At 45.9% G+C, this 261223-nt stretch overlaps 8 protein-coding genes across 8 annotated transcripts; 2 read left to right on the forward strand and 6 right to left on the reverse strand.

The window, feature by feature from the left end:
• Positions 1-3926: 3926 nt before the first annotated feature.
• On the forward strand, positions 3927-4865 carry LOC311515961 (olfactory receptor 52P1-like; the record flags this gene model as incomplete). The annotated part of the gene is made up of 1 exon (XM_084619515.1): positions 3927-4865. One exon carries the CDS (start codon positions 3927-3929, stop codon positions 4863-4865), a length of 939 nt encoding a protein of 312 aa, XP_084475641.1.
• Positions 4866-59078: 54213 nt separating this feature from the next.
• LOC311515999 (olfactory receptor 52P1-like) lies at positions 59079-220020 on the forward strand (the record flags this gene model as incomplete). The annotated part of the gene is made up of 2 exons (XM_084619584.1): positions 59079-59148; positions 219134-220020. 2 exons carry the CDS (start codon positions 59079-59081, stop codon positions 220018-220020), a joined length of 957 nt encoding a protein of 318 aa, XP_084475710.1.
• LOC311516039 (olfactory receptor 52K2-like) lies at positions 76872-78314 on the reverse strand (the record flags this gene model as incomplete). Its single annotated transcript, XM_084619660.1, has 2 exons — positions 78282-78314; positions 76872-77864 (listed from the first exon to the last, which is right to left on the reverse strand). Exon 2 carries the CDS (start codon positions 77808-77810, stop codon positions 76872-76874), a length of 939 nt encoding a protein of 312 aa, XP_084475786.1. The 5' UTR covers positions 77811-77864; positions 78282-78314.
• Positions 107345-108283, reverse strand: LOC311515956 (olfactory receptor 52P1-like; the record flags this gene model as incomplete). The annotated part of the gene is made up of 1 exon (XM_084619503.1): positions 107345-108283. One exon carries the CDS (start codon positions 108281-108283, stop codon positions 107345-107347), a length of 939 nt encoding a protein of 312 aa, XP_084475629.1.
• LOC311515992 (olfactory receptor 52P1-like) lies at positions 119229-120167 on the reverse strand (the record flags this gene model as incomplete). The annotated part of the gene is made up of 1 exon (XM_084619570.1): positions 119229-120167. The coding sequence occupies one exon, from the start codon at positions 120165-120167 to the stop codon at positions 119229-119231; it is 939 nt and encodes a 312-aa protein (XP_084475696.1).
• On the reverse strand, positions 150116-151054 carry LOC311515950 (olfactory receptor 52P1-like; the record flags this gene model as incomplete). Its single annotated transcript, XM_084619486.1, has 1 exon — positions 150116-151054. The coding sequence occupies one exon, from the start codon at positions 151052-151054 to the stop codon at positions 150116-150118; it is 939 nt and encodes a 312-aa protein (XP_084475612.1).
• On the reverse strand, positions 175218-176156 carry LOC311515974 (olfactory receptor 52E2-like; the record flags this gene model as incomplete). Its single annotated transcript, XM_084619537.1, has 1 exon — positions 175218-176156. One exon carries the CDS (start codon positions 176154-176156, stop codon positions 175218-175220), a length of 939 nt encoding a protein of 312 aa, XP_084475663.1.
• Positions 196004-196942, reverse strand: LOC311515943 (olfactory receptor 52N4-like; the record flags this gene model as incomplete). Its single annotated transcript, XM_084619476.1, has 1 exon — positions 196004-196942. The coding sequence occupies one exon, from the start codon at positions 196940-196942 to the stop codon at positions 196004-196006; it is 939 nt and encodes a 312-aa protein (XP_084475602.1).
• Positions 220021-261223: the final 41203 nt, after the last annotated feature.

Raw genomic sequence — 261223 nt, forward strand, 5'->3', positions numbered from 1 at the left:
AGAGCTGGATGTGTCCCAGGCATGTCTATTGGGGCCTCAAGACTGCAAACTCTGGAAAACCCACACATGGTTCATCAATAATTAGAAGAAAGCCTCTTGCTTGCCCCTTGGAACTGCTTGCTTAACAATTTTTCCTTAAGGGACATGTCATTCTATCACTAATGGATAAATAAGGGGGGAAAGTTTGAGGTAGTTGGACTCTTTTTGGACTCTCCCTCTGGATACATCTTGCAGTCCCCACTGGCAGACAGAAGATTTGGCCACCGGAAGCCTGCCGCTGTTTCACTCGAGAGCCACACTCAGCTTTGGTAATTATCAAGGGTTGGGGGTGTTTTACTAACCTGATGCGGACATGTGTAAGTGCTTGAGACTAAGTAAAATTTAGCTTTAAGTGAAAGCACTCTTGTGTCGTCCTGTTTGTGACAGCCATCGATCGGTCAGACGGCCGTGTCTCCCCTGATTTATTTCCTGACACGACCTCGTAAAGAGTAAACGCTACCAAGAGTTTTGGGTTGAAAGAAACCCGGGTAAAGTGACACTAATATTTTTTTACCAATTTGTTTTTTTCCAAACTGTTATCTTCTTTGCTGCCATTTCTTTCTGGTTGTTACCTGAGTGTTGGCAAGGTGAGGGAAGGAGGGGGAAGCAGGGGAAAGTCGGGGAGAGGGTTCAGAGGTGCACAGCTGCCCACCACAGTCTCACATTGCATGCCGGGGATTTAGTCACAGAGTGTTGTGGTTCTTTTAGGGATTGGCTTCTTCTGGCCTTGTTTTGAAATGGGATTAGCTTGATTTTTGACTTATTGTGAAAGTTGGGGTGCTTATATACAGTTTGAAAGTTGGCAATGCTTAACACATATTGTTTGCTTTGACTCAGGTTACCAACCAATCCAGAGTGACCAACAAATCTGTGACCCATCCTCTTCATTATTTACGGTCACCCAATTTTTGTGTCATCTGCATATTTTACCAATATTCAGGCATGAGAAGGGTAAGCAGCTCTGTCGCTGACACATGTCACTGCTTATACTTCTCAGTTAACAACTAACTTATTGTGATGGGATCCCCGGAGTGCAGCCTGGGACTGTGGGATGGCTGTGCCCCCTTAAGTCCCCAGCCTGGGCCGTGTCTCACAATGCCTTGCGAGTGAAGAGCAGGAAACCCCTCCAGGTGCTGTTATCAGAAGCAAAACCAAATGTGGAGCTCCACACCTAGCTAGATTGCATGAATGCTTCCAGAGCCACTTATGAATTGCACAGGCTGGGAGCTGGGGGATTTGGCTGATGCCTTTTCCTTTTATCTCAGGAATAAGCCATCTTGCTCTGCTCAAGACGAGCAGTGCATATTTATTAATTGTTTCACCACATCATCAATGGAAAGTGGATATACACCAGCCTTTGCAAACTTGAACAGATTTACCAAACACTTCAGGAAAGCTCACTGGTAAAGATCAACAATAAAACAAGGTTATTGACTACAAAAGATAGATTTTAAGTGATTATAAGCAATAGGAAAAACGTTAGTTACCATATATATATATATAAGTACGCAGTCTAAACTCTCAACCCTATCAGACTGGACAACATCTAGATTACACAGCTTATATTGCAGTTAATCATATAGTGTTTTCACCTTTAAACATCCCCCAGACTCCTCTGTTGGAGTCTTCAATCTTCTGAGCATCCTTGTTGCTGGCTGCATAGGTGGGGAGAAGAGAAAAGGCCAAGCATGGGGCCCCTGTGTTCTTTTTTATACCCTTAGTTCATGTACTTGGAGAACACAAGTCCAGCATATCTGGTGGGCATTGCATAAACCAAGGCTGAGCAATTCTCCTGGTGTGGCATTATTCAGGTGAGTCATTGCACTGTAACTCCCTTGCTGGACAGTGGCTGCTGATGGTTGTTCGACACCTGCCCAGGCTTTGGAAACATTTCCTTGCTGTTGTCTCTGGGGAGCTGCTGATTCCCAACTTACAGCATGATTTAGTGACAATCATGCAACCTGATCTCCTAATGTCAGTTGCACTAATGATATCCATATTTAGCTAGAACAATGACTTTCAGCAGATCAGAGCCTTTCCCCTGATATCTCACATGGCATGCTTTATATGCAATATCACAATTATACATACATGAGGAATATGGGGTTACAGAGTGCTCCCCTGAGGTATAGAGTGTCACACTGATGTCTCAGATGAAGATGGGCTCCTGCACGAAAGTCTCTAACCAAAAAAAAAAAAAAAAAAAGGATGGAACAGAAGTGCAGGCCTGTCAGGGCAGTTTCTACGTGGTTGCAAATCCCGGGACAACCCTCCCCCAAATCCACCACAGAACCCAACCCCACTCCACTCCTTCCCCCAAACCCCTGCCTCTTCCCGTCCTTGCTCCACTCCATTTCACCCCAACCCCTAAGCCCTCTTCCGGTATCCCACCCCGAGTGATGCCAGGAGCTGGTGGGTCAGAGAAGGGCCGAGCCAGTAGAGCTGCTGCCATCCCCTGGCCCTGCATCTCCCTGGCCCCTACCCATCCCCTAATGTGGGGGTGGGGCAGAGAAGCTGGGGTTGGCCAGGCCAGGCCAGTAGCACTGCTGCCCAGCCCCCTGCCACCCTGACCCTGAAGCGTCCCCATGAAGTGGGGGCAGGGTGGAGGAGCTGTGGATGGGACAGCTCTGAGGCCTGTGGCCTTAAATACCAAGACACTTATGGCCGTCATGCCCATTCTGTTGAGAACAAAGTCAAAGCCCAGCAGGATAATGTCTGTTTCCATGGGGAAAAGTTGGTTGTTTTCCTACATAGGAATTGCATCATGGATCAGATTTATGGTCCATCTAATCCAGTGTCCACCCTCTGACAGTGACAGCCCTAAATGCTGCAGAAGAAGGTATAAGAAACGCAGCAGCAGGTGGATGCAGAGATGACCTGACCATCCTGAGCGGGTCACCTAATTCCTAACAGCTAGAGATTGGCTTGTGCCCTGAAACACGTGACCATATAGGCTTTCCAAAATATTTATTTATCTGAAATGATTGAAACTGGATAGTCTCATCATAATTTCAACCTCGTATGGAAATGAGTTTCTCAGCCTAATTCCCCTTTTTACTTCATTTGAATTTGCCACATTTCAGTTTAATTGAATGACCTCTTGATATTATGTTATGAGACAGGGAAATACATTCTCCATCTGCTCTCTACCAGTCATTAATTTATAGACTTTTCTCATGTCCCCTCTTATTCAACTCCTTTGTAAGATAACAATCCCAGTCTTTTCAACCTCTCTCCTTGATCCATATGAGAGTTTCCCCAAGCCCTTGATCATTCTCATTGCCCTTCCCTGAACCCCTCTAGTTCTGCAATATCCCATGTGAGAAGGGTGCCCAGTGCTACACAGGGGAGTCCAGAGGAGGGTGAAACACTGACTGACTGATCTCATGGCACTGTATTTTTTGTAAGATTCCCCATTCCACTGTTCCTGGATCCCAATGTTTTTCTCAGTTTTTGTCTGGATTTGAAGTGTAAGGAGGATTTCACAGAACTGTACACCATGACGCCAAGTTCTCTGTCCTGAGCTCATGCAGTTAAATTAGAACCTCGATAGGCATTTGAGGAGTTCAAGCTTTTCCCTCCAATGGGAATACATATCGCAGTTACTGACATCAAAGTTCATCTGCCATCATATTACCCATTCACCTGGTTTGGTTAGTGCTATCTGAGGCCTTCTCTGGACTTGACTATGATCTAAATATTCTGGTGCCATCTGTAAATGTTGGCAATGCACTGCTCACCCCGTTTATAACTATAATATATATATATAAACTATAAAACATTTACTATACTAATTGTTATAAAGAAGGTAACCCCTCTCATTCTGCTCTTCTCCCTTCACAGGCAGCTTGACCTTTTATGAACCCGATCAACGCATCAACCACCTCATGGCAGCTTTCAACCTCACCCCTTCTGACTCTTCAATATTCATCCTAGCGGGCATCCCTGGCCTGGAAGCTGCTCACATCTGGATGTCCCTCCCTTTTTTTACCTTTTACATTATCTGCCTGTTGGGAAATTTCATGGTTCTATTTGTTGTAGGCAAAGAGCAGACCCTGCACAAGCCAATGTACCTGCTGATCTGCATGCTGGCGCTCACAGACATTGGCATGTCTACCTCTGTAGTGCCTAAAGCACTGCTTATATTTTGGTTCAATTTGAAAGGAATTACAATGGATGGCTGTCTCACCCAGTTGTTCTTCCTTCACGCAATTGCTGTTATGCACTCAGCCATTCTTGTGACAATGGCTTTTGATCGCTACATTGCCATATGTGATCCTCTGAGATACGCCACCATCCTTACCAATTCACGAATAGCTAAGATAGGACTTGTGGGTTTGACAAGAGCTGTTCTCTTCATCCTGCCTGAGCCCCTGTTCTTGAGGAAGCTGCCATTCTGTGCCAGCCATATTGTCCCCCACACGTACTGTACGCACATGACTGTGGCAAAGATGTCGTGTGGGGACATCACAGTCAACAGGACGTACAGCTCAGTGACAGCGTTTGTAGTCATCGGGTTAGACCTGACGCTTATTGCCTTATCCTACGGTCTGATTGTCAGGGCCATCCTCAGAATCTCCTCCAAGAAAGCCCACCTGAAAGCCCTCAAAACCTGCACAGCACACATCTGTGTGATGGTGATGTCTTATACTCCCTCCCTCTTCTCCACTCTGACACAGCGGTTTGGTCAGGACATTGCTCCCCATGTTCACATCATCTTGGCCAACTTCTATTTCTTCATCCCCCCCATGCTCAACCCTATCATTTACGGGGTCAAAACCAAAGAGCTTCGTGACAAAGTGGGCAAATACACCTGCAGAATGTGATCACTAGGTGCCACTGACTTTAAACCTGCATGACAAAAGGAGGAAGGATATCTCCTCATCAGTTAAGGGTAATATGTTCCAGTTTGGTTGAGATCAACATTGTGGGAGTTCACAGTCTGAGAACTTCCTCACACCTATCTTATATCTCCATGATCAAGCACTGTTTTGTCCATTGCTAAGTTCCCTCTCTCTGACCATCACCTGATTCCTTTCAGCATCACCCATCAGCCCCCGCTCCACACACCCTGCTACTTGGCCTTTCCATGACTTCCAGATCACTAAAAGATACTGAAACTTTCTTACACACGGTGGCTTTCCATTAGTCCCTGTGTGAACAGGGCTCTGGATCAGTTCTGGCAAACAGAAGCTATGTTTTCTGATAGCCAAAGTCAAAGAAAAAAACTACAAGGCTGAACTTCTTTATCATACGTGCACAAAATGTACCTAATTTTTCCATATCCAATCCTTCAGGAAGCCTGGATGATAAACCAATTGTTTAATTTGGGAAGTGCTAATACAAGAATCTGCTGCACGAATTGAGAACATTCTACTGGAGTTTGTTGTTGAGAGTTTTGAAACTGTGTTTTTGAGAACGGGACTGCTGTGTTAAACTATGATATCGCCTTTGAGACAAATAACTTAGAATCATAGAATCATAGAATATTAGGGTTGGAGGAGACCTCAGAAGGCCATCTACTGCAACCCTCTGCTGAAAGCAAGACCAACCCCAACTAAACCATTCCCAAATCTTACCCAACTAAATCAAAACGCACCACCTTGCACAGATGATTTTGGAGTTGCTTTTCAGATGGAATTTTTACAATACACACTGGCCATTTCTGTGGTCAAAGAAACCAAAAATAGGTGTTGAGATTTCATGATGGAGTTTGTGGAACAGGACAAGCGAGTTATGCAGCTCTGAGTTGAAGATCTTGAACACACGGATGCCACTGAGGAGAAAGACTTTAGTGAACTTGGCTTGTTTTCTCTTTCTTTGCTGTCACAACCTTTTGGCAGTGGGGAAGCAGAAAGATTGTTTTCTCAGATGAACTCCATAGTGGGGTGGTTGCCCCACTCCTGAAGAACAGGAGATAAAAGCAGCCCTGGAGACAGCTGTGGCTGAGGAAAAGCAGTTAGAACACCTGAGTAAGTAGCTGACCACAGGTGTGGCCAGCTCAATCAGGGCCCAGCTGTCCCTAATAAGAGGGCTGTGGGCCAGAAGCTGAGGAGTCTCTCTCTAGCAGTGGAGAGAGAAGGACCTATCTGCCTGGGAGCAGTGTACCAGAGGTAGAGAAGTGCTGGAGAAAGGCAAGAAGAGCTGGGAAGCTCCAGCCTGGCATCTCCCCAGGCTGCATGCCTTTTGCAAGGCCTAAAGCGCTGCAGGGAAAGGCAGCAGGCCCAAAACCTCCTTGCCAGTGATGGGTGGTTTACAGACTGCGGTCTGCCCCATTGAGCGGGGGCTAGATGGTGAGTGGCAGTAGCCACTGAGGCCAGGTGGGAATAGAGGGTTGGGGGTTCCCCTGGGCAAGGAGAACCAGAGTGTGGGGGCAGTGCCAGGGGGCAGCGCCCCAAGGTAAAGTGCTACCAGGGTCTGGGAGGGATATGGGAGCCTGAGGCAGGCGAACCACTGGCAGGAGGCACTCCATATACCGGAGAGATAATTCCCAGGATGACCAGCAGGAGTCTCGGCACTGCTGAGTCCTCAACTTCGCTACAAACCAGATAAAAAGAAAAGTTCACAACAAGATGCAAAAGGAACTTTAAAAAACATTCTTCATGTCAGGGCGTAGATGCAATAGTACAAAATCTGTTGTGAAGAGTTTACATCAATGAAAGAAATGATTGCACGTGTCACTACTGATGTATAACTAGCAGGAGAAATATTCTACTTCTGACGAAGACGGCAGAGATGAAATGTTGCCTGTTGGAGGCTAACAGAAACAAACTAATTCAACTCAAAATATGGACATTGGCGACCATGATTCAATGCCTTAGAAATAAATAATCTCGTACTGTTACGGTTACAATACTCTCGTACGTATTGTTGTTTTTGCACTACATAAGTTTTGGGCTACATCTCGGTTATTTTTAACACTGTCATTCACCATTTTTGGTTTCAAACATCTCAGTCAGGAGACAAGTACCAGTACTAGGGTTTTGAATGATAATTTGATTTTCATCTCACTTTGTTGCTAATGTGAGTGAACTCCTGCTGGGGCTTGTGGGGATTTTTGGTTGTTTGTTTGTTTTTTGAAAATCAGATCTCTACTATCTATGAAAGAAAAAATTCATTTGCTACTTGATGTATAGACTACTGTGTTAATATAAAAAACCACCCCTTTGTTTCAGTAAATAGATTGGGCTTCTTTAGGGTTAGTTTTTAAGTGAGTTTGGGCCATTAATGCAGTAGAAATCTGGCAACCACAAGCCCAGAGATATGCCAGAGGCAGCAGAGGAGCACTGAGGCAGAGGTGGGGGGCTGAAGCAGACCAGAGGCAGGAGCTGGGGCAGCACAGGAGTAGCTTCCTGTGGGGAATCAGGGCTGAGCTACAGCACGCAGCTGCGGGGCCAGAGTCAGGACAGTGGGTGTCGGCCCTGGCACAAGTAACACAGCAGCCGAGGGTGATGAGTGGGTGGGGGAAGCAAGGTGGGGCCTTCGGAAGAGGGCCCAGCACAGGGAGAGATTGCTAGACAGGAGTGCTTTGAAGGCTGGACTCAGAGAGGGGGCTGTGAACCCGATGCAGGGGGAGGGTGATGCTGTGGGGAAGGTGCCTGCCACCTAGACCTTTAGGGCCTCTGGCCACCCACAGAGCAAGTGTTTTACCCATGGTATCAGCACAGCACATCCAGGGCTGGGAGAGAGGCCTGGGATGTGTGAGAAACAGACTGAACTTTTCTTGCATCCCAGAGATGTGTGGTTTTGATGTTTCCCGTGCCCATAGAGTGAGATCCTTGTTTCCCTGAACATTTTCCATTTGTTCCTTATTTTTCTTACCATTGCTGTTTAATAAATGAATGTCATGAAGTGATCAGCAGGTCAGGGAAGTGCTGGTGCAGAGAGAGTGCCCCAGAGTGTGGGCCCCCTAGCCCTTTATAGAATCATAGAATCTCATGGTTGGAATGGACCTCAGGAGGTCATCTAGTCCAACCCCCTGCCCAGAGCAGGACCAACCCCAACTACATCATCCCAGCCAGGGCTTTGTCAAGCCTGACCTTAAAAACTTCTAAGGAAGGGGATTCCACCACCTCCCTAGGTAACCCATTCCAGTGTTTCACCACCCTCCTAGTGAAAAAGTTTTTCCTAATATCCAACCTAAACCTCCCCCACTGCAACTTGAGACCATTACTCCTTGTCCTGTCATCTGCTATCACTGAGAATAGTCTAGATCCATCCTCTTTGGATCCACCTTTCAGGTAGTTAAAAGCAGCTATCAAATCCCCCCTCACTCTTCTCTTCTGTAGACTAAACAATCCCAGTTCCCTCAGCCTCTCCTCATAAGTCATGTGTCCAGACCCCTAATCATTTCTGTTGCCCTTCGCTGGACGCTCTCCAATTTCTCCACTTCTTTCTTGTAGTGTGGGGCCCAAAACTGGTCATAATACTCCAGATGAGGCCTCACCAATGTCGAATAGAGGGGAAAGATCACGTCCCTCGATCTGCTGGCAATGCCCCTACTTATACACCCCAAAATGCCATTGGCCTTCTTGGCAACAAGGCACACTGTTGACTCATATCCAGCTTTTCATCCACTGTCACCCCTAGGTCCTTCTCTGCAGAACTGCTGCCTAGCCATTTGGTCCCTAGTCTGTAGCGGTGCATGGGATTCTTCCGTCCTAAGTGCAGGACTCTGCACTTGTCCTTGTTGAACCTCATCAGATTTCTTTTGGCCCCAATCCTCCAATTTGTCTAGGTCCCTCTGTATCCTATCCCTACCCTCCAGCGTATCTACCATTCCTCCCAGTTTAGTGTCTTCCGCAAACTTGCTGAGGGTGCAATCCACACCATCCTCCAGATCATTAATGAAGATATTGAACAAAACCAGACCCAGGACCGACCCTTGGGGCACTCCGCTAGATACAGGCTTCCAACTAGACATGGAGCCATTGATCACTACCCACTGAGCCCGACAATCTAGCCAACTTTCTACCCACCTTCTAGTGCATCCATCCAGCCCATACTTCTTTAACTTGCTAACAAGAATACTGTGGGAGACTGTGTCAAAAGCTTTGCTAAATTCGAGGAATAACACATCCACTGCTTTCCCTTCATCCACAGAACCAGTTATCTCGGCATAGAAGGCCATTAAATTAGTCAGGCATGACTTTCACCTTGGTGAATCCATGCTGGCTATTCCTGATCACTTTCCTCTCATCTAAGTGCTTCAGAATTGATTCCTTGAGGACCTGCTCCTTGATTTTTCTGGGGACTGAGGTAAGGCTGACCTGCCCGTAGTTCCCAGGATCATTCTTCTTCCCCTTTTTAAAGATGGGCACTACTTTAGCCTTTTTCCAGTCTTCCGGGACTTCCCCCGATCGCCATGAGTTTTTAAAGATAATGGCTAATGGCTCTGAAATCACATCCGCCAATTCCTTTAGCACTCTCGGATGCAACGCATCCGGCCCCATGGACTTGTGTACGTCCAGTTTTTCTAAATAGTCCCAAACCACTTCTTCCTTCACAGAGGGCTGGCTACCTCCTCCTCATGCTGTGCTGCCCAGTGCAGTCCTAAGAGATCACAGTGAGACTGGGGGTCAAACGCAATGTGTGTCATGGACAGTCCAGGTGAAGACCCAGGGTGACGTCCTAAAGGGGGCACTGTTTGATACCTCCCACCTGATCTGATCCGCCAACCAAGAGCCAGCTGGGCTTACAGAGGCAGGCAGGCAGGCAGCCAGACAATAGACATGCAGCACTGGAAATAGTGAACCCATGCGGCAGCTTGAGCAGGCAGACACTCATCCAGGTAACTCCTCCAATGGAAGCAGGGGTGCACAGGGCTCCCAACTCTCCCAGGACAGAGGGCCCACTGCATTACAGTCATGCCTGGAGTGGGGCTGGGCTGGAAGAGGCTCCCAATCAGATCTCTTGGATGGGTGGCTGAGGTTGGTGGGGGGAAGGATGAGGGGTGCACGTTCCAGCAGGTCTATGTGTCCTAGCGAGCACTTGGAGCCTCCCGGCTATCTAGGTTGCAGTGGGGTTGGGCCTGCACTATTGTCCCCTAAGAGCCCCACACTTGCCCAGGAAAGGGCTTGCTCTTTCTCCCCGGCAGTGATGGTAGGTAGGGGAGCACACACCTGGCTCCATACAGGTTAGCACCTGTGATAAATGACGGGGGGAGGGTAGCTCCCTTTTATGATCACCCAACCATTCAGTTAGCTACAGAATCCTCCTTAGCAGCTGTACCCTGATTGCCTTGCCTGTAAAGAGTTAAAAAGTCTCACCGCTATGAAGTGAGTGGGCACCTGGCCAAAAGAGCCAATGGGAAGGCCAGAACTTTTTTTAAAATTGTGAATCCCCCCCCCTCGCTTTGTCTGATTATTGTTCTCTCGGCTAGAAAGAAACAGGCAGCAGCTACACTGTAAGAGACTTGAGGCCAGGTATGAAAAATCATCAGTATCATACCTAGAAAATACTCATTTAAAACCACAGATATGTAAGTAGATAAGGAAATGTCTAAGCCCTGGTCTACACTAGGACTTTAGGTCGAATTTAGCAACGTTAAATTGATTTAAACCTGCACCCGTCCACACAGTGAAGCCCTTTATTTCGACTTAAAGGGCTCTTAAAATCGATTTCCTTACTCCACCCCTGACAAGTGGATTAGCGCTTAAATCGACGTTCCCGACTCGAATTTGGGGTACTGTGGACACAATTCGATGGTATTGGCCTCCGGGAGCTATCCCAGAGTGCTCCATTCTGACCGCTCTGGACAGCACTCTCAACTCAGATGCACTGGCCAGGTAGACAGGAAAAGAACCGCAAACTTTTGAATCTCATTTCCTGTTTGGCCAGCGTGGCAAGCTGCAGGTGACCATGCAGAGCTCATCAGCACAGGTGACCATGATGGAGTCCAAGAATCGCAGAAGAGCTCCAGCATGGACCGAACGGGAGGTATGGGATCGGATCGCTGTTTGGGGAGAGGAATCCGTGCTATCAGAACTCGGTTCCAGTTTTCGAAATGCCAAAACCTTTGTGAAAATCTCCCAGGGCGTGAGGGACAGAGGCCATAACAGGGACCCGAAGCAGTGCCGCGTGAAACTGAAGGAGCTGAGGCAAGCCTACCAGAAAACCAGAGAGGCGAACAGCCGCTCCGGGTCAGAGCCCCAAACATGCCGCTTCTATGATGAGCTGCATGCCATTTTAGGGGGTTCAGCCACCATTACCCCAGCCGTGTTGTTTGACTCCTTCAATGGAGATGGAGGCAATACGGAAGCAGGTTTTGGGGACGAAGAAGATGATGATGAGGAGGAGGTTGTAGATAGCTCACAGCAAGCAAGCGGAGAAACCGGTTTTCCCGACAGCCAGGAACTGTTTCTCACCCTAGACCTGGAGCCAGTACCCACCGAACCCACCCAAGGCTGCCTCCTGGACCCAGCAGGCGGAGAAGGGACCTCTGCTGAGTGTACCTTTTAAAATGCTATACATGGTTTAAAAGCAAGCATGTGAAAGGATTACTTTGCCCTGGCATTTGCGGTTCTCCTAGATGTAGTCCTAAAGCCTTTGCAAAAGGTTTCTGGGGAGGGCAGCCTTATTTTGTCCTTCATGGTAGGACACTTTACCACTCCAGGCCAGTAACACGTACTCGGGAATCACTGTAGAACAAAGCATTGCAGTGTATGTTTGCTGGCATTCAACCAAAATCCGTTCTTTATCTCTCTGTGTTATCCTCAGGAGAGTGAGATATAATTCATGGTCACCTGGTTGAAATAGAGCGCTTTTCTTCAGGGACACTCAGAGGTGCCCATTCCTGCTGGGCTGTTTGCCTGTGGCTGAACAGAAATGTTCCCCGCTGTTAGCCACAGGGAGGGGGGAAGGTTGAGGGGGTAGTCACGCGGTGGGAGGAGGCAAAATGCGACCTTGTAACGAAAGCACATGTGCTATGTATGTAATGTTAACAGCAAGGTTTACCCTGAAAGAGTGTAGTGACTGTTTTATAAAATGTGTCTTTTTAAACACCGCTGTCCCTTTTTTTTTTCTCCACCAGCTGCATGTGTTTCAATGATCACAGGATCTTCTCCTTCCCAGAGGCTAGTGAAGCTTAGAAAGAAAAAAAAACGCACTTGCGATGAAATGTTCTCCGAGCTCATGCTGTCCTCCCACACTGACAGAGCACAGACGAATGCGTGGAGGCAAATAATGTCAGAGTGCAGGAAAGCACAAAATGACCGGGAGGAGAGGTGGAGGGCTGAAGAGAGTAAGTGGCGGGCTGAAGAGAGTAAGTGGCGGGCTGAAGACAGGGCTGAAGCTCAAATGTGGCGGCAGCGTGATGAGAGGAGGCAGGATTCAATGCTGAGGCTGCTGCAGGACCAAACCAGAATGCTCCAGTGTATGGTTGAGCTGCAGCAAAGGCAGCTGGAGCACAGACTGCCACTGCTGCCCCTCTGTAACCAACCGCCCTCCTCCCCAAGTTCCATCGCCTCCACACCCAGACGCCCAAGAACGCGGTGGAGGGGCCTCCGGCCAACCAGCCACTCCACCAAAGAGGATTGCCCAAAAAAAAGAAGGCTGTCATTCAATAAATTTTAAAGTTGTAAACTTTTAAAGTGCTGTGCTTAAAGTGCTGTGTGGCATTTTCCTTCCCTCCTCCACCACCCCTCCTGGGATACCTTGGTAGTCATCTCCCTATTTGTGTGATGAATGAATAACGAATGCATGACTGTGAAGCAGCAATGACTTTATTGCCTCTGCAAGCGGTGATTAAATGGAGGAGGGGAGGGTGGTTAGCTTACAGGGAAGTAGAGTGAACCAAGGGGCGGGGGGTTTCATCAAGGAGAAACAAACAGAACTTTCACACCGTAGCCTGGCCAGTCATGAAACTGGTTTTCAAAGCTTCTCTGATGCGTACCGCGCCCTCCTGTGCTCTTCTAACCACCCTGGTGTCTGGCTGCGCGTAACCAGCAGCTAGGCGATTTGCCTCAGCCTCCCACCCCGCCATAAACGTCTCCCCCTTACTCTCACAGATATTGTAGAGCACACAGCAAGCAGTAATAACAGTGGGAATATTGGTTTCGCTGAGGTCTAAGCGAGTCAGTAAACTGCGCCAGCGCGCCTTTAAACGTCCAAATGCACATTCTACCACCATTCTGCACTTGCTCAGCCTGTAGTTGAACAGCTCCTGACAACTCTCCAGGCTGCCTGTGTACGGCTTCATGAGCCATGGCATTAAGGGGTAGGCTGGGTCCCCAAGGATACATATAGGCATTTCAACATTCCCAACAGTTATTTTCTGGTCTGGGAATAAAGTCCCTTCCTGCAGCTTTTGAAACAGACCAGAGTTCCTGAAGATGCGAGCGTCATGCACCTTTCCCGGCCATCCCACATTGATGTTGGTGAAACGTCCCTTGTGATCCACCAGAGCTTGCAGCACTATCGAAAAGTACCCCTTGCGGTTTATGTACTCAGCGGCTTGGTGCTCCGGTGCCAAGATAGGGATATGGGTTCCGTCTATGGCCCCCCCACAGTTAGGGAATCCCATTGCAGCAAAGCCATCCACTATGACCTGCACATTTCCCAGGGTCACTACCCTTGATATCAGCAGATCTTTGATTGCGTGGGCTACTTGCATCACAGCAGCCCCAACAGTAGATTTGCCCACTCCAAATTGATTCCCAACTGACCGGTAGCTGTCTGGCGTTGCAAGCTTCCACAGGGCTATCGGCACTCGCTTCTCAACTGTGAGGGCTGCTCTCATCCTGGTATTCATGCGCTTCAGGGCAGGGGAAAGCAAGTCACAAAGTTCCATGAAAGTGCCCTTACGCATGCGAAAGTTTCGCAGCCACTGGGAATCGTCCCAGACCTGCAACACTATGCGGTCCCACCAGTCTGTGCTTGTTTCCCGAGCCCAGAATCGGCGTTCCACAGCATGAACCTGCCCCATTAGCACCATGATGCATGCATTGTCAGGGCCCATGCTTTCAGAGAAATCTGTGTCCATGTCCTGATCACTCACGGGACCGCGCTGACGTCGCCTCCTCGCCCGGTATCGCGTTGCCATGTTCTGGTGCTGCATATACTGCTGGATAATGCGTGTGGTGGTTGATGTGCTCCTAATTGCCAAAATGAGCTCAGCGGCCTCCATGCTTGCCTTGGTATGGCGTCCGCACAGAAAAAAGGCGCGGAACGATTGTCTGCCGTTGCTCTGACGGAGGGAGGGGCGACTGACGACACGGCTTACAGGGTTGGCTTCAGGGAGCTAAAATCAACAAAGGGTGTGCCTGTACATCAAGGAGTATTTCAGGCAGGACTGCACGGAGGGTTCCACTAAGAAATGGTGCACCAAAGTTATCGTTGTTATTGGAACAAGGAGGTTAGCCTGGCCTCTGATTGATACATGGCTAGATTTACCTCGCTGCGCCTTCTCTGTGAGTGACTGCAGTGTGATCTAGACAGAGGAGGAGGAAAATGAGTACAAAACAAATCTGGTCTATTTCTTGTTCTGACCCACTCCATCTATCTTTTACATCTTTGGCTGGCAGCAGATGGTGCAGAAGGACTGCATGCCATCCACATCTCATGGCTGCTTGGCAGAAGATCATAGAATCATAGAATCATAGAATATCAGGGTTGGAAGGGACCCCAGAAGGTCATCTAGTCCAACCCCCTGCTCAAAGCAGGACCAATTCCCAGTTAAATCATCCCAGCCAGGGCTTTGTCAAGCCTGACCTTAAAAACCTCTAAGGAAGGAGATTCTACCACCTCCCTAGGTAACGCATTCCAGTGTTTCACCACCCTCTTAGTGAAAAAGTTTTTCCTAATATCCAATCTAAACCTCCCCCACTGCAACTTGAGACCATTACTCCTCGTTCTGTCATCTGCTACCATTGAGAACAGTCTAGAGCCATCCTCTTTGGAACCCCCTTTCAGGTAGTTGAAAGCAGCTATCAAATCCCCCCTCATTCTTCTCTTCTGCAGGCTAAACAATCCCAATTCCCTCAGCCTCTCCTCATAACTCATGTGTTCCAGTCCCCTAATCATTTTTGTTGCCCTTCGCTGGACTCTCTCCAATTTATCCACATCCTTCTTGAAGTGTGGGGCCCAAAACTGGACACAGTACTCCAGAGGAGGCCTCACCAATGTCGAATAGAGGGGAACGATCACGTCCCTCGATCTGCTCGCTATGCCCCTATTTATACATCCCAAAATGCCATTGGCCTTCTTGGCAACAAGGGCACACTGCTGACTCATATCCAGCTTCTCGTCCACTGTCACCCCTAGGTCCTTTTCTGCAGAACTGCTGCCTAGCCATTCGGTCCCTAGTCTGTAGCTGTGCATTGGGTTCTTCCGTCCTAAGTGCAGGACCCTGCACTTATCCTTATTGAACCTCATCAGATTCCTTTTGGCCCAATCTTCCAATTGGTCTAGGTCCTTCTGTATCCTATCCCTCCCCTCCAGCGTATCTACCACTCCTCCCAGTTTAGTATCATCCGCAAATTTGCTGAGAGTGCAATCCACACCATCCTCCAGATCATTTATGAAGATATTGAATAAAACCGGCCCCAGGACCGACCCTTGGGGCACTCCACTTGATACCGGCTGCCAACTAGACATGGAGCCATTGATCACTACCCGTTGAGCCCGACAATTTAGCCAGCTTTCTACCCACCTTATAGTGCATTCATCCAGCCCATACTTCCTTAACTTGCTGACAAGAATACTATGGGAGACCGTGTCAAAAGCTTTGCTAAAGTCAAGATACAATACATCCACTGCTTTCCCTTCATCCACAGAACCAGTAATCTCATCATAAAAGGCGATTAGATTAGTCAGGCATGACCTTCCCTTGGTGAATCCATGCTGGCTGTTCCTGATCACTTTCCTCTCATGCAAGTGCTTCAGGATTGATTCTTTGAGGACCTGCTCCATGATTTTTCCAGGGACTGAGGTGAGGCTGACTGGCCTGTAGTTCCCAGGATCTTCCTTCTTCCTATTTTTAAAGATTGGCACTACATTAGCCTTTTTCCAGTCATCCGGGACTTCCCCGGTTCGCCACGAGTTTTCAAACTCAGTACAGTACGACTGCTAGCCATCTTCATCTCTTGCCTGCCTGGCATAAGATGGTACAATACGACTGCTAGCAATCCTCATCTCTTGCCTGCCTGGCAGAAGATGGTACAGTACGACTGCTAGCAGTCCGTATCGCCTGCCCGCTCACCATAAGACGGTTCAATAGGACTGCAGGACTAAAGAGAATGACCTGGTCAAGTCACTCCAAATTTAGTCCCTGCGCCCATGTCTGCCCAGGCGCTCCCAGCCGACGTGGCCAGGAGCACCTCGGACACAACGAGGACGACTACCAATCGTATTGCACCGTCTGCTGCCAGAAGGCAATGGGTTGCTGCTACTGTGCAGCAAAGCCGTACCGCGTCTGCCAGCACCCAGGAGACATAGGGTGACGGTTACCTGAGCTGGCTCCATGCTTGCCGTGGTATGGTGTCTGCACAGGTAACTCATGAAAAAAGGCGTGAAACGATTGTCTGCCCTCGCTTTCACGGAGGGAGGGAGGGAACGGGGGCCTGACGACACGTACCCAGAACCACCCGCGACAATGTTTTAGCCCCATCAGAGTGCTCCATTGTGAGTGCTCTGGACAGCACTCTCAGATGCCCGATTGTTTGCCATTGCTCTGACGCTGGGAGGGGCGCTTACAGGGTTGGCTTCAGGGAGCTAAAATCAACAAAGGGGGTGGCTTTACATCAAGGAGTATTTCAGGCAGGACTTCACGGAGGGTTCCATTAAGAAATGGTGCACCTAAGTGATTCTTCTTATTGGAACAAGGAGGTTAGCCTGGCCTCTGATTGATACATGGCTAGATTTACCTCGCTGCACCTTCTCTGTAAGTGACTGCAGTGTGATCTAGAAGAATGAGTCCCCTAGACAGGGGAGGGGGGGAAGCAAATCTGGTCTATTTCTTGTTTTGATCCACTCCATCTATCTTTTACATCTTTGGCTGGCAGCAGACGGTACAGAAGGACTGCATGCCATCCACATCTCATGGCTGCTCGGCAGAAGATGGTACAGTACGACTGCTAGCAGTCCGTATCGCCTGCCCGCTCACCATAAGACGGTTCAATAGGACTGACTGCAGGACTAAAGAGAATGACCTGCTCAAGTCACTCCAAATTTAGTCCCTGCGCCCATGTCTGCCCAGGCGCTCCTGATCAACCTCACAGAGGCGACCAGGAGCACCTCAGACATGACGATGACGGCTACCAGTCGTACTGTACCGTCTGCTGCCACAAGGCAAGGGGTTGCTGCTACTGTGTAGCAATGCCGTACCGCGTCTGCCAGCATCCAGGAGACATAGGGTGACGGTTACCTGAGCGGGCTCCATGCTTGCCGTGGTATGGCGTCTGCACAGGTAACTCAGGAAAAAAGGCGCGAAATGATTGTCTGCCCTTGCTTTCACGGGGGGAGGGAGGGTGGGAACGGGGGCCTGATGATATGTACCCAGAACCACCCGCGACAATGTTTTAGCCCCATCAGTCATTGGGATATCAACCCAGAATTCCAATGGACAGCGGAGACTGCGGGAACTGTGGGATAGCTACCCACAGTGCAACGCTCCGGAAGTCGACGCTTGCCTCGGTACTGTGGAAGCGCTCCGCCGAGTTAATGCACTTAATGCACTTAGAGCATTTTCTGTGGGGACACACACACTCGAATATATAAAACCGATTTAAAAAAAAAAACGACTTCTATAAATTCGACCTAATTTCGTAGTGTAGACATACCCTAAGAAGATGCAATTAGGTTTATCACTTTTTATTTCTTTATGGCTTGTGGATTCCTCTTTGCTAAACCCAGGTGTTTTTGTTTTCCTTGGTAACCTTTAAGCTGGACCTCAAGAAAGCTATTCTCGGTGTTTCACCACCCTCCTAGTGAAATAGTGTTTCCTAATATCCAACCTTAACCTTCCCCACTGCAACTTGAGACCATTACTCCTCATCTGCCACCACAGAGAACAGTCTAGATCCATCCTCTTTGGAACCCCCCTTTCAGGTAGTTGAAAGCAGCTATCAAATCCCCCCTCATTCTTCTCTTCCGCAGACTAAACAATCCCAATTCCCTCAGCCTCTCCTCATAAGTCATGTGCTCCAGTCCCCTAATCATTTTTGTTGCTCTCTGCTGGACTCTTTCCCATTTTTCCACATCCTTCTTGTAGTGTGGGGCCCAAAACTGGACACAGTACTGCAGATGAAGCCTCACCACTGAGGAATAGAGGGGAAAGATCCCGTCCCTCGATCTGCTCGCTATGCCCCTACTTATACATCCCGAAATGCCATTGGCCTTCTTGGCAACAAGGGCACACTGCTGAGTCATATCCAGCTTCTCGTCCACTGTCACCCCTAGGTCCGTTTCTGCAGAACTGCTGCCGAGCCATTCAGTCCCTAGCTGTGGCGGTGCATGGGATTCTTCTGTCCTAAGTGCAGGACTCTGCACTTGTCCTTGTTGAACCTCATCAGATTTCTTTTGGCCCAATCCTCCAATTCTTCTAGGCCACTCTGCACCCCATCCCAACCCTCCAGCGTATCTACCTCACCCACGAGCTTAGTGTCATCTGTGAACTTGCAGAGGGTGCAATCCATCCCATCATCCAGATCATTAATAAAGATGTTGAACAAAAATGGACTGACCCCTTGGGCACTACGCTTGATACCGGCTGCCAACTAGACATCGAGCCTTTGATCACTACCCTTTGAGCCTGATAATCTAGCCAGGTTTCTATCTACCTTATAGTCCATTCATCTAATCCATACCTCTTTAACTTGTATTGGTAGTATTTGTATGTGTAGAGGCTTGTAGGGGCTTTGTGCTGGGAGAGAAGCTGAGCCCTGATTAGGGGGCGGGGCTTCACTGACTAGGGGTCCTATAAAGGTAGCAGCCAGTCAGGCAGCAGCACAGACAGCTGCAGCAGCACAGGAGCTAGCAAACAGAGCTGTAAACAGGGGAGTTTGAGTGGGAGTTTGTCTTTTGGTGCTTGTGTGGGGTTTGGTTTTGCTGTGGGTGGTGGTGTTTTGGTGTGGTTTGTGTTTCCCAGATTAACAGGATTTAGGTGGGAAGGCTATGACAGATTCAGAGGTGGCAGTGGGAGTGACCCATGTAGCAGATGACACAATGAAGATGACTGGATGTGGAAGCTGTGGTATGTACATGATCCTGGAGGGGGCACCTGGTAAGAGTTTTGTCTGCATGAAATGCCGTCTGATAGAGCTGATGGAGGAAAAGATCAGAGGTTTGGAGATGCAGGTGGAAAGTCTGGTAGAGTTTAGGAAGGGGTTTGAGCAGATTATGGAGCAAAGACATGAGGTATCTGAAGGGAAAAGCTCAGACTTGCAGATGGAAGCAGGACTAGGGAATTCTGAGGGGAGACTGGGTGAGGAAAGTGGTCAGTGGAAGCATGTGACTAAAAGAACTAGGCAGAGGAAAAGACGGGCTAGTGAAGGAGAAATAGAGCTTCAGAATAGGTTTGCAGAGTTGGAAAATGAAGAAGGGGCTCAGCAGGTAGTCACTGAAGGTGACAGGGCAAGGAAGAAGAGAAGAGCGGTTAGTCCTATAGGAAAAGGGGAAGAGTTAATGGAGATTACACCAAATATGAGCCCCAGGAGGATACAGGATGGGTTAAAAAGGATTACAAGGGAGAATGGGAATGGAAAAAACTTGCAGCCAGAGGGAACAGGGGATAGACTGGAGAATAGCACCGTCACTAGGAAAAGGCAGGTCTATGTGATTGGGGACTCTTTATTGAGAAGAATAGATAGGCCTGTAACCAGAGCTGATCCAGAAAATAGGAGGGTGTGCTGTCTTCCAGGTGCTAAGATACGGGATGTAGACCTGAGGTTAAAAAGGATTCTAAAGGGAGCGGGAAAGAATCCCCTAATTATCCTTCATGTGGGAACAAATGATACGGCTAGATTCTCACTGGAAAGTATTAAGGGAGACTATGTTAGGCTGGGGAGGACGCTTAAGGAAATTGAGGCTCAGGTGATCTTTAGTGGGATTCTGCCTGTTCCTAGAGAAGGGCAACAAAGGTGTGACAAGATTATGACTATCAATAGATGGCTTAGGCAGTGGTGCTATAAGGAGGGCTTTGGGATGTATGGCCATTGGGAGGCATTCATGGATAGAGGACAGTTCTCTCGGGATGGACTTCATCTGAGTAGGGAAGGAAATAGACTTCTAGGATGGAGGCTGGCACAACTGATTAAGAGAGCTTTAAACTAGGAATTTGGGGGAGATGGTTGGGAGATGTCCAGGTAATCTCCACGCCAGAATTTAGCATAGAGTGGAAAGAAAATGAAGTAAGAGTGGATACAGCTGTAGGTAGGAGGAAGGGCAGTGTAGATACAAGTCTAATAGGTTATACTGGTAGTAAAATAACCGTGCCTAATAGGGTACAGAATGTGAGTGAGGCCAAACAGCAAAAATTAAGATGTTTGTACACTAATGCAAGGAGCCTAGGTAACAAAATGGAGGAACTAGAGTTACTGGTGCAGGAAGTGAAACCAGATATTATAGGTATAACAGAGACCTGGTGGAATAGTAGTCATGACTGGGCTACAGGTATTGAAGGGTATGTGCTGTTTAGGAAAGACCGAAATAAAGGTAAAGGTGGTGGAGTAGCACTGTATATCAATGATGAGATAGAATGTAAAGAAATAAGAAGCGATGAAATGGATATGACTGAGTCTGTCTGGGCAATAATTAAATTGGGGAAGAAAACTATTAGAGCCTCCCCTGGGATAGTGCTTGGGGTGTGCTATAGACCGCCGGGATCTAATTTGGATATGGATAGAGCCCTTTTTAATGTTTTTAATAAAGTAAATACTAATGGAAACTGTGTGATCATGGGAGACTTTAACTTCCCAGATATAGACTGGAGGATGAGTGCTAGTAATAATAATAGGGCTCAGATTTTCCTAGATGCGATAGCTGATGGATTCCTTCAACAAGTAGTTGCTGAACCGACTAGAGGGGATGCCATTTTAGATTTGGTCTTGGCGAGTAATGAGGATCTCATAGAGGAAATGGTTGTAGGGGATAATCTTGGCTCAAGTGATCATGAGCTAATTCAGTTCAAACTGAATGGAAGGATTAACAAAAATAAATCTGCAACTAGGGTTTTTGATTTCAAAAGGGCTGACCTTCAAAAATTAAGGAAATTAGTTAGGGAAGTGGATTGGACTGAAGAATTTATGGGTTTAAAGGTAGAGGAGGCCTGGGATTATTTTAAATTGAAGCTGCAGAAGCTATCGGAAGCCTGCATCCCAAGAAAGGGGAAAAATTCATAGGCAGGAGTTGTAGACCAAGCTGGATGAGCAAGCATCTTAGAGAGGTAATTAAGAAAAAGCAGAAAGCATATAGGGAGTGGAAGAAGGGAGGGATCAGTAAGGAAAGCTACCTTATTGAGGTCAGAATATGTAGGGATAAAGTGAGACAGGCTAAAAGTCAAGTAGAGTTGGACCTTGCAAAGGGAATTAAAACCAATAGTAAAAGGTTCTATAGTCATATAAATAGGAAGAAAACAAAGAAAGAAGAAGTGGGACCGCTAAAAACTGAGGATGGAGTGGAGGTCAAGGATAATCTAGGCATGGCCCAATATCTAAACAAATACTTTGCCTCAGTCTTTAATAAGACTAAAGAGGATCTTAGGGATAATGGTAGCATGATAAATGGGAATGAGGATATGGAGGTAGACATCACCATATCTGAGGTAGAAGCGAAACTCAAACAGCTTAATGGGGCTAAATCGGGGGGCCCAGATAATCTTCATCCAAGAATATTAAAAGAATTGGCACAAGAAATTGCAAGCCCATTAGCAAGAATTTTTAATGAATCTGTAAATTCAGGGGTTGTACCATATGATTGGAGAATTGCTAACATAGTTCCTATTTTTAAGAAAGGGAAAAAAAGTGATCCAAGTAATTATAGGCCTGTTAGTTTGACATCTGTAGTATGCAAGGTCTTGGAAAAATTTTTGAAGGAGAAGGTAGTTAAGGACATTGAAGTCAATGGTAAATGGGACAAAATACAACATGGTTTTACAAAAGGTAGATCGTGCCAAACCAACCTGATTTCCTTCTTTGAGAGAGTAACAGATTTTTTAGATAAAGGAAACGCAGTGGATCTAATTTATTTAGATTTTAGTAAGGCGTTTGATACTGTGCCACATGGGGAATTATTAGTTAAATTGGATAAGATGGGCATCAATAGGAAAATTGAAAGGTGGATAGGGAATTGGTTAAAGGGGAGACTACAACGGGTCCTACTGAAAGGTGAACTGTCAAGTTGGAGGGAGGTTACCAGTGGAGTTCCTCAAGGATCAGTTTTGGGACCAATCTTATTTAATCTTTTTATTACTGACCTGGGCACAAAAAGTGGGAGTGTGCTAATAAAGTTTGCAGATGATACAAAGCTGGGAGGTATTGCAAATTTAGAGAAGGACAGGGATACCCTACAGGAGGATCTGGATGACCTTGTAAACTGGAGTAATAGGAATAGGATGAAATTTAATAGTGAGAAGTGTAAGGTCATGCATTTAGGGATTAATAACAAGAATTTTAGTTATAAGCTAGGGACGCATCAACTAGAAGTAACGGAGGAGGAAAAGGACCTTGGAGTATTGGTTGATCATAGGTTGACTATGAGCTGCCAATGTGATATGGCTGTGAAAAAAGCTAATGTCGTCTTGGGATGCATCAGGAGAGGTATTTCCAGTAGGGATAAGGAGGTTTTAGTACCGTTATATAAGGCACTGGTGAGACCTCACTTGGAATACTGTGTGCAGTTCTGGTCTCCCATGTTTAAGAAGGATGAATTCAAACTGGAACAGGTACAGAGAAGGGCTACTAGGATGATCCGAGGAATGGAAAACTTGTCTTATGAAAGGAGACTCAGGGAGCTTGGCTTGTTTAGCCTAACTAAAAGAAGGTTGAGGGGAGATATGATTGCTCTCTATAAATATATCAGAGGGATAAATACCAGAGAGGGAGAGGAATTATTTAAACTCAATACCAATGTGGACACAAGAACAAATGGATATAAACTGGCCACTAGGAAATTTAGATTAGAAATTAGACGAAGGTTTCTAACCATCAGAGGAGTGAAGTTTTGGAATAGCCTTCCGAGGGAAGTAGTGGGGGCAAAAGATCTATCTTGCTTTAAGATTAAACTTGATAAGTTTATGGAGGAGATGGTATGATGGGATAACATGGTTTTGGTAATTAAATATTCATGGTAAATAGGCCCAATGGCCTGTGATGGGTTTTTAGATGGGGTAAGATCCAAGTTACCCGGGAAAGAATTTTCTGTAGTATCTGGCTGATGAATCTTGCCCATATGCTCAGGGTTTAGCTGATCGCCATATTTGGGGTCGGGAAGGAATTTTCCTCCAGGGCAGATTGGAAGGCCCTGGAGGTTTTTCGCCTTCCTCTGTAGCATGGGGCACGGGTCACTTGCTGGAGGATTCTCTGCTCCTTGAGGTCTTCAAACTACAATTTGAGGACTTCAATAGCACAGATATAGGTGTGAGGTCTTTTTTAGGAGTGGTGGGTGAAATTCTGTGGCCTGCATTGTGCAGGAGGTCAGACTAGATGATCATAATGGTCCCTTCTGACCTAAATATCTATGAATCTATGAAACTTGTTGCCAAGAATACTGTGGGAGACTGCATCAAAGGCTTTGCTAAAGTCAAGATAACTTGCTTTTCAAAATCTCCAATGATGGAGATTCCAGAGCCTCCCTAGCAATTTATTTCAGTGCCTAACCAGTTAGGAAGTTTTATCTAATGTGAGCAACCTAAATCTCCCTCGCTACAATTTAAGCCTGTTGCTTCTTGTCCTATCCTCAGAGGTTAAGAACAATTTTTCCCTTTCTTCCTTGGACCAATCTCTTATGTACTTGAAAACTGTTATCATGTCCCCTCTCAGTCTTCTCTTTTCCAGACTGAACAAACCCAATTCTTTGATTCTTCCCTCATAGGTCATGTTTTCTAGACCTTTAATCATTTTTGTTGCTCTTTCTGGACTTTTTCCAATTTGTCCACATATTTCCTGAAATGTGGCACCCAGAACTGGACACAATACTCTAGATGAGGCCTGATCAGTGCAGAGTTGAGTTGAAAAATTACTTCTCATGCCTTGCTTTCAACATTCCTGCTAATACATCTCAGAATGATGATTGCTTTTTTTTGCAACACCGTTACACTATTGACTCATATTTAGCTTGTGGTCCACTATGACCCCCAGATCCCTTTCCTCAGTACTCCTTCATAGGCAGTTATTTCCCATTCTGTATGTTTGCATCTGATTGTTCCTTCAGAAGCGGAGCAATTTGCATGCGTCCTTATTGAATTTCATCCTATTTATTTCAAACCATTTTTTCTAATTTGTCCAGATCATTTTGAATTTTCATCCTATCCTCCAAAGCACTTGCAACCCCTCCCAGCTTGGTATCATCCACAAACTTTGTAAGTGTACTCTCTATGCCAGACCTACAACTGATACATGAGGGACCCCACTTGTTATGCCCTTCCAGAATGACTGTGAGCCACTAATAACTATTCTCTTTCAATGATTTTCCAACCAGTTATATAACCACCTTACAGTAGTTCCATGTAGGTTGCATTTAAGAGTGACCAGGGCTCTGGTTTTCAACTGGAACACCTGGTTGAAAAGGGACCCTGGAGGCTCTGGTCAGCACTGGCAATTGGATTATTAAATGTCCCATCAGTGGTGCTGCAGAACCAAGGTAAACTAATTTCTACCTCTTCCAGCCCCACCCTGCACTGCACCGCGGTAGCAGCCAGCAGGTCTGGCTTCTACCTATGGGGGCCAGGGAGCTTCATGTGCTGCCCCCTCCCTGAGCATTGGCTCTACACTCCAATTGGCCAGGAACCAGCCAATGGGACCTGGGGGTGGTGCCTGCAGGTGAGAGAAGCAGGCCGAGCCTCCCCCAGAAGCTAGACCTGTTGGCTGCTTGCAGCCCGGGGAGCAGTACGGAGCCAGGACAGGAAGGTAAACCCATGCCCCAGCCCCAACCCAGAGACCTCCCAAACCAGCAGCCCCCTCCGACACCCCAAACTCCTTATCCCTGGCACCACCCCAGAACTTGCACCCCCAGCCCAGAGCCCTGACCTCCTCCCACACCCCAACCTCGTGTCAGAAGATTTGGAAAAAGCGAATGTACTCAATGGTTTTTTTGCTTCTGTCTTCACGAACAAGGTCAGCTCCCTGACTGCTGCACTGGGCAGCACAGCATGGGGAGGAGGTGACCAGCCCTCTGTGGAGAAAGAAGTGGTTCAGGACTATTTAGAAAAGCTGGATGAGTACAAGTCCATGGGGGCCGGATGTGCTGCATCCAACGGTGCTAAAGGAGTTGGTGGATGTGATTGCAGAGCCATTGGCCATTATCTTTGAAAACTCATGGCGATTGGGGGAGGTCCCGGATGACTGGAAAAAGGCTAATGTAGGGCCCATCTTTAAAAAAGGGAAGGAGGAGGATCTGGGGAACTACAGGCCAGTCAGCCTCACCTCAGTCCCTGGAAAAATCATGGAGCAGGTCTTCAAGGAATCAATTTTGAATCACTTAGAAGAGAGGAAAGTGATCAGGAACAGTCAGCATGGATTCACCAAGGGCAAGTCATCCCTGACTAACCTAATTGCCTTCTATGATGAGATAACTGGCTCTATGGATGAGGGGAAAACAGTGGACATGTTATTCCTTAATACTGGGTTGTATTAGTAGGAGCATTGCAAGCAGAAGGAGGGAAGTGATTATTCCCTCTTATTCGGCACTGGTGAGGCCACACCTGGAGTACTGTGTCCAGTTTGGGGCCCCCCATTACAAAAGGGATGCAAACAAATTGGAGAGAGTCCAGTGGTGGGCAACAAAAATGATAAGGAGGCTGGGCACATGACTTATGAGGCAAGGCTGAGGGAACAGGGGTTATTTAGTCTGCAGAAGAGAAGAGTGAGGGGGGATTTGATAGCAGCCTTCAGCTACCTGAAGGGGGGGTTCCAAAGAGGATGGAGCTTGGCTGTTCTCAGTGGTGGCAGATGACAGAACGAGGAGTAATGGTCTCAAGCTGCAGTGGGGGAGGTTTAGGTTGGATATTAGGAAACACTATTTCACTAGGAGGGTGGTGAAACACTGGAATGGGTTACCTAGGGAGGTGGCGAAATCTCCATCCTTAGAGGTTTTTAAGTCCCAACTTGACAAAGCCCTGGCTGGGATGATTTAGTTGGTGTTGGTCCTGCTTTGAGCAGGGGATTGGACTAGATGACCTCCTGAGGTCTCTTCCACCCTAATATTCTAGGATTCTAAATTCGCTGTTCTGGGGTTTTCTGTCATGCACCTTCTGCCGGCAGCTCACCAGACAGAGACAGGACCCCATATCCTGTGTTTGTACTTTGTTAGACATGAGCCCTGTCTGGTAAACTGTAACTCATTTCCTCATTTGGCTCACAGCTACGGTGATAAGAATATGTCTAAAAGGTAATAAAGCTGGTTGGGTGACTTTGTCACGGAAACGTTCTGGTGGGTTTTTTTAATGAATAACATCAAGGTCTGCTGAATTAGCAGGTTGCCTTACCTGTGAATACTGATAACACAGGAGCCCCAAGGACAGAAGTACTGAGCAGCCCGAACAGCGTTACCAAAACAACAACATTCCAGCCTTCAGCACTTAACAACAGCCAGCTGACACTCTGAGCCCAGGGTTGGGTTGCACACTCCTGACTTATATCCAGCTTCTTGTCCACTGTAATCCCCATGTGCTTTTCTTCAGAACTGCCGCTTAGCTAATCAGTCTCCAGCCTGTAGCAGTGCCTGGTATTTTTCCATCCTATGTGTGGTGTGCCCTTTTTCCCAAGAAGGCTAATGGCATATTGGTCTGCATTAGTATGAGAATTGCCAGCAGAGTGAGGGAAGTGATTATTCCACTCTATAGGGCACTGGTGAGGCCACATCTGGAGTATTGCATCCACTTTTGGATTTAGGAGGGAGTCCATGACCACCAACTGCCAACTCTTCTTGGGAGTGGTGTTCATGGAACCCACATCCCTACAACAATGCATCTCATGCCTTCCGGTCGATGGGGTCTACTTCTGATCCCTTCCCACAGATGGCTCCTCTAAACTGTCCTTAATGTTCGTTGAGAGTGCTGACAGATGTTGGGCTGTGTGTGTACCCCTGCCTGTATGCTGTCTCAGTTTCTGCAGGTAACTGAGACAACACTCCATGATCGAAGAAATTGACACAACCACAGTTTAACTGAGCAACAAAGGCACCCAAGCACTGGTTTATTGTCGTGAAGCACAATGAGAAGCATCCTATATCTTAGAGGACCCTTCAAATTTGAGCACTCTGATACAATGGAACAGCTGGAACACTGAGTGGACTTGTCAGCATCCCCTGGGACGAACAAGTTGTTTTATAGTTCACTGTTATTTACACCATACTGGGAGTAGGGATTGTACTGCCCCCCGGACGCTTGTGCTCCTCACCCTCTGACAAGGTCATGTATCACCCTGTGATGTCACCGAAGCCTACCCATCTCCATGTCTGGGGTGGTATAACCAAAATATCTCTGTTCATTGCGTAATGATACCTTGGTGGTCAGAAGGTTCTAGTTATCTCTCTGGTGTCAGGATGTCTCAGTGCTTCATGTCCCGGGGCTCCTAATGCTAGGCACAGGAGTCTATGATTCTATCCTAGATGTGTTTATTTTTCAGCCTCAGCTCTTTTCCTGCCAGTGGCTGGACTTTTCCACACACAGTCTGACCGAGAGGCTGGCTGAGCTATGCTGCACCTGTGAGCGGTGCTTGCTTTGAGCTACAACTCTTGCTCAGGGTGAAGGCCTGATACTGGGCCTCTAGTTCAGGGTCTTATTTCAGACTCTCTTTCTACTGTACAAACTGTTCTCTGCCAGAGTACCTGTGCAGAGAACCTGAAAACGGTTTCTGACCTCTATGGGCATTGCGGGTACAAGGGTTCTCCTCTTTCTTCTACTGGACGTCACATGCTGCCAATTTTCTTCCCCCTTCTGCGCTGCCCTCTCTGATTCTTCAGTATGCTGTGCCTGCAGAACCAACTGAAGAAAGTCTTCATTTTCTCCGATGCAATGCAGGGTTGATACTTGGGTCTCTAGTCCTTTAACCTTCTCTTCCGATATGGAGACCAGCTTGCACTTTATACAGACAAAGTCGCTTCTGTCCTCTGGGAGAAGGACAAACATGGCACATCCTTTGCAGGTCACAACAGCTGATCACTCACAATCCATATTGTCTTCCTTCTAAAAGCCTCTTCAAATGTTGTATTTACTGCTCACAGAAACCTGAAAGGCAAAAAACTCTGTGGTAACTCCCCCCAGGCAAATTCCCTGTGTTTGTCTCTCTTCTGATTGCCACTTCAGATAGCCTTTGGATAATGGTTGCTTTCACTCAGCAGGACATGTGACCAGAGCACATGACATGGAACTCCATTATGGGTAGGTGTATTTTTCCAGAAACTAGAAGTGGAATTTTTTTTGGGGGGAACAAAGGATTTCCCCCATATGTTAAAGATATATAAGGTTGGGTGTGACATCATCTAGAGCCCTCACTCCCCACGCAAGAGAACTCCTGGAAACACCCGAGAAAGACAATAAGGAGTCCAGTGGCACCTTAAAGATTAACAAATGTACTTGGGCATAAACTTTTGTGGGTAAAAAAACCACTTCTTGAGATGCATGTTGCATCTGAAGAAGTGGATTTTTTACCCACAAGAGCTTATGCCCAATTAAATCTGAAGAAGTGGAGTTTTCTACCCACAAAAGCTTATGCCCAAATAAATCTGTTTATCTGTATCCACAAACAAGGAGGAGTCCAGTGGCACCTGAAAGACTAACATGGCTACCCCTCTGACACTTGTCTCCCGAGAAAAAAAGACTGAACTGGGGGAAGTGCTGGTCCCAGGCTGAAAGCATTTCTAGCCTGTGTATGGAAACCCAGTGGACTGCTTGTATCACCAGCTAGGATGAAAAACTGCTAATTCATATCCAATCTATCTAGTATTTTAGGCTTAGTTTGGGGTTTTTTTTTATTTGCTAGGTAATCTGCTTTGACCTGGTTAGGATCATTTTTAATTGGTTAAAATCCATTGTTTTTTAGTTACACTTTTTTATTTAAATCTAAATCAGTGTGCCCTTGAGTGTCTGGAGAAAATCTCAGCTTGATTAACGTGGACTTGTTGCATATCCTTCCCACAACAAGGGGAGGGCAAACTCTATTAATGAGCTCCATTGTACAAATCCCTGTGCAGTGCAAGACAGTATAAATGTGGGTTTATACTGCATTGGGGGTTGGGAGCCTCAGGAGTTGGGAAATCGGCTGATGTCCATTGTCTGCACTTCGGTGGCTTAGGTAAGCCCTCAGGTAGCTCCGTTTGGGTGTGTTGTCACCCTCTGCTGTCATGCTGGGTGATAACAGGACCTGCAGACACTGAATTACGAGCAAAACAGTGTGAACAAGGATCAGCTCAGTTGGGTGATTAGAGGGGCACAGCAGTTTGCACGGCTCCCAGACTGCTCCCAGGAGGTGACATCCCCTAACACTCATACCGTCTGAAATGCAAATTAGTCACTCAGGCATCTGTGATGCAAGTATGGGAGAGGGAATGTAGCCAGAAGAAAAGATCCAGACATAACATAAAATAATAAAATAAAAATGGCCCCTGGACAACAGATTTGGGAATCTCAGTGAATTCCAGGTGATTCTGGACTTCGGAGTGGTGAAGGAATCACACAGTGAGTGGAGAAGCCCCATTGTATTAGTTCTCACAGAGGTTAGTACAACCCATTTCTGCATGGATTTCTGAAAGATCAACACAGTATTGAAATACTTACCTGCTGCAAAGAGTAGATGAACACTGGGAGCTGCCAGATATATATTCAATTTAAGATCTCACAAAGGGACACTGGCAAATACTCTTGATGCCAGAATCCTGAGAGAAGAAAGCCTTTTCCAGCCCCTTCAGCTTGTATCAATTCAGGATCATGTCATCTCACAGTGTGGCAGTGACTTTGTAGAGGCTACACACAGAAAAGAAAGCCATCACCAATTGCTAAAATGAACAGTCTGTGAGATTCAGTTTGCCCTGGTAATCTGAGCTCCTGGTGTTTGCAAATCATCTCTTCACTCCCTGGGGAGGCTTTCAGGATGAATTTTTCTAGGGTCTATTTTCCGTTCTTCACGGAATTCAGGGAATTCTCCAGGAGTTCTGGCCAACCAGAGAGTCCTCAGGGACAGTACAGGAGACACAAAGGATACTGTCCAGCATGCCGAGTGGGAGATGTGAAATTCCTACACCGATTCTCAGGGCTCTGCCTTCCTGTCACTGGAAGGAGATTTCCGCTCTCTGCTGATCAGGATTTTGATGAGTTTCTTGTTTCTGCATTAAAGTTAGTGCTCAGGGCTCAGTCAGAGACAAGGAACTGATCTTAAAATGAGAATTTGTCTAGATGATTTCTAGTCCATTTGTAGTTCCAATTTACCAGGTAAATCCCTTGGTCTTTCTGACAATACTAAACCTTCAGGTTGCCGTGGTGGTGAATTTCTACTCAGACGGTTCTTGACTTGAACCTCGGAACCCTTCCTGAGTCCTTCTCTCTGTCTCATTCGCTGCCTTTTGGGGGCTGTCTGGTTTTTCCTCTGGTTCGCTCAAGTTTTCTAATTCAGCGACTCCACTGCACTGTTGGGAAATGCAGCCAAAGCCTCTGCAGTGGGTATTTGTGTTATCACAGAGTTCACAACAAGAATGGGTCACACACTGGGCAGATTCTGCTCTCACATTCTGCCCTCAGTCGGTCACTCCCATTTGACACTGTCCTCCCTGAGAGCAAATTCAGGGCTCACATGTTTGAAATCCTCATCTTTCATACCCGGTCTCAGAATGCCATATAAACTGGGGATTTCCTTCAGACTCTTTGAGCACCATGACCCTAACCCTAACCCTAACAGAATAGCACTCTCTGGAGCAGGACCTGAAGCCGTGATTTTCACATCTCAGAGCCGAAAGTTAAACAGTAAAGGAGAAACTGCTTTCACTGATTTCAATGGCAAAACTCTCAACAGGAATTCACTCTAAATTCACATGTGGGGACTTAAATAAATGCCCTGATTTACACCGGCCATGAGCCTCCAGTGACTTCAACTGGAGTCGTTCTGTGGCCTCGAAGAATGGGTGAGCTTGTTTGGCCTGAAGAAAAACTGAGAAGAGAACTGTTGAAATCTCAAACTCACAGGTTTACAGTTTCAGAACAATGAGGATAGTAAATTTTTCAGCGAGCAGGAGGGCTCTACTTTCTCTGTGCCCCTGCATCTCTGGTTCTGGAGAGGACAAGAAACACCAAAAAGCAGTAAAAAGAAAAGCATGTTTCTGGCACGGAGGAAACCAGGCAGGGTTGGAAATCTCAGCAGAGAAGGTCCAGGAATGCACAGTGTGTGTGTGGGCGGGAGGAGAAGTGTACTATCCATAGCAACTCTGATGCAATAAACAGTGATAATGGAGTGAATGGTCCTGACTCCCGAGTCAAACCTTCCCGTTCTCTCAATTTCTACCTCCAACACCCTGCATAGGCTGAGCAGCTGCTGGGGTTCCCTTCGCCTCCAGAGAGGCTGTTCATTCTGATCTCCCCTGTTTCACCGGTGCAGGCAGACACTGAGTTTAACCTTGTCTGAGAAGGTATTTCTGTGAGCTGTCGCTATCGGGTCTGGCACCTGGTTTTGGTCCTGGGTGAGGGGTGTCACTGTGTGGCAGGGCTGGAAGTTGTAAGTGTGGAGGCCCCACATGGAGAGGCAAGCGATGCTCAGGGCTGTGGGGGCAGGCAGGGGGCAGGTGCACACACAAGCAGGCAGCACTGAGGGTTGTTGGGGCATGCAGGTGGTACATGGAAAAGTGGGCAGTGCTGGGGCTTGTGGGGAGGCAGGGGGTGCATGGACAGGCAGGCAGCGCTGTTGGTTGTGGGGGCAAGTAGCGTAGTCAACACAGAGAAGCAGCAGCTCTGGGAGTTGTGGAGCAATCAGGGTGTATACACAGACAGATAGGCAGTGCTGGGGGATGTGGGGAAAGGCAGGGGGTCTACAAGGACAGGTGGGCATTTCTGGACCTTGCAGAGTTAGGCATGGGGTGTATATGGAGGGGTAGGCAGTGCTGGGTGTTGTTTGGGAAAGCAGTGGGTACACAGACAATCAGGCAAGTGCTGGAGTATGTGGGGAGGCAGGGTTATGTAGATGGCGAGGTGGGGAGCACTGGGGGTTATAGGGCAGACAGAAGGTGTACACAGAGAGGTGGGCAGCAATGCTGAAATTCATATATTCAGACATCAAGAATGGTAACATTAAAAAATGATTCAATCTCCCTGGACACTCAGTAACAGACTGAAAAGTGGCCACTCTTCACCAAAACAGACTTCAATGAGAAACTGCAGAGCTGGGATTAATTTGCAAATGTGACATTATCAGACTGTGTCTGAACAGAGACTGGGAATGGCTGGCTCACTACAAAAAGTAATTTCCCCCACTCTTTGATATTCACACCTTCTCGTCAACTGTTGGGAGTGGGCCACATCCACCTTGATTGAATTGGCCTCGTTAGCACTGGTCCTCCACTTGGTAAAGTAATTCCCAAATTTTCATGTGTTAGTATATTTATACCAGCCGACTGTAATTTCCACTCCATGCATCTGACAAAGTGGGTTATAGCCCAAGAAAGTTTATGCCCAAATAAATGTCTTTAAGGTGCCACTGGACTCCTCATTGTTTTTTCAGCCTAATTCCACATTTTTCATGTTTTGAATATGCTACATTTCAGTTTAATTGAATGTCCTCTTTATCTTGTGTTATGAGACAGGGGAAACACATTCTCGATATATTCTCTGCCAGTCAGTAATTTACAGACTTTTCTCGTGCCCCCTCTTGTTCATCTTCTTTCTAAGGCAAAAATCAGTATTTTCAACCTCTCTTCATATGAGAGTTTCCCCAGGGCCTTGATCATTCTCATTGCCCTTCCCTGATCCCCCTCTAGTTCTGTAATGTACTGTCTCAGAAGGGTGCCCAGTATGACACAGAGGAGTCCAGAGGAGGGTGAAACATTGACTGCTCTCATGGAATTGTATTTTGTGTATGATTGTCAACCCTATTGCTCCTGGACTGCAGTGTTTTGCTTCATTTCTGTCCAGAGTTCATACAGTTAAATTAGAACCTTATTAGGTGTTTGAGGAGTTCAAGCTTTTCCCTCCAATGGGCATACACATCACAGTTTATTGACATCGAAATTCATCTGCCATCATGCTGCCCATTCACTGGCATGGTTAGCTCCATCTGACATCTCCTTTGGACTTGACTGTGATCTAAGTACTCTGGTGTCATTTGCAAATGTTGGCAACTTTCCAGATTTTTAATAACTACAAAATATTAACCATAGTATTTGTTAAAAAGCCTGTAACCTCCCTCACTCTGCTTTTCTCCCTTCACAGTCATCTTGACTTTTTCTGAGCCCAATCGATGCATCAGTCAACTGATGGCAGCTTTCAACTTCACCCCTTCATTATTCATCCTAATGGGTATCCCTGGCCTGGAAGCTGTTCTGTGTCATGCTGACATCATATACTCCCATCCACTTCTCCATTCTGACACACCAGTTTGGTCAGGGCATTGCTCCGCATGTTCACATCATCTTGGCCAACCTCTGTTTCATCGTACCACCCACGCTCAACCCTATCATGTACAGGGTCAAAACCAAAGAGCTTTGTGACAAGTGGGCAAATGCACCTGCAGAAGGTGATCGCTGGGGGCCACTGACTTTAAACCTGCATGACAAGAGGAGGAAGGATATATCCTCATCAGTCAAGGATGCTCTTTTTCATTTTGGCTGAGCTCAACGTTGTGTGAGTTTACAATCTGAGAACTTCCTCACACCTATGGTCTTTTCATTCCATGATCAAACACTGTTCTCTCTGTTGCTGAGTTTCTTCTCTCTGACCATCACCTGTTTTCTATCAGCATCACCCATCCTTCCCCACTCCCACACATCCTGTTACTCAGCCTTTCTATTACTTCCAGAACACCAAAAGAAAACTGCAGCTTTTTGACACAAAGTGGCTTTCCATTAGTCCCTGTGTGAACAGGCTTCTGGATCTGTTCAGACAAACAGAAGCTATGCTTTCAGATTGCCAAAGTCAAAGAAAGAAACTACAAGGCTGAACTTCTTTATCAAATATGCAGTGATCCAGTTAACAAAATTTACCTGATCTTTCTATGTCTAATCCTTCAGGAAGCCTGGAAGATAAACCAAATGTTTCATTTGGAAAGTGCTAATACAGGAAAGCTGCTGCAGGAATTGAGGACATTCTAGGAGAGCTTCTTGTTGACAGTTATGAAACGGTGTGTTTTTGAGAACATGACTGCTGTGTTAAACTATGATATCGCCTTTGAGTCAAATAACTTAGAATCTTAGAAGATTACGGTTGGAAGAGACCTCAAGAAGCTATCTAGTCCAACCCCCTGCTCAAAGCAAGACCAACCCCAACTAAATCATTCCCAAATCCTACCCAACTAAATCACAACTTACTGACTTACACACATGATTTTGGAGTTTTGTTTCAGATGGAAATTTTACAATACACACTGGCTATTTCTGTGGTCAAAGACACCAAAAATAGGTGTTGAGATTTCATGTTGGAGTTTGTGAAACAGGACAACCAAGTTTAGCAGTTTGGGGTTGAAGATCTTGAACTTATGACCACCCCTGAACTGATCCATCCCTGGTTGCTCATTCCCAGCTTCTGGCAAACAGAATCTAGAGACACCATCCCAGGAAATAACTATTGATGGACCTATCCTCCATGAATTTATCTAGTTCTTTTTTAAATCTTGTTAAACTCTTGGCCTTCGTAACATCCTCTGGCAAGGAGTTCCATGGGTTGACTGTATGTTGTGTGAAGAAAGACTTCCTTTTATTTGTTTTAAACCTGCTGCCTATTAAGGATCATCTTCGATGATCTAAAAATTGAAAAAGAGTCCTACAAAAAGTGGAAACTAGGTCAAATTATAAAGGATGAATATAAACAAATAATAGAAGCATGTAGAGACAAAATTAGAATAGCCAAGGCACACAAAAAAATCAAACCATATAGAGACATAAAGGGCAACACAAAAACATTTTACAATTACATTGGAAGCAAGAGGAAGATCAAGGACAGGGTAGGCCCATTACTCAATGTGGTGGTGGTGGGGAAACAATAACAGAAAATGTGGAAGTGGCAGAAGTCCTTAATGACATCTTTGTTTCAGTTTTCACCAAAAAGGTTGTGGTGAATGCCAGTGAAAATGAGTTGGGATCAGAAGCTAAAATAGGGAAAGAACAAGTTAAAAATTACTTAGACAAGATAGGTGTCTTCAAGTCACCAGGGCCTGATGATATGCACCCTAAAATACTAAGGAAGCTGACTGAGGAGATATCTGAGTCATTAACGATTAACTTTGAAAAGTCATGAAAGACGGGAGAGATTCCAGAAGATTGGAAAATGGCAAATATAGCACTGATCTATAAAGGGGGAAATAAGGACAACCTGGGAATAACAGATGAGCCAGCTTAATATCAGTACCCGGAAAAATAATGGATCAAATAATTAAGCAATCCATTGGCAAACATAAGGTGATAAGTAACAATCAGCATGGATTAATGAAAAACAATTCATGTGTAAAAGGGGGGGGGGGGGTTTCCCCACCGCCTAGCAGAGGGATGAGCCCCTATAAACACCAGAGTGGGCAGACTCAGAGAGCTCCAAACGCACCCCTCAGAGGGTCAGGCGCAGGACAGGAAGTATAAAAGCCCAGCCACAGAGCTCACTCATGGAGCAGCCGCCGGAGAGGCCAGATGCCTCTGGTCTAGCTTCCGGCTGGGAGAACCTGTGGCAGAACCGAGGACTGGCCTGACCTGCCAATGCCTGATGCTGACCAGAGCCAGGAGGAGCTGCCCAGCCTGCCCCTCGCCAGTTACCCGGAGGACCCCATGGTGCTTGACTCCCCAGAGGATACCGTCTTGACCCAGGTACCTCCAGAGGGGGAGTTCGGAAGTAGCCCGGGGGCAGCCGACCCTAGCCTGGATGCAGCATGCCCAGAGCCCATGTCAGTGTGTTGTGGCCAGGATCCCCGCTGAGGCAGCAGTGGGTCTTCTCCCGTGGCTTGGGCCCCGGGCTGGGATGCAGTGGCGCGGGAGGGCCTCCCCCCCCCCAACCTGTGGGTGGCAGTCTCCCCTCTCCCAGGCCCTTCTGAGCCAAGAGCCTGGGCTTGCTATTTACCTGCCTCTGCTCAGCCCCTGCTTGAGGGCCTAAGCCACTGACTCTTTCTTGCCCCGACCTGACCCAGGGCTATAATAGATGGTTGCTCCACCCCTGCCAGAGGGCCTGAGCCATTGACTCATTGGTACCTGCCGACCACCGGCTGGGCACGAATCACTGTTGGTGTTGCCCCTACCTCCACCATGGCGAGAAACTCCCATGGCAGACTGACTCCCCACCAGCAACTGTGAGGACAGAAGGAGGTGGTGTGGTTCCCCGCTGCCCCCGAGAGGGATGAGCCCCGGCCAAACCCCTCTCCATCATGTCAAACCAACCTGGTAGCTTTCTTTGACAGGGTAACAAGCCTTTTGGAGGGGGGCAAGCGGTAGACGTGGTGTATTTTGTCTTTAGTAAAGCTTCTGATACTATCTTGCATGACCTTCTCATAAGCAAACTAGGGAAATGTAATAGGGTTTCCAACTTTCTATTGGCACAAAACCGAACACCCGAGCCCTCACCTTCCCCAAGGACCTGCCCACTACATTCCCCCTCCCTTGGTGGCTCACTGTCCCCCACCCTCACTCATTTTCACTGGGCTGGTGAAGGAGGTTGAGGTATAGGAGTGGGTGAGGGCTCTAAATGGGGGTGCAGGCTCCAGGGTGGGGCCAGGAATGAAGAGTTCTGGGTGTGGGAGGGGGCTCCAGGCTGGGGCAGGCTCTGGTGTGCGGCTGGGGATGAGGGATTTGGAGTGTGGGAGGGGGCTGTGGACTGGGGCAGGGGGTTGGGGTGCAGGAGGTGGTGAGAGCCCTGGGATGGGGTGGGTGTGAGCGGTTCAGGGTGTGGGAGGGTGCTCTGGGCTGGGGCACAGAATTGGGGTGTGGGAGGGGTGAATTCTCTGGGTTGGAGGTGTGGGTCTGGGGTGCAGGGGGTCGGGGTGCAGGAGGGGGTACAGTTTCTGGGTATGGGTTCTGGGATTGTGCAGGGATGAGGAGTTTGGGGTGCAGGAGGGGGCTCCAGGTTGAGGGGGGCTCAGGATTGGGGCACGGGCTTACTTGCTTGTCCTGGCTCTGTGCTGCACCCCGGGCCAGAAGCGACCAGCAGGTCCGGCTCCGGGGGGAGGCTTCGCCTGCTGCTCTCACCTGCAAGTACTGCCCCCGCCCCCAGGTCCCATTGGCTGGTTCCCGGCCAATTGGAGAGCGGAGCCAGTGCTCAGGTCGGGGGCAACACGCGGAGCCCCATGGCCCACACGGGTAGGAGCCGGAACTGCTGGCCGCTTCGGGGGCACAGCGCGGGGCAGGGCTGGAACATGTGGGGAGTAGCTTGCCTTGGCTGCACAGCACCACCGAGCAGACTTTAGCGGCCCAGTCAGCAGTGCTGATTGCAGCTCCCAGGGTCCCTTTTCGGCCCGGTGTTCCAGTCAAAAACCGGACACCTGGTCACCCTAAAATGTAACCTAGATACAGCTACTATAAAGTGGGTGCATAACTGGTTGGAAAACCATTCCCAGAGAGTAGTTATCAGTGTTTCACAGTCATGCTGGAAGGTCATAATGGGTGGGGTCCCGCAGGGATCAGTTACAAGTCTGGTTCTGTTAAATATCTTCATCAGTGATTTAGACAGTGGCAAAGAAAGTAAACTTACAATGGTTGCGGATGATACCAAGCTGGGAGGGGCTGCAAGTGCTTTGGAAGATGAGATTAAAATTCAAAATGATCTGGACAAATTAGAGAAATGGTTTGAAGTAAATAGAATGAAATTCAATAAGGACCCATGCAAAGTACTCCACTTAGGAAGGAACAATCAGTTGCACACACACAAAATGGGAAATGTCTGCCTAGGAAGGAGTACTGCGGGAAAGGACCTGGGGGTCATAGCGGACCACAAGTTACATATGAGTCAACAATATAACACTGTTTCCAAAAAAGCGAACATCATTCTGGGATGTATTTGCAGGAGTGTTGAAAGCAAGACAAGAGAAGTAATTCTTCCGCTCTACTCCGTGCTGATCAAGCCTCAACTGGAGTCTTGTGTCCAGTTCTGGGTGCTACAGTTCAGAAAAGATGTGGACAAATTGGAGAAAGTGCAGAGAACAGTAACAAAAATATTTAAAGGTCTAGAATACATGACCTATGAGGGAAGTTTGAAAGAATTGGGTTTCTTTAGTCTGGAAAAGAGAAGACTGGGGGGGGGGGGGGAGGACATGATAACAGTTTTCAAGTACCTGAAAGGTTGTTACAAGGAGAGAGACAAAAAATATTCCCCTTAACCTCTGAGGACAGGACAATAAGCAATGGGCTTAAATTGCCGCAAGGGAGGTTTAGGTTGGACATTAGGAAAAACTTCCTAACTGTCAGGGTGATTAGGCTCTGAGATAAATTGTCTAGGGTGGTTGTGGAATCTCCATCATTGGAGGTTTTTAAAAGCAGGTTAGACAAACACCTGTCATGAATAGTCTAGATAATACTTAGTCCTGTGATGAGAGCAGGGGACTGGACTAGACGAGCTCTCAATGTCCCTTCCTGGCCTAGGTTCTACGGGTGTATGCAGGGTCACATAACCCTCCATTTTTCTGCAAGGGTTTGGCTACTGCCCTCTCCTACCTCCCTGTGTGGTACTTTCAGGATTTGCCTACAGAATGCCTCTCCCCAACCTGCAGCACTTGCTGGAGTCAGGGACCGAAAGGGGGAAAACAAAGAGCATATGCACCAAATAGCTGGGAGCTGCAGGGAGAGGCAGCCGCTTTCTCATAGGGGAACTGAGGGTAAGGGGGAGGTTGCTGGCAGGGGGGGGATATTAGAAGGCATTTTTATTTCTAGGGTACAGCAAGCAGGGAGATGCAGTTTTCTGCTTTCCTTGCAGACTGTTTTCAGTGAATGCAGGGTCTCTCAAACCCCTGGAAAACTAAGTAAGAGACTGAATGTTTCTGAAGCTTTTTTCTTATATTTTTCCACTCTGCCATTCACAAGCAGTGATCTAAAAGGTGGCATTTTTTCAAACAGTCAAAAGAAGTGGGCTCTATAGTGGTACACTTGTCAAATTCTCACAAGCTGGCGTCACATGAAAACAGAGTACGCTGCAAGAATCACCAGGGTACTGCTTTACCTGGCTAACCAAGGAATTGCACTGTGGGGGCAGGAGGAGAGAGAAGAATCAGCAAACGGTGGAAATTTTCTGGAATTATGCAATTTGTTTTCACACTGTGATGAAATATTAGCAAAAAACTAACAACCAAAAACAAAACAAATAAAACCTGAGTGGTACTTTCAATCTCACACACCACTCAACTCAAAACAAGCTTTTACAAAATCCTGCTGATATTGCGAAAAGCAGAATCATTCCAAAAGTTCAGGAGAAGGGGTTTTGTACTGTTCTTGTTAACGAAGCACACAGTTTTAAACAAGAAGAAAAGACAGGCTGTGTGAGATACCCAGAAAATCTGGACATAAAGGAATGATTTCTAGGATTTGCTGATTGCTCTGAGCATGGGGATCCTGGCACCATCTATCCCAACATTAAGCAATTTTTACAAGCATCGGAGACTGCAGACTTGCTGGCCGTAGCCCAGTGTGATGATGGGGCTGCAGGTTGCATACATGGAGTAAAGCAAAAATTGCTGCAGGGTCACCCCACTGATACACAGACACACACAGACACACACTGCATGGCTCCTCAGTTACAGCTGGTTTTATTTGAGGCCTGCAAAATAAACTGGACAGCAACAGGATGTGTTTTACACTCTAGAGGGCTTCTTTACCTTCTTTGCACAGCCTGGCACACATCATGCTTGGAGTGCACCCCACTGGGAGTGCAACTGGAATTGTCTAGTTTATGGGACTTGAGATGGGGCTCTAGATGGAAAAATGCATCTGCTGTAAAAAAAAAAACAACAACAAAAAAACCCTCCATGAAAGCACTTCTCAGCAGTGGGCGTGTGAAAATTATTTCACTAGGAGGGGGGTGAAGCACTGGAATGCATTACCTAGGGAGGTGTTTGTGTCTCCTTCCTTAGAGGTTTTTAAGGCCCAGCTTGACAAAGCCCTGGCCGGGATGAATTAGTTGGGATTGGTCCAGCTTTCAGCAGGGGGTTGGACTAGATGAGCTCCTGAGGTCACTTCCAACACCAAGACTCACAGGAGCAATACCCTGGTCTCGAATTTTTTAGCAGGCCAAATGAATCCTTCAAAAAACAGGTTATCTCTGCTGAGCAAAATTAAGTTTACCGCACATTAGTCCATTAACACTGCTATTGCTTGAGTGACTGTGAACTTAAACTGGCCCCTACCTTGTATTGTTACCCGGGGTTCTTTCAACCCAAAGCTCTTTTCCACTGTGTGAGGTGGTGTCAGGAAATAAATCAGGGGAGACATGGCCGTCCGTCCGATAGATGGCGGCACAAACAGGACAACACAAGGCTGGTTTCACTTGACTTGACTTAGACTCAAGCACTAACACACGTCCGCAAAAGGTTAGTAAAACACCCCCAACCCTTGATAATTACCAAAGCTGAGTGTGGCTCTCGAGTGAAACAGCGGCAGGCTTCCGGTGGCCAAATCTTCCGTCTGCCAGTGGGGACTGCAAGATGTATCCAGGGGGAGAGTCCAAAAAGTGTCCCCCACTACCTCAAACTTTCCCCCCTTCTTCATACATTAGTAATAGAATGACATGTCCCTTAAGGAAAACTTATTAAGCAAGCAGTTTCAATGGTCAAGCAAGAGGTTTCTTCTGATTATTGATTAACCAGGTGTGGGTTTTTCCAGAGTTGCAGCCTTCAGGCCCCAATAGACATTCCTGGGGCACATCCTGCTCTTTGAAAATGCATGTATCAGCCACTTGAACACAATTCTTATCAGGAAGGACGCGGGGTCAAGCTGCCCTTTCTGTGGCACCCCAATCCCCCCCACCCCCCACTCCTGCCTTGGTCAAACTGAGAGTGCTGCATGGCCAATTTACAGCTTGCTGACTTGGCTGCTTTTAGCAATAAGCCGTAGTGGTTTTAGGCACTTTACTGGTTTGCCGAAATCTCCCCATACATTATCCAGATTCAACGATTGTGAAGCACATCAACTGTGGCCAGACTAAAACAGAGGCATTGATCGAAAATATGCTGTCGCTACTCTCGATAGAATTTTCAAAAGACCTCAGCAAGCCAGATGGTCCCTATGTCTCCGTTGCCACAGACGCCTCTAACAAGGGCAATGAGAAAACTTGCCCTTTATCACTGAGCTACTGCACACCTGAACATGGGGTCCGAGATAAACTGTTAGACTTCTATGAGCAAAGCGAAGAGACTGCAGAGAGAAAAAGGGACACCTTACTTGAAAAACTTGCAACACACAAACTAGACCTCAGCAAAGTGTCTTCCTACTGCACTCAGAATGCAAACATGAATTATGGAAAATGACAATCCGTGTACCAGAATTTTTAAAAAATGAAAATATCTTGCCTGCAAACAGCCCTGCCTGTATTCTGCATCTTGTGCACAATGCTGTGAAACACGCTAGCAGTACCCTGCAAACTGACAGCGAGACTCTGGTGATTAAGACGTTCAGTCATTTCAGCAGTTCTGCTGAAAGAGTAGCAGCACTGAAACTATGTCTGACTTTGAACCAGTGTGTGGATATACAGCACGCCACTTTACTGGCCACGTTCTGACACGCGGGTTGAGTCTTTTCCCAGCTGTAAACAAGCTTCTAAATATGTGGCAGGGTGTTAGGAGCTACTTTGTTTCTATTAGCGGTGAAGGGTGTCCAAAACTTCTATGGATGCTTTTCTCTGACATGGAAAATGGTGAACATGCTGAGGGGCCTAGCAAAGTTGAGGCTCATCTGTTTTTCTCCCAGAATGTCCTGAAAGTCTTCAATGATGCTGTGCTCTGTTTGGAAAATGAGAGTGTGACAGTCGGTAAAGTGTATGCCATAATGAATAATCTGAGAATTAAATTTCAGCAACAGAAGAATGATAAATTCTTTGGCTTTGAAGTTGAAAATGTATTAACTAAAATGCTGCCTCTTGTTGCTAAATATCTCCTGAAAGACTTCATGAAATTTTACAGTGTGTCAGTCCAATATCTGAAGAAATGGTTCAGTTTTTCGACAACTGGCTGTTTGTTCAATCCCCAGTGCTTGAACATCAAAGTTATTAAGGAATTCGAATAACAGGGATCTGCCTGTGGCCATGACAGCTGTAAATCTACAGAAAACAATGGGTCTTCATCAGCTTTACGATGAGTACTGTATCTCAAAGACATCAGCCCCAAGATGGGGCCTGGCAAATACTCAATTGGGGAACTCTGGTCTCAAGTGCTGAGAAACAAGGACAATAGCACTGAATTACTGAACATGACAAAGCTGGTTCAATATGTGCTCTGTATACCAGTCAACAACGCATACACAGAGCGTGTGATTTGCAATCCTAAAAGGTGCATGGACTAATGTCCGGAATTGGAGGAACATAGATTTGGTGCGGTGTGCAGCCCTTGTCAAAATGAATTTCCAGATGAGTTGCAAGGACTTCTACAGCTTTGTGATTTGATCAGAAGCAAATGTTGACTATGGCAAAGTCATCAAAGAAGTATGAGACTGCTGGCATGTCTGACATGTGTGCAAATTGTGAAGTTGATTTATTGACTGAACTAAAAAAATGCTCCCTTTACCTGTGTTATTTGTTTACTGTACAAACAAATCTGAATGTTTAAATATGGATTATAACTACTCAGTATCAATTACCATTTTAGATGAGTTTTAATGTGTAATTATGCCTTGGTGCGTTATCAGATGAAAATGAGATAATAAGGATAAGAAGATCAAACCGGTTTTTAATGAATACTGTGGATTAATTATAAATGTATGTCTACAATATATTGTGTTAGTGATGTTCTATTGTAATTCTTGAGGTTATGGATATACCATTACTATTAATATCAATTTGTTTTCTACGTATTTATGTATGATATGATATATCACCCCCCCCCATGTGTCCCGATATTTTAGATCTGATCACCCTAAATTGGACTGGGTGCTGTGAGCTGCTCCCAGCACAGAGACTGCAGTCCTGCATGACTAGCTCCTGAGTCAGGATGGTATGCTTATGTAGGCACCTTCTACTAGAGAGGCCTCTGAACTTAGTTGGGGGTGTTCTAGTTGGGAAGATCCTGAGTGCCGCGATCCAGCCTTGGAGACTGCATCTCCCATGATGCCTTGGGAAAGAGAGAGAGTTCCACTCCAGGGGATGCAGGGAGAGCATACGGTAGTCTGCACCTTGGAGGGGAGCTGGGATCCCACTCGGGGAATGGAGATTGCTTTGTGGAGCTCTGTCCAAGCCAGGAACTGCTGCTGAGAGCCTGCTGGGGCTTTGACCAAGCTGGGAGCCACGGAGACTATTACCGGGCTTCATTGCACCCATGATAGAGACTATTGCTGAGCTCAGAGTTTACCATTTAAACAGAATCCAGGGTTATAACCACTCCCATCTTCAGAGGGGCTGTGCAGTGTGAAGTGTCCCCCGCTGATTTAAATTGGTTGTGACATTTTAATTAATCTCAACAATTTAAGAAAACATGAAAGAACAGATTAAGTCAAGGTGTGCTAACTCTAAGCCAAAAGTATATTGGGTGAATATTGTTTTAATGGTACATTTCAGTTAGACCAGGAGCCAGTGAACCAAGTCAGCTCATTCCTGACCAAGAGGACGGTACACAAACACACAGATCTTTCAAGTATCTATGTAAACATATTCTAAAGAGATGGTACAGGAACACACCAACACCTCATGAGATAAAGAGAGAATGACGAAATAATGGATGAGGATGTTTTGTTCTACCAGGTACAAGGATAAGGATGGTAACTGACAACATCTGGAGTGTGCTGCACAACTTGTTCGTATCAAGGTATAAAAGGGGAAGCCACAGGACAGGTATGTTTGTGCTGGCCAAGGGGACAGGATACTGCTGTTCTGACAGTGCTGTCTTAGTGATTACAGATACACCACCACACATATGCCCATTAAAATAGTACTAGCTCAAATACCCTGCTTCATAAGAACATAAGAATGGCCATAATGGGTCAGACCAAAGGTCCATCTAGCCCAGGGTCCTGTCTTCTGACAGTGGCCAATGCCAGGTTCCCTAGAAGGAATGAACAGAACAGGTAATCATCAAGTGATCCATCTCCTGTCACTCATTCACCGCTTCTGGCAAACAGAGGCTAGGGACACCACCCCTGCCCATCCTGCCTAATAACCATTGGTGAACCATTCCTCCATGAATTTACCTAGTTCTTTTTGGAACCCTGTTATAATCTTGGCCTTCACAACATCCTCTGTCAAGGAGTTCCACAGGCTGACTGTGCATTGTGGGAAGAAATACTTCATTTTATTTGTTTTAAACCTGCTGCCTATTAATTTCATTTGGTGACCTCTAGTTCTTGTGTTATGAGAAGTAGTAAAAAACACTTCCTTATCTACTTTCTCTACACCAGTCATGATTTTATAGACCTCAATCATATCTCCCCTTAACCGTCTCTTTTCCAAGCTGAAAAGCCCCAGTCTTATTAATCTCTCCTCATATGAAAGCAGTTCCACACCCCTAATAATTTTTGTTGCCCTTTTCTGAATGTTTTCCAATTCCAATATATCTTTTTTGAGATGGGGCGACCACATCTGCACACAGGATTCAAGATGTGGGCGTACCATGGATTTACATGGATGCAATATGACATTTTCTGTCCTATTATCTATCCCTTTCTTAATGATTCCCAGCATTCTGTTCACTTTTTTGACTGCCACTGCACGTTGAGAGGATGTTTACAGAGAACTATCCACAATGACTTCAAGATCTCATTCTTGAGTGGTAAAAGCTAATTTATACCCCATCATTTTGTATGTATAGTTGGGATTATGCTTTCCGATGTGCTTTACTTTCCATTTATCAACATTATATTTCATCTGCCATTTTGTTGCCCAGTCACCAAGTTTTGAGAGATCCTTTTATATCTCTTCCCAGTCTGCATGGGTCTTAGCTATCTTGAGTAATTTTGTACCATCTACAAATTTTGCTACCTCACTGTTTGCCCCTTTTTTTAGATCATTTGTGAGTATGTTGAATAGGACTGGTCACAGGACAGATCCCTGGGGGACACCACCATTTACATTTCTCCATTCTGAAAACTGACCATTTATATCTACCCTTTGTTTCCTATCTTTTAACCAGTTACCAGTCCATGAGAGCACCTTCCCTTTTATCCCACGGCAGCTTACTTTGCTTAATAGCCTTTGGTGAGGGACCTGGTCAAAGGCTTTCTGAAAATCTAAGTACCCTATATCCACTGGATCCCCTTTGTCCACAAGCTTGTTGACCCCCCTCAAAGAATTCTAGTAGATTGGTGAGGCATGATTTCCCTTTACTAAAACCATGTTGACTCTTCCCCAGCAAATTATGTTCATCTATATCTATATTACATCTATATCTCATCTACATATATATCTAAAGCATGTGCATCTGACAATATTGTTCTTTACTATAGTATCAACAAGTTTGCCCAGTACTGAAGGCAGGCTTACAGGCCTGTAATTGCCGGGATCACCTCTGGAGCCCTTTCTAAAAATTGGAGTCACATTAGCTATCCTCCAGTCGTCTGGTACAGAAGCTGATTTAAATGATAGGTTACAGACTACAGTTGGTATTCGCCCAGGAGTTCCGAAGGAACTCAAATGTGAAATTGCAGAACTACTATCTGGTCCTGTTGGCTTATTGCTGTTTAGTTTATCATTTTGTTCCAAAACCTCCTCTGACAATAGCTCAATCTAGGACAGTTCCTCAGATCTGTCACCTGAAAAGAATGGCTCAGGGTTGGGAATCTCCCTCACGTCCTCAGCTGTGAATACTGATGCAAAGAATTCATTTAGTTTCTCCGCAATGGCCTTATTGTTCTTGAGTGCTCCTTTAGCACCTCGATCGTCCAGTGGCCCCACTGGTTATTTAGCCGGCTTCCTGCTTCTGATGTACTCACTAGGATTTTACTTCCACTTTTTAAAGGATGCCTTTTTGCCTCTCACTGCTTCTTTTACTTTGTTGTTTAGCCATGATGGCTCTTTTTTGGTTCTTTTACTATGTTTTTTTTTTTTTTTTAATTTGGGGTATACATTCAAGTTGAGCCTCTATTATGGTGTCTGTAAAAAGTTTCCATGCACCTTGCAGAAATTTCACTTTTGGCGCTGTACCCTTTAATTTCTGTTTAACTAACCTCCCCATTTTTGTGTAGTTCCCCTTTGAAATTAAATGCAACCATGTTGGGCCACTCTGGTGTTTTCCCTGCCAAGCGGTCCAGCTATATTCACCTCTTGGACCAGATCCGATGCTCCAATTAGGATTAAATCAAGAATTGCCTCTCCTCTTGTGGGTTCCAGGACCAGCTGCTCCAAGAAGCAGTCATTTGAGGTGTCAAGAAACTTTATCTCTCCATCCCGTCCTGAGGTGACATATCCCCAGTCAATATGGAAATAATTGAAATCCCTCATTATTAATGAGTTTTTTTTATTTAAATAGCATTTCACAGTCACTATCACCATCCTGGTCAGGTGGTCGGTAATAGATCCCTTCCGCTATAGTCTTATTATTAGAGCATGGAATTTCCATCCATAGAGATTCTATGGTGCAGTTTGAGTCATTTTGGATTTTTACTTCATTTGATTCTTTTATTTCTTTCACATATAGTGCCACTCCCCCACCAGCACGACCTGTTCTGTCCTTCCCATATATTTTGTACCCTGGTATTACTGTATCCCATTGATTATCCTCATTCCACCAAGTTTCTGTGATGCCTCTTATATCAATATCTTCATTTAATACTAGGCACTCTGGTTCACCCCTTTTATTATTTAGACTTCTAGCATTGGTATATAAGCACTTTAAAAACTTGTCTCCTTTTAGCTGTCTGCTATTACATCATGTGATTGAATGGGACTCCTTTTTTATTTGACTGTTTCTGATCAGATCCTGCCTGTATTTTATCATTTTCCATCCTCTCGCACTTTCTAGGACATAGAGATGCTCTATTAACAGATCCGCCCCTTAGGGATCTCCGAACCACATGCTTGTTCGCACCTGTTCGCTTTCCCCCAACCCTTAACTTTAAAAAGGTCATAGACTGGTTTTTAAACTAAGTGCTAGCAATCTGTTTCCATTTTGGTTCATCTACAGTAAACCTGGCCAACTACCTTCGCCTCTGAACTGAGCCTTTGGTCTGTCTTTAGGAGTAACATCGAAGTCTGCTGAATTGGCAAGCTGCGTCCTCTGCTCAGGCAGCTAACACTGGAGCTCCAAGAAGCAGTACAAAGCAGCTGTAACAAATCAGAAGCCTTAACAACTCTCCACAGCACTGACAACAAAGGTAAGAAGGAAGGTAAAAAATTACATACTTTCCATTGAGTTCATTTACCCTTCACTCGTTAGTTTCACTGAAGGACAAAGAATTCTTTTTGGTTTCAGTATATATAGGGCAACAAATATGTAGATTCTGAAAATAAAAAGGCTTTTGGTTAGTAACTTTTTATGATTTTTGTATGGTAAGCTCTCGTACTTCTTCTAGATACTAATACAGCTCAGCTGGGCAGAGAAAAGGAACCAGGAGTCTGGGAGACCAGACACTCGACAGGTGTGGGAGAAGGAAAAGGACAAAATGCTGCAGCACAGTGTGGCCAAGGCAGAGGAACAGCTGGAGCTCCAGAGAGAGACAGAGGGAGGAGAGGCAGCTGCAGAGGATGAGGGAGGTAGCCCAGCTGGAGGAGAGAATGGGGGCATGGTTCCTGGAACATGGCTGGAAGTTGAGGGAGGAGGACAGAGCACAGCAGAAGGACTTCTTGGCAGGGGGTTATACTAGATGACCCTTGCAGTCCCTTCTAACCCTTTGATTTTATGACTTTTTTGAGAGGCTGGCCACCAAGGGACAGGCCCCAGCTATAGGTCCATGGGATGATTCAGTCTGGCCCGCAAACGATTTTCAGCTCTCTGCAGTCCCTGCTCCCCATGGTGGCTGCCCGCTGTGAGGCTGCTGCCAGCATCTCCTCCCGAAGAGCACGGTTTTGGAGCTGCTGTAGTCGATGCAGCGGCATGGATTTTGCAGGTCTGATGAAGACACGCTCAATCAATGGGAGACAGCTCTCCTGCCAATCTCTGGACTCCACGTCCCCGAGAAGCATAAGGTAAGTCAAAGCAGGGTGTAGTTCCACAGTAATTGTGAGCAGAGCTCTGCATTGTGTTTATTGTGGCGTGTCCTTTCTGGATTTTAATCCTGTCACACTAAAATGTGGTGCAACAGTGATCTAAATGAAAGGTTCAAGTACCAGCAAGTGGGAAGAAAGTTATGCGTTCACTGGTCGTAATGGACAACGACAGGACCTGGTGTGCCTACGATCGCTGTGTGGAAGGAGTACAATAACAGCTGAAATTACCCCACAATCCACACAGCAAAATACAAGCAGCACTCCAGAGAGTCATGTGTCGCTCTAGTTAAGGGCTGGAAAATAAACTTCAAAGCAGAGAAACATACTGATGAAACTAGCAACTGCACGAACTGCAAGACTGGCTGCATCTTACAAGGCCTCCCTTGAGCTAGTGCAATGTCAAAAGGCTTTTGGGGATGGGGTTAAAAGGTGTCCACTCAGTGGCTCAGGCATTTGGTGATGAAAAAATGGCAACCGATTTTGAAAGTGTGTGTGTGATGGGGCAGATAACGCCGGACCAGCATGGCAGGAGTTGAGGAGCTGCTTTGGACTGGAGGAGCCCTGACCCACCCCATGCACAAATCACGCCAGAAATGGAGGAAGAGTTAAAAGGAGGGAACTCCATTCAGATGGGGCCAACTCTGGGAAAGGGGCGGCTCTTTAGCTTCCCAGCTCCCAGACAGAGGCCAGGTGGCCAGCAGAGCCTCTGTCCTTGCAGAAATAGGACACGGATCAGCAGTAATGCCTGGTGCAACAAACGCTGTCCTTTCTCCGGTCTCCAGGGGCAGTGGGGAATCTGACAGTGAGACTTCAAATCCCACTTTGATCCTGGAAAACTCTTTAAGATGGGCACTGGTGATGACCGTGAGGTGTTCCTTACCACCTTTGAGCAGATGGTGGTAGCAGTGCAGTGTCCCCCTGTCTTGTTCACCGCCATCCTGACTAGAGCAGCCCAGGCCAGCAACCGGGGGCTCAACCTGATGGCTGCTCAGGATTAGCCCCAGGGTCAGCATTAGGGGATATCAAGAGGGGGCGCTGCAAATCTGTGTTACATCATATCCACTGAATGCATCCAATGAAGTGAGCTGTAGCTCACGAAAGCTTATGATCAAATAAATTGGTTAGTCTCTAAGGTGCCGCAAGTCCTCCTGTTCTTTTTGCGTATACAGACGAACACGGCTGCTCCTCTGAAAACTGTGCATATAGTAATGCGGGTATTACAGTAATTTAACATCTAAAAGTGGAAATACACCACACTAAAGCAGAGGTTTTCAAACTGTGACTGCACGGAGGAATGTTTCGGGGGCAGTGAGAGGCTATGTCAGGCAGCTCAGGCTTCAGCCCCAGGCAACAGGGCTGAAACTTTGGCCCTGGGCGGTGGGCTCACACCTTAGATTCTGACCTGGGCCCCAGCAAATCTATTACTGGTCCTGATAACCACAGATTTAAGGCCACCATCCTTGATGATTGGGATGTCATGAAAAGGCACACTTGTGTTGCGTTCATGAACAGAAATATCTACTGTGGGCCTGGCACCAGGTGGTAGCGTTCAGGCTTACACCTGAGTTCAGCACGTGCCACCACCATGGCTGGCAATTTTGGGGACCATGTTCCCTACAGTGGCTGACAGCTCTCGGGCCCCTGCCAACTCACAGCTCTGGATCTACCACCCCAAGGCTGAAGTTAGAAACTGGATGGTTATAAACTGTTCAGGAAGGACAGGCAGGGCAGAAAAGGTGGGGGAGTAGCACTGTATGTAAGGGAGCAGTATGACTGCTCAGAGCTCCGGTACGATACTGCAGAAAAACCTGAGTGTCTATGGATTAAGTTTAGAAGTGTGAGCAACAGGAGTGATGTAGTGGTGGGAGTCTGCTATAGACCACCGGACCAGGGGGATGAGGTGGATGAGGCTTTCTTCTGGCAGCTCGCGGAAACTACTAGATCGCATGCCCTGGTTCTCATGGGTGATTTTAATTTTCCTGATTTCTGCTAGGAGAGCAGTACAGCGGTGCATAGACAATCCAGGAAGTTTTTGGAAAGCGTAGGGGACAATTTCCTGGTGCAAGTGCTAGAGGAGACAACTGGGGGCGGGGAGCATTTCTTGACCTGCTGCTCACAAACTGGGAAGAATTAGTAGGGGAAGCAAAAGTGGATGGGAATCTGGGCGGCAGTGACCATGAGTTGGTTGAGTTCAGGATCCTGACACAGGGAAGAAAGGTAAGCAGCAGGATATGGACCCCGGACTTCAGGAAAGCAGACTTCAACTCCCTCAGGGAATGGATGGGTAGGATCCCCTGGGGGACTAACATGAAGGGGAAAGGAGTCCAGGAGAGCTGGCTGTATTTCAAGGAATCCTTGCTGAGGTTACAGGGACAAACCATCCCGATGTGTCGAAAGAATAGTAAATATGTCAGGCGACCAGCTCGGCTTAACGGTGAAATCCTAGCAGACCTTAAACATAAAAAAGAAGCTTACAAGAAGTGGAAGGTTGGACATATGACCAGGGAAGAGTATAAAAATATTGCTCGGGCATGTAGGAATGAAATTAGGAGGGCCAAATCGCACCTGGAGCTGCAGCTAGCGAGATATGTTAAGAGTAACAAGAAGGGTTTCTTCAGGTATGTTGGCAACAAGAAGAAAGCCAAGGAAAGTGTGGGCCCCTTAATGAATGAGGGAGGCAACCTAGTGACGGAGGATGTGGAAAAAGCTAATGTGCTCAATGCTTTTTTTGCCTCTGTCTTCACGAACAAGGTCAGCTCCCAGACTGCTGCGCTGGGCATCACAACATGGGGAATAGATGGCCAGCCCTCTGTGGAGAAAGAGGTGGTTAGGGACTACTTAGAAAAACTGGACGTGTACAAGTCCATGGGGCCGGATGAGTTGCATCCGAGAGTGCTAAAGGAACTGGCGGCTGTGATTGCAGAGCCATTGGCCATTATCTTTGAAAACTCGTGGCGAATGGGGGAAGTCCCGGATGACTGGAAAAAGTCTAATGTAGTTCCAATCTTTAAAAAAGGGAAGAAGGAGGATCCTGGGAACTACAGGCAGTTCAGCCTCACTTCAGTCCCCGGAAAAATCATGGAGCAGGTCCTCAAAGAATCAATTCTGAAGCACTTACATGAGAGGAAAGTGATCAGGAACAGTCAGCATGGATTCACCAAGGGAAGGTCATGCCTGACTAATCTAATCGCCTTCTCTGATGAGATTACTGGTTCTGTGGATGAAGGGAAAGCAGTGGATGTATTGTTTCTTGACTTTTGCAAAGCTTTTGACACGGTCTCCCACAGTATTCTTGTCAGCAAGTTAAGGAAGTATGGGCTGGATGAATGCACTAGAAGGTGGGTAGAAAGTTGGCTAGATTGTCGGGCTCAACGGGTAGTGATCAATGGCTCCATGTCTAGTTGGCAGCCGGTGTCAAGTGGAGTGCCCCAGGGGTCGGTCCTGGGGCTGGTTTTGTTCAATATCTTCATAAATGATCTGGAGGATGGTGTGGATTGCACTCTCAGCAAATTTGCAGATGATACTAAACTGGGAGGAGTGGTAGATACGCTGGAGGGCAGGGATAGGATACAGAGGGCCCTAGACAAATTGGAGGATTGGGCCAAAAGAAATCTGATGAGATTCAATAAGGATAAGTGCAGGGTCCTGCACTTAGGACGGAAAAACCCAATGCACAGCTACAGATTAGGGACCGAATGGCTAGGCAGCAGTTCTGCGGAAAAGGACCTAGGGGTGACAGTGGACGAGAAGCTGGATATGAGCCAGCAGTGTGCCCTTGTTGCCAAGAAGGCCAATGGCATTTTGGGATGTATAAGTAGGGGCATAGCGAGCAGATCGAGGGATGTGATCGTCCCCCTCTATTCGACATTGGTGAGGCCTCATCGGGAGTACTGTGTCCAGTTTTGGGCCCCACACTACAAGAAGGATGTGGATAAATTGGAGAGAGTCCAGCGAAGGGCAACAAAAATTATTAGGGGTCTGGAACACATGAGTTATGAGGAGAGGCTGAGGGAATTGGGATTGTTTAGTCTGCAGAAGATAAGAATGAGGGGGGATTTGATAGCTGCTTTCAACTACCTGAGACGTAGTTCCAGAGCGGATGGTTCTAGACTATTCTCAGTGGTGGAAGAGGACAGGACAAGGAGTAATGGTCTCAAGTTGCAGTGGGGGAGGTTTAGTTTGGATATTAGGAAAAACTTTTTTCACTAGGAGGGTGGTGAAACACTGGAATGCGTTACCTAGGGAGGTGGTAGAATCTCCTTCCTTAGAAGTTTTTAAGGTCAGGCTTGACAAAGCCCAGGCTGGGATGATTTAATTGGGGATTGGTCCTGCTTTTGAGCAGGGGGTTGGACTAGATGACCTGCTGAGGTCCCTTCCAACCCTGATATTCTATGACTCTATGATTCTAAGTGGAAAATGTCACGGAAGTCACTGAAAGTCATGGATTCTGTGATCTCCGTGACAGAATCTTATCCTTAGCCGTGCCAGTGAGCAGCTTGCTGTGGTGACTGGGGAAGTGGTGGAACACAGTGACTCAGACAGTGGCCAGTTGAGCCCAGGCGTGAACAGCTCCACTTTCTCGAGCAAGTCGGTGACTGTTGTGCTCCTGCCCAGAGGCAGCTGGCCGTTGTTAAATGCTGAAGGCTGGAATGTCATTGCCACAGTAAGGCTCTTTAGGCTGCTCACTACTTCTGTCCTTGGCGCTCTAGTGTTATCGGTATTAGCAGAGAAGGCAGCCTGCTCATTCAGCAGACCTCAGTGTTACTCATAAAGAATGACCACAGGCACAGTGACAAAAGCACTCGGCCAGGATTATAGTTCTGAAGGCATAGCCCAAGGGCCCTTCCTCCATGTTTAAAGGTATACTAACATGAGTGCCAAGTGGTTCAGTCAGCAGCAGGAGTCTCTGCTGTCCCCTAGGCCACACAAAGGGTTAAGGTGAGGTCCTCTGACTTTTGTAGACTGGACAATGAACTGGTGAACAGCTGCTCTAATACCTGCCTCTTTTTCAGGCCCGGGATCTTGCACCAGGCCCCATGCTAAAGGCTCTCTCTCTCACTACTACACTATCCAGTCTTAAGGGACTATGTAAGGCCCCTCTCATTCTGTTCCCCCATGTTGATCACCAATTTGAAATGATAAGCGTGGACTTTGTGGGGCACCTAGAGAGAAGTACTATGAGATATCAACATATCCTCATTATCCTTGACTACACAATACATACTCCAAAGCCATCCCTTTATGCTCCTCCAATGCACCTGCAGCCCAAGGTCCAGTGTGCTTCAACAGCAGCCTTGGGAACTACAAGCTATGAACTACAAACTGTGGCATGTTGGGAGAACTTCCCGGTCCCTGCCAGGATGTACTCTCTGCCCTCCCATCGGGGGGTCTCAGCCCTGACTGAGCCGGGAACATGTAGCAGGCAAGCAGAGAGGAGGCTGCAGGACTGTATTCCAGTTCCATGTTCTTTACAGAATAAAGCCTTGTTCCTGTGATTTGTCTGAGCGGGTCTGGTCTGAGGTAAGCACACACTGACACACAGTACAGAGCACACAAAGAAGGCTCAGGCCCAGTTTCCCAAAGTTATGTAAAATGTCTCAAATCAGGCTTCCTATATCTTGAACAACCTCATACTGGGCCAGTGAACAGGAGCGGGGACTACACACTTACCATCACAAATGAGCTTATGAAATTCTTCTCCCAGGTGGCAATACCCTGAGAAATCCTTAGTGATCAAGGACCTAACTTTACTTTACAACTAATGAAAGAACTGTGCAATCTACTGAGGGTAATGACACTCAGCACATCGACTTACCATCCCTAAACTGATGGGTTGGTTTCACAGAACTTTCATGGTGATGTTAATGAAGTTTGTAGCATGGGATCCCAAACACAAACACTGGGACCAACTCTTCCCCAGCCTCCTTCTTGCTGTAAGGAAAAGCCCACAAAAAAGGAGTCCAGCTGTGTGTGTTCACACTGGGTGATTGCGTGTTATTGTTACTACCAAGTTGCATTTCCTAATACTGGTTCCATGGCAGGGACCATTTGAGGTAGAGAGGCACGTGGGGCCCATTGATTATGAGGTGCAGCACCCAGAGAAGAAAAAGGAGACTTAGATAAGAACATAAGACTGACTACTTTGGATCAGACCAATGGTCTATCTAGTCCAATATCCTGTCTTCTGACAGTGTCCAAGAGCTTCAGCGGGAAAGAATAGAACAGGGCAATTATTGAGGGATCAATATCAAGTCCCATCATCTGGCGATCAGAGGCTAGGACACCCAGAGCATGAGGTTGTGTCCCTGAACAAACTAGCTAATAGACACTGATGCACCTTGTTGCCAAGAAGGCCAATGGCTTATTGGGCTGTATTACTAGGAGTATTGCCAGCAGATTGAGGGAAGTGATTATTCCCCTCCATTCAGCACTGGTGAGGCCACATCTGGAGTATTGTATCTGGTTTTGGGGCTCCCACTTCAGAAAGGATGTGGACAAATTTGAGAGAGTCCAGTGGACAGCAATGAAAATGATTAGGGGGCTGGGGCACATGATTTATGAGGAGAGACTGAGGGAACTGGGCTTATTTAGTCTGCAGAAGAGAAGAGTGAGGGGGGATTTGATAGCAGCCTTCAACTACCTGATGGGTGGTTCCAAAGAGGATGGAGCTTGGCTGTTCTTAGTGGTGGCAGATGACAGAACAAGGAGTAATGGTCCCACATTGCAGTGAGGGAGGTCTAGGCTGAATATTAGGAAACACTATTTCACTAGGAGGGGGGTGAAGCACTAGGGAGGTGGTGGAATCTCCATCCTTAGAGGTTTTTAAGGCCTGGCTTGTCAAAGCCCTGGCTGGGATGATTTAGCTGAGCAGGGGTGTAGCCAGACAGCCAGCCCACCCCCGCTCAGACCAGCATTGAGGGAAACACAGGAGGAAGCCGGAACAGGGCACTTAACATCAATTCCAGCACAGCCTTTGAAGCGGTGAGAAGCACAGGTGTGCTGCTCCAGTGTGCCTCTGGGAACAGATACAAGGATTAGGCTCACAGCAGGCAGAGGCCCTGTGACAGACATGGCTCTTAGCCCCTACTAAATAGCGTGATGCACACACACCAACATCCTAGGTGGGAAAATATTTACCCTGATAAAAGAAATGTCCAGTAGTTGACACTTATTGTTTCTCTCCCTTGCAAGTGTAAACTACTCTTGCGAAAGCTGGCGTCTCCCAGACAGACCAGCCTCAATTTGGCATAAGAAAGGAGAAAGAGAATAAAGGAGTACAGAGGTATAAGTAGGGGACCTACAGCACCATGATTTTTGAGTGCTTTTCACTATCTATCTGCTGGTCAGATAAGTGACAGCCTCCCAAGGCTTCTGCAGCTAAGAGGGTCCCTAAGCCTTGTCCCTTATTCGTCTTTCCGCGGAATTGAGTGACCGATCCTGGCTTGGCACCGCTGGAATCGAGAGATGCAAGGAGGGTAAGAAGCACCCACACCTGATCTCCTATCTTTAGTGTACACATATTTTGAAATAGAGCTCTATACTTTGTTTTCTTTCTTTGGGATTGTGGCTTCAGTTTTGTAACTTGTTTGTGTGTGTAACATCTCTACATTTAAATAAGTAGGGACTAGCAATTTTGTAACCACATGATTAGAATCTAGTGTAATAAATTTTGGTAACCATTTGTGCATAAGCCTGACTTGTTTTCTCTGGTTTACTGTAAAGCAGCCAACACAATTAAAGAACCTCAGCCGTTTTGGCTCTAAAGCCTGGCCATTAGGTGAGAGTACTAAGAGCCTAGCGTTGAGTTGTGCCGCCTCCACGGGGCAAACTCTTGGGGCACCTGTCAGTCAATCCTGGCTGCCCGCTGCGAAAGAGCTCTGAGCTCTAGCAGTTAAAGTCACGGGTGTGGAGAGGCTCTTAGTGCTGCCATTGGGGCACCTGTCAGTCAGTATTGATTGCCCACTGCGAAGGAGCTCTGAGCTCTAGCAGTTAAAGTCACGGGTGGTTAGGACCTTGGGGCATCCGTCAGCCTAGTCTGGGCTGCCCGCCGCGAAGGGACAGTGCGTCCTAGCGGTTAAAGTCACGGATGGTATAAACGGGCATAGCTGGCACCTCACCAAACATCCTTGGTCTTCGGCTAACAAGGGGGTTGGACTAGATGACCTCCTGAGGTCTCTTTCAACCCTAATCTTCCATGAATCTATGACCTATTCTCCATTAACTTAGCTAATTCTTTTGTGAACCCTACTACAGTCTTGGCCTTCACAACATTCTCTGGCAAAGAGTTCCACAGGTTGACTGAAGAAATGTTTCCTTTTGTTTGTTTTAAACCTGCTGTCTATCTATTACTACAAGAACTAGAGAGCACCAAATGAAATTATGTGAAGGAGTAAACAACACTTCTGTATTCAATTTCTCCACACCAGTCAGTTTTATAGATCGATATAATATCCTGTCTTAGTCATAAGAATGGCCAGACTGGGTCAGACTGAAAGTCCATCGAGCTCAGTATCCTGTCTTCCAACAGTGGCCAATGCCAGGTGCTTCAGAGGGAATGAACAGAACAGGGAATCATCAAGTGATCCATCCCTGTCACCCACTCCCAGCTTCTGGCAAGCAGAGGCTAGGGACACCGTCCCTGCTCATCCTGGCTAATAGCCATTGATGGCCTCTTTACCAGAGGATGTTGGTGAGACCAAGACTGTAATTGTTACCTACTGCCTTTGTGCCTTAAGAACATGAGTCCCATTGAATGTGGATGGAGACTGGGCACCTAACCCACATCTGTGCCTCTGAACATCTCCCTCCACCCTCGCTATCCTAATTATAGCTGGTGTGGTTACTCTAGCAGTCCACAGGCTTCAGGGCACATGCTGATCACTGAAGGCACTCAGGAAGCTGTTTCTGCCCATGGCACGATATTGCCCTACTGGGGATTTATGACATACCCTCTGTCTGACCGAGGGCAGCACAGATTGCCCCTGCTATCAGATGGGAGGGGTTATTACTCTGGGTTTAAAACAAGGATGTGCGAGAGCAGTTCCATTGCATGTCACATTCTTGGGGATTTGAAGCATGGTTTGTTAGACAGGAGGGGAGGAGAAGATGTTCAGATTCTATGGCCATGAGCAGCAGCCCAGAAATGCTGATAGACAAATGAGTTTGTGTAAGCTTTGGCTCTTTCTTTTCTCTCCAGTGTTATAGTAATGCCAGATCACTATATCAAGTATGCAAGATTCAATTTGCCCTGACAATCTGAGTGTCTATTATTGACAAATGATAATCACTATTTCCCTTAGGGAAACTTTGATCCTTTCCAATACACGAATGGCACTGTGGACTAGACCTATGGTCCATCTAGTCCAGTGTCCTCTCTCTAACACTGACAGCCCTAGGAGCTGCAGAAGAAGGTGTAAGAAACCCAGCAGTAAGTGGATGGGGGGGGATGACCTGACAATCCTGAGAGCCTCACCCGAATGCCTAACAGCTAGAGACTGGCTTGTGCCCTGAAACACAGGGGTGTATAGCCTTTCCAAAATGTTTATTTAGCTGTAACTATTCTAACTGGATAATCTCACTATGTAAATGTCCAAACTCTTCTTGATTCTTCCTTAGCTTACGGTCTGAACAACCTCTTGTGGCAATACGTTCCTCAGTCACATTGGGCACTGAGTGAAGAATGCATTCTATTTTTATCTATTTTGAATGGGCCATGTTTCAGTGTAATGTCATGAGACAGGGAGAACATATCATCGATCAGCTCTTTACCAGTGAATATTTTATAGACTTTTCTCATGTCCCCTCTTATTCATCTCCTTTGTAAGGTAACAATCCCAGTCTTTTCAACCTATCTTCATATGAGTCCCCCCCCCCCCAGGCCCTTAATCATTCTTGTTGCCCTTTCCTAAACCTCTCTGGTCCTGCAATATCCTGTACGAGAAGGGTGCTTGGTACTACACAGAGGAGTCCAGAGGATGGTGAAACATTGACTGACTGATATCATGGCATTGTATTTTCTGTATGATTTTGTACCCCACTCCTCCTGCATCCCGATATTTTGCTCAGTTTCTGTCCCTGCTTGCACTGTGAGCAGGGTTTCACAGAGCTGTATACCATGATGTCCAGGCCCCTGTAAGGATTTTGAGGAGTTCAAGTTTTTACCTCCAGTGGGCATAAACACTGCAGTTACTGACATTGAAATTCATCTGCCAGCATGCTGCCCATTCCCCTGGCTTTGTTAGCTCCCTCTGAGGACTTCTCTAGACTGGACTATGACTGAAATATTCTGGTGCCATCTGTAAATGTTGGCAACTTACTGCTCAACCCTCTTTCTACATTGGTAATAACTATAAAATATTTACTGTAATAATTGATCGAAAGTGTCTAACCCACCTCGCTGTGTTTCTCTCCCTTCACAGGCAACTGGAGCATTTCTGAGCATGATCGAACGATCAACCATCTCATGGCAGTTTTCAACCTCACCCCCTCTGATCCTTCAGTGTTCATTCTAATGGGCATCCCTGGCCTGGAAGCTGCCCACCTTTAGATTTCCATCCCTTTCTCTATGTTCTACATTATTGGCCAGATGGGAAATTTCATGATTCTCTTTGTTGTCAGCAAAGAGCAGACCCTGTACAAGCCTATGTACCTGCTTCTCTGCATGCTGGCAGTCACAGACATTGGCATGTCTACATCCGCCGTGCCGAATGCACTGTGTATATTTTGGTTCAATTTGAAGGGCATGACTGTGGGTGGATGCCTCACCCAGACTTTCTTCCTTCACACTGTTTATACGATGCACTCAGCTGTCCTTGTAACAATGGCCTTCGATCGATACGTTGCCATGTTTAACCCTCTGAGATACTCCACCATCCTCACCAACACATGCATAGCTAATCTAGGACTCCTGGGTTTGATAAGAGCTGTTCTCTTCATTCTGCCCATGCCCCTGCTCCTGAGGAGGCTGCCATTCTGTGCCAACCGCATTATCGCCCACACGTACTGCGACCACATAGCTGTGGCAAAGACGTCGTGTGGGGACATCACAGTCAACAGGATGTATGGCTTGGTGATAGTGGTTTTAGTCTTTGGGTTAGACCTGGCACTCATTGTCCTGTCATATGGCCTGATTATCAGGGCTGTCCTCAGAATCTCCTCCAAGAAAGCCCATCAAAAAGCCCTCAACATCTGCACAGCCCACATCTGTGTAATGCTGATTTCTTATACTTCTGTCCTCTTAACCACTCTGATTCACCGGTTTGGAAAGGGCGTTGCTCCCCATGTTCACATCATCTTGGCCAACCTCTATGTCCTCCTCCTGCCCGTGCTCAACCCTATCATTTATGGGGTCAGAATCAAAGAACTCCATGACAAAGTGGGCAAATACACCTGCAGAATATGATAGCTGGGGACCAATGACTTTAAACCTGTGTGACAAGAGGGCGAAAGGAGATCTCCTTGTTAATTATGGGTGCTCTCTCCTAGTTTGGTTGAACACAAGATTGTGGAAGTTCGCAATCTGAAAAATTCCTTAGACCTAATTTCTTATGACTCAATGACCAAGCACTGCTCTTTCTCTTGCTGAGTTCCCTCTCTCTGACCATCACCTGATCTTTCAGTGTCACCCATCAGCTTCCATCCTCTCTCCTGCTGCCACTCGGCCTCTCTATGGCTGTCAGACTACCAGAAGATACTGCACCTTTCTGAAGCAGGGTGGCTTCCCTATGTGAATTGGGTCCTTGTCCATTTGACAAGATTAAACCACATTTTCTGATAGCCAAAGACAAATAAAGCAACTACAGTGCTGCATTTCTTTATCATATGTACAGTGATCTGGTGAACAAAATTTACCTGATTTTCTACATCCAGTCCCTAAAGAATCCTGGAGGGGAAACCAAATGTTTCTGTTGGAAAGTGCTAATACAGGAAAGCTGCTGCAGGGATTGAGGACATTCTACTAGAGTTAATTAGCGAGAGTTGTGAAATTGTGTGTTTTTGAGAACTGGACTGTGGTTCCCTGAATTGCAGGGAACCACCATATGATGTGCACTCAGCCAGTATGAACTAATAAAATAGAACACCTAATAGTTATGGGTTAATTGGAAAGCAAGCTTTTAGATGCAAAGTCAAAATCTAGGTGGCAGTTTCTGTGAATCATAATGGGAGGAAGGGAAAGGCAAGTAAACAAGTGAGAATGAAAGAAGATAAATGGATGAAATCCTTGAGTCTAGATGCCTCTGATAATAGATGTTTATTGAAAGTTAAGAAAAGTGATGATCCGGTAGGGGTCATTATGTCCTACATGTGTTGTACAAGGTATAAAAGATTAGCTGTTAAACTGTACTTTGGAGCAGCCTTCTGAAGCCACCTTGAAGACATTTTTCCTCACACCATTTCTCACCAGCACGTTAACAACTGGCCTCTGTCAAGCTGTTGTTAATTACTCAATACCATTCCAGATGTTAGACATAGGTAAATAGCTGGACTGTTCTAAACTTATTGCTTAAGTGTTGTTAGTATATAGGCCAATTTGTCAGGCTGAGAGAGAATTTGGGGTTTCAATTTTTGATACTCTCATATCTTACATTAATATGTGTGAAGAAGAATGAATAAAGACTCTGTGTTTTCCTCTTCTCACAACCAAATAGGGCTTTTAACACAGTGAGAAAAGATAAGGGTAGAGCTAAAGTGCTACAGGGTATGGGGGGAGTATAATACATGAGCATACACTGGAGGGCTGCCTGGCTCTTCTCTTGAGGCAAGGTCAAACTCTAAAAGGCCAAAGAAATGTCTTTTTCTGACCATAGCACAACCTGATTCCTTACCCTTCCCATGGAACACAAAAGACGTGGGATGAAGACCCTAAATTCATGATCTTCCAAAACAGAACATGACCAGAAGTTGCCAAGGGTGTGCCTTGCAGGTAAATTTGGAGCTGCTAAGGAGGAGGAGATGGGAAATGGGAATGGAGAACGGGGACACAGGGCAAGGCTCTGCAGCATAAGAGCTGGGAATGGGACAGTGGGAAGCAAGGCTCTGTGGTATACATTCTTGCTGGAAACTAACCCCAACATAATATTGTCTGCATTTTGGACTTCTGGTCTTCTGCTTTCTGTGACAAGAACCAGGGGAGGGAGTGAAGGGAAAGCCCTCTACCATGTGTGCTTAAATCTAATACATTGCAGTGTTAGAGCTGAATGGGTCTAATATTTATTTAATTTTCTTTCTTTTATAGAAATTAGATACAGTGCTCCTGACAGCTAAAACTAACATGTTCTGACATCTTCTGTCAAATCACTTAACGGACACTGGTTAGGTTTAAATTTTAATGCTAATTCTTTGTTACTAACTCTTGAATACAACAATAGAAAGCAATCTAGATTTTTCTACCATTGTTTCAATCACTGTTTTGCAGTTCACAAAGCTTGGAATAGATCATTTAATGTTTGGAAACATCCTACTAGGGCAAGGCTACATGAGTTTATACTGCATCTGCCAGGGGCTCTAGAGGTTTTACTCCACTACAAATAGACTATAAACAGGAGTGAAACTGACACTTTCAGTTCGGTTTCAAGTCACTTTCATGGTATTGCCAACCCCAAATATTCAAAAATCATGAATCAGGCTTACCAAAAGTCATGAGATTACATAAAAACAGTAAATGTGGTGATCTTTTTATTTGCCTTCTGCTTTTGGAGCCTTGAGGTTGCACTGGGGTCACATTTTGAAGCTTTCTCCACAGTCACGAGGGCTAGAAATTTTTCTTTAAGAAAAAAGGCTGAAATAATCACATATCGACTTGACTGTAGGAGCTTTGGCTTTAAGGAAAACTACAATTATCATGAGACTTGTCATAAAATCATGATAGCTGGAAACACGGGCCATTCTTATGTTCTTAAACAAAAAGCAAAGGTCCATCTAGCCCAGTACCCTGTCTTCCGACAGTGTCCAGTGCCAGGTGCCCCAGGGGGAATGAACAGAACAGAGAATCATCAAGTGGTCCATCCCCTGTCGCTCATTCCCCGCTTCTGGCAAACAGAAGCTAGGGACACCATCCCTGCCCATCCTGGCTAATAGCTGAAGGGTTAAAATCCATTTTTAATGTAATAACCTGGTATATGGATTTGTGTATAGGCCCAAAGTCCACAGTTTGGTCAAGAGGTCAGAAGCCTAGCAACAGTTAAAATAAAGCAGAATAACCAAAGATAACCTTGCTTTTGCTAAGATATGCCTGGTCAGCAAAATGCCAGATGTTGGGGGCAATAATTGTGTCTTATTCAAAGTTGCAAATAAAACAAAGAAGCCCTGTTTCTGTTGTGTTAGTTTCTTCTGTAGGGAGATGTTCTTCCCACACATCCAACCTTGAGTTTATGAAAAGGTTGGAACATGTTAGTATAAGATATGGTCTCCTCCCACCTCCCTTTCCCGGGAACCAATGCCTGCCTTAAAACACAAATAAGCAACTTGAAAGACAATCTTTATTGCCATATACTTTCACTGTTTCTTTGCTTTTACCCCTAGATATGTATCTGTTGGACAATCAAAGGAGCTACTTCATTCCTATGGACCCCAAATTGAATCCAATATATATTCTATACTAATACATTTATTAAAGTACTAATTAAATGCTACATGTTAATTTGTCAACTTGAGACCATGGGCAGAGACATTATGTAAACTTTGACCACTGGCTACTGTGCTATCATGTCTTGCTGCTAGACCTATCCGGGAGTGTGGGACTGCCTACCCCGTCACTTTTCCCCGCCCATGGAAAATCCATACATTCCATTGTAATCAATTGATTGGCAGTGTCTCTGAGCTAATAAGCGAGGTGACATTCTGTCAGCACTGTACGTGATAAACTCCTATGCTTGACCTCTACACCGTGTGGGTTGATGTCCTTCATAGCCATTGATGGACCTATCCTCCATGAACTTTAAGGCTAGTTACTTTACAGAAGGCCCTTCTATACACTTCATACTTCAATATCTGAGCCATCTTATCCACGGCTAAAGATCTTGAACACACTGGGACAGGGATAACATTTTCTGGCATATTCTGAACAGCGCTGAGCACAGAGATGCTGCACAGCAGCAAAACTGACGGGCAGAACCTGCCATCTCTCGGGGGTTAAGAGAGCTCCTCTCATCCGACTCTCATGCTCTCTCTTTCTTCGTCCTTCCTGACCTTTGTGCTGCTTTTTATGCTGCCAACCACGACATCCTTCCCAATTGCCTGGGACCATTTGCTGGAGTCTCAGAGAGCTGCCTTCTTGGTTTGGCTCCCATCTATCTGAGTCCTCTTTTTTGCAGCATGCAGCAAAGAGATAGGCTGGTCCAGTGGATAGTGAGCTAGCCCTGAGTTCTAGGAACATTTGAAACCCCCCCCCTAAATACCTTTGAAAATCTGGCCCTTGGTCTGTGTGCCCCTCAGTGCCCCACCTGTACAATGGGCAGAACAGCACTGCTTTACCTCAGAGAGGTTGTCAGGAGAAATAGACTGGTGATACTCTGCCCGCAGCTCGAAAGCTACATGGGGCTCTTTGAAATGTAGCCTGTGGCTCTTCAGGCTCCCCCTCGGAGGACCGGGCACAGCTGCTTTGCAGCGCTTCAGGAGGGAGGGAGCCCCTGCTCCTCCCCCGCCCTCCTGGAGCACCGCGAATCAGCTGATTGGAGGAACAGGGCTAGTTGAGCTCAGAGACAGAGCAAGCTCCAGGAAGGAGGGAGAAGAGCTCAGTGGTTTGAGCATTGGCTTGCTAAACCCAGGGTTGTGAGTTCAATCCTTAAGGGGGCCATTTAGGGATCTGGGGCAAAAATTGGGGATCGGTCCTGCTTTAAGCAGGGGGTTTGACTAAATGACCTCCTGAAATTCCTTCCAACCCTGAGATTCTATGAAGGAAGCCCTCGTATCCTCAGCCCTTGTGCCAGGGCCAACAAGGAGAAACATTGTAAATAGCACTGCTGCATGGAATGGTAAAGGTGTGGATGGAGGGAAGAAGAAAAAACAGCCTAGTGTACCCGTGGAGTCTGAGCCGCCTTCTGTAACTGCTAACACTAGGACCCCAGTTAAAAAACAATTAAAATTCTGTGAAAAATCATGTGTATTCCTCTTGTGTATGTTAGTACTCCCTGCTATGGGCACACTACTACACATGGTGACAGCAACGAAAAAAAGCAAGTCCCTGACAAAAAGGAGCTTGAGAAAGAGGTGAAAAAACTTCAGCTATCTGATTCAACAGTGTTGAGTAGGACATTGGCTATCTCAGAACACACTGAAAATATCCTCAAGGAAAGGTTGCCTTCTTCAGAGTTTGTTAGCCTTGCTATGGATGAAAGCCTGGATATCAATGACATCCCACAGTTACTGCTATTTGTCAGAGCTACAACTGCTGATCTTGATGTGATGGATTAATTATTAGACATGGTTCCCCTGCAAAACGGAATGATCGGAGAGAAAATTAAAATCACCATATTGGACACCTTGAAAAAGTTCAACATACAATCACAAGAAATTACAGCTACAACACCCGACAGCACTCCTGCTATGCTTGGTAAGAAAAACGAGGTGGTAGCTTTTCTGAAACAGGCACTGAAAACAGATGAGAATGACTTTTTTTGTATTATTGCATTGTGCATCAGCAAGCATTATTTGCAAAATTTCATTCTCTAAATGCTGTGATGATGGACATAGTTCAATTGATTAATTATGTCAGGGCCCGCGCTAGGAACCACCAGCAATTTTGGCTTTTCTGTGAGGAATTTGACACCCAGTATGGGGATTTTGTTTTGCACACTGAGCTAAGATGGCTTTTGCGAGGGCACATGCTAGCACATTGTGGATGTTTTGGAATCATTCAAACTTTTCATTGTTGGGCAGGGAGAAACCAATCAATTTTCTGCTCACAACTTGGAGATGCAGGTTTGTTGATGGAGTTTGTGGAATTGAAGAGCTCTGATGAATCGGCATGCCAATTCCGCCAAAATACAGATGTGAACTTCTGGAAATCAGTAAGCCATCTTCCAAAAATCTCAAAATTAGCCAGAAGGTTTATTTCAATATTTCCCTCAACTTTGAGAGTAACAAGATTTTGCCTCTTGCTTTCAATCTTTGAAAGTGCAGAGAAGGATGCTTCACATTGCTAATGCACAAAAGAGTCCCTTTAAATTGCTGTTTCAAGCCTAGAACAGAGCTTGTGTCTCAGAGGGGTAGCCATACATCAAACAGACAGCCAGGCAACTAAATACATGCAATACGTAAGTCAGCTAAACTTAGTTTTTGTTGTATTGAAAATTTATTTGAAAATTTTAGAGTATTTGGTTATATTTAGAGGTATATATTTAATATTATTGTATGTGTGTGTTTGGTGGCGTGGTGTGCAGGGCATACAGTAGTCATGTGGCTCTTTTGGTTAATGGTGGTTGCAAACGTGGCTCCGGAATCACAAAACTGACTACCACTGGGTTAGACATTGTGAGGTGTTCAGGTACTATGGTGATAGGGCCGCATAAGTACCACAGATAGAGTGGGAAGTTCTCTGTACCATGGCTAGCTCTTCCCTGGGTTTTGGCCCCTTCTTTTCACCTATTTCCCTCATGTCTCCCTCCTTTTTGAATGCCGTTGGCTGTATTTCTTCTGAGTCCCCAGGATTCTATCGTCTAGTCCCCCTCTCTCCAACTCCAGTGGAGGGATTCCTGTTTTACAGTTTCATCTAAGGACTTCCATATCCTTAATTTAATTACCAGTCCTTTCTTATCTTTATGACCCTGCCCCTGTTAGTAAACAAAATATTGACGCCTGCTCCAGGGGCACAAGCTGGGAGAAGCACCTCTCTGCAGAACTCACATTCCACACGAATACCACGCAGGTAAGAGCTCTGCCGGGGAGCACACCTCTTGTAGGAAAGCTAGGGGACAGGCAGGAGTCCATCCCTGCCCCTCCCACATGGTGCTCCTGGTTTAGACGTCAGAGAATCCACATGGGAGAGTCCCAGGGGAGTGTGAAAAGTAACTGTGGGTCCTGGATGTGAAGGGAGGTGAAGGGACCTGGATGAACTGTGTTTGGTCCGATTGTGTCACTGAGGGCCAGGTGGCTGGGACACTTGGGTCTCTCAGAGCAGGCGTGTGAAGGGATTTGAAGGGTTAATCCCTCCTCGCTAGAACCGACCTTGGAGCTGCTGATCTTCTACCTGGACCTGGAAACTGCCAGTAGTTGAGACCTCCTCTTCCAGGCCTTACTGCCCCACCCCCATCTCCCTGCCCTGGCAGCAGAGGGCCCCTCGCCGGAGGTCAGTCCTAGCTGGTGCCAGTCTGAGACCTTCTGGACACTGGGTACCAGGACTGGGAGCACAGCAGTGCTTCTCCCACATCCATGGCCCCATTGTAGAGTGAGATAACTCTGTCCTTTGACCTTGTGCAGAGACCATAGCGAGCGAGACAGCGCAGCCCTGCCATGCACAGAGTTCATAGACAATGGCCATGCGTAGTAGGTGGTTACCATTGTTTATTGGTGGGAAAATAATAGAAAATTGCTCAGAGACAGGTTTATTTTCAAGTTTGTAAATACGCAGGGGGTTGTTTGCCTTGAAGCGTAGAGGGCAGGAGAGAGAGAGAGGGGAGCTGGTTTGTTCCTCAGACACAGAAGGACAGCAAGTAAGCAACCCCCAGCCTTGTGATCCAGAGGGCTCCTGGTAGCAAGAACAGAGCTAGGACTACGGTAAACCACATAGAACAGGTTTTTACTATTGTCTATGTATGCTACCGTATCTCTCAATAAACAACGCGTGTTTTATAGAGCGGGTCTCTTAGTCTCTTAACCAAAGGCCCTCAGTGCAGAACCCCACCCTCACCAGCAGGGTAACACCATGAAGTCACGAGTCTTCATCAGACTCTCCTTGGCACTGGCCAAAAAAGCCATCAATCGATTATTGCCCGCAACCAGTCTGTGGCTTGTACTAAAAATATCTGTGACAAAGTCTGAAACTTCAGCATGACTGACCATCTGGTCTCCCCATAGTTCCTGAAAAAAATTATATGACAGGCCAGGATCACCACTCCCCAGGTGAATGCATTCTGGAAGATGTCGAGGGCTGTGGTCATTGCAGGCCACTGACCTGGCTGGAAGCTTCCTCCACAGCATCAGCTTTTCCTCCCCTTTTCCTACCAGCTCTGCCGGTTCTACACAGACACTTCCTGGGGTGTCAGCCTCCATCTTCCGAGCTGGTCACTCCCCACATTCCTTCACGACTTCATCAAAGTTATACCAGTCCCTCCCCAATATGACCAGAAAGCCCAGATATTGGAAATAATTTCCCTCACACATTTATCAAGGTTTAGAACAACCAAGTTTCCACACAAGCATTTCTTTATGAGTCCAAGGGGAAACTGGGTTTGATTACATCCAAAATATAATTACAAGCAGAAACACACTTATGTGTTATATCCTAGGAACAGGTTTCAGAGTAACAGCCGTGTTAGTCTGTATTCGCAAAAAGAAAAGGAGGACTTGTGGCACCTTAGAGACTAACCAATTTATTAGAGCATGAGCTTTCGTGAGCCACAGCTCACTTCCTCAGATGCATATCGTGGAAACTGCAGCAGGCTTTATATATACACAGAGAATATGAAACAATACCTATTCCCACCCCACTGTCCTGCTGGTAATAGCTTATCTAAAGTGATTTCCAGCACAAATCCAGGTTTTCTCACCCTCCACCCCCCCACACAAATTCACTCTCCTGCTGGTGATAGCCCATCCAAAGTGACAACTCTTTACACAATGTGCATGACAATCAAGCTGGGCTATTTCCTGCATAAATCCAGGTTCTCACATCCCCCCCACCCCCATACACACACAAACTCACTCTCCTGCTGGTAATAGCTCATCCAAACTGACCACTCTCCAAGTTTAAATCCAAGTTAAACCAGAACATCTGGGGGGGGGGTAGGAAAAAACAAGAGGAAACAGGCTACCTTGCATAATGACTTAGCCACTCCAAGTCTCTATTTAAGCCTAAATTAATAGTATCCAATTTGCAAATGAATTCCAATTCAGCAGTTTCTCGCTGGAGTCTGGATTTGAAGTTTTTTTGTTTTAAGATAGCGACCTTCATGTCTGTGATCGCGTGACCAGAGAGATTGAAGTGTTCTCCGACTGGTTTATGAATGTTATAATTCTTGACATCTGATTTGTGTCCATTTATTCTTTTACGTAGAGACTGTCCAGTTTGACCAATGTACATGGCAGAGGGGCATTGCTGGCACATGATGGCATATATCACATTGGTGGATGTGCAAGTGAACGAGCCTCTGATAGTGTGGCTGATGTTATTAGGCCCTGTGATGGTGTCCCCTGAATAGATATGTGGGCACAGTTGGCAACGGGCTTTGTTGCAAGGATAAGTTCCTGGGTTAGTGGTTCTGTTGTGTGGTATGTGGTTGTTGGTGAGTATTTGCTTCAGGTTGCGGGGCTGTCTGTAGGCAAGGACTGGCCTGTCTCCCAAGATTTGTGAGAGTGTTGGGTCATCCTTTAGGATAGGTTGTAGATCCTTAATAATGCGTTGGAGGGGTTTTAGTTGGGGGCTGAAGGTGACGGCTAGTGGCGTTCTGTTATTTTCTTTGTTAGGCCTGTCCTGTAGTAGGTAACTTCTGGGAACTCTTCTGGCTCTATCAATCTGTTTCTTTACTTCTGCAGGTGGGTATTGTAGTTGTAAGAAAGCTTGACAGAGATCTTGTAGGTGTTTGTCTCTGTCTGAGGGGTTGGAGCAAATGCGGTTGTATCGCAGAGCTTGGCTGTAGACGATGGATCGTGTGGTGTGGTCAGGGTGAAAGCTGGAGGCATGCAGGTAGGAATAGCGGTCAGTAGGTTTCCGGTATAGGGTGGTGTTTATGTGACCATTGTTTATTAGCACTGTAGTGTCCAGGAAGTGGATCTCTTGTGTGGACTGGACCAGGCTGAGGTTGGTGGTGGGATGGAAATTGTTGAAATCATGGTGGAATTCCTCAAGGGCTTCTTTTCCATGGGTCCAGATGATGAAGATGTCATCAATATAGCGCAAGTAGAGTAGGGGCTTTAGGGGACAAGAGCTGAGGAAGCGTTGTTCTAAATCAGCCATAAAAATGTTGGCATACTGTGGGGCCATGCGGGTACCCATAGCAGTGCCGCTGATCTGAAGGTATACATTGTCCCCAAATGTGAAGTAGTTATGGGTAAGGACAAAGTCACAAAGTTCAGCCACCAGGTTAGCCGTGACATTATCGGGGATAGTGTTCTTGATGGCTTGTAGTCCATCTTTGTGTGGAATGTTGGTGTAGAGGGCTTCTACATCCATAGTGGCCAGGATGGTGTTATCAGGAACAATACTTTTATATGCATTAGCTAAATATTCACCACAGGATCAGGCTTGGGAAGTACCTTCCCATCATGGTGTGACTCCAAAGCGGTAGGGAAAACCCAGACAAAGGAACCCCTGAATATTTTGCTCTTTATAAGAACATAAAAACAGCCATTCTTAGTCAGATAAATGATCCCTCTAGCCCAGTATCCTGTCCTGTGATGGTAGCCAATGCCAGGTGCTTCAGAGAGAATGAACAGAACAGGGAATCATCAAATGATCCATCCCCTGTCGCCCCTTCCCAGCTTCTGGCAGACAGAGGATAGGGACACTTCACATCATGGTTGAAATCCCTGCTCATCCTGGCTAATAGCCACTGATGGACCAATCCTACATGAACTTATCTAGTTATTTTTCAGACCCTGTTCTAGTCTTGGCCTTCACAACATCCTCTGGCAAAGAGTTTGAAAAGTTGTCTGTGTGTTGTGTGAAGAAATACTTCCTTTCCTTTCTTTTAAACCTGCTGCCTATTAATTTCCCCGAGAAATTATGTTCATCTACGTGTCTGACAACTTTGTTCTTTCCTATAGTATTAAGTTTGCAAATTAATTCCATTTCTTCATTGAAGTCTGTTTTTGGAGTTTTTTTGTTGAAGAATGGCCAGTTTTAAGTCTGTTATTGAGTGTTCAGGGAGATTGAAGAAACGGCAGAACTGGAATTAATTTGCAAACTTAACACCATCAAATTAGGCCTGAATAAAGACTGGGAGTGGCTGGGTCACTACAAAAATAATTTCCCCTCTGTTGATAGTCACACCGTCTTGTCAGCTGTTGGGAATGGGCCACATCCACCATGATTCCTTGTTAGCACTACAAAAAGTAATTTTCCCTCTGTTGATATTAATCCCTTCTTGTCTACTGTTGGATATGGGCCACATCCATCTTAATTGAAATGGCCTTGTTAGCTCTGACCCCCCCCCCCCGGCTCGGTAAAGGCAACTCCCATCTTTTCATGTTCTGTGTATTTATACCTGCCTACTGTATTTTCCACTCCATGCATCTGAGAAAGTGGGTTATAACCCACGAAAGCTTATGCCCACATACATTTGTTAGTCTCTAAGGTGCCACAAGGACTCCTCATTGTTCTTTTTTTTTGGTCAGTTTGTAACTCTGAGGTTCTACTATTATTGGAAGACTCATCTATATGAATTGAATAATACTGGCTCTGACAAACACTTTCTAGGAACTGCTCTTTTGCATCAGTGGCCATCTCCACAATACGGTGCATAACTGTGTCGTTAGAAAGTGGAATCACATCTAGCCATGATGCTGCTTTCTCTCCTAGCATCACCAGGACGTATACTTTGCAGCTGGAAGCAGTAGTTTCTCACCTGTGTTGTGCGGTTTACCAGCTTTAGCAGTGCACAAAGTCACACAGTAAGAAGCCTCAGTAGTCTTCATGTTAACAGTGCTGTACACTTCAGAAACCTTTTTTTCTCCTGTTAATTCATGATGCTTCCTGTGAAAAAACTCAACGTGTTTGAAATAAGCACCATCATATTTTTAGCTTCTGCTTTTTGCTGGAACCTCTGCTGCCTCCCTCACTGCAGTTTGTGTCGTAGGCTTTTCTCCCTTTGTCACAAAATGAACCATTTCTCATATAAGCTTTTTCTCACTGTAAGCGTGCTGTTGCTCATGGTTTTAGGTTTGTTTTTAAGTACTTGGGGGGGGAACAACACATCAGACATCTGATGTGTGACAGTTGCTAAGAGAGCCCTGCGCGGGACGAGTGTGAAGCCCTACAAAGCCCCGTGTGGCTGCGGCTCCCGCTGTCACCCCATGGTAGCTCTGGCTCAAGCTGTCCCCTTTATCCCCTCCCCTGGGTGTACACGACCTTTCTGCACAACCTCCAGCTGCCTGGGGCTGACAGCCAGAGGTCTAAAAATAAAACCAAACCAAACCACACAGCTTGTGCCTCCCTTTACACATTCCCGTGCCTCCCATAGTTTGAGAATCGCGGCTCTAAACAGATGTGAATGAAAGCAACTGGCCGAGAAAAGCACGAGAAATGTCTCTTGGAATGATTGGCCAGCTTTTCGGCTCCTTCATACTGATCCTCAGCACTTGCAGAATTAAGCCAGTTTGTCTGAATGGTGCTGAATTGATCAGCACTCACTGCAAGCTTTGAAAGCCATTGGAAAGTTGTTCATTTATTAAATCGAGACACCTGTAAAACGTGTTAACTTTGGAAAAGTGTTCTGAGCCGGCAAGTCTTTCACCTCGTGACGCTCATTGCTCAGGATTGGTTGGCAGGGGAGTGCCACCTACTGGTCAGGACTTCGGCCTGTAATGTGCAGGGGGGTTGTTGGTAGGGGATCCCGGGCCCTCCCACTCCACTGGGCTTTGACCCCTGGCTCCCTGGGGTCTGTCAGTGCTCTGACAGCTGGGGATAATAAGACGTTATGGGAGCTGTATGGCTGCAGCAAATGGGGAGACTGGCCGGAGGGCCAGAAGCTCCCCGATGGCCAGACTGTGGCCCCAGCCCCTGCTCCATCCCCCTTCCTCCATTTCCCTGCCACACACTGAGTCCCTCCTCTCCTCCACCCTCCTCCTCTGTAGCTCCCCGACGGCTCCCCCACCTGCTGTACCCCGAGTCCCTCCATTGCCCCCTCCCGTGATCCCCATCGCCCACTGAGTCTTTCCATCTATGTGCGACCAAGTGTCGAATTGATTGAAAGGGAACTTGCATGTTTACTGAGCAGCCCATCAGTGCCCCCTGGATCACATTTGAACCCTGCATCTCCACTTTAAGCTATTTCCATTGACTGGGATGAAAACCTGCCATTCCATTCACCTAACAGTGTGTCAAACACAGGACTACAGCTGTCTTCCCCATTTTCCTTTAGCTCTCTCGTTTTTGTCTGGCTGATATTCTCTTTGTCCACGTGTGCCTGTAACAACTGAACAGTCAAGGAAGGCTCCTTTTTCACAGGTCATTTGTGAGCGTACGCTTCCTCTGTGCCAGGGGTAACAGGGACATGATGCAGCTCACAGAGCTGTTGAGCGCCAACTACAGCTCTCCAGCTCTGCCTCAGCAAGTCTGCTCTGCCTGGCCCAACGCTGCCTCTTCTGGCTGAGTGCTGCTTCTCTGGCTCCAGCCCCGCTTGGCCTTCTGGGCTGCTTCTCCCGTCCTTCTGTTTCTGGCTGCTCCTGCTCTGTCTCCAGCTCAGCTTGAGGTAGTTTCCCAGATTTCGACTGCATTAATATCTCAAAATCACTTAAAAATTAACCTAAAAATGGCCCAATCTATTTTTTAAAACAATTGTTTTTAACACAATGGTCTACATCAAGTAACACATGAAAGCTTTCGTTAGAGACCTAGTACAGTTCTGATTAAAAAATAAAGCTACAAGGCCCAGCAGGAGTTTGTCCACATTAGCAACAAAGCTATGAGATGACAATCAAAATCAAACCCCCAATACTGGTACCAATACCGTATTCAATGTCTGTATTTTGAGTTGAATTCGTTTGTTACTGTTAGTCTCTAAAAGGCAACATTTCCTCCTCCTGCTCTTTGCTGAAACTAGAATGCTTCTAATATTGGCCATAGACAGCAGCAGTGACCAGTGCAATGATAAATTTCTCTGGTGCAAAATGTTCGCAGAATGTTTTGTGTCCTTGCGTCGATGCCTAAAATGAAGCATTTTTCTAAATTCCCCTCTTGCATCTTGTTGCACAATTTTTTTTTCTCAAGTTCATCTGGGAAAACAATATTTCAACTGCAGTGTTGCTAAAAGATACTGACAGCAACAACAGAGCAAATAGGCCAAGTTCACTAAAGACTTCGTCCCCAGCGTCGTCCATGTATTTGAGACCTTCAACACAAACCTGCTCAAACCGGTTGTCCTCAGTATGAGGCCAGTGAACCACTGGCAACACTCCCCACTGCTGCTCTAGCTGTCCAAGGTCTCCAAAAAAAAATGGCAAAAATGGGGTATCAGCAAATCCAGGTCGGGCAGGGCTGAGCGTAGTAGAAGGACTCAGTACTGCAAGCAATTTAGTCACCTGGACGCTTGGTGGCCATCTCTTTTTCACAGACTCCAACCTCAAATCTCAACACCAACTTTTGATATCTTCGACAACGGGAATGGTTGCTGTGTATTTTGAAAGGTCCACACAGTAAACAATTTCATAGAAGCATAGAGTATCAGGGTTGGAAGGGACCTCAGAAGGTCATCTAGTCCAACCACCTGTTCAAAGCAGGACCAATCCCCAACTAAATCACCCCAGAAGGGCTTTGTCAAGCCTGACCTTAAAAACTTCTAAGGAAGAAGATTCCACCACCTCCCTAGGTAATGCATTCCAGTGTTTCACCACCCTCCTAGTGAAAAAGATTTTCCTAATATCCAATCTAAACCTCCCCCACTGCAACTTCAGACCATTACTCCTTGTTCTGTCATCTGCTACCACTGAGAATAGTCTAGAACCATCCTCTATGGAACCCCCTTTCAGGTAGTTGAAAACAGCTATCAAATCCCCTCTCATTCTTCTCTTCTGCAGACTAAAAAACCCAAGTTCCCTCAGCCTCTACTCATAAGTCATGTCTTCCAGTCGCCTAATCATTTTTGTTGCCCTCTGATGGACTCTTTCCATTTTTTCCACATCCTTCTTGTAGTTTGGGACCCAAAACTGGACACAGTACTCCAGATGAGGTCTCACCAAGGTTGAATAGAGGGGAACAATCACATCCCTCGATCTGCTGGCAATGCCCCTACTTATACATCGCAAAATGCCATTGGCCTTCTTGGCAACAAGGGCACACTGTTGACTCATATCCAGCTTCTCATCCACTTTAACTCCTAGGTCCTTGTCTGCAGAGCTGCTGCCGAGCCATTCGGTCCCTAGTCTGTAGCGATGCATGGGATTCTTCCATCCTAAGTGCAGGACTCTGCACTTGTCTTTGTTGAACCTCATCAGATTTCTTTTGGGCCAATCCTCTAATTTGTCTAGGGCACACTGTATCCTATCCCTACCCTCCAGCATATCTACCTCTCCTCCCAGTTTAGTATCACCTGAAAACTTCCTCAGGGTGCAATCCACACCATCCTCCAGATCATTTATGAAGATATTGAACAAATCCGGCCCGAGGACCAACCCTTGGGGCACTGCCAACTAGACATGAAGCCATTGATTACTAACCATTGAGCCTGACAATGTAGCCAGCTTTCTACCCACCTCATAGTCCATTCATCCAGCCCATACTTCTTTCACTTGCTGGCAAGAATACTGTGGGAGACCGTGTCCAAAGCTTTGCTAAAGACAAGGAACAACACATCCACTGCTTTCCCCTCATCCACAGAGCCAGTTATCTCATCATAGAAGGCAATTAGATTAGTCAGGCATGACTTGCCCTTGGTGAATCCATGCTGACTGTTCCTGATCACTTTCCTCTCCTCTAAGTGCTTCAGAATTGATTTCTTGAGGACATGCTCCATGATTTTTCCGGGGACTGAAGTGAGGCTGACTGGCCTGTAGTTCCCCGGATCCTCCTTCTTCCCTTTTTAAAAAATGGGCCCAAAATTAAATTAGCCTTTTTCCAGTCGTCCGGGACTTCCCCTGCTCACCACGATTTTTCAAAGATAATGGCCAATGGCTCTGCAATCACATTCGCCAACTCCTTTAGCACTCTCAGATGCAGCGCATCCGGCCCCATGGACTTGTGCTCATCCAGCTTTTCTAAATAATCCCAAACCACTTCTTTCTCCACAGAGGGCTGGTCACTTTCTCCCCATGCTGTGCTGCACAGTGCAGTAGTCTGGGAGCTGACCTTGTTCGCGAAGACAAAAAAAGCATTGAGTACATTAGCTTTTTCCACATCCTCTGTCACTAGGTTGCCTCCCTCATTCAGTAAGGGGCCCACACTTTCTTTGACTCTCTTCTTGTTGCTAACATACCTGAAGAAACCCTTCTTGTTAATCTTAATATCTCTTGCTAGCTGTAACTCCAGGTGTCATTTGGCCTTCCTGATTTCACTCCTGCATGCCCAAGCAATATTTTTATACTCTTCCCTGGTCATTTGTCCAATTTTCAACTTCTTGTAAGCTTCTTTTTTGTGTTTAAGATCAGCAAGGATTTCACTGTTAAGTCAAGCTAGTCACCTGCCAGATTTACTATTCTTTCTACACATCATGATGGTATTTAGTCCCTATAACCTCAATAAGGATTCTTTAAAATACAGCCAGCTCTTCTGGACTCCTTTCCCCCTCATGTTATTCTCCATGTTAATTCACTTAAAGATGATGTCATAGTTCAACAAAGTAGTTCAGTTCTCAAAAACACATGGTTTCACAACTCTAACCAACAAGCTTGAGTAGAATGTCCTCAAATTCTACAGGAGCTTTCCTGTATTTGCACTTTCCAACTGAAACCTTTGGTTTATCCTCCAGGCCTCCTGAAGGATTGGATGTAGACAAATCAGATAAATTTTGTTCATCGGATCACTTCACATCTGCTAAAGAAGTTTTGCATTGTAGTTGTTTCATTTCTCTTTGGCTATCTGAAAGCAGTTTCTGTTTTTTAAACTGATCAAGAACCCTGTTCACACAGGGTCCAATGGAAAGCCACCTTGTATCAGAAATCTGCAGCATTTTATGATGATCTGGAAGTCACAGAAAGTCCGAATGACAGGATGTGAGGACTGACAGAGGAGGCTGAAAGAGATCAGGTGATGGTCAGAGAGAGGAAACTCATCTCTCCCTGACCGAGCACTGCTCTCTCCATTCCTAAGATATTCGGTGTGAGGAACTTCTCAGAATGTGAACTTCCACAGTTCTGAGCTAAGCCAAAATTGGACACAGCACCCTTGATTAATGAGGAAATAACCTTTCCCCTCTTGTCATGCAGGTTTAAAGTCAATGGCTGCGGGTGATCACATTCTGCAGGTGTACTTGCCCACTTTGTCATGAAGCTCTTTCGTTTTGATTCCATAAATGATAGGGTTGAGCGTGGCAGCAAGGAGGAAATAGAGGTTGGCCAAGATGATGTGAACATGCGGAGCAATGTGCTGACTAAACCGGTGTGTCAGGGAGGAGAAGAGGGAGGGAGTATAAGAAACCAGTATCACACCGATATGGGCTGTGCAGGTGTTGAGGGCTTTCTGGTGGGCTTTCTTGGAGGACATTCTGAGGACAGTCCTGATGATCAGAATGTAGGACAGGGCAATGAGCGTCAGGTCTAACACAATGACTAAAAAAGCTATCACCAACCCGTACGTCCTGTTGACTGTAATGTTGCCACATGACATCTTCACCACAGCCATGTGGTCACAGTACATATGAGGGATAATGCGGTTGGCACAGAATGGCTGCCTGCTCAGGAGCAGGGGCAGGGGCAGAATGAAGAGAACAGCTCTTGCCAAACCCATTAGCCCTAGCTTAGCTATTCGTGCCTTGGTGAGGATGGTGGCGTATCTCAGAGGGTTACATATGGCAATGTAGCGATCAAAGGCCATTGTGACGAGGATGGCTGAGTGCATCACAGAAGCTGCATGAAGAAAGAACATCTGGGTGAGGCAGCCACTCACAGTAATGCCTTTGAAATTGAACCAAAATATACACAGTGCCTTCGGAACAATGGAGGTAGGCATGCTGATGTCTGTAAGCGCCAGCATGCAGATCAGCAGGTACATTGGCTTGTGCAGGGTCTGCTCTTTCCATACAACAAACAAAAGTGTGAAATTTCCTAGCAGGCCGATTATGTAGAACACAGAGAAAGGGATGGAAATCAGGAAGTGGGCAGCTTCCAGACCAGGGATTCCCATTAGGATGAATGTTGATGGGTCAGTAGGGGTGATGTTGAAAGATGCCATGAGGTAGCTGAAGCATCGATCGGGCTCAGAATTGCTCAAGGTGCCTGTGAGAGGAGGGAAGCACAGTGAGGGGGATTACACACTTAATAATAATTAGTACGTAAATACTAGAAAGGGGGGTGAACAGTGAGGTGGCAACATTGATAGATGGCACCAGATTATTACGGTCATAGTCAAGTCCAGAGAATCCTCAGAGGGAGCTAACCAAGTAAGGTGAATGGGCAGCGTGATGGCAGATGAACTTCAATGTCAAAAATTGCAACATGTATGCAATTGGAGGGAAAAGCTTGAACTGCTCAGATGCATTGAAAGGTTCTAATTTAACAGTGTGAACTCAGGACAGCTCTGTGAAACCCTGCTCACAGTGCAAGCACGGAGAGAAACTTAGCAAAACATTGGTATCCAGGAGGAGGGGGATGGGGAATCATGCAGAAAATACAATGCAGTGAGATCAGCCAATTAATATTTCACCCTCCTCTGTGTAGTACTGGGCACCCTTCTCACACAGGATATTTCAGAACGAGAGGGGTTCAGGCACAGGCAATGAGAATTATCAAAGGCCCATGGAAACAGCCGGTATCAAGAGGAGTGCCCCAGGGGTCTGTCCTGGGGCAAGTTTTGTTCAACATCTTTATTCATGATCTGGATGATGGCATGAATTCCACCTTCAGGAAGTTCACGGATGACTATAAAATGAGGGGAGAGGTAAATATGCTGGAGGGTAGGGATAGGGTCGAGAGTAACTGAGACCAATTGTAGGATTGGGCCAAAAGAAATCTGATCAGGTTCAACAAAGACAAGTGCAAAGTCCTGATTGAGGGAGGAAGAATCCCATGAACCGCTACAGGCAGGGGATCGATTGGCTAAGTAGCAGTTCTGCAGAAAAGGTCCTGAGGGTTACAGTGGACGAGAAGCTGGATATGAGTCAACAGTGTGCCCTTCTTGCCAAGAAGGCCAACAACATACTGGGCTGCATTAGTAGGAGCATTGCCAGCAGATTGAATGAAGTGATTATTCCCCTCTATTTGGCTCTGGTGAGGCCACATCTGGATTACTGCACCCAGTTTTGGGGCCCCCCAGTACAGAAAGGATGTGGACAAATTGGAAAGAGTCCAGCAGAAGGCAATGAAAATAATCAGGGGTACGGGGCACATGACTTACAAGGAGAGGCTGAGGGAATGGGGCTTATTTTATCTGCAGAAGAGAAGAGTGAGAGGGTTAGATAGCAGCCTTCAACTACCTGAAAGGGGGTTCGAAAGAGGGTGGAGCTCGGCTGTTCTCAGTGGTGGCAGATGACAGAACAATAAGCAATGGTCTCAAGTTGCAGTGGGGGAGGTTTAGGTTGGATATTAGGAAACACTATTTCACTAGGAGGGTGGTGAAGCACTGGAAAGGGTTACCTAGGGAGGTGGTGGAATCTCCTTCCTTAGAGGTTTTTAAGGCCCAGCTTGACAAAGCCCTGGCTGGGAAGATTTAGTTGGGGTTTGTCCTGTTTGGGACAGGGGATCGGACTAGATGACCTCCTGAGGTCTCTTCTAACCCAAAGCTTCTATGATTCTATGATTCTAACTCTCATACAGAGAAAGGTTTAAAAGACTGTAATTGTTACCTTAGAAAGGTGATGAATAAGAGGGGATATGAATATTATAACATAAAATACTGACTAGTAGAGAGTAGATCGCGAATGTGTTCTCCCTGTCTCATAACACAAGATCAAGAGGACATTCAGTTAATCTGAAACATAGCAAATTCAAATCAGATAAAAAAGGAATGCTTTCTTCACTCAAATCCTACTTAGACTGAGGAACTCATTGCTACAAGAAGTAGTTGAGGCCATGAGCTAAGCAAGAATCAGGAAGGGTTTGGACATTTCCATGGATACTGAGCCGATCCAGGTACAATAGTTACAGCTAAATAAATATTTTGGAAAGCCTATAAACCCACGTGTTTCAAGGCACAAGCCAATCTCTATCTTTTAGGAATTAGGATGACACAATCATGGTGGTCAAGTCACGCCCCCCCATCCACCTACTGCTGGTTTTCTTACACCTTCTGCAGCATGTCCCTGTACACACCCCTGCCTACCCCCACAACACCCACCCCTGCCCACCTGTCCGTGTGCAGACCCCTGCCTGCTCCACGACCCCAACCCTGCCTGCCTGTCCTCATACACCACCTTCCCTGCCCCACAACCCCCAGTGCTGCCAGTCTGTCCAGTAAACCACCCTCCCTGCCCCCACAATGACCAGCACTGACCACCTGTCCATGTACATCCCGCTCACTACCCCCATTAAACCCCAGTGCTCGCCGCTTGTCCATGTAGGCCTCCACCCCGGCAACTTCTAGGCCTGCTAGCCAGTGATACCCTTCAACTGGACCGAAACCAGGTGCCAGACCCCACAGCGACAGCTCACAGAAGTATCTCCTCAGACTAGGCTAAATTCAGTGTTTGCCTGCACTGGGGAAAAGCGGGAGATCATCCTGAACTGCCTTTTGGTGGGCGATGGGAACCTGAGCAGCAGCTCAGCCTGTGCCGGGAAGGAGAGAGTGACAGACCCGGTCGAAAGGAGTGAGGTTGTGGAGGCAGGAGTAGGATTGCTCACAGGAGGAGGGACGGCTGAGATGGGGGAAGGTGTGAATGAATCTGCCACAGTGTGATCCACATTAGGTTACCATCTGCGACACACCCCTGCCACAGGAGGACTCATTACGCCTCTTTGGTCTGTGCATTAGGCAGGATGTCCATATGTTTTTTCACCCAGGTTCAGGACCTTGTGCCACTCTGATCTGGATATTACACGTCCAGCCCCTCCCTCCTTCCCCCCCCACACACAAACTGTGCGTTCCTGGACCTCCCTCAATGACATATCCAACACCACCGGGTTTCCTCTAAGCCAGAAACATGCTTTTCGTTTTACTGCCTTTTGGTGCCTCTCTTCCTCCCCAGAACCAGAAATGCAGGGACAAAGAGAGAGCAGACCCCTCTCCATCTCTGAAACAAATTGTTATCCTGATAGTTTTGAACCTCTAAGCCTGTGAGTCTGAGATTTCAGCAACTCTCCTGTCAGTTCCTCTTTGGTCCAAACAAGCTCACAGGTCCTTAGAGGCCACAGGACGACTCCAGTTGAAGTCACTGGAGTCTCATGGCCGGTGTAAATGAGGGCATTTATTTAAGTCCCTCCATGTGGATTGAGGGTGAAATCTTGGCCATGTTGGGAGTTCTGCCATTGAAGTCAATAGGACCAAGATTTCACCCTTAGTGTTGAACTTCTGGCTCCCAGCTATGAAAATCACGCCTTCTTGTCCTGCTGCAGAGAGCACTATTCTGTCAGGGTGCTGAAAGAGTCTGAATAAAACCCCCAGTTTATGTGGCGTTCTGAAACTGCGTATGAAGGACAGAGATTTCAAAACACAGGCACCCTGATTTTGCTCTCAGGGAGGCCAGTGTCAATCTGGAGTGACTCACTCAAGGCAGAATGTGAGAGCAGAATCTGGCCAGTTTGTGACCTATTCTAGTTGTGAATCCTGGGCTGGATTCACGTGGGCTGGATGAAAGGACTAAAAGGTGGGTAGAAAGTTGGCTAGATTGTTGGGTTCAACAGGTAGTAATGAGTGGCTCCATGTCTCGTTGGCAGCCGGTATCAAGTGGAGTGCCCCAAGGGTCGGTCCTCGGGCCGGTTTTGTTCAATATTTTCATTAATGATCTGGAGGATGGCGTAGATTGTACCCTCAGCAAGTTCATAGATTACACTAAACTGGAAGGAGAGGTACATAAGCTGGAGGGTAGAAATAGGATACAGAGGGCCCTAGACAAATTAGAGGATTGGGCCAAAAGAAATCTGATGAGGTTCAACAAAGACAAGTGCAGAGTCCTGCACTTAGGATGGAAGAATCCCATGCACCCTACAGACTAGGGACCGAATGGCTCAGCAGCAGTTCTGCAGAAAAGGACCTAGGGGTTACAGTGGACGAGAAGCCAGATATGAGTCAACAGTGTGCCATTGTTGCCAAGAAGGCCAATGGCATTTTGGGATGTATAAGTAGGGGCATTGCCAGCAGATCGAGGGACGTGATAGTCCCCCTCTATTCGACAGTGGTGAGGCCTCATCTGGATTACTGTGTCCAGTTTTGGGCCCCACACTACAAGAAGGATTTGGAAAAAAATGGAAAGAGTCCATCAGAGGGCAACAAAAATCATTAGGGGTCTGGAACACATGACTTCTGAGGAGAGGCTGAGGGAACTGGGATTGTTTAGTCTGCGGAAGAGAAGAATGAGGGGGGATTTGTTAGCTGCTTTCAACTACCGAAAACGGGATTCCAAAGAGGAGGGATTATAGACTATTCTCAGTGGTAGCAGATGACAGAACAAGGAGTAATGGTCTCAAGTTGTCATGCGGGAGTTTTAGGTTGGATATTAGGAAAAACTTTTTCACTAGAAGGGTGGTGAAGCACTGGAATGCGTTACCGAGGGAGTTGGTGGAATCTCCTTCCTTAGAAGTTTTTAAGGTCAAGCTTGACAAAGCCCTTGCTGGGATGATTTAGTTGGGGACTGGTCCTGCTTTGAACAGGGGGTTGGACTAGATGACCTCCTGAGGTCCCTTCCAACCCTGATATTTTATGATTATATGATTCAGAGGCTTTGGCTGCATTTCTTAATAAGGCAGTGAAGTTGCTAAACTGGAAAATTTGAGAGAACCAGAGGAAAAATCACACACCTCCCAAAAAATAAATCCACTGAGACAGATAGAAGGACACAGTAAGAGAGAAGGTATTGACCTTAAAAACAAATATTTAGTCTAACCGATTTACAATTATTTTGTAGTGCCAGTTTTACCAGATAAACCTCTTGGTGTTTCTGACAATACTAAACAGTTCAAGCTGCCGTGCTGGTGAATTCCTGCCCAGATGTTTTTTGATGTGAACCCTGGAAACCTTCCTGAGCCCTTAGCACTAGCTTTAATGCAGAAACAGGCAACTCACCAAAATCCCACTGAGGAGAGAGAGGAAATCTCCTTACAGCATCAGGAAGGCAGAGCCCCAAGAATCAGTGTATGAATCTCACGTTTGACACTTGGTGTGCTGGACTGTGACCTTTATGATTCCCCTGTACAGTCCCTATGGACTTTCAGGTTGGCCAGGATTCCCGGACAATTCCCTTGGCTCTGTGAGCAGCAGGAGAAGCAGAAAATAGATCCTGGAGAACTTCAGCCTGAGAGCCTCCCCTGGGAGTGAAGAAATGATTCGCTGATAACAGTGGCTCAGATTGTCAGGGCACAATGAGTCTTGCAGACTTGATAGCGTTGTCCAACACTACTGAAACCCCAGAGAGAAAAGGAAGTGCCAAGCCTTAGATGTATTCATTTCTTGATCAGCATTTCTGTGCCCATCGTCATAGAATCTGGGAATCTTCTTATTCTTTCCCAGCTGACGAGCGCTGTGCTGAACCCCTGAGAACATGACTTGTAAAGGAAAGGCTCTCACACATCCTGTTTCAAACACAGAGTAATAGCCCATCCCATCTGAGAGCCTATCTCTGACAGAGCGCAGCACAGATTGCCCCTGCTTTGTCATAAATCCCCCATAGGGCAATATCGTGCCATGGGCAGGAGCAGCTTCCTGAGCCCCTTCAGTGATCAGCATCTGCCCTGAAGCCTGGGGACTGCTAGACTCACTGCACATGCTGTAATAAGGAGAGGGAGGGTGGAGGGAGAGATTCAGAGGCACAGATGTGAATTAGGTGCCCAATGTCCAGCAACATTCAGTGGGACTCAGGTTGTTAAAGGCACAAAGGCAGTAGGCACCAATTATAGTTTTGGCCTTCACAACATCCTCTGGCATAGAGTTACACAGGGTAGGTCCATCAATGGCTATTGGCAGGGATGATGTCGTCGCCTCTGTTTGCCAGAAGCTGGGAGTGGGCGGCAGGGGACAGATCACTTGTGATGACCTGTTCTCTTCACTCCCTCTGAAGCACCTGGCTTTAGCCACTGTCAGAGGACAAGATACTGGGCTAGATGGACCTTTGGTCTGACCCAGTGTTGTCGTTCTTGCAACTAAAAGGGGACATGATATCACTCTATAAATCTATGACTGGTCTGGAGAAAATGAAACCAGAAATATTGTTTACTCCTTCACATACGACAAGAACTAGGGGGCAACAAATAAAATGAATAGGCAGCAGGTTTAAAACAAACCAAAGGAGGTGTTTCTTCGCACAACACACAGTTAACCTGTGGACCTCTTTGCCAGGGGATGTGGCGAAGGCCAAGACTGTAACAGGGTTCAAAAGAGAGTTAGAGAAGTCCAAGGAGGATAGGTGCATCAATGTCTGTTAGCTAAGTTGATCAGGGACACAGCCTCATGCTCTGGGTGTCCTAGCCTCTGACCGCCAGATGCTGGAACTGGACGACAGAAGATGGATTCCTTGATAATTACCCTGCTCTCTCCTTTCCCTCTGAAGCACCTGGCCACTGTCAGAAGACAGGATGCTGGACTAGATGGACCATTGGCCTGATCCAGTGGGGCCAGTCTTATGTTCTTAGCCGAGTCTCCTTTTCTCTTCTCTGAGTGCTGGACCTCATAGTCGATGGGGCCCACATGCCTCAGTACCTCAAACAGTACCTGCCATCAGACCAATAATTTGATCTGCAAGCTTGGTGGTAACAATAACACGCAATCACCCAGTTTGAACACTCACAGCTGGACTCCTTTGTTTTAGCACTTTCCTTGTACTTTTTGTGCATTTAGCAAATTCTTCCATCAAACACTCACAAAGTCTTGAGGCGATTTCTTAATTGAAGAATGGGTTGGACTATGCTCATCGTCTGGGGTCTTTGCTCTCCATGTTTCTGCAGGCAGGTCTGGAAAGCCTCGAGGCCACTTCCCAGACAGCAGTTCAAAGGGCGAAAACTTGGAGGCTTGAGGCCGTTTCCTGACAGCAAAAAGGAAGCGGGGGAAGAGTTGGTCCCAGTGTTTGGGATCCGAGGCTACAAACTTCTTTGACATTACCATCAAATTCTGTGAATTTGCTCTACCAATCCATCCGTTTGGGGATGGTATTTCGAAGTGCTGAATGTGGTTACCCTCAGTAGAGGGCACAGTTTTTCATGAGTTGTAAAGTCAAGTTAGGTCCTTGATCAGTGAGGATTCCTCGGGGTATTAGCAACTGCAAGAGTGATTTCATAAGCTCATTTCTGTTGGTAGGTGTGTAGCCCCTCTCCCGTTCACTGGCTTCGTCTGCGGTTGTTCAAGATAGCCAAACCTGCCTTGTGAATTTTTACACAACTTTGAGAAACTGGGCCTGAGGCACCTTTCAGGGCTCTGTGTTGTGCTATGTGCCCCCGGCCCAGCCAGTGCTGAGACCTCCGGCTGGAAAGGCAGAGGGTTTATCATGGCAGGAACCAGGAAGTTCACCCCACAAGCCACAGTTGATAGTCTAAGTTCCTGGTAAGCTGCGCGGGTAAATTGCAGCCTACTTAGCACCGTGCAGACACTCAGGGAACCCGCCCAGGGACCAGCGCCCCTCGCCCAGCCCCCACCTAGCCTGGCCCCCAACCTGCCACGGATGGGGTGCCCCTCCTCCAGCCCCAAGTCAGCGAGATTGAAGCCGCCCTGCCCCGCCTGGACCCAGGCCCAACCCGGGCGACCTTCCCCTGGCTCAGACCCAGGCATGGCTGGGGCGGCCCTCCCCTCGGCCAGACATGCTAGGGCTGGGGGAGGGGCACCTATCCTGCAGCCCCAGCCCCAGAGCTTCTGCGGCAGGGCAAGGCTCCTCCTTCACTCCAAAACCCTCATCCCCGGCCCCACCCCAGAGCCTGCACCCCCAGCCGGAGCCCTCACACCCTGCACCCCAACCCTCTGCCCCAGCCCGGAGTGACCTCCCACACTCCAAACCCCTCGGCTCTACTCCCACCACATGAATTTTGTTATCTGCACCTATATGGAGGTGATGTGTCACACAACTAAATTCATTCTACACATGGGTGGGAAAAATTAGAGGGAACACTCTTTGTAGTCCACAACTTGTAGATCCCACAGCTGCTGTTGAAGCACGCTGGACTTTGGGCCACAGGTGCATTGGCAAAGCAGAAGGGGATGGCTTTGGGGTATGTAGTGTGTAGTCAAGGATAAAGAGGGTATGTTGACACCTCATAGTGTTCCTCTCTAGGCGCCTCATAAACTCTATGAATATCCTTTCAAATACAAGATAAACATGGGGGAACAGGATGAGACGGGTTTTAGGTATTCCCCTAGGTCTGGCCAGTGTAGTAGAGTGAGCCTGGTGCAGATCTGAGACCTGGACCCGAGGCTGTGAATCAAAGTCAGGCCATTTATTGAAGCAGTGCATGAACTTGGCAAAGTTGTTTCCAGTGTACTAGGCATTAGATATTTACCTAAATGTATTCCAGCTAGTGCACATTGATCCCAATCTTGTACAAGATAATATGTGTGACAAAATAATGAATAGGGATGTTTTGTCTAAGATATCAGGAACAAGGGGAAGTAACAAACAGGTGTCATGAAACACAAATGATGGTATGTATGTTGTTTATCCCAGTTGTTTCTCTCAGTCTATAAACCATAGAATCATAGGACTGGAAGGGACCTGGAGAGGTCATCTAGTCCAGTCCCCTGCACTCATGGCAGGACCAAGCATTATCTAGACCATTCCTGACAGGTGTTTGTCCAACCTGCTCTTGAAAATCTCCAATCACGGAGGTTCCACAACCTTCCTAGGCAATTAATTCCAGTGCCTAACTACCCTGACAGTTAGGAAGTTTTTCCTAATGGCCAACCTAAACCTCCCTCGCTGCAATTTAAGCCCATTGCTTCTTGTCCTATTCTCACAGGTTAAGAAAAACAATCTTTCTTTCTCCTCATTGTAACCACCTTTTACATACTTGCAAACAGTTATCACGTCCCCTCTCAGTCTTCTTTTCTCCAGACTAGACAAACACAATTTTTTTTCAATCTTCCATCATATGTCATGTTTTCTAACCCTTTCATCAGTTTTGTTCCTGGAATTTCTCCAATTTGTCCACATCTTTCCTGAATACTCCTGTTGAGTCTTATTAGTGCTGAGTAGAGTGGAAGAATTATTTCTTGTGTTGTGCTTACAACACTCCTGCTAATACATCCCAGAATCATCTTTGCTTTATTTGCAACAGTATTACCTTATTGATTCCTATTTAGTTAGTGATCAGTTGCACCCCGCCCCCCCGGGTCCTTTCCTTAGGAGCATTCTAAAAATCTAAAACTTGAATGACGTGCATCTACATTATCCCCAGTCAATGTTTTCTGCTTATCTGATACAAACTGAAAGCTGTTCTGTCTTAAAAGACCTGGCCTCATCTACAGTTATAGCAAAAAACAAAACAAAAAACAACTGTCTCATTCGCTGCCTGTACAATTTCTTTGCAAACCAAATCTGTAGCACTTTTTGAAATTCAGAGCTTGGTAATTAAAATAACTCACCTGTATTTTCTAGAAAGTTTCATCATACTTTGAAAAGAAATCTCAAAATTCATGGAAATTCCCTTTCAATTTAGATTCCTTTCCCACACTGTGCCCTAGAAATGGTAAACCAAGATTAGAAAGTAACTTGTGACTCTCACAAACCTTAGTAAGGTAATCCCGGTTTCTCTCAACGGTACTTTCTGACTTGCCAAAAGCTTCACTGCCACGGATGCGGTTTCTTCGCTCTGCTTGAAGCACTGCCAGTTTTCCCTACAGTTCACAGGAACCTGGAAAATGGCATGCTTCAACAATCTTTCAGAGATTTCCTTACAATTCTGCACACTTTGATACATGGATCATCCACATAGCCTGTTTCAGAGTGGCAGGAACGGTGGGCCAAGCAGAACACAGGGTTTGTTTCAACAGAATATTCAATGCAAGGAGATTTGTTGGAATGGAAAACTAAAAAAGAACTGCAATCAGGCAGATGTGGTTGATTAGACCTATTACTTTTATTCTCTGAGATCTGTAGGACCAGTTTCACTTCTCTCGTCATCTTCAGTCATATCTGTGCTGAGAGAACCCATACGCACTGCATCCAAAGATTGCTGTACTTGCCATGATAAGGTGCAGAGAACCAAGGTAGGTGGTGGCAGGGCCTGATATGGAGGTGTTGTACACTTCAAAAACCACACTTTTTTGGGTTAAAATATAAAGGCGATATATTAAAGACAGAAAGATAGATTTAAAGTTATTATAAGTAATAAGTGAACAGATGAAAGATTACCTGAGAAATAATGTAAAATCACAATCTGAGATCTATAAAGTAGACAGGATTTTAATCAAGCAGAGTGTTACCCTCAGCACAAACAGTTCAACAATCATCCATACTGAGGCCAGGATTTCTCTTTTCCAGCCTGGGACCACCTCCCCAGTCAGTCTTTTCCCTCTAGCAGTGTTTCCAGGTGTTCAGTTATGGGGGGAGTGAAGTAAACTGGAGATGTCACTTCCCCTGTTCATAGCTTCTGACATGTGGAGGGAACATCATTTTCCCAAACAAAGCCCCAGCAGAGCTGGTGGGAAAGTAGTGGGCAAGAAAAATGATTAGGGGTCTAGAACACATGACTTATGAGGAGAGGCTGAGGGAATTGGGATTGTTTAGCCTGCAGAAGAGAAGAATGAGGGGGGATTTGATAGCTGCTTTCAACTACCTGAAAGGGGGTTCCAAAGAGGATGGCTCTAGACTGTTCTCAATGGTAGCAGATGACAGAACGAGGAGTAATGGTCTCAAGTTACAGTGGGGGAGGTTTAGATTGGATATTGGGAAAAACTTTTTCACTAAGAGGGTGGTGAAACACTGGAATGTGTTACCTAGGGAGGTGGTAGAATCTCCTTCCTTAGAGGTTTTTAAGGTCAGGCTTGACAAAGCCCTGGCTGGGATTATTTAACTGGGAATTGGTCCTGCTTCGAGCAGGGGGTTGGACTAGATGCCCTTCTGGGGTCCCTTCCAACCCTGATATTCTATGATTCTATGATTCTATGACCTACAGCACCATGATTTTTGAGTGCTTTTCACTATCTATCTGCTGGTCAGATAAGTGACAGCCTCCCAAGGCTTCTGCAGCTAAGAGGGTCCCTAAGCCTTGTCCCTTATTCGTCTTTCTGCGGAATTGAGTGACCGATCCTGGCTTGGCGCCACTGGAATCGAGAGATGCAAGGTGGGTAAGAAGCACCCACACCTGATCTCCTATCTTTAGTGTACACATATTTTGAAATAGAGCTCTATGCTTTGTTTTCTTTCTTTGGGATTGCGGCTTCAGTTTTGTAACTTCTTTGTGTGTGTAACATCTCTACATTTAAATAAGTAGGCACTAGCAATTTTGTAACCACATGATTAGAATCTAGCTTAATAAATTTTGGTAACCATTTGTGCATAAGCCTGACTTGTTTTCTCTTGTTTACTGTAAAGCAGCAAACACAATTAAAGAACCTCAGCCGTTTTGGCTCTAAAGCCTGGCCATTAGGTGAGAGTACTAAAAGCCTAGCGTTGAGTTGTGCCGCCTCCACGGGGCAAACTCTTGAGGCACCTGTCAGTCAATCCTGGCTGCCCGCTGCGAAGGAGCTCTGAGCTCTAGCAGTTAAAGTCACGGGTGTGGAGAGGCTCTTAGTGCTGCCATTGGGGCACCTGTCAGTCAGTGTTGACTGCCCGCTGCGAAGGAGCTCTGAGCTCTAGCACTTAAAATCACGGGTGGTTAGGACCTTGGGGCATCCGTCAGCCTAGCCCGGGCTGCCCGCCGTGAAGGGACAGTGCGTCGTAGCGGTTAAAGTCATGGATGGTATAAACGGGCATAGCTGGCACCTCACCAAACATCCTTGGCCGTCGGCTAACAACACCCCTGGAACCCCGACCTGGGGTATTCTATCTGCTACCCAAGATCCATAAACCTGGAAATCCTGGATGCCCCATCATCTAAGGCATTGGCACCCTGACAGCAGGATTGTCTGGCTATGTAGACTCCCTTCTCAGGCCCTATGCTACCAGCACTCCCAGCTATCTTTGAGACACCACTGACTTCCTGAGGAAACTACAATCCATCGGTGATCTTCCTGAAAACACCATCCTGGCCACTATGGATGTAGAAGCCCTCTACACCAACATTCCACACAAAGATGGACTACAAGCCGTCAGGAACAATATCCTCGATAATGTCACAGCAAACCTGGTGGCTGAACTTTGTGACTTTTTCCTTACCCATAACTATTTCACATTTGGAGACAATATATACCTTCAAATCAGTAGCACTGCTATGGATACCCACATGGCCCCCCCATAGTATGCCAACATTTTTATGGCTGACTTAGAACAACGCTTCCTCAGCTCTCATCCCCTAATACCCCTACTCTACTTGTGCTATATTGATGACATCTTCATCATCTGGACCCATGGAAAAGAAGCCCTTGAGGAATTCCACCATGATTTCAACAATTTCCATCCCACAATCAACCTCAGCCTGGACAAGTCCACACAAGAAATCCACTTCCTGGACACTACAGTGCTAATAAGCGATGGTCACATAAATAACACCCTATACCGGAAACCTACTGACTGCTATTCCTACCTGCATGCCTCCAGCTTTCACCCAGATCACACCACACGATCCATTGTCTACAGCCAAGCTCTACGATACAACCACATTTGCTCCAACCCCTCAGACAGATACAAACATCTACAAGATCTCTATCAAGCACTCTTACAACTACAGTACCCACCTACTGAAGTGAAGAAACAGATTGATAGAGCCAGAAGAGTACCCAGAAGTCACCTACTACAGGACTGGCCCAACAAAGAAAATAACAGAACACCACTAGCCGTCACCTTCAGCCCCCAACTAAAACCTCTCCAACACATCATCAAGGATCTACAACCTATCCTGAAGGATGACTCATCACTCTCACAGATCTTGGGAGACAGGCTAGTCCTTGCTTACAGACAGCCCCACAACCTGAAGCAAATACTCACCAGCAACCACACACCACACAGCAAAAACACTAACCCGGGAACCTATCCTTGCAACAAAGCCCGTTGCCAACTGTGTCCACATATCTATTCAGGGGACACCACCATAGGGCCTAATCACATCAGCCACACTATCAGAGGCTCGTTCACCTGCACATCTACCAATGTGATATATGCCCTCATGTGCCAGCAATGCCCCTCTGCCATGTACATTGGTCAAACTGGACAGTCTCTATGTAAAAGCATCAATGGACACAAATCAGATGTCAAGAATTGTAACGTTCATAAACCAGTCGGAGAACACTTCAATCCCTCTGGTCACTCGATCTCAGACCTAAAGGTCACAATATTAAAACAAAAAGACTTCAAAAACAGACTCCAAGGAGAGACTGCTGAATTGGAATTAATTTGCAAACTGGATACAATTAACTTAGGACTGAATGGAGACTGGGAGTGGATGGATCATTACACAAAGTAAAACTATTTATGAATTAATGACCATGACAATACCCTTGTTGCTCACACTTCTAAACTTAATCCAGAGACACTCAGGTTTTTCTGCAGTTTCATACCGGAGCTCTGAGTAGTCACACTTCTCTCTTACATACAATGTAACTCCCCCACCTTTTCTGCCCTGCCTGTCCTTCCTGAACAGTTTATATCAATCCATGACAGTACTCCGGTCATATGAGTTATCCCACCAAGTCTCTGTTATTCCAATCACATCCTAATTCCTTGACTGTGCCAGGACTTCCAGTTCTCCCTGCTTGTTTCCCAGGCTTCTTGCATTTGTGTATAGGCACTTAAGATAACTCACTGATTGTCCCTCTTTCTCAGTATGAGGCAGGAGCCCTCCCCACTCGTGTTCTCTGCTCATGCTTCCTCCCAGTATCCCATGTCCCCACTTACCTCAGGGCTTTGGTCTCCAAAAATGAGTTTGGTTGATCAAGGGAATTGCAATAGATTTTGGTTTCTCTGAGGCATTTAGTAGGGGGAAACATTCAGGTGAAAAAATGAACTCTATACAATATCAGTATATGTGACATTATTCATTTGAACTGTGACAGCATAGATCATTGTTGCAACCAAGGTCCTATAGTGGCACAAAATCTTGTACAAAGGAGGTTACGTAAGGTGTCTAAGACAAGGTTACAATTTGCTGGTTATGATTATGCTAACTGTATGCATGTATCATTTTTGTATTTAAAGTTATCAATATTGGCTCTATACTGTTTCTAGTTCAAACCTGTGCTCTGCTTCTGGGTGACACCCTAGACAATTTGGCATCAGTACTGCATAGCCAGCTTGATGGTCCATTAAGGACCACCAGCGATACAACTGACCCATTGAGAAAAGGCAGATACACATGACAAGAGACTATAAAGGGCAGCTGCATCTCCTCTGTCTTGTCTTCAATCCTGCTCCTTATCTTGCTACACTGAAGCTCTGAACAAAGGACTGAATGACTCATCTAAGCTGTGGATGTACTCCAGAGACTTGATTTGAGCCTGCAGTTTATTCTATCACTGCTAAAAGCCTCAACCAAAAACTTTGCCATTACAGTATGTAATTAATTCCTTTAACCAGCTTTAGCTCTCATCTATATGACTTTCTTTTTATGAATAGACGTTTACATTTTAGATTCTAAAGAATTGGCAACAGCATGATTTGTGAGTAAGATCTGACATATATTGACCTGTGTCTCGGGCTTGGGCCTTTGGGATCAGGAGGACTGTTTTCTTTTACTGGGGTATTGGTTTTCATAACGATTCATCCCCATAACAAGTGATGCTGTTGGTGATACTGGGAAACTGGAGTGTCTGAGGGAATTGCTTGTATGACTTCTCTTTAGCCAGTGGGGTAGAACCGAAGTCATAGATTCATAGATTTATACATATTTAGGACAGAAGGGACATTATGATCATCTGGTCTGACCTCCTGCACAACATAGGCCACAGAATTTCACCCACCACTCCTGCAAAAAACCTCACACCTATATCTGTGCTATTGAAGTGCTCAAATCGTAGTTTAAAGACTTCAAGGAGCAGAGAATCCTCCAGCAAGTAACTCGTGCCCCATGCTACAGAGGAAGGCAAAAAACCTCCAGGGCCTCTTCCAATCTGCCCTGGAGGAAAATTCCTTCCCAGCCCCAAATATGGCAATCAGCTAAACCCTGAGCATATGGGCAAGATTCATCAGCCAGAGAGTACAGAAAATTCTTTCCTGGGTAACTCGGATCCCACCCCATCTAATATCCCATCACAGGCCATTGGGCCTATTTACCATAAATATTTAATTACCAAAACCATGTTATCCCATCATACCATCTCCTCCATAAACTTATCGAGTTTAATCTTAAAACCAGATTGATCTTTTGCCCTCACTGCTTTCCTTGGAAGGCTATTCCAAAACTTCACTCCTCTGATGGTTAGAAACCTTTGTCTAATTTCTAGTCTAAATTTCCTGGTGGCCAGTTTATATCCATTTGTTCTTGTGTCCACATTGGTACTGAGCTTAAATAATTCCTCTCCCTCTCCAGTATTTATCCCTCTGATATATTTATAGAAAGCAATCATAGAATCATAGAATATCAGGGTTGGAAGGGACCTCAGGAGGTCATCTAGTCCAACTCCCTGCTCAAAGCAGGACCAATCCCCAATTAAATCATCTCAGCCAGGGCTTTGTCAAGCCTGACCTTAAAAACTTCTAAGGAAGAAGATTCCACCACCTCCCTAGGTAATGCATTCCAGTGTTTCACCACCCTCCTAGTGAAAAAGGTTTTCCTAATATCCAACCTAAACCTCCCCCACTACAACTTGAGACCATTACTCCTTGTCCTGTCCTCTTCTACCACTGAGAATAGTCTAGAACCATCCTCTCTGGAACCCCCTTTCAGGTAGTTGAAAGCAGCTATCAAATCCCCCCTCATTCTTCTCTTCCACAGACTAAACAATCCCAGTTCCCTCAGCCTCTCCTCAGAAGTCATGTGTTCCAGACCCCTAATCATGTTTGTTGCCCTTTGCTGGACTCTCTCTAATTTATCCACATCCTTCTTGTAGTGTGGGGCCCAAAACTGGACACAGTACTCCAGAAGAGGCATCACCAATGTCGAACAGAGGGGGACGATCACGTCCCTCGATCTGCTCGCTATGCTCCTACTTATACATCCCAAAATGCCATTGGCCTTCTTGACAACAGGGGCACACTGCTGACTCATATCCAGCTTCTCGTCCACTGTCACCCCTAGGTCCTTTTCCGCAGAACTGCTGCCTAGCCATTTGGTCTCTAGTCTGTAGCGGTGCATTGGATTCTTCCATCCTAAGTGCAGGACCCTGCACTTATTCTTATTGAACCTCATCAGATTTCTTTTGGCCCAATCCTCCAGTTTGTCTTGGACCCCTACTCATACCTCTGTACTCCTTTCTTCTCTTTCTCCTTTCTTATGCCAAATTGAGGCTGGTCTGTCTGGGTGACGCCAGCTTTCGCAAGAGTAGTTTATACTTGCAAGGGAGAGAAACAATAATTTTCGACTACTGGACATTTCTTTTATGAGGGTAAATATTTTCCCACCTAGGATGTTGGTGTGTGTGCATCTGCAGTACTCCGGTAAACCCACATCTTGAATACTGAGTGGAAATGTGGTCACTCCATCTCAAAAGAGATATATTAGAATTGGAAAAGGTTCAGAAATGGGCAACACAAATGATTCGGGATATGAACGGCTTCCGTAAGAGGAGAGATTAAATAGACTGGGACTTTTCAGATTGGAAAAGAGACGGCTATGGGGAGATATGATTGAAGTCTATAAAATCATGACAGGTGTAGAGAAAGTAGATAAGGAAGTGTTGTTTACTACTTCTCATAACACAAGAACCAGGGCTCAACCTGTGGAACTCCTTGCAAGAGGATGTTGTGAAGTCCAGGACCATAACAGGGTTCAAAAAAGAACTAGTTAGATTCATGGGGGATAGGTCCATCAATGCCTGCTAGCCAGGATAGGCAGGTATGGTGTCCCTAGCCTCTGTTTGCCAGAAGCTGAGAATGAGTAACAGGTGATGGATCACTTGATGACTACCTGCTCTGTTCATTGCCTCTGGGGCACCTGGCACTGTCCACTGTCAGAAGACAGGATACTGGGCTATATTGACCTTTGGTCTGACCAAGTAGGGCCATTTTTATGTTCTTATGTTCCCCAGAGACAACAGCAAGGAAAAGTAACCAACGCCCGGATGGGTGTTGAATAAACATCAACAATCATTGTCTAGCAAGGGAGCTACAATGCAATGACAAACTTGCAGAAGGCCACATCCGGGCAATTGCTCTGTCTTGCATAGTGCAGTGCCCATCAGACATACCTGAACTTTTGTTCTCCAAGCACATGAAGGAAGGGTATAAACCAAAACACAGTAGCCCATGCTTTACCTTTTCTCCTAACCCCCCACCCCACCCTCCCGTGATCTATTCTGCAAGCAACAAAGACACTCCGAAAAATGAAGAATCCAAGAGAGCATCTGGCCAAGGTTTCAAGGGTGAAACTTGTGTACCATGACCTGCAATAGCCAGTGGGTTGAGAAAAACAGCTTAAGGTCGATGTTGTCCAGCCTCATATGGTTGAGAGTTTAGACTGCGTGCTTATCTATTCTTTTCTTTGGTAAGTAACTCTGACTTTTTGCCTGTCACTTATAATCACCTAAAATCTATCTACATGCTACAAGGGGCCACAACAATGGTTCCCTTAACCCACCCAGCAATATTGTTAATCTATCCAACTATACTCTTAGCCCAGCAGAAGAATCTGTCCGATCTCGGGGCCTCTCCTTCTGCCCCTCCACCCCAACAAACATGATACAGTTCTGTGGTGACCTAGAATCCTATTTTTGACATCTCCGACTCAAGGAATATTTCCAACAGTCCTCTGAACAACATACTAATCCACAGAGACCTTCCTACCAACACTACAAAAAGAAGGATTCTGGGTGGACTCCTCCTGAAGGTCAAAACAACAGACTGGACGTCTACATAGAGTGCTTCCGCCGACATGCACGGGCTGAAATTGTGGAAAAGCAACATCACTTGCCCTAGAACCTCAGCCGTGCTGAAAACGATGCCATCCACAGCCTCAGAAACAACTCTGACATCATAATCAAAAAGGTTGACAAAGGAGGTGCTGTTGGTATCATGAATAGTTCGGAATATGAACAAGAGGCTGCTCGGCAGCTCTCCAACACCACTTTCTACAAGCCATTACCCTCTGATCCCACTGAGGGTTACCAAAAGAAACTACACCATCTACACCAATTTGTCTAGGGCCCTCTGTATCCTATCCCTCCCCTCCAGCGTATCTACCACTCCTCCCAGTTTAGTATCATCCGCAAATTTGCTGAGAGTGCAATCCACACCATCCTCCAGGTCATTTATGAAGATATTAAACAAAACCGGCCCCAGGACCGACCCCTGGGGTACTCCACTTGACACCGGCTGCCAACGAGACATGGAGCCATTGATCACTACCCGTTGAGCCCGACAATCTAGTCAGCTTTCTACCCACCTTATAGTCCATTCATCTAGCCCATACTTCTTTAACTTGCTGACAAGAATACTGCGGGAGACCGTGTCAAAAGCTTTGCTAAAGTCAAGAAACAATACATCCACTGCTTTCCCTTCATCCACAGAACCAGTAATCTCATCATAGGAGGCGATTAGATTAGTCAGGCATGACCTTCCTTTGGTGAATCCATGCTGGCTGTTCCTGATCACTTTCCTCTCATGTAAGTGCTTCAGGATTGATTCTTTGAGGACCTGCTCCATGATTTTTCCGGGGACTGAGGTGAGGCTGACAGGCCTGTAGTTCCCAGGATCCTCCTTCTTCCCTTTTTTAAAGATTGGCACTACATTAGACTTTTTTCCAGTCATCCGGGACTTCCCCGGTTCGCCATGAGTTTTCAAAGATAATGGCCAATGGCTCTGCAATCACAGCCGCCAATTCCTTCAGCACTCTCGGATGCAACTTGTCCGGCCCCATGGACTTGTGCATGTCCAGCTTTTCTAAATAGTCCCTAACCACCTCTTTCTCCACAGAGGGCTGGCCATCTATTCCCCATGTTGTGATGCCCAGCGCAGCAGTCTGGGAGCTGACCTTGTTAGTGAAGACAGAGGCAAAAAAAAGCATTGAGTACATTAGCTTTTTCCACAACCTCTGTCACTAGGTTGCCTCCCTCATTCATTAAGGGGCCCACACTTTCCTTGGCTTTCTTCTTGTTTCCAACATACCTGAAGAAACCCTTCTTGTTACTCTTGACATCTCTGGCTAGCTGCAGCTCCAGGTGCGATTTGGCCCTCCTGATTTCATTCCTACATGCCCGAGCAATATTTTTATACTCTTCCCTGGACATATGTCCAACCTTCCACTTCTTGTAAGCTTCTTTTTTATGTTTAAGATCCGCTAGGATTTCACCATTAAGCCAAGCTGGTCGCCTGCCATATTTACTATTCTTTCGACACATCGGGATGGTTTGTCCCTGTAACCTCAACAGGGATTCCTTGAATTTATATTTACTCTGTCTCACAACACATGAAGTAGGGAACATTGAATTCCATTGAAAGTCTGAACATATAACACTGAAAAAATAAATTTGTTTATATAATCCATATTTGGCCTGTGGAACTCCTTACCACATATGTTCCTGAGGCAAAGAGTTTAGGTGAATGGGATTCACAAATGGTTTGGCCATTGAAGGTGGTGCTGGTGGGACCACCATTAGTTAAGGCTGTCTGACACCTTCCATTAGGAAACCTCATTTTCATTTGCTTATAAGTTTTCCAGACTTTGAGCATTTGGACAGAAATTTCAGATGCTGTGTGTCTGCTTCTGGCTGAATTGTTTTTTGAGTATCCGGCATAACATTTGAGCCAACTTCTCAAATGAAGTTAGGAGAAAAGATGTGTTGCCCATGTTGAAAAATTCTTATAATTGTTCAAGTGAGGAGCCCAAGCACCTCCATGGAGATAAAAGTCAGGTAAGGCCCCTTCCCCCGGTAACAACCAGAGCCCTGAAATGCAAGAGGAGGAGGTGACGGCGTCTCTGCATTAACACACAGCTGGCTCCTGAGGTCTTTACTCAGTTCTTACTTCAATGGGAGTTTTGCCTCAGTGGAGCCTGGGTAAACTATGGGCCAGAGCTCAGAATTTGGCCTTCTAGTGTACATCGTGAAGGATCCACTGTGACACTGAAATGCAGCCACCTTGGGGCTGGAGGCTGTCAGCCCGGGAGGGCACAGCAAAGAGGAACATTTTCGCGTATGATACGGAAGCAAACTCATCCCCTGTGGCAAGGGCCCTTGGATGTTTAATGGCTATGCAGAGTAAAAGGGACCACAGCCCTATTATTTATCCCATCATGCCCACGTTGCACGGGGTTTGTCAAGCAGGTGAGCTCCTCAGCGAGACATAGGTACCTGTGAATTCTGAGACGGAAGCACCTTCCCTGGGAATCCTCCTCAGGTAGCTGTATCCTACACCTCTCTCACCCCAATATCTGGAGCAGCATCCCGGGCTGAGAGCTGACACAGGGATGTGCTGCATTTATAATATAGCTCTGTGCAATCCCAGGGGGGTTCACTCAGCCTCTAGCGGAGAAGCAAGCCTCTGAATGTCAATACGGTGAAGACAAGCCTGTCTGGGCTTCTGTGTTTCTTATCCAGCTTTAGGAGTAAACAGTAATTAAGGGACCTTCTCAAAGGGAGATATGAACTCTGGGGCTCTGTGCTGAGTCAGAGAGGAATTGGCTGCTCTGTGAATTTGTGTATATTTAAAGATTATAGTTGATCGGTAGGAAAAGAAGGTGTAATGCCTACATCTCCATAGGGTCTGATACCCTGTAATGTCCCAGGCAGGATGGGTAGCTAGTAGACAGACAGATCTGTAGAAAGATGCCTGAGGGAGACACCAGCCCTTTGTGCCAGCACACGGTGATGTTGCTAAGGGATCAGAAATCAGTAATTCCCACCAGTAACTATCATCATACTCTGCAGATCCTTTCATTGAAGGATGTTCAAAACACCTAGCACAGGAAAGTCACTATGACCATAGCCCCATTAAACAGATAGGTAAAGTCAGGCACAGGGAGATGTTATTTGGCCAAAGTCACACAGAGATTGGGTGGCAGGATGACAGACAGAACCCAGGCATCCTGATTTGCCGTAAGCACGGTCTCTCTGTCATGCAAAGAGGGAAATGGACTCCCGCTCTGGCAGGGACTCTTTGTTGGGTGGGATGCAGAGGAAAGGCTGGAAGAGGGAGCCTGATCCTTCATCATTCCGCAAGGTGAAGCTGAGGTTTTCAGAACTAGCTGGAGGTTGTGACCTCCCCACTCCTGTGAGGTGTGAACTCTAGTACTCCACTTCCGCTCCCACTCAGAAACCTGCCAACGCATCTGTGACGCTCTGTACCTCGGGGGAACACCCTGCACCCCCATGTTCATCCTTATAATATGATTGTGTGGTACCCAATGCAAAGTTTGTGATGTTGGGTGTCTGTGGCACAGGGGAACCCCAAACAGCCATCTCTGGAACGTCAGGGCAGTTCACAGTCTGTCCCTCACATGTCCCAGGGCTCCTGCCCAGGCCCTGCTGTGCTGAGGGATGCCTCAGGTCAGACACTTGTTCTGGCTGTGGCCACAAGCCCTCAGGCTCTAGGTGACAGGACCATTTTCCCCAGCATTGACCCTCCCATTGGGGTTATGATCCCCCTCCAAGTCTGATCTGCAGGGCCTCTTGGCTGGGGGCGTCTGCCCCGGGTCTCTTCTCACTCTCCTCAGCTGCTCAACGCACCCGGCTCTGCACTGCTGCAGTTTCCGCTCCACTTTCCCCCGGCACTGCTGCTGCTGCTTTGCCTCCAGTGCAGGTCCCTGGGCTGCTTCTCTGGCCTCTCTGGTTCTGGTTGCTGCAGCTCTGCTCCCAGCACCACTCTGGCCCAGGCAGCCCCAGCTCACACTGTGGACGGGACCCCTGTCCTCTTGATTCCCTCATTAGCCTGACTGCGCTGTCAATCAGGCTGACCCAAAGCATTGGCCTCAAGTGATTGCCCCTGGGGACCATCAGTCCTAGGTTCCTGAATTCCCATCCGCCCTTTCTTTTTGTACTGGGAAATGGCCAACCAAACCCTCACTAAGTTTTAGTAAGGGGCAACAGTCCCTTACACATGGCTACAGTCCACACAGGAGGTGATGGAGACCAATATAACTGAGGCCAGGTCATCATCCACTAGGATGGGACAGAGCCTCCTAGTTAACTAGACATGGTAGAAAGCACTACTCATAGATGCTGGTATGAGAAAGCTCACCGTCAGCAAGGAATCCAAGAGCACTCCTCGACTGTGGACTGAATTGCCCAGGTGTGGCTGTGAACCGTAAGCCAAAGGTTTCCGAGTAGCAGCCGTGTTAGTCTGTATTCATAAAAAGAAAAGGAGGACTTGTGGCACCTTAGACACTAACAAGTTTATTAAGAGTATAAGGTTTCGTGAGCCACAGCTCACTTCATCAGATGCATACTGTGGAAAATACAGTGGGGAGATTTTATATACACAGAGAACATGCAACAATGGGTGTTACCATACACACTGTAACGAGAGTGACAGTATTTTTGTCAGCAAGTTAAGGAAGTATGGGCTGGATGAATGCACTATAAGGTGGGTAGAAAGCTGGCTAGATTGTCAGGCTCAACGGGTAGTGATCAATGGCTCCACGTCTAGTTGGCAGCCGGTATCAAGTGGAGTGCCCCAAGGGTCGGTCCTGGGGCCGGTTTTGTTCAATATCTTCATAAATGATCTGGAGGATGGTGTGGATTGCACCCTCAGCAAATTTGCGGATGATACTAAACTGGGAGGAGTGGTAGATACGCTGGAGGGGAGGGATAGGATACAGAAGGACCTAGACCAATTGGAGGATTGGGCCAAAAGAAATCTGATGAGGTTCAATAAGGATAAGTGCAGGGTCCTGCACTTAGGATGGAAGAATCCAATGCACCGCTACAGACTAGGGACCGAATGGCTAGGCAGCAGTTCTGCAGAAAAGGACCTAGGGGTGACAGTGGACGAGAAGCTGGATATGAGTCAGCAGTGTGCCCTTGTTGCCAAGAAGTCCAATGGCATTTTGGGATGTATAAGTAGGGGCATAGCGAGCAGATCGAGGGACGTGATCGTTCCCCTCTATTTGACATTGGTGAGGTCTCATCTGGAGTACTGTGTCCAGTTTTGGGCCCCACACTACAAGAAGGATGTGGACAAATTGGAGAGAGTCCAGCGAAGGGCAAGAAAAATGATTAGGGGTCTAGAACACATGACTTATGAGGAGAGGCTGAGGGAGCTGGGATTGTTTAGCCTGCAGAAGAGAAGAATGAGGGGGGATTTGATAGCTGCTTTCAACTACCTGAAAGGGGGTTCCAAAGAGGATGGATCTAGACTGTTCTCAATGGTAGCAGATGACAGAACGAGGAGTAATGGTCTCAAGTTGCAGTGGGGGAGGTTTAGATTGGATATTAGGAAAAACTTTTTCACTAAGAGGGTGGTGAAACACTGGAATGCGTTACCTAGGGAGGTGGTAGAATCTCCTTCCTTAGAGGTTTGTAAGGTCAGGCTTGACAAAGCCCTGGCTGGGATGATTTAACTGGGAATTGGTCCTGCTTCGAGCAGGGGGTTGGACTAGATGACCTTCTGGGGTCCCTTCTAACCCTGATATTCTATGATTCTATGATCAGGAAAGGTGAGCTATTACCAGCAGGAGAGCCGGGGGGTGGGGAAACAAGGGGAACCTTTTGTAGTGATAATCAAGGTGGGCCATTTCCAGCACTTTACAAGTACAGTAGGAGGGGAAATAAACAAGGGGAAATAGTTTTACTTTGAGTAATGACACATCCACTCCCAGTCTTTATTCAAGCCGAAGTTAATTGTATCCAATTTGCAAATGAATTCCAATTCAGCAGTCTCTCCTTGGAGTCTGTTTTTGAAGTTTTTTTGTTGAAGAATTGCCACTTTTAGGTCTGAAAATCGAGTGCCCAAAGAGATTGAAGTGTTCTCCGACTGTTTTTTTAATGTTATAATTCTTGACGTCTGATTTGTGTCCATTGATTCTTTTATGTAGAGACTGTCCAGTTTGGGCAATGGACATGGCAGAGGGGTATTGCACATGATGGCATATATCACATTGGTAGATGCGCAGGTGAACGAGCCTCTGATAGGGTGGATGATGTGATTAGGCCCTATGATGGTGTCCCCTGAATAGATATGTGGACACAGTTGGCAACGGGCTTTGTTGCAAGGATAGGTTCCTGGGTTAGTGTTTTTGTTGTGTGGTGTGTGGTTGCTGGTGAGTATTTGCTTCAGGTTGGGGGGCTGTCTGTAAGCAAGGACTGGCCTGTCTCCCAAGATCTGTGAGAGTGATGGGTCGTCCTTCAGGATAGGTTATAGATCCTTGATGATGTGTTGGAGAGGTTGTAGTTGAGGGCTGAAGGTGATGGCTAGTGGTGTTCTGTTATTTTCTTTGTTGGGTCTGTCCTGTAGTAGATGACTTCTGGGTACTCTTCTGTCTCTGTCTGTCTGTTTCTTCACTTCAGCAGGTGGGTATTGTAGTTGTAAGAATGCTTGATAGAGATCTTGTAGGTGTTTCTCTCTGTCTGAGGGGTTGGAGCAAATGTGGTTGTATCGTAGAGCTTGGCTGTAGACAATGGATAGTGTGGTGTGGTCTGGGTGAAAGCTGGAGGCATGTAGGTAAGTATAGCGGTCAGTAGGTTTCCGGTATAGGGTGGTGTTTATGTGACCATCGCTTATTAGCACCATAGTGTCTAGGAAGTGGATCTCTTGTGTGGACTGGTCCAGGCTGAGGTTGATGGTGAGATGGAAATTGTTGAAATCATGGTGGAATTCCTCAAGAGCTTCTTTTCCATGATGATGAAGATGTCATCAATGTAGCACAAGTAGAGTCAGGGCATTAGGGGACGAAAGCTAAGGAAGCGTTGTTCTAAGTCAGCCATAAAAATGTTGGCATATTGTGGGGCCATGCGGGTACCCATAGTAGTGCCGCTGATTTGAAGGTATACATTGTCCCCAATTGTGAACTAGTTATGGGTGAGGACAAAGTCACAAATCTCAGCCACCAGGTTTTGCGTGACATTATCAGGTATACTGTTCCTGACGGCTTGTAGTCCATCTTTGTGTGGAATGTTGGTGTAGAGGGTTTCTACATCCATAGTGGCCAGGATGGTGTTTTCAGGAAGATTACCGATGGATTGTAGTTTCCTCAGGAAGTCAGTGGTGTCTCGAAGATAGCTGGGAGTGCTGGTAGTGTAGGGCCTGAGGAGGGAGTCTACACAGCCAGACAGTCCTGCTGTCAGGGTGCCAATGCCTGAGATGATGGGACATCCTGGATTTCTAGGTTTATGGATCTTGGATAGCAGATAGAATACCCCAGGTCAGGGTTTCAGGGGTGTTTCTGTGCGGATTTATTCTTGTGCTTTTCCAGGGAGTTTCTTGAGCAGATGGTGTAGTTTCTTTTGGCAACCCTCAGTGTGATCAGAGAGTAATGGCTTGTAGAAAGTGGTTTTGGAGAGCTGCCTAGCAGCCTCTTGTTTATATTCTGAACTATTCATGATGACGACAGCATCTCTTTTGTCAGCCTTTTTGATTATGATGTCAAAGTTGTTTCTGAGGCTGTGCATGGCATTGTGTTCTGCACAGCAGAGGTTATGGGGTAAATGATGCTGCTTTTCCACAATTTCAGCCCGTGCACATTGGCGGAAGCACTCTATGTAGAAGTCCAGTCTGTTGTTTCGACCTTCAGGAGGAGTCCACCCAGAATCCTTTTTTTGGTAATCTTGGTAGGAAGGTTTCTGTGAGTTAGTATGTTGTTCAGTGGTGTGCTGGAAGTATTCCTGGAGTCGAAGACGTCGAAAATAGGATTCTAGGTCACCACAGAACTGTATCGTGCTCGTGGGGGTTGAGGGGCAGAAAGAGAGGCCCTGAGATAGGACAGATTCTTCTGCTGGACTAAGAGTATAGTTGGATAGATTAACAATATTTCTGGGTGGTTGAGGGAACCATTGTTGTGGCCCCTTGTGGCATGTAGTAGTTTAGATAGTTTAGTGTCCTTTTTCTTTTGTAGAGAAGCAAAGTGTATGTTGTAAATGGCTTGTCTAGTTTTTGTAAAGTCCAGCCATGAGGAAGCTTGTGTGGAAGGTTGTTTTTTTTTTTATGAGAGTATCCAGTTTTGAGAGCTCATTCTTAATCTTTCCCTGTTTGCTGTAGAGGATGTTGATCAGGTGATTCCGCAGTTTCTTTGAGAGTGTGTGGCACAAGCTGTCAGCATAGTCTGTGTGGTATGTTGATTGTAATGGATTTTTTACCTTCAGCCAAAGGATACTTTAGGGTGGATGTTATCCCTTCAAAATGCTTTGTTCTGCCCACCATCATCACCTCTGTCTTGCTTAGCTTCAGGTTCAGCCAGTTGTTCTGTCCAAGAACTGGGTCATCCTGGTGATTCTGGTTTGGTCATATAGGAAGGATAGGAGGAGCTCGGTGTCACCTGCATACTGCTGGTTTTTGAGTCCATGTTGTGTGACCAGTTCCCATAGAGGCTTCATGGAGATGTTGAAAAGCCCCAGAGAGAGAACTGATCCATGTGGGATTCCACAAGGGAGGGGTCTAGTGCTGGAGGTGCAGTTTCCCAACACCGCTAATTGGGTGCATCCCTCCAAGAATGATTCAGACCGTTTTAATGAATCCCTCTGGACTCCTTCTGCCTGTTAGATTAGAGAGAAGTATCTCATTTTTAAGAGTGTCAAATAATGCAAAGAGGTCCAGGAGAATGAACATGGATGTCTGTCCCCGGCCATTGATAGGAGGAGATTGTCCATCAGTACTTTTACAGCAGGGAAAGTGGATAGTAACTGATAGAAATGAGAAGTTATAAAATATAGAAAATGGATAAAGGAAGCAAAAGACACCAGAGATAAATCCGTGGCTAGCAGGGCTGAGAAAAATAATAATAAGATTATGGTAGTATATTAGAAACAAAAGGAAATCCTAATAGCGGTATAGGCCTTTACTCGATGGAGATGGTAACACTGTTAATAGTGATGCACACAGGGCAAAAATGTTCAATAAACCATTTCTTAATGATTCCCAACATTGTGTTAGCTTTTTTAACTGCCACTGCACATTGAGTGGATGTTTTCAGAGAAATATCCACAATGACTCCAAAATTTCTTTCATGAGTGGCAACAGCTAATTTAGATCCCATCATTTTATATGTATAGTTGGGATTATGTTTTCCAATGTGCATTACTTTGCATTTATCAATGATGAATTTCATTTGCCATTTTGTTGCCAAGTCACCCAGCTTTGTGAGATCCCTTTGTAACTACCTCTCTCCAGTCTGAAAAGGATAATTTATTCCTACCCTTTGTTTCCTATCTTTTAACTAGTTACCGATCCATGAGGGGACCTTCGCTCTTATCTCATGACAACTTACATTGCTTAAGAGTCTATTCTGAGACACCTTGTCAAAGGCTTTCTTAAAATCTAAGTACGCTATATCCATGGATCACACTTGTCCATATTGTTGGGAGAATGTGAAGTAAATAGAGTAAAGATAAACAATATAGAGTAAAGATAAACAATATAGGACTATATATAATATAGAAAGAAAGAAAATTAAATAAATATTAGACCCATTCAGCTCTAACACTGCAATGTTTTAGATTTAAGCACACATGGTAGAGCGCTTTCCCTTCACTCCCTCCCCTGGTTCTTGTCACAGAAAGCAGAAGACCAGAAGTCCAAAATGCAGACAATATTATGTTGGGGTTAGTTTCCAGCAAGAATGTATACCACAGAGCCTTGCTTCCCACTGTCCCATTCCCAGCTCTTATGCCGCAGAGCCTTGCCCTGTGTCCCCCTTCTCCATTCCCATTTCCCATCTCCTCCTCCTTAGCAGCTCCAAATTTACCTGCAAGGCACACCCTTGGCAACTTCTGGTCATGTTCTGTTTTGGAAGGTCATGAATTTAGGGTCTTCATCCCACGTCTTTTGTGTTCCGTGGGAAGGGTGAGGAATCAGGTTGTGCTATGGTCAGAAACAGACATTTCTTTGGCCTTTTAGAGTTTGACCTTGCCTCAAGAGAAGAGCCAGGGAGCCCTCCAGTGTATGCTCGTATATTACACTCCCCCCATACCCTGTAGCACTTTAGCTCTACCCGTATCTTTTCTCATTGTGTTAAAAGGCCCATCTGGTTGTGGGAAATGCAACACACAGTTCCTTTGTTCATTCTTCTTCATACATATTAGTGTAAGGTATGAGAGTATCAAAAAGTGAAACCCCAAATTCTCTCTCAGCCTGACAAAAGAGCCTATATACTAACACCACATAAGTAGTAGGTTTAGAGCATCCCAGATATTTGCCTATGTGTAATATCTGGAATGGTATTGAGTAATTAACAGCCGGTTCACAGAGGCCAGTTGTTCACCTGCTGGAGAGAAATGGTGTTAGGAAAAATGTCTCTCAAGATAGCTTCAGAGGACTGCTCCAACGTACACTGTATTAACTCATCTTTTATACCTTGAACAACACACACAGGACATAATGACCCGCCTGGATTATCATTTTTCCTAACTTTCTTAAACGTCTAATATCAGAGGCATCTAGACTCAAGGTTTTCAAACATTTCTCTTCTTTCATTTTCACTTAATTACATGTCTGTCCACTCCTCCAATTCTGATTACCAGAACCTGCCAGCTAGATTTTGACCTTGCATCTAAAACCCTGCTTTCCAATTGCCCCTAAACCACGTGGTGGTCTATTTCATTAACTCATAGTGGCAGAGAGTACTCTCTCATATGGCTGCAGTTGGCTTTGGTGTATACCCCCAAACCCTCAACAAATCCAGGGAAACCCAATCCACTTCTCAAAAACACACAGTTTAACAACTCTCGCTAATAAGCTCTAGTAGAATGTCCTCAAAACCTGCAGCAGCTTTCCTGTATTAGCACTTTCCAACAGAAACGTTTGGTTTCCCCTCCAGGATTCTTTAGGGACTGGATGTAGAAAATCAGGTAAATTTTGCTCACCGGATCACTGTACATATGATAAAGAACTGCAGTGCTGTAGTTGCTTTATTTCTCTTTGGCCATCAGAAAATGTGGCTTCATGTCGTCAAACAGACAAGCAGCCTGTTCACACAGGGAAGCCACCTTGTTTCAGAAAGATGCAGTATCTTCTGGGAGTCTGGAAGACATGGAGAGGCCGAGTGACAGGGGGATAGGGGATGGGAGCTGATGAGTGACACTGAAAGAGCAGGGGATGGTCAGAGAGAGGGAACTCAGCAAGAGAGAGAGCAGTGCTTGGTGATGGAGTGATAAGACATTAGGTATGAGGAACTTGTCAGACTGTGAACTTCCACGACTGTGAACTTCCACACTGGTGTGTTCAGCCAAGCTAGGAGAGAGAACCTGTGATTAACGAGGAGATCTCCTTTCGCCCTCTTGTCACACAGTTTAAAGTCATTGGCCCCCAGCAGTCATATTCTGCAGGTGTATTTGCCCATTTTGTCACGAAGTTCTTTGTTTTTGAGCCCATAAATGATAGGGTTGAGCATAGGAGGGACAATGAAATAGAGGTTGGCCAGGATGATGTGAACATGCAGAGCAATGCCCTGACCAAACCGGTGTGTCAGAGTAGTGAAGAGGACGGAAGTATAAGAAATCAGCATCACACAGATGTGGGCTGTGCAGGTGTTGAGGGCTTTTTGATGGGCTTTCTTGGAGGAGATTCTGAGGACAGCCCTGATAATCAGGCCATATGACAGGACAATGAGTGCCAGGTCTAACCCAATGACTAAAAACACTATCACCAAGCCATACATCCTGTTGACTGTGATGTCCCCACACGATGTCTTTGCCACAGCCATGTGGTCGCAGTACGTGTGGGCGATAATGCGGTTGGCACAGAATGGCAGTCTGCTCAGGAGCAGGGGCATGGGCAGAATGAAGAGAACAGCTCTTATCAAACCCACGAGCCCTAGATTAGCTATGCATGTGTTGGTGAGGATGGTGGCGTATCTCAGAGGGTTACATATGGCAACGTATCGATCAAAGGCCATTGTCACTAGGACAGCTGAGTGCATCGTATAAACCGTGTGAAGGAAGAAAGTCTGGGTGAGGCATCCACCCACAGTAATACCCTTCAAATTGAACCAAAATATACACAGTGCTTTTGGCATGGCGGATGTAGACATGCCAATGTCTGTGACTGCCAGCATGCAGAGAAGCAGGTACATCGGCTTGTGCAGGGTCTGTTCTTTGCCTACAACAAAGAGAATCATGAAATTTCCCATCAGACCAATAATGTAGAACATAGAGAAAAGGATGGAAATCCAGAGGTGGGCAGCTTCCAGGCCAGGGATGCCCATTAGAATGAACATTGAAGGATCAGAGGGGGTGAGGTTGAAAACTGCCATGAGATGGTTGATCTGTCACTCAGGCTCAGAAATGTTCAAGGTGCCTGTGAAGGGAAAGAAGCACAGCAAGGTGGGTTACACACTTCATAACAATTATTGCAGTAAATATTTTATAGTTATTACCAGTGTAGAAAGGGGGGGTGAGTAGTAAGTTGCCAACATTTACAGATGGCACCAGAATATTTCAATCATAGTCAAGTCCAGAGAGCTCCTCAGAGGGAGCTAACAAAGCCAGGGGAATGGGCAGCATGCTGGCAGATGAATTTCAATGTCAGTAACTGCAGTGTGTATGCCCACTGGAGGTAAAAACTCGAACTCCTCAAAATCCTTACAGGGACCTGGGCATCATGGTATACAGCTCTGTGAAACCCTGCTCACAGTGCAATCGGGGACAGAAACTGAGCAAAATTTTAGGATGCAGGAGGAGTGGGGTGGAAAATCATACAGAAAATGCAATGCCATGAGATCAGTCAATGACTGTTTTACTGTTCTCTGGACTCCTCTGTGTAGTAGTGGGCACCCTTCTTATACAGGATATTGCAGGACCAGAGAGGTTTTGGGAAGGGCAACGAGAATGATCAAGGGCCTGCAGAAACTCTCATGTGGGAGGGCCTGGGGGGAAACTCCCGTGAAGATAGTTTGAAAAGACTGGGATTGTAACCTTACAAAGGAGATGAATAAGAGGGGACATGAGAAAAGTTTATTAAATACTCACTGGTAGAGATCTGATGGAGAATGTGTTCTCCCTGTCTCATAACACAAGATCAAGATGACATTCAATTAAACTGAAACATGGCCCATTCAAAACACATAAAAATAGAATGCATTCTTCACTCAGTGCCCAATGTGACTGAGGAACTTGTTGCCACAAGAGGTTGTTGTGGATGTGAGCTAAGCAAGAATCAAGAAGTGTTTTGACATTTACGTAATAGTGAGATTATCCAGTTAGAATAAAGAAAAGGAGGACTTGTGGCACCTTAGAGACTAACCAGTTGATTTGAGCATAAGCTTTCATGAGCTACAGCTCACTTCATCAGAGGCAGTGAGCTGTAGCTCATGAAAGCTTGTGCTCAAATCAATTGGTTAGTCTCTAAGGTACCACAAGTCCTTCTTTTCTTTTTGCGAATACAGACTAACGCGGCTGCTACTCTGAACCGAGTTAGAATAGTTACAGATAAATAAACATTTTGAAAAGCCTATACACCCCTGTGTTTCAGGGCACAAGCCAGTCTCTAGCTGTTAGGCATTAGGGTGATGCTCTCAGGATTGTCAGGTGATTCCCCACTCTCCCGCATACACCTACTGCTGGGTTTCTTACACCTTATTCTGCAGCTCCTAGAGTGGTCAGCGTTAGAGAGAGGACACTGGACTAGATGGACCATAGGTCTAGTCCACGATGTCATTCGTATATTGGAAAGGAGTCGAGTTTCCCTCAGGGAAGCAGAGATTATCATGCTGGACTATGACTCTGTGCTCAGCAGAATGGGCACAAAGAGCAGCACAAGGGTCTTGGTATTGAGGGTTACAGGCCTGCACCTCTGTTACTTCCCTTGTTTCTCTTGGTGAGACACTTTCTTGCAGACACCCAACTTTGTCTGAGACATATGTGACTGGTGTTAACGGACAAGTGTAAGCAGAGACGTGTCAGCAACTCAGATTCCAGCCCTTCTCATACCTGAAGTTTTCAGATGATACAAAAATTGGGAGTACGGTAAACAATGAGGAGGAGAGGCCCCTGGTTTAGAGCAATCTGGATTGGTTGGTAAACAGGGTTGAAGGAAATAATATGCATTCTCATAGAGCTATGTAAATATCTACATCTAGGAACAAAAAATGCAGGAGATGCTTACATGATGGGGAACTATCACGGGAAGTTCAATGACTTAAAAAGATTAGGGAGCCTGAAAGGATAATTAGCTAATGTGACCCTGTGGCCAAAACAGCCAATCTGATCCTGGGATGATAACCAGGGGAATCTCAAGGAGAGACAGAGAAGTTATTTTACCTCTGTATTTGACACTGGTGCAAATGCTGCTGGAATCCTGTGTCCAGTTCTGGTGTCCATAATTAAAGATGTCTGAACCCTCTTCAATGTACCAACATCCAAGTGTGATAAGAATTACTACAAGATGAGAAAACCTGCCTTACAGTAATAGACTTAAGGAGCTCAATCTATTTAGTTTAACAAAGATGGTTAAGAGGTAATTTGATAACCATCTGTAAGTACCTACACGGGGAACAAAATATTCAATACTAGGCTTTTCAGCCTAGTATTCAGAGGAGTGATGGGATCCAGTGGCTGAAAGTTGAAGTTGAAGAAATTCTGACTTGAAATAAGATGCCATTTTTAAACAGTGAAGCATACATTTTTTATCAGTGAGAGTAATTAACCATTGGAACAATTTCCCAAGGGTCTTGGCTGATTCTTCATCACTGAGAATTTTGAAATCAAGGTTGGATGTTTCTCTATAAGATCTGCTCTAGGAATTATTTTGGGGAAATTCTCAGGCCTGTGTTGTACAGGCCTGTGTTATACAGACTAAATGATCACAATTGTCCTTTCTGGCCTTGGAATCTCCTAACATGTCATCTAGGGTGACCAGTTATCCTGATTTTATAGGGACAGTCATGGTATTTGGTATCTATAGGTTCCCATTACCCCCCACCCACTGCACCAATTTTGCACACTCGCTGTCTGGTCACCCTAACATCATCTGAAGTCAGCTGGAGGCCTTGTGCCTCCAGGCTCATGTCTCAGCTTACTAAAAGCATTTTTTTCTATTCATGACCGGGTTGAATTTAGCCCTATGAGGAAAAATACTCATGTGACTGCGGCAACTTGGAAATGACAGGTTTCAGAGTAGCAGCCATGTTAGTCGGTATCCGCAAAAAGCACAGGAGTACCGGTGGCACCTTACAGACTAACAAATGTATGGGAAATGTTACACTAGGTGTATGTTTCACGAGGCTGAGGGATCTCATGAGGCACTGCATGGATGAACATTTTAGGTGAGAAAAATCATGATTTCACCCCATAAAGGATCTGCAGTAAGGAATGAAAGTACAGCCATTACCGTGGATGGCTAACAGGGCTGGTTAGCAAATGGTCCCAGAGCTTCCTGGGTTTAATGCCTGTGTCCCTGTGGTTCCTCCACATGGCAGCTGTATTTATCTAGGCCCTCACATGTCCCAGAACTGACCACTTCCATTGCATAATGTGCATACTTTTCAGCTTACAAGTTGTTCCTGCGTAACAGTCCTGGAAACACCATGCCTTGTGTATGGGTGTAACGAGAGAAGCCACACAGGTGCCCTGTCTTTTGCCACTCATGTGTGAGATTTCCCACTGGTGAGACACAGTCACTGATTACCTCCTAGCCAAGGGAGAAGGTGTGACAAGAGGCACCTCACCCCTTTCAAAGGAAGAGTTGTGGGGAGGGTGAGAGAAGGTTGGAGCCAGGGATGACTGGGGAGCATGGTGGAGATACTGGCGACCAGGGTGCTGTTGGAATTGGGGCAGCCTGGGATGGGGAAGGAGAGTGTGGACAGGGGTTCAGAGTGTGATGGGAGATTGAAGCAGCTGATTCCAAAGTGTGTTGGGTTCCCCCTAGGGTGTCACAGGAACTGGGGAACCACTCAGCCCTCCAACACCCCAGCCTGGGCTCCCTCTCTCAGTGTGCTGCTGTGACAAGCTGTAGACCTGATCCTGGTCCCACACCTCCACCAGCATTTGCACAGGCAGGGACACACCCTGCTGCAGTTACATGCAGGCTCTGACCAGCCACTGCATGAACCAACGATAGAGAGGTTACAGCCAAAATAACCACCAGCTCCCTAGCCTTGGACCCCAGAGCTGTGCCGTCCTGCCCTGAACCAAACTCTAACCTGTATGATTTTTTTTTTCCTGGTTCACTCTTCCCTCAGTATGGGGAGGACAATGTATACTTGTGGTAACCAAGCTGAGAATTTTCCCCCCGACACTTCACTTAAAGACATACTGGGTTTAAATTAAAACGTATTAACTCCAATGAATAGATTTTAAGTGATTACAAGGGATAGCAAACAGATCAAAGCAGATTAGCTTGACAATAAGCAAAATCGCCAATTAAGTTTAACACACCAGTTAGATCGACTATGAATGAGCAATTTCTCAACCTGATTGAGGATACAAGGCATCTGGCAGACTCTAAAGACACAATCTGCATTTGCTTTGGTGCGTGGGTTTCTCAGGTTCCCATACATAGGTTAGAAATCTCTTTAGCCTGGGTCCAGCACTCCCCCCAGTTCAGTCTTTTTTCCACAGGTGTGTCAAGGAGTCCTCTTGTGTGGAGAGTTAAGAACCACCAGTGATGTCACCCACAGCCTTATTTAGCTATAGTATATGACAGGACCCCTTTGTACTTTTCCCACAAACTGGTATGAGAAGCAAGTTTTGAACAAACATCCTAAGATGGAGTCCCGAGTTTTGTGGTCTGGTCACATGCCCTTGGAGAGTCACAACATCCATTACTTATAGTCTTGCTTCAGGGGCGTTACCCAGGTGTAACTACATTTGAAATAGGTACGTACTCAATATTCATAACTTCAGCTACAAAAATGATACGTGCACACAAATAGGATAGTGATATTCAGAAAATCATAAATTTTCCAATGACTTCTTACATGACCCACCTTGCATAATACACATTATAATTATGCTATAATTATACCATACTAATAACACTATGAAGAATGTGGGGTGCAGTCTCAGAAAAAATCAGTGGTTCTTTCCACTGGGGAAATGCCTGAAGTTACATAACAACACCATCAGTTGGAAACAAAACTGCGTAAGAGTCCTGAGACCCAGCTTGCAGGTCCGTGGCTTGGAAGTGCAAACAGACCCTGAGACCTGCCCAAACACACTTGGGGCATGAAAGGTCCCAGCGCTGGCCTTGGACCAAAAATCACAAGAACAATTTCATTTCAGCAGAGCTGCCTGCCTACCCCACAGCCCAAGGTGCTGTCTGCCTGCCCATGCCCACCACCTGTCTGTCCCCACAACCCTCAGCACTACCCGCTTATTTCTGTACATCTCCCTCCCTACCCTCATGAGCTCCAGGATTGCCAGCCTACCCCTGTACATCCCTCTCCCTGCCCCCACAAAGCCCAGTGCTGCCCACTTGTCTGTGTAAGTCCCCCACCCTCACAATTTCCAGCCCTGCCACACAGTGATACCCCTCATCCAGGATCAAAACCAGGTGCCAGACCCCACAGCGACAGCTCACAGAAATATCTCCTCGGACTAATTTAAACTCAGTGTCTGCCTGCACCCGGGGAAAGGGGGAGATCAGCCTGAACTGCCTTTCCAGGCATGAAGGGAACCCCAGCAGCAGCTCAGCCTGTGCAGGGAAGGAAAGAGGATGTGGAGACTAAAAGGAACCAATGGGAGTAACTCTTCCTCAAAAAGCTTTAAAGTAATGCAGCCCGTTAGAAACCCAGATACCTCTTCCTGAGGCTGCTTTTCCATATTGGCAATTTCTGACATTGCCAAGAGGCTGCAGTGGGGTTGCTCACAGGTGGAGGGATTGATCTCAGTGGGGCCAAAATTTCACCCTTGGTGTTTTAACTTCTGGCTCCTAACTGCATAAATTACAGACTCTGGTCCTGCTCCAGAGAGTGCTATTCTGTTAGGGTGCTCAGAGAGTCTGAGGGAAACCCCCAGTTTATGTGGCGTTCTGAAACGGGGTATTAAAGATGGGATTTCAAAACATGTGGGCCCTGATTTTGCTCTCAGGGAGGCCAGTGTCAATCTGGATTTGACCCAGTGATGGCAGAATGGGAGAGCAGAATCTGGCCAGTGTGTGACACATTCTTGTTTTGAACCCTCTGGTAACACAGATACCCACTGCAGAGGGTTTGTCTGCCTGAATTGGAAAACTTGAGCGAACCATAGAAAAACCACACAGCCCAAAAAATGGAAGCTATGGAGACAGACAGAAGGAGTAAGAGAGAAGGAACTGATATTAAAAACAAATATTTCTCTAAACTATTTCCAATACATTTGTAGTTCCAATTTTACCAGTGAAATCCCTTGGTGTTTCTGGCAGTACTAAACAGTTCAAGTCACTGTGCTGGTGCATTTCTGTCCTCATGGTTCTTGAACATTGGAACCCTTCCTGAGCCCTCAGCACTAACTTTAATGTGGAAACAGGCAACTCACCAAAATCCTGCTCAGCAGAGAGAGGAAATTTCTTTACTGTTACAAGAAGACAGAGCCCTGTGAATCAGTGTATGAATCTCACGTCTTACACTCGGCATGCTGGACAGCGACCTTTATGATTCCCCTGTACAGTCCCTGTGGACTCGCAGGTTGGCCAGAACTCCCAGACAATTCCCTCAGCTCTGAGAAGAGCTGGAAGAGCAGAAAATAGACCCTGGAGAACTTCAGACTGAGTGCCTCCCCTGGGAGTGAGAAACGATTCACCAAGGTCAGGGGCTCAGATTGTTAAGGCAACTTGTGTCTTGCAAACTGCTCAGCCTAGCAATTGATAACAGCTTGTTTTTCCTATGTGGAGTGTAACCGCCATCTGCATTATTTGTGGCAATGGTACCACAAGATACAGGACCAAAAGCTATTTTCCACTGATCGTAGCAGCGTACCGCTGCATACTGCCCATGCAGTTGTGATATCCAGTGTACAATATCCAGTTGTAGTATCCGGCATCTGAAAAGTCACTGCCACCCTGTGGAGGCCAAATGACACGATCCTGAATTGATGCAGGCCGAAGGGCGTGGAGAAGGCTTTCTTCCCCCATGATTCTGGTATCAAAGATATTTGCCAGTATCCCTTTGTTAGGTCTAAAGTGGGTTATATCTGGCAGATGACACTGTTCTCATAGTTCATCTACTTTCTGCATCAGGTAATCATCAAATTCTAATACTGTTGTTGAGCTTTCAGAAACAGATGCAGAAACGGGCTGTGCTATCTTGAGTCAGGACTAGTACAATTTGTAATTTTCACTCCATGCATCTGAAGAAATGGTGTTTACCCACGAAAGCTTATGCTCAAATATATCTGTTAGTCTTTCAGGTGCCGCCAGACTCCTTGTTGTTTTTGTGGATACAGGCTAACACAGCTACCCCCTGAAACTAGTACCCCTGACCCCACTGATCACTACATTAAGTTCAAACCAAATATAATTTATTAAAGAGCAACTGTCAGAAACATAAGGAAAAATGGGAAAGGTTCAAGGAAACAAGGGACCCTGATCAGTGGGCACGGGGACATCGAAAACAGCTGTCTCTGGGATGTTAGGAAAGTGTGCAGTCTGCTCCTCACACATCCTCCTGCCCAGGGCCTACCTGTCCTGCGGTGATGCCATGGGACCGATACTTGCTCTGGCAGTGACCACATGCCTTCAGGCTTTAGGTGGTAGGAACCTTCTCCCCAGCATTTGCCCTCCCATCAGATTCATGTCCTCACTTCTGACTCCAGCTTCAAGGCCCTTTTGTCTAGTGACTTCTCCCTGTGTTGGGCCCTCTGCCCAGGGCCCCACCTAGCTCTCCCCAGCTGCTCATTGTGCTCAGGTGCAGTGTTGCTTGTGGCATCCACTAGCCTGTCTCTGGCTCCCCAGCTCCCCGTAGTAGCTCAGCCCTGGCTCCTCGTTGGCACAGCTGGTCTGTGCCGACCCAGCTCCTGGTTCTGGTCTGCTCCAGCTGCAGTTCCCCGACTCTGCCTGAGAACCGCTGCCCTGCGGCCAGCCCAGGTCTGCCTCTTCCATCTCAGCACCGCTGCTCTGCCTCCGCCGACCTTGGCTCTTCTGGCTGAGTGCTGCTTCTCTGGCTCTAGCCCAGCTCGGCCTTCTGGGCTGCTCCTCTGGCCCTTGTGTTTCCGGCTGCTGCTGCTGCTCTGCCTCAAGCTCAGCTGGAAAGATTGCCAGACATCTATGGCATTATTAGCCCAAAATGCTTTAAAAACAAGCACAAATGTAGCTCAATCTATGCATTGAAAAAAACATTTTTTTCATTAACACATCAAATAACAAATGAAAGGTTCCATTACATACCTACTGCTACAGATTTGATTACAAAACAAACAAACAAACAAAAACCCTAAAAGCCCTAGCAGGAGTTCATCTAATTAGCAACAAAGCTGCCAGATGGCAATCAAATTCAAAATCAAAACTCCAATTCTGGTTCTTGTATCCAAATTGAAAGTTGGCAGGTGTTTCAACAAAAAGCAGCAAATAACAGGGTTAAAAATATCCCGAGAGGAACCCAAAACTTATGTAGTGTAAAAACAACCATAACTTTATTATATTTATTTCTAATGGCATTCAGTGATGGTAGACAGTGTCAATATTTTGCGTTCAATGAGTTTGTTACTTTTAGTCACGAAAAGACAACGTTTCATCCTTGCTGTCTTTGTTGGAAGTAGAATGCTTCTGCTGCTCATCATGCATATCAGCAGTGACCGGAGCAATCATTTCCTTCATCCGTGCAAACTCTTCACAACACATTTATTGTTGTTGCCTGCACGCCCTAACATGAAGAATATTTTCTAAAAGTTCCTCTTGAATCTTGTTGTGCTTTCAACTGCAGTATTGTTAAAAGGTAGCAACAGCAATGAAAGACCAAACAATCCAAATTCACTAAAGTCTTTGTCCCCAGCAGCATCCATGTGTTTGAGACGTTCAACCCCAAAGTTGTGCACTCGGTTGTTCAGAGTATGAGGCCAGTGAACCATAGGCAAAACTCTCCACTGCTGCTTGACTTTCCGAAGTCTGCACACAACAATGGCTAAAATGATATATCAGCCAATGTAGGTTACGAAGGACTTAGACATTGCCACCAAATGGCCAGGTGATTGAATCACTTGCAGTACTGTTTCATCTATTTTGCAAACTGCAAAATAAAATCTCAATACCTACTTTTGACGTCTTCGACAATAGCAATGGTAACATCAACTGGGCAAAGCAGTAAATTATTTGATTCTAAGGTGATGTCATAGTTTAAGACAGCACACAGTTACCCAGGTTTTTCAGAACCCCCAGCGGGGGCATTTTAACTATTTCACTCCATGTGGTATTGGGAATAAATCAGTGGGAACACAGCAAGTCTGTCTGAACAAGGATTAAATGCAAGTAAGCATATTGTTGTCTAACACTGCAATTTATTAGATTTAAGCACACATGGCAGAGGGCTTTCCCTTCACCCCCTCCCCTGTTAATTGTCACACGGACAGAAAACAGAAGACCAGAAGTCCAAAATGCAGACAATATTATGTTGGGATTAGTTTCCAGCAAGCATGTATACCACAGAGCCTTGTTTCCCACCCTTCCCATTCCAAACTCTGATGCCACAGAGCCTTGCCCTGTGTCCCCATTTCCCTCTCCCCATTCCTATTTCCTCCTTCTTAGCAGCCCCAGATATTCCTGAAATGCACGCCCTCAGCAACTTATGGTCATGTGCCATTTTGGAAGGTCATATATCTAGGGTCTTCAGCCCACGTCTTTTGTGTTCCATGGGAAGGGTGAGGAATCAGATTGTGCTATGGTCAGAAACAGACATTTTTTTGGCCTTTTAGAGTTTGACCTTGCCTCGAGAGAAGAGCCAGGCAGCCCTCCAGTGTATGCTCATATATTATTCTCCCCCCATACCCTGTAGCACTTTAGCTCTACCCTTATCTTTTCTTACTGTGTTAAAAGCCCCATTTAGTTGTGAGAAGAGGAAAACACACAGTCTTTGTTCAATCTTCTTCACACATATTAGTGTAAGATATGAGAGTATCAAAAATTTAAACCCCAAATTCTGTCTCAGCCTGACAAACTAGCCTATATACTAACAACACTTAAGCAATAGGTTTAGAACAGTCCAGATATTTACCTATGTCTAACATCTGGAGCGGTACTGAGTAATTAACAACAGCTTGACAGAGGCCAGTTGTTAACGTGCTGGGGAGAAATGGTGCGAGGAAAAATGTCTCTCAAGATGGCTTCAGAGGACTGATCCAAAGTACAGTGTATCAGCTAATCTTTTATACCTTGTACAACCTACGTAGGACATAATGACCCCTACCGGGTCATCACTTTTCTTAACTTTCAATAAACGTCTATTATCAGAGGCATCTAGACTCAAGGATTTCATCCATTTATCTTCTTTCATTCTCACTTATTTACTTGCCTTTCTCTTCCTCCCATTATGATTCACAGAAACTGCCACCTAGATTTTGACTTTGCATCTAAAACCTTGCTTTCCAATTAACCTCTAACTATTAGGTGTTCTATTTTATTAGTTCATACTGGCTGAGTGCACATCATATGGTTACAATTGGTGGTTCCCCACAATTCAGGGAACCATAGTCCAGTTCTCAAAAGCACACAATTTCACAACTCTCACTAATTAGCTCTAGTAGATTGTCCTCAATCCCTGCAGCAGCTTTCCTGTATTAGCACTTTCCAACAGAAATGCTTGGTTTCCCCTCCAGGATTCTTTAGGGACTCGATGTAGAAAATGAGGTAAATTTTGCTCACCAGATCACTGTACATATGATAAAGAAATGCAGTGCTGTATTTGATTTATTTGTCTTTGGTTGTCAGAAAATGTAGCTTAATCTTGTCAAACAGACAAGGACCCAATTCACATAGGGAAGCCACCCTGCTTCAGAAAGGTGCAGTATCTTCTGGTAGTCTGACTGCCATAGAGAGGCCGAGTGGCAGCAGGAGAGAGGATGGAAGCTGATGGGTGAAACTGAAAGAGCAGGTGATGGTCAGAGAGAGGGAACTCAGCGAGAGAAAGAGCAGTGCTTGGTCATTGAGTGATAAGACATTAGGTGTAAGGAATTTCTCAGACTGTGAACTTCCACAATCGTGTGTTCAGCCAAACTAGAAGAGAGCACCCATGATTAATGAGGAGATCTCCTTTCGCCCTCTTGTCACACAGGTTTAAAGTCATTGGCCCCCAGCTATCATATTCTGCAGGTGTATTTGCCCACTTTGTCACGAAGTTCTTTGATTCTGACCCCATAAATGATAGGGTTGAGCATGGGTGGGAGGAGGACATAGAGGTTAGCCAAGATGATGTGGACATGGGGAGCGATGCCCTCTCCAAACCGATGAATCAGAGTGGTTAAGAGGACAGAAGTATAAGAAATCAGCATCACACAGATGTGGGCTGTGCAGGTGTTGAGGGCTTTTTGATGGGCTTTCTTGGAGGAGATTCTGAGGACAGCCCTGATAATCAGGCCATATGACAGGACAATGAGTGCCAGGTCTAACCCAATGACTGAAAACACTAACACCAAGCCATACATCCTGTTGACTGTGATGTCCCCACACGACGTCTTTGCCACAGCTATGTGGTCGCAGTACGTGTGGGCGATAATGCGGTTGGCACAGAATGGCAGCCTCCTCAGGAGCAGGGGCATGGGCAGAATGAAGAGAACAGCTCTTATCAAACCCACGAGCCCTAGATTAGCTATGCATGTGTTGGTGAGGATGGTGGCGTATCTCAGAGGGTTACATATGGCAACATATCGATCGAAGGCCATTGTCACAAGGACAGCTGAGTGCATCGTATAAACCGTGTGAAGGAAGAAAGTCTGGGTGAGGCATCCACCCACAGTCATGCCCTTCAAATTGAACCAAAATATACACAGTGCATTCGGCACGGCGGATGTAGACATGCCAATGTCTGTGACTGCCAGCATGCAGAGAAGCAGGTACATCGGCTTGTGCAGGGTCTGCTCTTTGCCGACAACAAAGAGAATCATGAAATTTCCCATCAGGCCAATAATGTAGAACATAGAGAAAGGGATGGAAATCCAAAGGTGGGCAGCTTCCAGGCCAGGGATGCCAATTAGGATGAACCCTGAAGGATCAGAGGGGGTGAGGTTAAAAACAGCCATGAGATGGTTGATCATTCGATCACACTCAGAAATGCTCCAGGTGCCTGTGAAGGGAGAGAAACACAGCGAGGTGGGTTACACACTTTAGAACAATTATTACAGTAAATATTTTATAGTTATTACCAATTTAGAAAGAGGGGTGAGCAGTAAGTTGCCAACATTTACAGATGGCACCAGAATATTTCAGTCATAGTCCAGTCTAAAGAAGTCCTCAGAGGGAGCTAACAAAGCCAGGGGAATGGGCAGCATGCTGGCAGATGAATTTCAGTGTCAGTAACTGCAGTGTTTATGCCCATTGGAGGTATAAACTTGAACTCCTCAAAATCCTGACAGGGGCCTGGGCATCATGGTATACAGCTCTGTGAAACCCTGCTCACAGTGCAAGCAGGGACAGAAACTGAGCAAAATATCGGGATGCAGGAGGAGTGGGGTACAAAATCATACAGAAAATACAATGCCATTAGATAAGTCAGTCAATGTTTCACCATCCTCTGGACTCCTCTGTGTAGTACCAGGCACCCTTCTCGTACAGGATATTGCAGGACCAGAGAGGTTTAGGAAAGGGCAACAAGAATGATTAAGGGCCTGGGGGGAAACTCATATGAAGATAGGTTGAAAAGACTGGGATTGTTACCTTACAAAGGAGATGAATAAGAGGGGACATGAGAAAAGTCTATAAAATATTCACTGGTAAAGAGCTGATCGATGATATGTTCTCCCTGTCTCATGACGTTACACTGAACTCATGGCCCATTCAAAACAGATAAAAATAGAATGCATTCTCCACTCAGTGCCCAATGTGACTGAGGAACGTATTGCCACAAGAGGTTGTTCAGACCATAAGCTAAGCAAGAATCAAGAAGAGTTTGGACATTTACATAGTGAGATTATCCAGTTAGAATAGTTACAGCTAAATAAACATTTTGGAAAGCCTATACACCCCTGTGTTTCAGGGCACAAGCCAGTCTCTAGCTGTTAGGCATTCGGGTGAGGCTCTCAGGATTGTCAGGTCATCCCCCCCATCCACCTACTACTGGGTTTCTTACACCTTCTTCTGCAGCTCCTAGGGCTGTCAGTGTTAGAGAGAGGACACTGGACTAGATGGACCATAGTTGTAGTCCACAGTGCCATTCATGTATTGGAAAGGAGCCAAGTTCCCTAAGGGAAATAGCGATTATCATGCTGGGCTATGACACTGTGCTCTGCAGAATGGGCACAAAGAGCACAAGGGTCTTCATATTTAGGGTTAAGAGCCTGCCCCTGTAACTTCCCTTGTTTCTTTTGGTGAGACACTTTCTTGAAGGCATCCAGCTTTGTCTGAGACATAAGTTACAGGACCTAACTGACAAGTGTAAGCAGAGACATATGTCAGCATCTCAGATTCTAGCCCTTCTCATACCTGAAGTTTTCAGATGACACAAAAATTGGGAGTACGGTAAACAATGAAGAGGAGAGGCCCCTGGTTTAGAGCAATCTGGATTGGTTGGTAAACAGGGTTGAAGGAAATAATATGCGTTCTCATAGAGCTATGTAAATATCTACATCTAGGAACAAAGAATGCAGGCGATGCTTACACGATGGGGAACTATCACGGGAAGTGCAACGACTGAAAAAGATTAGGGAGCCTGAAAGGATAATTAGCTAATGTGACCCTGTGGCCAAAACAGCCAATCTGATCCTGGGACGATAACCAGGGGAATCTCAAGGAGAGACAGAGAAGTTAATTTACCTCTGTATTTGACATTGGTGCAAATGCTGCTGGAATCCTGTGTCCAGTTCTGGTGTCCATGATTAAAGATGTCTGAACCCTCTTCAATGTACCAACATCCAAGTGTGATAAGAATTACTACAAGATGAGAAAACCTGCCTTACAGTAATAGACTTAAGGAGCTCAATCTATTTAGTTTAACAAAGATGGTTAAGAGGTAATTTGATAACCGTCTGTAAGTACCTACACGGGGAACAAAATATTTAATACTAGACTTTTCAGCCTAGTATTCAGAGGAGTGATGGGATCCAGTGGCTGAAAGTTGAAGTTGAAGAAATTCTGACTTGAAATAAGATGCCATTTTTAAGCAGTGAGGCATATATTTTTTATTGGTGAGAGTAATTAACCGTTGGAACAGTCAAGACGATCACAATGGTCCCTTCTGGCTTTTGAATCTCCAAACATGTCATCTGAAGTCAGCTGGAGGCATTTTGCCTGGAAGCTCTTGTCTCAGCTTACTGAAGGCAAATTTTCTATTCTTGACCAGGTTGAATTTAGCCCTATGAGGAGAAATTCTCATGTGACCGTGGCGAATTGGAAATGTCACACTAGGTGTATATTTCATGAGGCTGAGGGATCGCATAATCACTGCATGGATGAACATTTTGGGTGAGAAAAATAATTATTTGACCCGATAAAGTCTCTGCAGTGAGGAATGAATGTAAAACCATTACTGTGAATGGGTAGCAGGGCTGGCTAGGAAATGGTCCCAGGGCATCCTGGGTTTAATGCCTGTGTCCCTGTGGTTTCTCCACATGGCAGCTGTAGTTATCTAGGCCCTCACATGTCCCAGAACTGAGCACTCCCATTGCATAATGTGCATACTTTTCAGCTTGCAAGTTGTTCCTGTGTAACAGTCCTGGAAATACCATGGCTTGTGTATGGGTGTAACAAGAAAAGTCACAGAAGTGCCTTGTCTTTTGCCACTCACGTTTAAGATTTCTCACTGGTGAGACATAGTCACTGATTACCTCCTGTCCAAGGGAGAAGGTGTGACAAGAGGCACCTCACCCCTTTAAAAGGAAGAGTTGTGGGGAGGGTGAGAGATGGTTGGTGCCAGCAATTATGGGGGAGTATGGAGGACGTACTGGAGACCAGCGTGATATTGGAATTGGGGCAGCCTGGGATGGGGAAGGAGAGTGTGGATAGAGGGGTCAGAGTGCGATGGGAGATTGAAGCAGCTGATGACAATGTGTGGTGGGTTCCCAGTAGGTTGTCTATGAATGAGCAATTTCTCAACCTGATTGAGGATACAAGGCATCTGGCAGATTCTCTAGGCACAACCTGCATTTGCTTTGGAGCTTGGGTTTCCCAGGTTCCCATATATAGGTTGGAAATCCCTTTAGCCTGGGTCCAGCACTAGCCCAGTTCAGTCTTTTTTCCACAGGTGTTACCAGGAAGCCTCTTGTTTGGGGAGTTAAGAACCACCAATGATGTCACCCACAGACTTATTTAGCTTTAGTATATGACAGGAATCCTTTTTTCAAAACTTGCTTCTCATACCAGTTTGTGGGAAAAATACAAACATCCCAAGATGGAGTCAGAGTTATGTGACCTGGTCACATGCTCTTGTAGAGTCACAACATCCATTACTTATAGTCTGTCTGAAGAGCTCTCAGGAAGGCTCACCAGGAGGGAGAGAAGTTTTTCCTCAGGCCTACTGTTTTCCCTAATGGACCGTTGTCCCCTTCACAACCCAGGAGTCTAGACTGAAAGCATCTTGCCTAGTGTGCATTACCCAAGTGTAACTGCATTTGGGAAGTAGATACATACTCAATATTCATAACTTCAGATAGAAAAAAGATATTTGCACACAAAGAGGATAATGATATTCAGAAAATCATAACTTTTCCAATGACATCTTATATGACCCACCTTGCATAAAATGTATTATAATTATGTTATAATTATATGATAATAATAACACTATGAAGAATAAGGGGTGCAGTGTCACCATCATAGGACCTAATCACATCAGCCACACTATCAGAGGCTCATTCACCTGCACATCCACCAATGTGATATATGTCATCATGTGCCAGCAATGCCCCTCTGCCATGTACATTGGTCAAACTGGACAGTCTCTACGTAAAAGAATAAATGGACACAAATCAGACGTCAAGAATTATAACATTCAAAAACCAGTCGGAGAACACTTCAATCTCTTTGGTCACTCGATTACAGACCTTAAAGTTGCAATTCTTCAACAAAAAACTTCTAAAACAGACTCCAATGAGAGACTGCTGAATTGGAATTAATTTGAAAACTGGAGACAATTAACTTAGGCTTGAATAGAGACTGGGAGTGGATGGGTCATTACACAAAGTAAAACTATTTCCCCATGTTCATTCCCCCCCACCACCGCCCACTGTTCCTCAGACATTCTTGTCAACTTCTGGAAATGGTCCACCTTGATCATCACTACAAAAGGTTCCCCCCCCCCGCCCTGCTCTCCTGCTGGTAATAGCTCGCCTTACCTGATCACTCTGGTTACATTGTGTATGGTAACACCCATTGTTTTATGTTCTCTGTGTATATAAATCTCCCCACTGTACTTTCCACTGAATGCATCCAATGAAGTGAGCTGTAGCTCATGAAAGTTTATGCTCAAATAAATTGGTTAGTCTCTAAGGTGCCACAAGTACTCCTGTTCTTTTTGCAAAAAAATCAATGGTTCTTTCCACCGGGGAAAGGCCTGAAGTTACATAACAACAACAACAACAGTTGGAAACAAAACTGAGTGAAGGTCGTGACACCCAAGCTGCAGTTTTGTGGCTTGCCCGGGCAAAAAGACCCTGAGACCCTCCCAAACTCACTTGGGGCCAGGAAAGGTCTCAGTGCTGGCCTCGGACCAACAATCACAAATACAAATTCAATGTCAAGAGCACAGCCTGACTGTGTGCATGCCGCTCTCTGCCCTCACAACCACCAGCACTTCTCGCTTGTCCTTACACATCCCACTCCCTGCCCCACAACTCCCAGTACTGCCCGCCTGCTCATGTAGGCCCCCAACCCCCACAACTTCCAGCCATGCCACATGGAGACAGTATTGTTTTGAGGAAGAATTAGTCACACAAAGCTTTAATGTATTGAAGCCAGTTAGAAACCCAGACATACCTTCCAGAAGCTACTTTTCCATTTTGACAGTTGCTGACATTGTCACAAGTCTATAGTGGGGTTGCTCACGGGAAGAGGGATGGTCCAGAATAGGGATGGTGTCAGAGACCATCTGCTGCAGTGTTGTCTACATTCCATTACAGTCTGAGACAGCTGCCACTCCAGGAGACCTCATTGCACCTCTTTGGTCTGTGCATTCGGCAGGATGTGTATTCCCAATTTCGCTCAGTTTCAGGACTGCCATTGTGATTTGGATACTGCATGTCCCCACCCCGGCCCACACACACACACTGTGCATTCCTGGAGTTTCCCAGTCAGATTTACAACCACACACTTTCCTCTGACCCAGAAACTTGCTTTTTGTTTAATTGCCTTTTGGTGCTTCTCATTCTCTCCAGAACCAGAGATGCAGGGGCATGGAGAGATCAGACCCCTCTCCTCCCACCAAAAAAACACAAACTTGTTATCCTCATTGCTCTGAACTTCTAAGCCTGTGAGTTTGAGATTTTAGCAACTCTCCTGTCAGTTCTTCTTTGGTCCAAACAAGCTCACCCATCCATAGAGGCCACGGGACGACTCCAGTTAAAGTCCCTAGAAGCTCCTGGCCAGTGTGAATCAGGCCATTTATTTAAGTCCCTAATATGCATTTAGGGTTCTGTTGAGAGTTCTGTCATTGAACTGAATGGGATCAAGATTTCAACCTTAGTGTTTAACTTTTGGCTCTCAATTGTAAAAATCACAGCTTCACATCCTGCTACAGAGAGCTCTATTGTGTAGAGCTCTGAAAGAGTATGAAGGAACTGATCTTAAAAAAAAAGTGTCTAAACTATTTACAATAATTTTGTAGTTCCAATTTTACCAGGTAAATCCCTTGGTGTTTCTGACAATACTAAATAGTTTAAGTTGCTGTGCTGGTGAATTGCTGCCCAGAGAGTTTTTGACTTGAACCCTAGAACCCTTCTTGAGCCCCCAGCATTAACTTTAATGCAGAAACAGGTGACTCACCGAAATCCTGCTCAGCAGAGAGAGGAAATCTCCTTATCGCGACGGGAAGACACAGCCCTGAGAATCAGTGTATGAATCTCCCATGTCTGACACTCAGTGTGCTGGGCAGCGACCTTTATGATTCCCTTGTACAGTCCCTGAGGACTGGCCAGAACTCCCAGAAAATTCCCTCAGCTCTGTGAGCCATGGGATGAGCAGAAAATTAATCCCAGAGAACTACAGCTCAAGTACCTCCCCCAGGAGTGAAGAAATGATTTGTCAATAATAGACACTCAGATTGTCAGGGCAAATTGAATCTTGCAGACTTGATATAGTGGTCTGGCATTACTATAACACTGGAGAGAAAAGGGAAGAGCCAAAGCTTACACATACTAATTTGTCTATCAGCATTTCTGGGCTGCTGATCATGGCCATAGAATTGAGCATCTTCTCCTCCCCTCCTGTCTAACAAACCATGCTTCAAATCCCCAAGAATGTGACATGCAATGGAACTGCTCTCGCACATCCTTGTTTTAAACCCAGAGTAATAGCCCCTCCCGTCTGACAGCAGGGGCAATCTGTGCTGTCCTCGGTCAGACAGAGGCTATGTCATAAACCCCCAATAGGGCAATATCGTGCCATCGGCAGAAACAGCTTCCTGAGTGCCTTCAGTGATCAGCATTTGCCCTGAAGCCTGTGGACTGCTAGAGTAACCACACCAGCTATAATTAGGATAGCGAGGGTGGAGGGAGATGTTCAGAGGCACAGATGTGGGTTAGGTGCCCAGTCTCCATCCACATTCAGTGGGACTCATGTTGTTAAGGCACAAAGGCAGTAGGTACCAATTACAGTCTTGGTCTCACCAACATCCTCTGGTAAAGAAGCCATCAATGGCTATTAGCCAGGATGAGCAGGGACGGTGTCCCTAGCCTCTGCTTGCCAGAAGCTGGGAGTGGGTGACAGGGATGGATCACTTGATGATTCCCTGTTCTGTTCATTCCCTCTGAAGCACCTGGCATTGGTCACTGTTGGAAGACAGGATACTGGGCTCGATGGACTTTCAGTCTGACCCAGTCTGGCCATTCTTATGACTAAGACAAGATATTATATCGATCTATAAAACTGACTGGTGTGGAGAAATTGAATACAGAAGTGTTGTTTACTCCTTCACATAATTTCATTTGGTGCTCTCTAGTTCTTGTGGTAATAGATAGACAGCAGGTTTAAAACGAACAAAAGGAAACATTTCTTCAGTCAACCTGTGGAACTCTTTGCCAGAGAATGTTGTGAAGGCCAAGACTGTAGCAGGGTTCACAAAAAAATTAGATAAGTTAATGGAGAATAGGTCATAGATTCATGGAAGATTAGGGTTGAAAGAGACCTCAGGAGGTCATCTAGTCCAACCCCCTGCTCAGCTAAATCCAGCCAGGGCTTTGTCAAGCCGGGCCTTAAAAACCTCTAAGGATGGAGATTCCACCACCTCCCTAGTGCTTCACCCCCCTCCTAGTGAAATAGTGTTTCCTAATATTCAGCCTAGACCTCCCTCACTGCAATGTGAGATCATTACTCCTTGTTCTGTCATCTGCCACCACTGAGAACAGCCAAGCTCCATCCTCTTTGGAACCACGCATCAGGTAGTTGAAGGCTGCTATCAAATCCCCCCTCACTCTTCTCTTCTGCAGACTAAATAAGCCCAGTTCCCTCAGTCTCTCCTCATAAATCATGTGCCCCAGCCCCCTAATCATTTTCATTGCTGTCCACTGGACTCTCTCAAATTTGTCCACATCCTTTCTGAAGTGGGAGCCCCAAAACCAGATACAATACTCCAGATGTGGCCTCACCAGTGCTGAATGGAGGGGAATAATCACTTCCCTCAATCTGCTGGCAATACTCCTAGTAATACAGCCCAATAAGCCATTGGCCTTCTTGGCAATAAGGTGCATCAGTGTCTATTAGCTAGTTTGTTCAGGGACACAACCTCATGCAACCTCATGCTCTGGGTGTCCTAGCCTCTGATCGCCAGATGATGGGACTTGATATTGATCCCTCAATAATTGCCCTGTTCTATTCTTTCCCGCTGAAGCTCTTGGACACTGTCAGAAGACAGGATATTGGACTAGATAGACCATTGTTCTGATCCAATGTAGTCAGTCTTATGTTCTTATCTAAGTCTTCTTTTTCTTCTCTGGGTGCTGCAGCTCATAATCAATGGGCCCCACGTGCCTCTCTACCTCAAATGGTCCCTGCCATGGAACCAGTATTGGAAATGCAACTTGGTAGTAACAATAACACGCAATCATCCAGTGTGAACACTCACAGCTGGACTCCTTTTTTGTGGGCTTTTCCTTACATCAAGAAGGAGGCTGGGGAAGAGTTGGTCCCAGTGTTTGTGTTTGGGATCCCATGCTACAAACTTCATTAACATCACCATGAAAGTTCTGTGAAACCAACCCATCAGTTTAGGGATGGTAAGTCGATGTGCTGAGTGTCATTACCCTCAGTAGATTGCACAGTTCTTTCATTAGTTGTAAAGTAAAGTTAGGTCCTTGATCACTAAGGATTTCTCACGGTATTGCCACCTGGGAGAAGAATTTCATAAGCTCATTTGTGATGGTAAGTGTGTAGTCCCCCCTCCTGTTCACTGGCCCAGTATGAGGTTGTTCAAGATATAGGAAGCCTGATTTGAGACATTTTACATAACTTTGGGAAACTGGACCTGAGGCTTCTTTGTGTGCTCTGTATTGTGTGTCAGTGTGTGCTTACCTCAGACCAGACCCGCTCAGACAAATCACAGGAACAAGGCTTTATTCTGTAAAGAACATGGAACTGGAATACAGTCCTGCAGCCTCCTCTCTGCTTGCCTGCTACATGTTCCCGGCTCAGTCAGGGCTGAGACCCCCCGATGGGAGGGCAGAGAGTACATCCTGGCAGGGACCGGGAAGTTCTCCCAACATGCCACAGTTTGTAGTTCATAGCTTGTAGTTCCCAAGGCTGCTGTTGAAGCACACTGGACCTTGGGCTGCAAGTGCATTGGAGGAGCACAAGGGGATGGCTTTGGAGTATGTATTGTGTAGTCAAGGATAATGAGGATATGTTGATATCTCATAGTACTTCTCTCTAGGTGCCCCACAAAGTCCACGCTTATCATTTCAAATTGGTGATCAACATGGGGGAACGGAATGAGAGGGGCCTTACATAGTCCCTTAAGACTGGATAGTGTAGTAGTGAGAGAGAGAGCCTTTAGCATGGGGCCTGGTGCAAGATCCCGGGCCTGAAAAAGAGGCAGGTATTAAACCAGCTGTTCACCAGTTCATTGTCCAGTCTACAAAAGTCAGAGGACCTCATCTTAACCCTTTGTGTGGCCTAGGGGACAGCAGAGACTCCTGCTGCTGACTGAACCACTCAGCACTCATGTTAATATACCTTTAACCATGGAGCAAGGGCCCTTGGGCTATGCCTTCAGAACAATAATCCTGGCCGAGTGCTTTTGTCACTGTGCCTGTGGTCATTCTTTATGAGTAACACTTAGGTCTGCTGAATGAGCAGGCTGCCTTGTCTGCTAATACCGATAACACTAGAGCTCCAAGGACAGAAGTAGTGAGCAGCCTAAAGAGCCTTAGTGTGGCAATGACATTCCAGCCTTCAGACTTAACAACGGCCAGCTGCCTCTGGGCAGGAGCACAACAGTCACCGACTTGCTCGAGAAAGTGGAGCTGTTCACCCCTGGGCTCAACTGGCCACTGTCTGAGTCACTGTGTTCCACCACTTCCCCAGTCACCACAGCAAGCTGCTCACTGGCACGGCTAAGGATAAGATTCTGTCACGGAGATCACAGAATCCACGACTTTCAGTGACTTCCGTGACATTTTCCACTTCAGCCTTGGGGTGGAGATCCAGAGCTGTGAGTCGGCGGGGGCCCGAGAGCTGTCAGCCACTGTAGGGAACATGGTCCCCAGAGTTGCCAGCCATGGTGGTGGCAGATGCTGAACTCAGGTGTAAGCCTGAACGCTACCACCTGGTGCCAGGCCCACAGTAGATATTTCTGTTCATGAACGCAACACAAGTGTGCCTTTTCATGACATCCCAATAATCAACTATGGTGGCCTTAAATCTGTGGTTATCAGGACCAGTAATAGATTTGCTGGGGCCCAGGTCAGAATCTAAGGCGTAAGCCCACCGCCCAGGGCCAAAGTTTCAGCCCTGTTGCCTGGGGCTGAAGCCTGAGCTGCCTGACATTGCCTCTCACTGCCCCCGAAACATTCCTCCGTGCAGTCACAGTTTGAAAACCTCGGCTTTAGTGTGGTGTATTTCCACTTTTAGATGTTAAATTACTGTAATACCCACATTACTATATGCACAGTTTTCAGAGGAGCAGCTGTGTTCGTCTGTATCCGCAGAAAGAACAGGAGGACTTGCGGCACCTTAGAGACTAACCAATTTATTTGAGCATGAGCTTTCGTGAGCTACCGCTCACTTCATTGGATGCATTCAGTGGATATGATGTAACACAGATTTGCAGCGCCCCCTCTTGATACCCCCTAATGCTGACCCTGGGGCTAATCCTGAGCACCCATCAGGTTGAGCCCCCGGTTGCTGGCCTGGGCTGCTCTAGTCAGGATGGCGGTGAACAAGACAGGGGGACACTGCACTGCTACCACCATCTGCTCAAAGGTGGTAAGGAACACCTCACGGTCATCACCAGTGCCCATCTTAAAGAGTTTTCCAGGATCAAAGTGGGATTTGAAGTCTCACTGTCAGATTCCCCACTGCCCCTGGAGACCGGAGAAAGGACAGTGTTTGTTGCACCAGGCATTACTGCTGATCCGTGTCCTATTTCTGCAAGGACAGAGGCTCTGCTGGCCACCTGGCCTCTGTCTGGGAGCTGGGAAGCTAAAGAGCCGCCCCTTTCCCAGAGTTGGCCCCATCTGAATGGAGTTCCCTCCTTTTAACTCTTCCTCCATTTCTGGCGTGATTTGTGCATGGGGTGGGTCAGGGCTCCTCCAGTCCAAAGCAGCTCCTCAACCCCTGCCATGCTGGTCCGGCGTTATCTGCCCCATCACACACACACTTTCAAAATTGGTTGCCATTTTTTCATCACCAAATGCCTGAGCCACTGAGTGGACACCTTTTAACCCCATCCCCAAAAGCCTTTTGACATTGCACTAGCTCAAGGGAGGCTTTGTAAGATGCAGCCAGTCTTGCAGTTCGTGCAGTTGCTAGTTTCATCAGTATGTTTCTCTGCTTTGAAGTTTATTTTCCAGCCCTTAACTAGAGCGACACATGACTCTCTGGAGTGCTGCTTGTATTTTGCTGTGTGGATTGTGGGGTAATTTCAGCTGTTATTGTACTCCTTCCACACAGCGATCGTAGGCACACCAGGTCCTGTCGTTGTCCATTACGACCAGTGAACGCATAACTTTCTTCCCACTTGCTGGTACTTGAACCTTTCATTTAGATCACTGTTGCACCACATTTTAGTGTGACAGGATTAAAATCCAGAAAGGACATGCCACAATAAACACAATGCAGAGCTCTGCTCACAATTACTGTGGAACTACACCCTGCTTTGACTTACCTTATGCTTCTCGGGGACGTGGAGTCCAGAGATTGGCAGGAGAGCTCTCTCCCATTGATTGAGCGTGTCTTCATCAGACCTGCAAAATCCATGCCGCTGCATCGACTACAGCAGCACCAAAACTGTGCTCTTAGGGAGGAGACTCCGGCAGCGGTCTCGCAGCGGGCAGCGACCATGGGGAGCAGGGACTGCAGAGAGCTGAAAATCATTTGCGGGTCGGACTGAATCATCCCATGGATCTATTGCTGGGGCCTGTCCCTTGGTGGCCAGCCTCTCAAAAAAGTCATAAAATCAAAGGGTTAGAAGGGACTGCAAGGGTCATCTAGTATAACCCCCTGCCAAGAAGTCCTTCTGCTGTGCTCTGTCCTCCTCCCTCAACTTCCAGCCATGTTCCAGGAACCATGCCCCCATTCTCTCCTCCAGCTGGGCTACCTCCCTCGTCCTCTGCAGCTGCCTCTCCTCCCTCTGTCTCTCTCTGGAGCTCCAGCTGTTCCTCTGCCTTGGCCACACTGTCCTGCAGCATTTTGTCCTTTTCCTTCTCCCACACCTGTCAAGTGTCTGGTCTCCCAGGCTCCTGGGTCCTTTTCTCTGCCCAGCTGAGCTGTGTTAGTATCTAGAAGAAGTACGAGAGCTTACAATACAAAAATCATAAAAAGTTACTAATCAAAAGCCTTTTTATTTTCAGAATCTACATATTTGTTGCCCTATATATACTGAAACGAAAAAGAATTCTTTGTCCTTCAGTGAAACTAACGAGTGAAGGGTAAATGAACTCAATGGAAAGTATGTAATTTTTTACCTTCCTTCTTACCTTTGTTGTCAGTGCTGTGGAGAGTTGTTAAGGCTTCTGATTTGTTACAGTTGCTGTTCTTGGAGCTCCAGTGTTAGCTGCCTGAGCAGAGGACGCAGCTTGCCAATTCAGCAGACTTTGATGTTACTCCTAAAGACAGACCAAAGGCTCAGTTCAGAGGCGAAGGTAGTTGGCCAGGTTTATTGTAGATGAACCCAAATGGAAACAGATTGCTGGCACTTAGTTTAAAAACTAGTCTATGACCTTTTTAAAGTTAAGGGTTGGGGGAAAGCGAACAGGTGTGGACAAGCATGTGGTTCGGAGATCCCTAAGGGGCGGATCTGTTAATAGAGCATCTCTATGTCCTAGAAAGTGCGAGAGGATGGAAAAGGATAAAATACAGGCAGGATCTGATCAGAAACAGTCAAATAAAAAAGGAGTCCCATTCAATCACATGATGTAATAGCAGACAGCTAAAAGGAGACAAGTTTTTAAAGTGCTTATATACCAATGCTAGAAGTCTAAATAATAAAAGGGGTGAACTAGAGTGCCCAGTATTAAATGAAGATATTGATATAAGAGGCATCACAGAAACTTGGTGGAATGAGGATAATCAATGGGATACAGTAATATCAGGGTACAAAATATATGGGAAGGACAGAACAGGTCGTGCTGGTGGGGGAGTGGCACTATATGTGAAAGAAATAAAAGAATCAAATGAAGTAAAAATCCAAAATGACTCAAACTGCACCATAGAATCTCTATGGATGGAAATTCCATGCTCTAATAATAAGACTATAGCGGAAGGGATCTATTACCGACCACCTGACCAGGATGGTGATAGTGACTGTGAAATGCTATTTAAATAAAAAACTCAATAATAATGAAGGATTTCAATTATTCCCATATTGACTGGGGACATGTCTCCTCAGGACGGGATAAAGAGATAAAGTTTCTTGACACATCAAATGACTGCTTCTTGGAGCAGCTGGTCCTGGAACCCACAAGAGGAGAGGCAATTCTTGATTTAGTCCTAATTGGAGCATTGGCCCTGGTCCAAGAGGCGAATATAGCTGGACCGCTTGGCAGGGAAAGCACCAGAGTGGCCCAACATGGTTGCATTTAATTTCAAAGGGGAACTACACAAAAATGGGGAGGTTAGTTAAACAGAAATTAAAGGGTACAGTGCCAAAAGTGAAATCTCTGCAAGGTGCATGGAAACTTTTTACAGACACCATAATAGAGGCTCAACTTGAATGTATACCCCAAATTAAAAAAAAAAAAAACATAGTAAAAGAACCAAAAAAAGAGCCATTATGGCTAAACAACAAAGTAAAAGAAGCAGTGAGAGGCAAAAAGGCATCCTTTAAAAAGTGGAAGTAAAATCCTAGTGAGTACATCAGAAGCAGGAAGCCGGCTAAATAACCAGTGGGGCCACTGGACGATCGAGGTGCTAAAGGAGCACTCAAGAACAATAAGGCCATTGCGGAGAAACTAAATGAATTCTTTGCATTGGTATTCACAGCTGAGGATGTGAGGGAGATTCCCAACCCTGAGCCATTCTTTTCAGGTGACAGATCTGAGGAACTGTCCTAGATTGAGCTATTGTCAGAGGAGGTTTTGGAACAAATTGATAAACTAAACAGCAATAAGTCAACAGGACCAGATAGTAGTTCTGCAATTTCACATTTGAGTTCCTTCGGAACTCCTGGGCGAATACCAACTGTAGTCTGTAACCTATCATTTAAATCAGCTTCTGTACCAGACAACTGGACGATAGCTAATGTGACTCCAATTTTTAGAAAGGGCTCCAGAGGTGATCCCGGCAATTACAGGCCTGTAAGCCTGCCTTCAGTACTGGGCAAACTTGTTGATACTATAGTAAAGAACAATATTGTCAGATGCACATGATTTAGATATATATGTAGATGAGATATAGATGTAATATAGATATAGATGAACATAATTTGCTGGGGAAGAGTCAACATGGTTTTAGTAAAGGGAAATCATGCCTCACCAATCTATTAGAATTCTTTGGGGGGGTCAACAAGCATGTGGACAAAGGGGATGCAGTGGATATAGTGTACTTAGATTTTCAGAAAGCCTTTGACAAGGTCCCTCACCAAAGGCTATTAAGCAAAGTAAGCTGCCATGGGATAAAAGGGAAGGTGCTCTCATGGATTGCTAACTGGTTAAAAGACAGGAAACAAAGGGTAGATATAAATGGTCAGTTTTCAGAATGGAGAAACGTAAATGGTGGTGTCCCCCAGGGATCTGTCCTGTGACCAGTCCTATTCAACATACTCACAAATGATCTAAAAAAAGGGGTAAAGAGTGAGGTAGCAAAATTTGTAGATGGTACAAAATTACTCAAGATAGTTAAGACCCATGCAGACTGGGAAGAGATACAAAAGAATCTCTCAAAACTGGGTGACTGGGCAACAAAATGGCAGATGAAATATAATGTTGATAAATGGAAAGTAATGCACATCGGAAAGCATAATACCAACTATACATACAAAATGATGGGGTCTAAATTAGCTTTTACCATTCAAGAATGAGATCTTGGAGTCATTGTGGATAGTTCTCTGTAAACATACACTCAATGTGCAGTGGCAGTCAAAAAAGTGAACAGAATGCTGGGAATCATTAAGAAAGGGATAGATAATAGGACAGAAAATGTCATATTGCATCCATGTAAATCCATGGTACGCCCACATCTTGAATCCTGTGTGCAGATGTGGTCGCCCCATCTCAAAAAAGATATATTGAAATTGGAAAACGTTCAGAAAAGGGCAACAAAAATGATTCGGGGTATGGAACTGCTTCCATATGAGGACAGATTAATAAGACTGAGGCTTTTCAGCTTGGAAAAGAGACGGCTAAGGTGAGATATGATTGAGGTCTATAAAATCATGACTGGTGTAGAGAAAGTAGATAAGGAAGTGTTGTTTACTACTTCTCATAACACAAGAACTAGAGGTCACCAAATGAAATTAATAGGCAGCAGGTTTAAAACAAATAAAATGAAGTATTTCTTCCCACAATGCACAGTCAGCCTGTGGAACTCCTTGACAGAGAATCACAGAATCATAGGATATCGGGCTGGAAGGGACCTCAGGAGGTCATCTAGTCCAACCCCCTGCTCAAAGCAGGACCAATCCCCAATTAAATCATCCCAGCCAGGGCTTTCTCAGAGGCCATAACAGGGACCCGAAGCAGTGCCGTGTGAAACTGAAGGAGCTGAGGCAAGTCTACCAGAAAACCAGAGAGGCAAACGGCGGCTCCGGGTCAGAGCCCCAAACATGCCATTTCTATGATGAGCTGCATGCCATTTTAGGGGGTTCAGCCACAACTACCCCAGCCGTGTTGTTTGACTTCTTCAGTGGAGATGGAGGGAATACGGAAGCAGGTTTTGGGGACGAAGAAGATGATGATGAGGAGGAGGTTGTAGATAGCTCACAGCAAGTAAGTGGAGAAACCGATTTTCCCGACAGCCAGGAACTGTTTCTCACCCTGGACCTGGAGCCAGTACCCCCCGAACCCACCCAAGGCTGCCTCCTGGACCCAGCAGGCGGAGAAGGGACCTCCGGTGAGTGTACCTTTTAAAATACTAAACATGGTTTAAAAGCAAGCATGTGAAAGGATTACTTTGCCCTGGCATTCGCAGTTCTCTTGGATGTACTCCCAAAGCCTTTGCAAAAGGTTTCTGGGAAGGGCAGCCCTATTGCGTCCTTCATGGTAGGACACTTTACCTCTCCAGACCAGTAACACGTACTCGGGAATCATTGTACAACAAAGCATTGCAGTGTATGTTTGCTGGCATTCAAACAACATCCGTTCTTTATCTCTCTGTGTTATCCTCAGGAGAGTGAGATATAATTCATGGTCACCTGGTTGAAATAGGGTGCTTTTCTTCAGGGGACACTCAGAGGAGCCCATTCCTGCTGGGCTGTTTGCCTCTGGCTAAACAGAAATGTTCCCTGCTATTAGCCACAGGGAGGGGGTAAGGTTGAGGGGGTAGCCACGCGGTGAGGGGAGGCAAAATGCGACTTTATAACGAAAGCACATGTGCTATGTATGTAATGTTAACAGCAAGGTTTACCTTGAAAGAGTGTAGCCACTTTTTTATAAAATGTGTCTTTTTAAATACCGCTGTCCCTTTTCTTTTCTCCACCAGCTGCATGTGTTTCAATGATCACAGGATCTTCTCCTTCCCAGAGGCTAGTGAAGCTTAGAAAGAAAAAAAAAACGCACTCAAGATGAAATGTTCTCCGAGCTCATGCTGTCCTCCCACACTGACAGAGCACAGACGAATGCATGGAGGCAAATAATGTCAGAGTGCAGGAAAGCACAAAATGACCAGGAGGAGAGGTGGAGGGCTGAAGAGAGTAAGTGGCGGGCTGAAGAGAGTAAGTGGCGGGCTGAAGACAGGGCTGAAGCTCAAATGTGGCGGCAGCGTGATGAGAGGAGGCAGGATTCAATGCTGAGGCTGCTGCAGGACCAAACCAGTATGCTCCAGTGTATGGCTGAGCTGCAGCAAAGGCAGCTGGAGCACAGACTGCCACTACAGCCCCTGTGTAACCAACCGCCCTCCTCCCCAAATTCCATAGCCTCCTCACCCAGACGCCCAAGAACGCGGTTGGGGGCCTCCGCCCAACCAGCCACTCCGCCACAGAGGATTCCCCAAAAAACAGAAGGCTGGCATTCAATAAATTTTAAAGTTGTAAACTTTTAAAGTGCTGTGTGGCATTTTCCTTCCCTCCTCCACCACCCCTCCAGGGCTACCTTGGTAGTCATCCCCCTATTTGTGTGATGAATGAAGAAAGAATGCATGAATGTGAAGCAACAATGACTTTATTGCCTCTGCAAGCGGTGATGGAAAGGAGGAGAGGAGGGTGGTTAGCTTACAGGGAAGTAGAGTGAACCAAGGGGCGGGGGGTTTCATCAAGGAGAAACAAAGAGAACTTTCACACCGTAGCCTGGCCAGTCATGAAACTGGTTTTCAAAGCTTCTCTGATGCCTACCGCTCCCTCCTGTGCTCTTCTAACCGCTCTGGTGTCAGGCTGCGCGTAACCAGCAGCCAGGCAATTTGCCTCAACCTCCCACCCCGCCATAAATGTCTCCCCCTTACTCTCGCAGATATTGTGGAGCACACAGCAAGCAATAATAACAGTGGGAATATTGGTTTCGCTGAGGTCTAAGTGAGTCAGTAAACTGCACCAGCGCGCCTTTAAACATCCAAATGCACTTTCTACCACCATTCTGCACTTGCTCAGCCTGTAGTTGAACAGCTCCTGACTACTGTCCAGGCTGCCTGTGTACGGCTTCATGAGCCATGGCATTAAGGGGTAGGCTGGGTCCCCAAGGATACATATAGGCATTTCAACATCCCCAACAGTTATTTTCTGGTCTGGGATTAAAGTCCCTTCCTGCAGCTTTTGAAACAGACCAGAGTTCCTGAAGTTGCGAGCGTCATGTACCTTTCCCGGCCATCCCACGTTGATGTTGGTGAAACGTCCCTTGTGATCCACCAGAGCTTGCAGCACCATTGAAAAGTACCCCTTGTGGTTTATGTACTCGGCAGCTTGGTGCTCCGGTGCCAAGATAGGGATATGGGTTCCGTCTATGGCCCCACCACAGTTAGGGAATCCCATTGCAGCAAAGCCATCCACTATGACCTGCACATTTCCCAGAGTCACTACCCTTGATATTAGCAGATCTTTGATTGCGTGGGCTACTTGCATCACAGCAGCCCCAACAGTAGATTTGCCCACTCCAAATTGATTCCCAACTGACCGGTAGATGTCTGGTGTTGCAAGCTTCCACAGGGCTATCGCCACTCGCTTCTCAACTGTGAGGGCTGCTCTCATCTTAGTATTCATGCGCCTCAGGGCAGGGGAAAGCAAGTCACAAAGTTCCATGGAAGTGCCCTTACGCATGCGAAAGTTTCGCAGCCACTGGGAATCGTCCCAGACCTGCAACACTATGCGGTCCCACCAGTCTGTGCATGTTTCCCTGACCCAGAATCGGCGTTCCACAGCATGAACCTGCCCCATTAGCACCATGATGCATGCATTGGCAGGGCCCATGCTTTCAGAGAAATCTGTGTCCATGTCCTGATCACTCACGTGACCGCGCTGACGTTGCCTCCTCGCCCGGTATCACTTTGCCAGGTTCCGGTGCTGCATATACTGCTGGATAATGCGTGTGCTGTTTAATGTGCTCCTAATTGCCAAAGTGAGCTGAGCGGCTTCCATGCTTGCCTTGGTTTGGCATCCGCTAAGAAAAAAGGCACGGAATGATTGTCTGCCGTTGCTCTGATGGAGGGAGGGGCGACTGACGACACGGCTTACAGGGTTGGCTTCAGGGAGCTAAAATCAACAAAGGGGGTGGCTTTACATCAAGGAGTATTTCAGGCAGAACTTCACGGAGGGTTCCAATAGGAAATGGTGCACCTAAGTTATCGTTTTTATTGGAACAGGAAGGTTAGCCTGGCCTCTGATTGATACATGGCTAGATTTATCTCGCTGCACCTTCTCTGTGAGTGACTGCAGTGTGACCTAGAGGAATGAGTCCCCTAGACAGGGGAGGGGGGAAAGCAGATGAATACAAAACAAATCTGGTCTATTTCTTGTTTTGATCCACTCCATCTATCTTTTACATCTTTGGCTGGCAGCAGACGGTGCAGAAGGACTGCATGCCATCCACATCTCATGGCTGCTCGGCAGAAGATGGTACAGTACGACTGCTAGCCATCCTCATCTCTTGCCTGCCTGGCAGAAGATGGTACAGAATGACTGCTAGCAATCCGTATCACCTGCCTGCTCACCATAAGACGATTCAATAGGAGTGACTGCAGGACTAAAGAGAATGACCTGGTCAAGTCACTCCAGATTTAGTCCCTGCACCCATGTCTGCCCAGGCGCTCCCAGCTGACATGGCCAGGAGCACCTCGGACACGACGAGAACGGCTACCAGTCGTACTGCACCGTCTGCTGTCAGAAGACAATGGGTTGCTGCTACTGTGTAGCAATGCTGTACAGCGTCTGCCAGCACCCAGGAGACATAGGGTGACGGTTACCTGAGCGGGCTCCATGCTTGCCGTGGTATGGAGTCTGCACAGGTAACTCAGGAAAAAAGGCGCAAAATGATTGTCTGCCCTTGCTTTCACGGAGGGAGGGAGGGAAGGGGGGCCTGATGATATGTACCCAGAACCACCCGCGACAATGTTTTAGCCCCATCAGGCATTGGGATCTCAAACCAGAATTCCAATGGGCAGCGGAGACTGCGGGAGATGTGGGATAGCTATCCACAGTGCAATGCTCCGGAAGTCGACTCTAGCCTCGGTACTGTGGAAGCACTCCGCCGAGTTAATGCACTTAATGCACTTAGAACATTTTCTGTGGGGACACACACACTCGAATATATAAAACCGATTTCTAAAAAAACGACTTCTATAAATTCAACCTTATTCTGTAGTATAGACATACCCTTAGAAAACATATCTGACCTCCCCCAATAATTTCCCATAATTGTGAAAATTAAAAAAGATAAAATACAAAAAAGCTTACAAAGAAAGCCTCGCTATGGCCCATCAGTTATAAAAAATAAAAGGAATTCTCCAAGCCTATTTATAAGCCACTAGAGAAGCAGGGTTGAAGTGTGGGAGGGTGGGGAAAGGGAGGGGAGTGTTATCTCCCACTAGAGTTGTCTCCCATTTTAAGTGCCTGAAAGCTGTAAGTCACAATCCCACATTATTTGAGCATAAGCTTTCGTGAGCTACAGCTCACTTCATCGGATGCATCTTTTTGCGAATACAGACTAACATCCGTTGAAGTGAGCTGTAGCTCATGGAAGCTTATGCTCAAATAAATTCGTTAGTCTCTAAGGTGCCACAAGTCCTCCTTTTCTTTTTGCGAATACAGACTAAGATGGCTGCTACTCTGAATCCCACATTGTTCTCACACTAACAGCAGGAACCCCAGTGACTTCCAAAAAACAAAGGAGGTTTGCAGGATATGGGATTAAGTCAGAGATGGGAGTAAAGGAAGGAGTTTGTTTATTCTTGATGCAGTATAGAAATGTGTACAGCACTTTCCCCAATAGCATAGCCAAGGCCTTGCCCCAAGGAAGGTCAGTATTCTGTGAAGTACAGCTGGTGGGAACAGAAAAAGTTACAAACAGAAAGCTGGAGGGTGGGGACAGGCAATCAGGGATTGAAAGAAATGGAGATGGGTTTCAAGGTGGTCACAGCAGGCAGGCACCATCTACTTAATGGTTAATTTGGCATTAAAAGTCCAAAGCCACTGTGCTGGGAACATCCCTGGTACAGGGCTCAGCGCAGGGGTCAGCAGGCTCCTTCCCTACCCACTGTGGCCCCCATTCCTATTCAGAGGGGGGGAGGCACATGGGGAAGCTGATCTCACACCCATTTACCTCCTGTCCATCTGCCTGCCTGATATTGGGGAGGCAGCCCCAGGTCCAAGCGAATGAAGCTTCTGAGCCAGGGGAGCAGAGAGGACCCAAATCTGCTGATAGTTGGTGTGTGCAAATTTAATGGTCCCCTCCCCCAATAACTCAAGTCACACACACCCCCTCCCCAGGCAGCCTTATCCTTACCCTCAGTTCCCCATGGGAAAGCAGCTGTTTCTCCTATACCTCTCCCTTCAGAGCTAAAGCAGCAGCCTCTCCCTACCTCTCCCAGCCATTTGGTCCCTGTGCTGTTTGTTTGGCTCTCCTGGTCCCCAGCTCCAGCACGTGCCGTGCAGGGACCAAAGCACTTGGCAGGCAAACCCTGGGAGAAAACGGTGTGTCCCCACATGTCTCTCGTCTGCAGGGGGAGGCTGGGAGCAGGCTGAATTGCCCCCGGGTTAGCGTGGTGCTCACCTGTGGGGAGCCAAGTGTTCACTCCCCTCCCTGGCAGGAGGGCCGGGGGAAAAAGCAAGCCCTTTCCTGGACAGGTCTGGGGCTCTTAGGGGACAGAGCCACTCGTGTAACCAAGACAAAGTCTATTGGTGCACATAAAAAAATTAATCTGGGGTGGGGCCAGGGATGAGGAGTTTAGGGTTCAGGCAGGCTGCCCCAGGGCTGGGGCCAGAGGACTCACCCCAGCCCTCTCACTGCTAGCAGCAGCTACCTGTGGGGGAAGGGGCCCTCTCTCCCCTCCAGCATCAGGGAGGTCTGGGGCCATGGAAAGAGGCCCAGGGTAGCCCTGAAAGCCCCAACTCCCTCCCTTCCCCAGTTCCTCCCCACCCTCTACCTCTCTCCTATCCAGGTCCCTGCTGTGTGGCCCTTTGGAGCTGCAGCACAGCTAATCACAGCCTGCTGTGCGGCCACTCAGCTTAGAGGGACCTTAGGGTACGTCTACACTACGGAATAAGGTCGAATTTATAGAAGTCGTTTTTTTAGAAATCGGTTTTATATATTCAAGTGTGTGTGTCCCCACAGAAAATGCTCTAAGTGCATTAAGTGCATTAACTTGGCGGAGTGCTTCCACAGTACCGAGGCTAGCGTCGACTTCCGGAGCGTTGCACTGTGGGTAGCTATCCCACAGTTCCCGCAGTCTCCGCTGCCCATTGGAATTCTGGGTTGGGATCCCAATGCCTGATGGGGCTAAAACATTGTCGCGGGTGGTTCTGGGTACATATCATCAGGCCCCCGTTCCCTCCCTCCCTCCGTGAAAGCAAGGGCAGACAATCGTTTTGCGCCTTTTTTCCTGAGTTACTTGTGCAGGCGCCATACCACGGCAAGCATGGAGCCCGCTCAGTTAACGGTCACCCTATGACTGCTGGGTGCTGGCAGACGCTGTACGGCATTGCTACACAGTAGCAGCAACCCCTTCCCTTGTGGCAGCAGACGGTACAGTATGACCGGTAGCCGTCATCGTCATGGCCGAGGTGCTCCTGGCCACGTCGGCTGGGAGTGCCTGGACAGACATAGGCGCAGGGACTAAATTTGGAGTGACTTGACCAGGTCATTCTCTTTAGTCCTGCAGTCAGTCCTATTGAACCGTCTTATGGTGAGCGGGCAGGCGATACGGACTGCTAGCAGTCGTACTGTATCATCTTCTGCCAGGCAGGCAGGAGATGAGGATGGCTAGCAGTCGTACTGTACCATCTTCTGCCGAGCAGCCATGAGATGTGGATGGCATGCAGTCCTTCTGCACCGTCTGCTGCCAGCCAAAGATGTAAAAGATAGATGGAGTGGATCAAAACAAGAAATAGACCAGATTTGTTTTGTATTCATCTGCTTTCCCCCCTCCCCTGTCTAGGGGACTCATTCCTCTAGGTCACACTGCAGTCACTCACAGAGAAGGTGCAGCGAGGTAAATCTAGCCATGTATCAATCAGAGGCCAGGCTAACCTCCTTGTTCCAATAAGAAAAATAACTTCGGTGCACCATTTCCTATTGGAACCCTCCGTGAAGTTCTGCCTGAAATACTCCTTGATGTAAAGCCACCCCCTTTGTTGATTTTAGCTCCCTGAAGCCAACCCTGTAAGCCGTGTCGTCAGTCGCCCCTCCCTCCATCAGAGCAACGGCAGACAATCATTCCGCGCCTTTTTTCTTAGCGGACGCCAAACCAAGGCAAGCATGGAAGCCGCTCAGCTCACTTTGGCAATTAGGAGCACATTAAACAGCACACGCATTATCCAGCAGTATATGCAGCACCGGAACCTGGCAAAGTGATACCGGGCGAGGAGGCAACGTCAGCGCGGTCACGTGAGTGATCAGGACATGGACACAGATTTCTCTGAAAGCATGGGCCCTGCCAATGCATGCATCATGGTGCTAATGGGGCAGGTTCATGCTGTGGAACGCCGATTCTGGGTCAGGGAAACATGCACAGACTGGTGGGACCGCATAGTGTTGCAGGTCTGGGACGATTCCCAGTGGCTGCGAAACTTTCGCATGCGTAAGGGCACTTTCATGGAACTTTGTGACTTGCTTTCCCCTGCCCTGAGGCGCATGAATACCAAGATGAGAGAAGCCCTCACAGTTGAGAAGCGAGTGGCGATAGCCCTGTGGAAGCTTGCAACACCAGACATCTACCGGTCAGTTGGGAATCAATTTGGAGTGGGCAAATCTACTGTTGGGGCTGCTGTGATGCAAGTAGCCCACGCAATCAAAGATCTGCTAATATCAAGGGTAGTGACTCTGGGAAATGTGCAGGTCATAGTGGATGGCTTTGCTGCAATGGGATTCCCTAACTGTGGTGGGGCCATAGACGGAACCCATATCCCTATCTTGGCACCGGAGCACCAAGCTGCCGAGTACATAAACCACAAGGGGTACTTTTCAATGGTGCTGTAAGCTCTGGTGGATCACAAGGGACGTTTCACCAACATCAACGTGGGATGGCCGGGAAAGTTACATGACGCTCGCATATTCAGGGAGTCTGGTCTGTTTCAAAAGCTGCAGGAAGGGACTTTATTCCCAGACCAGAAAATAACTGTTGGGGATGTTGAAATGCCTATATGTATCCTTGGGGACCCAGCCTACCCCTTAATGCCATGGCTCTTGAAGCCTTACACAGGCAGCCTGCACAGTAGTCAGGAGCTGTTCAACTACATGCTGAGCAAGTGCAGAATGGTGGTAGAATGTGCATGTGGATGTTTAAAGGCGCGCTGGCGCAGTTTACTGACTCGCTTAGGCCTCAGCAAAACCAATATTCCCACTGTTATTACTGCTTGCTGTGTGCTCCACAATATCTGTGAGAGTAAGGGGGAGACGTTTATGGCGGGGTGGGAGGTTGAGGCAAATCGCCTGGCTGCTGGTTACGTGCAGCCAGACACCAGGGCGGTTAGGAGAGCACAGGAGGGCGTGGTACGCATCAGAGAAGCTTTGAAAACCAGTTTCATGAGTGTCCAGGCTACGCTGTGAAAGTTCTCTTTGTTTCTCCTTGATGAAACCCCCCGCCCCTTGGTTCACTCTACTTCCCTGTAAGCTAACCATCCTCCCCTCCTCCCTTCCATCACCATTTGCAGAGGCAATAAAGTCATTGTTGCTTCACATTCATGCATTCTTTCTTCATTCATCACACAAATAGGGGGATGACTACCAAGGTAGCCCTGGAGGGGTGGTGGAGGAGGGAAGGAAAATGTCACACAGCACTTTAAGCACAGCACTTTAAAAGTTTACAACTTTAAAATTTATTGAATGCCAGCCTTCTTTTTTTTTGGGCAATCCTCTGTGGTGGAGTGGCTGGTTGGGCGGTGGCCCACCCTCCGCGTTCTTGGGCGTCTGGGTGTGGAGGCTATGGAACTTGGGGAGGAGGGCGGTTGGTTACAGAGGGGCTGCAGTGGCAGTCTGTGCTCCAGCTGCCTTTGCTGCATCTCAACCATACACTGGAGCATACTGGTTTGGTCCTGCAGCAGCCTCAGCATTGAATCCTGCCTCCTCTCATCACGCTGCCGCCACATTTGAGCTTCAGCCCTGTCTTCAGCCCGCCACTTACTCTCTTCAGCCCGCCACCTCTCCTCCTGGTCATTTTGTGCTTTCCTGCTCTCTGACATTATTTGCCTCCACGCATTCGTCTGTGCTCTGTAAGTGTGGGAGGACAGCATGAGCTAAGAGAACATTTCATCATGAGTGCGTTTTTTTTTCTTTCTAATTTTCACTAGCCTCTGGGAAGGAGAAGATCCTGTGATCATTGAAACACATGCAGCTGGTGAAGAAAAGAAAAGGGACAGCAGTATTTAAAAAGACACATTTTATAAAACAGTGGCTACACTCTTTCAGGGTAAACCTTGCTGTTAACATTACATACATAGCACATGTGCTTTCGTTACAAAGTCGCATTTTGCCGCCCCCCACGGCGTGACTACCCCCTCAACCTTACCCCCTCCCTGTTGCTAACAGCAGGGAACATTTCTGTTTAGCCAGAGGCAAACAGCCCAGCAGGAATGGGCTCCTCTGAGTGTTCCCTGAAGAAAAGCACTCTATTTCAACCAGGTGACCATGAATTATATCTCACTCTCCTGAGGATAACACAGAGAGATAAAGAACGGATGTTATTTGAATGCCAGCACACAAACACTGCAATGCTTTGTTGTACAATGATTCCCGAGTACGTGTTACTGGCCTGGAGTGGTAAAGTGTCCTACCATGAAGGACACAATAAGGCTGCCCTTCCCAGAAACCTTTTGCAAAGGCTTTGGGAGTACATCCAAGAGAACTGTGAATGCCAGGGCAAAGTAATCCTTTCACATGCTTGCTTTTAAACCATGTTTAGTATTTTAAAAGGTACACTCACCGGAGATTTAACACTGCTAAATTTGACCTAAAGTCCTAGTGTAGACCAGGGATTAGGCAGGGAGCTGCACTTAGGGTCACTGGGAGCTGCCACGGGCTCACGGGCCTTGCAGTGAAGAGCACTGGGCTTGGGTGTCCCGACTGTGGGCGCTGTCTCCACACCAGCCCTTCCCCTGACCTGCTGATCAAACCACGTACAATGTACTAACCAGCAACTCTAAGAAAAATAAGTAACAAATGGGAAAGGTTCAAGGAAAGAAGGGACCCGCGCTATGGGCATGGGAAACACTGCAAACAGCCGTCTCAGGGATGTAAAGAAAGTTCACAGTCTGTTCACACTCTGAAAGTTCACATGTCTCAGGCCTCCTGGCTGTGCTGTGGTGATACCATGGGTCAGGCACCTGCTCTGCCAGTGGCCACATGCCCTCAGGTTCTAGCTGGCAGGAGCCTTCTCCCCACCATCTGCCCTCCCATCAGATCCACATCTCCCTTTCTGAGTCCAGCCTTCAAGACCCTGCTGTCTAGCAACATCTCCCTGTGCTGGGCCCTCTGTCCATGGATCCACCTTGCTCTTCCTAGGTTAGGGATTGGCAAACTATGGCCTGGGGGCCACATCCGGCACTTCAGGTGTCTTAATCTGGCCCTCAAGTTCCCACCGGGGAGTGGGGTTTGGGGCTAGCCCCACTCCATGTGGGGTGCGGAGCTGGAGGCTTGACCTGCTCCACATGTGCAGTGGCTCAGCATTGCTCCTGGAAACCGCAGCATGTCCCCCCCTCTGGCTCCTACATGTAGGGGCAGCCAGGGAGTTCCACACACTGACCCCACCCTAAGCGCCAACGGCGCAGCACCCATTGGCTAGGAACTGTGGCCAATGGGTGCTGCATGGGCAGCACCTGGGGACCGGGCAGCATGCAGAGGTGCCTGGCTGTGCCTCCACCTAGGAGCTGGAGAGGGACATGCCACTGCTTCCAGGAGCTGCTTGAGGTAAGCACCACCAGGAGCCTGCACCCCTGACCTCCTCCCGTGCCCCAAACCCCACCCCAACCCTGATCCCCCTCCCGCCCTCCAAAGCCCACCCCCAGCCGCAGCCCTCACTCCCTCCCACACCCCATGAGCATTCATGGCTCTCCATACAATTGCCATACCCAGGTGTGGCCCTTGGGCCAAAAAGTTTGCCCACTCCTGTCCTAGCTGCTCATAATGCTCTGCTGCCATATTACTAGTGGCAGATTTGGTGTCCACTGTCCTGGCTCCCGGTCCTAGTCTGTTCCAGCTACATCTCCCCAGCTCTGCCTCAGCAACGCTGCTCTGCCACAAGCCCCGCTCTCGTTCTTCTGGCTCCGTTCTGCTTCCCTGGCTCCAGCCCAGCTCTGGCTCCGCTGGGCTGCTTCTCTGACCCCTACCTGCGTTGCCAGATTTCTACTGCATTAATAGCCCCAAAGCCACATACATACTAACCTAAAAGTAGCCCAATCTATTAAACAAAGGTTTTTTATTATTAATTATTATTTATTATTAACACATCGATCTATACATCAAGTAACAAATGAAAGGAAAAATTTCCAAACTGTCAGGGTGGTTTGGCACTGGAATACATTGCCTAGGGAGGTTGTAGAATCTCCATGATTAGAGATTTTTAATAGCAGGTTGGACAAACACTTGTCTGGTTGTTATAGATGGAGCTGGTCCTGCCATGAGTGCAGGGGACTGGACTTGATGACATCTCGAGGGCCCTTCCAGTTCCATGCGTCTATTAACTCAAAAGTAAACACATCTCATTCAATTACAAATGACATGGATGAGGCTAAACAAGCTATTGTCCAATGATTAGGTGCAGGGAGATCAGACTGTAAATGTCCCCTGGGAAGAAGTTGGATTAAAGGGATGGATTACTGTACATGGTATTGCAATAAGAATTATTTTAGGATATATACAATGTAAGATTAACAAATTAAAAGAAAGAGAGCAATTGCCCATACAGTCAACAGATATTGATCCTGGTAAATATGTATCCAAAATGTCTATGCTAGAGATATATCAGAAGGTAGAACACCATTATGAAATCCTGCCTCCATCCTGAGAGGTGGAAATTAATGTGGAACATGGAATCATGGCACTGGACGGGACCTCAAGAGGTCATCTTGTCCATTCCCCTGCACTCATGGCATGTCGGCACACATCCGCTATCCACCCCTTCATCTATGTGATGGGGGTTTTATGCAATCACCCTATCGAAGGGGGGATTTGTAGCCCATAAGGCCAGTTTGCTAGATTGCTAGATTGCAGAATATGTTTTCTTTATTGGTTTTATTGATTATATTATTTTCTTGCTTTTTTTATGTTGAATTGCAGTATATATTATGCATAATAGTTATTCATCGTAGTTGGCTGAAATGCAAGGAACCTACAGGCCTGTATTGTGCATGATTAGCTAGAGAAAGTCAGTACGACAAGCCCAGTATCCTGTCCTCTGACAGTGGCCAATGGCAGGTGCCCCAAAGTGAATGAACAGAACAGGGAATCATCAAGTGGTCCATGCCCTGGCATCCAATCCCAGCTTCTGGCAAATGGAGGCTGGGGTCACCATCCCTGCCCATCATGGCTAATAGCTAGTGATGGACCTATCTTCCATGAATATGTGTCATATCTTCCATGATATATGTCATAATATGTTAGCCTATAGAGTAAGTGTACCCAAAGAATTATCTGGGTGAGGAAATAAGTTTTGGATATGGTAGATTGGGCCCTAATTAAGACAGTGCCAGGACCCTATCAGAGGGTGAATAACCATGCAGGAGAGCCATTCTTTCTATCTCCTATCAAACTATCAGCTCCTTTTTTTCAGTATAGCTTAGCTACTTAACACTCGAACCTAATCCCAACCAACTTGGGAAGCCTGGACCATCATATTCATTCTGCATGCCAGAGATGAGGCTGGTGCTCTGTTTCTGACGACCAGGTATTCCGGGAAGGGTAGGGGTATACTAGTTTAGTCTTGAAGAATAGAGATGTTACCACCAGTGCTCATATAACTGTATTACTTCTTTGTGACTCTATGTTTTATATCATTTATTATTCTTTCATTCATTTTAATAAATATCTTAATATTCTGGTTTTGTCCTCAGTATAAGTGTCCTTGCCACATGCAACCTGAGAGTCTACTCATGTAATTGAATTCTCTAAGTTTTCTAATCCTGTTGCCTGAATTGGGAAAAGAACCAAATCTCTTCTGATCAGATAATTGGGGAGCCATAATTAAAGAAGCCAATAAATTCAAGTCAACAATATACACCCTAACATAAAGAATGTTTGCTAAAAGTTCCTCTTGCATCTTGTTGTGCAGTTTTGTTTTTATCAAGTTCATTTGAGAAAACAGTCTTTCAACTGTAGCACCGCTAAAAGGTAGGGACAGCAATGAAAGAAGAACTGAGCAAAATTCACTAAAGTTTTTATCCTCAGCAGCATCCATGTGTTTGAGAACTTCAACCCCAAACTGCTCTACTTGGTTGTCCTGAGTATGAGGCCAATGAACCAGAAGCAAAACACTCCATTGCTTCCTCAATTGTCCAAGCCTCCACAAAACAATGGCAAAAATGAGATATCAGCCCATATAGGTCATGAAGTACTTAGTACTGCAAGTGATTTAATCACCTTGATGTTTGGTGGCAATCTCTGTTTCATCTGTTTCATGAACTCCAAAATGAAATCTTGACGTCTACTTTTGACATTTTTGACAATGGGAAGGGTTAGTGTGTGTTTTGAAAGGTCCACCTGAAAGCAATTCCAAAATTGACTGCACAAAGTGGTAAGAAGTTTGACTCAAAGGTGATATCATAGTTTAACACAGAAGTCCTGTTCTCAAAAACACGTTTTCACAACTCTCACCAATAAGTTTTAGTAAAATGTCCTTAATTCCTGCATTAGCTTTCCTGTGTTAGCATTTTCAAACTGAAATATTTGGTTTATCATCCAAGCTTCCTGAAGGATTGGACGAAGAAAAATCAGGTACATTTTGCTCACCAGATCACTGCACATATGATAAAGAAGTTCAGCAGCGTAGTTTGTTTTTTTTTGTCTTGGCTATCAGCAAGTGCAGCTTCCATTTGTCAAACTGACCAAGAACCCTGTTCACAAAGGGGCTAAAGGCAAGCCACCTTACTTTATAAAGCTGCACTATCTGCTGGTGGTGTGGAAATCACGAAAAGTCTGAGTGACAATGAGTATAGGGATGCGGGCTGATGGGTGACATTGAAAGAGATCAGGTGATGTTAAGATAGAATTCAGCAGCACAAGGAGCAGTGCTTGGTGATAGAGTGATATGATGTTAGGTGTGAAGACATTCTCAGACTGAACTTCCACAATGCTGAGCTCAGCCAAAATGAAGCAGAGCGTACTTGACTGATGAGGGGATACCCTTCCTCCTCTTGTTATGCAGGTTTAAAGTCAGTGGCCCCCAGTGATCACCTTCTGCAGATGTACTTGACCATTTTGTCACGAAGCTCTTTGGTTTTGACCCCATAAATGATAGGATTGAGCATGGGGGGAATGAGGAGATAGAGGTTGGCCAAGATGATGTGGACATGGGGAGCGATGCCCTGACTGAACCGGTGTGTCAACTTGGAGAAGAGGGAGGGAGTATAAGACATCAGCATCACACAGATGTGGGCTGTACAGGTGTTGAGGGCTTTCTGGTGGGCTTTCTTGGTGGAGATTCTGAGGATGGCCCTGATGACGAGACCATAGGACAGGGCAATGAGCATCAGGTCTAACCCGATAACTGTAACTGCTATCACCAAGCCATACATCTTGTTGACTGTGATGTCCCCACAGGATATCTTCGCCACAGCTATGTGTTCGCAGTATGTGTGGGGGATAATGCGGTTGGTGCAGAATGGCTGCCTCTTCAGGAGCAGGGGCAGGGGCAGAATGAAGAGAACAGCTCTTAACAAACCCACGAGCCCTAGCTTAGCTATTCGTGCGTTGGTGAGGATGGTGGAGTATCTCAGAGGGTTACATATGGCAACGTAGCGATCGAAGGCCATTGTCACAAGGATAGATGAGTGCATAACAGAAAACACATGAAGGAAGAACATCTGGGTGAGGCAACCATCCACAGTAATGCCTTTCAGATTGAACCAAAATATACACAGTGCCTTAGGCACAACGGAGGTAGAAGTGCTGATGTCTGTGAGCTCCAGCATGCAGAGCAGCAGGTACATTGGCTTGTGCAGGGTCTGTTCTTTCCCTACAACAAACAGAACCATGAAATTTCCCAACAGGCTGATAATGTAGAACATAGACAAAGGGATGGACATCAGGATATGGGCAGCTTCCAGGCCAGGGATGCCCATAAGGATGAATGTTGAAGGGTCAGAGGGGGTGAGGTTGAAAGATGCCATGAGATGAGGTTGATGCATTGATTGGGCTTAGAAATGTTCAAGGTGTCTGCAAAGGGAGAGAAGCACAGCCATGGAGTAACACAGTTTATAACAAATAGTACAGTAAATATTTTATAGTTATTACCAATCTAGAAAGAGGGATTGAGCAGTGAGGTGGCAACATTTATAGATGGCACCAGATTATTTAGGTCATAGTCAAGGCCAGAGAAGTCCTCAGAGGGAGCTAACCAAGCCAGGTGGATGGGCAACATGATGGCAGGTGAATTTTGATGTTAATAACTGCAACGTGTACGCCAATTTGAGGGGAAAACGTAAACCCCACAAACACCTCACAAGATCCTAATTTAACTGTCTGAACTCAGGACAGAGACCTGGGCATCATGGTACACAGCTCTGTGAAACCCTGCTCACAGTGCAAGCATAGACAGAAACTAAGCAAAACATTGGGATCCAAGAGAATCATGGAATCATAGGACAGGAAGGGACCTCTCGAGGTCATCAAGTCCAGTCCTCTGTACTCACGGCAGGACCAGTCACCATCGAGACCATCCCTGAAAGGAGTTTGTCTAACCTGCTTTTAAAAATCTCCAGTGATAGAGATTCCACAACCTCCCTAGACAATTTATTCCAGTGCCTAACCACCCTGACAGTTAGGAAGTTTTTCCTAATGTCCAAACCAAACCTCCCTTGCTGCAATTTAAGCTCATTGCTTCTTGTCCTATCTTCAGAGGTTAAGGAGAACAATTTTTTCCCTCCTCCTTGTAACAACCTTTTAGGTACTTGAAAATGGTTTTCATGTTCCCTCTCAGTCTTCCCTTTTCCAGACTAAACAGACCCAATTCTTTCAATCTTCTCTCATAGGTCAGGTTTTCCAGACCCCTAATCATCCTTGTTGCTCTTCTATGGAATCTCTCAAATTTGTCCATCTCTTTCCTGAAATATCGTGCCCAGAACTGGACTCAATACTCCAGTTGAGGCCTAATCAGCGCGGAGTAGAGTGGAAGAATTACTTCTTGTGTCTTGCTTACAACACTCCTACTAATATATCCCAGAATGATGTTTGCTTTTTTGCCAACAGTGTTACACTGTTGACTCATATTTAACTTGTGGTCCATTATGACCCCTAGATCCTGTTCTGCAGTACTCCTTCATAGGGAGTCTTTTCCCATTCTGTGTGTGTGCATCTGATTGTTCCTTCCTAAGTGGAGTATTTTGCATTTGTCCTTATTGAATTTCATCCTATTTACCTCAAACCATTTCTCCACATTGTCCAGATCATTTTGAATATTCATCCTATCCTCCAAAGCACTTGCAACCTCTCCCAGCTTGGTATCATCTGCAAACTTTATAAGTGTACTCTCTATGCCATGATATAAATCATTGATGAAGATATTGAACAGAATTGGACCCAGAACTGATCCTGTGTAACCCCACTCCTTATGCCCTTCCAGCCTGACTGTGACCCATTGATAACTACGTTCTGGGAACAGTTATCCGGCAAGTTATGCGCCCACTTTATAGTAGCTCCATCAAGGTTGTATTTTCCTAGTTTGTTTATGAAAAGGTCGTGTGAGACCGTGTCTAATGATTTACTGAAATCAAGACAAACCATTTCTTCCATTTTCCCCCTATCTACAAGAAGAAGGCTATCAGGTTGGTTTGACATGATTTTTTCTTTACAAATCTATGCTGACTATTGCTTATCACCTTATTATCTTTTAGATGTTTGCAAATGGATTCCTTAATTATTTGCTACACTATCTTTCTGGGTACAAAAGTTAAGTTGACCGGTCTGTAATTTCCTGGGTTGTCCTTATTTCCATTTGTATAAGCGGGCACTAAATGTGCTCTTTTCTTGTCTTCTGTGTGGGATGGGGACTCATCTTGTAAATACAATGCCATGAGATCAGTCAGTCAATGTTTCACCCTCCTCTGGACTCCCCTGTCTAGTCCTGGGCACCCTCCTCACAGAGGATATTGCAGAACTACAGGGGTTCAGGGAAGGGCAAAGAGAATAGTCAAGAGCCTAGGGAAACTCTCAAACTGAGAGAGATTAATAAGACTGGGATGGTTGCCTTATAAAAGAGTTGAATAAGAGGGGACATGAGAAAAATCTATAAAATACTGACTCATACAGAGTACATTGAGAATGTGTTCCCCCATCTTATTACACAAGATCAAGAAGACATTCAATTAAACTGAAATGTGGCCAATTCAAAACTGATAATAAATACTACTCTCTTCACTCAATGCCTAATTAGACTGAGGGACTCATTGTCACAAGAGGTAGTTGAGGCCATGAGCTAAGCAAGAATCAGGAAGGGTTTGGTCATTTACATGGATAGTGGGACTAACCAGTTACAATAGTTACAGCCAAATCAATATTTTGGAAAGCCTATACACCCATGTGTTTCAGGGCACAAGCCAATCTCTAGCTGTTAGGCATTCAGGTGACACTCTCCCGATGGTCAGGTCATCCCCCCATCCACCCACTGCAGGGTTTCTTTCACCTTCTTCTGCAGCACCTATGGCTGTCACTGTCAGAGAGAGGAAACTGGATTGGATGGACCATAGGTCTGATCTATGATGCAAGGCCCACTTTGGAAAGGAGCCAGCTTTTTCCCAAGGAAAGAGACATTATCATGCTGGGCTATGACTTTTTGCTCAACAGAATCAGCATGAAGGGCACAGGCATCTTGGTATTTATCGCTACAGGCCTGCACCTCTGTTACTTCCTGTGTTTCTTTGGGTGAGCCACTTTCTTGCAGGTACCCAGCTTTGTCTGAGACATAAGTGTGATACTGATTATATCAGGAGTGCCCTGTAACACCCATATTCCTCATTGATATATAATTGTGATATTGCTTATATAGCAGGCCATGTGAGGTATCAGGGAAAGGTTATGATTTGCTGAAAGTCATTGTTCTATCTAAATATGTAAGCATTAGTGCATATGAAGTTATGAGAGTGCATTTGATGGTTGTCACTTAATCATGCTGTGAGCTGGGAATCAGCAGCTCCACAGAGAGAACAGCAAGAAAAAGTAAACAAAGCCTGGGCAGGTGTCAAACAATCATCAACATCCATTGTCCAGCAAATGAGCTACAATGCAATGCCTGGCTTGCACAAGGTCATATCACAGGAATTACTCAACCTTGCCTGGCAGCACAACAGTGCCCAGCAGACATGCCTGGACTTGTGTTCTCCAGGGACTAAGGGTATAGAACAGAACACAATGGCCCCACATTTGACCTTTTCTCCTTTCCCCATGTAGCCTATAGGGCTAACCTGCTTGCTTGCCTATAGAGATATATTTTCCTACAGATTTCTTATTTCCTTATGGTTTTTATTATTTGTTTTATTATAAAAAGTTATAACAGGTTTATAGTAAAGTAGTTTGGCTGTAACATAAAGGACTTAAAGGCCACAGCCTGTATGTTGCACTAAGGCAAAGTTATCATATACATGTCTGGGACCATTCACCCAGATAGCAAAGTTGGCTCACCTATGTTCAGGACCTGTCACCTAGATAGATGGTGATGAGCTAAAACATAAGGTCCACATATGATGTGTTAAAGCAAGATAGCATAGGGACCTTCCTAAGTTCATACCTTTTTAAACTTAACAGATGATGTAAGCAGAGACAATTGTCAGCAACTCAGCTGCCAACCCTTCTCATGCCTCAATATAGATATAAAGTTTGCAGATGACACAAAAGTTGGGTGATCGTAAATAATGAAGAGGACAGGTCGCTGATTCAGAGCAATCTGGATTCGTTGATAAACTGGTCGAAGAAAACTATGTGTCTTCTAATATAGCTGTGTAGATAGATCCATCTAGGTACAAAGAATGTCGTCAAAGCTGACATGATGGGAGACTATAGTGGGAAGCACAATGACTCTGAATAAGATTTGGGGGCCTGAAGGAATAATTAGCTAAACATGAGTTCCCAGTGTGACCCTGCAGCCAAAAGAGCCAATGTGATCTTGGGATGATAACCAGGGGAATCTCAAGGACAGGTGGAGAAGTTATTTTACCTCTTTATTTCACTCTGGTGCGACTGCTGCTGGAAGCCTGTGCCCAGTTCTGGTGTCCAGGATTAAAGATGGATGTTGATACATTCAAGAGGGTTCAGAGAAGAGTCACAAGAATTATTAAAATATCAAAAAAACCTGCCTTATAGTGATAGACTTAAGGAGCTCAATCTATTTAGTTTAGCAAAGGTGGCTAAGGGGTGACTTGACAATAGTCTCTAAGTACCTACATGGGGAACAACTAGTTAACTACAGGCTTTTCAGTCTGGCATACACAGATGTAGCATGATACATTTCTGACTGGAAATAAGGCATACATTTTTAAAACGGTGAGAGTAATTAAACATTGGAACAATTTACCAAGGGTCATGGCAGATTCTCCATCACTGAGAAGTTTTAAACTAAGGATGGATATTTCTCTAAAAGATCTGCCCTAGAAATAATTTTAGGGAAATTCTCCAGCCTGTGCTCTACAGAAAGTCAGACTAGATGATCACAATGATCTCTTCTGGCCTTGGAATCTAAAAACATGTCCCCAGGAGTCAGCTGGAGGCATTTTGCTTTCAGGGCTGTGCCTGAGCTTACTGAAGTCTTTTTTCTGTTCATGGCCATGGTAAATGTAGCCCTATGGCGACAAAGTCTCATGTGAGGGTGGCAACTTGAAAACATTACATTATGTGTGTATTTCATGAAGCTGAGGAATCCCATGAGGCACTGCATGGATGAACATTTTAGGTGAGAAAAATAATGACTTGAGCCCATGAAATCTCCACACTGAGGAATGTACAACCTTTCCTGTGAATGGCTAGTAGCTAACAAACGATTACAGAGAGTCCTGGGTTTATTGTCTGTGTCCCACTGTTTCAGGCAACTGCCACTGGCTCCTGCACATGGCAGCTGTATTGATCTCGGCCCTCACGTGTCAGGGTTGCCTGCTTCCATTATATAATGTGGCTACTTCTCAGCTTGTGCGTTGTTCCTGTGTAGCTGTCCGCCAAGCTGCACAGTGTGTAGGGGTGTAACAAGAGCAGCACCACGGGTGCCTTTGCATTCGTCTCTGTGTGAGATTACTGTACAGTGAGACACAGTCACCGATTACCCCCGGGCAAGGGAGCAGGTGTGCCAGGAGGCAGCTCACTTCCTGCAGAGGAGGAGCTGTGGGGTGCGTTCCACAGTAACTGCAAATTGGGTCAACAAATTCCCCGATAGTACCAGTCACACTTGGACTTGTGGCACCTTGGAGACTAACAAATTTATTTGAGCAGAAGCTTTCGTGAGCTACAGCTCACTTCATTGGATGCATTCAGTGGAAAATACAGTGGGGAGATTTATATACACAGAGAACATGAAACAATGAGTGTTACCATACACACTGTAAGGAGAGTGATCAGGTAAGGTGAGCTAATACCAGCAGGAGAGCGAGAGGGAAAAAACCATTTGTAGTGATAATCAAGGTGGGCCATTTCCAGCAGTTGACAAGAACGTTTGAAGGTGGCCCACCTTGATTATCACTACAAAAGGTTCCCCCCTCCCCACTCACCTGCTGGAAATGGCCCACCTTGATTATCACTACAAAAGGTTTTTCCCCCCCTGCTCTCCTACTGGTAATAGCTCACCTTACTTGATCACTCTCCTTACAGTGTGTATGGTAACACCCATTGTTTCATGTTCTCTGTGTATATAAATCTCCCCACTGTATTTTCCACTGCATGCATCCGATGAAGTGAGCTGTAACTCACAAAAGCTCATGCTCAAATAAATTGGTTAGTCTCTAAGGTGCCACAAGTACTCCTGTTCTTTTTGTGGATACAGACTAACACGGCTGCTACTCTGAAACTACATCCGAAGTAAGGCACATGTTATTCAAAACAATCTTGTTCAGTGTCTGGCTACCAATATTAAATACTGACCCCTCTCCCGCCCTGAAATATTTTTGTATCCTGACTGTTCTGTAATTTTAAGCCTGGGCGTTTGAGATCTGAGCAACTCCCCTGTCAGTTCTTCTTTGTTCCAAATGAGCTTACACCATCTTAGAGGCCACGGGATGACTCCAGTTTCAGACACCGGAGGCTCATGGTTGGTGAACGCAGGCCATTTATTTAAGTCCCTACATGTGGAGTTAGGGTGAAATGCTGGTGAAGTTAGGAGTTTTGCCACTGATCTCAGTGGGACCAAGATTGCACCTAACAGGGCAGTGAAGTTGCTGAACTGGAAAACTGGAGAGAACCAGAAAACCAGACAGCCCAAAAAAAGGAAGCTACTGAGACAAATAGAAGAACACAAGAAGAGACAAGGAACTGACCTTAAAAGCAAATATTTGTCTTAATTATTTCCAATACCTTTGTAGTTCCAATTTTCCCAGGTAAATCCCTTGGCGTTTCTGACAATACTAAAGAGTTCAAGTTGCCGTGCTGGTGAATTCCTGCCTAGCTGGTTTTTGACTTGTACCTGGAACCCTTCCTGAGCCCTCAGCACTAACTTTATTGCAGAAACAGGCAACTCACCGCAATCCCACTCAACAGAGAGACGAAATCTCCTTACCTCAACAGGAAGGCAGAGCCCTGAGAATCAGCATATGAATCTCACATGTCTGACCCTCAGGGTGCTGGACAGTGACAATTATGATTCCTCTGTACAGTCCCGGCAGACTCTAGGTTGGCCAGGACTCCTAGACAATTCTCTTGTCTCCATGAGCCTTGGGAAAAGCAGAAAATAGACCCTGGAGAACTTCAGCCTGAAAGCCTCCCCCGGTAGTGAAGATATTATTTGCCAATAACAGTGGCTGGGATTGTGAGAGCAAACAGAGTCTTGCAGACTTGATAGAGTTGTCCAGCACTACTGAAACCAGAGAGAGAAAAGGAAGAGTAAAAGTTTAGGTGTAAGAATTTATCTATCAGCATTTCCGTGCGGCTGACCATCGTCATAGAACCTGACCATCCCCTCCTCCTTGCAGCTGACGTGCTCTGTGCTGAATCCCTGAAAACACAACATGCACATGGAAAGGCTCTCACACATCCTTGTTTCAAACACGGAGTAATAGGCACTCCCATTTGATAGCCTCTCTCTGACCGAGGGCAGCACAGATTGCCCCTGATCAGTCATAAACCCTCATCGTGCAATATCATGTCACGGGGAAGAGCAGCTTCCTGAGCCCCCTTCAGTGATCAGCATGTGCCCTGAGGCTTGTGGGCTGCTAGAGTCGCTGACAGGCTATAATTAGAATGGGGAGGGTGGAGGGAGATGTTCAGACACATTCGGTGGAACTCAGGTTATTCAAGGCACAAAGGCAGTAGGCACCAATTATAATCTTGTCCTGCCCAACATCCTCTGGCAAAGAGTTCCACGGGATGGGTCCAAAGAGTCCGTCAGTGGCTATTAGCCAGGATGGGCAGGGAGTCCAGTCGTGGCGGGTGCTGATCTCAGGTTTTAGGCACCACAAGCAGTGTTCCACCAGTCTTGGGCTATCACCGGGTTTCTGGCCCGTGGTAGATATTTCTGTTCATGAAAGGAACACCAGAGTGTCTTTTCATGACATCCATATAATCAAGGATGGTGGCCTTAACTCTGCTGTAATCAAGACTGGTATTAGACTCGCTTGGGCCTAGGTCTGAAGCTAAGAAGTGGTCCCATTGCCCGGGGGCCGAACCCTGAGCACTGTTGTCCAGGGCTGAAGCCCCAAACACCTGACATTGCCAGTCACCATCTCCCCCAAACATTCCTCCATACCCCATAGGAGGGTGCTACCCATAGTTTGAAAACCTCTGCTTTAGTGTGATTTATTTTGACATTTAGAAATTAAATTATGGTGATACTTGCATTACAATACCCACAGTGACTCAAAAGATATGATTTGATTTAACTTTGTGACACACCCCCTCTGATGTGTGGCCCCAAGCAATTGCCCTATTTGCTACCCCCTAAAGCGGGTCCTTGGGCCAATCCTTTCCAGCCATCAGGTTGTGCCCCCAGTTGGTGGTCTGGGCTGGTCTAGTCAGGTGGAGAACTAACAAGACATCCCAATGCTGCCACCACCTGCTCCAGACATCCCAATGCTACCACCACCTGATCATTGTAAGGAATGCCAAAATTAGGTTGAATTTATTTAAGTCGACCTTTAGAGTCAGATTTTATAAAGTTGAAGGTGCGTGTCCACATTATGCATATTAGGTCAATGGAGTGCTTTTTCACTACCATGGCTAGCATTGAACATCCTTCTGGGATGTATTAGCAGGAGTGCTGTAAGCAAGACATGAAAAGTAATTCTTCCCTTCTACTCCACGCTGATTAGGCCTCAACTGGAGTATTGTGTCCAGTTCTGGGTGCCACATTTCAGGAAAGATGTGGACCAATTGGAGAAAGTCCAGAGAAGAACAACAAAAATGATTAAAGATTTAGAAAACATGACCTCTGAGGGAAGGTTAAAAAAATTGGGCTTTTTTTAATTTGGAAAAGAGAAGACTGAGCTTTCAGTATGTAAAGGTTGTTATAAGGAGAAGGAAGAAAAACTGTTTTTTTCTTAACCTCTGATGATAGGACAAGAAGCAATGGGCTTAAACTGCAACAAGGGAGGTTTAGGTTGGCCATTAGGAAAAACTTCTTAACTGTCCGGGTGGTGAAGCACTGGAATAAATTGCCCAGTGAGGTTGTGGAATCTCCATCATTGGAGATTTTTAAGAGCAGGTTAGACAAACACCTGTCAGGAATGGTCTAGATAATACTTAGTCCTGCCACGAGTGCAGGGAACTGGACTAGATGACCTCTCAAGTTTCCTTGCGGTTGTGTTATTCTGTGATTCTCTCATATTGCAGTGCAATTGTAAGCAAGCTGTCCTTGTCCCCCTGTTACCTAGGCTTCTTTCAACCCAGAGCTCTTGGTAACTTTTACTCTGTGTGAGGTGGTGTCAGGAAATAAACCAGAGGAGACACGGCCGTCCGACCGATAGGTGGCCGGCACAAGCAGGATGACACAAGAGCACTTTCACTTAAAGATACATTTTACTTGGTCTCAAGCACTGACACACGTCTGCAACAGGGTCGTAAAACACCCCCAACCCTTGATAATGACCAAAGCTGAGTGTGGCTCTCGAGTGTCACAGCAGCAGCCCTTCTACCAGTGGGGACCACAAGATGCATCCAGAGGGAGAGTCCTATCCCAAAGAGTCCTCAAACTTTTCCACCTTATTTATACATTAGTAACAGAATGACATGTCCCTTAAGGAAAACTTGTTAAGCAAGCAGTTCCAATGCTCAAGCAAGAGGCTTCCTTCTGATTATTCATTAACCTGGTGTGGGTTTTTCCAGAGTTTACAGCCTTGAGACCCTGTTAGACACATTCCTGAGGGCACATCCTGCTCTTCTAAAATGCGTGTATCAGCAACTTCAAGACACTTCTTGTCAGGAAGGACGGGGGGTCAAGCTGCCCTTTCTGTGGCACTCAAAACACCCTCCCCTCCTGCCTTGGTGAAGCTGAGTTTGCTACCAGGCCACTTTACACGGCCTTCTGACTTGGCTGCTTTTCGCAACATGCCATAGTGGTTTCAGGAACTTTACTGGTTTGCTGACATCTCCCCATACACCCCGGCCCCAGTTTTATCAGCTCTTTTGCCCCAGGTTATCTTACTTTTCTTTGTTGTCTCTCATTTGTGATCATAATAAAAGTTAATGGAATGAGCAGAAAAGGCTCTTTATTCGTTGAGCCAACAGTGGTTAGTGCGGGTGTAGGGGACAGCTTGGTAAGGAAGAACACACATAAATGTGACATTACTGTGGGTCATTGATGAAACCAGATTTCAAAGCCACATGGCGACACAGTGTAGCTCGATGTGCTCTTCTTATTGCCCCGGTGTCTGGCTGCAATGTGATCTGCGTCAACCCCACACCCCGATGGATTTTCGCTTTGTTTCCCAGATATTATGGAGCACACAGCAGGCATCAATAACACTGGGGATATTGCTTTCACTGAGGTCTAACCTAGCAAGCAAACTATGCCAGTGGGCTTTTAAACATCCAAAGGCACATTCCCCCACCATTATGTATTTGCTCAGCCTATGGTTTGACCAATCCTTACTGTTGTCCAGGCTGTCTGTGTATGGCTTCATGAGCCATGGGAGAAAGGGGCAGGTTGGGTCTCTCAGGATCACGACTGGCATTTCAACATCACCAATGATTATTTTGCTGCCTGGAAAGAGAGTCTCTGCTTGCAGATTTCTGAACAGACCAGAGTTCCTAAAGATGTGTGTTTCACGAACCTTTCCGGATCATCCCACGGTGATGTTGGGGAAACGGCCCAGTGATCCACAAGCACCTGCAACACTCTTGAGAAGTATGCCTTTTGGTTTACATACTCTTTGGCAGGGTGGCCTGGTGCCAAAATAGGATTATGTGTTCATGTTATTGCCGCACCACAGTGAGGGAACCCCATTGTGGCAAAACCATCCACTATGTCCTGCCTGTTTCCCAGAGTCACTATTTAGTAGAAGAGTACTGATTGCTTTGGCTACTTGGATCACAGCAGACCCCACAGTAGATTTGCCCTCTCCAAATTGATTCCCTACTGGCCAGTAGCAGTCTGGCATTGCAAGTTTCCACTGAGCTATTGCCACTCGCTTCTCAGCTCTCAGAACAGCTCTCATTTTAGTATAGCTGCGCTTCAGGGCTGGGAAAAAACACTTCTCAGTTTCATTAAAGTGCCCTTATGCATTCAAAAGTTCTGCAGCCACTGGTCATCGTCCCAAAGCAGCATAACTATGTGGTTCTACCAGTCAGTACTTGCTTCCTGGGCCCAGAAGTGGTGCTCCACCATGTCAAGGTGACGCACGATTGTCACCAGCCTCTGCAAAATGCTCCACCTACGGCTTCCACCAGGGCTGCTTGCATTGCATCCTATCGTTGCACCTGGAGGAACCTGCTTCGGCTGAGAAAATACTGCAGGATAAGGTGCCAGGGATTTGTAATGCCCACAACAACAGTGTACAGCTGAGCGGGGTCCATGCTTGCTGTGCGGTGGCATCTGCGCAGGTAAGCCAGGCGTTGGAAAAAAGGCGTGAAAAAGCCTTGGTTTGTTTGTTATTGATTTCAGGGAGGGAGGGAGATAAGTGCATCGTGGGAGGCTAATGCCATGTTTCTATAACCACTAGCACAAATGTTGTGGTCACATGAGGCATTGCAAGCCCAACCCAAAATTCCACTTGGCTCCACGCACAGTGGGATATTTCTCCACAGTGCAGCGCTCCGTGCGTCGATGCAAGCCCTGGCAGTGAAGATGCACTCAGCCTGCACAATGCGCATAGTGGGGACATGGAAAATTGACTTATTAAATCAGAGGCTCTATGCTAATTTAAATAAAATTGGCTTACATTTGTAATGTAGACACACCCTTCATCGCCTATGGCATTCGCACGTCTCTGCTCTTTGGTTGATATTTGGCTGCTATACCTGGCCCCGTTGTCGGACTCCTCCTGCTGCTGTACCTGGTGATGCTGGACCAGCTCTGCCAAGGGGGCTGGAACACAGGGGGCCAGGAGCTCAGGGTCCACTTTTAAAAATATGCTCTGTTTTTCGCTGGTGAGTCGCATATGGTAGCAGCCTTGGGGGATGAGGGTATAGGAGAGGAGGGGCTCAGTGAGTGGCAGAGAGGAGGGCCATGGAGGAAGGGGTGGAAGACAGGAAGAACTTAGTGCCCGCGTGCTTGGCTTATCATCCCCCCCACCCCTGGCTCGCCTACTCACCCCCTGTGTGCCGCACAGTGAGCAATCCATTTCTGCATCAATTTCTGATGCACAGAATAGATGAACACTTAGAAGAGTTTCAGCTGCCAAATATATATCCACTTTAGACCTCACAAAGGGATACGGGCAAATGCCTTTGATGGCAGAATCCTGGGAGAAGAAAGCTTTTCACCTCCTTTGGCTCTCGTCAATTCAGGATCACGTCGTTTGGCCTACATGGAGTGGCATTGATTTTTCAGAGACTAATGGATGGGACATTACAATTGCATGGGCGGTATGCAGCATGTACCCGGATACAATTTATTAAAAATAGGTCTTGGTCCCCTATCTTCTGGCAGCATTGCCACCCACAGTGCAGTTGGCAGTACATTACACTCAGGATCCCTTAACGATCTGAGCCCTGATTATCGGCCAATTATTCTCCACTCCCGGGGGAGGCTCTCAAGCTGAAGTTCTCCAGGGTCTATTTTCTGCTCTTTCCACTCCTCATAGAGCCTAGGGAATTGTCCGGGAGCCCTGGCCAAACGGAGAGTCTGCAGGGACTGTTCAGTTGAATCATAAAGGTCGCTGACTGGCACGCTGAGTGTCAGGAATGTGAGATTCGTACATTCATTAGCAACCCCTGTTGAACAGGATTTTGGTAAGTTGCTTGTTTCTGAATTAAAGTTATTGTTAAGGGCTCAGGAAAAGTTCCAGGTTCAATTCAGGGACCATCTGTGCAGGAATTCACCTTCACGGTGACATTGAATGTTTAGTAGTGTCAAAAACATCAGTGGATTTATATGGTAAAATTGGAACTACGGATGTATTGGCAAAAGTTTAGACAAATATTTGTTTTTAAGGACAGTTCCTTGTGTCTTACTGTGTCCTTCTGTCTGTCACAGGAGCTTAATTCTTTTTTTTTGTTTTTGTTTTTAGTTTATGTGGATTATCCTCCGATTCGCTCCAGTTTTCAAATTCAGTAACTTCACTGCCCTATTGGGAACTCCAGAGAAAGTCTCTGCAGTGGGTTTCTGTGTTACCAGAGTGTTCACAGCAAGAATGGGTCACATACTGGCCAAATTCTGCCCCCACTGGGGTCACTCCTATGGGCAGAAAAAAACTGGCCTTTGGGGAGAACAAAATGAGAATGCAACATGAACATGGGGGGCTCTGTCAGCACCCTAACAAAACAGCTCTCTCTGTAGCAGGACCCAAAGCTGTGATTTTCACGGCTGGGAGCCGAAAGTTAATCACTAACTGTGGCAATCTTGATCTCATTGAGATCAATGACAAAACTCCCAACACGGCCTGGAGTTCACTCTAAATCCATCTGTAGGGACTTAAAAAAATGGCCTGATTTACACTGGCCATGAGCCTCCAGTGGTTTCAACTGGAGTCATCCTGTGGTCTCTAAGGACAGGTGAGCTCATTTGGACCAAAGAAAAACTGACAACAGAGTTCCTGAAATCTCAAACTCAGAGGAGTACAGGTTGAGATCAATCAGGATAACAATTTCTTTAGGGCGGGACTTGTGTCTGACCTCTCTCTGCCCCAGCATCTCTGGTTTGAGAAGCCCCAAAAGGCAGTAAAAATAAAAGCATGTTTGGTAAGTTGCTTGTTTCTGCATTAAAGTTATTGTTAAGGGCTCAGGAAAAGTTCCAGGTTCAAGTCAGGGACCATCTGTGACTCAGTGGGTGGGGGTGGAGCAGAGGAGGGACTCAGCATGTGGGAGGTGGGGGGCCACAGGGAAGGTGAGTGGATGAGAGGAGGGACTCAGTGAGTGGCAGACAGGGGGTTCACGGAGGAGGGGATGGAGGAGAGGAGGGAGTCAGGACTCAGCAAAGGCCATGGTAACCAGGTGTCGCAAGGAAGAATGGAGCATAGGTGAAGTCATGGAAGAAAAGAGGGGAGGGGCATGAGGGACAGAGACCAGGTGGGGCATGAGCCACCACAGCCCAGGTGTCCACACTTTGAAATGTGGCAAGTGGGTCCGCCGCACAGTGGAGATTTAGCCTCCCTTGGCGTACTATATCCGCTGCCTATGTAAGGTGGCCCTTCTTGGCCACTTCCTACCACCTCCCTGCGAAAGTCCCAAGGTCTCCGTCTGTGGTAAGGTACCGTGAAGGGTGCCTGCTCACCCTAAGAGACACCTTGTGGTGGCTCCATACAGCAGCAAGGTGTTTCTCTCTTTTTTTTTTTTGAGCAACAACTGCCTCTTCCTATGGTGTGGCCCAGCCTCCTAGGGCCAGCTCAGTCCAAAGGCTCTACCCTGCTGGGGTAGTCCAAATAGCAAATGAGAGGGATCAATGAAGCCCAGTATTCCTATGAGAGAAGAAAGCTTCCTTCTCAGGCTGTCCCTTCTACAGGCCATCCCCACCCTCAGTAAGTGATCTTTGGGCTTTTGTTCATTGAATCGTAGACGGTTAGGGTTGAAAGAGATCTCAGGAAGTCATCTAGTCCAACCCCTGCTCAAAGCAGAACAAACCCCTGTGACCTTACTAATATAATCTGTGACCGTACAGATCATTGGTGCAACCACTGATATTTATTAGAAGAAATACTGTACAAATGTTGTCTATGGAAAGGTTCTGATTTGCTTATTATGATTATACTATCTGTATAGGTGAATCGTTTTTTTTAGTTGAAGTTATGAATATTGGCTATGTACTTGCATATCATAGAATCATAGAATCATAGAATATCAGGGTTGGAAGGGACCCCAGAAGGTCATCTAGTCCAACCCCCTGCTCAAAGCAGGACCAATTCCCAGTTAAATCATCCCAGCCAGGGCTTTGTCAAGCCTGACCTTAAAAACCTCTAAGGAAGGAGATTCTACCACCTCCCTAGGTAACGCATTCCAGTGTTTCACCACCCTCTTAGTGAAAAAGTTTTTCCTAATATCCAATCTAAACCTCCCCCACTGTAACTTGAGACCATTACTCCTCGTTCTGTCATCTGCTACCATTGAGAACAGTCTAGAGCCATCCTCTTTGGAACCCCCTTTCAGGTAGTTGAAAGCAGCTATCAAATCCCCCCTCATTCTTCTCTTCTGCAGGCTAAACAATCCCAGCTCCCTCAGCCTCTCCTCATAACTCATGTGTTCCAGTCCCCTAATCATTTTTGTTGCCCTTCGCTGGACTCTCTCCAATTTATCCACATCCTTCTTGAAGTGTGGGGCCCAAAACTGGACACAGTACTCCAGATGAGGCCTCACCAATGTCGAATAGAGGGGAACGATCACGTCCCTCGATCTGCTCGCTATGCCCCTACTTCTACATCCCAAAATGCCATTGGCCTTCTTGGCAACAAGGGCACACTGCTGACTCATATCCAGCTTCTCGTCCACTGTCACCCCTAGGTCCTTTTCCGCAGAACTGCTGCCTAGCCATTCGGTCCCTAGTCTGTAGCTGTGCATTGGGTTCTTCCGTCCTAAGTGCAGGACCCTGCACTTATCCTTATTGAACCTCATCAGATTCCTTTTGGCCCAATCTTCCAATTGGTCTAGGTCCTTCTGTATCCTATCCCTCCCCTCCAGCATATCTACCACTCCTCCCAGTTTAGTATCATCCGCAAATTTGCTGAGAGTGCAATCCACACCATCCTCCAGATCATTTATGAAGATATTGAATAAAACCAGCCCCAGGACCGACCCTTGGGGCACTCCACTTGATACCGGCTGCCAACTAGACATGGAGCTATTGATCACTACCCGTTGAGCCCGACAATTTAGCCAGCTTTCTACCCACCTTATAGTGCATTCATCCAGCCCATACTTCCTTAACTTGCTGACAAGAATACTATGGGAGACCGTGTCAAAAGCTTTGCTAAAGTCAAGAAACAATACATCCACTGCTTTCCCTTCATCCACAGAACCAGTAATCTCATCATAAAAGGCGATTAGATTAGTCAGGCATGACCTTCCCTTGGTGAATCCATGCTGGCTGTTCCTGATCACTTTCCTCTCATGCAAGTGCTTCAGGATTGATTCTTTGAGGACCTGCTCCATGATTTTTCCAGGGACTGAGGTGAGGCTGACTGGCCTGTAGTTCCCAGGATCCTCCTTCTTCCCTTTTTTAAAGATTGGCACTACATTAGCCTTTTTCCAGTCATCCGGGACTTCCCCGGTTCGCCACGAGTTTTCAAAGATAATGGCCAGTGGCTCTGCAATCACAGCCGCCAATTCCTTCAGCACTCTCGGATGCAACTCGTCCGGCCCCATGGACTTGTGCACGTCCAGCTTTTCTAAATAGTCCCTAACCGCCTCTATCTCCACAGAGGGCTGGCCATCTCTTCCCCATTTTGTGATGCCCAGCGCAGCAGTCTGGGAGCTGACCTTGTTAGTGAAAACAGAGGCAAAAAAAGCATTGAGTACATTAGCTTTTTCCACATCCTCTGTCACTAGGTTACCTCCCTCATTCAGTTAGGGGCCCACACATTCCTTGGCTTTCTTCTTGTTGCCAACATACCTGAAGAAACCCTTCTTGTTACTCTTGACATCTCTGGCTAGTTGCAGCTCCAGGTGCGATTTGGCCCTCCTGATAACATTCCTACATGCCTGAGCAATATTTTTATACTCTTCCCTGGTCATATGTCCAACCTTCCACTTCTTGTAAGCTTCTTTTTTATGTTTAAGATCCGCTAGGATTTCACCATTAAGCCAAGCTGGTCGCCTGCCATATTTACTATTCTTTCGACTCATCGGGATGGTTTGTCCCTGTAACCTCAACAGGGATTCCTTGAAATACAGCCAGCTCTCCTGGACTCCTTTCCCCTTCAAGTTAGTCCCCCAGGGGATCCTGGCCATCCGTTCCCTGAAGGAGTCGAAGTCTGCTTTCCTGAAGTCCAGGGTCCGTATTCTGCTGCTTACCTTTCTTCCCTGCGTCAGGATCCTGAACTCAATCAACTCATGGTCACTGCCTCCCAGATTCCCATCCACTTTTGCTTCCCCCACTAATTCTACCCGGTTTGTGAGCAGCAGGTCAAGAAAAGCGCCCCCCCTAGTTGGCTCCTCTAGCACTTGTGCCAGGAAATTGTCCCCTACGCTTTCCAAAAACTTCCTGGATTGTCTATGCACCGCTGTATTGCTCTCCCAGCAGATATCAGGAAAATTAAAGTCACCCATGAGAATCAGGGCATGCGATCTAGTAGCTTCCGTGAGCTGCCGGAAGAAAGCCTCATCCACCTCATCCCCCTGGTCCGGTGGTCTATAGCAGACTCCCACCACTACATCACTCTTGTTGCACACACTTCTAAACTTAATCCAGAGACACTCAGGTTTTTCTGCAGTTTCATACCGGAGCTCTGAGCAGTCATACTGCTCCCTTACATACAGTGCTACTCCCCCACCTTTTCTGCCCTGCCTGTCCTTCCTGAACAGTTTATAACCATCCATGACAGTACTCCAGTCATGTGAGTTATCCCACCAAGTCTGTTATTCCGATCACGTCATAGTTCCTTGACATCACCAGGACCTCCAGTTCTCCCTGCTTGTTTCCAAGGCTTTGTGCATTTGTATATAAGCACTTGAGATAACCTGTTGATTGCCCCTCATTGCCAGTATGAGGCAGGAGCCCTCCCCTCACAGACATTCCTGCCTGTGCTTCCTCCCGGTATCCCGCTTTCCCACTTACCTCAGGGCTTTGGTCTCCTTCCCCCGGTGAACCTAGTTTAAAGCCCTCCTCACTAGGTTAGCCAGCCTGCTGGCAAAGATGCTCTTCCCTCTCTTTGTAAGATGGAGCCCGTCTCTGCCCAGCACTCCTCCTTCATGGAACACCATCCCATGGTCAAAGAAACCAAAGCCTTCTCTCCGACACCACCTGCGTAGCCATTCGTTGACTTCCACGATTCGACGCTCCCTACCTAGGCCTTTTCCTTCCACGGGGAGGATGGACGAGAACACCACTTGCGCCTCCAACTCCTTTATTCTTCTTCCTAGAGCCACATAGTCCGCAGTGATCCGCTCAAGGTCATTCTTGGCAGTATCATTGGTGCCCACGTGGAGAAGCAGGAAGGGGTAGCGATCCGAGGGCTTGATGAGTCTCGGCAGTCTCTCCGTCACATCGCGAATCTTAGCCCCTGGCAAGCAGCAGACTTCTCGGTTTTCCCGGTCAGGGCGACAGATAGATGACTCAGTCCCCCGGAGGAGAGATTCCCCGACCACCACCACCCGCCTTCTCCTCTTGGGGGTGGTGGTCGTGGAACCCCCAACCTCAGGACAGCGCATCTCATGCCTTCCAACCAGCAGAGTCTCCTTCTGCTTTCTCGCCCCAGACATATCATCTGGTCCACTCTCCGCAACGATACCTCCGCAACGATATCAATGTGTTTTGATTCTGAAGTAGTCTTAGTAAAGCAGTTGGTCAACTTCTTGAGAAAGGAATGTGCACATTCAGTGCCCAGCCAAGAAACACTTCACTGACAATGGACCTTGGAAGACTCCAGTCCACATAAGAAGTCTTCCTGAGAACATTGAAAATGGCATGTGAGCATTGGCTGCCTCCTGTAAAGAACTGAATTGTGCATGGGCATGTGGCTTGCCCATGTGACTCCAAACTCCATTTTGCTGTAATTTTCCACAGTAAGAACAAAGAGGTGTCCTTACACCCGGAAAAGACTAGAAAATGCAGCTGCCTCATCTCCATCTTGTCTTTAGTCCTGCTTCTTGCCTAAAACTGGCGCTCTGAGCAAAGGACTGAATGACCCGTCCTGGCTGTTGATGTTCTCTAGAGACTTTATTAAAACCTGCAGTTTATTCCATCTCTGCTACAAGCCTGAACCAAGAACTTTGCCATCACTGTATGTAATTAATTCCATTGAACCAATTCTGGCTGTCATCTATATCTTTTTCATTTTATGATTAAACCTTTAGATTTTAGATGCTAAAGGATTGGCAACAGTGTGATTGGTGGGTAAGATCTGATTTGTGTATTGACCTGGGTCTGGGGCTTGGTCCCTTGGGATCAGGATAACTCTTTTTTCTTTTGCTGGGGTGTTGGTTTTCATAACCATTCGTCCCCATAACAAGTGGCACTGGTGGTGATACTGGGAAACTTGATTGTCCAAGGGAATTGCTTGTATGACTTACGGTTAACCAGTGGGGTAAAACCAAAGTCTTCTCTGTTTGGCTGGTTTGGTTTGCTTTGGTGTGCAAAGGAACCCCAGGCCTAGGCTGTAACTGCCCTGCTTTAAGCAATTTGTCCAGGATTAACACTCTCAGCTGGGTCCCACAAAGCCAGCATCGTTACAGTGGTGTAGTCGTGCTAGGATCCACGTCAATTAAGCCAGGTCAATTAAGCTTTGGGTCAGAACTGCACACTATCCAAATTTGAATTTTGGTCGTGAGAGTTTGGTTGGTTAAAGAGCAGTTGCAATGGCTCAGCAAAAAGCATATAAGTTCCTTGACAAAAAAAAAAACCTGGAAGATTTGTGCTCAGAAAATGGGATAAGCTGTAAACAGAAAGCTACAAATCAAGAACGGAGAGATCTGATAATGTTAAGTGCCTGTGCCTGTGAGTTCAATACAAGGTGACCCCATAAATTGTGCCAATGCTCTGTATGGGAGTGGTAAGGGAAAATTCATAGAGTGTGTAAAAGTCAATGGTAAAAGCTGTTTAGGGCAAATTATAGCTTCTAACGTCACTCTTGTTAAAGGTTTCAGAGTAGCAGCCGTGTTAGTCTGTATTCGCAAAAAGAAAAGGAGGACTTGTGGCACCTTAGAGACTAACCAATTTATTAGAGCATAAGCTTTCGTGAGCTACAGCTCACTTCCTCAGATGCATATCGTGGAAACTGCAGCAGGCTTTATATATACACAGAGAATATGAAACAATACCTATTCCCACCCCACTGTCCTGCTGGTAATAGCTTATCTAAAGTGATTTCCAGCACAAATCCAGGTTTTCTCACCCTCCACCCCCCCACACAAATTCACTCTCCTGCTGGTGATAGCCCATCCAAAGTGACAACTCTTTACACAATGTGCATGACAATCAAGCTGGGCTATTTCCTGCATAAATCCAGGTTCTCACATCCCCCCACCCCCATACACACAGAAACTCACTCTCCTGCTGGTAATAGCTCATCCAAACTGACCACTCTTCAAGTTAAAATCCAAGTTAAACCAGAACATCTGGGGGGGGGGGGTAGGAAAAAACAAGAGGAAACAGGCTACCTTGCATAATGACTTAGCCACTCCAAGTCTCTTGTTAAAGCAGATCTTGTAAAGAGCAAGATTACTTACCAAATCAGAGTGTGAATGTTGTAGTCCTCTATGAGCTTACTGTAAGCATGTCTTTAGCCAGAATCCACCTTGAATGGAATGGTACTAAGCTTGAAGTTATAACTGGTGTAAGGACCTTTCTGCCTAAGGATCTTTTGATTGGGGAAAATATTAAAGCTTTGTTCAGTCCAGGTAGCCAGTCACAGGAAAGGAATTATCTTGAACCTGTGTCTATTATGGACATTGATTTGCCTGGGGAGGGTTTCTCCAAATGTTTGTCTGAGGAAAAGAACAGTTTGTCTGAGAATGAAATCTCTAAATGTCTGTCTAATGTCTCAGAAGTAAACCTGGAAGTAGATCAAGCACAGAAAGAATTCGTTGGTCAGGAAAATGTTTCTCAGGAGCAGATTAAAGTGGATGGTCAGGCTAAAGGCCTAGCTGAGGAAGTAAAGTGTAGATTTTTGTTGGGTAATGGATTTTTGGCTAGTACAGCTTATAAAAGTGAACCTAAAAAGGGGAACTGTGATTTGCTGGAAGTAGCTCAGTGTAGTGAGGAGAGCAGCAGTTTATCTGTTAGGAGTGGCCATGTGCCTGGTAAGGAAAGTTTGGATGAGCCAAGGCAGCCTTGTGAGCTGATGCTTTTTCTAATCAGCAGTTTGGGAAGGCAAGGATAGTGGAAGATGAGTGTCCCTGGACCTTACCTGTTACCTGGGTGGAGAATTGTGACAGTGAAGGAAATGTGCCTGTGTCTGTCAGGGGTATTGACTTGCCTATGGAGGGAGCTACCCTGATCTCCAAGCAGTTGTCTGAGACAAGGGGAATGAAATCCCAAGCTGTGTGTCTGGTAAAGGAGAATGTGTCCCCAGCTCTTCTTTGTCTGTGAAGCAGACGGAAGATGCCTTTCAGTCTGTGATGATTGAGAATAGTGCAGTTGTTTCAGAGTTCGTTCTGAATTCAACTAAATCCCAGGAAGGAAATGGTTCATGTCCCCCATTCTGAGTCCAGCCTTCAAAGTCCTCCTGTCTCACAGTGTCTCCCTGTGCTGGCCCCTCTCCCCATGGCCCCAACTTGCTCTCCACAGCCACTCACCATGCTTGGCTGCCATGTTACTTGTGGCATGGCTGCATCCACTCCCCTGGCTATGGCCTTGCTGCACCCTGCTGTAGCTCAGCCCTGGTTCCCCATCAGGGCCGGATTAACCTTTTGTAGGCCTGGTGCCAAACATATTTGTGGGCCCCCATGTAGTCACTGTGAGCCCCTTCCAGTGTGGGCCCAGTGCGTCGGCACATTGGTGCCATACTACACCCAGTACTGGTGGGATGGGGATGAAAATCTTAATTCAAAAACAAAATAAGATATTTGAAGCCACGCTTGATTGAGACTTCCACTCAGCCCCTAGAGAACAAACTGGGCTAGCATCAATATATCAGAAATACTTTTTGAATTTAGCATACTTGTGTGGGTGGGTGGGTGTTGTTTGTTAGTTTTTTCTTTTTTGTTTAAAAGCTCATGACCTGCTTGGGGCCCTGAAAACAAGTGCTTAATTGGCACATTTATGAGCCATATTAGGCCCAAATGTAGCCTTCAGTGGAATTTCATCTGCATCTCCCCCCACAACCTTCCACCCAAAGTTATGTTTAGTTTTTTGAAAGCTGGATTTTCTACGTTGGTACAATAATGTTTAAAAAACTTTTTTTTTTCACAAAAAATAGTTTCTTTAGCTTATTTCTCCCTTTGCCTCACCATCTCTCATAACTTCAAGTGAACCAGTAAAGTTACCGGGGTGGGATTTGGGGAGGAATTTGCTGCTGATTGTTTTTTTGCAGGGAGAAAGGGCCACTAAGACACACGCACACTTTTCCATCACAATGCAACCTCAAGCCCCTACCTCGACCTTCACCCTGGGTTCTGCCCCTCCCTCTGTCCCCCAGCCCCACAGTTAACTCCCACCTTCACACAGGGGTCCTCCTCAATTACCCTGCTATTGCCCATCCCCCACTTTCAAGCCCAGAGCCGTCACCTCCCTCCCTTCGACTGCCTGCTCCATGCAGAGCCAACTCCACCTTCAACCCCGTCTCTCCTTTCTGTTCTCCCTTTGCCCCCGCACACAGAGCCAACTCCACCTTCAACCCAGACTCTCCCCTCCCTCCCTCCCTCCCTCCCTCTGCCCCATACACAAAGCCAACCTTCACACCCTGCTTCTCCTAAGCTCTGACCCCCATAAAGTCACTGCTAGCTTGCCCCATTGCACCTGGACTTGCCCTACAACTGCCCCTTCCTTCCAAAGTGTTCTCTAACCCCTCCCCTCCCAGAGTAGGAGGGAGTTTCTGGGCATTCCCACTGGCAGTGGGGAGCAGCAACCAGCCCCACTGTCACCACCTGCCCCTCCGCTGCTCCAATGTTTGGCTCCAGTCTGCTCAGCCCCCCACAGCTCTGCCTCAGTGGTGCTGCTCTGCCTCCAGCCCAACTTTGACTCCGTACTGCAGCTTCCAGATTTGTACAGCCTTAATAGCCCCAAATCACTTAAAAACTAACCCCAAAGTAGCCCAATCTATCTATTGAGACAAAGGTGTTTTTTTTTTAAACACATTGGTCTCTACATCAAGTAATAGATGAAAGTTTTTGTTAGATACCTAAGTACAAACTGGATTTAAAAAAACAAATAATACAAGTCCCAGCAGGAGTTCATCCACATTAAAAACAAAGCGAGATGAAAATCAAATCACATTCAAAACCCCAATGCTGGTACTTGTATCCCGATTGAGGACTGGCAGATATTTCAAACTAAAAATAGCAAATGTTAAAAATAGGTAGCCCAAAGTAGCCCAAAATGTATGTAGTGCAAAAACAAAAAAAAAATATATTTATTTCTAATGCATTGAATCATGGTACTCAATGTCCATATTTTGAGTTGAATTAGTTTGTTACTGTTAGTTGCTAAAAGGCAATATTTCATCCTTGCTGTGTTCGTCAGAAGGAGAATGCTTCTGCTGCTAGTCATATGTCAGCAATGACCAGTACGATCATTTCTTTCATTGGCGTAAACTATTCTCAGCAAATTCTGTGTTGTTGCATATACGCCCTAACACAAAGCATATTTTCTGAAAGTTCCTCTTCCAGCCTTTTGCACAGTTTTGTTTCAATCAAGTTCAGCTGAGATAGCAGTCTTTCAACTTCAGCATTGCTAGAAGGTAGTGACAGCAAAAACAGAGCAAATGAGCCAAGTTCACCAAAGACTTTGTCCTCAGCAGCATCTGTGTATTTGAGAACCTCAGTCCAAAACTGCTTAACTTGGTTGTCCTGAGTATGAGGCCAGTGAACCACTGGCAAAACTCTCCATTGCTGCTCCAACTTTCCAGTGTCTCCACAAAACAAAGGCAAAAATGAGATCAGCCAATCAACATTGTGCAGGGCTGAGCAGAGTAGAAGGACTTAGTACTGCAAGTGATTCAATCACCAGGATGTTTGGTGGCCATCCCTGTTTCACGACAAACCCCAACATGAAATTTTGACACCAATTTTTGATGCCTTAGAAGGCGGGAACGGTTAGTGTGTGTTTTGAAAGTCCAAGCTGAAAAGCGACAACCAAATGAACTGTTAAAAGTGGTAAGTTTTTGACCCAAAGGTGACGTTGTAGTTAAACACAGTGGTCCAGTTCTCAAAAACACAAAGTTTCATAACTCTCACCAACAAGCTCTAGTAGAATGTCCTCAATTCCTGCAGAAGCTTTCCTGTATTAGTTTCCCCTCCAGGCCTCCTGAAGGATTAGACGTAGAAAAATCAGGTAAATTTTATTCACAAGATTGCTGCACATATGATAATAAAACATTGCTTCCATTCATCCAAAGTGATCCAGGCCCTATTCAAACAGTGACTAATGGAAAGCCACCATGAGTCAGAAAGCTGCAGTATATTCTGGTGGTCTGGAAGTCATGGAAAGGCCAACAGACAGGGTGTGTGGGGGTTTTGGGCTGACAGGTGATGCTGAAAGAGGTCAGGGAATGATCAGAGAGAGGGAATTCAGCAACCGAAAAAACAGTGCTTGGTCATAGAGTGATAAGACCTTAGATGTGAGGATGTTCTCACACTGTGAACTACCAATTTGCTGAGCTTAGCCAAATTGAGACAGAGCACCCTTGTTTAACGAGGAGATCTCCTTTCGCACTCTTGTCACACAGGTTTAAAATCAGTGGCCCCAGGTGATTACATTCTGCAGGTGTATTTGCCCACTTTGTCACAAATCTCTTTGGTTTTAGCTCCATAAATGATAGGGTTGAGCATGGGGGGGATGACAAAATAGAGGTTGGCCAAGATGATGTGAACCTGCAGAGTGATGCCCTGACCAAACCGGTGTGTCAGAATGGAGAAGAGGGAGGGAGGATAAGACGTCAACATCACACAGATGTGGGCTGTGCAGGTGTTGAGGGCTTTCTGGTGGGCTTTCTTGGAAGAGATTCTGAGGAGTGTCCTGATGATCAGACAGTAGGAGAGGGCAATGAGTGTCAGGTCTAAACCGATGACTACAAATCCTATAATTAAGCCATACATCCTATTGACTGCGATGTCCCCACATGATATATTTGCCACAGCTATGTGCTCACAGTACGTGTGGGAGATAATGTGGTTTGCACAAAATGGCAGCCTGCTCAGGAGCAGGGCCAGGGGCAAAATGAAGAGAACAGCTCTTATCAAACCCACTAGCCCTAGCTTAGCTATTTGTGCGTTGGTGACAATGTTGGCATATCTCAGAGGGTTACATATGGCAACATAGCGATCAAAGGCCATTGTCACGAGGACAGCTGAGTGCATAGCAGAAGCTGCATGAAGGAAGAACATCTGGGTGAGGCAGCCACGCACAGTGATGCGTTTCAAATTGAACCAAAATATACAAAATGCCTTTGGCATCACGGAGGTAGACATGCCGATATCTGTGAGTGCCAGCATGCAGAGCAGCAGGTACATCGGCTTGTGCAGGGTCTGCTCTTTGCCTACAACAAACAGAACGGTGACATTTCCCAACAGGCTGATAATGTAGAATATAAAGAAAGGGATGGAAATCCAGATGTGGTCAGCTTCCAGGCCAGGGATGCCCAATAGGATGAATGTTGAAGTGCCAGAAAGGGGGAGGTTGAAAGTTGCCATGAGATGATTGACGTGTTGATCAGGCTCGGAAATGCTCCAGGTGCCTGTGAAGGGAGAGAAGCACAGTGAGGGGGGTTACATGCTTTATAACAAGTACTACACTAAATATTTTATAGGTATTACCAATCTAGAAAGGGGGGTGAGCAGTGAGGTGACAAGATTTGCAGATGACAAAAGATTATTTCGGTCATAGTCAAGTCCAGAGAAGTCCTCTCAGGGAGCTAACTAACCAGGTAAATGGGCAGCATGATGGCAGATGAACTTTAATGTGAATAACTACAACATGTACGCCCATTGGAAGCAAAAGCTTGAATTCCTCACACACCTTACAAAGTTCTAATTTAACTGTATGAACGCAGGACAGGGTCCTGGGGTCATGGTACACAGCACTGTGAAACCCTAATCACAGAATTTATTAGTCTCTAAGGAGCCACAAGTACACCTTTCCTTTTTGCGAATACAGACTAACACGTAAACCATGGTAAACATATAACACGTAAACCGTGGTAAACACAGCTGCTACTCTGAAACCTAATCGCAGAATGAGCATGGACAGAAACTAAGCAAAACATTGGGGTACAGGAGGAATGAAATGGGGAATTGTACGGAAAATACACTGCCATGAGATTAATATTTCACCCTCCCATGGACTCCTCTGTGTACTCCAGGGCATGCTTCTCACACAGGAAACTTTAGGATACAGGGGTTCAGGCAAGGGCAACGAGAATAATCAAGAGCTGGGGAATCTCTCATATGGAGAGAGATTGCAAAGACTGGGATTGTTACCTTACAAAGGAGATGAATAAGAGGGGATATGAGAGAAGTCTGTAAAATACTGACTGGTAGAAAGTACATGGAGAATTTGTTCCCCCTGTCTTATAACACAAAATCAAGAGGACATTCAAATAAACTGAAAAATGGCAAATTCAAAACAGATAAATCAAGAATGCTTTCTTCACTAAATGACTCATTGGACTGAGGAACTCATTTCCACAAGAGGTAGTTGAGACCATAAACTAAGTAATAATCAGGAAAGGTTTGGACATTTACATGGATTGTGACATTATCCAGTTAGAATACTTACAGCTAAATAAATATTTTGGAAAGCCTATACACCCACGTGTTTCAGGGCCTGAGATAGTCTTTAGCTGTGATGTATTCGGGTGACAGCTTCATGACGGACAGGTCACCCCCCACCCGAATCCACCCACTGCTGGGTTTCTTCTACCTTCTTCTCCAGCACCTGGGGCTGTTACTGTCAGGGAGAGGACACTGGGCTAGATGGACCATAGGTCTGATCCACGATGCAATTCCTGTGTTCAAAAGGAGCCAAGTTTCCACCATGGAAACAGGCATTATCATGCTGAGCTATGACTGTGCTCAACAGAATGGGCACAAAGGACACAAGAGTCTTGGTATTTAGGGCTACAGGCCTGCACCTCTGTTACTTCCCTTGTGTCTTTTGTTGGCACAGTTTCATGTTGGCACCCAGCTTTGTGTGAGACATAAGTTACAGGTGTAAACCGACAACTGTAAGCAGAAACGTGTCAGCAAATCAGGTGCTTACCCTTCTCATGCCTGAATATTGATGAAGTTTGTAGATGACTCAAAAATTTGGGGACAGTAAATAATGAAGAGGATAGTTCCATGATTCAAAGCTACTGGATTGGTTTGTAAACTGGGTCGAAGCAAACAATATGTTTTCTAATATAAACATGTAGATAGATACCTACATCTAGGAACATGTAGATGATGCTTACATGATGGGGGACTCTCATGGGAAGTGCAGTGACTCTGAACAGGATTTGGGGGTATGAAGGAATAATTTGCTAAACATGAGCTCCCAGTGTGATCATGCAGCCAAAAAGAGCCAGTGTGTTCCTGGGATGATAACCAGGGGAAGCTCAAGGAGAGGTAGAGAATTTATTTTACCTCTGTATTTGCACTGGTGCGACTGCTTCTGGAATCCTGTGTCCAGTTCTGGTGCCTAAAATTAAACATGGATGTTGATACACGGAAGAGGCCAAGTATTATTAGAAGGTTAGGAAACCTGCCTTATAGCAATGGATTGTCATCAAGTCACCCCTTAACCATCTTTGGTAAACTAAATAGACTCAGAAATCTCAGTCTGCTAAGTACCTACACAGGGAACAAATATTTACTAATAGGCTTTTCAGCCTAGCATACAGAGGTGTAACATGATCCAATGGCTGGAAGTTGAAGTTAAAGAAATTCTGCCTGGAAATAAGTTGTTAATTTTTAAATGGTGAGCATAATTAGCCACTGGTACAATTCACCAAGGGTCTTGAAGGATTTTTCATCACTGAGAAAGTTTAAATCAAAGTTGGATATTTGCTCTAGGAATAATTTTGGGGAAATCCTCAGGCCTGCGTTATACAGACCGGATGATCATAATCCCCTCTGTCCTGGGGATTATTATTAACGTGTCCCCAGGAGTTGCCTAGAGGCATTTTGCCAGCAAGCTTGTGCCTGAGATTAAGGAAGGCATTTATTATTTTCATGGTGATGGCACCTGGGAAATTTACATTAGATGTGTATTTCATGAGGAAGAGAGATCTTTTGAGGCACTGCATGGATGAATGTTTTAGGAGAGAAAAATAATGACTTGACCACATGAAATCCTTGCTATTAATGACTAACAGAGGTGGCTAACAAATGGGCCCAGAGCATCCTGGGTTTAATGTCTGTGTTCCAGTTGCCCACTGCTTCTGGCAGCTGGCAGTTGCTCCTGAAAATGAGTGGTGTTTATATAGGCCCTGATATGTCCCATAGTTGCCCACTCTTGTTATACAATGTGCATACTTCTCCGCTTGTGCATTGTTCCTGTGCAGCAGTCCCCGAAGCCATGCACATTGTGTATGAATGCACCAAGATCAGCAGCAGACGTGCCTTGGCATTTGCCACTCCCTGTGTGGGATTTCTCACTGGTGAGACACAGTCACTGGTCTCCCTCCAGACAATGGAGAAGGTGTCACAGGAGGCACCTCACCCACTGAAGAGGAAGAGTTGTGTGTGGTGTGGGGCAACCTGGAACGTGTAGGAGCCAGGGACGGCTGGGGAGTGTTACGAATTACACCTGGTAGGACACGCACACAAATACTACGAATTATACCTGGTAGGACACGCACACAAATGCTACGAATTACACCTGATAGGACACGCACACCAGTGCTACAAATTACACCTGATAGGACATGCACACCAATGCTGCAAATTATACCTGATAGGACACACACAGTTCGAATCTAGGCTGAGGCACAGAAACAAAGTCCACAACTGCAGAGTTCCCAAAAGACACTAAGTTTATTATGCTCGAGCGTGGTGCCCCCCTGCTAGCCAGGAAGGGACCCTAAATACAGATTATACAAAGGTTATATACTTTTTAGCAAAGCATGTTGCCCTTGTGCATCGGAAACCTTAGCCAATAAACAAACCCTTGTCTTATCTACCACCTATCCCTGCTTGGTGCATTCCTCGTGCTATACCAGTATGTTAATTACACAGCATGGTCCTAAAGCCATGCATCAGTAACTTTTATTATCAGGATGGGAGGCCTCGCATCAAGGCCAAGAGACAGGGAGTTAGAGACTGACAAAAACCAGATACTGGGAGTCAAGGCAGGCTGGAGACAAGGAGGAGGATTTTCACAGGGATTCAGTATCTAAGGATCACTCCTCCTGGTGTATGATGTGCTGGCATTTAAACAATGGTGGGCCCCAAACCAAAATGAAGTCACATGTGCTAACTTTTCCTTAACAGTCCTCCCTTTCTTTTTGTACGTCAGTAAGCTATATTGGGGCTGAGTAACTGTGCTGCAGGGTTAGCAACTGCCGACAGCACATACTGCAGCATTGCAGGCATACAAAAAATAATGCAAAAACAATAACAGCCATGAGGTGAGCCAGTCCCAGACTTCCTGGAATCTGGCGCTGGTAGTGTCGAGGCTTATGTGGTGGAATAGGGCTGCCTGTTGCTTGAGGACGTGGATGTCAGTTTTCACCCTATGGTGCTGATTTACAAATACGCAACAGCTTGAATTGACCAGAGCACAAACCCCGCCCTGATTTGCAAGGAGATAATCCAGGGCTAGGCGGTTTTGCAATGTAGTTTGGGATAGCTGAGTGACTTCAATTTGAAGGGCAGAGAGAGCATCTGCAGTAGCATTGGCCATTAGTTCCAAAGCAGCTGAAATGTTAACTATAGCTTTTTCCAGCTCACCTTCTTCCAACCATGGCAGAAACCAACGCACAAAGGAGCGAAAGCCTTTGGGCCATTGAGAAAGGGGGTTTAAAGGAATACTTCGTCGGTCCCTCCATACTAGATTGCGGATCTCTCCCCGGGTCAGGGTCTGGTGTACTGTCACGGCGGGTATTATAGCCCCTAAGGTACATGTACCACACCATCCTGCTGGGAGAACCTTATAGGATGTGTGATTGCATAACCAATACCAGCCAGACCCCTTGGGTACCGGCCACGGGGTCCTGGAGTAGGTAGAGGGGCTTCCCGCACCAGAGCTGATTTGGGTGGTGTCCTTGCACCCTACAAAATTCCCTACAAAAACTGTATTTTTTATGCCCTTACGTCATGATACACATAAAGCATAATTACCCTGGGCCACCATATCAATAGACCATATTTGGATTGTAACATTCCAGTTAAATGTAGTGTTTGCCCATAGCTGAGCTTGGAGTGTTTGATTAAGGGGGATAGGTACCCCTACCAACGGGACCCCCTGACCTAAATATGTGGGGGTACGGATACAAATCCAACACTGCGTTCGATTTACACCCTGTTTGATAGCACAGGTTAAATTCAAGAAGCTATTGCCCTCCCATCCTTGTACTGGACTTTGCAATAGGGAGAGGACCCCCCAGGCAAACCATACTAATGTCGACATTCTCCCCTGTACTATACAAAAAACACTACCCCCAATGTAAGTCCAATAAACAGGAACACAAAAAGTCCTGGTGGGCTGTGAAGGTCCCAGTAGCTGGAAAGCTTAGTCCATGGGTTGGTCGTGGTGTTCATTTGTGAAGTGGCTCATCCAATGGCTTGTCAGGGTCAGGTGGGGGTCCCAGCGCCAACTTAACGTAGCTATGATGGATCCAGGAACCTTCACCTGCAAAGGAGTGGTGGCAGATGGTGGGAGTAATGTTCGTTGCTGTAAGGTGTTTTTGGTATTTATACTTGCCTATAAGCACAGTTCCAGCCTCTGGAATAAACCCACCCCACCACTTTACTTCACATTCCCAAGAATACGTTCCGCAACTTTCTCCCTGCCAATGTACAATGCTCCGTCTTTGCCATCAAGGCCAATTCTCAGTGTCTTTTGCAGTCAGGAATCCTTGGATTTTGGTGGTTTTAGCAGAGCAGGTGTTTCTTTTTTTTTCTTGGAACAGTCATGGTTTTGCATTATACAGGGGAGAGGTTACTAGCACGTCACCCTGTAGTGCTTTGGTTTCTTTAGCAAATACTGAATGCAGGTTAGCTTTGTCAGTGGACAAGGGAGAGGTTACTAGCACTTCACCTTGTTGTTGTTTTTTTTTTTTTTTGCTGTTCAAAAGGAGGAAAGAAAAAAAAAACCCAGAAGGAGGGACAGACTGATCAGTAGTCGAAGTGAAGTCATCTCGAGGTGGAGGGGTCTTTTTGCAGTAAGAAGCATGGGTCTAGGCAGTCAGTCCTTGGCACTTCACAGCGGTGTTGGTAGTTAGCAGGACTTAATAAGGGCCTTTTTAGCATGGGGCCAAAGTAGTCTTTTGTTGATGGACCTTTATGTAGACCCAGTCACCTGGTTTTAACAAATGGCAGGTTTGCTCAGGATTCTTGAAGCACGACTTCTTTTACCTGTAAATACAGAGACCTAACACATTTCATTAATCTCTGGCACTGTGTTGCAGATCTCACAGCTGCTTGGGCACATTTAAGCCCCCCTCTTTCTTGGCTGTTAGCCAAATCCTAGCTCTGAGTAGTGTCCTTGGGTAGGCCAGTGTCTTATCTTTGGACCGAGCCTGCCAGCTACAGCGTTGAATTAGCTCGTCCTCCGTTTTATTTTTTTTTCTTCTTGGCTTTTATTAACTTGCAAAGGAAAATTTTACTTTTTACTTATACACCTTTGTTTAAAAAGGAACACATGTACATTGCCCATTATACAGCACTTCAGTCTTATTGTATAATGTATGGCACATACACCCTTCTAGGAAAATGACTTTATTACAGAGCTTTGGAGCAACAAGCCAGGACAAGCACACCCACTTTTGAGGAGCCCACTTGTGTCAAGGTTCCTCCCCCACTCTGAACTCTAGGGTACAGATGTGGGGACCTGCATGAAAAAACCTCCTAGGCTTATCTTTACCAGCTTAGGTCAAAACTTCCCCAAGGTACAAAATATTCCCCCCGTTGTCCTTGGACAGGCCGCTACCACCACCAAACTAATACTGGTTACTGGGGAAGAGCTGTTTGGACGCATCTTTTCCCCCAAAATACTTCCCAAAACCCTGCACCCCACTTCCTGGACAAGGTTTGGTAAAAAGCCTCACCAATTTGCCTAGGTGACTACAGACCCAGACCCTTGGATCTTAAGAACAATGAAAAAGCATTCAGTTTTTACAAGAAGACTTTTAATAAAAAATAGAAGTAAATAGAAATAAAGAAATCCCCCCTGTAAAATCAGGATGGTAGATATCTTACAGGGTAATTAGATTCAAAAACATAGAGAACCCCTCTAGGCAAAACCTTAAGTTACAAAAAAGATGCACAGACAGAAATAGTTATTCTATTCAGCACAATTCTTTTCTCAGCCATGTAAAGAAATCATAATCTAACACATACCTAGCTAGATTACTTACTAAAAGTTCTAAGACTCCATTCCTGTTCTGTCCCTGGCCAAAACGACTACAGACAGACACAGACCCTTTGTTTCTCTCCCTCCTCCCAGCTTTTGAAAGTATCTTGTCTCCTCATTGGTCATTTTGGTCAGGTGCCAGCGAGGTTACCTTTAGCTTCTTAACCCTTTACAGGTGAGAGGAGCTTTCCCCTGGCCAGGAGGGATTTCAAAGGGGTTTACCCTTCCCTTTATATTTATGACAACTTGGTACAACCTCTGGTGTCCAATAGCTTTCTTCCCTTCCCAGCCTTCTGGCTAGAAATGTGAGGTAGCCAGAAGCATCTCATGTATAATATGGGGAGTGGGTTAACCTTTCATGTCCTTGCTTTCAAAGACTGTTGGTGTGCAAATTTTAACAACAATTTTTTTAATTAAAAGATCTGGCCAATGATTTTTTTTTCTTAAGCAAATGTATTAAACTTTAGTATATCACATTTTTTGATATTATCCAAACACTTTGTATTCCAAGTTGAATAAAACAAGTATCTGCATTTTCATTTAACCCTTCTATTTAGTTTTAAACTAAACTGTTCTATGAAAAATTAAACACAGCAATTTTGTCCACAAGACAAACACCACAAGACAGGACATAGAACACAGAACAGAATTCCTATTGTGCCAGTAAATTCATGAGATGTTGAATTGCTTTTCAGCTGGCATCAGTTTTTTCTGATTTTCTGAAAGACAAAAAAAAAAAACAACAACACAGATCTACCTCTTTTGGGCAGCCAGTCATTGCTTAAAATATTTACTTTTTATACAAATACCCTTCTTAATTGCAGGCAAAACAGAGGAATTACCCATATTTTCTTGTATTTGTTTTATAGGCAGCCCAGGTTTCAGTGGCCTCTACCTTATTAGTTAGGTAATTTACATTAAAACAAATTCTTTCTGGCTTGCTTTTGGATCCGCAGGTTAAAGATTTTTACTTTAAAAAGGGCACAATAAACTTTACCAGACTTTTGATTGCCTTTTACTTTTAACTCCTGCTGTCAAACACACAGTGACCTGAAAAGGAAGACACCACCTATTGTAGCCCCTTGGAACCTAATAAGATATTAATTAAGTAGCACTGTATAATTGCATTACTTTGGAAAAGGGCCCATTTTTTTTTCCAAAATGGCTGCAAAGAAACCAAGAATTCTTTTTCTTTCCAGTATTTCACAAAGTTTAACTGCTTAATTCTTTCCAGCAACTAAAGAGTTAACTTCTTACTTTACTTTCTTAAATCACTTGCTTATTTCCCAAAACGACACCCAATTAACTTAGATTTTACCATTTCAAGTATTATTCCGGGATTTACGTTTTCCATTCCTGTAATTATTTACTCCTCTTTTTTTTTACTATGACCTTCAAGTTTCCAATCTGTTTTCCAATCTCTTTATCTGTTTCCTACCTGCTTGGGCCTGATTCTGTTTTTTTTCTCTGAACTGTCCCTTCCATGAGCACCAGCTTTGTTTCACTACCAAATTAACAAGGAGGGTGGGCTTCTTAACTAGCCCCCAGCCCTCCTGGTCTCTTTTCTTAAATATTTTCACTTAAAAGGACTACCCGAGTCCTCCCCACATGAGGCTTGTCACCTGGACAGAAAGCATGGCCAATTGGCAAGCAAGGAGGTGACAGGCATAAGTCAGAAAGCCGAGGGTAAGCCGGAGGAGGGGCAGAAGCAGGCATAGCACAGAGTGGGGCTGGAGACCCCTGAGATGAATAAGAAAAGGAGGAGGAAAGAGGACGTCCTTTCACATGCGCATAAACCCAGTTGTCCCATACATACCAATAATCCATCTGGGCTGGAGCTTTGTTCTCCAGCCTCCTTCTAAGCGCTGTTAATGTATCCCCAGCAAAGGACACATCTGGTGGCCATTTAACAGATGTTTGAGTTGTTAGTGCTGGCCACTCAACCTTACATAAAATAACAGCTTTCTTCCTGCCTAACCCATGGGTGCCAGAAATATTCCCCCAGTTCTCGAGAATTTCAGACAAAGGGGTCCCCTTACTTACACTCTGCCCAGAACCCATAATGGTCTACCAAAAGAACACAAAATGTGCCACCTTATCACCTAAGCGACGGCTCACACCCCCCTCTTGGGAGTTCTCAAAGGTGAACTCACCCTGTGCCGGCTGGAGCTGCCCGAGAGGAGGAGTGTAGTCTCGCTTGTTGGGGCGAGCCTAGAGTCCCTTCGTGGTCGCCAAAACTGTTACGAATTATACCTGGTAGGACACACATACAACTGCTGCGAATTACACCTGGTAGGACACGCACACAAATGCTACGAATTACACCTGGTAGGACACGCACACAAGTGCTACGAATTACACCTGATAGGACATGCACAGTTCGAATCTAGGCTGAGGCACAGAAACAAAGTCCACAACTGCAGAGTTCCCAAAAGACACTATGTTTATTACGCTTGAGCGTGGGGCCCCCCTGCTAGCCAGGAGGGGACCCTGAATACAGATTATACAAAGGTTATATACCTTTTAACAAAGCATGTTGCCCTTGTGCATTGGAAACCTTAGCCAATAAACAAACCCTTGTCTTACCTACCACCTATCCCTGCTTGGTGCATTCCTCGTGCTATACCAGTATGTTAATTACACAGCATAGACCTAAAGCCATGCATCAGTAACTATTATTATCAGAATGGGAGGCCTCGCATCAAGGCCAAGAGACAGGGAGTTAGAGACTGACACAAACCAGATACTGGGAGTCAAGGCAGGCTGGAGACGAGGAAGAGGATTTTCACAGGGATTCAGTATCTAAGGATCACTCCTCCTGGTGTATGATGTGCTGGCATTTAAACAATGGTTGGCCCCAAACCAAAATAGAGTCACATGTGCTAACTTTTCCTTAACAGGATCATGGAGGAGACACTGGTGACCAGCATGCTGTTGGAAACAGGGCAACCTGGAATGGGGAAGGAGAATGAGGACACGGGGTCAAAATATGATGGGAGATTGAAACAACTGAGGAGCAAAGAACAATGGTTCCTTTCACCAGTGAAATGCCAACCATCACGAAGAAAAATTGAATTTCAGCATCTCTACTCACTTGTCCATGAACTCCCCACTCTCTGTCTCCACAACCACCAGTGTTGACCGCTTCTCTGTGTACATCCACCTGCCTGCCCCCAACAACCTCCAGAACTTCTCTGTGTACATCCACCTGCCTGCCTCCACAACCTAAAGTGCTGACTGCCTGTTCAGTCTGTCCCCCACCCTCCCAACTTCCAGCCCGGCCACACCGTGATACCCCTCACCCAGGACCAAAGCCAAGTGACAGACCCCACAGTGACCGATCACAGCAATATCTCCTCAGAAGAGGTTAAACTCAGTGTCGGCCTGTTCCGGGGAAAAGGAGGAGATCACCCTGAATTGCCTTTCTAGGGGCTAAAGGATCCCCAGCAGCAGCTCAGCCTGTGCAGGGAAGGGGAGGGACAGACCTGGTGGGAGGGAGAGAGGAAGTTGAGACTGAACGGAGCCAGCTTGAGTAAATTTTCCTCAAATTGACATAAAGCTTGAATGTATTGCAGCCCATTACAAACCCAGACACACCTTCCTGAGGCTGCTTTTCCATGTTGTTAATTGCTGATGGTGCCACAAGACTGTAGTAGTTAAATCCGTTCGTGTTTCTGATAATATTAAACAGTTCAAGTACCATGCTGGTGAATTCCTGCCCAGATAGTTCTTGGTTTGGGCCCTGGAACCCTTTCTAATCCCTCAGCAATAACTTTCATTAAGAAATGGGAACTCACCGAAATCCACCCAGCATAGAGAAGAAATCTCCTTACGGCGACAGGGTGTGGGGTGTGAGTGAGACAAATAGATGATGTCACACCCAAACTTATATAACATTAACATATGGTGGAAATCCTTTGTTCCAAAAACAGTTCCAAGTCTGGTTTGTGGAAATATATAGGTACCCAAAATGGAGTTCAGTGGTCTGGTCACATGCCCTTGCCTGCACTGCTGGGTCATAGCAGCCATTATCCATAGACTGTCTGGAGCATTCTCAGGAAGGCTCACCAGGTGGGAGATAAGCTCATTCTTATGTTCTTATCTCAGTTTCCTTTTCCTTCTCTGGCTGCTGGACCTCATAGTCGATGGAGCCCACATGCCTCACTACCTCAAAAAGATCCCTGTCATGGAACCAGTAATTTGAACTGCAAGCTTGGTAGTAACAATAACACTCAGTCACCCAGTTTGAACACTCACAGCTGCACCTATTTGTAAAGGCTGTCTCTGTACTTGTGCATTTAACAAAATTCTTCTAGCAAACACCCACAAAGTCTTGAGGCCATTTCTGAATTGAAGAATGTATCAGACTATGTTTATTTCCTGGTGTCTTTTCTGTTCCAATGGTAGATCTATGTTCTTAATCTCTTTACAAGGGTAAAGTGAAGTCGGGTCCTCAGTTAGGAAGGATTTGTTGGGATATTGCCACCCACAAAAGGAATTTCATAAGCTTATTTGCTCATTTGGCTCATAGCCAGGATGCAAGGACTATGGCTTCAGGGCAACTAATCTGGCAGCATGACTTTATCACCAATCCATGCTTGTGGTCTTTCTTTATAAGTAACATTTAGGTCTGATGAATTAGCAAGTTGCCTTATCTGTGAATACTGGTAACACTGCAGCTCCAAGGACAGAAGCATTGAACAGCCTGAACTGCATTACCGAGGCAACGACATGCCAGCCTTCAGCACTTAACAAGGGCCGGCTGACACTCTGAGCCCAGAGGTGAAGAACTCTACGGTCTGGAGCAAGTCAGGGACTGTTGTGACTCCTGCCCAAAGTGCGGCCACTGCCTCAGTCCCTGGGGTTCCACCACTTCCCCATTCACTGCAGCGAGTTGTTCAGAGGCCTGGCTAAGGAAGTCATGGTTTCTGTGACTTTCAGAGACCTCTGACATTTTCCCCTTCAACCCTGGGCATCGGAGCTAGAGATGTCAGCCAGTGAGGGCCCCTGGGTTCTCAGCTGCCATGAGTGGCCAAGGACCCAGCAGCTCTCAGCCACTGTGGGTAGAGGGCGGGGCCTTCAGTTAATTTTTGACTATTGCCCGTGATCTGTCCATGACTTGTACTAAAAATAACTGTGACAAAATCTTAACCTTAGGAATGGCTAATCATCTGGTCTACCCTTCATTCCTGTACAAAATTGCATCATGGGCCCAGATAGCCACTCCCTGAGTGAATGCATTCTGGATGCTATCAAGCCTGGGGTCATTGCAAACCCACTGACCTGGCTGGAAGTGTCTTCCACAGCATCATCTTTTCCTCCCCTATTCCTATCAAATCTGCTGGTTCTACACTTACTGGGGTATCAGCCTCCGTCTTGTAAGTCAGCCATTCCCACCATTCCTTCAGGACTTTATCAAAGTGGTTGCAGTCCCTCCACAATATGACCAGAAAGGCCAATTATTGGAAATAATTTCCCTAATATGTTTATTAAGTTTTAGCACAACTAAGTTTCCACACAAGAATTCCTTTATTAGTCCAAAGGGAACTTGGTGTTGATTACACCCAAGTACAATTACAAGCAGATACACACTTATGTGTTATATCCTACAAGAATACATTCATAAGCATTGGCTAAATATTTACCACATTAAGTCCTGAGGTAAATGAGGAAGTGGGAATGCACAAAGAAGAGGGTGCAACAGGGGAGGCCTCCTGATTCATATTGAGAAAGTAGGGCAATTATATAGTTATCTTAGGTGCATGTACACAAATGGAAGAAGCCAGGGAAACAAGTAGGAAGAATTAGAAGTCCTGGCACAGTAAATATATAATGTGATTGGAATAACAGAGACTTGGTGGAGTCACTCACATGACTGGAGCTCTGTCATGGATGGGTATAAACTTTTCAGGAAGGACCAGTGTGGGAGAAAAGGGGGAGGAGTTGCACGGTATGTAAGAGAGCCATATGATTGCTCAGAGCTCCGGTATGAAACTGGAGAAAAACATATTGAGAGTCCTTGGGTTAAGTTTAGAGGCAAGAGCACAAGGGTGATGTCATGGTGGGTGTCTGCTATAGACCACCAGACCAGGAGAAGGAGGTAGACGAGGCTTTCTTCGGACAACTAACTGAACTTTCCTGATCACAGGCCCTGGTTCTAATGGGGGACTTCAAACACCCTGATATCTGCTGGGAGAGGAATACAGCAACACACAATCAACCCAGGAAGTTTTTGGAGACTGTTGGGGACAACTTCCTGGTGCAAGTGCTGGAATAAACAATTAGGGGCTGTGCTCCTCTTGACCTGCTGCTCACAAACAGGGAAGAATTGGTAGGGGAAGTAGAAGTGTGTGGCAACCTGGGCAGCAGTGACCATGAGATGGTCGAGTTCAGGATTCTTACAAAAGGAAGAAAGGAGAGTAGAAAAATATGGACCCTGGACTTCAGAAAAGCAGACTTTGACTGCCTTAGGGAACTGATGGTCAGGATCCCCTGGGAAGCTAATACGAGGGGGAAAGGAGTCCAGGAGAGCTGGCTGTATTTTAAAGAAGCCTTATTGAGGGTGCAGGAACAAACCTTTCTGATGTGCAGAAAGAATAGCAAATATGACAGGCCACTAGCTTGGCTTAACAGTGACATTTTAGCTGAGCTTAAAAACAAAAAGGAAGATTACAAGAAGTGGAAACCTGGAAAGATGACAAGGGAGGTGATTAAAATTGCTCTAGCATGCTAGGGTGTAATCAGGGAGGCCAAAACACAATTGGAGTTGCAGCTAGAAAGGGATGTGAAGGGTAACAAGAAGGGTTTCTATAGGTATGTTAGCATCAAGAAAGTCAGGGAAAGTGTGGGACCCCTACTGAATGGGGGAGGCAACCTAGTGACACATGATGTAGAAAAAGCTGAAGTACTCAATGCTTTTTTTGCCTCAGTCTTCACAGACAAAATCATCACACAGACTACTGTATTGGGCAACACAGTATGCGGAAGTGGTGAGCAGCCCTCAGTGATGAAATAACAGATTAAGGACTATTTAGAAAAGCTGGACATGCACAAGTCCATGGGTTCAGATTTAATGCATCCAAGGGTGCTGAGGGACTTGGCTGATGTGATTTCAGGGCCTTTGGCTGTTATCTTTGAAAACTTGTGGCGATTGGGAAAGGTCCCAGAGGACTAGATAAAGGCAAATGTAGTGCCCATCTTTAAAAGAGGGAAGAAGGAGAACCCAGAGAACTACAGACCATCAGCCTCACCTCAGTCCCTGGCAAAATCTTGGAGCAGGTCCTCACGTAATCCATTTTAAATCACTTGGAGCAGAGGACGGTGATAAGGAACATTCAAAATATATGTTCACCAACCCTGATTGTCTTCTATGACGAGAGAATTGGCTCTGTGGATATGGGGAAAGCAATAGATGTGATATATCTTGAGCTTAGCAAAGCTTTCGATACGGTCTCCCACAGTATTCTTGCCAGCAAGATAAAAAAAAGTATGGATTGGGTGAATGGACTATAAAGTGATAGAAAACTGGCTAGATTTTTGGGCTCAACTGGTAGTGTTCAATGGCTTGATGTCTAGTTGGCAGTTGATATCTAGCAGAGTGCCCCAGGGGTCGGAGCTGGGGCTGGTTTTGTTCAACATCTTCATTAAGGATCTCGATGATCGGATGGATTGCACCCTCAGCAACTTCATGGATGACACTAAGCTGGGGGGCAGAGATAGACATGCTGGAGGGTAGGAATAGGGTCCAGAGTGACCTAGACAAATTGGAGGACTGGGCCAAAAGAAATCTGAGGTTCAACAAGCACAAGTGCAGAGTCCTGCACTTAGGACAGAAGAATCCCAGGCACTGCTACAGGCTGGGGACCAACTGGCTAAAGGGCAGTTATGCAAAAAATGACCTGGGGATTATAGTGAATGAGATGTTTGATATGAGTCAGCAGTGTGCCCTTGTTGCCAAGAAGGATACTGGCATATTGGGCTGCATTAGTAGAAGCTTTGCCAACAGCTTGAGGAAAGCAATTATGCCCCTCTATTTGGCACTGTTGAGGCTACATCTGGAGTATTGTGTCCAGTTGTGGGTACCCCACTACAGAAAGAATGTAGACAAATTGGAAAGAGTCCAGTGGAGGGCAACAACAATTATTAGGGACCTGGCGCACACCTGACTTATGAGGAGGGGCTGAGGGAACTGGGGTAATTTAGTCTGCAGAAGAGAAGAGGGATGTGGGATTTGATAGCAGCCTTCCACTACCTGAAGGGGGGTTCCAAAGAGGATGGAGCTTGGCTGTTCTCCATGGTGGAAGATGACAGAACAAGGAGTAATGGTCTCATTTTGCAGTGGGGGAGGTCTAGTTTGAATATTACGAAAAATTATTTCAGTGGGAGGGTGGTGAAGCATTGTAATGGGTTAACTAGAGAAGTGGTGGAATCTCCATCTTTAGAGATTTTTAAGGCCTGGCTTGACAAAGCCCTGGCTGGGATGATTTAGTTGGTGTTGATCCTGCTTTGAGCAGGGGGTTGGACTGGATGACCTCCTGCGGTCTCTTCCAACCCTAATCTTCTATGAATTTATGATAATGTAAAAGCAACAAGAACATTTTAATATTATTTATTTCTAATTCCATTAAATGACTGTTGTCAATGTCTATATTTTGAGTTGAATTAGTTTATTGTTATTAGTCTCTAAAGGCAATGTTTCATCCCTGCTGTCTTCATCAGAAGTAGAATGCTTCTGCTGCTGGTCACACATATCAGCAGTGACCAGTGCAATCATTTCTTTCACCGGTGCAAAATATTCACAACAGGTTTTGTCTCACTGTCTGTACGCTGTAACATCAAGAGTGTTCTCTAAAAGCTCATCCTGCATCTTGTTGAACTTTTTTAAATTAAATTCATCTGGGAAAATAGTATTTCAACTGTACATTGCTTAAAGGTAGTGACAGCAACAGCAGAGCAAATATGCCATGTTCGCTATAGTCTTTGTCTCCAGCAACATCCGTGTAGTTGAGACCTTCAACCCCAAACTTCTCAACTTGGTTGTCATGAGTATGAGGCCTGTGCACCATAGGCAAAACTCTCCACTGATGCTCCAACTGTCCAAAGTCTCCAGAAAACAATGGAAAAATGAGATATCAGCCAATAGAGGTCATGCAGAGTAATGCACAGTAGAACGATTTAGTACTGCAAGTTTCAGAGTAACAGCCGTGTTAGTCTGTATTCGCAAAAAGAAAAGGAGGACTTGTGGCACCTTAGAGACTAACCAATTTATTTGAGCATAAGCTTTCGTGAGCTACAGCTCACTTCATCGGATGCATACCGTGGAAACTGCAGCAGACTTTATATATACACAGAGAATATGAAACAATACCTCCTCCCACCCCACTGTCCTGCTGGTAATAGCTTATCTAAAGTGATCACCAGGTTGGGCCATTTCCAGCACAAATCCAGGTTTTCTCACCCTCCACCCCACCACACAAATTCACTCTCCTGCTGGTGATAGCCCCAAACATGCCACTTCTATGATGAGCTGCATGCCATTTTAGGGGGTTCAGACAACGCTACCCCAGCCGTGTTGTTTGACTCCTTCAATAGAGATGGAGGCAACACGGAAGCAGGTTTTGGGTACAAAGAAGATGACGATGATGAGGAGGAGGAGGTTGTAGATCGCTCACAGCAAGCAAGTGGAAAAACCAGTTTTCCCAGCAGCCAGGAACTGTTTCTCACCCTGGACCTGGAGCCAGTACCCCCCGAACCCACCCAAGGCTGCCTCCTGGACCCGGCAGGCGGAGAAGGGACCTCCAGTGAGAGTACCTTTTAAAATACTATACATGGTTTAAAAGCAAGCATGTGAAAGGATTAATTTGCCCTGACATTCGCAGCTCTCCTGGATGTACTCCCAAAGCCTTTGCAAAAGGTTTCTGGGGAGGGCAGCCCTATTGCGTCCTTCATGGTAGGACACTTTACCACTCCAGGCCAGTAACACGTACTCGGGAATCATTGTACAACAAAGCATTGCAGTGTATGTTTGCTGGCGTTCAAACAACATCCGTTCTTTATCTCTCTGTGTTATCCTCAGGAGAGTGAGATATCATTCATGGTCTCCTGGTTGAAATAGGGTGCTTTTCTTCAGGGGACATTCAGAGGAGCCCGTTCCTGCTGAGCTGTTTGCCTGAGGCTGAACAGAAATGTTCCCCTCTGTCAGCCACGGGGAGGGGGAAGGGTTGACGGGGTAGCCACGCGGTGGGGGGAGGCAAAATACGACCTTGTAACGAAAGCACATGTGCTATGTATGTAATGTTAACAGCAAGGTTTCATGGCCAGTCATGAACCGGTTTTCAAAGCTTCTCTGATGCGTACCGCGCCCTCCTGTGATCTTCTAACTGCCCTGGTGTCTGGCTGCGCGTAACCAGCAGCCAGGTGATTTGCCTCAACCTCCCACCCCGCCATAAACGTCTCCCCCTTACTCTCACAGATATTGTGGAGCACACAGCCAGCAATAATAACAGTGGGAATATCGGTTTCGCTGAGGTCTAAGCGAGTCAGTAAACTGCACCAGCGCGCCTTTAAATGTCCAAATGCACATTCTACCACCATTCTGCACTTGCTCAGCCTGTAGTTGAACAGCTCCTGACTACTGTCCAGGCTGCCTGTGTACGGCTTCATGAGCCATGGCATTAAGGGGTAGACTGGGTCCCCAAGGATAACTATAGGCATTTCAACGTCCCCAACAGTTATTTTCTGATCTGGGAATAAAGTCCCTTCCTGCAGCTTTTGAAACACACCAGAGTTCCTGAAGTTGCGAGCGTCATGTACCTTTCCCGGCCATCCCACGTTTATGTTGGTGAAACGTCCCTTGTGATCACCAGAGCTTGCAGCACTATCGAAAAGTACCCCTTGCGGTTTATGTACTCGCCGGCTTGGTGCTCCGGTGCCAAGATAGGGATATGGGTTCCGTCTATGGCCCCACCACAGTTAGGGAATCCCATTGCAGCAAAGCCATCCACTATGACCTGAACATTTCCCAGGGTCACTACCCTTGATATCAGCAGATCTTTGATTGCGTGGGCTATTTGCATCACAGCAGCCCCAACAGTAGATTTGCCCACTCCAAATTGATTCCCAACTGACCGGTAGCTGTCTGGCTTTTCAAGCTTCCACAGGGCTATCGCCACTCGCTTCTCAACTGTGAGGGCTGCTCTCATCTTGGTATTCATGCGCTTCAGGGCAGGGGAAAGCAAGTCACAAAGTTCCATGAAAGTGCCCTTATGCATGCGAAAGTTTTGCAGCCACTGGGATTCGTCCCAGACCTGCAACACTATGCGGTCCCACCAGTCTGTGCTTGTTTCCCGAGCCCAGAATCGGCGTTCCACAGCATGAACCTGTCCCATTAGCACCATGATGCATGCATTGGCAGGGCCCATGCTTTCAGAGAAATCTGTGTCCATGTCCTGATCACTCACGTGACCGCGCTGATGTTGCCTCCTCGCCCGGTATCGCTCTGCCAGGTTCTGGTGCTGCATATACTGCTGGATAATGCGTGTGGTGTTTAATGTTCTCCTAATTGCCAAAGTGAGCTGAGCGGCCTCCATGCTTGCCTTGGTATGGCGTCGACTAAGAAAAAAGGCGCGGAACGATGTCTGCCATTGCTCTGACGGAGGGAGGGGCGACTGACGACATGGCTTACAAGGTTGGCTTCAGGGAGCTAAAATCAACAAAGGGGGTGTCTTTACATCAAGGAGTATTTCAGGCAGGACTTCATGGAGGGTTCCAATAGGAAATGGTGCACCTAAGTTATCGTTCTTATTGGAACAGGAAGGTTAGCCTGGCCTCTGATTGATACATGGCTAGATTTACCTCGCTGCAGCTTCTCTGTGAATGACTGCAGTGTGACCTAGAGGAATGAGTCCCCTAGACAGGGGAGGGGGGGGAAGCAAATGAGTACAAAACAAATCAGGTCTATTTCTTGTTTTGATCCACTCCATCTATCTTTTACGTCTTTGGCTGGCAGCAGACGGTGCAGAAGGACTGCATGCCATCCACATCTCATGGCTGCTCGGCAGAAGATGGTACAGTACGACTGCTAGCAATCCGTATCGCCTGCCTGCTCACCATAAGACGATTCAATAGGACTGACTGCAGGACTAAAGAGAATGACCTGGTTGAGTCACTCCAAATTTAGTCCCTGCGCCCATGTCTGCCCAGGCGCTCGTGGCCGACGTGGCCAGGAGCACCTCAGACATGACGAGGACAGCTACCGGTCGTACTGTACCGTCTGCTGCCAGAAGGCAATGGGTTGCTGCTGCTGTGTAGCAATGCAGTACCACGTCTGCCAGCACCCAGGAGACATACTGTGACGGTTACCTGAGCGGGCTCCATGCTTGCAGTGTTATGGCGTCTGCGCAGGTAACTCAGGAAAAAAGGCGCAAAACAATTGTCTACCCTTGCTTTCACGGAGGGAGGGAGGGAACGGGGGCCTGACGATATGTACCCAGAACCACCCGTGACAATGTTTTACCTCCATCAGGCATTGGGATCTCAACCCAGAATTCCAATGGGCGGCGGAGACTGCGGGAACTGTGGGATAGCCACCCACAGTGCAACGCTCCGGAAGTCGACTCTAGCCTCGGTACTGTGGAAGCACTCCGCCGAGTGAATGCACTTAATGCACTTAGAGCATTTTCTGTGGGGACGCACACACTCGAATATATAAAACCGATTTCTAAAATAAAGACTTCTATAAATTCGACCTAATTCCATAGTGCAGACATACCCTACAAGGTATCAGGTGACGTTCAGGGACAGGGAACTCAGCAACAGAGAAAGCAGTGCTTGGTGATGTGATAAGACATTAGATGTGAGGAACTTCTCCGACTGTGAAATTCCACAATGCTATGCTGATCCAAATGGGGACAGAGCAGCCTTCATTAGCAAGGAGATATCCTTCCCCCTCTTGTCACACAGGCTTAAAGTCAGTGGCCCAAAGTGATCACTTTCTGTGGATGTATTTGCCCACTTTGTCACGAAGCTCTTTGGTTTTGACCCCATAAAAGATAGGGTTAAGCATGGGGGGGGCGAGGAAGTAGAGGTTGGCCAAAATGATGTGAACATGCGGAGCGATGCCCTCATTGAACCGGTGTGTCAGAGAGGAGAAGAGCAAGGGAGTATAAGATGTCAGTATCACACAGATGTGGGCTGTGCAGGTGCTGAGGGCTTTCTGGTGGGCTCTCTTGGAGGAGATTCTGAGGAGAGCCCTGATGATTAGACCATAGGACAAGGCAATGAGCATAAGGTCTAACCCACTGACTACAAATGTTATCACCAAACCGTACATCCAGTTGACTATGATGTCTCCACACGATAACTTCACCACAGCCATGTGGTCGCAGTACGTGTGCGGGACAATGCGGTTGGCACAGAATGGCTGCCTCTTCAGGAGCAGGGGCAGGGGCAGAATGAAGAGAACAGCTCTTATCAAAGCCACAAGCCCTAGCTTAGCTATTCGTGTGTTCGTGAGGATAGTGGAGTATCTCAGGGGGTTACATATGGCGACATAGCGATCGAAGGCCATTATTACGAGGACGGCTGAGTGCATAACAGAAGCCGCATGAAGGAAGAACATCTGGGTGAGGCAGCCACCCACAGTAATGCTTTTCAAATTGAACCAAAATATACACAGTGCCTTTGGTATGACAGAGCTAGACGTGTTGATGTCTGTGAGTGCCAGCATGCAGAGCAGCAGGTACATCGGCTTGTGCAGGGTCTGCTCTTTGCTTACAATAAATAGAACCATGAAATTTCCCAAGAGGATGATAATGTAGAACATAGAGAAAAGGATGGAAATCCAGATGTGGGCATCTTGCAAGCCAGGGATGCCCGTTAGGATGAATGCTGATGGGTCAGAAGGGGTGAGGTTGAAAGATACCATGAGGTAGTTGAAGCATCAGTCAGAATTGCTGAAAATGCCTGTGAAGGGAGAGAAACAGAGATGCACGGGGGGTTACACACTTGATAACAGTACAGTAAATACGAGAAAGGAGGATGAGCAGTGATGTGACAACATTTACAGATGTCACCAGATTATTTCGGTCATTGTCAAGTCCAGAGAAGTCCTCAGAGGGAGATAACCAAGCCAGGTGAATGGATAGTATGATAGCAGATATATTTTGATGCCAAAAATGGGAACATTTATGCCATTGGAGTGAAAAACTTGAATTTCTCAAATACCTTGCTAGGTTCTAATTTTACTTGTATGAACTCAGGACAAGGACATGGGTATCATCATACACAGCTCTGTGAAACCCTGTTCACAGTGCAAGCATGGGCAGATGCTAAGCAAAACACTGAGATGCAGGAGGAGTGGGATGGAAAATCATTAAAATAATACAGAAAATGCAATGCCATGAGATCAGTCACTCAATGTTTCACCCTCCTCTGGACTCCTCTGTGTAATACTGGGCACCCTTCTCACTCAGGGTATTGCAGAGCAAGAGGGGTTCAGGGAAGGGCAATGAGAATGATGAAGGGCCCAGGAAAACAGCCAGTATCAAACGGAGTGTAGTTGGTACTGATCTGATTGTATGATTCTAGCTCTCGTACAGAGAAAGGTTTAAAGACTGGTATTGTTACCTTAGTAAGGCGATTAATAAGAGGGGATATGAAATACTGTAAAATAATATACATACTGGTACAGTATAGATCCAGAATGTGTTCTCCTGGTCCTCTAACACAAGATCAAGAGGGCATTCAGTTAAACTGAAACTTGGCAAATTCAAAACAGAAAAAAAAAAGATGCTTTCTTCACTCAGTGCCTAATTAGCCTGAGGAACTCATTACCACAAGAGGTAGTGGAGTCCATGAGATAACTAAGAATCAGGAATGGTTTGGACATTTACATGGATAGTGAGACTGTACAGTTACAATAGTCGCAGCAAAATACATATTTTGGAAAGTCTCTAAGCCCACGTGTTTCAGGACACAAGCCAACGTCTAGCTGTTAGGAAGGGTGTCACAGATCAGACCTATGGGCCATGTAGTCCCGTTTCCTTCTCTGACAGTGACAGCCTGAGGTGCTGCAGAAGAAGGTGTAAGAAACCCCTCAGTAGGGGGAAGGGATATGCGTGAATTGACCATCAAGAGGGTGTCACCCTAATGCCTATGCTGGAACAGAGCCAAGTTTCCCCCATGGAAAGTGGCATTATCATGCTGTGTTATGCCTGTGCTCAATAGAATGGACATGAAGGGCACAAGGATCTTGGTATTTAGGGCTACAGGCTTGCATCTCTGTTACTTCCCCTGTTTCTTTTGCTGAGACACTTTCTTGCAGGCTCCCAACTTTGTGTGTGACATATGTTAAAGGTGTTAACTGATAAGTATTAGCAGAGACACATATCACCAACTGAGCTGCTAACCCATCTCATGCCTAAATATTAATGTAGTTTACAGATGACACAAAAATTTGGGGATTGTTAATAATGAAGAGGACAGGGCATGGATTCAGAGCAATCAGGAATGGTTGGTAACCTGGACTGAAACAAACAATATGTGATCAAATATGAACTAACAGCTAATTACTAAGTGATCCATCCCCTGTCGCCCATTCCCAGCTCCTGGCAAACAGAGGCTAGAAACACCATCCCTGACCATCCTGACTAGTAGCCATTGATGGACCGATCCTCCTTGAATTTATCTAGTTCCTTTCTGAACCCTGTTATAGTCTTGGCCTTCACAACATCCTCTGGCAATGAGTTTCACAGGTTGATGGTGTTTTGCATGAAGAAATACTTCCTTTTAAACCTGCTACGTATGACTACAGTAACATAAAGCTACAGAAAGCAGTTTTCATTTAAGATTTCAGCAATACAGAAGTTTTCATATTATGTCACTTAAATTATGCTTGGATACTAAAAGGAAACTATTTTCAAAATGAAAAGAATATTTAGAATCTCAGTTCAATTTATCTCAAATTTAAAAAGAAAATTTTCCAACATTCCTATACTCAGCCTGTGACAGTTCAAGCAGAAGTTGCTGTTTTTTTTTTCCTCCAAGAAAAAATAAGCCAAGGTTTTTGGAAAGCTATGAGAGTCCTAATTTATAACCTTAAATATGAAGTCACAAATATCCTGGAAGCCCATGTGGAGAAATGGCTCTTGATGGGGGGTTATTGTTCAAGATTATTTTTATTACAACACCAACACTTTAGTTCTCCGAAAACACTCAGCTTTTAAGGAGATTGATTTCCATTCCTTATTATTATTTAAGATTATGGTAGCACCCAAAGAATAGTAACTGGTTCCTAATCAGAGGAAACAGTTCCTATCCTGAAAAAAACACGTTGTTTGATAAGAGAAAAGGGGGAATACAACATATTATTTGTATTACAGTACTGGCCAGATATTCTGATCAGTATTGCAGTCCTGTTACATTGTGTGCTACAGAACTAAAAGTAGATAGGGTGCCTGGTCTAGAGAGCTTACGGCCTAAGATGAAGAATTTACAAAAAAAGGGTGGGGAAGGGGGAAGGAGAGTTGTTTTGTTTGTTTTTACTTTATTTGTATTAATACATATTGACTTTTTCCAAATGACCTTCAGCTTAATTATGTAAATGCTGGTGTTAGGAGTTGAGACCGAAACAGGTCTTGGGAAGAGATTTGGAGAAGAGGGTAGCAGTCTTACAGCTTAGTTCAAAGAGGACCATATATCCATAAGAGTCTATGTGGAAGAAAGCAAGATGGCATTTGCAGAAGTCTCACATGAGTGGGCAGTCAAGTCTTGCAAAGCTGGGAGCGTGGAGGGAGACACTACAAGAGACGGGATCAGATAAGTGAATTGTGAACGTACTTCTTTCTTGTAAGTTTCATCTTCCTCCCCTTTCCTCACACACATTAACTACACTTCCTCCATCCTCATTCTGCAAACCAGCTCTCTTGTTTTTCCCCTTTCCAGCTTTGATTCAATTGTCATTATAACTTTATATGCTGTTTGAAACTTGTCTTCCATACATTATAAGTATATGACTTTCACTTCCTGTCCAGCCCTCACAAAGAAGGGGCAGAATATAAAACTGATAATGCATAGACTGATTTTCTTCCTATCCTAAAAGTAATACACATTGTTTAGATTGTTTGTGCATTTATTACTATAAAATACTGGTATAATTCTGTCAGTTCTTTTGTGTTGATTCTGAGAGAGGTGTAATGATTTTGGGGTCCCTATTTCTTTCATTCTAAGGTGAACTTGTTTTTAAAATGTCTGAGTACAGCCCTCTGCCTGACCCACAACCTCTGGCACTGCACACCTGTCTGTGTGCATGCCGTTCCCCACCCACAGAACCCCCAGCGCTGCCAGTTTGTCTGTGTAGACCCTACTCCATGCCCCCCTTAACCCCAGCGCTGGCCACTTGCCCATGTAACTTCTTCACCCCCCAGATTTCCAGCCTCGCCACACAGTGATACCCCTCACCCAGGACCAAAACCAGGTATCAGACCCCACAGTGACAGCCACAGAAATACCTCCTCAGATGAGGTGAAACTCAGTGTCTGCCTGCACCGAGGGAAAGGGGGGATCAGCCTGAACAGCCTCCCTGGGGATGAAGGGAACCCCAGCAGCTGCTCAGTCAGTGCGGGGAAGGAGAAATGGACAGATCCGGTGGGAGGGAGAGAGGATGTGGAGACTAAAAGGAACCAGTAACTTCTCCTCAAAATGACACAAAGCTTTACGTATTGCAGCCTGTTAGAAACCCAGACACCGCTTCCTGAGGCTGCATTTCCATCTTGGCAATTTCTGATGTTACCACAAGGCTGTAGTGGGGCTGCTCATGCGAGGAGGGGTGGTTGGGAGGGGGTGGTGTCAGAGACAGTCTGCGACAGTGTGGTCCACATGCCGTTACTGTCTGAGACACCCCTCTGCCCAGGAGGCCTCTTTACATCTCTTTGGTCTGTGCATTAGACAGAATGTGCATTCTCTGTTTCGCCCGGTTCCAGGACTCTGTGCCACTGTGATCCGGATACTGAAGCCGCACCCCCCACCCCCACTGTGCGTTCCTGGGCCTCCCCCGGGGAGATTTCCAACACTGTCTGGTTTCCTCTGAGCCAGATGCGTGCTTTTCTTTTTACTGTCTTTTGGGGCTTCTCGTCCTCTCCAGACGCAGAGGTGCAGGGCACAGAGAGCAGACACCCTCCATCTCAGAAAAAAAATGTTATCCTGATTGTTCTGAACCTCTAAGCCTCGGAGTGTGAGATTCCAGCAACTCTCCGGTCAGTTCTTTTGTGGTCCAAAGGAGCTTACCTGTCCTTAGAGGCCATGGGACGACTCCAGTTGAAGTCACTGAAGGCTCATGGCTGGTGTAAATCAGGCCATTTATTTAAGTCCCTACACGTGGATTTAGGGTGAACTCCTGGCCGTGTTGGGAGTTTTGCCATTGAACTTAGTGGATCCTGCTCCAAGCTACAAAAATCATGGCTTCCATTCCTGCTACAGAGAGTGCTATTCTGTTAGAATGTTAGAAGGAAACCCCAGTTTACGTGGCGACTCTCATTGTTATGTCAGGGAGGCCCAGCGTCAATCTGGAATTACCCAGTGAGGGCAGAATGTTAGAGCAGAATCTGGCCAGTGTGTGACCCATTCTTGCTCTAAACCCTCTGGTAACATAGATACCCACTGAAGAGATTTTGTCTGCACTTCCTAACAGGGCAGCGACATTTCTGAATTGAATTGAAAAACTGGAGAGAACCAGATGAAAAAGAGACAGCCTCCCCCCCCAAAAAAAGAAAAAAAAGCCCACAAAAGCTTATGCTCAAATAAATTTGTTAGTCTCTAAGGTGCCACAAGTCCTCCTGTTCTTTTTGAGGATACAGACTAACACGGCTGCTACTCTGAAACCAAAAAAGGAAGCTACTGAGACAGATAGAAGGACACAGTAAGAGAAAAGGAACTGATCTGAAAATCAATAATTTTGTAGATCTAGTGTTACCAGGTACATCCCCTGGTGTTTCTGAAAGTACTAAATAGTAAAAGCTGTCATGCTGGTGAACTCCTGCCCAGGTGTTTTTGGAACTGAACCCTTGCTGAACCCTTTGTGCTAACTTTAATGCAGAAACAGGCAACTCACCGAAATCCCTCTGAACAGAGAGATGAAATCCTACTGCGACAGGAAGGCAGAGCCCTGAGAATCAGTGTATGAATCTCCCATCTCTGACACTCAGCTACCTTTATGAATCCCCTGTACAGTCCCTGCAGACTCTCAGGTTGGCCAGGACTCCCAAGACTCTGTGAGCAGTGGGAATAGCAGAAAATAGACCCGAGAGAACTACAGCCTGAGAGCCTCCACTGGGAAATGATTCGTCAATAACAGAGCCTCGGGTTGTCAGGGCACACCGTCTTGCAGACTTGATAGAGTTGTCCAGCAGTACTGAATCCCCGGAGAGAAAAGGAAGACCCAAAGCTTAGAAAAAACTCATTTATCTATCAGCATTTCCGTGCTGCTGCCCATCATCCGAGAATCTGAACATCTCCTCCTCATCCTCCTGGCTGACGAGCCCTGCGCTGAATCCCTGGGAAAGCGACAAGCAATGGAAAGTCTCTGGGAAATCCTTGTTTCAAACACAGAATAATAATCCCTCCCATCTGATAGCCTCTTTCTGATTGAGGGCAGCACAGATTGCCCCTGCTCAGTCATAAACCCACCATAGCACAATATCATGCCATGGTCAGAAACAGCTTCCTGAGACACTTCAGTGATCAGCATGTGCCCTGAAGCCGGTGGGCTGCTAGAATCACTGCACCGGCTGTAATAAGGAGAGGGAGGGTGGAAGGAGATGTTCAGAGGAACTGCTGTGAGCTCGGTGCCCAATGGTTCATCTGCATTCAGTGGGACTCAGGTTGTTAGAGGCACAAAGGCAGTAGACACCAATTATAGTCTTGGCCGTCATAACATCCTCTGGCAAAGAATTCCACAGGATAGGTCCAAAGAGTTCCTGGAGGACAGGTCCATCAGAGGCTATTAGTCAGGATGGGCAGGGATGGCGTCCCTAGCCTCTGTTTGACAAAAAAGGTGGGAATGGGTGACAAGGGATGGATCACTAGATGATTACCTGTTCTGTTCTGTCCCTGTGAGGCACCTGTCATTAGCCACTGACAGAAGGCGGGATACTGGGTTAGATGGATCTTTGGTCTGATCCAGTATGGCCAAACAACATTCTAATGATTAAGAGGAGATAGGATATCGATCTATAAAACAGTGACTGATGTGGAGAAAATGAATACAGCAGTGTTGTTTACTCCTTCACATACCACAAGAACTAGGGGGCATCAAAGAAAATTAATAGACAGCAGGTTTAAAACAAGAGGAAGTATTTCTTCACACGATGCACAGTCAACCTGTGGAACTCATTGCCAGGAGATGATGTGAAGACCAAGACCGTAGCAAGGTTCAAAAAAGAATTAGATCAGTTCACGGATGATAGGTCCATCAATGGCTATTAGCCAGTTTGTTCACGGACACAACCTCATGCTCTGGGTTTCCCTAGCCTCTGACTGCCAGAGGCTGGGATTGGTTAACAGGAGATGCATCCCTTCATAATTGCCCTGTTCCATTCTTTCCCTCTGAAGCAACTGGCCACTGTCAGAAGACAGGATGCTGAACTAAATGGAACATTTGTCTGATCCAGTGTGGAAAGTTTTATGTTCTTATCTGAGTCTCTTTTTTTCTTCTCTGGATGCTGGACATAGTCGACAGGGCCCGCATACCTCAGAGATACCTCAAATTTTCCCTGCTCTTAAACCAGTAATTTGAACAGCAAGCTTGGTAGTACCACTAACACTCAATCACCCAGTTTGAACACTTGCAGAAGGATGCCTTTCTCATAAGCTTTTCCTTGTACCGACTGTGTGTTTAGGAAATTCTTCTAGCAAACGCCCACAAAGTCTTGAGAAAATTTCTTAATTGAAGAATGTATTGGACTATAAAAAGAACAGGAGGACTTGTGGCACCTCAGAGATAACACATTCATTTGAGCATAAGCTTTCGTGAGCTACAGCTCACTTCATCGTATGCATGCCGTGGAAAATACAGTGGGGAGATTTATATACACAGAGAACATGAAACAATGGGTGTTACCATACAGACTGTAAGGAGAGTGATCAGGTAAGGTGAGCTATTACCAGCAGGAGAGCCGGGAGGGGGGGGGGGGGGCGATGACTTTTTGTAGTGTTAATCAAGGTGGGCCATTTCCAGCAGTTAACAAGAACCTCTGAGGAACAGCGGGGCTGGGGGGGGGGGAATAAACATGGGGAAAAAAGTAAAACTATTTCCCCATGTTTATTGGTGATTCTTGCAGCATACTCTCTCCAGCACCCAAAATGTCAGACCTTTGAGATTCATACACTGATTCTCGGGGCTCTGCCTTCCTGTCGCATTAAGGAGATTTCCTCTCTCTGCTGAGCAGGATTTTGGTGAGTTGCCTGTTTCTGTATTAAGGTTAGTGCTGAGGGCTCAGGAAGGGTTCCAGGTTCAAGTCAAGAATTATCTGGGCAAGAATTCACCAGCACGGTGACTTGAACTGTTTAGTATTGTCAGAAACACCAAGGGATTTACCTGGTAAAATTGGAACTACAAATGTACTGGGAATAGTTTAGATAAATATCTGTTTTTAAAAGCAGTTTCTTGCCTCTTACTTTGTCCTTTGATCTGTCTCAGGAGCTTTCATTTTCTGGGCTGTGTGGTTTTCGTTTGGTTCTCTCCACGTTTCCAATTCAGCAACTTCACTGCCCTGTTAGGATGTGTAGCCAAAGCCTCTGCAGTGGATATCTGTATTACCAGAGGGTTCACAACAAGAATGGGTCACACACTGGCCAGATTCCACTCGCACATTCTGACTTCAGTGGGTCACTGCTGGTTGACACTGTCTTCCCTGAAAGCAAAATCAGGGCCCCTGTATTTGAAATCCCTGTCCTTCATGCCCAGTCTCAGTGCATCACATAAACTGTGGGTTTCCTTCAGACTCTTTCAGCACCCTAACAGAATAGCGCTCTCTGTAGCAGCACAAGAAGCCGTGATTTTCACAGCTCAGAACCGAAAGTTAAACACTAAGGGTGAATCTGGTTCCATTGCCAAAGACGGCTAGGAGTTCTCCCTAAATCTACATGTAGGGACTTAAATAAATGGCATGATTTACACCAGTCATGAACCTCCAGTGACTTCATCTAGAGTCATCCTGTGGCCTCTAAGGATGGGTGAGCTCATTTGGAACAAAGAAGAGCTGACAAGAGAGTTGCTGAAATCTCAAACTCACAGGCCTAAAGGTTAAAGGTTAAAAGACAGGGAATAAAGGGTAGGAATAAATGGTAAATTTTCAGAATGGAGGGGGTAACTAGTGGTCTTCCCCAAGGGTCAGGGCCCTTGTGTTTTGGAATCCCCATCTTTCATTCTCAGTCTCAGAAAGCCACAAAAAGTGAGGGTTTACTTCAGATGCTTTCAGCACCCTAACAGTAGCAATCTGTGTAGCAGGACATGAAGCCGTGATTTTCAAAGCTCAGAGCCAAAAGTTAAACATTAAGGGTAAATCTGGTCCCATGAAGATCAGTGGCAAAATTCCCAACATGGCCAGGAATTCACCCTAAATCCACATATAGGAACCAAAAATAAATTCATGATATACACGAGCCATTAACCTTCGGTGACTTCAGCTGGAGTCATCCCGTGGCCTCTAAGGATGGGTGAGCTCGTTTGGACCAAGGAAGAACTGACAGGAGAGTTGCTGAAATCTGAACAGGAGAGATCCAGGAACACAGTGTGTGTATGTGAAGGGGAAGGAGCATGTGATATCCAGATCACAGTGGTGCAGAGCCCTGAAACTGAGCAAAATATGGGGTGGACATCCTGCCAAATGCAAAGACCAAAGAGGTGTAACGAGGCCTGTTTGGGTGGCATGGTGTGTCAGACTGTAACAGCATGTGGACCACGCCGTAGCAGATTATCTGACTCCTTCCCCCATCCAGACCATGACTAATCCTGTGAGCAATCTCTGTGTAGCCTCATGGCACAGTCAGTGATTACCAACATGGAAAAGCAACCACAGGAAGTGGTGTCCGGGTTTCTAATGGGCTTCAATACATTAATGCTTTCTGTCATTTTGAGGAAGAGTTATTCACATTGGCTCCTTTTAGTCTCCACGTCCTCTTTCTCTCCCACCGAGTCTGTCCCTCTCTCCTTCCCTGCACAGGCTGAGCTGCTGGTGGGGTTCCCTTCACCACCGCAAAGGCAGTTCAGGCTGATCTCCCCCTTTTCCCCGGTGCAGGCAGACACTGAGTTTAACCTCGCCTGAGGAGATATTTCTGTGAGCTGTTGCTGTGGGTTGGGTACCTGTCTTTGGGCCTTGGTGAGGGGTACCACTGTGAGGCAGGGCTGGAAGTTGTAGGGGTGGAAGGACCCACATAGGCAGGCAGGCAGTGCTGCGGGTTTAGGGGGTAGGGAATGGTATGTACATGGAAAGGTGGGCAATGCTGTAGTTTGCAGAAGCAGGATGGGGGTGTACACAGGCGGGCAGCACTGCGGGTTGTGGGGCTGGCAGGGGGTGTACACGGACAGGTGGGCATCACTTGGGGATGGGGATTAGGCAGGGGGTGTAAACGGACAGGCAGGCAAGTACTGGAGCATGTGGGTTGGCAGGGGATATACACGGACATATGGGGAGTGCTGGCCGTTTTGGGGCAGAGTAGCAGCAGTACTGGAAGATAGGGGGCAGGCAGGAGGGTGCACATAGATATGTGGGCAGCAGGGGGGGGCTGTGGGGAGGCAGGGAGGTGTACACGGACAGGTGGGCAGCTCTACTGAAATGTTGTTGTTGTGATTGTTAGTCCAAGGCCAGCACTGGGACCTTTCATGGCCCCAAGTACCTGTGGTTGGGCTCTGGGTCTCTTTCCCCTGGCGAGCCACAGAACTGCAGCCTGGGTGTCACAACCTTCACTCAGTTTGGTTTCCAGTTGTTGTTATTGAATGCTATTTACGTAACTTCAGGTATCTCACCAGTAGAAAGAACCACTGGTCTTAGCTCCTCAGCTGGTTCAATCTCCCATCATAGTCTCATATTCCCCTGTCTGTACTCTCCTTCCCCATCCTAGGCTGGCTCAATTCCAGCAGTATGCTGGTCGTTTTGGTTAGACGTTTGGCTGCATGTGTGTGTTCTCTCTTCACAGACAGTTGGCACAGCAGACCTCAAGCAAAACTCACAGTAAGCACAAGATCTGTAAAGGGATGAAGGCTCCCAGCCTGGTTTATCGTCAATGCAGCACAGCACTAGAATCCCGAAGACTTTACCGGACCACAAATACATGTATGCCTGTATCAATGGACCAGCTCAGTGAACGACGAGACTTTCCATTCCTCCCTAGGCTAGACAAAGACACTCCCTGTGAGATAAATCTTTATATCCCAATACAAACAAGTTTCATACTGCCCCTCTGATATAGTTAGTTATTGCCCCTCATGTGAGTAGTTATCACCCATCTCCTTGTACATCTTGGTTAGATCAAAACATCTCTATTATGTATTATCATCCTCATCTTATCTTTTAGGAAGGGCCAGATTCTCTAAGCAGGTTCTGCATCTTGGTCACAGCTTCTCTTTGCCTTATATCATAAGGCTTTGTCTACTACTTTAGCCCAAGCCTCAGGCCTCTGATACAAGGGTTTATGTCTCAGGCTCCCTTCCTACTACATTCCCCCACTTTTTGTCTTTTTTATGGGAACGATGTTTACCCATCATCTCGGAAAAGCATAATGCATGGACTGAAGATGACCCAGTGGGCTAAACACTGTTATGTGGTCACCTTACTTTCCCATCCTCACACTTATGGTCCCAGAGTCTGCACATTCTCTTATACGACTAATAGATTTTATTTCCCAATTGTTTTTAGTTACTTATAGGGGATCTGGGAATGTTAGGGCTGGGACCATGACTGAGGAATGTAGTTTTATGATTGACCTTTGGGGGCACTTTTAGATAATTAAAATGTATGGATAGTATGGGATATGTGTATATATTTGTATGTTACATATGGGTATGTATGCCTAGTGCTGACCTGAATTTGATGGGTTAGTTGTTATGGCTCACCACTGATCACATCCGACCAGAAGATTAATATGTTCTTATCCAATTCAGAGAGTTCTATATCAGGAGAGGACTCTCAGCATGCTTGACAAGAACACGTACACTGAGGACAATAACAAATTGATAAAATCTTTATTGACATTAACATACCCAAATTTTATTTCCGTACCCTAAGAAATGTATGGGTACCTTTCTCCTATAGGTTAGTGGATTATGACACTTACTTTCTAAATATATTAATAAGGATTATCTCACTCCAAAACTGTCAACCTAGGCTTTCTTGGTGACCTCCAAGTTGTGGTGTACCCTGCGGTTACCAACCGGTTGTAGATGCCAGATAAACCTGTGAAGTGATGTGGATAGTTCCTCCCTTTGGTTCCCCAAAGTTCAGGAACCATTCGTATCTGTGCCAAAGGTTGCCAGCTTTTATGCTGACATATTCTTAACTGATTATACTTTTTGCTATATAGCAGATCTTACCAGATCATACAGACCGGTAGGCTTCTGGCATTTCAGAATTTCGGCAAAACTTATTATTAGGAAACACATGCCTCAGCACATCTTAAATTCCAAGGAATTAATACTGATAAAATAGATTAATTTCAGGAAAAGAAACATATTCATTAATTCTGCTGGCTGGATTAGTTGGATATAACAGCTAGCAAAATAATCCTATGGGCTACACTAGTATATATGTGTACATACGACAGCACCTTATATCCAAGCATAACAATCCTTTTCCAGTCTCCATGGTGTAGTCTGGTCCTTGTGGCACTGCAGATAGCAACACTTTCCTAGTAGGGCAATTATAGTTACCGCCTGAATTATTATTGGTGGCAGGCTGAGTGGTCTAAAATCCTGGGATGGGCACTATTGCAGTGTGTCCAACAGTGCTTTGTGTAGGAGAAGTAAAACAGAAGAGTGGAGTGGTGACATTACAAATGAGGCCTTTATATGCAAATGTCTTGTAATTCGTTACTCCACAGTACTGGCCATTCATGTTACAGGTTACCCATACTGCCAGTTGTCACCTTCTGGTAAATTTTACTGGGCAGGAAACAGGAACAGCTTCTTGCTTCCACGGGTCGCGTTGCTCTGTGGTACACCGGACGCTGACATAGATCCAGTTGTTTCTTATGTATGCTGTCTTTCAGATAATCTACTAAATGGATGTAACCAATTTGTTAAATATTGCTGTTCCAGGATTTAGTGTTGGATCCAGATACTGAAAAAGATTGTTTTGAATAACATGTGCCTTAATTAGGATGCAGTGTTACTGACCCCAAAGTGTGACTGGTACTATCAGAGAATTTGTTTACCCACTTTATAGTCACTGTGTTACCAATTTGTTTTTTCCAAGCCTTCATGTTCTTTGCTGCCATTCCTCTGCTGATTTTCACGTATGTGTTGGTTAAACAGTTTAGCAATGTTATGCACACTGTAAACGATGTACAACAAAAATACAACAATACAGCAGTAATGCAGTCACTTGTACATAGTAGCCAAGTTTAACTTAACTGGCAATGGTTTCTAGCTGATCACCAACTTCATTGTCGATATACGGTAGGTTCTCTTCCCACTACAGTCACCAGTGTCTTCTCCATGCTCCCAGTCTGCTCCCAGAGGAGAAAAAATGCATTCAGTAATCTCAAGTATGAGCTTGCAGACAAAATGCCTCCAGTTGACTCCTGGGTACATGTTCATAGATTCCAAGCCCAGAAGGAACCATTGTGATCATCTGGCCTTACTTTTTGAAGAGCACAGGCCAGATAATTTCCCCAAAATTATTCCTAGAGCAAATCTTTTAGAGAAACATCTAACCTTGATTTCAAAATTCTCAGTGATGGAGAATCTGCCAAGACCCTCTGTAAATTGCTCCAATGGTTAATTACTCTCACTATTAAAATTATATGCCTTATTTCCACTCAGAATTGGTTTAACTTCAACTTCCAGCCATTGGATCCCATTACACCTCTGTACACTAGGCAGAAAAGTCTAATGTTATATATTTGTTCCTCATGTAGTACTGACAAATTGTGATCAAGTCATAGAATCATAGAATCATAGAATATCAGGGTTGAAAGGGACCGCAGGAGGTCATCTAGTCTCACCCCCTGCTCAAAGCAGGACCAATTCCCAGTTAAATCGTCCCAGCCAGGGCTTTGTCAAGCCTCACCTTAAAAACTTCAAAGGAAGGAGATTCCACCACCTCACTAAGTAACCCATTTCAGTGCTTCACCACCTTTCGAGTGAAAAAGTTTTTTTTTCCAAATATCCAACCTAAACCACTGCCACTGCAACTTGAGACCATTATTCTTGTTCTGTCATCTGCTACCACTGAGAACAGTCTAGAGCCATCCTCTTTGGAACCCCCTTTCAGGTAGTTGAAAGCAGCTATCAAATCCCCCCTCATTCTTCTCTTCTGCAGACTAAACAATCCCCGTTCCCTCAGCCTCTCCTCATGAATCATGTGTTCCAGTCCCCTAATCATTTTTGTTGCCCTCCACTGGACTCTTTCCAATTTGAATCCTTATAGAATCATAGAATCATAGAATATCAGGGTTGGAAGGGACCTCATGAGGTCATCAAGTCCAACCCCTGCTCAAAGCAGAACCAACTAAATCATCCCAGCCAGGGCTTTGTCAATCCTGACCTTCTTGCAGTGTGGGACCCAAAACTGGACACAGTACTCCAGATGAGGCCTCACCAATGCCAAATAGAGGGGAAGGAGCATGTCCCTCAATCTCGTGGCAATGCCCCGACTTATACAGCCCAAAATGCCATTGGCCTTATTGGCAACAAGGGCACACTGTTGACTCATATCCAGCTTCTTGTCCACTGTCACCCCTAGGTTCTTTTCTGCAGAACTGCTGCCTAGCCATTCGGCCCCTAGTCTGTAGCGATGCATGGGATTCCTCCATCCTAAGTGCAAGACTCTGCACGTGTCCTTGAAGAACCTCATCAAATTTCTTTTGGCCCAGTCCTCTAATTTGTCTTGGTCCCTCTGTATCCATTCCCTACCCTCCAGTGTATCTACTTCTTTTCCCAGTTTAGTGTCATCTGCAAACTTGCTGAGGGTGCAATCCACACCATCCTCCAGATCATTAATGAAGATATTGAACAAAACCGGCCCCAGGACCGACCCTTGGGCACTCTGCTTGATACTGACTGCCAACTAGACATGGAGCCATTGATCACTACCCGTTGAGCCCGACAATCTAGGCATCTATCTATCCACCTTATAGTCCATTCATCCAGCCCATATTTCTTTAACTTGCTGGCAAGAAGAAAAAGGAGACTCAGATAAGAATATAAAACTGACCACATTGGATCACACCGAGGGTCCATCTAGTCCAGTACCTGTCTCCTGATAGTGACCTGTTTCATATGCGTCTCGGGGGAAGAACAGAATAGGGCTATTATTGAGGGATCCATCCCCTATTATCCAGTCCCAGCATCTGGCAGTCGGAGGCTAGGACACCCAGACCATGAGGTTGAGTCCCTGAACAACTTGGCTAATACCCATTGATGGACCTATAATCCATGAACTTACCTAATTCTTCTTTAACTCTGTTACAGTATTGTCCTCCACAAGATCCCTTGGGAAAGACTGTGCACTGTTGAAGAAATACTTCCTTTTGTTTGATTTAAACCCACTGTGCCTATTAATTTAATTTGGTGCCCTCTAGTTCTTGTGTTATGTGCTGGAGTAAACAACTCTTTTGTGTACACTTTCTCCACAACAGTCACAGTTGCATAGGTCAATATCATATTCCCCCTTAGTCATAAGCGCGGGCATACTGGGTCAGAGAGAAGATCCATTTTGCCCATTATACTGTCTTCCAACTGGCGAATGACAGGTGATTCACAGGGACTGAACAGAACAGGTAATCATCAAGTGATCCATTCCCACCTTTTGTCAAACAGAGGCTAGGGACACCATCCCTGCCCATCCTGACTAATAGCCATTGATGGACCTATCCTCCAGGAACTCTTTGGACCTATCCTGTGGAACTGTTTGCCAGAGGATGTTATGACGGCCAAGACTATAATTGGTGTCTACTGCCTTTGTGCCTCTAACAACCTGAGTCCCACTGAATGCAGATGAACCATTGGGCACCGAGCTCACAGCTGTTCCTCTGAACATCTCCCTCCACACTCCCTCTCCTAATTATATCGTGTGCAATGACTCTAGTAGTCCACAAGCCACAGGGCACATGCTGATCACCGAAGGGGCTCAGAAAGCTTCTCCTGACCATGGCACGATATTGTGTTATGGGGGGGTGTGACTGAGCAGGAGCATCTGTGCTGCACTTGGTCAGACAGAGGCTATCAGATGAGAGGGGCTATTACTCTGTGTCAGGGTTCCCTCCCCACTCTGAACTCTAGGGTACAGATGTGGGGACCTGCATGAAAGACCCCCTAAGCTTATTTCTACTATCTTCCCTAGGGAGGTGGTTACTTAGGGAGCTGGTGGAATTTCCTTCCTTAGAACTTTTTAAGGTCAGGCTTGACAAAGCCCTGTCTGGGATGATTTAATTGGGGATCGGTCCTGCTTTCAGCGGGGGGTTGGACTAGATGACCTCCTGAGGTCCCTTCCAACCTTGATATTCTATGATTCTATGATTCCCCAAGGCAGAAACTCTTTGCGATTGGAGGGTACGCTGCCACCACCAAGTGATTTAATAAAGAATAAGGGAAAGGACCATTTGGAGTTCCTATTCCCCCCAAATATCCCCCCAAGCCCTCACACCCCCTTTCCTGGGGAGGCTTGAGAATAATATCCTAACCAATTCATTACAGAATGATCAAAGATCCAAACCTCTGGGTCTTGGAACAATGGAAAAATCAGTCAGGTTCTTAAAAGATGGATTTTATTAAAAAAAGAAAGGTAAAAATCATCTCTGTAAAATCAGGATGGAAAATACTTTAGATAAGCTATTACCAGCAGGACAGTGGGGTGGGAGGAGGTATTGTTTCATATTCCCTGTGTGTATATAAAGTCTGCTGCAGTTTCCATGGTATGCATCCGATGAAGTGAGCTGTAGCTCACGAAAACTCATGCTCAAATAAATTGGTTAGTCTCTAAGGTGCCACAAGTACTCCTTTTCTTTTTAAGGATTTTCCAGAGCCTTTTCATTGCTTGTCGCATTCTCAGGGATTCAGCGCAGGGCTCGTCAGTCAGGAGGAGGAGCTGCTCAGATTCTATGACGATGGGCAGCAGCATGGAAATGCTGATAGATAAATGAGTATGTTTAACCTTTGATTCTATCTTTTCTCTCTGGTGTTATTGTAATGCTGGACAGCTGTATCAAGTCTGCAAGACTCTGTGTGTCCTGAGAATCTGAGCCTTTGTTATCAGCAAATAATTTCTTCACTCCCAGCGGAGGCTCTCAGGCTGATGATCTCCAGGGTCTATTTTCTGCACTTCCTGCTGCTCATGGAGCCGAGGGAATTGTCTGGGAGTCCTGGCCAACCTGAGAGTCTGCAGGGACTGTACAGGGGAATCATAAAGATCACTGTCCGGAATGCCGAGTGTCAGACATGTGAGATTCATACGCTGATTCTCAGGGCTCTGGCTTCCTGTCGCTATAAGGTGATTTTCTCTCTCTGTTGAGCAGGATTCTGGTGAGTTACTTGTTTCTGTATTTAAGTTAGTGCTAAGGGCTCAAGAAGGGTTCAAGGGTCCATACCAAAAATCATCTGGGCAGGAATTCACCAGTACAGCAACTTTACATTTTTAGTATTGTCAAAAGCACCAAGGGATTTACCTGGTAAAATTGCAACTCAAATATTATTGGAAATAGTTTAGAGAAATATTCATTTTTATGATCATAGAATCATAGAATATTAGGGTGGAAGAAGAGACCTCAGGAGGGCATCTAGTCCAATCCCCTGCTTAAAGCAGGACCAACACCAACTAAATCATCCCAGCCAGGGTTTTGTCAAGCCAGGCCTTAAAAACCTCTAAGAATAGAGATTCCACCACCTCCCTAGGTAACCCATTCCAGTGCTTCACCACCCTCCTTGTGAAAGAGTGTTTCCTACTATCCAACCTAGACCTCCCCCACTGCAACTTGAGACCATTACTCCTTGTTCTGTCATCTGCCACCACTAAGAACAGCCAAGCTCCATCCTCTTTGGAACCCGACTTCAGGTAGTTGAAGGATGCTATCAATGTCCCCTCACTCTTCTCTTCTCCAGATAAAATAAGCCCCGTTCCCTCAGCCTCTCCTTGTAAGTCTTGTGCCCCAGACCCCTAATCATTTTTTATGCCCTCCGCTGGACTCTCTCCAATTTGTCCACATCCCTTCTGTAGTGGGGGGACCAAAACTGGACGCAATACTCCAGGTGTGGCCTCCCCAGTGGCGAATAGAGGGGAATAATCACTTCCCTCAATCTGCTAGCAATGTTCTTACTAATACAGCCCAATATGCTGTTGGCCTTCTTGGCAACAAGGGCACACTGCTGACTCATATCCAGCTTCTCGTCCACTGTCACCCCTAGGCCCTTTTCCGAAGAACTGCTGCCTAGCCATTCGGTCCCTAGCCCGTAGCTGTGCATGGGATTCTTCCATCCTTTGTGCAGGACTCTGCAGTTCTCCTTGTTGAACCTCGTCAGATTTCTTTTGGCCTAATTCTCCAATTTGTCTAGGTCATTCTGGACCCTATCCCTACCCTCCACTCTATCTACCTCTACCCCCAGTTTAGTGTCATCTGCGAACTTGCTGAGGGTGCAATCCACACCATCGTCCAGGTAGTTAATAAAGATGTTGAACAAAACCAGCCCCAGGACCGATCCCTGGAGCACTTCGCTTGATACCGACTTCCAACTAGACATCGAGCCATTGATCACTACCCATTGAGCCCAACAATCTAGCCAGCTTTCTATCCACCTTATAGTCCATTCATCCAATCCATACTTCTTTAATTTGCTGGCAAGAATACTGTGGCAGACCATATCAAAATCTTTGCTAAAATCAAGATATATCACATCCCAAGATATACCACGTTTCCCATATCCACAGAGCCAGTTATCTTGTCATAGAAGGCAATCAGGTTGGTCAGGCATGACTTGCCCTTGGTGAATCAGTTAATTCTCTCAAACCATGTCCTTCTGTCTGTCTGAGTAGCTTTCTTTTTTGGGCAGAGTGGTTTTTCCTCTGCTTCACTCAAGTTTTCTAATTCAGCAACGTTACTTCCTTGTTAGGAAGTGCAGCTAAAGCCTCTTCAGGGGGTATTTCGTTGTGACACCTACCAAAGGATTCACAAGAAAGGGATGCACAGGGTTTCACTCACATTCTGCCTCCCTGGGTCACTGACACTGGGTTCCCTCTGAGCAAAATCCCTGCCTTGTTTTGAAATCACTGTCCTTCATGCCCAGTGTCAGAGCTGCATGCTAACTAGGGGTTTCTTTCAGACTCTTTCAGCATCCTAACAGAATTACCCTCTCTGTAGCAGGACCTGAGGGCTTGAGTTTAAGAGGTGGGAGCCAAAAGTTAAACACTGAGGGTGAATCTGGTCCCACTGAGATCAATGGCTGAACTCCCAACAGGTCCAGGAGTTCAACCTAAATCCTCATGTAGGGACTTAAATTAATTGCTTGATTTATACCAACCATGAGTCTCCCGTGATGGGTGAATGCATTTGGACCAAAGAATAACTGACAAGATCGTTACTAAAATCTCAAACTCACAGGCTTAAAGGTTCAGAACAATGAATAGAACAACTTTTTCAGGGAGTCTGGCTTAGAGGAAACTATATGGTGTTGGAAATCTCACCGGGGCAGGTCCAGGAACACACAGTGTGTGTGTCGTGGGGTGGGGGGAGTGTGGGACATGCAGGAGCTACTGGCAGCTGCCTGAAACAGTGGGCCACTGGGACACAGATGTTAAACCCAGGATGCTCTGGGACCATTTGCTAGCCAGCTCTGTTAGTCATTAATGGCGAGGGTTGTAAATACATTCTTCAATGCAGAGATTTTATGGGCTCAAGTCATTATTTTTCTCACCTAAAACATTCCTCTGTACATTGTAACAGGATCCCTGATCCTCGTGAAATACACACCTAGTGTAATATTTCGAAGGTGCAGTAATCACATGAGAACTTCTCCTCAGAGGGCTCAACCGAACATGACCCATTGGAGTGCTACCCATTGCCTTGTACTTGTGGGTTCGATTAAAACATCTCTATCCATCATGCTGTCATCCTGACCTTACCTCTGGGTTTGGTCAGTGTGTTCCTGTTATCTCTGGGGAATAGGCTGGTATTGAGTTGTTCTGGTATCACCACCTTTCTGGAATGTGGTTGTGTGAGTGCTTTGTGCCTTGTATCTCTTAGGCATATGTGATTTTCCAATATCACCACTATGCTTGCCAAAATCTGTGAGGAGGGCCCTGCCTTTTGCTCAGAACCTGACTTTCCATTATATTAGCAAAATTTTGACCGGTTTAGTTCAGGCTGATACAAGGGCTTATATTTCAATCACCCTTCCTACTATGGTAGGTACTTACAGACTTTTATCAAGTCACCCCTTCACCATCTTTCTTAAAATATATAGACTGAAATCTTTGAGTCTATCACTATAAGTTTGTTTGAGGACTGGAACACATGAGTTATGAGGAGAGGCTGAGGGAACTGGGGATATTTAGTGTGCGGAAGAGAAGAATGAGGGGGGATTTGATAGCTTCTTTCAACTACCTGAAAGGGGGTTCCAAAGAGGATGGCTCTAGACTGTTCTCAGTGGTAGCAGATGACAGAACAAGGAGTAATGGTCTCAAGTTGCAGTGGGGGAGATTTAGGTTGGATATTAGGAAAAACTTTTTCACTAGGACGGTGGTGAAACACTGGAATGCGTTACCTAGGGAGTTGGTGGAATCTCCTTCCTTAGAAGTTTTTAAGGTCAGGCTTGACAAAGCCCTGGCTGGGATGATTTAATTGGGGATTGGTCCTGCTTTGAGCAGGGGGTTGGACTAGATGACCTCCTGAGGTCCCTTCCAACCCTGATATTCTATGATTCTATGATTCTAAGGCAGGTTTTCTAATCTTTTAATAATTCTTGTGACTCTTCTCTGAACCCTCCTCAGTGTTTCAACATCCATATTTAATTTTGGACACCAGAACTGGACACAGGGTTCCAGCAGCAGTCGCACCAGTGCCAAATACAGAGGTAAAATAACTTCTCTACCTCTCCTTGAGATTCCCCTGGTTATCATCCCAGGATCACATTGGCTATTTTGGCCACATCGTCACACTGTGACCTCATGTTTTAGCTAATTATCGCTTCAGGCCCCCAAATCTAGTTAAGAGACGTTACATATCCCACTATAGTCCCCATCATGTAAGCATCACCTGCATTCTTTGTTCCTAGATGTAGATATCTACAGAACTATATTAGAACACATATTGATTGCTTTGACCCAGTTTACCAACCAATCCAATTTGCTCTGAATCAGTGGCCTGTCCTCTTCATTATTTACCATTCCCCAATTTTTGTGTCATCTGCAGACTTCGATATTCAGGCATGAAAATAGTTAGTAGCTGAGTTGCTCACATGTGTCTCTGCTTACACTTGTCATTTAACACCTGAAACTTATGTCTCAGACAAGAAAGTGTCTCACCAAAAGGAACAAGTGAAGTAACAGAGGTGCCGGCCTGTAGTCCTAAATACCAAGGCCCTTGTACCCTTCATGCCCATTCTGTTGAGCACAGAGTCATAGCCCAGTGTGATAACATGTTTTTCTATAGGGGAAACTTGGCTCCTTTCCTACATAGGAACTGCATCATGGATCAGACCTATAGTCCATCTAGTTCAGTGTCCTCTCTCTGGCAGTGACAGCCCCAGGTGCTGCAGAAAAAGATGTAAGAAACCCACCAGTAGGTGGATGGGGTGGGGATGATTGAACAGCATGAGGGTCTCACCCTAATAACTTACAGCTTGATATTGGCTTGTGCCCTGAAACACGTGGGCATAAAGGCTTTCCAGAACATTTATTTAGCTGTACCTATTGTAACTAAATACTTTTACTGTCCATGTAAATGCCCAAACCCTTCCTGATCCTTGCTTAGCTTATGGCCTCAACTACCACTTGTGGCTATGAGTTCCTCGGTCTCATGAGGCACTGAGTGAAGAAAGCATTCTTTTTGTTTAATCTGTTTTGAATTTGCCACATTTCAGATTAAATGAACATCATCCTGATCTCATTTTATGAGACAGGGAGAACACAGTCTCCATCTACTCTCTACCAGTCAGTATTTTATGGACTTTCCTCCTGTCCACTCTTATTCATCGTCTTTGTAAGGTAACAATCCCAGTCTTTTCAACCTCTCTCTGTGTGAGAGTTTTCCCAGGCCCTTAATCACTCTTACTGCCCTTGCCCAAATCCCTCTAGTTCTGAAATATCTTGTGTGAGAAGGGTGCCCAGTACTACATAGAGGAGTCCAGAGGACCATGAAATATTGATATGACTGATCTCCCGACATTGTATTTTCTATAGGATTCCCGATCCCACTCCTTCTGGATCTCAATGTTTTGCTTAGTTTCTGTCCATGCTTGCACTGTCAGCAGGGTTTCCCAGAGCTGTGTACCATGATGCCCAGGACCCTTTTCTGAGTTCATACACTTAAATTAGAAACTTGTTAGGTGTTTGAGGAGTTCCACTATTCCCTACTTTGGGCATACACATCGCAGTTTATTGACCTCAAAATTCATCTGCCATCATGTTGCCCATTCACCTGGCAGGGTTAGTTCACTCTGAGGACTTCTCTGGGCTAGACTATGACCTAAATAATCTGGCGCCATCTGTAAATGTGGCCACATCACCGCTCAGCCTCCTTTCTCTTATTTACTGTACTGGTATCTAATGTGTAAACCCCCATCTTTGTTTCCCTCCCTTCACAGGCACCTTGAGCATTTCTGTGTCTGATTGACTCATCCACCACCATATGGCAGCTTCCAACCTCACCCCCTCTGGCCTTTCAACATTTATCCTAACAGGCATTCCTGGGCTGGAAGCTGCCCACATCTGGATTTCCATCCCTTTTTCTACATTCTATATTATCAGCCTGTTGGGAAATTTCATGGTTCTGTTTGTGGTAGGCAAAGAACAGACCCTGCACAAGCCGATGTTCCTGCTGCTCTGCATGCTGGCGCTCACAGACATCAGCTTGTCTACCTCTGTCATGACGAAGGCACTGTGTATATTTTGGTTCAATTTGAAAGACATTACTGTGGGTGGCTGCCTCACCCAGATGTTCTTCATTCACGCAGTTTCTGTTATGCAGTCAGCCGTCCTTGTGATAATGGCCTTCGATCGCTATGTCGCCATATGTAACCCCCTGAGATACCCCACCATCCTCACGAACGCACGAGTAGCTAAACTAGGGCTTCTGGGTTTGATAAGAGCTGTTCTCTTCATGCTACCCCTGCCCCTGCTCCTGAGCAGGCTGCCATTCTGTGTGAACCGCATTATCCCCCACATGTACTGTGAGCACATGGCTGTGGCGAAGATGTCTTGTGGGGACATCACAGTCAACAGAGCATATGGCTTGGTGATGGCATTTGTAGTCTTAGGGTTAGACCTGATGCTCGTAGCCCTGTCCTACAGTCTGATCATTGGGGCCGTCCTCAGAATCTCCTCCAAGACAGCCCACCAGAAAGCCCTCAACACCTGCACAGCCCACATTTGTGTCATGCTGATGTCTTGTACTCTCTTCTTCTTTTCCACTCTGACACACCGGTTTGGTCAGGGCATTGCTCCACACATTCACATCATCTTGGCCAACCTCTACTTCCTCGTCCCCCCCATGCTCAACCCTATTATTTATGGGGTCAAAACCAAAGAGCTTCGTGACAAAGTGGGCAAATACACCTGCAGAATATGCTTGCCTGGAGGCCACTGACTTTAAACCTGCATGACAAGAGCGGGAAAGGATATCTCCTTCTTAATCAGGGGTGTTCTGTCCCAGCGTAGATAAGCTCAGCATTGTGGAAGTTCAAGTCTGAGAAGCTCAGACATCTTATCACTCCATCACCAAGCAATACACTCTCCTTTCCTCTCTGATCATCACCTGATCTCTTTCAGCGTCACCCTGAGAAACTGGAAAGGATCCGGAGGCGGGAGACAAACATGACCAAAGGGACGGAATGCAAGGCAGATGAGCTGAGGCTGAAGAAACTGGGGACTGCAAACAGGGGAGTTTGAGAGGGACTTGGTAAGAGAATCGCTGCGGTGAGGAAGGGCCGCATCGCCAGTGCGAACGCTGCTCCTCTCTCCTCCACCCGCGCCTGTGTCCAGACAAACAACCTAACCACGGACGCCTCTACCCGGTGATGAGCTGCCAAAATCCTAACAGCCTGTTCCCCCCTCACCCCACGAGGGGGTCGTTGCCCACCCCCCCAGGACGTCTGCCCCATCCACCCCCTCCTCTGTCCCCTGACTGCCCTCGGAGCTGGGCAGGAGGGTCTCGTGGGCCACCGTAGTGGGTGCCCTCCCCGCCCCTAAGAGCCAGAGGGACCTGCCGGGGGTGAGGTGGGGAGTCTCTTGGGAAGCATCCGGCAGGGCCCTCTGGCTCCTAGGGGTGGGGTAGCATAGGTGGGGGGGGAATAGGGGGAGCAGCCGCTCCCCCCACTGATCACATCAAAAGTGGCCCCTTAGGCACCGACCCCGTGGGTGCTCTGGGGCTGGAGCACCCACGGGGAAAAGTTGGTGGGTGCAGAGCAACCACCAGCAGCTCCCCACCCCATGCCTGGCCCCTGCTTACCTCTGCTCCACCTCCGCCTCCTCCCCTGAACATCCCCCACCCCAGCTTCCTGCGAATCAGCTGTTCACATGGAAAGCCTGGGAGGGCCGAGAAGCAAGCAGCGATTTCGCGCTCAGGCCCAGGGAGGCGGACGAGAGCTGGGGTGGGGAGCGGTTCCCCTGTGCCCCCCGCCCCGGGTTACCTGCTGCGGCACGGGCAGCCCTGCTGGGGCCCCCCCAGCTCACCTCCGTTCTGCCTCCATGGGCCTGAGCCTGAAGCCGCCTCTTGCTTCTCAGCCCTCCCAGGCTTCTCACGCAAACAGCTGAATCGCGGGAAGCTGGGGGTGGGGGGCAGAGAAGCAGAGCAGGGCGGAGCGTAACTCAGGGGCAGAGATGAGCTGGGGCCGGGCGGGGAGCTGCTGGTGGGGGCTCTGCACCCACCATATTTTCCCCGTGGGTTCTCCAGCCCCAGAGCACCCACGGAGTTGGTGCCTAAGGCACCACTTTTGGCCGGTTGTTAAATTTAGAAGCCTTTTTAGAACCGGTTGTCCCGCGCAGAACAACCGGTTCTAAGAAGGCTTCTAAAGTTAATAACCGGTTCCAGCGAATTGGTGTGAACCAGCTCCAGCTCACCACTGCCTCTACCCATATTCTGGTGTAGATTTGCAGAGATAGTGGCCTGCATTTTCCACTCTAAGGAAGCAAGCCTGGGGGAACCATCCAGTGCAAAAGGTACCTGCTGGTGGAATCTCGCAGGCAGTATCAGGGAGAGCTACAGAAAGAGGTGGCTAGGCTGAGGATCATGCATGCCCATGAGGAATTCCTCAAGAGTATTCACATGGAGCCATCCAAGGCTGAGGAAGCCATCCAGCTACAGAGGATTGCTGTCACACCACTGGGAGAGGAGGATATGGCTCTGTGACAGGGAGGATACTGGCTGCTGGTTACTTCTGGCAACAGACAGTGCTCCACCCCAGCTCCCAAACCACTCAACATGGTGATGGAAAACCGATATGCTTCCCTGGAAATGAGCAATGAAGAATCACCCCAAAGGAGGAGGAGGAGGAGCCATGTAACCCCAAGGCTGGGAGGATCACAGCCACCATTCGCAGGAGGAAATGTAGTCTAGTGGTGGTTGGTGACTTTCTTCTGAGCGGGATGAAGGCACCCATCCTTGGTATGGAAGGATTGTTGAGGATCATTTGGCCCTCTGACCACTACCCCATGCTACCCATCCATGTGGGCACTAATGATACTGCAAGTTATGACCCTGAGCAGACTGGAAGGAACTGCAGGGCTCTGGGAGTATAGGTAAAGGAGTTTGGAGTGCAAGTGGTGTTCGCTTCAGTTCTTCTGGTCAAGAATAGGGACCCGGGCAGAGACAGATGCATCCTGGAGGTGAATCTACTAAGCAGAGATGGGGTCCACGTTTCGAGGAAGGGGTGGAGCATATTTGGCTACAGCGTGGCTAACCTAGTGAGGAGGACTTTAAACTAGGTTCAATGGGGGCAGGTGACCAAAGTCCACAGGTAAGTCAAAAACATGGACATCTGGGAGAAGGGTTGGAATCTAGGGGGAGTATGGGCTGTTATAGCAGAAATAAGGGAGAGACAAGACAAAAGTGTGTGGGGGAGAAATCAAATAAATTATCTTAGATGTCTGCATATTAATGTAAGAAGTCTGGGGAATAAACAGGAAGAACTCAAAATGCTAGTAAATAAACACAACTATGACACCGTTGGCATCACAGAGACTTGGTGGGATAATACGCATGACTGGAATATTGGTATAGAAGGGTACAGCTTGTTCAGGAAGGGCAGACAGAGAGAAAAGGAAGGAGGTGTTGCCTTATATATTAAAAATGTATACACTTGGACTGAGGTTAAGATAGAAATAGAAGACAGACTTGATAAATGTCTCTGGGTAAGGATAAAGAGGTAAAAACCAAACCTTGATGTCATGGTAGGGCTCTACTACAGACCACCGAATCAGAAAGAAGAGGTGGATGAGGCTTTTTTAAACAAGTAACAAAAACATCCAAAGCACGGGACTTTGTGCTGATGTGGAACTTCCACTACCCAGGGATCTGTTGGGAAAATAACACAGCAGGGCACAGATTATCCAACAAGTTCTTGGAATGTATTACAGACATTTTTTTTTTATTTCAGAAGGTGGAGACAGCTACTAGGGGAGGGGTTCTTCTAGATTTGACAAATATGGGGAAGAAGTGGAGAATTTGCAAGTGGAAAGCAGCCTGGGTGAAAGTGATCATGAAATGGTAGAGTTTATGATTCTAAGCAATGGTGGGAGGTAGAACAGCAAAATAAAGACAATGGATTTCAAGAAGGCAGACTTTAGCAAACTCAGGGAGTTGGTACATAAGATCCCATGGGAACCAAGTCTAAGGGGAAAAAGAAGACAGAGGGCACTTTTTCAAAGAGACATTATTAAGGACACAAGACCAAACTATCCCACTGTGTAGGAAAGATAGGAAGTATGGCAAGAGATCAATCTGGCTTAACCAGGAGATTGTCAATGATCCAAAAATAAAAAAAAGAGTCCTACCAAAAGTTGAAACTAGGTCAAATTGTAACCCACACACCTCCTGGGTGAGGTGTTCTGTCCTATTTCATGGCCGGCACTGAGACTACTAAGAGAGAGGGTTATATATAAAATGAGTTTTTTCTACAGCCTTAGGAAAGAGGCAATTGTCTTTTAGCTCATTTGGTAGAGTCTCATGCACTAAGCTCCAGAGCTCTCAGGTTCAATCCTGCTTACTGTCGACCGGGATTTGTCGGCGCTACAAAATTACAAAGGATGAGTGTAAACAAATAACACAAGTATGTAGGGACAAAATCAGTCCAGGCACAAAACAAGATCAAACTAGCCAGAGACATAAACGGTAAAAGAAAATAATATACAAATACATTAGAAGCAAGAGGAATACCAAGGACGAAGAAAGCCCATCACTCAAGGGGGGAGGGGGGTAATAATATAAGAAAATGTGGAAATGCAGAGTTGCTTAATGACTTGTTTGTTTAATTTTTCACCAAGAAGGTTTGTGGTGAGTGGACGTCTAACATAGTGAATGCCAGTGAAAATGAGGTAGAATCTGAAGAGGCTAAGGTGGACAAACTTCTGCTGGGGCTTGTAGGTTTTTTTAAAAAGTCAAATTTGTAGTAGGCATCCAAAGAAATCTTTCATTTGTTATTTGATATATAGAGGAATGTGTGAATAAAAAAAAAACCCTTTGTTTCAAGAAATAGCTGGGGCTACTTTTTGGTTAGTTTTTAAGTGACTTTGGGCTATTAATGCAGTAGACATGTGGCAACTCCAGCCAGAACCAGAGGGGCCAGAGAAGGAGCCCAGAAGGCTGAGCTGGGTCGGAGGCAGAGCATCAGTGCTGAGACAGAGCTGGGGAGATGAAGCTGGAGCACACCAGAGCCAGGAGATGGGGCAGCAAAACCAGTTGAACGAATGGGGAGCCAGGGCTGAGCTACAGCAGGGAGCTGCGGGCCAGGATAGTGGATGCTGGCAGTACCACAAATAACATGGCAGCCAAACACCATAAACAGCTGTAGAAAGTAAGGTAGGGCCATGGGAGGGAGCCCAGCACAGGAAGATGTTACCTGACAAGACGGCCTCGAATGGTGGACTCGGGGGGTGGAGCAAGAATCCAATGGGAGGGCAGATTCTGGGAAGAAATCCCTGCCTCCAAGAATCTGTGGGCTCTGCTGCCCCTGTGTAGAGGTTGGGTGCCACTCACACTACCTTGTGGATATCTTCATTATACAAACTCTTCCCACTCTGCCACCTTTAACAATGGAATAGTTCACAAGGTCACTTGTTTCAAGGATCATTGCTGGGCTTTAGGATGCACAGGGTCACAGAAATTCTCTCAGACTGTCTGCAAATGACTGAAGGCCAAATGCAGAAATGATATCAATAGTAGTATGTGTCTTATGCGCTAGTCAGCCAAGGTATAGCATTGCACCTGTTCTACTTGGCTTATGATGGGGAAAGTCCCTTTGCCAATGGAAGCGCTACAGATTCACAGGTTTGTTGATTTTAAATTCAAGCTGGGATTGTGGTGCACAAGATACATCTTACAGAGTATCAGACCAGCTCACTGAGGGATGTCAAATGGGCCCAACTGGAGTCTTGTTCCTCAGAACTTGGAATCAGTGTCCAGGATGAGCTTGGCTAAGAACCTCATCAAAGCATCAGCATCTCAACAAAGCGCCGAATCCCTCCACAACTGCCCCCTTTGTGCCTGTGTGTCTTGCTCCCAGCATTTGGAACCAAACAACAAACTCCAGCCAAACCCACAATCCCCCACACAGCAGATGGACATATGCTGAGCGGGCAGAGGATATTGTGCCAACAGGGGCTGCTGGAGGCCAGAATTCAGGGAAGCATCATTTCCACAATATACCTAAAAGCCTGTTAGCAACAAAGATTTCACCCGTAGGATGGATGGGGCTGGAGTGGGTGCATGAAAGAGGCAGCCAGGACTGTCACTGCTGAGTCCCCCGTCCCCCCCACACACACGGCAATTCACCTTGTGCACGTTAGGCAGAGTTACCATGGAGGGAGCCCAATTGTCTTGCTCCATGTTTTACTCCTCACAAGCAAAGAAACACCCGTTAAAGTACTGGAGAAACGTGGAGAAGCACCCCAGGGTCTGAGACTCTCAGCAGGGGCTTTGAGCCTGTGAGGCAGGTCCCATATTGTTAGAACAGAGCTTGGTGAGTTTTCATAGCACTTGGACCATCCACTTCCAGTCTCAGGTGGGCAAATGTACAAGATGCGGGATTTGGAGGCAATATTATGTATAACTCCCTTATGTGCTATACCTCAGTTTTGCTCTTTGCTGGAGCCCAGGCCAGAGTTCTCACTTTCCAGGACTTTTCAGAAAGCATTTCAAAAATTGAAACCTTGGGTGTATTTTATATAAAATACTAAAGGTAATAGCTCTTGGTCAGTTTTGAGAAGAGAGAACCGTACATCGTTTAATGGAGAATCTCTATATTCTAATAAGGAGGAGAGGATGGGAGATGAGGAAATACAAGTAGCATCTGGTGAGAAAGAGTCAAACACAAAAGAGCCCCATTAAATTACATCATGTAATGCCAGACAGCTAAAGAGTGACCATTTTTAAATGTTTATACACAAATGATAGAAGTCTAAATAATAAGGTGGGTGAATCTGAGTACTTTGTACTTAATCAGGATATTGATATCATAGGCATCACAGAAACTTGAAACTGATAATCAATGGCACACAGTAATACCAAGGTACACAAATCTATCAGCAGGACAGAACAGGTCATGCTGGCATAGAATCAAATAATGTTAAAATCTTAAATGAATCAAACTGTGCTATAGAATCTGTATGGAGAGTAATTCTGTGCTTCAATAAGAGTGTAGCAGTAGGGATATCACCTGACGAGGATGGTGATATTGACCGAGAAATGCTCATGGAGATTACAGAGGCTATAAAAATGTTAAAAATAATAATCCCTCAATAATAGTGGGGAATGTCAACAATCCCCATATTGGCTGGGTACGTGTCATCTCAGGACTGAATACAGAGAGAAAGTTTATTGACACCTTAAACAACTGCTTCTTGGAACAGCTAGTCCTGGAACCCACAAGAGGAGAGGCAATTCTTGATTTAGACCTTAGTGGAACACAGGATCTAGTCCAAGAGGTGAATATAGTGGGGTGAATATAGTGGGGTGGGGGACACCACAGCAGTAGACCACAGTAGCATTTAATTTTAGAAAGGGGGACTACACAAAAATGAGAAAGCTAGTTAAACAGAAATTAAAAGGTACAGTGCCAAAAGTGGAATCCCTGCAAGCCACATGGAAATTTTAAAAGACGTCATAATAGGCTCAATTTAAATCAGTACTGCAAATTAAAAAAACACGGTAAGAAGACCAGAAAAACGCCACCATGGCTAAACAAAAAACGTAAAAGAAGCAGTGAGAGGCAACAAGGCATCCTTTAAAAAGTGGAAGTTAAATCCTAGTGAGGAAAATAGAAAGAGGCATAAACTCTGGCAAATGACGTGTAAACATACAATTAAGAAGGCCAAAAAGGAAATGTGTACAAGTAGCCAAAGACTCTAAAAGTACCAGCATCAATTTTTTTAAGTACATCAGAAGCAGGAACACTGGTAAAAAACGGATGAGGTCACTGGATGATGGAGATGCTAAAGGAGCACTCAAGGACAATAAGGCCATTGGGGAAAAACTAAATAAATTCTTTACATTGGTCGTCACAGCTGAGGATGGGTGGGAGATTCCCAAACCTGAGCCATTCTTTTCTGGTGACAAATCTGAGGAACTGTCCTACATTGAGGTGTCATTAGAAGATGTTTTGGAACAAATGGATAAATTAAACAGTAATAAATCACCAGGACCAGATGATATACTAGTGTAGTAGGAAAAGAGCTAGAGACATAAGCCCTTGTATCAGAGGCCTGGAATGGGGCAGGACCTTCCCACAGAATTTGGCAAGAACAGGGCTCATATTGCAGAAATGCACATTCCTAAGGAGAGCTAAGTACAGAGTACCCTCACAAACACATTCTGATACTCAGTGATACCAGAACATCCCAATATCAAGGATGGTACAAAAACATTCTCCAAGGATAACAGGAACACACTGACCCCTGCTAAAAGATAAGGTCAGGATGACAGGACATAAATTGCTTGTATCAGGGTGTAAAGATGTATCTCAGAGGGAGTATCTTTGGCCAGCCCAGGGGGCAGTGGAAAGTCCCAACCCATGACTGAACTGCATCCATTGTCATGAGCATACAAGCCTTAGTGTTCTTGTAGAGTCTGCCAAGTGCAATTACCAAGCTTTGTCAACAACAAACCTGGCTGAATTCCTATGTACCTTAATAGATCTTCTGGTCATTGGGCAGTTTCCTGCCAAAATCTGTGCAGAGCTGGGGCAGCACACACGGAGAACACACATGTTCCATTGTAGATGATTCACAAGCAGTGTCCCTGGAGGTGGGCTCAGAGTTTACAGCTCATTGGTTTGCAGTATGCCCTGCCAAACCCAGCATTGTCCTGGGCCTGCTGGGTCTGCGCACAGTGGGGCATAACAGTATGGACAGACAACCAGGTGACTGCTCTGCAGACATCCTGAATAGGCACATGGGTCAGAAAAGCTGCCAAGGAGGCCTGCACCCTGCTAGAGTGGGCAGTGACAATCGCTGGAGGAGGCATCTGCACTTGGTCATAGCAGAAGCGAATGCAGGCCATGATTCAAGAAGAAATTATTTGGGGGCTCTTTTTCATGTGACTGTTTCTCAATAGATCCTACTTGTATGTTATCATCCTCTGTCTTCTCCTCCTTACTAGGATGTAGAGAATCTCCATTATTAGCTGTATGGTCGTATCACTATTACTATTTTACATACAATAGCCCCAAGGTCTCACTCTGTGAAATGTCTGAAAAGTCCTGAAAAGACAGAGCTCTGGCCTGGGCCCCAACAAAGGGCAAAACGGAGGTGCAGGACAAGGGGGAGCACAAGAGAATTATACATAATATTCCCTCAGAATCTCCCATCCGGTACAGTTGCCCAGTACAGCATCCACCTGAAAGAGAAAGTGGATGGTCTAAGTACTATGAAAAATAACCAAGTTCTGTTATAAGAATGGGAGATCTGCCTCACCAGTTGAAAGTCTGTACTGTGGGTCTCATTCCCTGGGGTGCATCTCCATGTCTCTCCAAAACTTTAACGGGTTTTCCTTTTGCTGGTGAGGAGTAAACCATGGAGCAAGACATTTGGGCTCCCTCCACAGTAGCTCTGCCTAAGCTGCCAAAGGTGAATTGCCAGTGGGGGTCAGCAGTGACCGTCCTGGCTGCCTCTTTCCCACACCCGCTCCAGCCCCATCTGTCCTGCAGGTGAACCTTTTGCTGCTAGCAGGGTTTTAGGTAATATGTGGAAATGACACATTACCCAATTCTGGCCTTGGCCATGGCTCCTCGTTGGCGCAGCTGGTCTGTGCCAATCCACCTCCCAATTCTGGCCTGCCCCAGCTGCAGCTCCCCAGCTCTGCCTCAGAACCGCTGCCCTGCCTCTGGCTCAGTTCTGGCTTTTCTGGTTCAGTGCTGCTTCCCTGGCTCCAGCCCAGCTCAGCCTTCTGGTCTTCTTCTCTGGCCCTTGTGTTTCCGTCTGCTGCTGCTCTGCCTTCAGCTCAGCTTGAGGTGCTGCAGGTTTGTCAGATTTCTACTGCATTAATAGCCCCCAAATCACTTAAAAAAACAACAACTTTGTTTCAAGAAACAGGTCTGGTTAGTTTTTAACATATTGGTCTATTACAACAAGTAATAAAGGAACAATTTTGTTAGGTAACTGGTGTAGTACGATGAGGTCCTGAAACATAAGCCCATGTATCAGAGGCCTGGTATGAGGCCTGAGACCTGAGCTGAAGTAATGGTCAAGACCTTGCTAATATAAAGCAAAGTTAAGCTGTGAGCAAGAGGCAGAGGCATTCTGCTCACAGAATATGGCAAGAACAGGGCTGATGCTCCAGAAATACATATACCTGAAAGGTACTGGGCACAAGTGATGGAAACAAATGCCAGGACGGTACCAGAACACTCCAGCACAAGTACATTCCCCACAGATAACAGGAACATGCCCACCCATCCTGAAGACAGGGTCAAAAGGATAATATGATGGATAGAGTTGTTTTGGTTGAACCAACGTCATGTAGAGGGGTTGTACCTCCGTACATCAGGAGTCATGTGTAACTTGTTTGTACCTCTGTATAACAATGTACCTCTGAGGGGCTGTCTTTGTCTGGCCTCGGGAGCAGTGGAGAATCCTGCCACTGACTGAGCCGATCCTTTGTCAGAGGGCACACATTCAGAGTATGTCCTGCAGAGTCTGCGTGAAACTATCACTGTGCTTCGTTTGGCAATAAACCTGGCCGGGTGCCTTCGTACCTTATCAGAGTCTGTGGTCATTGGGGCTTCTCTCGGGGCCTGGTATTCTGGCTATCTGCTCAGAGCCAGGTCAGCACACAGAGAGAGCACACGCATGCAGCAGAAGAGGTATCAACATTGGACACAGCAGAACACTAGACCTGTGATGTCTGATGACAACTAGTACAGGTTTGATTTAAAAAAAAAAGGCCACAAGCCTCAGCTGGAGTCGGTCCACATTAGTAACAAAGCTACGGGATGACAATCAGATTCAAATCAAAACCTCAGTATTCTACTTGTATCCTGAGCACCTCAGCAGAACATTTTCCCCTCGCCAGGAGTGGTCCCTTCATCCGGAGGTGGCTAGTTCACTCTTCCGCGCGTGGAGGACTCTCCAGGTGAACGGGTTCATGCCCAGGCAGAACAGGGAATTTCTTCCCAAGGTCATCAAAGGACCCAGAATATCCACAGCTACTCGCTGAAATGGAACTTCAATGATGGGGAGTGGCTGGAGAGGGGCTTTGACCTGGTCTTGGGGTTTTCCCACTCTTTGGCACACCTCAAAAGACCGGACATAGGTAGAAACATCCTTGCCCATTCTCTCCCAGTGGAATGACGCCCCCAAACGGTCTTTGGTCCTGTTCACCCCAGCATGGCCACTAGGATGATTGTGGGCTAAGCTTAAGAGCTTGGCCCAGTATTTAGTTGTAACTACCAACTGTCTCTGAGGACGCCAGTCTTCCTGGTGTCCCCCAGAAAGAGTTTCCTTGTATAAAAGTCCTCTTTCTACAACAAACCTGGATTGACTAGAAGAGCTGAAAGATGGTGGATTGCCCCATGCCACCGTCCAAGCTCTCTGGAGGCTTTCATCTGCTTCCTGTTCAGTCTGGAACTGTTCCCTTGATGCTGGAGACATCAGTTCCTCATGGGATTGTGGACCTAGGCTTGGTCCCTCTGGAAGCGATGTAGGGGATAGGGCTGTTTCCATTGACTGTGAACCGCTTTCCACTGGTGCACTATGTTGGGGTTCAGGCTCCGGGTGAGCCTCTTGTGTAGGGTTATGGGCTGCTGCCGGTTCAGGTTCGGTGGGGCCCTCTGGTGTTGGGGTTCCAAGCATTGGATTCAGTGCTAACAATGGGTCTGGTGCTGGTTGTTCCACCCTTTTTGGTTCTGGGACTGGCTCTGTCTGGGTCTCTGTGACTGGATCCACTACTGCTGTTGCAGACGTTGGCATGGGATCCGGTTCCATCACCTCTGACCAGGTCCTGGTCGAAGTCTCCAGAACAGAGCTAAGTGTGACAGCTTGCTTAGCCTGGCTGTAGGTGACCATTCCTACCCTCTTGGCTAGCTTTGCATGATTGGCCAAGTCTTCCTGTGGCAGCATGGGGATGGGATAATCATCATAGACTGCAGAAGTCCATGTTCCTGACCAGCCCTTGTACTGGACTGGCAACTTGGTTGTAGGCAACTCAAAAGAGTTTGACTTGAAGGGTTGAATCGTCACTTGGACTCTGGGTTGATTAAATCGGGGTCCACTAAGGAAGCGTTGATAGCCGACACTTGTGCTCCAGTGTCCCTCCATGCTGTAGCCTTCCTCCTGCCCCACTCACAGTTTCCCTCCACTCTGAGGATATCTGGGAGGCATCTGGGCCTGAGGACCTTTGGTGGGACCCCGGTGCAATGAACTGTAATCTGTTGGGGTTCTTGGGGCAGTTGGCCTTTACATGCCTCAGCTCCTTACATTTAAAACATCGCCCAGATCACTGGTCACTGGGGCAAGGTGGGTTGCAGGAGAACAGTGTGGTGAGACAATAAGGTGTCTGGGTTTTTTCTTGGGGTGTAGTTGGGGCTTTGGGTTGTCCCCAGTAGTAGAGTATTGTCTGAGGGTGTCCCTTCTGGTATCCGCTGAAACTGTGACCAGGGTTGTTCCTCTCTCCTCCCTTCACCTGTTTTGTACCGGTTTGCCCCGCCTCTCTGGTGGTCTGGGACTGCTCGTATTGATCAGCATAAGAAGCAAGACTTCCTGCTGAGTCCATTTTCTTGCCCCAGAAACACTGTTTTATATTATCCTTTGACATATTCAGGAATTGCTCCTGTATCATCAAATAACACATTCCTCCAAAGCTAGTTACCTTTTGAGCCATTTATCAAACAGATCTGTCATCTGGTTTACATAAGCCACATTACTTAGTCCAGCCCTCTCTTAAGGGTTCAAAATTTTACTCTGTAAGTTTCAGGTGTAACTTGAAATTGTTTTAAAACCAAATCCTTGAATTTATCATAGTAAGAAGCCTCATCAATAGGCATCTTATTGAATATGTCCAGCGCTCTTCCAGTCAATTTTGCGACCAATGTGGTCATCTTGTGAGCATTAGGAATTTGATGGAGTGTGCTCAGTCTCTCAAAGGTGAGAAGATATTCAGCAATATCACTGGATTGATCATACTGTGGACATAGTCGCTCCCATTTGTGGATTGTTGGGGAAGGATTGTTTGAGTTATTTGGTATATTCTGCTGAGCCCTTGCCTTCTCTATCTCCAGTGCATGTTTCCTCTCTTTTTCCCTCTCTTCCATTTCTTTTTCTTTTGTCCCCATTTCTTTTGCTTTTGCCTCCATCGCTCTCTGGTGACCAGCCTCCTCTGCCTCCTTAGCTTTCCTGTGGGCAGCCTCCTGCGCTTTCTCTGCCTCTCTCTCTGCCTCCATATTGAGTTGTTTTAATTTGACCAGTCTCTGGTGTTCTTTTTCTTTCTCTTCTGCTTCCAGTCTGACTATCTCCAGTTTCTGTTTGGCATTGCTTTTTGTCATCTTAGTCTCTCTGTTTTTAACCTAGCTATATCTGAGAGTTAGGGGAAAAAAAACAAAACAACCTGTCTTGTAAAATTTGCTGTGCTATAACCTGATACCTTTGTCTCTGATAAGTGTTCCCAGCCAACAGAAATCTCCTTTTGTCGTGGAGCTGCTCTGTCCCCAGGCAGAGAGACAGAACCTGCAGCTGTAATCACCTTTTAAAATCCTGCTGTGCTTCTGGTTCAAAATGATCCCATCACTCTGCCACCATGTCAGGGTTATGTCAGGGTTCCTTCCCCACTCTGAACTCCAGGGTACAGATGTGGGGACCCGCATGAAAGACCCCGTAAGCTTATTTCTACCAGCTTAGGTTAAAACTTTCCCAAGGCACAAAGTCTTTCCCTTAGATTAGGTAAAATGCCTGCCACCACCAAGTGTTTTAGACAACGGACAGGGAAAGGACCACTTGGAGTTCCTATTTCCTCAAAATATCCCGCCAAGCCCTTACACTCCCTTTCCTCAGGAGGCTTGAGAATAAACAAGATGAGCACAAACTACTTGGATTTTTAAGACACAAAAAACCAATCAGATTCTTAAAAATCAGAACTTTATTAGAAGAACAAAAAAAAAAGAGAGAGAGAGAACAACTCTGTAAGATCAGAATGGAAGATAATCTTACAGGCAGTCAGACTCAAAACATAGAGAATCCCTCTAGGCAAAACCTTAAGTTACAAAAAGACACAAAAACAGGAATACACATTCCCTCCAGCACAGCGAATTTACAAGCCAAAAAACCAAAGAAAACCTAAAGTATTTTCTAGCTAGATTACTTACTAACTTTACAGGAGTTAGAGGATTTGCATCCTTAATCTGTTCCCGGCAAAGGTATCACACTAACAGACAGTCAAAAGCCTTTTCCCTCCCCCTCCAGATTTGAAAGTATCCTGTCTCCTCATTGGTCATTTGGGGTCAGGTGCCAGCCAGGTTACTTGAGCTTCTTAACCCTTTACAGGTGAAAATATTTTGCCCCTGGACAGGAGGGATTTTATAGCGCTGTACACAGAAAGGTGGTTACCCTTCCCTTTATATTTATGACAGAAGGTTTTGGAACAAATGGATAAATTAAACAGTAATATATCATCAGGACCCGATGATATACTGGTATAGTAGGAAGAGAGCCTGAGACATAAGCCTTTGTAACAGAGGCCTGGTATGAGGCAGGCCCTGCTCACAGAATCTGGCAAGAACAGGGCTGATACTTGAGAAAAACACATTCCTAAGAAGAGCTAAGTATAGAGAACTCAGGCAAACAAATCATATGTCCCCTTAGTCGTCTCTTCTCCAAGCTGAAAAGTCCCGGTTTTATCAATCTTTCCTCATTCGGAATCCGTTCCATACCCCTAATAATTTTTGTTGTCCTTTACTGAGCTTTTTCCAATTCCAGTATATCTTTTTTGAGATGGGGAGACCACAGCTACATGCAGTATTAAAGATGTGGGTGGACCATGGATTTATATAGAGGCAATATATTTTCTGTCCTATTATCCCTTTCTTAATCATTCCCAACATTCTGTTCACTTTTTTGACTGCCGCTGTGCATTGAGTGAACCTTTTCTGAGAACTATCCACAATGACTCCAAGCTCTCTTTCTTGAGTGGTAACAGCTAATTTAGACCCCATCATTTTATATGTATAGTTGGGATTATGCTTTCCACTGTGCATTACTTTGCGTTTATCAACATTAAATTCCATCTGACATTTGGTTGCCCAGTCACCAAATCCTTTGTTAGCTCTTTGCAGGCTGCCTGGGTCTTAACTATCTTTAGTAATTTTGTATCATCTGCAAATTTTGCCACCTCACTGTTTGCCCCTTTTTCCAGATCATTTATGAATATGTTGAATAGGACTGGTCCCAATACAGAGTGTTCAGGGACACCGATATTTCCTACTCTTCATTATGAAAACTGATCATTTATACCTACCTTTTGATTCCTATCTTTTAACCAGTTACAGATCCATGAGAGCACCTCCCCTCTTGTCCCTTGGCAGCTTACTTTGCTTAAGAGCCTTTGGTGAGGGACCTTGCCAAAGACTTTTTATACTATATCTACTGGATCCAGTTTCTCCACATTTGTTGACCCCCTCAAAGAATTCTTGTAGATTGGTGAGGCATGATTTCCCTTTACAAAAACCATGTTGACTCTTCCGCAACAGATCATGTTCATTTATATGTCTGACAATATTGTTCTTTATTATACTTTCAACCAGTTTGCCCGGTACTGAAATCAGGCTTACTTCTGTGAGAGATGAAGCAAGATGCAGGACAACTAAAGAGCTCATGGCAGAAATCCTGAGCTAAAGATGATTTATTGGGACAAATGTTTCCTAAGGTCTTGAGATCTAATGGTGTGAAAGGCAAAGCATTTACAACCTCTTGAGAAGAACCAGCATTCCATATGGTATAGAAACTATTTAATGGAGTTTGCCTTCTCACAAGGGCTGATTTGACTATACCTCAGTGAAAGCAAATGTCTGTTTATTTTTCAGAGAAAATTACTTGGACTAAGACTAAATTGCCCACCTTTAAGAAGGGGAGAATACTGAGAGCTCTTAAAGAAATAGGTTTCCACAGTTAAGATATTCACTATCACTTGATCTTGACACTTGTCAGTTATCATCGTGCATCTCATCTTCAGTTTTTGTTTCAGAGTATTGAAAGGATGGGGATGAAACACCTTTCAGAGACAACAAAGGAGCCAGATACCCCTTCCATCAAGCCAGGTTACCTTTTTCTCCCTGAAACTCCTGAAGTAGTCTGTGTAGACTCTGGAGTCCTTTTTAAAAAATGGTGTCACATAAGCTATCCTCCAGTCATCTGGCACAAAAGCTGATTTAAATGACAGGTTACAGACTACAGTTTAGTAATTCTGCAATTTCATCTTTGAGTTCCTTCATAACTCTTGGGTGAATCCCATCTGGTCCTGGTGACTTATTGCTGTTTACTTTACCAATTTGTTCCAAAACCTCCTCTAATGACACCTCAATCTGGGACAGTTCCTCAGATCTGTCACCTAAAAAGAGTGGCTCAGGTTTGGGAATCTCCCTCACATTCTCAACCGTGAAGACTGATGCAAAGAATTCATTTTGTTTCTCCGCAATGGCCTTATCATCCTTGAGTGCTCCTTTCGCAGCTTGATTGCCCAGGGGCCGCACAGATTGTTTAGCTGGCTTCCTGCTTCTGATGTACTTAATTTTTGTGCTATTACTTTTTGAGTCTTTGACATTCTGTCTTGGCCTTCCTAAATACATGTTTACACTTCATTTGCCAATGTTTATACTCCTTTCTATTTTCCTCACTAGTTTCTTGGTTAACATAGACGTCCTTTCCACGTCGAGGAGAGGGCAAACTCTTTGAATGAGCTTACATTATACAGATCCCTGAGCAGGAAGGTATAATTTTGGTTTATATTCCAGTGTGTGGGGGTGGGGGAGGGGAGGGGTTGAGCCTGGGGAGCTGGGAAATTAGCTGATATCTAATGTTTGTACTTGAGTGATAACAGGGCCTAGAGAGGCTGAATCACCAGCAAAGCAGTGTGGAAAAGGGCCAGCCCAGCTGGGTGGTTAGAGAGGCACCACACTTCTTATGGTTCCCAGACTGTACCCCAGGGGTCATAACCTATCACACTCATACTCTCTGGAGCCCAAATTAGGCCCCAAGGCACCTGTAACACAATCATGGGGGAGGGACTGTAGCCTGAATAAAAGATGAAGATATAGCAATTGCTTGATTCCTTTATCCCTGTGTTATCAGTGGGGCACACCTACTAAAAATACCACCAAACTGAAATGGTCACTGAGCAACGCATTCTTTAAATTCTGTGGCTGTTCCCTCCTGAAAAGTGGAATACCATGTGAGATGAACTCCAGGTCATTTTGGCTCTGGGAATGGTAAAGGATTCACATAATAAGAGGAGAATTCCCACGATACTACTTCCGACGCAGGATAGCACAACCCGTTTCTGCATCGATTTCAGAAAAATCAGCACATTATTGAAATGTGATGCTTTCCCGATGCAGAGAGTGGATGCATTATTGGAACAGTTGAGCTGCCAGATATATATATCCACTTTAGACCTCATGAAGGAATACTGGAAACTATCTTTGATTCCACAATCCTGGGTGAAGAAAGCCTTTTTTCAAGTACTTAGGGTGGCTATCTATTTTCGGAGGCTAATGGACTGGATATTACAACTGCATGGGCAGTATTCAGTGGTGTGCTGCTACTAGTGATTGAAAATGGTTTTTGGTCCCATATCTTCTGACAGCATTCCCACACATAGTGCAGATTCCTATACAGAAAGGAAAACATCGTCAACTGCTAGGCTGAACAGTCTGCAAGACTCAGTTGGCCCTTACAATCTGAGCCCCCTGTGTCAGTGAATCATTTCTTCACTCCCGGGGGAGGCTCTCAAACTGAAGTTTTCCAGGGTCTATTTTCTGTTTGTCCCACTGCTCATGGAGCTTAGGGAATTGTCTGGGAGGCCTTCCAACCTGAGAGTCTGTAGGGACTGTTCAGGGGAATCATAAATGTTGCTGTCCTGTATGGCGAGTGTCAGACATGAGATTTATACATTGAGTTTCAGGGCTCTGCCTTCCTGTCTCAATAAGGATATTTCCTCTTTCTGCTGAGCAGGGTTTTGGTGAGTTGGCTGTTTCTGCATTAAAGTTAGTGCTAAGGGCTCAGGAAGGATACAGGGTTCAAGTCAAGAACCATTTGGGCAGGAATTCACCAGCACGGCAACTCGAACTGTTTAGCATTGTCAGAAACACCAAAGGATTTACCTGGTGAAATGTAAAAAAGGATTTACCTGGAACTAGAAATGTTCTAGAAATTATTTAGATAAATATTTGTTTTTAAGATCAGTTCCTTGTCTTGGAATTAATTGAATTGGTATTGGAATTAATTGATAAACTTAACAGTAACAAGTCACCGGGACCAGATGGCATTCACCCAAGAGTTCTGAAAGAACTCAAATGTGAAATTGCAGAACTATGAACTATGGTTTGTAACCTGTCCTTTAAATCAGCTTCTGTACCCAATGACTGGAAGATAGCTAATGTAATGCCAATATTTAAGAAGGGCTCTAGAGATGATCCTGGCAATTACAGACCGGTAAGTCTAACGTCAGTGCCGGGCAAACTAGTTGAAACAATAGTAAAGAATAAAATTGTCAGACACATAGATGAACATAAATTGTTGGGCAAAAGTCAGCATGGTTTCTGTAAAGGGAAATCACATCTTACTAATCTATTACAGTTCTGTGAAGGGGTCAACAAACATGTGGACAAGGGGGATCCAGTGAACATAGTGTACTTAGATTTCCATAAAGTCTTTGTCAAGGTCGCTCACCAAAGGCTCTTAGATAAATCATGGATTGAGAACTGGTTAAAAGACAGGGAACAAAGGGTAGGAATAAATGGTAAATTTTTAGAATGGAGAGGGGTAACCAGTGGTGTTCCCAAGGGTCAGTCCTGGGACCAATCCTATTCAAATTATTCATAAATGATCTGGAGAAAGGTGTAAACAGTGAGGTGGCAAAGTTTGCAGATGATACTAAACTGCTCAAGATAGTTAAGACCAAACCAAACTGTGAAGAACTTCAAAAAGATCTCACAAAACTAAGTGATTTGGGCAACAAAATGGCAAATAAAATTTAATGTGTATAAATTTAAAGTAATGCACATTGGAAAAAAATAACCCCAACTATACATATAATATGATGAGGGCTAATTTCACTACAGCTAATCAGGAAAAAGATCTTGGATTCATCGTTCTCTGAAGATGTCCATGCAGTATGCAGTGGCAATCAAAAAAGCAAACTGGATGTTAAGAATCATTAAGAAAGGGTTAGAGAATAAGTCAGAGAATATCTTATTGCCCTTTTATAAATTCATGGTATGCTCACATCTTGAATACTGTGTACAGATGTGGTCTCCTCATCTCAAAAAAGATATACTGGCATTAGAAAAGGTTCAGAGAAGGGCAATTAAAATGATTTGTTAGTCTCTATGGTGCCACAAGTACTCCTGTTCTTTTTTTAAAAAGATTAGGGGTTTGGAACGGGTCTCATATGAGGAGAGATTAAAGAGGCTAACACTTTTCCACTAGGAAAAAAGGAGACTAAGGGGAGATATGATAAACGTATATACAATCATGAGTGGTGTGGAGAAAGTGAATAAGGAAAAGTTATTTTACTTGTTCCCATAATATAAAAACTAGGGGCCACCAATTTAAATTAATGGACAGCAGTTTTAAAACAAATAAAAAGAAGTTCTTCTTCATTCAGCGCACAGTCAACCTGTGGAACTCCTTGCCTGAGGAGGTTGTGAAGGCTAGGACTCTAACAGGGTTTAAAAGAGAACTTAATAAATTCATGGAGGTTAAGTCCATTAATGGCTATTAGCCAGGATGGGTAAGGAATGGTGTCCCTAGCCTCTGTTTGTCAGAGGGTGGTGATGGATGGCAGGAGAGAGATCACATGATCGTTACCCTTTAGGGTCACTCCCTCTGGGGCACCTGGCATTGGCCACGGTCAGTATACAGGATACTGGGCTGGATGGACCTTTGGTCTGACCCAGTACGGTCATTCTTATGTTCTTTTGTTCTTATGTGTCTGACTGTGTCCTTCTAGCTGTCTCAGTAGCTTCCTTTTTTGGTTTTATGTGGCTTTTCCTCTGGTTCAGTCAAGTTTTCCAATTCAGAAACTTTACTGCCCTGTTAGAAAGTGTAGCCAAACCCTCTGCAGCGGGTATCTGTGTTACCAGAGGGTTCACAACAAGAATGGGTCACACACTGGCCAGATTCTGCTCTCACATTCTGCCTTCAGTGGGTCACTCCAGATTGACACTAACATCCCAGAAAGCAAAATCAGGACCCGGGTGTTTTGGAATCCCTGTCTTTCATTCCTGGTCTCAGAATGTCACAAAAACTGAGGGTTTACTTCAGACACTTTCAGCACCCTAACAGAGAAGTGCTCTCTGTAGCAGGACCTGAAGCCGTGATTTCACAGCTCAGAGCTGAAAGTTAAACATTGAGGGTGAAATCTTGGTCCCATTGAGATCAGCTGTCAACACGGTCCGGAGTTCAACCTGAGTCTACATGTGGGGATGTAAATAAATGGCCTGATTTACAGTGGCCATGACTCTGCAACGACTTCAACTGCAGTTGTCTTGTGGCCTCTAAGGACGGGTGAGCTCATTTGCACTAAAGAAGAACTGACAGGAGAGTTGCTGAAATATCTGACTCAGGGGCTTGGAGGTTTAGAACTCTTAGGATAACAATTTTTTTTGAGGGAGGGAGACAGGTCTGGTCTCCTTGTACCCCAGCATTTCTGCATCTGGAGAGAACAAGAAGCCCCAGAAGGAAGTAAAAAGAACAGCATGTTTATGGTTTAGAGGAAACCAGACGGTGTTGGAAATCTCAATGGGGAGAGTCCAGGAATGCACACTCTGTGTGTGTGTGTGTATAATGTGCAGCACCCAGATCACAGTTGTGCGGAGTCCTGAAACTGGGTGAAATAGGGAATGGACATCCTGCCTCATGCACAGAGCAAAGAGGTGTAATGAGGCCTACCGTGGCAGGGGGTGTCTCAGACTGTAACGTAATGTGGACCACACTGTAATAAATATAAAGGGAAGGGTAAACCCCTTTAAAATCCCTCCTGGCCAGAGGAAAAATCCTCTCACCTGTAAAGGGTTAAGAAGCTAAGGTAACCTCACTGGCACCTGACCAAAATGACCAATGAGGAGACAAGATACTTTCAAAAGCTGGAAGGAGGGAGAGAAACAAAGGGTCTCTGTCTGTCTATATGCTGCTTTTTGTCGGGGATAGACCAGGAATGGAGTCTTAGAACTTTTAGTAAGTAATCTAGCTAGGTAGGCGTTAGATTATGATTTCTTTAAATGGCTGAGAAAAGAATTGTGCTGAATATAATAACTATTTCTGTCTGTGTATCTTTTTGGAACTTAAGGTTTTGCCTAGAGGGATTCTCTCTGTTTTGAATCTAATTACCCTGTAAGGTATCTACTATCCTGATTTTACAGAGGGGATTTCTTTACTTCTATTTACTCTTATTTCTATTAAAAGTCTTCTTGTAAGAAAACTGAATGCTTTTTCATTGTTCTCAGATCCAAGGGTTTGGGTCTGTGGTCACCTATGCAAATTGGTGAGGCTTTTTACCAAACCTTGTCCAGGAAGTGGGGTGCAAGGTTTTGGGAAGTATTTGGGGGGAAAGACATTTCCAAACAGCTCTTCCCCAGTAACCAGTATTTGTTTGGTGGTGTTAGCGGCCAATCCAAGGACAAAGGGTGGAATATTTTGTACCTTGGGGAAGTTTTGACCTCTCAGGGTTGGAAGGGACCTCAGGAGGTCATCTAGTCCAACCCCCTGCTCAAAGCAGGACTAATCCCCAATTAAATCATTCCAGCCAGGGCTTTGTCAAGCCTGACCTTAAAAACTTCTAAGGAAGGAGATTCTACCACCTCCCTAGGCAACGCATTCCAGTGCTTCACCACCCTCCTAGTGAAAAAGCTTTTCCTAATATCCAACCTAAACCTCCCCCACTGCAACTTGAGACCATTACTCCTTGTCCTGTCCTCTTCCACCACTGAGAATAGTCTAGAACCATCGTCTCTGGAACCACCTCGCAGGTAGTTGAAAGCAGCTATCAAATCCCCCCTCATTCTTCTCTTCTGCAGACTAAACAATCCCAGTTCCCTCAGCCTCTCCTCATAAGTCATGTGTTCCAGAACCCTAATCATTTTTGTTGCCCTTCGCTGGACTCTTTCCAATTTATCCACATGCTTCTTGTAGTGTGGGGCCCAAAACTGGACACAGTACTCCAGATGAGGCCTCACCAATATTGAATAGAGGGGGATGATCACGTCCCACGATCTGCTCGCTATGCCCCTACTTATACATCCCAAAATGCCATTGGCCTTCTTGGCAACAAGGGCACACTGCTGACTCATATCCAGCTTCTCATCCACTGTCACCCCAGGTCCTTTTCTGCAGAACTGCTGCCTAGCCATTCGGTCCCTAGTCTGTAGCGGTGCATTGGGTTCTTCCATCCTAATTGCAGGACCCTGCACTTATCCTTATTGAACCTCATCAGATTTCTTTTGGCCCAATCCTCCAATTTGCCTAGGTCCCTCTGTATCCTATCCCTGCCCTCCAGCATATCTACCACTCCTCCCAGTTTAGTATCATCCGCAAATTTGCTGAGAGTGCAATCCACACCATCCTCCAGATCATTTATGAAGATATTGAACAAAACCGGCCCCAGGACCGACCCCTGGGGCACTCCACTTGACACCAGCTGCCAACTAGACATGGAGCCATTGATCACTACCTGTTGAGCCCAACAATCTAGCCAACTTTCTACCCACCTTACAGTGCATTCATCCAGCCCATACGTCTTTAACTTGCTGATAAGAATACTGTGGGAGACCATGTCAAAAGCTTTGCTAAAGTCAAGAAACAATACATCCACTGCTTTCCCTTCATCCACAGAAGCAGTAATCTCATCATAGAAGGCTATTAGATTAGTCAGGCATGATCTTCCCTTGGTGAATCCATGCTGACTGTTCCTGATCACTTTCCTCTCATGTAAGTGCTTCAGGATTGATTCTTTGAGGACCTGATCCATGATTTTTCTGGGGACTGAAGTGAGGCTGACTGGCCTGTAGTTCCCAGGATCCTCCTTCTTCTCTTTTTTAAAGATTGGCACTACATTAGCCTTTTTCCAGTCATCTGGGACTTCCCCCGTTCGCCACGAGTTTTCAAAGATAATGGCCAATGGCTCTGCAATTACAGCCGCCAGTTCCTTTAGCACTCTCAGATGCAACTCGTCCGGCCACATGGACTTGTGCACGTCCAGCTTTTCTAAATAGTCCCTAACCACCTCTTTCTCCAAAGAGGGCTGGCCATCTATTCCCCATGTTGTGATGCCCAGCGCAGCAGTCTGGGAAATGACCTTGTTAGTGAAGACAGAGGCAAAAAAAGCATTGAGTACATTAGCTTTTTCCACATTCTCTGTCACTAGTTTGCCTCCCTCATTCATTAAGGGGCCCACACTCTATGCCATCTGCCGCACCTCTATCACAAGCATGGCAACATCATTGGGGAGATGGTATAATACAAAATAAAGGAGGTAAAGGGGAAAATATTGTAGGTGGCATTGGTGCTGGAGTTTTAAACTCATTTGATATTGAGACGTTACAAAGGAAAATGTCAGCCTTGGGTAAGATTTTTGACGGCTGTACAGAAAGATGTGACACCCAATTTTGGTGCATTATTGGAACAAGGTATAAGAAGTGGGGAACTCCAGTTCAAACAAGCCCAAACCTTCACAACATCTCTAAATGTGAATATATTTGGTGTGTCTGAGATTGAGAGTGGAACTGTGCCAGCAATATGATGTGTGCAGATGCAAATTTATGAGCTATATTACATAGAGAGAATGGTTAATCTGTTAAATAATGGGCAGTGGCCTTCTGAGTGGTTCAAAGATCCTCATATATGGAATCAACAAATTGTAGGAAAGAAGAAATATATGGAATTTATTTGAAACAAAACCACCCTTGAGGGGAGAGTGGGAAGGCAGAATGCTGTTACACAACACAAGGAAGCAAAGAAAACCAATAATGGCCTGGGTGTCGCCAAAAAGTATTAATGGAGAGTTATTGCAAAAGGAAATAAGTGGGACACATGACTCAAGAAGAAACGGATTGTAAATTAGGAAAATTCAGGAAACATTGTGAAGAGTGGGGATGAAGTAAATGGGTGTGTCCAGAACTAATCTGGTCCCTAGAGGGATGCCGTTTGAATCATTCAAGTGGACAATGTACCATGGAATATTTAGCCTCTAGTGGCACAAGAGTGTGTCATTTAGTCAATGGGTGTATTCGTGTGGTAACCACTGAGAAACATGTATTTTGAGGAATTATGACAGAAAAAGGCCCAATTGAATCATGTAAATGTAATGTAACAGAGGTAATTATTAATGGGATCATTTACTGAGCACTTCTATTTCCATAAAAGGACATTATCTGGGAACCAAAAGATGTAAATTGGTCCTTTGATTTGGGGATACATTGGGAACAGCGGGGAAAATTGATCGATAAAAGTGAAAAAAAAAACAGGCAATATGCAAAAGATTTATCTATCTAAGTCTGCTCAGCTGGGAAAAATCAACATTCTGATGCACAATGGTCAAACATTAAACCTGGGGAAAGAAGGAGAAGAATTGACAGTCCATCATTGGTTTGATGTTTTTAAAGGATGGTCTCCCAGTGTCACAGCTTCTGAATTTAATGCTACATCCTATTGGGATATTATTTGTGGCACCTTAGAGACTAACCAATTTATTTGAGCATAAGCTTTCGTGAGCTACAGCCATCCGATGAAGTGAGCTGTAGCTCACGAAAGCTTATGCTCAAATAAATAGGTTAGTCTCTAAGGTGCCACAAATACTCCTTTTCTTTTTGCGAATACAGACTAACACAGCTGTTACTCTGAAACCTGTGATATTATTTGCATTAATGATTTTGTTAACCTTTATTATGCTATGTTTATACTGCTGAATAAGAAAGTGACAAGAAATTTCACAGAAAGTGGTATATAAAATTGAATACCTTGAAAAATTATAAAGTGATATAATATTTAATGGCATTAATCATGTATCAAGAGTGCAGAATGTTGGAATCTCTCTCTCTCTCTCTCTCTCTCCATGTAATATGTTATGGGTCATTGAGGCCTGGTATGAATGACACATGCTGATATGAATACATGTGTTGTGACATAACAGCTGAAGCAAGAACTTAAGTTCAAAATGTCAAGAACTATTAGAACTTTTGTGCAAAAAACAATCTTGCTCTGTTCTGGGAAAAATACAGAGAACCAACAGCAATGGAAACAACAGCTACACTGATAAGAATTGGAGGACATGGTGGGCCACCCAGGATTGTCTCTATGGAATTGCATGGGTAGAAGACCTTGTAAACAAAGGCAAATGGACGGAATGGACTATAATTGGTCCTTCTGATTTTTGCAAGTCGGAGATTTTTATTGATCCAAAGCCCTGTGTGGAGTGGTTATCTATGTGTTTTTCACCGGCTCACCACATCTTATGATTCGAAGGAATCTTGACTGGCCATTCGGACTATTCTGGTCTTTTTGAGACTCCAGTATAATATGTTTGAGGTGTGACTGTAGAGTGAGTAAGGTTTGTTTTGTAATCAATTAAGAGTGTATCAAGTATTATATACCGACACTATGCCCGGAAACTTCATGCTCCACATTGCATAGAGAGACCTCTATTGTGAGGTTTAACACTAGTCCTTGTATTCCAATAGAGTTTTGGCAGTTGTTTCAAACAAAAAAGTAGCTAATGGTGGCATAAAAATAATCCAAAAGTAGTGCAAAACATACATAGTGTAAAAACAACAATAACATTATTACATTATTTATGTCTAATGGCATTCAGTGATGGTGGTCAATGTCCACATTTTGTGTTGAATTAGTTAGTTACTCTTAGTTTTTATTTGGTTTATCCTCCAGCTTTCCTGAATGATTGGACATAAAAAAAATCATTTAAATTGTACTCACATATCACAAAGAAGTTCAGCATTGTAGTTTCTTTCTGTTCTCTTTGGCTATCTGAAAGTGCATGATTATATACTGCAGGCCGTACCTCTCTACACCGGTAGTCCCTGGTCCGGCAACATCCGTTGTCCAGCATAGGTGGAGCGTGCCAGCAGGTCCCGCCCAGGGTCACAGATGCTGGCCCCAGGGTCCTGCTGCCAGCATTTCTGCAGCCACCCAGGGTCTCAGCTACACATCCCAGGTCCCTGTCGGCCCCCTCCGCAGCTGCCCATGGAGCCACCAGCCCCAGATCCCAACCGCCAGCCCCTCTGCAGCCAGCAGGATCCCAGCCACTGGGCTCCACTCCTGGCCCTGACCTGGGGCCCCACAGCCTCCCCCCGCTGTGGTCCCAGCCTGGGCCAGTGAGGGTGATGAGGATGGTGGCATATCTCAGAGGGTTTCATATGGCAACATAGCGATTGAAGGCCGTTATCACGAGAATGGCTGACTGCATAAAAGAAACCATGTGAAGTAAGAACATCTGAGTGAGGCAGCCACCCACTGTAATGCCTTTCAAATTGAACCAAAATATACACACGTCAGATAGCCAATTTCCTACCTCCCCAGGCTCACACCCTCCACTGAGTATAAACCCAAAATTATACTGTTTTGCACTGCATAGGAATCTGTACATAGAGTTTGCCCACCCCTTGATATGGGAAGGATTTGCAACTAGCCTTTGTTAATGAAGCTGAGATGTTCACTCAAAGGCACACTGATTTTGAAAAAGTAAAAAATAAGTTTAACTAAAAATGATAGCAAACAAATCAAAGCCGATAACATAGCAAGTAACAAAACTGGAAACTGAGCCTAATATACAAGATACAAGATTACGCAGGTGGGTATTGTTGTTGTAAGAATGCTTGATAGAGATCTTGTACGTGTTTGTCTCTGTCTGAGGGGTTGGAGCAAATACCACAATTATAATGTAGCTGTAATTAGCAAATATGAATTACAACTACAATACCCACCTGCGGAAATGAAGAAACAGATTGATAGAGCCAGAAGAGTTCCCAGAAGTCACCTACTACAGGGCAGGCTTAACAAAGAAAATAACAGAACACCACTAGCCATCACCTTCAGCCCCCAACTTAAACCCCTCCAATGAATTATTAAGGATCTACAACCTATCCTGAAGGATGACCCAACACTCTCACAAATCTTGGGAGACAGGCCAGTCCTTGCCTACAGACAGCCCCACAACCTGAAGCAAATACTCACCAGCAACCACATACCACGCAACAGAACCACTAACCCAGGAACTTATCCTTGCAACAAAGCCCGTTGCCAACTGTGCCCGCATATCTGTTCAGGGGACACCATCACAGGGCCTAATAACATCAGCCACACTATCAGAGGCTCGTTCACCTGCAAATCCACCAATGTGATATATGCCATCATGTGCCAGCAATGCCCCTCTGCCATGTACATTGGGCAAACTGGACAGTCTCTACGTAAAAGAATAGATGGACACAAATCAAATGTCAAGAATTATAACATTCATAAACCAGTCGGAGAACACTTCAATCTCTCTGGTCATGCAATTACAGACATGAAAGTTGTGATATTACAACAGAAGAACTTCGAAACCAGACTCCAGCGAGAGACTGTTGAATTGGAATTAATTTGCAAATTGGATACAATTAACTTAGGCTTGAATAGAGACTGGGAGTGGCTCAGTCATTATGCAAGGTAATCTATTTCACCTTGTTTTTTCCTCACCCCTCCCCTCCCAGACGTTCTTGTTAAACCCTGGATTTGTGCTGGAAATGGCCAACCTTGATTATCATACACATTGTGAGGAGAGTGATCACTTTAGATAAGCTATTACCAACAGAAGAGTGGGTTTGTATGTGGGGGTGGGGGGTGGGGAGAAAACCTGGATTTGTGCTGGAAATGGCCCAAATTGATTATCATACATATTGTAAGGAGAGTGATCACTTTAGATAAGCTATTACCAGCAGGAGAGTGGGGTGGGGGCAGGTATTTTTTCATGCTTTGTGTGTATAAAAAGATCTTCTACACTTTCCACAGTATCAATCCGATGAAGCTCACTAAAGCTTATGCTCAAATAAATTGGTTAGTCTCTAAGGTGCCACAAGTACTCCTTTTCTTTTTGTGAAAGTGAAGACATTAGATGATGCCACACCCTGTCATAAATATAAAGGGAAGTGTAACCACCTTTCTGTATACAGTGCGATAAAATCCCTCCTGGACAAAGGTAAAACCCTTTTACCTGTAAAGGATTAAGAAGCTAAGGTAACCTAGCTGGCACCTGATCCAAAATGGCCAATGAGGGGACAAAATACTTTTAAATCTGGAGGGGGGGAACAAAGGGTTTGTCCGGCTGTGTGATGCTTTTGTCAGGAAGAGATCAGGAATTCAGCCTGACAACTCCTGTTAAGTTAGTAAGTAATCTAGCTAGAAATGTGTTAGATTTCCTTTTGTTTAATGGCTGGTAAAATAAGCTGTTCTGGATGGGATGTATATTCCTGTTTTTGTGTCTTTTTGTAACTTAAGGGATTCTCTAGTGTGACAGGGCATATCCAGATGGCTATAGGAGAGTTAAAAAAGGCAGATATATTAGCCCCAGGCTAAGTAGGTCCCTTTTCCCTGAGCAAGGTAACAGGGAAGGTTTCAGAACAATCAGGAACCTTCTGATGACAATTAAGACAGGCTGGTTAGAACACCTGCAGCCAATCAAGAAGCTGCTAGAATCAATTCAGACAGGCTAATCAGGGCACCTGGGTTTTTATAAAGGAGCTCACTTCAGTTTGTGGTGTGTGTGTGAGGAGCTGGGAGCAAGAGGCACTAGGAGCTGAGAGTGAGAACATGGACTGTTGGAGGACTGAGGTGTACAAGCATTATCAGACACCAGGAGGAAGGTCCTATGGTGAGGATAAAGAAGGTGTTGGGAGGAGGCCATGGGGAAGTAGCACAGGGAGTTGTATCTGTCACACAGCTGTTCCAGGAGGCACTCTAGACAGCTGCATTCCACAGGGCCCTGGGCTGGAACCCAGAGTAGAGGGCAGGCCTGGGTTCCCCCCAAATCCTCCCAACTCCTGGTCAGACACAGGAGGAGTAGACCTGGACTGTGGATTCAGAAAAACGGCCAAGCTGAGGGCTGCAGTGAAGCTCCAAGGTGAGCAAATCCGCCAGTAAGTCCAAGATCCACCAAGGTAGAGTAGGAACTTTGTCACACTATGTTTTGAATCTGATTACCCTGTAAGGTATTTACCATCCTGATTTTACAGAGGTGATTCTTTTACCTTTTATTTAATTAAAATTCTTCTTTTAAGAACCTGATTGATTTTTCATTGTCCTTAAGATCCAAGGGTTTGGGTCTGGGTTCACCTGTACAAATTGGTGAAGGTTCTTATCAAGCCTTCCCCAGGAAAGGGGGTGTAGGGCTTGGGGGGATGTTTTGGGGGAAGGCGTCTCCATGTGGGCTCTTTCCCTACCTTTACTGGATCATCTGGCAATACGGCACATTCAGATGCAGAAGCTCTTGCAAATGGTCTTTTCAAGTTCAAATTTGTGACTTCACTCATTTGGTGGTATAATGTCCTTTTCAAGATTAACCTCAATAGTAAGCAGCTTCAGAAAAAGAAGTTGAACATACATTCTGTTATTCAAAAACTGCAGCAAACTAAAAATATTCTGGAGGAATTCAGAAGTGATGAAGGGTTCAAAAGAACACTGGCAGATTCTCTCGAGCTTGCTGAAGAAACAGACTTTCCAACAGAATTTGAACCAGAGCCAATTTGCATTCGGCAAAAGAAACAGCATTTTTGACATGAAAGACGAGACACACCCATTCAGAACCCAAAACAAAGATTCAAAGTGAATTTCTACTTCACAGCCCTTGATACTGCTATTCACTCAGTTGATGAAAGATTTCAACAGATGCAGCGGCTAGAGTCAATATTTGGCTTTCTACATGATATCCACAGCTTCCAAAAGAAAACAGCAAAATAGATAAGAGAATTTTGTATAAAACTGGTGTCTGCATTGACTCAGGAAAATTCAAAAGACATTGATGCTACATATTTGTGCAGTGAGCTTCAGGCTTTTTCAAGATGACGTAAGAAACATTCCACTCCTGAAGAAGTACTGAATTTACTTGTGAAAATAAACTCACAGACAGCTTTCCAAACATGTTTACAGCTCTATGCATTCTCTTGACTTTGCCAGTTTCCATAGCTAGTGGGGAACGTAGCTTCTCAAAGTTAAAATTGAGAAAAACATATCTGCGTTCAACAATGGTGCAGGAGAGACTTGTTGGACTTGCACAATGCCAATAGAGCATGAAGTAGCTGGAAAACTGGATCTAAAAGAACTAGTGACTGAATTTTCAAAACTTAAAGCAAGAAAAGTCATGTTTTAAGAGCACAGAGTGTTTTTTAAATATTTTCTTATTTCTTTCTCTATTGGATGTGGTGGTGATGGCAGTTAAAACAGGATAGCGTAATGGATATTCTGGGTCCTTTTCCGAAAAAGACACCCAGAGGAAAGCAGTACATCCTGACTTTCATGGATTTTGCCACCCGATGGTCGAAAGCAGTAGCTCTAAGCAATACTAAGGCTAAAGGTGTGTGCCAGGCACTAACAGACATTTTTGCCAGGGTAGGCTGGCCCTCCGACATCCTTATAGATCCAGGAACTAATTTCCTGGCAGAAACCATGGAAAGCATTTGGGAAGCTCATGCAGTGAATCACTTGGTTGCCACCCCTTGCCACCATCAGACAAATGGCCTGGTGGAGAAGTTTAATGGAACTTTGGGGCCATGATACTTAAATTCATAAATGAACATTCCAATGATTGGGACCTAGTGTTGAAGCAGATGATCTTTGCCTACAGAGCTGTACCGCATCCCAGTTTAGGGTTTTCACCATTTGAACTTCTATATGGCCACGAGGTTAAGGGGCCATTACAGTTGGTGAAGCAGCAATGGGAGGGGTTTACACCTTCTCCAGGTATTAACATTCTGGACTTTGTAACCAACCTACAAAACACCCTCCGAACCTCTTTAGCCCTTGCTAAAGAAAACCTAAAGGATGCTCAAAAAGAGCAAAAAGCCTGATATGATAAACATGACAGAGGGTGGTCCTTCAAAGTAGCAGACCAGGTCATGGTCTCAAAGGTGCTCGAGGCCCATAAAATGGAAGCATCATGAAAAGGGCCATTCACGGTCCAAGAGTGCCTGGGAGCTGTTAATTATCTCATAGCATTCCCCACCTCCAACCGAAAGCCTAAGGTGTAGCATATTAATTCTCTAAAGCCCTTTTATTCCAGAGAATTAAAGGTTTGTCAGTTTACAGCCCAGGGAGGAGATGACGCTGAGTGCCCTGAAGGTATCTACTGTGAAGGGGAAAGTGATGGTGGCATGGAAAAGGTGAACCTCTCAATGACCCTGGGGCATATGCAGCAACAGCAGATCCAGGAGCTGTGCACTAGCTACGCACCAACGTTCTCAGCCACCCCAGGACTGACTGAATGGGCATACCACTCCATTGACACAGGTAATGCTCACCCAATTAAAGTCCAACCTTACCTGGTGTCTCCTCAAGCTAAAACTGCTATAGAACGGGAGACCCAGGATATGTTACAGATGGGTGTAATCCGCCCCTCTGAATGTGCATGGGCATCTCCAGTGGTTCTAGTTCCCAAACCGGATGAGGAGATACATTTTTGCATGAACTATCATAAGCTAAATGCTGTAACTCACCCAGACAACTATCCAATGCCACGCACAGATGAACTCTTGGAGAAACTGGGACAGGCCCAGTTCATCTCTACCTTGGACTTAACCAAGGGGTACTGGCAGGTACCGCTAGATGAATCCGCCAAGGAAAGGGGACTCTTTGTCACACATGTCGGGTTGTATGAATTTAATATGCTCCTTTTCGGGCTGCGGAATACCTGCCACCTTTCAAAAACTTGTAGATGGTCTCCTAGAGGGATTGGGAGAATATGCAGTCACCTACCTTTACAATTTGGCCATATTTTCGGATTTCTGGGCAGACCACCTGGAACATCTACAAAAAGTCTTTGAGCGCATAAGGCAGGCAGGACTAACTGTTAAGGCTAAGAAGTGTCAAATAGCCTAAATAGAGTAACTTACGTTGGATACCAGGTGGATCAAGGAACTATCAACTCTCTACAGGCCAAAATGGATGCTATCCAAAAGTGGCCTGTCCCAAAGTCAAAGAAACAGGTCCAATCCTTGTTAGGTTTGGCCGGATATTACAGGAGATTTATACCGCAATACAGCCAAATCACCGCCCCACTGGCAGACCTAACCAAAAAGAAACAGCCAAATGCAGTTTTGTGGACTGAAGAGTGTCAGAAGGCCTTTAACCAGCTTAAAGCGACACTTATGTCTGACCCTGTGCTAAGGGATCCAGACTTTGAGAAACCATTCCTAGTAACCACAAATGTGTTCGAGCATGGTGTAGGAGCAGTCTTAATGCAGGAAGGACCGAATCAAGAGTTCCATCCTGTAGTGTTTCTCAGCAAGAAGCTATCTGAGAAGGAAAGGCACTGGTCAATCAGTGAAAAGGAATGTTGCACCATTGTCTATGCTCTGGAAAAGCTACGCCCTTACATTTGGGGACTGCGTTTCCACCGAGGCAAAACCTTAAGTTAGAAAAAAAGACACAAAACCAGGAATATACATTCTCTCCAGCACAGCTTATTTTACAATCCATTAAACGGGATTAATCCATTAAAGGGATTGTTTAGCCTGCAGAAGAGAAGAATGAGGGGGGATTTGATAGCTGCTTTCAACTACCTGAAAGGGGGTTCCAAAGAGGATGGCTCTAGACTGTTCTCAATGGTAGCAGATGACAGAACGAGGAGTAATGGTCTCAAGTTGCAGTGGGGGAGGTTTAGATTGGATATTCGGAAAAACTTTTTCACTAAGAGGGCGGTGAAACACTGGAATGCGTTACCTAGGGAGGTGGTAGAATCTCCTTCCTTAGAGGTTTTTAAGGTCAGGCTTGACAAAGCCCTGGCTGGGATGATTTAACTGGGAATTGGTCCTGCTTCGAGCAGGGGGTTGGACTAGATGACCTTCTGGGGTCCCTTCCAACCCTGATATTCTATGATTCTTTGAAACAAAAGAAAATCTAACGCATTTCTAGTCGATTACTTACTAACTTTACAGGAGTTGTAAGGCTGAATTCCTGATCTATTCTCAGCAAAGGCATCACACAGCCAGACAAAGCCTTTGTTCCCCACCTCCAGATTTGAAAGTATCTTGTCCCCTCATTGGCCATTTTGTGTCAGGTGCCAGTGAGGTTACCTTAGTTTCTTAAACCTTTACAGGTGAAAGGGTTTTGCCTCTGACCAGGAGGGCTTTTATTGCATTGTATACAGAAAGGTGGTTATCCTTTTTTTTATATTTATGACATTGCAAACCCCCCTGGTGTTGAGCAGAAGGGGAAATATGTGACAGGGCCAGGCCAGATGGCTACAAGAGAGTGCACGAAGGTAAGTACCTTTGCCCCAAATTAAGCAGGCCCCTTTTCCCTGAGTAAGATTACGGGGGCTGTTCCAGAACAATCAGGAGCTTGCTGGAACCAATTAAGGCAGGCGGGCTAATTAGGACACCTGGAGCATTTAAGAAGCTACTAGAATCAATTAAGATGGAGAGGTTAATCGGGGCACCTGGTTTTAAAAGGACCTCACTTCACTTGCTGAGGGGGCATGTAAGGAGCTGCGAGTGAGAGGATGTGCTGCTAGAGGACTGAGGAGTACAAGTGTTACCAGGGAAGAAAATCCTGCACTGAGGATAAAGAAGGTGCTGGGAGGAGGTCATAAGGAAATGGCCCAGGGAGTTGTAGCTGTCACACAGCTGTTCAAGGAGACTCTATAGACAGCTGCAATCCACAGGGCCCTGGGCTGGAACCTGGAGTAGAGGAGGGCCTGGGTTCCCTGCATCATAGAATGATAGAATATCAGGGTTGGAAGGGACCTCAGGAGGTCATCTAGTCCAACCCCCTGCTCAAATCAGGACCAATCCCCAACTAAATCGTCCCAGACAGGGCTTTGTCAAGCCTGACCTTAAAAATATCTAAGGAAGGAGATTCCACCACCTCCCTAGATAACGCATTCCAGTGTTTCACCACCCTCCTAGTGAAAAAGTTTTTCCTAATATCCAACCTAAACCTCCCCCACTGCAACTTGAGACCATTACTTCTTGTTCTGTCATCATCTACCACTGAGAATAGTCTAGATCCATCCTCTTTGGAACCCCCTTTCAGATAGTTGAAAGCAGCTATCCAATCCCACCCCCCATTCTTCTCTTCCACAGACTAAACAATCCCAGTTCATAGAATCATAGAATCATAGAATATCAGGGTTGGAAGGGACCTCAGGAGGTCATCTAGTCCAACCCCCTGCTCAAAAGCAGGACCAATCCCCAATTAAATCATCCCAGCCAGGGCTTTGTCAAGCCTGACCTTAAAAACTTCTAAGGAAGGAGATTCCACCACCTCCCTAGGCAACGCATTCCAGTGTTTCACCACCCTCCTAGTGAAAAAGTTTTTCCTAATATCCAACCTAAACCTCCCCCACTGCAACTTGAGACCATTACTCTTTGTCCTGTCCTCTTCTACCACTGAGAATAGTCTAGAACCATCCTCTCTGGAACCACCTCACAGGTAGTTGAAAGCAGCTATCAAATCCCTCCTCATTCTTCTCTTCTGCAGGCTAAATAATCCCAGTTCCCTCAGCCTCTCCTTATAAGTCACGTGTTCCAGAACCCTAATCATTTTTGTTGCCCTTCGCTGGACTCTTTCCAATTTATCCACATCCTTCTTGTAGTGTGGGGCCCAAAATTGGACACTGTACTCCAGATGAGGCCTCACCAATGTTGAATAGAGGGGAACGATCACATCCCTCCATCTGCTTGCTATGCCCCTACTTATACATCCCAAAATGCCATTGGCCTTCTTGGCAACAAGGGCACACTGCTGACTCATATCTAGCTTCTCGTCCACTCTCACCCCTAGGTCCTTTTCCGCAGAACTGCTGCCTAGCCATTCAGTCCCTAATCTGTAGCTGTGCATTGGGTTCTTCCTTCCTAAGTGCAGGACCCTGCACTTATCCTTATTGAACCTCATCAGATTTCTTTTGGCCCAATTCTCCAATTTGTCTAGGTCCCTCTGTATCCTATCCCTGCCCTCCAGTGTATCTACCACTCCTCCCAGTTTAGTATCATCCGCAAATTTGCTGAGAGTGCAATCCACACCATCCTCCAGATCATTTATGAAGATATTGAACAAAACTGGCCCCAGGACCGACCCCTTCAGCCTCTCCTCATACGTCATGTGTTCCAGTCCCCTAATCATTTTTGCTGCCCTCTACTGGACGTTTTCCAATTTTTCCACATCCTTCTTGTAGTGTGGGGCCCAAAATGCTCATAACTTCAGGTATAAAACTGATGCATGGATACAAATAGGATGAATATATTCAGTGGATCATAACCTTGCAAAGATATGTTACATGGCATATCTGGAATAAAACATATTCCAATTATGTCATATTTAAACTCATAAGCATATTTCTATGAAGTATTATGGGGTGCAACATCACAGCCCCATCCACCTAATTATTTCCATTGCCCTCTGCTGGGCTCTCTCCAATTTGTCCACATCCCTTCTGCAGTGGGGGGCCAAGTACTCCAGATGTGGCCTCACCAGTGCCAAATAGAGGGGCACAGTTCCTTCATCTGCTGGCAATGGTCCTACTAATGTAGCCCAATATGTCCTTAGCCGTCTTGGCAACAAGGGCACACTGCTGACTCATATCCAGCTTCTCATCCACTGTAATCCCCAGATATTTTTCTGCAGAACTGCTGCTTAGCCAGTCTGTCCCCAGCCTACAGCAGTGCATGGGATTCTTCCATCCTAAGTGCAGGATTCTGCACTTATCCTTGTTGAACTTTATCAGCTTTCTTTTGGTCCAATCCTCCAACTTGTCTAGGTCACTCTGGACCCTATCCCTACCCTCCAGTGGATCTACCTCTCTCCTCAGCTTAGTGACATCTGCGAACTTGCTGAGGGCAAAATCCATCCCATCATCTAGGCATCAAGGCATTGATCACCACCCATTCAGCCTGATGATCTAGACAGCTTTCTGTTCATCTTATGTCCATTCATCTAATCCATACTTTTTTAACTAGCTGGTAAGGATATTGTGGGAGACCATCTCAAAAGCTTTGCTAAAGTCAAGATGTATCATGTTCACTGCTTTCCCCATATCCACAGAACCAGTTATCTCATCATAAAAGGCAATCAGGTTGGTCAGACATGACTTGCCCTCGGTGAATCCATTTTGACTGTCCCTGATCACCTTCCTCTCCTCCAACTACTTCAAAATGGATTCCTTGAGGACCTGCTCCATGATTTTTCCAATGACTGAGGTGGGGCTGACAGGTTTGTAGATCCCCAAATTCTTCTTCTTCCCTTTTAAAAAGATGAGCTCTCCATTTGCCTTTTTCCAGTCGTCCGGGACCAATTGCCACGAATATTCAAAGATAATGGCTCTGCAATTACATCAGCCAACTTCCTCAGCACCCTCGGATGCTTTAGATGTGGACCGATGGACTTGTGCATGTCCGCTTTTCTAAATCGTCCTCCCCATACTGTGTTGCCTAGGGCAACAGTCTGGGAGTTGATCTTGTCTGTGATGACCGAGGAAACAAACATTAATTAATATCATCTGTCACAAGGTTGCCTCCCCCATTCAATAAGAATCCCAACTTTCCCTGACCTTCTTCTTGATGCTAACAGAACTTTTCTGCTTCCTTCCAGATTTCAATGAGTGCTGGTTCGAATACTCTCTAATGCTATGACAGTTCCCTGCTGTACACTGCAGTCCTGAGAAAGCGTCAAGTCTCGTGTCTGCGGAGGTTTGTGTGTTTTGTGAATCATACTAAAAACATAGTAAAAACCCATGAAGCATGCAGCCAAATCTATTTTCTGCCCATTCTTTAACAAACCAAATGCTTTGATAAAGAGACACTCTGACAGTACCAATGAACGGCGGAGAAGTGCTCTCATGGAGTTTTTTTTACAGCAGATGCATTGTTCCATCTGCATACCCATCTTCTGTCACTTAAACTAGACAATTCCAGTTTCACTCCAAGCATCTTCTGGCCCTCTAAGTAAGCATGGTGTGCGCCAGGCTGTGAAAAGAAGATAAACAAGCCCTCTAGAGGGTAAAAGAGTCTTTTTCTGTCCAGTGTACTTTGCGGGCCTCAACTAATTTAATTTATGAGCTGCACAGTGTGTGTGTGTATGTATATACACATATACACACATATGTGGCAGTGGGGTGACCTTGCATCATTTTTTGCTGTACTCCACTTACAGGACCTGCCATGACAGTGGCCCCATCATAACACTGTGCTACTACCGGCAAGTTTGCAGTCCCAGATTCTTGTAAGAACTGCTTAATATTATGATAGATGTCACCAGCATCCCCTCTGTTAGAGAGCTTATTCCTTCACTCTCCCACTTCCCTGGTCCTTCTCACATGAACAGAGAGCAACAATACCCGAAGTCCGAAGGTGCAAACAATTTGATGTTTATTGGGGTGAACTTCCAGCAAGCTTAAATACAAGTTCCTTTTCCTTATTTCCGAATCCCAACTTACTTCCTGTTTGCCCCTAATTTATATAGTAATATTCTTAGCTATACCTTAACCAATCATTCTACTAAAATTTAACTAACCAATCCTAACATATTGTAACATGATTATGTAACCAATTATATCCCACCACCTTAATTAGTTTACACCCAGCAAAATTAATTATACAGGAGACAGGAACAATCACAGAACCAGACAGAGATTATACAGACAAACAATAGCAAAGTGGGAACTATAATGGCAATGGAACGTAGCAAAAGGGATGGAAATCCAGACATGGGCAGGTTCCAGGCCAGGGATGCCCATTAGGATGAATGTTGAAGGGTCAGAGGAGGTGAGGTTGAAAATGTCCATGAGGTGGTTGAGGTGTTGATTGGGCTCAGAAATGCTAAAGGTGCCCTTGAAGGGAAAGAAGAACAGGAAGGGGGTTACACAATTAATAATCAATAGCATGGTAAATATTTTATAGTTATTAAAATCTAGAAAGGTTGTTGAACAATGAGATGGCAAGAGGTACAGAGGGCAACAGAAAATTTAGGTCATAGTCTAGTCCAGAGAAATCCTGAGAGGGAGTTAACCATGCCAGGTGAATGGGTTGTATGATGGCAGCTCTCGCGTTGGAATGGGGGCAGCCTAGGATGGGGAAAGGGAGTATGAACAGGGGGTCAGAATATGACAGCAGAATGAAGCAGCTGAGGAGCAAAGTGTGATGTGTTCTCTGCAAGGTTCCACCTGGAACTGGAGAACCACTGAGCCCACTGATTCACCAGCCTGGGCTCCCTCTCTCATTGTGTTGCTGGGACAAGTTGCAGACCATCTCCCAGTCCTGCACCTCCACCAACATTCCCAGAGGCAGGGACACACACAGCTGCAATTATATGAAGGCTCCCTGACCAGCCATTGCATGAACCAACAATAGAGAGACTACAGCCAAGATAACCACCAGCTCCTGAGGCTAGAACCCCAGAGCTGTCCTGCCCTGGTCCAGACTCTGACCAGTATGAATTTCTTACCCGGTTCGCCCCTTCTTCAGTGTGGGGAGGACAATGCACACTTTTGGTAACGCCTTCACCTAAAGGCACCCTGGGTTTAGATTAAAATATAAAACAAGTTTATTAACTTCAAAAGATAGATTTTAAGTGATTATAAGGTATAGCACACAGATCAAAGTTGATTATGTAGCAAATAAACAACAACAAACACACTAGCTTCATTGACTATGAATTAGCTATTTCTCAACTTGATTAATGATAAAAGCAGTGTGTCAGATTCTCTGAGGAGTCTTCTGAACCATTAGCTATCATCTCTGAAAAGTCATGGAAGATGGGAGAGATTCCAGAAGACTGGAAAAGGGCACATATAGTTCTTATTTACAAAAAGGGAAATAAGTGCAACCCAGAGAAGTTCAGACTACTCAGTTTAACTTCTGTACCAGGTAAGGTAATGGAGCAAATAATTAAGGAATCAATTTGCAAACATCTAGAAGATAATAAGGTGATAATTGATAGTCAGCACGGATTTGTCAAGAACAGATCATGTCAAACCAGCCTGATAGCTTTCTTTGACAGGGTAACAAGCCTTGTGGATAGGGGGAAAGTGGTGGATGTGGTATATCTAAACTTTAGTAAGGCTTTTGATACAGTCTTATATGACCTTCTCATTAAACAACTAGGGAAATACAACCTAGATGTAGGGACTATAAATTGGGTGCCTAAATGATTGGATAACCGTTCACAGAGAGCAGTTATCAACGGTTCACAACCATTCTGAAAGCGCATATCAAGTGGAGTTCAGCAGGGATCAGTTCTGGGTCCAGTTCTTTTCAATGTCTTCATCAATGATTTAGACAATCGTATAGAGAGTACACTTATAAGATTTGCTGATGATACCAATCTGGGAGGGGTTGCAAGTGGTTTGGAGCATAGGATGAAAATTCAAAATCATCTGGAGAAACTGGAGAAATGATCTGACATAAATAGAACAAGATTCAATAAAGAGAAATGCAAAGTACTCCACTTAGTAAAGAACACTCAGTTGTGCACATACAAAATGGGAAATGACTGCCTAGGAAGGAGTACTGTGGAAAGGGATCTAGGAGTCTTAGTGGACCAAAAGTTAAATATGAGTCAACAGTGTAATGCTATTGCAAGAAAAGCCAATATCATTCTGGAATGTATTAGCAGGAAAGCAAGACACAAGAAGTATTTCTTCCACTCTACTCCATGCTGATTAGCCCTCAGTTGGAGTATTGTGTGCAGTTCTGGCCACCACATTTCAGGAATGATATGGACACATTGGAGAAAGTCCAGAGAAGAGCAACAACCACGATTAAAGGTCTAAAAAACATGACCTATGAGGGAAGATTGAAAGAACTGGGTTTGTTTAGTCTGGAGAAGAGAAGACTGAGAGGGGTATGATAACAATTTGTAAGTACCTAATGGGTTGTTACAAGGAGGAGGGAGACAGAATATTCTCCTTAACCTCTGAGGATAGGACAAGAAGGAATGGGCTTAAATTACAGCAAGGGAGGTTTAGGTTGGACATTAGGAAAAACTTGCTAACTGTCAGGGTGGTTAGGCACTGGAATAAATTGCTTAGGGAGGTTGTAGAATCTCCCTCATTAGAGATTTTTAAGAGCAGGTTAGACAAAGACCTGTCAGGGATGGTCTAGATGGTGCTTGGACCTGCAATGAGTTCAGGGACTTGACTTGATGAGGTCTCAAGGTCCCTTCTAGTTCTGTGATTCCACGATTCTATTAATATTCATTTACTTTGAAGCTTGGGTTTCTCAGGTTTCCATACACAGGCTAGAAATCTCATTAACCTGTATCCAGCACTTCCCCAAGTTCACTCTTTGTTCCTCAGGTGTTTCCAGGAGTCCTCTTGTGTTGGGAGTGAAGAGCTAGTGATGATGTCACTCCCTGCCTTATATACCATTAGCATATGAAAGTAACCCTTCGTTTCAAAACTTGGTTTTCACACCAATTTGTGGTAACAGTCCTGAGACCCTAACCTAAGATAAAGTCCTGTTTTATGTGGGCACTGTCAGAAGCCCTTGTAGAATCATGGATTACAGTAGTCATAGGCTGTCTGAAGCTTTCTCAGGAAGGCTCACCAGGTGGGAGATATATTTTTCCTGAACCTATTGTTTTCCCCAATGGCTCATTGCCCTGGATAGACCCTTCCCAACCAGCTATCTAGACTGAAAATATCTTGCGTAATGGACGTTACCCAGGTGTAAATACATTTGAAATACAAATACATACTCAATATTCATAACTTCAGATACAAAAAATGATACATGCACACAAATAGGATAATCATATTCAGAAAATATTAACTTCTCCAATGGCATCTTATATGACCCATCTTTCCACCGGTGAAATGCCCGAAGTCACATAACAACAACAACAACAATAAAAAAAATAGAAACAAAACTGAGTAAAGCTTGTGACACCCAGGCTGCAGTTCTGTGGCTTTCCAGGGTAAAGAGATCCTGAGATCCCCCAAATGCACTCGGTGCCAGGAAAGGTCCCAGCACTGGCCTTGGACTAGCAATAAACAAGAATAATTTAATTTCAGCAACACTGCCCACCTATCCATGTACATGCCACTGAGTGCCCCCACAACCCCAGTGCTGTTCACGTGTCTCTGTACAGCCTGTACTTGCCCCCACAACCCCAACACTTCCTGTCTGCCTGAGTACACCCTACTCCCTGGCCCACAACTCCCAGTGCTGTCCACTTGCCCATGTAGGTCCCCACTTCTCAAAACTTCCAGCCCTGCCACACAATGAGACCCCTCACTCAGGATGAAAACCAGATTCCAGATCGCACAGCAACTGTTCACAGAAATACCTCTTCAGACTAGGTTAAACTCAGTGTCTGCCTGCACCAGGGAAAAGGGGGAGATCAGCCTGAACTGCATCTCCAGGGGTGAAGGGAACCCCAGCAACAGTTTCTGCTCAGTCTGTGCAGTGTATGAGAAAGGGAAAAACTTGGTGGGAGGGAGAGAGGACGCTGAGACTAAAAGGAGCCAGAATGTATACATACACATACAGAATGTATTAGCAGGAATGTTGTGAGCAACTCACAAGAAGTAATTCTTCCATTGTACTCCGCGCTGATTAGGCCTCAGCTGGAGTATTGTGTCCAGTTCTGGGCACCACATTTCAGGAAAGATGTGGACAAACTGGAGAAGGTCCAGAGAGGAGCAACAAAAATTATTAAAGTTCTAGAAAACATGACCTATGAGGGAA

This window comes from Lepidochelys olivacea (assembly GCF_965140295.1).
Source record: "Lepidochelys olivacea isolate rLepOli2 genome assembly, chromosome: 1".
Classification (NCBI taxonomy): Eukaryota; Metazoa; Chordata; order Testudines; family Cheloniidae; genus Lepidochelys; species Lepidochelys olivacea.